The sequence below is a fragment of the Uloborus diversus genome, chromosome 4 (assembly GCF_026930045.1).
Source record: "Uloborus diversus isolate 005 chromosome 4, Udiv.v.3.1, whole genome shotgun sequence".
Taxonomy (NCBI): domain Eukaryota; kingdom Metazoa; phylum Arthropoda; class Arachnida; order Araneae; family Uloboridae; genus Uloborus; species Uloborus diversus.
In genome coordinates this window covers 21,465,315-21,751,218 of record NC_072734.1, presented here as the reverse complement: position 1 = coordinate 21,751,218, position 285,904 = coordinate 21,465,315, and the positions used below count along the sequence as shown (strand labels likewise).

Here is a 285,904-nt window from a genome sequence, read left to right as displayed (position 1 = left end):
CTTTTTGTCTTTTAATGAATTTTGAAGATTTCTAATACGCTTTTCTTTTTAAACGTCAAACCCGAACACCTTTACGTACCATTAAATCATTTGTTACAACAAGGATTACTAAAATGATGGCAATGTACGTGCGCAGAGGCGTAGAGTGACCAAACATTTTGAAGGGGCACCAGGGCTTTCGCCAAGAAAGGTGTTGCCCTCCACCCCCAAAGTTTTGGTCACCAGTCAGCAATTTCATAATAATAATAATAATAATAATAATAATAATAAAACAGAAAGGAAACCTTTGCAATCTTAAGAAAATGGAATAGAAATAATAAGTGAACAAATAGAAATTATTTAGGAACATCCAAGGTCTGCATTATGATTTAGAGGGCCGCTGAAACGAATGTTTCGAACACTTTTTTAACCAAGTTTCAGTCAAATAAAAAATGAATAGGCAAATAAACATAACTACGCATTGGTTTAGTCTATAGCATCTCGTGGTTGCATTGAAATCAGAAAATTCTTCCTTTGAGTGCAAATGCTTCACGTGGGTCAGCCAGTCATCTAAAATTGCGTTTCTGGAATTTCAATCTCGGAAAATTGGCGAAGATAGGCCTCGAACCTCTACTCACACTAACATAATTAAAGATGGTCTAAACCGCGTTTTAACAACTAACTTAGGAAATTTTATAGGGGAGCGTCCGCCCTTCCCCCCTATCGCCAACATCATTTAAAATAGCCTGAAATTTCGTTTAAGGTCTTGAATTTCGATTAATTACAGGGGTAAAACTTCCGAAAACTTCCCCTAGCATAATTGAATGTCGAATAAAATTGTTTCTGGATTTCAAGTTTCGAAAAATCGTCGGTAATCATGACGATATCAAACATGGCCCACAATTGTATATTTAGATTGTTTCTTTCGAAATATTTCTCCCTTAAACATCATTTAAAATCGTTTAAAACTTTTTGAACTACAATTTTGAAAAATTTTCGGGAGAGAACCCCCAAAGAGAGAAAAAAAATATAACAATTGTGTGTTTCAAGTTTCAATCTAGAAAAATGGCCGGGCGTTCCACAGCGTTTCCATCCTCACATTAGCAAAGATTGTCTAAATGCATTATTAAGGCCATACAAATTAGAAAAAATAGATACTCTTCTTGATTTTAGTGCCAATTTCTTAATAGTTCTGGGGACAAAGGTTAAGTGTCCAGCAAGTTGGGTCGCCCCCTCGTGCCCCCCTCCGACGCCTTTGAACGTACAAGCAATCAATTAACCGGAATGAACAGGCGCCAACACGCTAAACAAGTTCTCTCCCTATGGCCTGGAATAGTTCATAAATGCAGTAGGGAGGAAGGTAAATGTATTTGTCATGCAAGATATATAATATAGATTATTTTACACTTTAACGGGCTGAAGATCGTTATTCTATGAAATAACTTGTTAAACCAGAAATACAAGAGAGTTTTACACTTTAACGGACACGATCAGTTATTCCATGAAATAACTTGGTATTCTATAAAATACCGGATTTCATACTTTAACAATAACATATATATCAAAGTCGCACAGCAAAAAATAGAGAAAACCAAAGTATTTCTGTACTCGAAAGGAAGTAAGCTCAAACCCTTTGCTGATTTATTAATACTTTCTGAGTTATGTCGTAAAACGAACACATAATTTGCGCTACGTAGTTACATTAGTACGTAGTAGTGTCTTAGAATCTTTAAATCACCCTCTTAATATTTTACTATTGATTTACCTTATCTTTAACTCTTTTCAGGCCAAAACCTCCTAACTGCTGAAAGAGAGAACTTTTTACCCTTTCAGGTGGGCGGACGTGTAGATAGCCGACCGGATTCAAAAGAAAAATGGCGATAATGTGATCAACGCACTTTACAGATTGCTGCACCGTGAAACGAATCAATAGACTTCGAAAAGAAAGAAGTTCTTTTATATTTCCTACTATGCAATCGTCGTTTCTGACAAAAATGTGATGGTGTTTATTGTCGGAGGAGTGCTGCGAAATCTTGCAATAATTGATGTGAAATTCTCCGGAAGCAAAACTCTTTAAATGATTTTATTTTTATCACTGGTAGGTAGATTGCAAAACATTCCACCGTTTGAAGAACGTACCATTGTAGAGATTGAATACGTACATCATACTTCTGAAACATTCCATTAAAAACGGGTATCATTCCAAGATGAACTCTAACATTTAAAGCAGGACGAAATGTCTAACTCTGATATAAAGAATCAATTAGTGTACATAGGAGTGAGCAGAGCACGTGAAATAGAGATATTAGTGTTCCCTACATCTGTGCGTTTAGATTATCCCCAGAAGTTGGAAATTCTATTCGATCTTTTATGGAACATTTTGAAGAATTAAATATAACAAAAGTATTTTCAAGTACTCCAAGGAATTAAATTAGTATATTTGGAACGCAACCATTACTTACGTTTCGTATTTGCCTGAAATTTTTTACATTTTTACTTGCCCGAAAGCAATAATACAAGTGAAAAGTACAATTAAAATTAATTTTTTAAGTAACCTATTAAACTTAATGAAACTATTTTTTTCCTATGCAGTTCATCAAGTTTTTTTTATTGTTGATAATTTACAAAGTCCAATTTCATTTTCCCCAGATAAAGGGGTTCCATGATACCTCTATTGATCGCTGTGCGCACGCCTGTAGTAGTGCATGATTGTTTTTTCAGTTATAACGGTAAAACTACTTAAAAATTGCAACATGCAAACAATGGTAATCTATATATATAAAAAAGGAGTTTGGTAAATTTGTTCCCTAAGATCTCAGAAACTATCCGGCAGATTTGGCTGAAACTTTAACCGTTTGTTCAGTTTGGTACTGGGAAGGTTTATAGACCAGTTCGAAAAAAATCCGATTGATAGTTCCCTTTTTATTCCAATTTTAGTCCCAATTTTCGCATAAATGGTCCAATATGGGAGTGGAAAAAAACGTGCACATATTAACATTATATGTACATCGAAAGCGCCAATTTTTCTGCTGAAGATAGCATCTGTTCGAAGTTTCTAAGTTGTATAAAAAACGAGTTGTGAGCTTTTTTGTTCCCTGTTCGAAGGCTTTCATCAACCCAAGTCATTATTTAGTGTGTCATCTCAACTCCCAAGAATTGTTGTATTGTTGAATATTTTTGCGTTTCGTCTGACTTTTCGAGGCTTTTCTCAAGTCAAATCTTAAAGTAGCGTTTTTCCACAAGATTGGCTAAAAATAAATGGATTTGTCTGATCATTTTACTTTTAAACGGAACTTATGTAATTAATGGTTTATTATTATTATTTATGCTGATTACACTTGCTCACTGTATCCGACCAACCAGCAGAAATATCGCCAGAATTTTTTCAGAAAGATTTCAGAAGCTGATGCATTTGGCAGTTTTTTCCACTGTCGCTGTTTTTGAGCCCAAAGACTACGTAATAATGTTTCTCAGCTTTCACCATATAAACAAAATATCGCCAATCAAAGATACTTAAAAAAATATACTGTGTAAAATAATTCAACAACTAAATTAGGCAAATCCATAAATCGCACAAAAACTTCCATTACTTTTTCTTTTTGCACGATTTCAAACAATCGACAAATTTTACTACTTATTTTGGAAACATTTCGGTTGAAACCGTTTAGCGCCATTTTATTTTTACCAAAAGTAGCTCAGCATCTGGCAACAATATTTCTATAATAAAAATTAGTAAGGAGGGGGAGTATTATCGAAAGTGTCCCAAAATGATTCTCGCAAATTTGGTAAGATTTTAAACCGCACCAAGTGCCCACAAAAATTGAAATTTCCCAAAATAACTAAAGCAAGTATCAGGGGAACACGGGCGGATACATTTTTTAAAAACAGTTCGTACATTAATAGCCATACAGAGAAGGTTTTAGATTTAAAAAAAACGTACTAACAGATAAATCTTTTTAAACATGTGAAGTTTAATTTCATATTTCGGAAATTCTTCAAATTTGTATATGCTTAAACGTCGTGCTTTCGTTTCTAATTGAATACTATTTTGTTCTTTATACTTATTACTATTTTAGTTTAATGAGTAAGGAAGAAGCTCGATTTTTAATCACGTCAAAAAGGCTTGTTTTAAATTCTTTCGCTTAAAACAGAAAACAAGGACAAGTAACGATTGTTTCTCATAATTATTACTCACCCAGGCAACGCCGGGTATTTCTGCTAGTATTATTTATTTAATCACTTTATAACCTGTTCATAACAACCCCTTTCTAAGCTGTTTATAACAACAAGGATAAATAGTACATTCGAAATCCGATGCAATGAATGGCTTACGTAACACTTGTATTTTCTTGTCTCGTGGAAGTATTTAAATAAGTATTCAAGACGAAAGACACTACACAATTAAGTTTAAATTTTTATAAAAACTCTGTAAATTAAACAGAAATTGGTGTTCAACTTTAAAATATGGTAATCTGACCAGTAAATGAATACTAAGCTTCATTTTCAGAGGGTCATATATTCCGTTAAAAGCTGTAAAACGTTCGTTACGTAACATGTGAAATAACTTTCGTATAGTCTATGTTACGAGAATCGGCGTGTCAAAGCCAAATAAATTTCCAACTCTCCACCTTTTTCTCCTTCTGGTTGTCATGAATACGGACGGCACTATGAACTTTTTCTCCACGTTGCTTCTACAATAGGTAACATTGGCTGAAGCGATGTGGGGAAAAAGTGCATAGTGCCGTAACCATAACAACCAGAAGCGGAAAAGTGGGAATGTTATTTGACCTTGACACGGCAATTTTTGTTACATAGAATATAACATGTATAATTATTAAAAATAAAATTGAAGGAACTTTTATGGTTCTTCTTCAGGGTTTTAAGTGGTTTGATGAAAATATGTTCAGCTATACAGTAACTTAACACGTCTAACCAGCAAACAAATTAAAAATTTGTTTCGAATTTTTTTTCGCCGTTTATTTTTTAGAATTACACAGAAGAAAGTTACTGCAGCCAATTAGTTTGTGTAAAAAAATCTAAAAAACTTACTTTTCGACGAAATCCCGAACTCTTCAGCTGCTGTATGTTCATTAACCGTTAGGACTACCCTATATAAATGATAAAAAAATTCTTGCCTATTAGTTGAAATAAATATTTTTAAGAAAAAAACTTTTAATTGAAATATTTTCATACTTTCACTTTATTTGCATATTGTGTAGCCAAACAATGCATGACGCATTTAAGCAGCAAGTGTATTATTTTATTGTTGAGCTGTGGCTTAGTACTTGTCGCCGTGATTTAGTTACTGGTAAGATGAAAGAAGAATGTAAATGCCCGTTTCAGGCATGAACTTTTTGCGAGTAAAGGAATTTAATTACATAAAACTTCATGAAATTATTGAATAAGTCTAATATCAGCTAACGGATTAAGCAAATGTCAAAAATAAATTGCTGTAACAATTCAAATATTTATGAGAATCACTAACCAATCCAACTAAAAGGTGTTGGATAGGTTCAATTTGGTCGATATAGTTTGAATGTTTTCTAATAATGTTTAACGGTCATTCCTTTGCTTGTTCAGTGGCATTAAGGAGTTAATTAGCATAGAAATACAATTAGACTAGCAGGGGACGTCGTTTTATTTTGACATATATAAGTCTCGCACACACTCGTATTATTTAGTTTTACTGTGAAGTGGGGATTTCTCCAAAAGAAATGTTCTTTGTTGCTTAAAAAATGAAGTGTGGTCCAGTTTTTAAGTTTAAGAGGCAATTTTTATTTTGGGGTTTGCTTAAATCCCATTTTTTTTTCTGAAAAATATAGACAGCCATAAGAAGATTTAAAAAGAGGAAAAGAATAAAAAAGATATTAAAATTGATTTTTATGATTATTTATTATTTATTATAATTATTTTCATGATTTTTATTTACACTATAATCCAACAATAAAACTTCTACCGTCATTATTATGACTGCTCAATGCTTTAAAAAAGGCATGCGTTAGATAAACCGTGCTAAATGCAAGGTTTACTTATCTTAAAAATTGATAAAATTCATTTAAATTCCAAGAAAGAGAATATTTTGAATTTATAAAGATTTGGTTAATAGTTTAAGGAACACTGAAAAAAAAAAAAAATCTGTCCATGAATAATCTAAATGTGCATTGAAGTTAGAAAATGAAAATAAATAAATGCCCAATGTAAAGCGATTGCCGTCATTTTCTTCACTTCATTGGCCAGAATAAATGACTGATTGAAGACAGCCATCAGCTTCAAATGGATCATTACTGATAAAAGAGAAACATTTCATTGATTTAACGCTTATGTCACACGTTTGCTTGGAGATTTTTTTTCCCCCGATGAACAATCCTAGGGATACACTTCATAGCATCCTCTTCGGAAAGCATTCTTCTGCTCTTTGGAAAAAAAAAAAAAAAAAAGAAAATGCTTTTCTCCGCTTCCATTGCAGTCTAATGATGTTGGAGTTGAATGAATAAAAAAGGGAAAAATAAGTGTATGATGCTCGCAAAAAGCTTTATACTTTCAAAAAAAAAAAATCTGAGTTTTATTTAAAAAAATAAATAAATATAAATTATACTTTTAAGTTAAAAAAAACCGTGCATGGGAAATTTTGGTCCAAATGAAAAGGTGGGCAGGTATAGCTGAGAGTATAAATAATTTGCTATTGATTTTAGAGGAATATAAAAGATTAAAAAATAGAGCGCTTTTTCATCAACACACAGTTTTGCACACAAAATCTTTATTAGTCATTGTCGCTACGTACATTAGTGAGTTAAGTGATTATAGTTTAATTGAAAAAAAACAATGTGTCTTGCGGCAGAATTCATAACTGAGGTAGTAGGGTGGTTCAAAAAAACTTTTTTTTCAGCTAGAGCCCAGGAAATCCTCCTTTTTTTTTTAGACTTACTAATAGTATTATGCTGTAAAAGTTTTAGCTTCTTACGCAAATTTTAAGAGGGTGCTCAATGTCCCTTCAATTTAACATTAGCCGCACCATAGAAAATGTCATAAATTTAGAAACATTTAATTTCCCCAGCTGCTTTTTTTTGTAAGTAATTATTTTATTGCAATGTATATGCATATTACGTGTGTATATTATAATAAGTAGCATTGTTTTTTCAGTTCAATGTATTTTTTAACCCCCTCCCCATGCTAATGAAGTTTGGAGGAGGGGGTTGAGCACCCTCCTTCAGTTGAAATATAAAACTAAAATTCTTCCAGTATATTATTATCCACAAGTCTAAAAATATTGAGGGGTGTCCTGTTATCTAGGAGAAACTTTTTTTTTACATGTATTCTTGAACCACCCTAAGAGGCAGTGTTAAGCAAAGGGATGTAAGTTGAACTTATAAACTTTCGAGTAAAACGTGTTTAAAGTACAGACCTTCGGTACGCTTTCATTGAATTTTTTTTGATGAATCATGCTGTAGAGGAGCACCTGCCAGGACTGCTAATAACATTTCGTGCCCCAAAACAGAGGACCATTTTTACTGGTTATCTCCAAATTTTTAGTTTTTTCACTTACACCCCTTTGCTTCTCACCGCCTTAATTCTGCATCCTCCTGCTGCAAAGAAACATTACTTTATTATCACATCAGAAAGGGGTCATAAACAATCAATCCATTTTTATTTAATTGCTGTTATTGTTTGCTTGATAACGTGATTGTTATGTGAAAACAAGAGAGATTAATGTTGCTAATAAATTGTGACGATAGTCCAAAAGAGGATTTTCCCATATAACTAGAAGAATGGTAAAGGGGAGGGCCAAGTAAAATGAATAAAGTCTGAACACTGAAAGCTGAAATACACTCTAATGAAAGTGTAACAAGGACGAATAGCTAAAATATTTAAAAAAAAATGACTACTTATGTTGAAAGATAATAATAAAAAAAAGATCCCTTTTTCTTGTGAAACAAATGGAAAACAATATGATACTGACAAAATTCAGGAAAATATATTGGAGTTTTTTTTTTCCTACAAGATTGAATCACTTAATAGATAACTGCTTCAATGGGCACAAAGAGCTAATTAATAAAAAAAAAATTTAACTCAAAGTATAAATCGCAATTAAATATAACACAGTATTAACTCAAGGTTACAAACATTTTTTTTTTTAATTTAGAAAAAAGTGAGTAATCAAAATTTCTTATCCAACTTACATTAATATTTCGCGAAATATTTCGGTTCTAGGGTTGGAAAATGCTCCTACAAATGACGACTGCTGCAACCAGATAGGAAATATAAGCAGCAAAATTTGACAAAGGGAGATGCATATTTAACTTAAAAAAAATACTTGTAAATTTTATAAATTGTGTTTTTGCAAATAACTTCAATAAATAATAAACTAAGAAGGCATAACTCAAGCAAGTTTAATGTACAGAAGCGGAGATTGATAAAATTCGTTAACAGTTCCTGAACTACGTAAGAAATACAAACACAAAAGATCTATAAATACTGCTTGCATTATAGTTGCTATCTTATTGCTTTTTAACATTTTTTGTCTGGTACATAAAAAAAGCCAAAACGGACGAAAGAACAATAAAAAAAAAAGGAAATTTATATCCAAGAATTGAAAGCGGTTCATTTTTGACTTTGTAACGAATCTAACATCTAAAAGCTAGCCACAAAAAAATTCTATTTATAAAAAAAGAATGCGATCTAAGATACGTTTAAAAATACTGATGTGTAATCGTTCGAATTCGGCAAATTTGTTTAATGCTAAACGATAGAGTTATTCCTTTTTCTTTTTTTATGGGTGTAACACAGTTGTTTTTTCCATTAAGTGCTAATTTTTATTTTATAAATATATTTGCTAAGGAAAAGCATAAAATCATCGTTAAATTAATAGTTAATATAGTGAGATAACGTTTTTTACTCCAGCATTTGAAAATTTGCAAAAGGTAACATTCTTATGCAATGTAGTCACTAACTATCACCAATCATCATTTCATAAATGAGTCCACAAAATAAAGAAACAAATACGTGAGCGAAATTAAATGTCCGATGCGAATAAATCGGGAAAGTGATCGTTTTATACTTTATGCCATTTTCATACTATGTATGAAAGGGTTCACTGCATGCGATGCTATCAGTCTCGCACATGGCAAATGCCATCGCACTCTTCTGTATAGTACTTACTCTATGTGTATATTGTCTTCTCTGCTGTACAAATGCGAAATGTTGGCTTGCACCACCAAATATGTGAGTCATCAGTCAAGCGCGATTCTGCTGCCAAAACTGACTATGTAATGTATAAAGAGTTAATTTTCGTGTCTGTCTATAACCTGTGCATTTTAACATTATGTAAATACTTGTAGAGTAATCCATATTTTATTGTTGAATAAATATTATGAAAGTTTAATGTAAAAATATTTATTGTGATTGTGTAAACAGCCAGTTATTGTAGAATGAAATGTTTTTCTTTTTTCTAATAAAAGTGATAATACTATGCTTTTCTCATCTCTTGCGAAAATCACATTTATTTTATACTAGTGGCACCCGCACGGCTTTGCTCGTAATAGAAAAAAATAAAAGGTCTTTTGGTTCGCCTGTATATTTACAAATAATGTATGGTGAATTTCCTCGCCAATTGGATTACGCCCATGTTACGGTTCCACGTTATGTTAATTTCGTAATTTATGATAGTTTTGTTCTTAAAATTGGAATAGAAAAAGAACCACATCGAACTTTCGAAAAATCGCTTCGAGGTGCACACCTCATGCTACAAACTAATTTGTGCCAAATTTCATGAAAATCGGCCGAACGGTCTAGGCGCTATGCGCGTCACAGACATCCTACAGACATCCTCTAGACAGAGAGACTTTCAGCTTTATTATTAGTAAAGATTTTTGTACCCCAGGGCTCGAAGGACGTAAATCACATTATGGTAATTTTACAAGAGAGTAGAAAATCCTTTTCCTGGCGTATGCAAAGGATGGGACGCACGCTCTTTTAACTCTGGGAAAAAACTGAAAAGGATTTTTTTTTTAAATAACGCATGACTCGATGCGGAATAGACTTTTACATACAATGCACCAATAAACGGAAAATCACAACTTTTGCACTTGCTTCCGTCTGGCTTTGAGGTACAGATTTTACTTACAAACGTAGAAAGTTTTCCAATCAAACAGTGCATTGAAATTTATGAGTTAGCAGGAGCGATTCTTTCCTGCAAACTAATAAAAAAAAAGGCTGATGCAATTTTTTTTTCCAAATTAAATATTAAAGGCAAGTTTTGTTGAACTTTATCATTTACTGAACTGACTGTAATGAGACGCTGTTATAAGAGGGCTATTCCACAAAAGTGTCAACTGGAGCATCAAAATTTCAAAACTAACAAAATTCTAAGTATTGCATATGATCGGAAAGATTGAAATGCAGGCGTCTCTCATATAACACGGTGCGAAATTTGTTATCATTATTACCCGTATTGGATATTACTTGATACAAAATTCAAATTTAATTCCACACGGTTTTGATATAATTTGTAAAACAAACTTTAAAAGATTGAGTTTAATTTTTGTTCAAAACTGTTAAAAAAAATGATGATATTAACTCTAAAAAGATTTTTCTTTCTTTTTAAGAATCTAATACCGAAAATTGTGCCCGTCTTTGACTCGAAGTTTAGTTTGCCAGTATAACACTAAAACTTTAACATTTTGAAAATGTTATTTTAAAAAAAGCAAAATGATTAAAATAATTATGCTTGCATCAATACGTGGTAAGAAAATAACATTAGGCTTATCATAAGCTAAATTTCACAAACGATAAAAAAAAATGTAGCCGAAACAAAATATGAAATAAAATAAATTGAATAATTCTATTCGCAACTCCAACGAACTAAAGGGGGCACTGCAGTCACTGTCTAAAGGCCGACTTAAAAACTGAAACAAACGCATGTGGTAACGAAGAAAATGCTAAAAGTGTTAGGATTTTTGTTCATATGTATGATATTTTTCGCTTTATTCTTTTTAAATTAATTTTCAAAGTCTTGTGGATATTCTGGCCCACGTAGAAAGAAATGAGAATTCAAGAAGCATTACTAAACGTCAAAGATTAATGCAAACTACGTAGTTCGTAGTTCTAAGCAGCTATTTCCACGATGTTGAATTCGATATTTATCAATTCTTGATAAAACTAAATAATAATTGTGGCCTGACAAGAACAACAATTAATGCTAGAAAATTCAATATGACATTACAAATTATTATCGAAAGAAGATGATACTTCTTTGCCTTGCTTGGCTAGCGCTTATTGTTTTGCATTTGTTGCTGAGTTATTTCTCTCGAATTCCCGAATCGGTTAATTTAAAATTTTTCTGTTTCGATTTTTCTAATTTCTGAGTTATGCTTTAATTATGTCCAGTTATGCAAATCATCTACAGAATTCTTACGGATATATGGTGGTAGTTTTCTTTTCAGTTGATTGACCATTATTTCTTTTTACTTATCGAATTCTGTTATCTTACTACCATTTTATTCCACTCATGATAAAAATTAAAAATGGTTTAACAAAAAACGCGAAATCTCGCTAAGGCTACTTTGCTCGCACAATACTAAAACTATAACCCTAAACAAATTTAGCGAAACCTTTCAGCTGAGAATAAAAGGAATAAAGTAAATTCTTTCTCGGTGAAACATTTTTCATTTTGTTCTACGATAATATATTCAAGAAAATGTTTTGCATACCGTCCATTCCAACTAAATGCTGCTGTAAAAGATGGTTAGTTAAATTAATTTAAGATAAAAAAAAAACTCATATTCTTAGAAATTCATACAAAACAATAAAATTTTTTACCTTGTATAACGTTATCCAAGTTTGTTAATCCAGTTTTCGCTTTCACCATTTTCAATCAACTCATATTTTAGAAGGAAATAAGGAAAACTAACATTATTTTGAGAAGCTCGAGAATACTACTAAGGGACGAATTATTCTGTAGCTGAAAGCAAACTAAGATTCATCGATTGCGTTAATAAATACTCAGAACAAACTGCCTGTGTTTACGTCAACAGACACACGTGGAACGTAACGTGGCAATGCTTTAGTTTCATCGGCAGTTTTGTAAATCACCGCAAGGTAGCGTATTCGAGCGCTGGAGTTCCGAATTTATTTTATTTTACATTTTTTTTCGCTGTTGTTTCTCACACGAACTTTATTGCTACAGACTTTCTAATTATATGCATTTCGTTCTTAGTAAAGAAAGTTTTCCTGTTTGCATAATGGTGTTAATTTGAGGTATGTATAATAATTAAGTTGTATCGTTTATAGCAAATCTGATTTTGAATCAGTGAACCGTTGTATGCTTTAGTTCCCAGTTTTTTATTGTATGTTTTAAGGAAACGAAATTTCAGTGATTATAAAACTTGCACTTTTAAGACTTGGTTTCGATATAACACAGTACGAATTGCTTGATTTGCATTATTTCAAAGTCTCGCACACCACGGTTTTAATATAACACTAGGCATAAAGACCTCATTTGTGTCATGTACATGGTTAATTAGTTTAAAAAATAAGTAAAAAATGAATTATAAAAAATTCTCGTATAACACGGTTTTGATACTACACAGTACGTATTAACCGTGTTATACAAGCGACACTTGTATATAAGGGAAAAGGGGGCACACATGTGAGCACGGGGCACATGTGATAATGGTATGCTTTACTAGGATAACGTCAAGCAAAAAATCTCAAAAAATTCTCAAGTAATAGCAGTACCAGCCTTACTATTTAACCAAACTTTCAGTGCAAGGAATCAGTTTATGTTCCTGAGGTGACAGCTTCTTTGTTTTAGCAGATGCTGATGTACTTTTATCACTGTCTTCTTCGTGTAAAAACATATTTTAAGCTAACTAAAAAGCTAAATTTAATAATTGCAAACCATTATAACAACATTCACGCAAATCTATGACAGTGTTTAAATTTTGTAATTTAATTAAAATTCTTAATTTTTGAAAATTAGTTCTAAAGTAGATGCCGGGGCACTTGTGAACGCAACATGCAGGGGCACATGTGAACAGCTTCCATATCCTCTCCGCAATTATAAATATTAGTGTAGTTTATTATATAAGTGCTAAAAGAGATGTAGAGATTTAAAATTATTGTTTGGCTGAAATCAGTATGTAAAGTTAGGGTAAATTCTTATTACATAATTACTAATTATTTATATTATTATTATTTTTTTAAATTCGTTAATTACTTATTAGTTGGCTTTAGATTTAGTGGTACATAATATTTGCACGGAAAATAAAGACAAAATATTTTCCTTTAACTAAAAAGTCTAGAATTTTTTTTAAATTCATTATCATATTATGTATGAAGCTTAAACGTACTATATAACAAGAAAATACATTACATAATAAAATATCCTTTGTATTTTTTAGTAGACTTATAAGATTTTTTCCTGTCGATCTATTGGAACATGCTATGTTCCAATTCCTATATTCATGCTATGAAACTTTAAAACTTCACAGTGAGCCAAGTTCTGTGATTCAGAAAAAAATATTTTTTTGATAACAGCTACTGTGCAATTCAAACTGACAGTATAGGTTACAAGTCCTTGAATGTAATTAGTATATACGTGTAAGCTTCATTATAACGATTTTTCGTTAAACTCTGATGCTCTTCCTGCCTTTTTCAATCGTGTTCACATGAGCCCCGAGCTTGTTCACATCTGCCCCCCCCCCTATAGGGGCACATGTGAACAATTGAAAACTTTTTTTAAAAATTCCATAAAGTATAGAAGTATTTAAAAAAAAAATCTGAGCAAATTCCATGGCACAAAGAAAAGACTATTCAATCATGGGGACTCTTTTTCTGTGAGCAATTGAAATTATTTTTTGAGAAATAAAGAAATGAAAAAAAAATGTTCACATGTGCCCCCTTTTCCCCTATCTTTAAACTGTAACAAGATAAACTTAAATTTATAATTTTTTTCTCTAAAAATAAGCTGTAACAGATGTCTATATGTTCTTTCCATTTTTTGGGGGAGAGGGGATAATTTGGTATGTAGTAATTAACCTCCCGCCCAAAAAAACTCTAACTAAAAGGGGGGAAAATGTCCGTAAACGCGAACTACTTTGGGCCAGATTTTGGAACTTTTCTCATTCTTTTCTTACACAATAATTTTATAAGTATTCATATTTCCAAGCTGTGGAAACTTTTTTTACGTATCTAGAGATCTCTTAATTTAATTTTTGAATAGTGATCTGTTAATTTCCAAGTATTTTTACCCTTTATTATTGCTTTTTATTTGGTCCAAAGGTGCCCTTGTGTTTGGGTTACTTTGGCTCAAAGTGGTTTTCCCTATTTAAAATCCTTGTAAAATTAACTAGAGCAGAAGAAAGAAATGTTCTCATTGAGAAAAATATTTGTTTGAAAGAAAAATACATTTTACAAGACGTTTGAGTCCCATATAGTTGTTTTAAGGAAAATTGTTTATTTATTTTTTAAATGTGTGTGCATACCTAGTTATTATCTCAGAAATTTCTGACGGAGAACAGTCATATTTTCATCAGTTTTGGAGATTGAATAATTGTATTAAGATAACACCATTCTTAAAACAAAGGCTCCTAAATTTTCAGACACTTCCAAAACTTTTTGGTGCCTTCCATGCTCTCAGCATTCGTTCGCTCTTTCTTCTCTCTCATGAACAGCTGTGTTTGGAAACCCGAGCTCATTCTATTCTTCAATAATAAAATTGCATAAACTTTCCAACACATTTAACAATATTTGTAAGAAATAGATTCAACTGGGTAAACCTTTCTCTAAACCTCCTACAACTTTTAATTCCTCTTCATCCTCCATAATGAAAGCCATGCAACTGAGCCCTGATTAATTGAGTCTGCAATCTCTCTCGTTATCCTTAGCCGAGAATTCCATGTTTTTTCTTGTGTTTTTCCTGTTTAGAGCCTTAGTTTTAGCTATTCTTTACTTTTCCAAATCTCTCTCTAGTGGATTTTTTCAAGTTTTTATCCTGGACCAAAGTAGGTCGTAATTTTTAGGTTAAGAGATATGTTGTCATTGTCATTTTTTTTTCAAAAACCTTAACAGAAATAATAAGTACAACTAGACTACGGCATAGAGCATTAAATAGGGCTCATAAATAGGTATTTAAAAAACTCTTAGCTGATGTAGAACAGCTTCTACATGGAGAAGTTTGAGAGGTTATGCTGGCACATGTTAGCGCAGGGAACTTTGAACCACTAGTGGTGCTTCTTGAGCAGAGCTATAGAACTGCTTGGTATACCTAAACGAGTGCTTGGGGATGCTTTCTAGTGGAATCTGTCAAAATATGTTGAAAAAATTGCGCCCTGAGGGTTAACAGAGGGCGTTGTATGTATTTCTCCATTTGGGCCAAAGAAGGACCCTAGGTCAAAGTAGTCCGCTTTTACGGTACTCATAATGCTGTATACTGGATGTATACTGGAAGCTTATCTCAAAAAAAATAGAGTGTTTCATTCAGAAACAATCTTAAATTCAGTTTATGAAAATTTCGTTCAGTTGCCATAAAAAATCAAATTTATCCCCTCAGCGTGAAAGTTTTTGATGGAAAACTTCTAAAGTTCCTATTCTCTGCCTACACCAGGAGTATTTAAATACTGAATAAATAGAATTGGAAGTTCACATCTGGAACACCGAAAATTTCTCGGTAACTGACTGACGGATTTGATACGGTAACGGACTGACATTCTGTTCAACTTTAAAATGGCTATAATGTATTTAATTTAATACTCCTGAAAACATAATTCTCAGTTTTAACCTTTTAAGTAATATAAAACAACCCAAATCTTTTCATTTTTAAGAATGATTGCAACTTATTTTGTTGATTTATTTCGTATTAATTTTTACTTAATTTGGTAATGCTTCAGCTATTCCTAATATTCGAAAATTACTTCACTTCAAAACAGAAGAGGGAGGAATTTTACAGTGAATACAGCCAAAGGACAAATTTACAATTTCACAACTTTCATGGGGAATAAAGAAATTCTGAGTTAAGGAAAATGACTGCAAGTAAAGAAACTTTCTATGGAGTTCCTTGTGATCTACAATATTTTGAAGAAAGAGTGATAAATGGTGATAGGGGGAAGGTTAAAGTGAAATGTTTAAAAAAAAGGACTTGGTCAATCATATGAGTGGCTATGATTACGTAGAGAGATTAGAAAAGTAGTTAATTTTTTATAGTTCAATAATTTTACAAGGCTTCCGTTCGGCGAGCTCAACGGTAGGGACCGGTAGATTGATCGCGTGACAGCTAATGACGTCAGCCAATGCTAAAGCATTGGAGATGACGTCATTATTTGTCATGTGATCAATCCACCGGTGAGCTACCGGCCGCTCATCGAACACAACCAAAGATGTAATCCATTTTAAAATACTATGGAAAAAAATATTTTCAACTCCTCTAGCAAATACAAAAAAAAAAAAAAAAAAACTTTGGGGGGATAAAAGGCTATCAGTAGAAAAAAACTAAATCTTATTTTAACTGTTTACCTTTTGCGTAGTGTTTGATTTAGAAACAGTAAGACAGACAATTGGTCAAACATTTTTATAGATGCTACCTTAAACAATACTATCGAAGGAAGTGCTGCAGAGTAGCAAGCGCCTACAGTTCTTTCAATTTCATGTGCTTCACCTAGGGTACACTAAGGGTAAAAACTACTTGAACGAAATACTAGGTAGCAAAAATTTTGATGATAAAAATCACACATCTTTATGCACGTTTCGTATCGACCGTGCTTTTAAACATCATAAAAAGCATATTAAAACTACATTTTGTTGTAATTTTCTATATAGTTTATAATTTTGGAAGTCCTCACAGGTTGAGGGACCCCTGGTCTATATCCCTAATAGCAAATAAAGCCCTGCTTTTGTGTATAATTATTTGTATGTTTTTCTGCATGATTCTGAATTTTATATTAGGATAAATAGGGAATTTAGAAATGAGTCAGTCAGTTATTGGGATGTCAATCTGTTACAAAGCTGTTTTAATTACTGTAATTTTTTATTGTAGCTATATTTCCGAACTCAAATGCCATAGGCCGAAAGGTTAATCGCTGTTCTTTGTTCTCGATTCAAATTTATGAAAAAATCCTTTTACACTTTCAGAAGAATGTCTCATTCAATCTGTACCACTTATCCTGCGAGTTGCAGTCATGTCAGTCATTTACCATTTTTTTTTTTAAATCATCTAAATATATTACAGAAATTCAATTGTACCATTAAAGTCAAATTAAAAAAATAATAGACTAGGATAAAATGTGTTTTTAAAGGATATTTTGTGTCTTATGCTTTTACTGTCAATTGCCGCTATGTCGAGCTTATTATGGAGTAATTAATAAAGTAAAATTTTAAAATTGTGGATCTTCACACTGCATTTTACAGAGCGCGCAGCTAAATTTGTAAGGGGATACACCGCAGCATCAACGGTGTTCCCAATAGTTTGATTAAGTTCATTATAAAACTGAAAGCGAAAAAAAGATCTTTTAAAGTATTTTAATGTTTTTTTTTAACATGGAGATTTCTTCATACATATCAATGCTTTTAAAATAATATTTTACCTTTATTATCATCAATATATAAAGCGTTTAGTATTAAAAACAGTTCAATCCGTATTTCAAAATTTTACAGGTGGGGAAAAAAGTATTTCACTTTTGCCCATTCAATTTTTCCATTAATATATTACATTTTTTTTTATTAATATATTATTTCTTTTGTTTAAAACACATTTGGTGTCTGGCTTCATTGTTGTTTTCATTTTTAGCCTACTTTCCCAGTAAAAGTCAGAAAAAGAAGAAAAAAGCATGAAAGAAGGCTTAATGCATCTTAAAAATATCCCGAAAAACAAAAAAAAGTCAAAAATAAATAAAATAATTAAATGAATATCGAAAAATTAAAAATTGGAAAGTAGTGTATTGAGATGGGGAAAAATGTCTGTCGGTCTGTCTGTCTGTCGGTCTGTCTGTCGGTCTGTCTGTCTGTCCCCCCCTAATAACTTTTGAATGAATAATCCGATTCGAACAAACTTTTTTTTGTTCGAAAGATCTCGGCAAGGACGCCTCATTCCCATATTTCACTTTTTGGTTTGAACTATTTTTTGTTCAATTTTGAACAGTTCAAAAAAACTTAACATTAGCTCCTACGGGGAAATTCAAGGCAATTCCGAACTGTGAGGCGAATTTGCTTCAAACAAACTTTGTAGGAAAAAGCTTTCGATGAAAAACTTGTATATAAAATATCTTTTTGATTTGAACAATTTTCTGTTCAATTTTGAGCAGTTCAAATCCCTTAACATTAGCGCCCACGGGGAAACTGAAAGTCAATGTAGATTCCGTACTTGAAGGCGGATTTACTTCAAACAAATTTTGTTGGAAATAGCTCTTGACGTCGAACTCCAGACTCCGACTCCGAGAATTTAGGGGCACCTGAATCCAAATCCGACTCCTGTGCCCGACAATTAATCGGACTCCGACTCCCCGACTTCGACTATGACTTCCTAGCTTTGGCAAAAATTTATACACGGACAAATGACCGACTCCGACTCCTTCATCCCAAAATTAGATTGACTCCGACTCCATGGATTTAACTGTGAAATAATTATTGTTGATGTGATTTGTTTTTATTTTAACGCTAAAGTTTTTATTTAGGTATTCAGTTTTCGGTGAATAAATTCGAAGTCATTTATGTTTCTACATAAAGATACGCGCAGACGATTTTTTTTTTTTTTTTGACAATGAAAAGTATTTCTTTACGTTGACATTTTATTGTTTTTATTTATGTTGATAAGTGCATTAATTCATTTAGAAAATTATTTTTGGCAACAGGGGAAAAAGAAACGATTTTTTTTTTTGATAGGATGTATTTATTTTAATGAGCTTATTAATTTTTATTATTTCTTTTTTCGTTTTGAAAGCTGTTGAAGAATTTTTTTTAAATGGAAAAAAGTGTATTAGCTGCTTTGTTTAAAAGTTGCTGCTATTTTATTTGTTCGTTTTGTTTTGTTTTTTTTTCTTTTTTTCACACATCTAATTTTTTTAGATGCGTGAGGAATGTTTTATTCCTAAAAATCAGCTTAAAGTATTTTAAAAATGTTTTAAAAAATTTGCAACTTTAGCTATTTTTGAGAATATTGATCAGGTACTAGAAAGTAGTATGGGTATACGGGAAAGTAGGCTCTTCTAGTTCTAGACAGAACGTCTTGTTAAAGTTGAGCAATTGTCTTATTATTTACTGATAAAAATAATGTGAATTGAGCTGCACTGCAAATAATCAAACACTTTTTTAACACTATTTGCACACGTACACTTGTCTCCTTTTTAAGAACACTATTTTTGTAATAGTTATTAGAACCGTTTTGTGAACACATGTCATGATACTTTTTGAATACGTACACTTGTCCCCTTTTTTAGAACACTTTTTCCGGTCAGTTTTCAAAACACTTCTAGAAACACTGTTCAGAACAGGTATATCCTTTTTAGCGCACTTTTTACACATTTTATGGATAGTGTAAAGAATGGTTTTTGAACACTTGCGCTAAACATTTTGTGGCACACGTTTTAGTACAATTTTTAGGATATGTTTCAGAACAATTATCGATCACTAATATCCTCCCAGAATATGTGCTACCCAAGTATAAAAGAAGCTTATAAAAAGAAAAAATACTAAATTCATTTTTGTTGAGACTGCAGACTTGATGATGGGTTTAGGCTTTGAGTGAATATGATTATTAATCTGCATTATTAGTATGAAAATTTAAAACCTAATGGCAGCTCAAAACCAATTAAATAGTTTACAGCAAAATGACAAACGAGCAAAAAAAGTAGCAGGATATTGTAGTACAAAATCATACTTACTACAGAACTGACAACTAAATTTGAAATATAAATTTCCATAAGTAAGTTTTCAAAGCCAATCAAAAATGTAAATAGTAAACAAAAATGTGCCAGAAATAATTGGTTATATAAATTAATTAAAAGAAAATCCTCAAGAACAAAAACTTTTTTATTACTGTCTATAAATCTAATTTGTTTATGTTCCTACTACTTAGCTACTCAGTAGTTTACTGCTCGGTTTATGATCAATGATCATTAAAGAAAGTAGTGTTCTTTTATACCGTTAAAATGCAATGAAATTCTTTAATAATTAATCATTTCTGTGAAACTTCACTGCAAAAATGGAATTACCAATTAGTTAGTATTTAGTTTTTCTTCCTTGGGCAAAGTACAGGAGTAAATGCATTAAATTAAAAAAACCAATTTCATTTGAATTAGGCCAAAAAAGTCCATTTAACTCACTCTCAGATGTATGTTTAGTGTTTTCGACCCGTCTGCAAGTGCATATGAATGTACGAGCAACCAAAATGCTCATTTTTGGTAATTACTGAATTCATTATCACGAATTTTCTCGTGACGTCAGTAAGTACGCATGTATCAGAGGTGAATTCGTAAATGTTCCAGTACCAGAACCGCTAATGATAAATGATTGAATAACGATTTTTGGCCAATTTTGTGTGGAAGCGGAATTATTTTTCTTGAAAAGTAACGGCGTTACAGTAAGACCAAGCACGAACTCACCCCTGGTTTTAATATATCTCGTATAACTGAAAAACTGTTTGCAGTAATAAGTTAAAATTTTTTAAGTAGACTGAGTGGAGTCTGGTTGTGCATCTCCGTTTGAGAGGTTCCAAAAGAAACGTTTACATTTTTTCTTTTTTTAGGCCAAATCGGTGTAGTTTTTCAATGACGACTAAGAAACATATTTTTCTCGATTATGTTCGATTCAATCGAATTCTATCTACCAGTTATGTAGCGAGACATTTTCTTCTGGGTAGAGTAAAAGAAATTTCTGGCTTCACTTTTGGTTGATAGAATTCGTTCGAATCGAATCATCAATTATGTTAGATTGAATGTGCCCTTGAAATGATTTTATGAATGGACGCCCACTAGGTGTTGAATTGAGCGAAAAATCTTTCAGTAGGTACTGTTTCTAAATTGTTATTTCGGTATGATTTTTTTGAAAAATTACTTCTGGAATAAAATTTTGTGAAAATCCGATTATTAGATTGATCAAAAGTTATTAAACGTAACTTGCTTTTTTTTTAATGGCACATTCAACTCAACTGTGTTCAATTCGATGGAATGCTATCTACCAGTAGCGTAGTGAGAAATTTTAACTGGATGAAGCAATGCAAATTTTTGGTTGTGCTTGGTAGATACAATCTTACTCGATTTGATCGAACTATGTTTGAGTTGAATGGGCCACTTCAACTTAAAAAGTTTCAGTTGTACTTGAATTTTTTTCAATAGTGCGATTTTCTTTATAACACGATATAACACGACATAAATAAAAACACAAGTTCACAGAAATTCCTGGTCAAACTCGCTTAATTATACTTTGAAATACAGAATGCTGTTTAAAAAGTTAAATTGTCTCAAGGAAGAAATAAGTTTCCTAATGCAACTAAAAATTAAAACGCGTATTTAATTTACATTTTAAACTGATGCACTTAGAACCTCTGAACTCTTATTTTGCAGTTTACTAAACACATCTTGTCGTAAAACAAAATATTTTTAAAATTAACCTAATTGACAGAAATACACATTTTAAAATTTACATCACATTGCTGAAAGTAGTATTGCGGAATCCTCATCGTCTTTGGGCAAAAGTTTAATTAATTGAGTGTTGGGTCACTTTTGACTTATTTTGTTTCAATCGAACGTTTAATTAAATTTAGTGTGGTAGGTTCATTGTTTCAAAGCTTTTCAAAATACGAAAAAAAATGAATTTCAGTTTCAAATGTCTGGAAATTTAAATACAAACGACATCAGGAAAAAGTCTTACATAACTCGAGTTTGAACAAAAGTATGTTCATTTCTTTTCAATAAAAGGAAATCTTGAAACGCATCTGCAGAAATCGTTTACAGTTTTACAACTTAACAGTCCTTTAACTCAATATTTTTTAAATTAATTTATTTGACACGTGTGCAGATTTTAAAATTTACATCACATTGCTGGACTGTTAGGTGCATTGGACAGTTGTATTGCAGAATCTTCATTTTTACATGCAAGTCGATTCTATTGTAAAATTCCATAAAAATTTAATTTATAAAAGCTATTTTTACATTTAAAAACTTTATCAGTTGAACACAAATAATATATGTCCCCTTTAACACTAAATTATCTTGGATAATATTTTTCAAGAATTAGCCCCCCCCCCCCCTCCTCCTCATTTCCCTTTTATCATCAAATATAGTTAAAATGTTTTTAAGATATCAGTTATTTTTTTTTAAATTTACGGCGAGATTCTCCGAGTCTCTTTCCTTTAACGTCTTCAAGTTCAGCTTAAAACTATACTTTTAAAATTAAATTTTGAAACATTGAGGTTGGATACCCTCTTAAGTCCCCTAAAAATGTTCTTAATTCTTCACCTCTGATTCGTTTTCGGAGGGATTATTCATGGAAACTCTAACCCTTATAGTTTACTAAAGACCAACCTAAAATTGCAATTTTAAAACTCCAGTTTAATTCATTTTTCTAGAACGCCCCCCCCCCTCGTTTTCTCACCTTAATATCACCCAAAGACAGCTTAAACGTTATTTTCAAAACATCAGCTTCAGCAAATATCTCGGCAAGGTGTCCCTACACCTTTGCTCGAACATTAAAAATATGGCCTAAAATTGCGTTATTAAAGCTAAAATTAGAATGTTTTTAATTAAAAACCCTTACAATTCCGAGTATTCCAGTCTGTGGCCCCCTGAGCCTCTCTTTTATAGTGTTAAATAGTTTGCTTGAAATATATGTATAATATTGAAATTTCTTTAATATCTGCAACAGAATGAACTTTTTACTTATCCAATAATTACACGTTTTTAATCAAAATTTTCATCATATGTTATTTAATTTTATGTCATTAAGTTGTACATTTTTCTTAAATAGGGCATGGTAAATATAAATTTTTAAAAAATAATGGTTAAAAATATAATATTTTTTTATTAACGTGTCGAACAGCAAATTAAAAATTGATTTAAATAAGGCAAAAAAAAAAAAAAGGTAAATTTCTCAGAATTATCTTCTAAATCAGTGGTTTTAAACTTTTTTGTTTTCCAGTCCTATTTTTGAAAAATTCCAGGCCCGATATATGTACTGAGACACACATATTTTTATACAAGCCTATATAAGCTTTAGTAGTTTCAGAAATTAGATTAAGATAGCTGATATAACTTTTTGCATATATTTCGAGCTCAGAGTAGAAATTCAAACATAATTTTTTTTTTTTTGCTTTACTATGCATCCGTGTTAAATTTAAATTGTGAGACTCAACTTTCATAAATTTATAAAGTGTAACAAAAAACAATAAAGGTTAGGGATTCTTGTTCCAAGCATAATCGATGGTCAAACATCTCGATTACAATTGTATAATTTTTAAATTTAGTTATTTAGATTCTTCTGCAACTTAAAAAGTGATGAATAAAAGTTTATTTAAAACAAAATGTGAATGCTCAGAGATGTACAAGTGCTTAATGTACAAATGCTAAAGCGTAATGTACAAAACATATGGAGCTCAACGATCTGTGAGTGCTAAGTCAATTTTCAAATGTTTAAGCATAATGTAATGAATAGTAATGGAAATAAGTAACTTGCATTAAATTATTCCAAACCAGACCATAACAGTTACAGATGAAAATTCTGAAATCGACATCAATGTTTACTAATACTTTCTGCGTAGCTTCGCAGAATGTGGCACACGTGATGAAATGCGTCACAATTTCGTAGCACAAAGTTCTTTCAAGTTTATGAGTGAGGGTATTGAAAAAATGTAACAAAATTTGCAGTAAAAATAACGTCATTCAGTTTAATAGTGTATACATACAGTATGTAGTATTACTATCCAATCTTCATCTAGCCATTCTCATTGCAGCAAAGAAAGCAATGATCTTACAAGTGTGCCCAAATGTGACCAAACATGTTTTCAAATGTGTTGACGAACCATCTGCTTCCTGGACTCGTGTGTTGGCACTAGAGATTCAGTATCCAGAACACATTCCGAACACTTTCCTTCTGATGGAGCTTATTCAGAACACTTCATAGCGCAGATTCACATATTAGGATCACTTTTTCTGAAACAAAGTGTTCCAAATTGTGCAGGTTTATTTGCAGTGATGGCTTTGTAGAAAGTTGGACCTTTTTTTTTTTAAATTTCTCATTTAAATTTCAATGGTTACTAACTTTAATTTATTCATATTTTTATTTTATTTTCTATGCTTTATTTCTATGTTTTTATTTTTAAAATTGAAAAATTGTTTTATTATTTACAGATAAAAATAATTTGAACTGAGCTGGTTTTGAAGAAAGTCGGCCTTGTTTAATTTTTTAAATTTCTCATTAAAATTGCTGTGGTATCTAACTTTTATGACAGTTACTAACCTGGACAATTAAAAATGCAAGTTTATGAAGCAACTTATCATAATGATGCTGCTGATGTTACCGTGGCGACATGTTAAAAGCATAGAGTTAGTTTTCTTTGAACTACGATTTTTTTGGCAGCAGCTTTCGAGCTGCTTGGAAAGGTTTTGCTCCAAATCGTTTTGTGGAGTAACAGTATATAGACACAGAAGAATCAAATTATAAGAAATAGCAACTGTTCAAAATTCATGGTTTGGACTGGTTGTGATTGTAAACGCCTCAAATCCCTTCTTTTTACTATTGTCTCTTACAAGACCTTGAACTGCATACTTCACCATTGAGAAACCATTCTGCAACACATTACCTCCTCGACTGTTCGGTGTGAATGAACGGAAGGAGTGGTCCCGGTAGACGATCGAATAAATGTTAGGGCAGCAGGAGAATGGGAAAAAGCCGAGCTCTGCTCACGGATCGATACGGCGGAGGGGCGGATTTCTCATCTCATGGCTTTTCACAAGCCCCACGCGAAGAGTTTCGGATTCTGCCTATCACCCCTCGTCGGAATCAAAATGAACTAACCCAAGTATCATTGGCGGCGTTAATGACGCTTGGCGAGACTTTTAAATGCCAACTTAATTCAGGCTAAATTCAGTTTTCATTATTTCGTATGATTATTAATTTTACAACAAGCTCCATTTTGACGTAAATCAATATCATTTATTGTCATTTTAATAATTGAAACCTAGTTTAATGCTTTTTCTATCTGCAAAAATGAGACGTTTTTACGCTTATATTTTCTGGGATTTTCATTGCTGGGATTTTCAATTATGACTTTTAACTGTAGATTATAAACCAAATATAGTAACCCCTCGTTACATCGCGCCTCGTTATATCGCTCATTCGGATATATTGCGCTTTTCCTTTGTCTCCCGAAAAATTATGTTTAAAGAAAACGCTGCTTTGCATTTGACATCACAGAAAAAAAGATTATATTTCTCAGAAAAAGAATTTTATTCTTTTTTTAGAATAAATGAACAAAACTGGCATGTTTTCCACAGACTCGATAATGCTGCAACTTAAGCTGCAGCTATCGATTCGTATTCCACCATAAAACAATGAAAATATTTCATTTTAATTTTTCTTAGTTTAAGAGAAAAATTAGTTGACAAATTTTCTTTTGTTTTCATTAATGGCAACTATACACTATACATGAAATACACCGCCAGCTCAGTCAATTCCAGCCGAGGACTACAGTTTCGTGCTCTTATTAGCACACATCAGCCCGGCATAGAAGTGACTGAGCTGGAGATGGAACTGTATATACACTATGTAAAAGAAGAAGTCGAATGCTTTGTACAATGAAATGAGTAAAAATACGACGACGTGTATACATGTACAAATGAAAGAGTTAAAAAAAACCCCTGCAAACAGCTATTTCGAGGTATAAAAACAAACCTCTCCATCAGTGCATAAAAGAAAAATGGTGCTCTAAGTCCGACTACCAAAATTATTCATGGTTGTTCTTCCGCTTACGATTTTGATTTTTGGAAATCTTACTTACATCTGGAAAAATTCTACTTTAGTAGTTAATGATATGTCTAGCACGACTCCGTCCCCTACTCTTTGAAAACCTTTCCTCTATTTTTTTCGGGGGGGGGGGGGGGGGAGGGGGAGGGATGATGTTTTTCCTTTATACAAATCTTTATACAAATACGTAACGTTTCTTTTTCCGGCCACTTCCAGTCTATTTACTCATTCTTGTCTTACATTTCTCATTCACTTGTCTGTCGTCGGACTTTGTGTACCATTTTTCTTTTATGCACAGATGAAGGAGCTTACTTTTATAACCTCGAAACAGCTGTTTACGGAGTTTTTTAACTCTTTTATTTGCTTTTATTTTGCATGTCTACACGTTGTCAAATTTTTAATCAACTATACAGTACTTTAGTAATTTTTTTTTATAGTTTTATGCCAATATGATATATTGCATTAATTATATGCAGTAACAATTTGAATATACAGGATGTTTGAAAAAGAACTCCCCGATTTTGAAATGATATAACAGCAAATCTGTGTGAGATAAAAAAGTGAAACAAGTTGTATGTTACTCCAGCGCTCTGGATTTTTTACACACCAGTTTTCAAAAATTGTTCTAAAATTCAGAGAACACTGTAGCTAAATCAGTGTATGAATGTGTTTATTAACCAGAGGTCAAATCTCGTTGCGATCTGTTCAGTACGGTCACTCTTCGCTGCAGTAATATGACCATTCGATTGTATAACGTTACAGGCAATGAGATTTGACCTCTGTTCAATAAGCACACTTTTATACACCAATTAAAAAACATTTGACTACAGGGCTCTCTGATGTCCAATTTTCAAACTATTTTGGAAAACCAGTGTATAAAAAATTCTAGACCTGCTGGTGTAACATACCTCTTGTTTCAACTTTTTATCTCACACGGTTTTGCTGTTAAGTCATTGCAAATATGGGTGTCCTTTTTTTACTTCTTTACTTTTTCAGCGCTCCCTGAATTCTCGAACTATTTTTGAAAACCGGTGTATAAAAAATTCCAGAGCACTGGTGCAATATAGACTTATTTTACCTCCCTACCTCGCATGGTTTTGCTGTTATGTCATTTCAAAATAGGGGCGTTCTTTTTCAAATACTCTGCATAAGTGTAGAAATTAAAAACATAAATTAAAAACAAGTGAAAGTATGCTCAATCAAGGGCGCCCATATGCAAAATTTTAATGGGGGGGGGGGAGGGGGCTCAGATGTTTAGTAGAAAAAAGTTCTGCTAAACCCTCATGGTTTAGCAGAATATTTTCCCAATGGAAACCGATATCAGTACAGATTAGAAATGTTAAAATTTGAAATTTCCAATGACTTATTCATTCATGGCTGGAGAAAAAATGTTTTTACATTTTTGCAAAGAAAAAAACTACTAAAAGCAAGAAAGTTCTTATTTCTAGTGGGGGGGGGGGGCTTGATCCCCCACTTTTCCCCCTATTGCTCAATAACATACAAAGAGACAAGTAGGCACGCTTTCTATTTTACTTTTACTAAAAATGCAACGCCTATAATATTTTTTAGGATACTGAGTCGCATCATGTAATGTTCTTTTCTCTCCATTGCCTCTCCGCCAACCCCACCGAGATCCCCGTGCCAACCTGGCCACCCCTCCGGAGAACCGATCTCCCTCCATTTTGAACGGGAGAGGGAGTGCGTCCAGAAATCGAAAGGCGGTGACTCACCTCCATACTGACTCCTGGAGGCTGACATGGAGGCGACACAATGCTGAGGATAGGGACGGGACAGGCCCTCGCCAGCCATGGACGGACCTAGCGTCAGTGCCGCCGGATAACAGACGGATACTTTTTTTTTACCCACTCACTCTAAAACCATGCATAGGACCATTCTTTACGGGATTGCTTTGTGTGTGGTGAATTCTACTTTGGCTTCCATAACGCTAGGTGAGATAACATTTGTGAATTCTATTAATGCTAGATGCATGGTGCCGCTCCTAAAATGCCGGAGAAAGGCTTCAACATGTTCTTCTTATGTGCTTCCTGTTATTTTAATTCATTGAAATGATTATGTGTATGAAGACATATTTCTGTTGTTGTTCTATACAAGGAAAGATCGCTAGCATCCTTCTTTCTTTCTTTTTTTTTTCAAATGTCATGCTTTAATTTTGAATTAAATTTGTCCTTCTACTAATAGTTTTCACAAAAGCATTCTCTTTTTTGCATTAATTCTGCCATACATGGCCATTTTTAGGGGAGAGGAATGATGTCGAACCCTCCAAAGAAGATAATTAGTCCCCCCCTCCTTTTTTAAAAAAGAATGTCATGTTTTGATTTTGAACTAAATGCACTCTTTTTAGTAGAATTTTTTCCCAATGCATTCCCTCTTTTGCATTAATTCAAAACATGAACATTCTAAGGAGATGAGCTATATTTCTTAGATATAATCTAAGAAAGCTAGCTCATCCTTCTTTCTTGCGATTGTCATGCTTTAGTTTTGAATGGCACGCGCTTTTCCAAGTAGAATTCTCTCTAAATGCACTCCTCCTTCGGAACTGAATCAAAACAAGAATTCTTAGGAAATTTCTGAGCTATATTTCTTGAATTTAAGCGAGGAAATATAGTTCTGCCCCTTTCTTTTCTTTTTTTTTCTTTTTTTTTTTTACAAATGTCAAGCTGTACTTTTGAACTAAGTACGCTATTTCAGGCAAAATTTTCTTTACATACTTTTCTCTTTTTGTATTAACTTATAACATGAAGATTCTAAAAAGGGGACGAGCTATTTTTTTAGTTATAACCAAAGAAATATTACCCCACCCTAATTTAAACAACTGTCATATTTTAATTTTTAATTAAATGCGCTCTTTCAAATAGACTTTTAACAAATGGATTCTTTTTTTCGCAATGACTCGAAGCATGAATATTATCATTTTGAATCATTTAGTTATACTTTCAATGAATACTACTTTTTCATTTTTCTAAATTCCTTTATATTACTGAAATAACTTTTGTTAATTTTTTGTTCCCTTTCACATTATAAATCATTTTTACCCTAATAAAAGTACTTTACGCTAATGCCAATTAAAAAAAAAAAAAAAAACGCTTATCTCAAATCCTAAGAAATAAAATCTAAAGACTTCATTTACAAAGTCCTATTTTCAGAGCTTTCTATTATTTTGATCCAACAAAATTCAGTTTAGCAAATTTTCTAGTAAATATGCAGTCAGTTTGTTAGAAAAGTCATTTGTATTGACTGTAAAGTTTGTTTTTTGGCAAGATAACTTTTGCTGCAAAGAAGTACTATTTACACGGGCGTTTGCTGGCTCTTTCGATAAATGTAAATTTCTATGCGTTTTAATGTAGGATTGAGATAATTTGTGTGCTTTTTCTTTAAATAAAATTCTTTATTGCATCAAAAAACATTTAAAATTTTCAAACTTTCTCTAGAACTACAGACTTTTTTATTATTTTTTGGAATTGCATATTTGGAGAATTTCCCACCATAGTTTTCATAAAAAATTATTGCAGTCATTTGAATTCAAAATAGCTGTTACATAGCTTTGCTCTTTATGATAAACTCAATATTGAAATTATTTTTACAATTTATTTTAAATAATTCTTGGATTTATGTTTAGAAACATCTTCAAGATAATAGGAAAAATCTTCATTGATGCCATTAGCGCACATCGCAAATTATCACAACCTGGAAACGGTGCTGACAGGAAAGCGTAAACATTTAGCACGGCAATGGAGTAGTGCGCTAAAGTTATCACTTGTGACGTCATAAAGACCACGCCTTATTTCCAAAATCGGTTATTAAAAAAATAAATAAATAAGCAAAAAATAACTGTTTGAAAACTGAAAGTTTTTTCTGGCTCTATGTTATTTTTTTTACTCCTTCTATAAATTTCAGTAACAAAAACTAGTACTTTGACTGAAGGAAACAACCTCATTGTATTCAGTAACTACGCGAAAGTTACATCAGACAGGTCAAAAAATCATATCCGAGTTTAAGCTGCCTCTGGAAACCTCTTCAATTGTATTAATGATATCAAAGTTAGAATTGTTTTTAGTACGCCAAATGCTTTGCAAAAGAAACTTTTCCACCGAATTAGAATTGTTTTTAATCACCAAGTGCCTACTTCTCAACAGCACACTGTCCAATGAGTAACATTCAATTTTATGAATCAGCATTTAAATTTAGTATAAATATTATTACAAAATTCAAAACTTTGCCTGTAAATTTAAAAGGGTGTTTTTTTTTTAAAATCCACATTTATTATTATATTTTCCAATTTAACAGTAAAATATCACGTAATTCTAATAAATATATGATAGGGTAGTAAGAGATAAACTTCTTTTTCTTTGAATTCATGATATTTTACAGGACAAATATATTTTTCCTTAAGTTACTGTGTTTAGAAATAGAACGTAGAATTAGAAAAAGAAAGATAAAGCAAAATCCTTCCTTTGCAAAAAAAAAAAAAAAAAAAAAACAGATGCATATTTTTTGGCAATAGTTTTCTACCAAATTTGGAATTCTAGATTGTTAGAAGTTTTTGGAGACAGGACGAAATAACAAGCATCATAACAGATTTTTCTTAAACTGTAAACTATTCTTTGCTTGCATCTTTTTCAAGTTAACAAAGAAAAAAGTCGCAGCGTTTATAATTGAATAAAATAAACAATCAAGTACGCTTCCTGTACGATTAAATAATCGGAGAAACAAATAAATCATATTTGGCGTAATCAATCTTACTTACTCGTCATCGATGTTGCTAATATTTTCCCTCACTTCTATCACAAAAGTCTGTTTTTATTTCTAATTCCAAGCTTCGATTTCAGCTGAAAAAACTTGAGGGACATTAATTTTTTCAGATGAATTAATATTCTACTAGATGTAGCTTCTAGTTAGAATTCATAATGGGATCGTTTCCAAAATTTTAAAAGTATTTTTTTCTGAAAGGACATGCTTAAAAATATAGGATCTGACCATTTTTTAAACAATTTGTTCAAGTTTAATATTTTTAAAAAATTACTTAAATCGGTACGCTTTCATAGTTTACGTTTCATCACGTGTGACATCACAAATGATGAAATGCCATTCAGTGTTGCCATTCACGGAGAAAAATATTTTATTCACACCTTTACTCACGTGTATTGGCAACGATATGGTTGATAGCAAGCGTAGAGCGCAATATTTAATTAGCTTCTTGATTATCATAACATGGAACGTGGTAGAAAGATGCGCCAAATCGCATCATTTGTGACGTCATAAAGACCACGCCTTGTTTTCAAAATCGGACATTTAAAAAAGAATTAATTAAAAATAACTGTTGGGAAAATAAAAGTATTTTCTGGGTCCATATTATTATTTTTTACTTATTCTATCAATTTCAATGACTAAAAGTAGTACTTTTGACTGAAGGAAACAACCAGATTCTTTCAAGATTTCTACTTTTTTTATAATAAAAATGAATAATAATAACGAAATAGCTAGATGTAACGTTTTGAAAAGAGCAATATGAAGACTTCAGTAAGCATTAGAATGTAAAGTCCATCATTTATACTTAAAAGTTCACATGACTGAAACACAAAATATTAAGTTATGACAGTTATTTTGTGTCTTCATCAGCAGTCATTTTATCAAATATTTACTCAAGCCCAAATTTGTGAGGTAAATTGTTTTGACTAAAATTGCTAATATTTATGTTAATAAAAGCTGCTAATCCGTTGTGTTACGGCCTTGCTTTCTTTTTAAAACGTGGTCCGGTGAGTCATAATAAAACTCAATTGCATTTACTGTAAAGTTTGTTCTTTGGCACGGTGACTCTTGCTGCAAAGAAGTACTGTTTACCGGGAAATTTTTACAAGCTCTTTCGAAAAACATAATTTTCAGATATAATTGAGATAATGTTGTGTATCAATACTTCAAAAGAAAATTGTTCATTGCATGAACAAATATTAAAAACGTGTTCAGTCACAGTTTACATAATAATTCCTTTCTGTCACTTGAATTAGAATAGTTGTTACATAGCTTTACTTTTTAGGTTGAGCTACTAAATCTTCAAGATAAATTTGCATTTTATGTTAAATCAGTCTTAGAATTATGCTTAGACACGGAAATAGTTGTTCCATAGGTTTGTTTTTAATATTAAACTCAATCTTTAAATTAAATATGCATTTCATGTTAAATCAATTTAAGACTTATATTTGGAAATATCTTATGTTATTAAAAACTGAGCGTATGTACCTATGTGTGTATCTATGTATGTATGTATGTCCAAGTTACTTCTCCCGAACGCCACTTAACTGACCATCGAACCAGGTGCAGATAGATTCGTAATCTTCCCGTCTTGTTTGGCTATTTAACATAATCCTCCGATAATAATTAACGGAGATATCAATTAAAAACTACTAATTATAACACTTACATTTTGACATAAAATCGCTATTTTTCGAAGTCTTTCCTCCATTCAAATTATTATTCAGTGCTTCATTTCAACTTTTCGTTGCGATGCTTTTATTAAAATTTGTAGCGTGAAGAAAATCATTGATGTGTTCCCACTTTTTTTTCCTCGAATATGAACATGTAAAATTTCTTCTTTTGTTTTAAAAGCTCTTTATGTAATCGGAAGATTAAAAATGTTTACTTTTGGGTTATTTTTCCGTAGTCTGCAGCAAAATTTTACTGTTCTTTTTTTGTTCAAACCCGATAATTGAACACGAGTCACTTGACGTAACTTTTATTGTCGAGTAGTATTTAACTTATTAAGAAACATCGTATTTTCTTACCCCTCATTTGCCTTGTACTCTAGAGATCTCGGTCATAAAACTGAGAGGGGCACAGAAGCCTTTGGTCCCCATGTGATGTTGTGCCACTGAGTTTAGTTTAATTTTTTGTATCGTAAACAAAATTCCGTTATTTTATTTGGATGTTTATAATTTGTTTACGCATTCAGATTCAATATTAAATTAGTTGGAAGAAATATTTTTTTGTAATCCTTTTTTTCACTTTGCCTCTCGTAAAATTGTAAGCTTAAAAATATCAGAAAAATAGCTTAATTGAAAGTGAGTAATAATTAACTCTATTCCTGTAAAATATGAAATTATTCATTATAGCATAAGTCCTCCTTTTCATTCTAATCAGTGTTTTTTAATAATTAATTGTGCACCTACTATATCAGGTCTTGTTTGCTAAATATTGAATTGCCAAACGTTTCCCCGATAACCCTTCACTACCAGAAATTTAATTGTTTTATTTCTCTAATATTTAATTTTATCATATTTTTTTATAGGAACTTTAAACTAGAAAGCCAAATTTTCAAGTTTATTATGGAAGAAAGACAATAGTATCTGGTACAAACAGCTGAATGTCTACTTTCCGATACTAAATTTAAAAACGATAAGAAAGAAAAAATTCCTTTTGAAACTAATCTGCTTATAATTTGTAATTATTTTACTAATGGTAGTTTTTCCCTATTTGTAATTCATGGAAAGATTTACTATGCCCGTAGCCCTACCATAAACCTCCATAAATTATCAGATTAGTAAGTGGATACAATGAGAGAGGTCACTTGCGACATCAACGGAGCCACACCCCATTTTAAATGATGATCTTTTCAAAACCTCATCTATGTAAGAAGTATTTAGAAGCTAACAGTTTTCTTTTCAGAATATTTTGAGTGTTCACTCTCGAGATAAAAAAGACAAAATTGAGTTCAGCCCGAATTTTTAATTAAAAGTAACGATGCTTTTACTTCATTTAGGTAGCACAAAAGCATAAAAGGGTGCTTTATCTTTGAAATGAAAGGTCTAACTTCACACTCGATTGTGCTTAACCTTTCATTTGAAAAGAATGTTCAACATTATTGACGACATGCCGAATATATTTGAGCTAGTTTATTGAGTTTTACATTCAGTAGGAACGTTTCTGCCAGCAAGAGGTTTATCTAGTTGTGAAATATGCAGAAATTAATAATTTAAATATATCAACAAAATTAATAGATTGAATTAAGAAAAGTCTATTAGAAGCTAAATTTGTTCGAAGTGAAAGGTCTTTACGATCCGTTAAATACCATGTTTATTGTTTACTCAAGGGGTATATACCATTTTATTGAGAAACTTCTCCGTAAAATATTACGAATGATGTAGGGAACTTTAGAGTGAGATGAAATGGCAAAATATTTTACTCTGTTTGCGATACGATCCATCAGGCAATTTTTTAACTAATGCATTACAAATGTCACTGGTTCCAGTAAGAAAAAAGTTATCGATGAAGATCAAAGGATATGACAATACAAATTATTTTCAAAATTTGACACCGATATTATAAAATTTTGCATCATTACAAAAGTAATTTTTGTTTCAACAAAATAAAAAAGTTCTTGCTACTAACATTTCAAATAGTAATTGAGACGTACTGATTTTCAGTTCTGTAGTTTAAAAATTTGTTTAATATTGGGCATATTTTTATTTTAAGAGTGTTGTACAATTTATCTTCTGCATGCGTCGCAAAGTGAAATTGTTTATTACATTTATTTGCTCATTCATTTATTAATTCCTTTACCTATTCACACATTTGTTAATTCATTCATATATTCTTTGATTAATTCATTCATTAAATCTTCATCAACACATTTATCTACAGATTCATCTTACACATTTATTCACTTAGTTATTTGTCATTCACTTATGTATTTACACATTAATTTAGTTATTCATAATTCAGCTGTTTTCTTATTCATTTATTAATTACTTCATTTGTTGATACATTCATTTTTTATGCATTCATTTCTCATTTCTTTAACGAAAAATATATTTAATAATTAAATGAAGAACATTAATCTAGAAAATATTTAAATTGCCACTTCCAGCATATTTTTTTTGACAGGGATAAAAAGTAACATTTCAATACAAGTTCTATTACGAAATACAACGTTTACTCGATATATACTGAATATTTCAAGATGAATTTCTAATTTGTTCATTTTGATCAAAATCTCAATCATCAATCTTAGTCTCAAATTCCTTTACCTAAGCAAGCTTTGTTAAAGTACTAAATATTTTTATTAACTTGTGACGACTAAGTGATTTTCCACAATTTTTTTCTTGGAGAAAAGCTTCAATGGTATGACAAAATTGTTTTGAAAAATAACATTTCAATGCACGTTCTAATAAAAAAATACATTATTTGCTCTTTATGTACGGAAATTCTCAAAATAAATTTCCAAGTTGTACATTTTGAGAGAAATTTTGTTGTACCTTAAATATTATTTCACTTCGCCTCAAATTATTTTACCTAAACGTGCTTTGTTAAAGAATAAAATTTTTTATTAACTTGTGACGACTAACTGATTTCCTGCTAATTGTTTTGAAAAATAATTTCAATAGTTTGATCAAATTGTTTTGAAAAATAACATTTCAACTAACGTACTAATACAAAATTTTCAAAATAAATTTCCAATTTGTACATTTTGAGGAAAATCTTGTTTTGCCTTAACTGTTTCACTTCGCCTCAAATTCCTGAAACTAAGTGAGCTTTGTTAAGGTATTAAACATTATTTTTATTAACTTGTAACGATTAATTGATTTTCCATAAATTGTTTTGAAAAATAGTTACTAATAAATATTCATGTTCTTTTATACGCAACCTCGTTTCAAAATTTCGTTTTGAAAATTTTACTTTTCCATTCCCAAAATACCAAATCTAGTTGCTGTACAAAATATTGATCTACTTGTAGGTATTCTGAGACAGATGATTTCCAGAATAAGCTGGAGAAATGAAATTAGACAAAAAAATGATGCTTAAAATAATTCTGCAGTGATTCTATACCAACGAAGCACTATCAATAAATGAATAACAAACAATTGTATTTTATTAAATGTTTCGTAATGCTACAAACGGAACAAGAGTTTTGTCTTTTGTGTATAAATGAAGATATGTGAAGAAATAGCCGTTTTTAGCAATAACAAGCACTCTACATTGAAGAAATCAAGAGCTATTCAAACTTTATTTTCAACAGTACAGCATATGCAGTTTCTGAATAATAAAAGCTCTCAGTTTGTGGGATATGGGGCAAAGTGCAATAGTTAAGATAACTTGCCTTTTTGAAATGAAAAAAAAAAAAATTGTTTTGAAAACTACCGTACATCAAAATGTATTTATCAATAAACTTTGCACTGAAATGTTATTTTTCCAGTAAGTTTGAACTTTCCAGCAAAATTGGAGACTTATCATTTTGCTCCAAACGTGCAACAGAGCAATAATTAAAATATTTTTAATGAAGCATTTTCTTTATTTGATTTGTTAAAATATTTTTTCTCAAAGGAATAAATAAAAAAATGAGTATCAATTAAGTAACTTATGAGTAAACCAATGAGTCAATGAATTAGTTAATATACAAGTGCAACAGTGCAAGAATAAATAAATGAGTGAATACATAAGTGAAAGAATTAATAATTTTGTAAATGAATAAGTCAATGAATGAGAACGAATGAGTTAACTAATGAAAACATAAATGACCTAATTAGTAAGTGAATAAATAAATGAAGCAAAATACTTCACTTTGCTTCGCATGCAATTGGCAAATTATATTATACATTTAAAACTAAAGCATGCCCGTTTTAAATAGGTAGGTAATGCATAGAACTTCAGTAATTCTCAATTAATATCTGGAGTGTTAATGACAAGAACTTCATCCTGTTATCCCATAAAGAATTATTTTTGATATACAGCATTACTTCGATTTAACGAGTTCCTCAATTTATTGATACATTTTACTGGTCCGGATTGGACTGCGTTGGACGTCTACGCTTCTTAATTTAAGAATATCCTTGATTTAACGATAACTTTTTCCAGTCCCTTGACAATAATGGAATCGGGCTATACTGTACCATAACATATTGCAATATAATGGGATCGTTTCCAAAATTTTAAAAGTATTTTTTTTTCTGGAAGAACATGCTTAAAAACATAGAATCTGACTATTTTTAAATAATTTCTTTAAGTTTAATATTTTTAAAAAATTACTTAAATCGGTTCTCTTTCACCGTTTAACGCTTCTGCCGATGACATCACAAATGATGAAATGCCATTCAGTGTTGCCATTCACGGTCCAAAATATTAATTTGGCATCTTTACTCACGTGTATTGGCAACTATATGGTTGATAGCAAGCGTAGAGAGCAATTTTAACTCGCTGCTTGATTATTATAACGTGGAAATGCCGTAGAAAATGCGCCATAGTGCATCATTTGTGACGTCATAAAGATCACGCCTTGTTTGAAGAATCGGACATTTAAAAAAAATAATCAAAAAATAACTGATGGGAAAATCAAAGTATTTTCTGAGTCCATGTTATTTATTTATTTTTTTTTTTTTTGCTTTTTCTCTCAATTTCAGTGACAAAAAGTACTGCTTTTGACTGAAGGAAACAACCCCATTGTCAAATTTTAAAAAAGGCTTGTTTTATTATTTACCAGGATTTTTATGGGTAACTAACATTTTTTGACTTGAATCAGCGTTTACGTTTAATAACATAATTAAAACATTGCCAGATAGAACTGCAACGTGTGTAACATGTTTTACCTATTCATTTTGCCTCAGTTTCACTTTACGTAGTATTCTAAAACATCAGTAATTAATTCATCACATTAATGGCTTCTTTTCAAATCAAGAAAAAAGCCTTCTGGGCGGAGTGTTTTTAATCACCTTCGGTAAGACATCGTCTTATTCATTATCTATTACAAAACATTTTATGGCTTCTTTTGCTAGGTTGCATTCAAAACTTTTATCTTTAAAGCGTTTTACCGAAGTAAATATACTTTTTTTTTGAAATACTGAATAAAGCTTATCATTAGAGACCGCATTATGCGCGAATGCATATGCAATTGCATATTTTCTACCTTTTGACGTTACTGAATAGAAATGCTATAAAACGGAAATTTTTCTTAAAATAAACGAATATTTCTCTGGGTTTTTACTTGTTTTCAGAATTATTTCTGTTTTGAATGAAATTTTAAAATCAAATATTTTGTTCGTCACAAAGAAAATCGGGTGACCCATGGATGGCAGAAATAAATAATCTTTTTCGGCATCCAGTAAGAAAAGTAAAAACGTTTCGGGATAAAAAGTGTCATCGAGCTACCCCGAATTAGAGTCATTTTTTATGAACATTAATGGACCTGAGCAAACGAGATTTTGATTTAATAATAAAATTTTCAGAAGTTGAAAGGATTTTTCATCTTTAGAACTGATAGCGAATTACAAAAGCTAATGCCTAACAGTAAAAAACTTCAAAGAGCGTATAGCGATAGAATTGTGATAACAGTAATTAATAAGCGCACTATTTTCTAGGACTCGACCGATGCATCAGCCTGGCCGATGCATCGGCGCCGATGGTTCAACAATTTATCCATCGGCATCGGCATCGGCGGCCGATGCTAACTTGCAGGAAACATCGGCCCATCGGCCTTAAAAAACATCGAAAAGCCGATGGAATTGGCCGATGTTTTCGAAAAAAAAAAAAAAAAAAGACTTCTGATGTTTTACTTTTTAATGCAAAGTAAAGGGAGTTATTTTTTTCATTATAAAATTATTTACTTAAATTTCAGTATGACTTTCTATTTTAGTCCCCTTTGAAAGAGTTTTTAATACTGCATTCAGGTACCAAACAAGTTAATTATTGCTTTGTTTCTTGCAACTGGATGTACGTATGTATCTCTCATAAGTCATAACTCAAAAATGCTAAGTTGTAGAAGGATAAATTTTCGCATGTGGGTTGTGTGCGTACGTTCCAGTTGCGCACTTCCCTTTTTGTTTTCGATCGGGTATTCTGAAAAGCCTCTTTACTAATTTTTTGTGGCTGTTAATTACTTATTTCAATGCAAAACTAATAAAGCGTCTCAGACTGACGATCATTTGGTGATATATTGCCGAATTGGAGACCATGGAAACAAATATGAGATGGCAAAACCGGTTTTTGTGTCACTTTTTTAGATTCCCGTTGAGCAGACGGTAATTTTTAATTTTTCGATATCTGAAATATGAATCACAGTAATGCAGTCTTTTCTGTATCGCTTCGGCGGAGTTACAAGCAGGGCTGCGGAGTCGGAAGGAAAATGGCCGACTCCGACCTCGACTCCGACTCCTGGATTTTGAAACGCCCGACTCCGACTCCGACTCCGTATTTATTTTATATTTTTAATTTTATTTTTTCAACTCCCTCTCTCCCTTCAGGGGAAGGGGAGAAACCTCTAAAAAGAGATTTAAATATTAATTCCTTTCTATGAAAATTTCGCATTTTGTTTTTTATTGTAAACCTAAAACGCATACAACGTTAGAAATTCAATTTAAAAATCAAATTTTCCAATAGTTACGAGTTAAAAAGTGAGATGACTTAAAAATCCCTTTTAAAAAATTTGAAAAGGATTCTGTAATTCCCCCCCCTCTTTAATGTTTAACAAATTGATATTGATCAAATCGTGTGCTTTCAATTTTTGAAAGCTGTAACTTGAGAGAAAAAAAGCTTTTTTTTCTAAATCCCAGTTCTTGAGAGGGCGTGGTTGCCCCGGGTGACACCCATCTGGTAGATGACACCACAAGTTAATTTCAGAGTTTGTAAAAAAATATAAATATTTTAATTCTGAAAATTTTCGCGAATATATTTTACATTTTTTTTAAATCAATAAAATTTCAGCGAAAATAGGGCACATATACGTCAGGAGCTAATTTTACACAAAATACGGGGGTATACAAATTTATACGAATAACTTTTACGATACCTATATTTCTTCTTCGCTAAATTTTTAATTTAAATTTTATTGGCTGCTTTAAAATTAACCTTAATATGAAGATTTTAAGATTAACTGCTATTATTGAGTGTTGTAATCAAGAAATCATTTACACTTATTTTGTTCCATACTTTTTTGTGAGAACCAAGCTTATAGAAAGACTCTTAAAAAAGAAAAAAAAACATGAGATTATTTCATCAGATCTTTTGGATTCGTGCTTTCGCGGCATAACTTTTTTGAATTTGCCGATCACCCTTAAACGTTTTAACCTTAGCTACGGGCCTTGACTTACTAATTTGTTACATTTCTTTTACTATTTTATAAATGAGATCGAACAAAACACTGTATTTCTATTTTTATTTGAAAGTGATTAATTGAAAATGTTAGGCAACAAAATCGTTTGCTGGCAGTTGCTATTAGTTAAGCTCAAAAGCAAGCAAACTAGGGGACGGCTACAGAAAGTTCGGTAAGCACTCAAGCTAGCTGATTGCCATAACGGCTGTTATTTTCACATTAGTATCTTTTTATACATGTAATCGAACCAATTGGTAGTCAGTTTTTAAAAAATGCAAGAAGAATCAGTGAAAAGGAAAGAAAATAAAAAGCCTGGAGTCGGCATGTTTTTGAACAACTCCGACTCCAACTCCTTTACCCCAAAATCTATTCGACTCCGACTCTTCGACTCCGACTCCGACTCCGACTCCACAGCCCTGGTTACAAGTTTGAGGCCCGTCGAAATACATTATGGGGCCCTATTTTTCTATCACACAAGTTGTAAAACATTTATCATCAGCAGTTTTGTAACTCCTACGGTGTCCCTATGGTTATGGGGCCTCTCGCGCAATTGCAACATTTGCTATATTTTAAATCCGCCACTGCACGTCAAAACAAACTCGGGTGCAAGTTTTGAAAGGTTTTTTACGTTCAATGTTTATGATTATTTTGAAGTCTCATTTTTTGAATTTCCGAGAACACTTGCGTGATCCTTCTCCTACTCCCTCAATTTCTGAAATTAAACTCTAGTTGTACTTCTGAGTTGTTTAAAACTAACACCATTTATAAAATTAGAGATTTTTTTTAAAAAAAACTTTATCTATTGTTTAGAAGGAATTTAGAGCATTAATGTAAGAAATTGGTTAAAGACGTTTTGAATGGTGACATAATTCGGAAATCGGAGGGACTATTAAATTTTTTCTTCGGAAGTGCTGAAATAGATTCAGAAACTCTTCCGAGGCGTTGGTTTTAGCGGTTCTTTACTAAAAAATTTAGGCCGAGGTTGGGGCCGAAGTGTGAATTACTCCAAAACCAGAGAGTGACCCCTTCCCTAACCCTCTCTCGAGGTTTCAAGCATTTCTTAAATATTTAGCAATTATTTATTTTAGTCAAGAAATGTCATTTTGCATATTTCTCATACTTGTTTCACTTATATTTCGTAATGCGCCATCTTTTTTGCATCATTAATAGCGATCGATTTTTTTTTGTTGTAAGTAACTATTTTTATGTATTTATATAAAATCAATGAATAAGTTATTTTCGTTTTTTATAGAAAAGTTTCAAGGATTTTCTTTTATACATTTTTTTAAATTTCAGAAAATTATTGTTAAATTAAAAAAAAAATAATTTGAACTTATTTGTAAAGCTTCATAAAAGATTAAACAATCAAATTTTCCATATTATGTGTGCAAACATCAGATCAAGTAGTATATGTATTCAGTTATTTACTTGGTGTAAATATTGAGTTTGTTTATTGTAGCTGCGTTTTAAAAACATCGCTCTTTTCATGGATATTTTTTTCAGCAAAATTTATGTCACTGTTATGGCTTTTATGAAAAATGCAAACTTTTCTATTCATAAATTTTAAATAAGTATAAAAATATTCCTATTATGATTTAATATTGTAATTTATCTGTTACTTTTTTTTTGTTTAATTTGATGAGTAAAAAATGTCTACGTGCAATCTTTCCACTTTAATTGCGTAATTTGTTAATGGTTTCATAGTTTTATTCTTATTTTTTTTAATGATTAATCATTATAATTTAATATTTTTTAACTATGTTTAATGTACTTAAATCCATACATTAGTACAATATTACTGAAATCTTAGTAAATATTCAATTAAAAAACAAACAAACAAATCAATTGGTTATATCTTTGTTTTTCTTCCTTTTTTTTCTTTCTTTTTTTTAGCTGTTGTTCTTTCTCTTTCATCATACAGCAGTAAAAAAGGAGAAGCATAGCTACACCCTATAAAGTATAAAGATTGTACGTAGTACGATCCAAAAGTTCGGGGACAAGCTGTATAAAACCTTACCCAGAATAGTTCACATTACCGAAGCACATCCACCTTCAAAAGGTTGCCTTGAGGGACTATGTACTTCTGCCAGTGTTCATATAACTTTTGGAAGCACTCCTGGAAGCCATTTTTCGATGAGTCTTCTGTAATGAAGCTTTATCTTCTCCTGACGGAAGAAAGCGGCGTCCATGCAAATGTTTTTTTGCTGGGAACAGGTAAAAGTCACACGGAGCTGAGTTCGACGAAATGTTATTTGTTTGTCATATCAGAGTATTGACAAATCGAACCGTGCATCCTCAACATGAAAGTCGCCTTCTTCCCCACGATGAAGTTAAAGCAGCAGCGCAAGAGGCCTTACAGGAGGTTGCGAAAAATGTCTTTCAGGAGTGCTTCTAAAAGCTATACGAACGTTGGCAGAAGTGCATAGTCGTTCGAGGTGACTATTTTGTAGATAGATGTGCTTCGGTAATGTGAACTATTCAGGGTAAGGTTTTATACAACTTGTCCTCGAACTTTTAGATCATACTACGTACGTATGAGTTTTCAACTTAGTATTTCATAACGTTTTTGAGTGACACAAGTTTACGCACATGAAGAGATCACAAGAGAATTTGCGATAATTAACTGAGGAGACATTCAAAATGGATATTTCGGTCATCTATATGTTCTTAAGTATATATGCATATACAGATGTGCCGAAAAATCTTGTGAAGATTAAACTGGGTGATCGTAAAACAGAAATTTAGGTCAAAATCTAATTTCTTTTTTTTTTTTTGTGATTACAATTCCTTATTCGTAGAAAGGAAGTAAAGTGAAATGAATCAAAGATCCTTTAAATTCCTTATAATTTCATCAATTTATTTCTGGTTGATTTTTTTTTTTTTTGCCATCGGCCATCGGCCATCGGTAATCGGCCATTTGGAGGAAAACTATCGGCCATCGGCCATCGGCCATCCTTGAACAATCGGCCAACAATCGGCATCGGCCCATCGGCCAAAAAATGCCATCGGTCGAGCCCTACTATTTTCTGTGTAAATAATTGATTTAGTATATACTTATCGCTTTAATAAAATAAATATAAAACTTTGAAAGGAGAAATACAAAAAGTCATTAAGATTCAGATATGAACATTTTTCTGCACGTGAGTAAAAGTTACGAGTGATTTTATTTAATTTTTAGAGCATATATTTTAGGTATTTTTAATGCACATTTGCATGCATATTTCAATGTTTTTTAGTGCATATAAGCGTATTTTTAGTGCATGTATCCAGGATCTACTTATTGTCAAATTCAACCTGTTGGTTCGCACTGTTAAAAATTCAGGAAGCTTTTCTGGTAATTGTTACTGTAAAATGGCAGACTTAACGCATCGCTGATTTCTACGGTAATTTATACCGGAGAAATAAGCGATCCCAGCGCCAATTGGTTGCTGTGGCCAACCGGGTATTTCCCCGGTTGGCCACAGCAACCAATTACTGTAAAATTTTACAGTAACATTTGATTTTTACAGTAATAGTTACTGGCAACATGGATGCCAGTAACAATTACCGTAAATTTTCCGGAAAACTTTTAACAGTGCGGCTAACTTTTTTTTTCAAGCAAATCTTCTATCGGTTAAAATTTCAAAGCCATATTTCATCACTGTAAGGAATAATTTATTGACTTAAAAATTTGGAGAACTATTAAGAGAAATTGGACAAAACTAGCTACTCAATAAAAAATTGTGTAGATTAATTGAACTTAGAAAAAGTAGTTAAATGAAAAAAAGATGAGTGACATTGCATTTCATGAGATATTTATTAAGGTTTAACGAAGGCTTGATTTACGAGCTATGAATTTTTTCTAGGATATATTCTATTATACTGTACATAATTCATGCTTTAGAGCTACATTACTAAGTTCTGCCGAAAAGTTAACAGAAAAATCTAAGTAACTTAAAGTCTGGGGAAAAGAGAAAGGGAAACAAGAAAAATGTGTATTTTTCTGCAATAAAATGAGAAAAGTGCTAACTAACTACGTTCAATAACAGGAAAAAGTGTTTTTTGAAATTATTCATTGTGCTTTTAAAAAGCTTTAAAGAAACATCTTACTTAGTACTAGCAAAACAGTGGGGAAAAGATTGCTGGTGAATTCCAGGAAAAAGGAGACATGACACTTGAATTTTAAAAATTAATATTCTGCAACTTGCCATATACCATTCTCTTCAGATATAAATGAATTTCTCGAATCTTAACCTGTTTTTTTCCAAATAGTTTGACGATTTTCAGAAAATCAAGTGCAAAATCAAGTTTTCTCTTTATGTTTTTACAGAGCAAAAAATCTCTGTTTTGTTACACACTGTAATTTGAAAAAAACTTATTATCTCAGCAAATAATATTTAGGTTAACTTTTATCTTTTGAATGTCTAGTTAAACTTTTTAGTAAGTAATTTCAAATTTCTTTTATTTCAACCCTGAAATAGGTCCATTACCGAAGTGACAATATGATGTCCTTCCGTTACCGAAACACTACAACTCAATTAGTTCACTAAGAACCTATGGGGTATATAAACTTTTTTATGCAAAGCCGAATTTTGTCCCTTCTCAAGGAGGTATAGTTAAAATTTTAATAGATGTTTAATTTATATGGTGTTTAATAATAACGGAAGGACAAACAAATACGGTAACGGAAGGACATTTATCTATAAGCTGATACAGGGTAATATTTAAGAATGCTAGCAGAAGACAAACTATTGCTTAAAGTTAGTAGTCATATTTAAAACATATATAATATTTGAACACAAATTATAAGTGCTTTTATTTAAAAAAAACTTTTATTTAAATTAAAAAAAAATGTTTTGTGATTTTATTTCTCCTATTGTATGTGATGAAAATCATGAAAACTTCACTTAAAGATTTCTTAGCATGCGAAAATCATTTTCATATGACATGTTTGTGATATGACAAGCCCATTCGAGCAGAATCATCTGCTTACAAACTCGAAATTTATATTGGAACAATACAATATTGAAGATACAATACAATACTTTCAGATTTGTTGCCACACTGTAAAAACGATTCAGAAACGTTCCTGGAAAATAATAGGCAGCTGATGTGCCCAATTTCAACCAGTAACATATCTTACAAAAACCAGGAACGTTTTCTGATAAAAATGAGTAACCATCCTGAAGTACTGGGAAATCTCCCTTGTTAAAGCCGGTCGTGAACCTTCTACAAAAATTTAATATATTTACGTATTTGATTAGAACCTTCCTGGTTTACCAAGAAAGCTCCAGAAGCATTAGCGCAACCATGGCCAAAGCTACGCGAATAATTGCAAGCAAAAACCAAACATAATCCTTGCCTGCAATTCCTGCTTCGCAAAGCTGCAGCTATCCAGTGATTTATTTGCTCCCATTGGGAGCTTAGTCAATACAGACGAGCCGTAATTAATCTAATACTGGTACACTTAATAAACACCCTCATTCAACCTTTAAACTGGTAGCAAAAACTATTTTTCACACCAGTAAAAAGTCTGCATTCGTGCATCTTTTAGCAATTCAGGAAACTTTCTTTCGAAGATACTTGATTTTGCGGGGAAATAAGTGAAAACCTCTGAAATCCCGGAACGTTCCACGGAAATAACCAGTAAAGGTTCGGAATTTTTTTACAATGCACAAGTCACAGGAAAGGACTGTTGTGAGCACTGTTTTAACTGTTAAACGTACTACGTAGAGATCAGTAAATTCAAAGATCAACTTTCACAAAGATGGAGTAATATTTATTCTCATCCTGACACACAAAATATGCACCATTTGAACATTGTAACAAGTTATGTCATTGCACTGTAAAAACGATTCAGAAACGTTCCTGGAAAATAATGGGCAGCTGATGTGCCCAATTTCTGCTAGTAACATATCTTGAAAAGGCCAGGAAAGTTTTCCGCTAATATTCAGTAACCTTCCTGAAATTATCCTGGAAGCTTCCTCAAAAACTCAGAAATCTTCCCGGCTTGGCACCTTCCTGATTTATCTAGAAAGTTCCAAAATCAGTATTGGAAACATGGCCGAAGCTGAGACAGAAGTGTAAGAGAGTATCAAGAGTTTATACTCTCCTGCAATTCTAACAAAGCTACGCAGTCCATGGACTTATTCGCTCCCTTTGGGAGCTTAATCAGTCTGGACGTGCCGTAATTGAAATGAAGCCGATACACTTTATAAATACATTCAGTTAATCTATAAACTGGGAGCTAAAAATGTTTTTCATAACGATAAGAAGTCTGCATTCGTGTAACTTGTAGCAATTCAGAAAACGTTTTGACAAAGATCCTTGACTTTTCCAGGAAGTGGATAAAAACCGTTGAAATCCTGCAACGTTGCTCGGAAATATTCAGTAACGTTTCGGAATTTTTTTACAGTGTGAATATAATAACTACTTCAATAAATCTACTTTAACAAATCGAAGGAGTTTTCACTTCAAAGTCAAAAGATTGAGGACAGTTATAAATAATGTTAAAAATGAAGATACAGCTGAATGAAAAGCACCAAATCATAAAGAATATCCCAAATGGACAAGTTTTGTTAGTTGGATGGAAGGGAAAGAAACTAACAAAGAGCAATATTGGACATTTACTTCATATGGAAGATAAAGAAATAGAAATAGCTTGTTTGAGAATGCATAATAATGTGAGAATGATCTTCGTATTTCTTGAGGAAAAAGATAAATGTTCTATGGATTCTGATAAAATTATTAAGTATTTAAAGAATTCAGAATTGTAACAGATGGCTCAGGCATTAGATATCATTATTTCAGAATGCTGTATTAGCTGAATAAATGTTTTTTTAATGAAATTTACCAAGTTTAATTGCTTTGGACTTCTTTTCCTTCCGTTACTGTGCTTCCGTTACCCTTAACAAATACATAATTTATATGCTTAAAATAATTATTTTTTTAAACAAGAGGTGAAATTGTAAGGGTTGTACGCTCCCGTATGTGCTCTATTTTTTTTTTTTATACACTTTTCCCTTTTATAGTTTAGCTGAACTTTTGGGGAGAACATGATAGCGTGAAAATCATGTCGCAAAAATGTCCTTCCGTTACCGTTTTTCAAATTTGAATTAAAAAAAAGTTACTAACGAAAAATTCTTGGCTTTGGCATTTTTAGCCACTTTGTTGTGATGTGTATAAAAGTCTATGCATCAGTTTTTGAAAAAATATGTATTTTGACATGCTCACAGACAGAAATCCATCGATTTTTTTTTTGTAAAAACCGTCCTTCCGTTACAGCTAGAATTCACCTGCTATTGACTAGTTTCCATAAAATATAGTTATTTTTTACGAAAATTATGTTGAATTTTCAAAAAAGTGGCAAAGCATTGGAAAGGAATGCGCTGAAAAATTATTATTTATTAAGAAATTCTATATATTTTTTTGTTATTTCAAAATTTTCCAAGCCATATCTTAGTGTTAGCAACAGATTTAGAAATAATTGCTATCTAATTACTTTTAAAGATAATTAATAAATAAATAAACACAGCTAAAATAAAATAAATAAAATATCAATAATAACCGTTATTTATTATGAAATTTGACGTTGTGTTTTTATAAGTTTTAGAAAGATATCTTACTTAATGCTAGCAAGAGATTAGAAAAGAGTTGCTATCCAATTACTTTTTAGAACAAAAAAATAAAAAAAGAAAGAAAGAAACAGAAAAATATCGATTACGAAATTCTGCAATATGATTTTAAATGTTTTACGAAAATGCTTCTCTTAGTGTTATCAACACATTGAAAATAAATGAAATAAACATTTAAAAAAAAATATTTTGAAGAGTTTATGACATGCATTGTTTTATGCTTCGTAAGGATTAATAATGTGACACGCAACCTTAAAATATGAATTTATCAACAAGATATTATGAAAATGTAAATTTAGAACATCAGTTGAAGATACCTGTATGGAGCTTTTATTAATTATTTCCGAGAATGATAAAATAGCACTATCTGAATAGACAATTACTTGTAACTTGGTCCCATAAAGTTGCAGACTCTCATTGCCGAGTAATTTTTCAGTGAAATCACCAAATGTGCATGTAATTTTCTAGATAATTTTGAAATTCTGCTGAAAGTAATCTCTTTAAAAACTTGCTAATTTCAAATTTTCAATTGCTTCTCTTTCAGTGCCACCCAAATTGATCCCTCTTCCCCGCAGTGCGCAGTTGCGGAAGGGGGAGCGCTACCACGTGACTTGCAGCACGAGCGATGGCTCTCCGCCCCTCACCTTCAGCTGGTCTAAAGATGGAGAGGGAATAGAAGCTCGAGAGCAACCCCCGGACCCCACCGAAATCGCCATCAGAAAGTTGGACGACTTTTCCTCTTCTTTGGTGGTGGAAGATGTTCAGGAACAGCACAGTGGCAATTACAGTTGCACGGTCGCCAACGCAGCAGGCAGAGACACTGGAACCACCAGCCTCCAAGTCCTGTGTAAGTACACATAGAAACAACCTATGGAATGGGGTCGTTTCCAAAATTTTAAAAGTATTTTTTTCTAAAAGAGCATGCTTAAAAACATAGGATCTGATCATTTTTGAAATAATTTGTTTAAGTTTAATATTAAAAAAAAAATTACTTAAATCGGTACGCTTTCATTGTTTACGCTTCTGTCGTGTGACATCACAAATGATGAAATGCCATTCAGTGTTGCCAATCACAGCGCAAAATATTTAATTCGCATGTTTATTCACGTGTATTGGCAACGATATAGTTGATAGCAAGCGTAGAGCGCAATATTTAATTCGCTTCTTGATTATCATAACGTGTAAACGTGGTAGAAAGATGCGCCAAATTGCATCATTTGTGACGTCATAAAGACCACCCCTTGTTTTCAAAATCGGACATTAAAAAAAATTTATTAAAAAAAAACTGTTGGGAAAATGTAAGTACAGTCGAAACTCCATACATCGAACTTCCACATATCGAAATTTTCTATATATCGAAATCCCAGCAAATTTCTTTGTCCATTACACAGAAAAATTGTTTATATGTATCGAAAAGATCTCTATATATCGAATTTTTTTTCGAGACATTCGTAGATTTTTTTTACCTCCTTAGACTGTTTGTCTCATGAAAAATAAAGGTTAGGGGAGAAAATTATGTTCACTAAAGGTTGCTACGAAACTCATAAGGAATCTGGGGTTAAGAAGCGTGTAGATAGGTCGTTGTTTCGTTTTAGAGTTCTTAAATTCCCTCAAGTTTATTTCAAATATCTTAGTTGTAACCAGTAACATTGTAAAATCAGTTTCAAGTCGTCCCCTTTTGTCTGTTGATTATCGTTCCTAGTCGTTTTAGCTGCAGTAAAAATCATTCAAGTTAAGTAGATTAATTTTTTACTTTTCTCTCGATTTGTCAAAACGAAAATCCCCTAATGTTGCGGTTCAAGTTGAATTGCCGAAGGATGAAGATGTATGAAGGCGCAAAAATATGATTTCTGTTATCTTTTTAATTATTAACTTTCATTTAATCTGGTGCTTGTATAAATTCGAAGTTAGGTTTCATACACGAAAATTAGCCTTAATTTTAATGTTTTAGGAGATTTTTAGGATAAAATAAGATTGTTTCTATACATCGAAATTTCTATGCATCAATTTTTTTTCCTGGCAATTTGCTACTTCGATATATTGAGGTCCGACTGTATTTTCTGGGTCCATGTATTTTTCTTACTCCTTCTATCCATTTCAGTGACTAAAAGTAGTACTTCTGACTGAAAGAAACCACCCCATTGGAAAATTCTTTCTTGCATCATGAAGTATGTAAATAAGTAGCTTATCTACATATATTTGCAGTTTGGATAAACCACTTTATTGATTGCATGCAATATAACAGACAGCCCGATTATCTCATCCTGAGACTGCAGTTTCGTTCTTATTAGCACTCATCAGTCAGGAATGCTGAATAACCGAGCTGGAGGCAGATGCCATCTCGTTGAAGTTGAGCGTGCCAACAAACAACACTGTATCTACCAGTTTATTGACACTCTCAACTTCAATGAGATGATGACATCTGCCTCTGGCTCGGTTATTCACTATTCCTAACTGAGGAGTTCTAATAAGAACGAAACTGCAGTCTTAGGATGTGATAACTGGGCTGTCTTGATATTGCATGTAGTATTGTCTTAGCCCTGGCTTGTGGAGGTAACTTACTGCTAAAAACAATTGGTTAATTGTCTCTTGTGCACATGAGGTATTTATAAAAGTATCTTAAGCACCTGGAAGCACCACCTGCTTCCAAGTGCTTACTAAGTAAGCAAAGAAACTAACTACTACATGGAAATTGATTAATTCTTTCTTTCATCATGAAGTATTTAAAAAATGTCTTTTTTTTACGTACCTTATGCACTTAGATAAACCGCATGGTGAGTTCTATCTTGCATCATGACGTATTTTGAAAAGTATCTTATGCACTTGGAAGCCCCACCAGCTTCCAAGTGCTGCTTAAGTAGACTGAGAAACTATCTGTTGAGTTAAATTAACCTCTCTCGCGTCATGGGTCTGCATTTCGGAATGCAGTCCACAGATAAAAGTTCCTTCTTTCACCTTTAAAATAAGACGTGTTTGATCTTCTTACTAATTTAAATAAATTTACTAGAGCTTTTTGAAAAAGGACCGAAAATGTCGAGTTTTACTCATCCACGAAGCAAAAAAATAGCTATATTTCAGGAATAAAAATTTCCAGAAAAATTAATAACAGTTTGGGGGTACAGAATATTGGTACATATGATCTATCAAATTTCATCAAAATCAAAATTGGTGCGGCACGAAAATTTCTGAAAACTGATTGATTTTATATGGAATGACCCCTTATGCACCTGTAAGCCCTCCCAGCTTCTAAGTGCTCTATAAATAGGCAGAGAAACTACATGTTGAATTGATTAACCCTCCCTTGCATTATGAGGTATTTTGAAAAGTATCTTTTTCATTTTTCTTATACATTTTGAGTCGCCACCAGCCTTCACGTGCTCTGTAAGCAGGCAAAGAAACTGCGTGTAATTGGTTAATTATCTCTTGAATCATGAGGTATTTTGAAAAATACCGTATTAAGAGAATGAGTTCTAATACGTTTTCAATCCGAGTCATTCCTGAATGCTGTTTCGAGTAAAAACATTTTACCGGAATTTGAGAGGCTGTCTTTAAAAAAATCCTCCGGTGACTTTGCATGAATACAATTAAGAAAATTGAATATATTTTTTAATTAATTTTTTAGCATTGAATTACTGAAAAGTAACATTAATCCGGGCTCAAGAAGTTGTAACTTATCCTCGGATTATATTTGTTGACTGAGGATTGTTGTATGTTTACATTTTTTTATGAGTTGTCGAAGGTCAGCCTTATTGATATTATTAGCAGTTTCATTTAGTCTTTAATCTTTTCCACATTTTTTGGCTTTCAGCAATAGTGAACTTTGAGTCCTTTATATATTTTTAGAAATTTTAAGCAGAATATTACTTTAAAATTATTATTATGTATTTATTACGCATCACTAGATGGCAGCATCAAGTGCCGTAATTCCATCGTGCGAGAAAAAAAACGTTATTTGACCTCGATTATTCGATTTTGCATACGCAACCATGTTTCTGAAAGCTAGTTTCAAGCCAGTTGCCTTTTTTTTCTCCAGATACAAGGGTGCTCCATTAAGTATATCACCCTCTGAGGGACGAAGGGAAGTGGCGGTGGGGGGGGGGGGGGGTTCAGGATATTGTGACACAATAGGAAAGTAATAAAAAGTATAACGCATCCCACATTTTTGTTCAAATCAATCCATTTTAAATAAGCAGATTAAATATTTTTTACTTATTCTATTCTTTTCTTTTTTTTCATATTTTCCCCGTTTTACATGTTGGTGTTGTCGTGTGCCAGCTAGGCTGGCAATTTGGGGTGCGCTGCTTCACTTTTCCAACTGTACCGTAATTTGGTGTGAAGTCCGACTTCCACAGTACACACTAGGTACCCGTTTATAGGGTAGGCAACCATTCACAGCATAACAACACATTCACACAAAGGAAGGACAAGGACAGGAAAGAGAGAGTACGTCCATGCCCGAGCCGGGATTCGAACCCGGACCTTCCTGTCGCAGCCAGACATCTCTGACCACCTGACAAGGCAGGCGGCCCAGTTTTACATGACGGTGGGAAATGCAGTTTTTTTCTGATGATTTTATTTTGTATTTTCACTGTATTTTTAAGGACAGTTCTTACGATTCACTAGCGCAGCCAGAACTAATTCACAAACGCCGTAATAATTAACGAGCCAAAATTTCCTCCTGGGGATGGGGGCAGGGGCGTGCTTAGAGTTTTAGCAGCCCTGTGCGAAATTTGTTTTAATAGTCGATAAAAAATCATTTTTGTTATTTATTTATTCTCTCCCAAAACATAACCCGCTATAGTGTGTCACCCAGCTGTATAAGTTAGTTCGAGATTTTTATAAGTAATTACAAAATTAATGCGAAAAAATATGACACGAAATATGGTTGCAAAGAAAATTTGAATCTGAAAGAGATGTAATTGATGGAAATAAAGACTAGTATCCAAATTGCGAAATTTTCATCCGGGGGGGGGGGGAGGTATGAAATACAAAATTGAAATCTGATATCATAACAACGTTCGGAAAAAGAATGAAAAATTTTGATCTTTTTCTGCCTTTTCACTTTTTTTTACTACTAGCAAATATAGATTCATTTCACGTCAAGTGACCTGGGGGTCCCCGTTTGACCATTTCCGATTTGGATGAAATTTTATAGTGGAGTAGAGATGCTTTTCAAACTAATGCAAATTTTCAGCTTCCTAGATCCAAATCCTGAGGATCTAGGATCTCCGAAAAATGTGATCCAAAATGGTGGATTAACTTTTTCTGCCAAACTGCCAAGTTTAGACTAAGTTTACAGAAAATTTCATCACACTGGAAGCCTGAAATTTTCGGCGCTTAAAGTACAATTAGCTGTTAATACATTCAAGTATTTTTGGAAATTTGAGACTGTTAAATTTTTATAGCGCGCGTGTAAACTCGTGAAAAAGCGCAGCGGGGACATTTTTTCCTGGATTTTACGTTGTGATAAAATCTGAACAAAAATAATTCAAAGGCTCGTACTTCGTGATTACATTGTAAAAATACTTGTTTTTAATGGGTTACAGTTTCAGAGCTTAAATATATATTATCTAAAAGATATTGTCCTCCAAAGTAGCTATCAAAACCATTTAAGTAAAAAATAGCTCAATTTCAAAGCGCTGTAGCTCAAGTTTGTCACCTCGCATCTTCTTTTCGTTAATACAATAAAATTGCTCTAATGCGGACACTATCAGGACAAATTTTTTTGTCCGCAATAGAGGGTATCCACAGGACAGGGGTTTAACAATGCTATTTGTCTTGGAATTGGAGAATTCAAAATTGCGCGCATAAGAGGGGTGTCCGTTAGGAGTGGTTTTAATGTACCGTTAGAAAAAAAAGATTTTTTTCTTTTGCAGAGCGTAAATATTGATTTTTTAAAAGATATTGGCATCTAAAGTGGCTGTCAAAATCGTTCACATGAAAAATAGCCTTTTAATACGCTGTAGCTCAAGTTTGTCCCATTGCATATTCTTTTCGTTGGTGCCATTAGAAAGAAGATATTTTTTTCACAATACTTTAGCGAACCCTTAACTTCAAAATATTTTAGCGGCCCTGTGCGGCCGCACAGTTTGCCACCCCCAAAGCATGGCCCTGGGTGGAGGGTAGTATCAGAATGGTCACAGCAGCCTATTATATTTATATATGTATAGATATTAATATATTACGATACTAGAATTAGTAACTTAACTTGAAAGCGCATCAAAGCATCCGAGGTAGAGCAACTAACCCCCCTCCCGATAGAATTCATTATCTTAAAAACTGAATTGTTGTAGCTAAACCCTTCATTTTGATTCTTTTATGTTCCCCCCCCTCCCCCCCCAAAAAAAACAGAAGTTTAAATTTTTTGTCAAGTTGACGAGAAAGCTTTTCTAGTTCATAATAAAACTCAATGATGAATCATTTTATTTTAACAACAATGGAGTAATAAGATTTTATAAACCTCATGCGTACAAAAACATTATATCTACACGCACATTTCATTCAAGTGAAGGAGAGAAAACTTCCGGACAAGTTTATCTTAGTTGCAAAAAACTTCTCGAAGCTAACCAAAATAACTTTTTACCGCTTTTATAAAAGTCTTCATTATTAATATTTCTTTTTTTTTTCAATATCAACGCTATGTTCACGACAGGTGTGCGCGCTAGTGGTACTGTTCAAGGGTGGATTCTGTTTCTAGTTTTGGAAGGGGCAATTATTAAAGCATGAGCACAAAAATTGAGAAACGGAATTATAAGTGCATATTCGGACTCAAAGAGGTTCTAACTAAAATTGCTTAAAACTCCCGAAAAACAGTTTCATGCTATCTTTAGGTACTTTAAGTATGAAAGGGGATATGATCATAACCCGCCCCCTTGAATCTGCACCGCTGTACCCCCAGTAACCACCAAAAAAAAAAGAGAGACGCGTTTCGTAAACTAACATCAATTTCTTCTTCTTACACATAATTTCCTTCTACAATTCGTATTTACTGATTTTTTTAAAGACGGTCAAAAATGTTAAATCGTTGTTTTTGAAGATGTTTGAACAGCTTATTGCTAAAAATATGCCTTAAAAATAGGAATTTTGAGATTAGAGTACAGCAGTACGTTTTTTAATGTTGAATTGCTCGAAAAAACACGGCACTTTTCTAAGGACTGGGACCAGTTTGGAATTGCACTGTTAGCCCAAACCAAACGGTAGCCCTTAACTCCGAACGGAATGTATCTCAGTTTTGAAAAATCGAATCTTTTTTGAAAATTTTGAGTGAAATCAAAAACTATTTACCACAGTATGTTGAGGACAGATAAGTTGTCTGAATTCGGTATACTGATAAAACGTGATTACTTTTGTTTTCGTATTTCGTACAATTTCAAAACATTTGTTCTCCCTAATCGGTCATTAGCTTATCTACTTATCAATTACATATACAAGTTGAAGTGACTTTTTTCCTTACGTGCAATATTTGCTCGCTCTGCTTGTAAGAGAACTTCTTAAGTTGTATTTTATTTCCAACTGCGATCAAAGCTGTTTTTGTAACGTATTAGTATTTCAGAAAAGTTAAAAATTACGGTCGCAAATTTATACCTTACCGTTAAAGTAAGAAATCCATTATTTTGGTAAAACATCTAGGTATTATATGAATTAACTTGGCAATTCAGTTAAAATATATAAAGTTATTGAATTGTACGATGTGAATGTACAATAAATAAATAAATAAATAAATAAATAAATATAAAAGATAAGACAAAAGAGCTGCGTGAGGTTGAATTTAAGTGCTTGCCCATTTTACAATAATTTTTCTGTTCTCAGTTTTCTTTACCTTTAAAATCAATTATTCAAATAATTATTTATTTTTAGTTTTTAATTCAAAATTTGCACAAACATTGGATTTTTACTTATATTAAAGTGCTTTAGGTCACCGGAAAAAAAATCACATTGAAAACATTTTGCATGTGTGATTAATATTTTCAAAAAACAACTTTTGGCGATTATTTTTTTTTAATTTCGATTTTTCGCTCCACCCTAATACGTTAGTCCAGTTCCAGTTATATATACACGAATAACTAGACAAAAATTTTCTACCCTTTTTTCAAATAAAGGAAGAGTGCTGTACCTTGGGACAGTTTTCATGTTTTAATTTTTAACGTCTTTTTTTTTTTTTGAATCTAAAATCTAAAAGTCACATCAAAATACCCCAACGTATTTCTCTGCATTTATACATATATATATATATATATATATATATATTTAAACAAACGAAAAATTAATATAGACGAGGCGCAAAACGGCAGCACTTAAAACTATATCAAATATTTAGGATTTAAAAATTGTGATAACATGTAGGTATGCAAACGACAAAATGAACAACATTATTAAAAATGAACAAAAACAAGAACAACAATATAAGCAATTGATCTGCTTCTTCGTCAGTGGGTGGGAGCAGCATACCCTAACCGAGCCTCACAGGGTTTCGGAACGCGTCGCCAGTCAGCAAGTAAACCATATAATATACATAATCAAACAACGTTTGCAAAAGATACAAAAATTCATTAATTCATTAGCGTATATTGCAAATTGCAGCTAATAAATGTTCTAAAGAACAGCCAGATATACATTTTTCTTAAAACCACAATTTATAAAAAGGACAAAATGGAATTATCGTAAATATGGCATCAATGTTTAAAGGCAACTTGCTGAATCGGAACGTCCCCACCCATACCTGCAAGGCAAAAGGAGGGTAACATTACTTCATATAAAAAGACTTAAAAAAGACTTAAAAAACTCACAGCCCCCACGAAAAATCTTATTCAAATTCATCCAATGAAACTTATTCGGATAAACTCAAGTCGTTCCGTAATCCAAAATCAGTACTCTTCAGTCCAGTCTGCACGGCACACAAATTCCAAAATCAAACTGGAAGCGTTCCACGTGGGACTGGAGCAAGCAGTTATCATCACGGTTATTTTGCATAACCGTGCATCCAAGTGTTTAGGAGTAATACTGCCGCTACTTCTGAAAAAATTGACTGTAATACCGAATGAACTTTAAAGGGAAATTGTTATTGTAAAAAAGATTAGCAAAGAAACGGAACATTTGCTTACTGTAATTTTCATTATTATTACAAATTTTACTGAACCTGTTTAATTGTCCGATGATGATGTTGATAAAAACGCGCTTATGTAAATTGCTATGCCAGTAAGGCATAGAAAGAGTATTGAAATTGAAATTATTCCGTTTGTCGTATAAATCTAAATTTAGAACATTGTTTTCATTTTTTATATTAATATCCAAAAAGTTAATGTTGTTATCGTCTTTATTTGCACAATTAAGGTATAAACAATCAGGATAAACGTTTTTGTGTTCGTTAGTAAAATCAGAATTTAAAACCAAAATGTCATCTATATAACGAAAAATTTTCAGGCTCTTATTGGATTTGATAACATAATTATATTCATAAAAAAATAGAAAAAGGTTTGCAGCTGTACTAGAATAGTTAGTACCCATGCCAATGCCGTGGGTTTGCCTGTAGATTGTGCTATGAAAATGAATAAAATTTTTGTTGAAACAAAAGTTACAGAGATTTAAAAAAAGATCTCTGTTAATTCCGAGTTCCTCATCGAAAGAAAATAAATCGAAAATATCTTTGATGTTATTATAAAGTAATTCGATGGGAATGTTGTTGAAAAGATTCTCAAAATCAAACGTTTGAATAGATACAGGTGTGCAACCAGATTTAAGTCCGTCGATAATTTCATAACTATTATCAACAGACCAAAAATAGCTAGTATACTAGCTATTTTTTCATGGTAATTGTTTAAATTATGAATGATGAATAATGAAACATAAATTATGAATTTATCTAACATTAAATTTGTTTAAAAGACTACATCAGATTAGAACATTTTTCCATGTTCCTAAACATATCTTTATTATTCAGAATTATGGATATATTGCACCTTGGGACATCTTCTTAGGTACAATATATTGGGCTGTTCCGAGGTACAATCACCACATGGTTTAAGAAAAACCAAAATGATGTTCACTCTAGATGCACTATCATTATTTTCTCATAACCAAAATATTTAAAGCACTTCTCTTTTATAACAAAATAAAATTCAGTTTATTAGTTTAACAAATACAAAGACAGAAAATGAAATAAAAATACTGAAACTATTTACCTTGAAATCATAAAATTTTCTTTCTCTCACAAAATCATCGATTTAACTCTTTGAATACTAATTGTTTCTATGGCACTATTTATTGGTGAAGGTTACTATTAAAGATTACAAAAAATATAGTTGCTAAAAATAGATTCTTAGAAATTTGCAGTGTCCCAAGATACAACACTCTCCCCTACCTGTTGTGATTTTCTCAATGGTTTATTTTATTATTGTTACAATTGCAATATAATTATCTATTTTTATATTTAAATAATATTGTTATAAAGTGACAATAAAGTTTTTGTAAAAAGAAAAAGAAAAAAAAATCATCGGCCCATGTCGAACATCGAGCTTTTATAAAATAAATTTTCTGTCTACTGTGTTTCATTAAAGGAAAAAAAAATAAGCACCAAACACATTAATTTCCACGATACATCGAATCGACTATATTCTGCTTCATTTTCTTTCAAAATATACAGCATCTTCAGGCATCATGATTATGTCTAGCCGTCTAGCAGTTTCAGGCAATAATTTTATTTTCATATTAGTATGATATAGCCGTATGAGAGATGATCTGGTTCGCTTGACTTATGTCATTCACCGACCGGTAAAAACACAAGTTTGTTTCCCGGATATAAGGTCGAGACTTTTAGGTTATATGTATGACAAATTGACAGGATTCCAAAAAAAGGATATCGTATTCCATGTGAATGTCTTTTTTTTTCTTTTTTCTTTTAAGCAAAATCTGAAAATTTTTTACTGACATCAATTGAGTGTTTAAAAAGATGTTAGTTGTAGAGGAAAAACATTGAGATTGAATTAGTTCTCAAAAATCATCTAAACTTTTCTTTCAGCTGGCTTTTCTATTTCAACTAAAGTCGATTGCCCAAAAGCTGACACCCAAAAACAGTTTCTAAAGCCAATATCTTAAAATAAAATAAATACTTAAAGCATTACCATTTTTAAAAACAATTTGGAATGAGTTTTTCTTTCTTCTTAAGATATAAAAATTCAGTTTTAAATTAGTTCCTTTTTATAGAGAAGCTGTAACAATGATCCTGTTAAAGAAAATTAGCTTAAAATATTCAACTAATGCTATTTCTCCATGATACGAAAAAGATGAATTGATTAAAGTTAAGCACAGTTTTGAAATAAATTTACATTTTTATACCTTGCCCCTGAAGATTTTATTTCTTACCGTACCTTCAACTACATAATATAACTTCTGAAAGTCACATCAGATGTAATCACATTAAAGGGTCATCAACAAATGATGTCATGCTTGGAAGGCGGAGGGGAGTTCATGATATTGTGAGTTTTTAACAAGGGGGAAGGAGGGGGGTAGCAAAAAGCGTAACATCACGCATTTTTTAAAAACAAAGTATGCTTGTGAAAAAGAGCATTATGTTTGAACAAAAGTGGTAGAGAGTTAAATATGTTAAAAAATGGAACATATTTATTGCAAAACAATAAGTAAGGGGACTGCAACTTAGACGACTGACTTTTTTCCCTTTGTGAAAATTAAAGCACATTAAATACCATCTCTCGTAGTATGCATTTTTTGCTTTCTTCACTGCAATAAAATAAAATTCTTTTAATACTGCTGCTGACAATTTTTTCCCCTTATTTTTATTTATTTATATAAAAGTATTGCACACTACAGAAAAAAATACACTTGCAGTAGCAAAACACATAAAAATAGCTATTAAAACAAATTATGCATTTAAAATGTTAAAACATCTAGACTTAAAAGTATAAAATGGCTTGTTCAATATAGCTTAATAGCGGCAATAAATGTCAAATAGTTTGTGAAATTTGAAAAGATAAAAATTATCAACATGTTTAAATTTTGTTAAAATATTTTTACACGTAAGCTATTTTTTATTTCATTTTATTTATTTTTTCATTTTTCGCAAGCATATTATCGATATTTAGGGAATTTGAGTTATCTTCTTCATAAGAAACGCTAAAATTATAGTGGAAACCCTCACATACTCATTAAGCATTTTTGAAATCGCTATAAAATGGGTGCGAGCAAATCCGTGTGTTTGCATGTGTGTTTGAGTCAAAGCAAACTTTAGATTAAAGTCCCACTCACAAAGGATTGAGTCACTATATGAAGTAACTCAAAAATATCCGGACCAAGAAGGACGTTTTTGAAATGAGAATTTGATCTTTCCTTACTTTTTGATAAGGCCTGTGAAGAAAGTGTGAAATGTTTGCTTTTGATTAAATTCCTAGGATGATTTTAATTGAACTTTATTCAACTCGAAAATTGATTTTAAGTTAGAATTATTTTATTTCTCGGGCTCAAAAAGTTGCATTACCGTTAATAAAATAACTCATTTTTTATTGCAACTTTCACGTAATCCAAAGGGGAAATATGACCTGGTTAATAATGCATTTTAATGGTTTTATGATAATTTTTTCTTAATTCTGGTAGGATTTTTTCTTCACCTTTAGATCAATATCTGCAATTAAACTATGAAAATATTAACGGGGCAGTTGAAAATAGACGAATTGGGGATTCAGATTATTTTGTCATCAACATTTGTTTACGCTCCATTAATCGCTTTTTGCATGCATAGATAAAAGTAGTTCTTGACTTTTTGATTTACATTTTGCAGTTGTGTATTCTAAGAATTCGTATAAGTGTTAATAAACTAATTATCATCAACTATCACGGTCCTTTTTTTCTTTACTAAGTTAAGCATCATTTGTCTTTTGAAAACACAAATTAATTTTACTCTCTTAATATAAGCATTTTGATTAAAAATTTCCTTTCTCAAAAATTTGATGCAATCATTATGTTTTAAATGTTAGGTTTTTCAAAGAACCTTTTTCACTCTATCTATTATTATTTTTTCGTCCAAATTTTTCTGACACAAGTACTCTTCGGAGTTTTAAAATCTGAAATTAACACAGAAGTTTGACGATGAAGTGGAAACACAAGTTTAAGATATTAAAATCAGAAACAAAATTTTTGATGATTTTAAGTTTAAAAATTAAATTTCGTTTTAGCTGTCAAATTTTCGATTGATTTAATCCCACGACCCCTTTTTATTTGGTAACGAAAATTCTCACTCTTGAACAATGCGAAAGAACTAGAAACAACCATTGATTTTCAATAAATAGTTTAATAATTGGACTTTTATTAAACTAGACAAGTCAATTATTAGTTTCACTGTTTACAATAGCTGAACCCAATGCAAGGATTAGAGCCGAAATTATTTAGATTATTTTTACCTAATTTAAGATTACAAGTTAGCAACTAAACATGACTAAGTCATGGGAGCTATAGTAAAACCCTAATACTTAAATTTGAAACTGCTTTCATAAAACTTCTTGCTGCAATGGGGTTGTTTCCTTCAGTTAAAAGTACTACTTTTAGTCACTGAAATTGATACAATAAGAAAAAAAATAACATGGACCCAGAAAAAACTTTCATTTTCCAAACAGTTAAACAGTTAACAGTCTTCTTTATCTTCTTTATCTTTATTTTTACTAATAATAAAGCTGAAAGTCTCTCTGTCTGTCAGGATCTCTGTCCGGATCTCTGTGACGCGCATAGCGCCTAGACCGTTCGGCCGATTTTCAGGAAATTTGGCACAAAGTTAGTTTGTAGCATGGGGGGGGGGGGGTGCACCTCGAAGCGATTTTTCGAATTCGATGTGGTTCTTTTTCTATTCCAATTTTAAGAAAAAATTATCATAAGATGGACGAGTAAATTACGAAATTATCATAACGTGGAACCGTAACATGGGCACAAGCCAAATGGCGAGATGCGAAATTATCATAACGTGGAACCGTAACATGGGTACAAGCTAATTGGCGAGAAAATTCTCCATACATTATTTGTAAATATACAGGCGAAACAAAAGACCTATTAATTTTCCTATTATGGGCAAAGCCGTGCGGGTACCACTAGTTTTTAATAAATTGTTTAAAATGTCCGATTTTTCAAACAAGGCGTGATCTTGATGACGTCACAAATGGGGCACTTTGCCGCATCTTTCTACGCATTTCCACGTTATGATAATCAAGAAGCGAATGAAATATTTTGCGCTCTACGCTTGCCAGCAACCATATCGTTGTCAATACACGTGAGTAAAGATGCGAATTAAATACTTTGCTCTGTGAATGGCAACACTAAATGGCATTTCATTATTTGTGATGTCAACGGCAGAAGCGTAAATAGTGAAAGCGCAAAGATTTAAGTAATTTTTTAAAAATATTAAACTAAAACAAATTATTTAAAAAATGGTCAGATCCTATGTTTTTAAGCATGCTATTTCAGAAAAAAATACTTTTAAAATTTTGGAAACGACCGCATTATCATAATTCTTTAAAAACTATTATTCTTATTTTAATGCAAATACATTTTTGTCTTTGGCTCAGAAATTAAAAAATATTTCATGTAGTTTTCCAAGTGCTTAATGTTCAAAATAGTGTGACAATGTTTCATGCAAAACTACTTCCTACGGTTGCAGTGATCGTGTTTAACTTACGTTTGATGGAATGTAGCAAAATTTCACTATGAAGATCTTTTATTACGAAAAATATTTACCCAACCAAGTAACCAAATATTAGTATTGCCAGCTTGCTTCATTGCGCTTCTGTACCGGGTCTTCGATTCTTCGTGGCCGAACAAATCCTAAAAACTGCTGCTTTTACTCATTGTCCTTTAAATTTTATGTCGTTTCAATAAAAAATATCCAAAAAGTGTGTGAATTGGCCACCCCACAGAAGTTGCCGTGCGGGGCAAGGGGCACAGCATGCTCCTTTTGGTCCGGCCCTGTTTTTTAAATAACTGGTCTTAAAAACTCACTCACTTCATCCAGAGACGGATGCAAGGGGAGGATCATGGGGGTCATGACGCCCCTCCCCTATACCGCCGGCAACATTATCCAACCACATTGTGTTCAAACACATTTTGAATAAAGTGTAAACGATTTCAGCTATCTTTTCAATTCAGCAATTATTTTTCGAAGTAAATATTTGAAATGCTACTTCTTTTCATTGCTTATTAGGTGACAACCAGGAAACTTCAGAAATTTTTTGTACCAAAATCGTAGGTCCGTACATGGAGCGGAGGGGTCTGCAACCCCCCCCCCCTAATAGTAACCTGTATCCGCCCCTTCCTGACTTCATCAAAAATAATTTGATGCTATACAAAATACATTTAACCTTTTTCGATGCAAACCCGATAGTAAGATTTGCGATATCGTTATCGTATCAGTATTCCCAAACCACGAAAAAGCCCACGGAAGGAAGTGACTAGTTGATGACTTAACTCGGGTTATGAAAATGATTCAGTGACCTTGGAATTCTCAACAAGAGCTTTCCAAGTCTTTGAGGAAACTGGTAAACGAGGACTTAAAATCCGATTACAAATTGTGATTTCACACGCAGCTGCCCTTCGTCAAACAGGGAAATGCTTGTTTGATAACAATGGCGGGAAAGTAGATTTTTTCCTGCCAGGAAAGTCATAAAATTGGATGCAGAGATAGCAAAGTCCTGACAGATACGGGAATAACATAAATAGATGACGGAATAACATAAATAAATTATGCTGCATTTTTAAGCTTCAGTGTTAGATATACAAGCTATAAAATACTGAATTTATATCCAACTACAGTTTTACATTTTTTTAGCCTTTAACTGGTGAAATGGAGTGCGTTACACCCTATGAGAGTTGGGATTTTGTGTTCAAACGTTTTGTAAGGTTTATACATATGACTTTATAAGTATATGTGTGTCACTTGCACTACTGATGCAGGTGTTGTAGCACAGAGTGTCATTAAAAAATCCTTGACACATTTTAAAAATTCATAGAAAAGCAACAAATTGTCGTATGAATTTGCGGTACGCACCATAATATTTCACTGGTTCAAGAATTATTGATTTCATCGTTAAAAAAGGAAAAGAATCAAAAGAAAATATTACAATTAAAAGCAATGTCTATTGAGGACTGTATCGTCACATTACAAATTTATTAGCCGTCATTGTAAATTTTACATTTTTTTTTCTTTTTCTTGTTTACGCTCTTTATTACGATATCATAAAAAACTTTTGAACCTGTGAGGTATTATGACGCGTACCGCATAATCATACGACAATTTGTTACTTTTCTATGAATTTTTAAAATATGCATAGGATTTTTCAGACATCCTGTATTCTTATACAAATAAATAATACGAAGATCTTGTAAGTTCTTAAATTTGCTAAATATTTGGAGCACACAAGAAATATAGTTGAACTCACTTTATACGATACCGTTTGATACGAAATCATGGTTAAAACAACCATTTTGTTCGGTAAGTTTGGTTTGCTATCTAATTACATTAAAAATTTCTCGTATAATACGTACATTAAATTCAAAGTCTCGGCTAAGACGAACAAAGATTTTTGACCTCTTTACTTAAAATGTTCCTGGTTGAATACTGTAATTTTATTTTTTAGAAATTATTCTTCTTTTTTTAGGTAGTAAAAGTTCCATTGTGTAAAGAGGAAAAAAAATGTTTTATATAGAAAATAAAGACCGTTCATTTGTTTACCTTTGGACATTTAAGTTACTCGGAGACAAAACCGTTCATCTTCCATTGTGAATAACAGCCTATTCCGCAATTGTCGATTACTATTTTCCTTTTCCATATTTTCCAAAAACATTCATTTATATGAAATAAATTATTTTTTCTGGATATAATAATAGTTAGATTATAATTTATGCATTTGTAGTAATGTCTTATAAATATAGGTATGCACCACTCATCACGGTTGTTATGAATAACGGCTAATACGAACAATTCGTGGGTTTTTGACATTTCGTATTAACAGAGTTCAACTGCATAATATTGGAGTTACATGCACCCCCACAGCACCACACGCACACACACACACACACACACTCACACACACACACAGAATTACAAGTAAAAAAAATCTCATCACCATTTAAGGGTTAAAGGTAAAGATATCAATCAGTTAGTCACTAGATATTTTGATAAGAATAACTTGGTAGGTATAGTAGTTAGTATAGTACCAAAAAAAAAAAAGATGATTAATGGTTATATTTAATTGCTGTTTAAAATTACAGTTGGCTCTCTGTTTAACGACGCTCTATTTAACGACTTTCTCTGTTTAAAGACGGCTTTTCACGGTCCCAAATGGTCCACTCTAGTTTTAAAAGCATTCTATTTAAGGATTATTTCTACTTAAGGGCGATTTTTTGCTGTCCCTTGAAAGTCTTTAAACAGAGAGCCTACTGTAATTTAAAGTTGAATTGCCTCTTTTTTTGGAAAAAAAAGGAATAATGGTAGGAAAGGACCCTGGGTTGTAGTGCTGTGTTAGAACCGACTCAATTGTTTTTAACCACTTAGTTAGGCATCCTTTTTTTTGCGAAAAAATAACACAAAAAGCGAACAAATAAAGAAATTAAAAAAAAAAAAAACGCCTTAGCAAGGAATCATCATAAGATGAAAGATGTATCATTTTGTGTGTTCATGCACTTTTTAAATCCATGGATTTCATTCATTCTTCGTGCTGTAACAATGATGCGATCGTAAGCTGACTAAAATAGACTTCATTAAATATGGGAAGAAGGTGTTACGATGATAATTATATTCTCCGTCTTTACGAACGTTTTGTAGGCGGTTCAAGGCCGACTCTCCTATTGTCTAAATTAAAGTGGGCTTTAGAGGTAAGATGACAATTAGAAAGATTCAGATCTCTTAAGATTGCGAGAAACAAAGACGCTTCAGAGAAAAGATTCGCCATTTTATCTTCTTTTTTTGTATAGCTGTTTTCACGAAGACGCTGTCTGAAATATAAAATGGCTCACCATACTAAATGATGGCTTCCAAATTTGGATTCATTATTTGCGTTTTATGTTAACCATTAGATTGTCGTTCTTCAAGTTTTTTCACCATGTTCTGATCCACAAGAATTGAAGTACTGACGTTGCTTCTATCTTTCACGTGAAAAATTATAAAAATAATACTAGCAATTTTTCGTAATTTTATGATAAAATTTAAATAATTGAAAATATTTTTAAATTAACTTTAATTAATTTAAGTTTGTCACTACTTTCCAATGAGTCATCCTTGTGTAAACGTTAGAAACTTGTAGAAGAAAAAAACACTTATACGCAAAGGTGCCTCAATGGTAGGTCACCGGAGGTCATTGTGACCTCCCTTTCGTCTTCAACAATGGTGATTGGGGGGGGGGCGTTAAATATGCTCGTGGTCACAAAGTCCTCCAAGTGAAACGATACCTCTGGGGATTGCTCGGTTTCTGGTCTGGTCAAAAAATCAGAGCTGTCTTCAGAGTCCCGATCAACTGGTTAAGCCACAAACAGTGGTAGGTACGGGAGACCACGGAGTGTAAAGTGTAGGCTCCCTTTTTTTGAAACATTTTGACTGACTGTTCGGAAAATTTGGAAACTAACAGTATTGCAATACAGTAGACCCTCGTTTTACGCGGGGGTCACGTTCTGCGGAAATGCCGCGTAAATCGAAACCGCATAAATTGAGATCCAATACTAGTGTTAAAATAGGGGTTTGGTTCCGTAGATAACAAAATACTTCATTCTAGTGATGAAAAATTGTGTAATAAGTTTAATGTGTACATACGTAATCGACTTTTATGCACAACATGCATAAAGAAAACATAAATTAATCTGGTGTTCTGTTTATAAAGAGGAGCTGGCTATGATAGTCTTTTCGAAGTCATTAAGAATTTTTCTCTGTAATTCTTTGCAAAGCATTAACGCATCCACGATCACTTGCGTCATTTCCATGATAGAATCTCCCTTCACTAACAAATCAGAAAGATCATTTCTATTGTCTAGGAATGGCTCAAAATTTTCAATGTGAACGTCTTTGGTTGTGCGTCAGCAACGTCGTTGGTTTTAGCCTCCTCTATCACTCCTGAAAGCCCTTCTTCCAGTGAGTTCTGAACTGTGTGAGTTTAATAATTATAATTATGGAAAGAGCTCTGGAACCAATCGCATAAAATGTCTCCAGTGACCCAAGCTCAATTATTAGCACGCCAAAATGCAGTTGATTAAGAAGAAATACGGGGGATTTCAGGGGGTTAATAGGGGAATTTTTTATCTATTTGTATTGCGGCATCCGCGTAAAACCGAAACTCATCCGCATAAAATAAAATAAAGGTGTCAAAACTTAAACCGCGTATAATCGAAACCATATAAAATAAACCCGCGTAAAACGAGGGTCTACTGTATTACATTTTAGAAGAGGTTTTTTTTTTACTATCACTATTAATGAACATTTCCCTTTTTGAATGAAAATTGAATCGGTATGAAACCTATTGTTTGAGTATCGAGTCCAAATGTGAGAGAATCGGACTGTTGTTGAGAAATTCAATATATATTGCATTCATGAATTTTCTTAAGTTTTACAAATCATGGTTTTTTGAAAGAAAAATGAAGGCCGAAACTTTTACACAAACTAAACACCCTTTCTGTTCTCGCTATAGTCAAACCTCGCTCTAGTTAAATAATACTGTGAGATTCAAGAAACAGATCATTTTTCCGAAGAGTGAACAATCGCATGTCGTTGCCTTTCCTCAGCAGTTTGAATATCTCCCTGACAAAATTATCATTTGTGGGGGGAGAGGGGGGTCAGGGGTTGCCAGAAGGAGAAAATTACCCCCTGACACCCGACTTTGAGAAATTAATGTATTTACAGATATGTAGGCTTAGTTTTTGTTTTTTTCCCAATATGCATTGAGCACGTACCCTTTGCCCTCTTTTATCAGGAAAATTTGGACGACGTGCCCTGAAAAAAGCTTCCAGTGAAGATCATTGCATCGTATTAATGTATTACATAACCATTTTCAAACTAATAGCCCTCAACAATTTTATTCCTGGATTCTTCCTAAGAAATGACAGTTCTGTTCCAGCCCATATCCTATCGACATGAAATCTGTCATAAATAGGTTTAAAAAACGCATAAACATGTACCCTTAACCATCGGCACGTGTCAAATTGACAGGCAGAGAGGAGAAACTGCGACACTCGTCAATAACCCCTCTACACTCGACTTCTCCTCCAAAACCAGATCGAAAGTAAAATCGTGACATTCTCGGAGGCGTCATTGCGGCCCTCGATGTCACTCTGTTTTGCGATGTCAAACGAGGCATTGTTCTCTGCACGAAGAAGACACCGGATGCCGTAACAGGAGTCAGCCGAACGGGTTGCCTTCGCGTCATTAGCCTGGTGTGGGCCAAGTTCATTAGGCACCGGAGCGTGAAAAAGAGGGTTCGAAATGACTGATAATTAAGTCGTTGGGCTGGCTGCACGGGCGAAAATGAAGCAGTCGAAAATGAGAGCTACTTCTACATTCGGTTTTGAAACGAACTAGCATGATAAGTAGAGAAAGGAGGAAACTACATCAGAGAAGATTATACTAAAATGATTTGATTGTGATAGTTGCTGATGGAAAAGAAGGGTCAGGATGAGTCATTTTAAGAACTAGTCAGCAACTGAGAGTCTTGACATAGTAAAATCATGGGTTAATTTTTGTTATCGATCTTCGTTTCTTGAATTTTGGTTTCTCTAAATGATCTATATTCGATACTAAAAAAATAAATAAATAAATTAATTAATTAATAAAAAATAAATAAATAAATAAATAAATAGAAGCGACAGTAGTTAAAACCACAAACATTTGCAGACACGTATTTCAGAGTAGCAATGAACCCCTTTTTCAGTTCTAAAAGATCTGAGAATGGCTCCCAAATGTGTAACAGTTCCGCGTCGTGGACCCTCTTCTGGTTTCATCAAGCTTAGAAATACATATTTTTATAGTGTTACAATTTCGCACAGGGCCCTTTCTCCATCCAGGCCAGATTGCTTTTTACCCCCGGCCTCCCTCTTGTGGGGGGACATGGATGTTGGCTTTTGCTAAATATCTTTGCATCCATTAGCTTACATCTTTTTGCAACGAAAAAGGGATTTATTGCAGTTTATAGACATATGTCTACATTTTGTTTTTGAAAATTTACTCTGTTTTAGAGTTATTGATATTTTAAAACTTGATAGTCTAAAGGTATTTATTAATTGCTTAGTTCTCTATTACACTGTTTAACAAGCAACAATGAGCTGTTAATACAATGTATGCCGTTTATTAAACACTAGTTGCCTTGCCTGGCGATACCCCGTTTCCATCGAAAATAAAAGTAATGTCAATGACGCATGTTCAACAATCAGGTTTAAATTAAAGAAAAACGAATAAGCTTAAAAACTCCCCTCCCGCGTGTAGAAATAGCAATTTCACGACTTAAAATTCGATGGAAACTAGGGAGGTTTGACATGCTTTTTACAAATACATTTTTTTTTTACTTTTTCTAATCGTTAGAAAATTTCCAAATTGACATTTTTTTGTTTCCTTATGATGCCTGCCAAACTTAGGGCATTATTATTCTTTATTTTAATCACGTATTGTTTTTTTTTTATTGGTAATTTTTCAAGAGGGTCCAAACTGCGTAACACTTCTCCACTTCATGGAGATTTGACCCATCATAAGGAGTTCTTACCCGTAGAGATTAAAGTTCAAAACATGATGCTGTATGGTAGGATAATCAGACCTAAGAACTTTAACACTCTTAAATAATCAAAATAAGATTCCAACATTGATGATTGAGATCAATTCTAATATATATGCATTAAGCACGCTTTAAGTCTTCAAAATGACAAAAAAAAATTCTTTGCTTAACAACCGTCAGGGCATTTAAAATTATCTTTGTCCATAGACTGTCAAACCGACGCATTCCTTATGATACCACTTGCCGAATTTTAGATATACACTTATGTCCATTATCTTATCCTCTTACAAGTGTGTGATAGTACCAAATAGTATTGTTTTCTTTAGTATCATTGCCTTCATTGAGAGTTTACGTCTTTTTCATTTTCTTCTCTTTCTTGTTTCTGTCAAACAAGTCTTTGATAACTGGGGTTCTCTGATAATTAATGACTTTTCTTTTAACAACTGGTGGGGTTTTTTTCATAATTCTCTCTCGTGTAGGCATAAGCTCCTGAAATGCTGTACTTTTTAATGGAGCAAACCGCACATTGTCTTTTTCATCGTCCGAACTAGAACCGTAAACCAAGTAGTAAAACTTTTCAAAATATATGCTTGAGGTACTACTATAACACTGAACCAATTAGTAAATAGTCGTAACTACTTATAAACATCCATTATATATTGATAAATATTTAAAATGAGATGTAAAACTGGCAAACATTGTTGCAGAAACAAGGGAGTATAATAAGGCCTAAGATCAAATTTGGTAGGCCTTATTAGCCGCATTGTACAAAAGAAGTACACAAAAGTACAATAATTGGTTTACATATATAATTCAGACATCAAAGATCGCCAGAAGCATTGACAACAGAAAACTGGAGCGCAAAACTATATCTAAAAGTGCAATATTACGAAAAGTATTTAACATTCAGACGGACGACTTTTTATTATTCGTGTTGCACAACCGTTCCGCGCGAACAAATCGCGTCGCACTGGTCGCAACAAGTGAGCGACATGTCGCGACCAGTATGAAGTTCCCTCTATAAGTATTAGCTTCCTACGAGTGCGTCCTTGAGTGGATACGATCGTTTTAAATAGTATTTTTATTATTTGGGCCTTATTAGTCGACAGGCCTTATCACCCGACCGTACCTTATGCAGTCTTTTGATTTATATATCTGAGTACACAAATACTTCAATTTGCTTTTGTGTACGTTAATTACAAATAGAATTAGGAGATGAACTCGCAAAAAAAAAAAAAAAAAAAAAAAAAACTCTTATCTCTGAAAAATATATCACATATGATTGATTCTTTGTCGAAAAGGCTAATTCACTCTACCTTTATATTTTGCCTTCTTTCAACTTATGTAGTGCAGTCTGTAACTTGATTTTGGCCATTCCTTCGTATAAACATCAAAAAGCATAACATTTTACTAAGTCATATATGTATCTGTACCTCAGAGCCAGAAGTAAGTAAATCACATTATGGTAATTTTACAGGAGAGAGGAAAAACTTTTTTCTGGCGCATGTAAAGGATAAGACGTGCGGTCTTTTAATCCTGGTAAAAAATTTAAAAGAATATTTTGTAAGAATTACGTTCACATGGATCGATGCGAAATAGGCTTCTACATACAATGCACTAATAAACGGAAAACCACAATTTTTGAACTTACGTCTACCTGGCTCTGCAGCTAAGATGTGAGAAAAATATGTTCATTTATTCTTTTAAATGAGATATGACAACATTGGTTATTGAATAAAAGTTTGACTGTGTTCTTTCGGTCCTATATTATTTATAAGGGAGAAACATTTGAATACTTTCATTCCCAACACTAGAAACTTCAATATCATTATCGTGAAAAGAATTTCTTTAAATTCAGTTGCATGAAAAAAAGTTTCAAATTTTTGGAGTTTTCAAGGAGTAAAAAATGCACAAGAAAGAACGAAGTTCTTACAGGTGGAAGCAATTTATTAGCAAACAAATGTAGCAAAGAATGAATAAGAAATTGGCTGTAAGTAACATTAATAAGGTTTGACTACTGCAGTTTGTGATGAAACAATTATAGGAGCACTTAATTACCAAATATAACGCAATATAATCCATTAAATGGAGTTGTTTCCTTCAGTTAAAAGTAGTTCTTCTAGTCGCTGAAATTGATAGAATAAGCAAAAAAAAAAAAAAACATGGACCCAGAAAATTCTTTCATTTTCCCAACTGTTATTTTTTAATTAATTTTTTTAAATGTCCGATTTTTCAAACAAGGCGTGGTCTTTATGACGTCACAAATGATGCAATTTGGCGCATCTTTCTACTACGTTTCCACGTTATGATAATCAAGCAGCGAATTAAAATTGCACTCTACGCTTGCTATCAACCATATCGTTGCCAATACACGTGAGTAAAGATGAGAATTAAATATTTTGTTCTGTGAATGGCAACATTGAATGGCATTTCATCATTTGTGATGTCACACGATAGAAGTGTAAACAATGAAATCGCAACGATTTAAGTATTTTTTAAAAAATATTAAACTTAAATAAATTATTTAAAAAAATAGTCAGATCCTATGTTTTTAAGCATGCTCTTTCAGAAAAAAATACTTTTAAAATTTTTGAAACGACCCCATTATGAGAGCACTTAATTGCCAAATATAACGCAATATAATCCATTAAATTCTGTAATATTGAAACTCTAGATACTACTTTTTTAATTATCTTTACAAAAACTATTTACAATACTTATGTACTGAAAATAAAATTTTATGGGATCTTTTTGTGAGAGGGCTAAAAGAGTCGCCGAGAAACCCTTAGAGGGTAACGATTCTTAAGATTGAACATAAATTGTAAGCCACTACTTTAAAACTTACTTCTTGACCTTGATTTTAAATAATCTGACTTTTCATGCATTTAAATATTCATGCTCAACATTTCTCCCTTTTGTTTTTGTGATTTTTAGTTGCTCCAAACTGGGTGCGACCGCCAAGTGATACTTCCGTGGAGGCAGGCAACAAAATCACACTGCACTGTGAAGCCAAGGGCTCTCCCAAACCCACCATCACCTGGAGGAAGAATACAGGTATTTGAACCTTTTCACAGATGAAAAGAAGTTACTTTTTTGGGAATTCTAATTTTTCGTTCACAAACTTAAGTCTAATTGCATGTATATAATGCTCCTCCTATTAATTTATGTTTCTTTATCAGAAATTGTTATTATTTTGTTTTTGAAACAAGGCAGGAATTATCGCGCTTACAAAATCTTGCTCGCATTTTAAAAGCCATCAAACTTCAACGAATCCAAATTATGTCAAAAAAATAATCATCATCATAACGGTAACAGTACCAAATGCGTAAAAAAAAAGCTTTTAAGGAATAAAATCATTAATTTCCAAATAAATCATTTGCTCAAAATTTCTTCAAGCAGAAAAAAAGAAAAATTGAATTTGCCCACATTTTTGGTTAGCTGATTTTTTTTTTTTTAACCTCTTCGTTTGGTTTAAAACTGTCTTGCTTCATGCAAATAAAGAAACTGAGCAAATTTAAATTGCTATAAGATTTTTGTTAGTTATTTTTCATGCTATGTTTTTACTTTTTCTTTTGCGTAAATGATTTTTTAGAAAAAAATGATCTGAATTTCGTTTGATGACTTACATGTTAAAGCAATCGAACTGTTCAAAAAGTCTATTGATAAAAAAATAAAATAAAGAACCTTGTAAGGAACCCATTTCATACCTTTAAATTAAAAAAAAATATTCAAAGATTTTAAGCTTGGTTCACTATTTTCAAAAATTTGGCATCCATTTTAACGACATCCATATACAGTATTAGAAATGCTTTTCTCGGGTGACATTTCCTCCTAAAGCTCACACTTCGTTGCATGAGGTTCCTTGAAGCCCCAAAAACGCGTGTTTACAGAAATCTGAAAATTTGTAAAGTTGATCGTTGTCATGTCTTATTTTAAACTCTTAACTTTTTTTTTTCTCCCCCAGATTTTTCTGCCATTAATTTCGATGTGGTTCACTCGGACGGGCGCGTTCGAATCTCAGATGATGGGCAAAGCCTTCGCATACCGGAAGCCAGAAAAGAAGATGAAGGCTTCTACGAGTGCCACGTGACCAATGGGATTGGAGATCAACTCAGAAAGTCGATTCGAGTTGAGGTGCAAGGTAAGAAACGAAATACATTTTCGATTTAAAGATGAGATAATACTTATAAATAATTACAAAAGGAAGCATATAAAAATGATCAAGGAACAAAAGAAAGCACCACTTAAAACTTTTTGTCTGCCTATTTGTCTTACATTACGATATGAAACATTTTTTAAATATCTCTTAACCATAAGATAAGAAAAAGCTATTAAAATTCAAATACTGTGAGCAAAAATTCACGTATCTTGTTGTTTATTATGGATACACCGATAAGTTAATTAATACATCCGACAAAAGCTTTTGTCGGATGTCTTTTCATTCATAAGCTCATTTCTTTTGCATTGAAAAAAGAGTTCCTTGTAACGCCGAAACAGGTGTCTGTATTAATATGTTGTTGTTATTTCTTATTTATTTACTTACTGTTTATAAATTCATTTGGCACAGTTATAGATACATTTTAATTTTAAAATATTGTTCTGCCGATTTTTAAACAAACTGAAATTGGCCGATTATGACCGATTACTGATGATTAATCGGTGCATAACTACTGCTTATCAATTCATGCAGTATCTGTTCAAGAAAACGTTTTCCATTCAAATCCCCAAACGTCATTTCCCAAACATTCAATTATTTGCTCAGCATTTAGGTCAGGTACTGTTCGTCAAAATAAATCATTCTTACCACAAAAAAGATACTAATATATTTTTATGATTGATAAAAGTGTTTCAAAATTAGGGCTTCAAAGATTGCCGCATTTTCTGCAAAAACAAAAATGCTGAAATAAGACGGAAGAATCTATTATTTAGCTCTAATGGCCAACGACCGAAATACGAGCGGAGAGAAAGCTGTTAGGGCAAATCTTTATAATAGGAGGGGCAGACAATGGGTCGCGTGCTTCGATTTGACTTAAAACGATTGTTTCGCGGAGATGCCTCGCAACAAGTGTCATTGTCTTTTTGCATAAGAGACAGAAAGAAAAAATAGAGGGAAAACGGAAAATGTCACAGAGATTTTTCAGAATACTTGAGTAATATCATGTTGTAAGAAATGTTTCTATTGTCCGTCAATGAATCTAAACAATATGTCGACAATGTAAGTTTAGAAATTAAGGAAAATTATCTTGAAACTTTCTCCATGTTTTGAAAATATCTCGGACCTATCACGTTCACTTTTTTCAATGTAAAACAATCGTCGTTGGAAAAAGACTCTACACCAATGTAGGAGAAAAAAAAACTACCAGGTTATACAAGTCATTTTAAAATTATTCATAATGCATGTAATATATTCCAATTTCTTTGAAACAAAACAATTATATGATTATTTACGTTATAAATTAAAGGAGAAGTATCCACATTATTTGTTAGAACATGATTGTATTCTTTATTAGTTTTTGAAGTTTTATAAACAATTTTTGTACCTAGCAAAACAAAATTAAAACCTTTGGGTATATTTTTACCAGGCCTCTGTTATTGTTTTGAAAAAGCTTTTGTTCGTCAAACAATAACGTATTTTTGAGAAAAACAGGCTGAAATTGATGTCCTAAAAACAGCTTTGAAATGTACTCTTTACATAGTTTTCAGAAACGATTGGTATGCAATGGGACAAAAGAAAACAAAAGTTTAATTTTGTGGACATCAATGATATGCAAATGTTAAAAGAAACATTACAATTACCGTTACTTTGAATCACAATTTCTCTATTTAGTATTTCCCACACATATTTTTATAGTGTAATTCATTTCAATGGCATAAAACTGAAAAAAAACTCCGGAAGTATTCTGCATTTATCCAAAAATAAAAAAGAATAATCGTAAAAACTGTTTAATGTGAATAATTAGCTGGTTCAAAGTTAGGATCACCACTTAGGGTCAGTTTGAACATCGTGATAAATGTGATCTAAAATTTAATAGTTTAATAAAAAATAGCGCAACTTTGAGCAAGAAAAATAAAAGTTTTAAGTGCTTAATAGCCCTTCACTTTTATGTCATAGCATTACAATATTTCTATCATTTATTACTTTGCATAACAGAATACTGTGATTTAAGAGGAGAGATTTCAAAAACTTCGAAAATAATCCCAAAGAACTTAAGAATAGGTTCCAATCAGTAACATGAAAATTATTGAATTATACAGGGTGAGCCTAAATGTATCCAATTTCGAAAAATAATATTTTAGAAACTACTCACATATTTCAATAAGTGGTACATGAATTTAAAAAGAAACATACAAAATTTTTTGCTAATAAAATCAATTGCACAAATGTGCAATGCGTGTACACATAGTGTAAAATGTTCGTTTCAAATGCTCAGTGTTGGAACCTTTTTTCACTAGACCACATCCAATCTGTATTTCAGATTGTTCTACAAATTTTAGAGTAACACACTGTCAATGGGTCTTAATTCCAAACAATTGCGTTCTTGAAGTTTGTTTGTATTGATTTTGGCATCGGGGGTCGATAAACGGCGACTTGGACATAACCTCACAAAAAACATCACATACCGTTTTGAACGAACTGGCTTACTTATTAGACGTTTGTAGTGTAACGAAAGGTTCACACATTGAACATTTGAAACTGAAAAAAAATGGTATATTTCTCTTAACATTCATGTATTACTTATTGTAATATGTGCAATAATTTTGAAAATATAAATATATTTTAAAATCGGTTCCATAATTTTTGCTCATCCTGTACAATGAGCATACCTTTAGTGTTGCCAATTTGTTTTGTAAAACAAAAAGGAGAAAACTGTTACTATTATAACCTTGCCAGCAGAGTGCAGCACGGGCCTTCTACAGTTTCTTTTGAATTCAAATATTTACTAAATAATATGAAATGGTGCAAGGTTACCTCACATGGTTCGGTGTTACCCTAAAGGAGTGCTTTCCAAACCATTTGACTACAGAATCCTACCGCGTGCACAAAGTCGTTGGCCATTTCCGTGACAACGCCTGTTATTCATCGCGCGAGAAAAGAATTCACTTACGAAAAAAGAATGCAAGAGGTACCAGTGGGGGAACTTGCTAAGAGTTGAAAGAAGTGTTGAATCATTATTATACAGGACCACGAGAGTCTGGAACCCCTTTTTTGCTGTCATTTAACCAGAGATTTAAGTAAAAGAAAGTGAAACAGAGGAAAAAAAAACTTGAAAAATGCACTTGTTGCAGTACAGTCGGGGCGCAGCAAAGTTATATATATTTTTTTTACTTTTACGCCTTTGATAGATGGACAGATAGCTGAAAATAGGTTGACACATTTAAGCAGATAAATCGATAGATAATAGAAAGAGAGATAGAGATAGACGTAAATAGATAGAAATATATAAATCGACAACATATTTAAGTAGATATGAAGATAAATATAAATCTGTGGATAGATACTAATATATGGGAAGATAGATGGATATGAGTTGAGTGATAAAAATAAAAAAATAACTTGACTGATGGATAGATTGATAGATAAATGAATGGTTTGATATATATATCAAATCCATATATATATATACATACATATATATATATATATATATATATATATATATATATATATATATATATATATATATATATATATATATATATATATATATATATATATATATATAGAGAGAGAGAGAGAGAGAGAGAGAGAGAGGTAGAGCGATAGACACATATCGAAAGAGGTTTTTTTTCTTTTTTTGGCGAAGAATATGTTTTTTTTTTTTATTGGGGCTGTACTGTTATTAATCTTGTTTCACCACAGAAGAGGGAGGGGGTTGGGGATACCCATAAAATGGAGAGAGTGAAGCCTTTCATTCATGAAATCAAGATCCCAAGTCACGTGACATATTTGAAAGCAAATCATTGGAAGAAATCAGGTTTATTTCGCCAGTTTCACGCAAAACGTGCCAATCATTCGTCGTTGTTGAGTCGCGTGACGTGAGGTCTTTGTGTCAGCTTTCGCTAAGCCAATGATTGGACTTGCTCGCTCCATTTTAATTTCTGCCCTAAGGTTATAACCCCTTGGCTCCCGTCGCTACACCTCTGAGTACAGTTTGTATCTTAAAAAGAATACGGAAATGAGCTTTCACTGACACTTGCAACTGAACTCATTTACCAAAACAAGTTTTAAAATATTTTAATGGGGCCTCCATGGATCTGAGGCAGAAATTTCATTTCGAATGCCGGAGGTCGTGGCCTCGATATACGCCAGATCCCTGGGTGTTTCTCCCTTTCTTTGTGCTGTAAATCTTTCTAGTGTTGTAGTATGTGTAAATGAAGAAGTCCAAATTCTCGAGGCAGTGGAACCCCATATCTTCATAGTGATTGTTAACTATGAATACGATAACAAGTTTTGAAAGTACAGGCATATAAATATTTTAATAGTTTCAGTTGGTATCCCTTGTTATAAGGAAATGGAGCCATTAAAGACAATTTCAGTTGCTTTGCTCGCTTATTTGAAGAACTCCGAAATAATGACCAGCTTATTTTCGCTGCAGTCATTTTCAGCGGGAGAAAAGCTCTCATTATTTACGAATTAAAAAAAAATAAATAAATAAAAAATAAAAAAAAACGGAAAAATTGAACCACGGAAAATAATGTTTTATGAAGGCATGAAATAACTAAATAGCAAAATAAAGTATAGGGAAAAGGGGAAAAAGAACGAGTAAAATTGAAACATACGCTTCTGTTGCATACTCTGTCCCAACCATTTTACTGCTTTTTTTTTCTATTTTGCTTTTGTATTGAAGAAGAAAAGTGTTCTACATAGAACATATATTCTGCTGGTAAAGAATAAAATAAAAATTATAGATCCAATAATTTATACATATGTGCTTTTTATACTTTTTTTATTCTTCTTGACAGTGCCGCCCAAGGTTGCTTCAGGCCCTGGCACGCTCGTTGTGGAACGAAACAAAGATGTGACTATTCAATGCAATATGACGGGTGATTCTCCACTGAATATCATGTGGGAGAAAAATGGGAAATCTTTAGAGGACAGAAGGCCAAGGTGAGAGAATTTCAAACATACGCACTCCCGATTGTTAATGAGTCTCGGTGCAAACACGAGGTTTACGGAAAATGTTGTCCTTTTAAGAAGAGAAAAAAACTGAAACAGTTTTAAAAGCATTTAACAATATCTTATACAAGTTGTAATTAAGCTTGACCACGGAGAGATGGCGGATGACCTTGAGGCGGAAACAACACTTGCATCATTTGTGATAAGTAGAATCGAATCAGAAAGTGCCGAGTAGCAAGAGGGATGTTCTCGCTAATCCTATCTTTTTACAAAATAATAACAAACAATTTATAAGAAATGATTCAAATCATGTTTCCACTTCAGGTCAACTGCTATCCCATGATGGTCTACTAGAATCATTGCTGCATGTGACTTCTTGCCACCGAATGGTAATTTTTAAATCCCATTTTTGAAGAACACATTGCCTTTTAGAACTCAAGTAGCTCCCTTTCAAATCTTCACATGCAGCTTGGAGTCTCTGAAGAAAATCGTAGAGGAGTTAGGCTCGAAAATTCTTTCGCATCCACCACACTTCCCAGACCTTGCACCATCCAATTTTTCTTATTCCTCTATTCGCAAAATCTTTTGGAAGAAAAAAAAATGCCAAATGTTAGAAAATGTCAAAACAGTATTCTTCCTCCAAAAAAAAAAAAGTGTTTAAAAAAAAATCTATAAATTGCCATCACTTTAGCAAGAAGTCATATAAAAAAAGGTATTGATTGTAGATATTGAATCGCACAGTATATATTTCTAAATACTTTAAAAACTAATTGCATCTCTCTTCAAACATGGACAGAACGGTAGACCTAATAATTATAATATATAAATTGTCAGCACCGCTTCAGTAGTCCGGTAATCTGCTTTTTGTCTTCACTTACTTCTTCATGGCATGAACTTGAATTTCAGTTTAATTGACTCTGATTATTCTAGTAGTAAATATTACTATTAATAAAATTAGTGTAACTGAATAGAATATTTAGCGCATCAGTTGTTATATAACCATTTATTCACTTAATTAACTACATTTTCTGCTCTAAGTCAAGACAACACTGTTACCTGTTTCATTACCATGTTCTCAAAGAACCGGAATTCCAATCATGAACACTTATACTAATTAATATATTTTTGAGAAGTGTCTCTTGCGCTTACTTTAAAACACAAAAGCGTTAAAAAAAATTATTGTATGCTAGTATATCTCGTACTCCAGGACTTAAAGTAAAAGGTATTAAAATTATGACAGTAGGATTAATTATTTTTTAAATTGGCATTGCATACCTTTAATCGAAAATTTTTTACGATGAAAGACTGATTGGTTGAGAAGATTATTATATATATATATATATATATATATATATATATATATATATATATATATATATATATATATATATATATATATATATATATATATATATATATATATATATATGAAGGAACAGCCCATCAAATAACGTAAAATATATTTTTTAAATATAACTTGAAATAGTCGTCGAAGGAAGCAGGAAAATGCTTTCACCATGCTATAATCTTTAAATTGACGAAGTTAAACCGGGCGTTTCACAGTTGTTCTTATCTTTGCGGATGAGACAGACATAACCTACAGAGGAGTGAAATTTATTAGACTCAAGGAGCAAAAAACGGGAAAATCGAATATTCCGGTCTAAAAAAACCTCTAGATCCTCTCTAAGAGCCTAATTATGTTTTTTTAGAGTAGTCGCAGTACTATACATTATCTCCCCGCAAAATTTACCGTTTTACTTGAGTTTCCCCTCCCTGGAAACACTGAGTCTTATATGATGACACCCGCCATTATGTAATGTTGTTCTTTCCAAAACTGTTTCTGCAGCTGTGAGTGGTGAGAAGTTTTTTTTTTCGTGTGTGCACTAGGACCACAAAAAAAAAGTTTATGAGTGATTTTGTGTCGCACATTGGTTTTAGGGAACATTTTTAGTGATTGGTTTTTATATTTTTCCCCTCGAACATCGATTTTGGTTAATTTTTGAAATGGGTAAGCTGCATCACCTCTCATCACGCATGAAAGCACTGGATATGTGTATGCGAGACCAAAATACCTTTTCACAAAGAGAAATTGCGAAAAAACTTAATATTTCCGAAAAAACTGTCAGCAGAATCAATTTTTCTGTCAAAGGAAACATAACAGTTGTCTCAAAAGGGCTGGCAAAATGTGGTAGAAAACGCAAAATGTCCCCAAAAATAAAAAGAAAACTTATTCATATGGTCAAGTAAAGCAGAAGAGCAATTAGTAAAGACCTTACAAGCAGTCTGAAGCATTATGTTGCGGGGTTGAACCCATCCGTCGACGACTGGTCCGGTGACGACTCATTGCCAATGAGATGCCTTATCTAAGGCCACACAGGAAGGCCCAAATCACCTCAGCTATGGCAAAGAAAAGGATTGAGTGAGCCAAAGATGTTCAACAGGTGTTCAAGAGACCACTGAATCCTTTTATTTGCCATAGCTGGGGTGATTTTGGCCTTCTTGCGTGGCCTTCGAGAAGGCATCTCATTGGCGATGAGTCTTCGCCGTACCAATGATGGGTTCAATTCCGCACCATAATGCTTCAGACTGTTTGCAAATCCTTACTTATTGCTATCCTGTTGGCCTTGACTATCCGAATAAGTTTTCTTTTGATCCTTGGAGACATTTTACGTTTTCTGCCACATTTTGCCAACCCCTTTGAGATAACTGGTATGTTTTCTTTCAAGGAAAAATTGATTCTATTAATAGTTTTTTTCGGAACTTTTAAGTTTTTTCGCGATTTTTCTTTGTGAAAAGGTATTTTGGTCTAAACTATACATAATCAGTGATTTCTTGCGTGGTAAGAGGTCAGGCAGCTTACCAATTTCACAAAATTCAACAAAATCGATGTTCGAAGGGAAAAACGTGAAAACAAACAATAAAACTGTTCTATGAAATCAGTGTGGGACACAAAATCGCATATAAACTTGTTATTTTGGTAATCCTAGTGCTAAAACACCCGAAAAAAAACTTCCCATTGCTCACAGCTGCAGAAACAATTTTGGGAACAACAAAAGAACATAATGCCGGGTGTTATCCCAAAGGATTCAGTGTTTCAAGGGAGGGAAAACTCAAGTAAAACAGTACATTTTGCGGGAAAATAATGCATAGTACCTTGTCCATTCTGGGAAAACATAATTAGGCTTCTAGAAAGGATCAAGAGGCTATTTTTGAACCGAAGTATTCGATTTTCCTGTTTTTCGCTCCTTGAGTCTAATAAATTTCACACCTCTGAACTATTGGAGACATAAACTACTATTGCTGCTGTAGACAGTTGCTGCTATTTACGGCAGCTTAAAACATTCTGTTAAATTATTCTTTACAAAAAAAATCTGATTGCAATTACTCTAGATTTCATCAGAGACAGCTGAAAAAAAAACAAAAGAAGGCATTCACGAATGTTAAAGATATTAATGTATTGGAAAGGGTTCAAAGGCGGGCTACAAGGCTAATAAATGGACTTTCTCATTTAGACTACGATTCCAGGCTTAGAAGGCTAAAAATATACAGTCTTGAGCAAAGAAGAGATGATTCAGTTGTTTAAATTTATTAAAATGAAAGATGTTACGGGGCTAAAGTTTAGCGCTGAAAATAGGACAACTGGTCATTGTTTTAAGCTATTTAAATCTCAGGCTGACATGGATATTTGGAAAAATTATTATTATAGCAGGGTAGTGGAATCCTGGAACAGCTTACCGGAAGAGGTGGTAATGAGCAAGAGGTAGTTTTAAGAGGGCCATTGATCTTCACTGGGGATTGCAAATAGACTAGGACCAGCTTAGCTGAGCCCACAGCCTGTTGCTGGTCGTCACTTTGGCATTTATATTTGTATTTGTTTTTCTAACGGTTGGGAGGAGTATGAAATAAGTGCTATTAGGAGGTATGTACAACATTTTCTGGATGTCTTCGGGGAATTTTAAACAGAAGAATTTAGATAATTCGAATTTAGAAAATAAATAATGAATAAGCCACTGAAAAAACTGGGGAAAAATTAATTTTGAATCTGTAACCAAAAAAATTAACTGCAGAAATATCAAGAAAATTAAACGTTCAATACAAAACAAAAGTTGATAAATAGGATTGACATCAAAGTTTTTTTAAAGCAACTACCTTTCAAGAGATTTTCGATGCGGCAAGGAAAATGTATCAAATTAGTATGTGACAAAAAATTAATATTTCAGAATTTTATCCTTGACTTATCGATAATAGGATAAGCAGTATCTGCACCATATAGTCAAGAGTACTAGTTAATAGCTCCACTTATAAAACTTGAATTAATGTTTTGTTAAATAATCCTTTATTTCAAATCATGTTTGATAATTTGAAATTAATGTAGCATTAATATTTTTTATCCAAAAATAAAATATAATTAAAACTTTTGTCATAGGATACAAATCCACGAGCTGCCTACGGAGAGAGGAGTCACCACTTCTTTGGTTTTAACCCATGTAGATCGTTCCAGCAGTGGCCTTTATGTTTGCAAAGCAAAGAACAGCTATGGAGAAAGCTATCGGATCATCAACATTGATGTAGTCGGTGAGCTTATGACGGAAATTTTATTTTCATCATTTTATTACATATTTTATCTTTACTAATAATAAAGCTGAAAGTCTGTGCCTCTGGATCTCTGGATCTCTGTCTGGATGTCTGTTACGCACACAGCGCCTAGACCGTTCTGCCGATTTTCATGAAATTTGGCAAAAAATTAGTTCGCATGGGGGGGGGGGGGGGGGGGGGGGGAGCACCTCGAAGAGACTTTTCGAAAATTCAATTTTGCTCTTGTCCTTTTCCAATTTTAAGAACATTTACCAAGGAAGTTATTATAACGTGGACAAGCAAATTACCATAACAAGGGCGAGCAAATGAACATAGCAAATTGACTAGAAATTCATCCTCCATGATTTGTAAACATACTGGCAAACCAAATCATCTTTCAATTTTCTACTACGTGCAAAGGCAGGCGGATACCTCTAGTCTTTAATACAATTACTCAGTGAGATCTAAAAATAACCGAACTTTTTAGTGTTTGAATAAAATAAGCGTGGTAATATGTTTTAAAACTAATTTAAATAGGATCCATTTAACTCAATACAACACTTTGAATGGCCAACCAATTTATCCATAGATTTTTTAAATTCGATTTTGGGAATGTTCTTAGCACCTGTGTTACGGCTGCTTAATTGGCTGGAACATCACCGTAACCTTTCATTGTAGTTTTCAGTTTCTGGAACATAAAATGAATTTCAGTTCTCGATCACCGTATTCGCCTGATCTATCAATCGCCAAGTGACTATTTTCTGGTAACGAAACGGAAAACTGCAATGAAAGAAGCTTTTTACATTGGTGTTTTAGACATTCAACGCAGGACCAAGGGAACATTACGGAAACAAAATTTAATAAGTATAGGAATGAGTTAAATGGAACCTATTTTGAATTAATAATACCTTTTTAACATATTACTAGGCTTATTTTGTTCTATCACTAAAAAGTTAGGTTATTTTTTGATCACACTGTGTATGTGTGATTATAGTTTTTTAAGATGAAATAGTAAACGTGGTTGAATTATTAACTTATCCGTTAGTTCTGATAAAATTGTCCACTTATTGGAAGTAAATAAAAAACTAATAAATAAAACCAAATTTTGGCTTTTATTAGAAACTAGAAGTACCCGCAAGGCGATGCCTGTACTAAGAATGTAAAAAGAGTCTGTTGAATAAAAAAAAAAAAAACACGCTCCCTCCCCACCCCCTTCTGATGTGAAATGATCATTTTTTTTCAACTAAAATGCGTACGCATCTTTTTAAAAAACCTATTAAAGTATCTTTGGAATTTAAAACTATTCGCCAAAGCACATGAAAAGTTAACATTGGCTTTAAAACCCAAAATAATCCTTCAACTGTATAGTTCATCGCGTAACGCGCCAAGCAACCACGCTAGCGTAACCCTACCCTTTAACGAGTGAAGCGTTTATTCTGCAATTTCAAATGTTTCGCCAAAAAAACAATACTACAATAAAAACGTTATAAAGAACGATCACAGTTCAATAATACGATAAGTCAAATTATTTACTTAGATAAGTAACTATCTTCAACTATAAGAACAAAAACAAACGTTGAAAAAACAGGGAAAACAAAACCCAATCGAAAAATCCTACAAAATCAAATTGTGTACATGAATTTAAAAAAAAAAAAAGAAAACTGCATTCAAAAATCAGTTCGCTGACCACAACAGCGTAGCCGACCACGCGTCTGAGCCGCGCGGCATGGTTCCTCGAAGCTATCGACACTGTCGGCCAGTGCTCTCTCGATAAGTTAATTTACCCCGCCATCCATAAGGAATTCGTAGAACCAAGAAATTAATTAAATATTTAATTTGCAGTTACAAATATTTCGGGTCAATCTGATTAAAAAAAAAGCCTATAGCCTTCCTCAATAAATGGACTACGCAACACATTTTTTGTTTTCAATTCAAACCAGTAGTTCTTGAGATGCGCGTTCAAACAAAAAAACTCTTCAGCTTTATATTATTAGTATAGATTTTGTTTGCTTATCCACGATTTCTCTCATAAAAAAAAATCCGTATCAGTAAATGAATGAAAATAATGCTTTCTGTAGGTAGAATGCTTTCGGTAGTTTATTTCAGCTTATCCTTATACAATGGAGTTTCATTCACAACATATACGTTTTCATTCCAATTGAAACCTTATTCTAATTCAATTTCATTTTCATTCTTCTAGTTGCCGCAACACTTTTACCTTAACCACTCTTCTGCACTTCTGATTTTAGAAGCTGCTATTAATTACATTTCGAGGCACGAATTCACGCTAATTTGCCCATTGTGAAACAAAAGATCCTGGATTGATTATCGTTTCTCATCTCTCCAGAGGCTGAGGATTTGTTTTGGGGTTAAAGTCACCCGAGCCTTAAGTTTTAAGAAATATTGCCTATCTTAGTAAAAAAATATGTGTATAATTGTTTTGAGCAAAGCTTAATTTGTAAAAAAAAAAAAAAAAATGCAGGAGCTCTTTTGCCCTCACAACGTAAATTCACATTTAAATAATAAATACACTTAAATAATATTCTTATCTGTGCAACGAGAATTGGCGTGTCAAGGAAAAATAACATTTTCAGACACATGCACCACATGACATTTCCAGAAACAACGTAGGAAAATATTCATACAGCCGTAAACATGAAAACAAGAAGGGGTGGATACTGGGAAAGTTATATGGCCATGACATGCCGATTCTCGTTACATAGTCGGAATTACTACCTTTAAAAGAAGAAAAAAGTACAGTAAGCCGTGTCCTAAGGAGCTTTCAAAATTTTCAGAATTGGAGTGTTTATTTCTATATTACTGATCATAGATGTACATTTCTTTATTGATGGGAAAAGTACTAATCATTAGGTTTAGATCTGATACACTGATGAGCCTGATAGCATTCACCAAGAAGTATCAAATTATGAAATTAAATTAATTTTTGAAAATTCACAGAATGAACTGGTTTTGCTACTAAGTGTATCATGACATCAGTAGAACCAACTAGGATTAATAAAGTCAATCAAACGATGCTTTTACAACGTGTTAAGAAGAAAAGACTCCACTCGATGTTTGTACCTACTTATTAATTGATTACAATAAGAAGAACTTTCAAATAATGGATGTCAAAATCCAGATATTACTTTTAATTTGGAAACTGGTTAGTTTAGGACACCCAGTTAGTTGGAGCCCAGTAGTTATGAGTAAATTTGCACACGTACTTTAACTTTTTGAGAATTTTGCGAAATTCTATTATGCAATTGCTTTCTTTCTTTAATCATGTCTAGTTTTTTTTTCTTAATTGGAAATATCGATTTGGTAACATTTTTACTTCGAGCGGGAAAAAACTCTGTTTTCTTAGTTTTCTTAAGTTATTCGGTAAAATATACAAGGAAAAGAGAAAAAGAACTTAATCCTTTTAAGGATCGTGGGACATATGTGTCCCTTAAGTTCAGAATTTCTTTTATAAGTTATGGAATTTCAATAATTTATGATTTATATGTTTTCCATGAAGTTTTGACGTCATAGCAGAAACAAAAGGCATTGTTTAAAATACTGTATTTTTTCTTTGGAAACATCGCAAATTTTCACTGTACTGCAAATTTTACGGTCCTTAAAATGATGAAGACAATTACTATTTTTTCTTTACTTTCCTTTTAGTCCAGTCAATAGATACATTTTACCTTGCAAAAAATGGGGTCAAAGATTTTATTTTTTTAATTTGTACATATTGGTGCCGACATGGAAAAACCAAGTTATCCAACACGAAAGACCCCGGGAGAACTTTTGGGGGCCGAAAAACCACAAAAATTTATGACTTTTTTTGTTTTTTCCAAAATATCTCCGAAATGGTTCAACTTAGAAAAAAGTTTTAAATGTAAGGTTTAAAGAACATAAAATTTCCTACAACTTTTGTATTTACAATTTTTTTGTAGCACAAATAACAAGCTTGCTATAGCTCTTTGAAAATAGGCAGTTTTCCTCCACTCCGAAAAAAAAAAGCTTTCACACCAAAAGCAAGGCGTCATAATTATTAGAACTTGAATAGAAACTTTAGTTTCAGAGAGTTTATCGACAGTTAGAGTAGTTTGAGTTTCTTGCTCCCCCCCCCCCCCCACCGCTAGACACAGAGTAGCATTTCTGGCTGACAGATTTGTTCCCACTAGACTCCAAAAACAAACGATGTACTATGAAACTGAAATACATATCTACACATCCATTTAAAGCACATACGACAATGCAATAATTTAAAAAAAAATCTTCCCCACTGCTCACGAACTAACTTTTCTGATCTGACAGAGGTAGTCTTCATTAGACTCCAATAATAGATGATAAATTGCTGTTTATAACTGAATTACACAATATATACATTCATTTGAGGGATGTAATTCGTACATTCTAGTCTAATTATTGCAAACAAAGATGCGATTTTTAAGTATTAATGTGAAGGAAAGAATATTAGGCAGCTAATAAACAAACAATCAACACAGTCATGCATCCTATGCTCTGATACAATAATAATAATAAACCCTCCCCCACCGCTCACGAACTAATATTTCTAGTCTGACAGAGGTAGTCTTCAGTCAGACTCCAATAACATATGATTGATATTGCAGTTTGTAATTGAATTACATAATCTTCTCATTCATTTAAAGCACATAATTTGTACCATCTATTCTATTACAAGTGAAAATGCAATATTCGAAAATATAAATGTGAATGAATAAATATTAGAGTGATAATAAGCAAACAATAGATATAATAATGCATAAATAAAGGTACAATAGCAATACGTAATGAACACTTTGAAAAAATTCTGCAGAAACTGACTTTTTGAGGCCTGAAAAACTCAAAAGAATTACCTTTCAAAATGAAAATCCAACTGTAGAAGCTTAATACAGATTAATTACAGACAGAATAATACAGATCTAAATTACAGAGAGATTCATTCGACCTTAAAGCAAATAGAGAAAGGACAACAAAATACGCTGTTTATCTTCTTCGAAGCCGTTTTGAAGGTCCAGGTTCTCCCGGTTCAGAATCTGTAGGGGGTAAAAAGAAGCTGTGGTCCTTTAATTTTTCATCTCCTTGTTGCGGTAATTCCAAAAGCTCCTGGAACAAATCATCTTCTTCAGCAGTCTCATCCAAAGATGAAATTTCTGCAACATTTTTACAATTTGTGCCACTGCAGTGTTTGCACGTGCTGGAGCATTTTAAACCTGCCTTATGACAAGAACAGGCTCTAGTGCAATTTTTCTTGCAGGTACAAGGTACAATTTTCAAAAGATTCTGAGTAACTGAATCTCTTTTCGTGTTAAAATGCATTTGATCTTGCGTTCTGCGTTCCCAACCCCACTTCTCTGGATCAATTATGTTGCTCAACTAACTTTGAATTTGGTGGTAGAACCAATATGAGTGATAACATCCCCCCCCCTTCTCCGCACGTTGGAGGTAGCCCTTCAAGATTTATCTTAGCCCTGTACTAGTTTTATAAAAAGATTAAATTGCAAAGTATCCAAAGATAGGTTCAAACACTTTACGTCACCTGTATATAATATTTGCAATTTCTCCGGCTGCAGCTAAGGCATCACGATGACAGATTGGGTCCCTAAATTCTTCAATAGCTTCCTTAATTTCAGGAGTTCTTTTTCTTTTTTGACTATTTTGTACAACTTAATTTTGTCTTGGCCAAAGATTGCCGAAGTCGTATCATACCCACTAAACGCATGGATGAAAAGAATATTGCTGGGGTCAAACTTAAAAGATTTAGTGGGGAAAAAAACAAATCACAAGTACTCCCTCTTCCAGGTTTTAAAAGGAACAAGTTGCTGAAAGGCTGTCCTAAAGCTGTCATCAGCACCAACAGATCTATATCCTCTAGCCCACTATAACAAACTTTTCAATTTATTTTGCCTTTGAAAGAGTAGTAAGTAAGTCGGCATCATCTTGAGTCTGCCTGACTTCAATCTCACACTCTTCGAAATATGTCTCAAGAAGTTGAATAAGACGATTCTTGTTGTTATAATTTGTCAGAAATCTTTCTTGAGGAATTTAGTTGACATGTTAGGTTCAACCATTACTTCAAGGGAAGAGATTGATTGCTCATTGATATAGCATTTTTGACAGGCAGTGTGAATTGTCACTTCTTTTAAGAACTTCAAAAAAACGCTGATGTTCTTCATTTTGCCGTTTTGCGCTGCATCTTTGAAGATTTTATATTCCCTTTTCCTTCACAATCTTTATTTCGCATTCACGCAAACTGATTTTGCAAATAATAATAATAATAATAATAATAATAATAATAATAAAACACCTTGGTCAGGCGTATTCAGTTCTAGGGAAAAAAATTGTAATACAGAACACACAAATGGATAAAACATATCTGGCTCAAACGCTGAAGTGACCAACATAAGTAGCTATTGAGTCGCTTCATCTCATTTGGAGAAAAAAAAGGGGGGATGGAATGGGGATGTTTTGTTTAAGTTAAAGGGAACGGAGGCATTTACCCTCAGTTGTGAAAGACAAATGATTTCCAAGGTCAGACTGCCGGCGTTTCTCCTTTTTTCCTCCGTTATCCGATGCGCTTTCACGCACTTCGCTGAGGGGGTTCAGAAAAAGTGTGACTTTCAAGAAGCTGTAACTCGCTTGCGTTTCATGCTACAAAAATGTTGTAATGACAAAAGTTGAAGAAAATTTAATCCCCTTTAACATTTGCATTGGAAGTTTTTTTGTAATTTTAACCATTTTTGAGATATTTTGAAAATATTACAAAAAGTCACAATTTTTGGGGGGTTTTCGGCCCCCAAAACTTCTCCCGAGGTCTTTCGTGTTGGATAACTTGGTTTTTTCATATTGGCACTAGTATACACAAATTAAAAAAATAAAATCTTTGACCCCATTTTTTGTAAGGCAAGCCCGTTTTTTTCTACCTATTGACTGGACTATTTGTATTTTTCAAAAAAAAAAAAAAAAAAAAGAAATTTTTTTTTGTAGTTATGTAACCAATGAAAATTCCAAAATGTTTTTTTTTTTTTTGTTACTTTTTTTTTTTTGACATAAAGGCCCAGCCCTCAAAATGCAGACATCAATGTTTGTAGTGTACCTACACCTACGTAATGACGTTTCTAGAGGACATCCAGTGTCTTTCCTCCCTTGACATTCGTCTATTCAATGGCGGACATTACGCAAGAGGACGTGTTCCACTGTTTTCCGCGCCCGCTTTTTGTCACGCCATCCTCGAAAACAAATCACCGACTTAATTGAACTGATTCTCTTTTTCCGTACGCGTAGACTTTCGTGAAAGAGCTCATATTATCGTGTCTTAGCTTGAAAAGAATCTGGGAATAAAGCTACTTTTTATTTAAAACTAGTGGTACCCGCTCGGCTTTGCCCGTAGTAGAAAACTAAACGGTCATTTGGTTCGTCTGTATATTTACAAATAATGCATGATGAATTTCTTGCCAATCGGCTATGTTCATTCGCTCTCCCATTCCACGTCATGATAATTTCGTAATTTACTCGTCCATCTTATGATAATTTTTCTCCGGAAAATGTTTTTAAAATTGAAATAGAAAAAGAACAAAACCGAATTTTTGAAAAATCGCTTCGAGGTGTACACCCTCATGCTACAAACTAACTTTGTTCCAAATTTCATGAAAATCGGTCGAACGGTCTATTCGCTATGCGCGTCACAGAGATCCAGACATCCAGACATCCTGACAGAGAGACTTTGAGCTTTATTATTTGTAAAGATTATTCATCTACAATTTGTGTGCTACCGTGAGAGTCAGAAATCCGGTAAATGTCGACAGTGGCAAGGCATAGGCGGCTGGTGCACCAAAAGTAGGAGGTCAAAAGAAGTTTAGGGTTAGAGAGCGTGATCCCTTAAGATGATTTTTCAAATTATTTTGTAAAATTGCGCTATATTACTGGCTTAAAGTTACTGTTCTTTAAATGTGGGATATGGCACCAAAAATCGGGACGGATAGCCACCTAAGACTTTCCAATTCCCTTTTAAAGTTCCATTCTTATGAAATAATAATAAAGCTGAATGTCCCTCTGTCTTTCAGGATCTTGTGACGCGCATAGCGCGTAGACCGTTCGACCGATTTTAATGAAATTTCGCACGAAGTTAGTTTGTAACGTAGGGGTGTTCACCTCGAAGCGATTTTTCGAAAATTCAGTGTGGTTTTTTTTCTATTCCAATTTTAAGCACAAAATTTTCATAAGATGGACTAGTAAATTACGAAATTATCATAACGTGGAACCGTAACATGGGCACAAGCCAATTGGCGAGAAAATTCACCATACATTATTTGTAAATATACAGGCGAACCAAAAGTCCTTTTAATTTTTCTATTACGGGCAAAGCCATGCGGGTACCACTATATGAAATAAGATGAGAAAAGATTATTTATTTGGGAATTTTTGGTTCTTACTTTCGTGAAATAAATCAATCCATCCTTCAAAAAATTATTTTCCAATCAATCGTTAATTTTTGACTCTGAAAGTGATGGAGCAAGGCCCTTTACTTTTGGAAGTGAGGGGGCAGTTGTCCCCCGTAAGAGCCACCTAATGGTGAATGTCAACATTTTCACATACCAAAGACATCAGCGAAAGACCGAGTATTGTTGGGGGGAGTCGACATTATCCAATTTCGGTCTTCACTGTAATATATGCAACACATGGTTAATATTTTCATGAAATTCTTTTCCGTGAAACATTTATGTTTCACTAGAAAGTCGCCTGTCAAGGTATGACGGGTGAAAATCGCTTATACTCTTCTGCATTTTAACGAAGCAATTGCCTATTTGGTGACATTTTGATAGTTGAAATTGTAACCCTAACTCCAGTAGATTAACTCTAAACTCCAGTAGATAGCGTTCATAGTTGACCACTTTTTCTTTTCTTCACTCTCCTAAAATGAATCTTACCAGTAAAACATTCACTATTAAATATACGAGGATACTCCAAGCGAACCACGATTTGGTGGACATTCTAACACATTCTTATTTCTTTAAACTGTTGCTACCCACTCAGAAGCACTATCAGTTCATTTGCACGTTTGGTCGCCTTGGAGTATTTTTAAACGGGAGTGTGGTTCTGCTCCGACGCATATAGTATTTGCTCCTTTTAAGAATTTGTTCTGAAGTCACGGGAGGAAAAATGTTGCAATTAGCCTTCAGATTATTTCTCCGTACGAAATGGATTAGACATTTAAGGTACAAAAAAATCAATCAAAAATCAACTCCAAAAGATTGGTGTCTCCTCAAACTTGGTGTAAAATTCAGTTTTTACAGCCAGAAATATTTTAAACGTCTCTGCAAGCGTATGTAACGCATTGCAAATCGAAAATCACAGCAAAGTTTTATCACTATTGACACCCTCCCCCTCCCTCCGCATGCACACACCAGTCGTATTTAAAAGATGCGGTAGATATGCATCATCTCTCTCTATCACTTTAATATCTTTTAAAAATTGTGAATTTTAGTTAAAAAAAGGTTCTAGTTTTACTTAATCATATAAATTACGATTTTTATCGAGAAGTAAAACCAAAAGTACGTTTCTTGTAAGTTTTTTTTTTGAAATGATAATTCAGAAATGTAAAAATCTTTTTTGGACACGGTATTATTAATGATATCTTGCAGTTCCCAAATTACAAGAAGATTTTGATAGAAATTACCTTTAAAACCTTCTCTGCACACGAAATAACGCTGCTAATTTGATCATTAATCGAGCAAACTTACATTTCATTCCAGAATATGGGTTTAAAGAAATACTTTTAAATGAAATTGAGTTTTTGAAATAGTACATAATTGTTAATATGTTTTAATGTATTACAATAAGTTTGATATAGGAAGACACTAGTGATGTTTGAAATAAAAGTTTTAACCTAGTTTAAAACCGTGTAAATCATGAGATTAAATTACATACTGAAAGAAAGAATTGGTTTTCTAAGTCCTCATTTGTTGGAAATATTCCTCAAGTCACCCAGTCAAAAGGAAGTAAAATGACTTTGCTTTGTAAGGAAATGTTTTCTTCGAAATGTCAAAAATCGTCTTTGGGAAGGGGGAGGAGGCTTGCATGTCATTTATTTACGCTTATGTATCATGTCCAGTTCGCTTATTTTTCTTTCTTTTTTTGGATAACAGTTCACCACGATTACTAGGATAAATTATTTTAATTGGTAACCACTATAACTTCCTCAAGTTCAACAAATTGAAAAATGGCTGTCTGAATACGAAATATGGGAGAGTTCGGAGAGGTATTTAGAAAATGCTTAAGGTACGTTGCAAAAGTGGGTGGAAGTTCGTTTCATAAACAAGCATACTAAGGCAGCTTAAATCTGAATAAATACCTTTGTGCTTGAAAAGTAAAAATAAGAAATTAGAACGTGTAATTTCACAAACATTGCAGATTACTGCATACACGTGCTTCGGGGTTACAAAGAACCCCCTATTCCATGCAAAATAAGTGAGCTTATATATGAAGAGATAAAAGTTTTTGTCGCATGTCTTTTCATCTGTAAGCTCACTTAAAATTATACTTAATTATTTCTTACTTTTACTAAGACAGCTTTTCTTAGTAAATATAAACATAACTGCCTAATTTTTGAGATTTTCTTTCTAGTAGTACTTTTAGAAATAATGTAAAGTTTACAGTGAATATGTTATAGTTACGCGAGTGTATATGCTATGAGAATTTATTCCTTAAGTTGCGCAGAAGATTTGAGACTTTGAAAACAAGGTTTTGAATCTGCCTTTAATTCTTGACAAATGTATAGTGAAAAGATATATTTTTAAAACGCTTTCAAACTATGTATCTGAATTTAAAAAAACATCAAAAAACCACATTTCTTGAAAAGTTTCAACAGCAAGTTTCAACAGCTCAAAATCCAGAAATCTATTTTTGCTGAGTTCATCTTTGACACTAAGATTTTAACTAGCAATTAAATTTTATTTGTTTCTGTTTTTGGCAACAGTTAGAAAGCTTGTCCCACCCACCCAAGACATAGCAAGTATAAAAAATAAATTTAAAAAAAAAAAAAACAGTAGAAATCAACAATCTTTCCGAGTTGGGAAACGTAACTGGGTTCTTCAGCATAATTTTTTTAATGCAATAAAAAAAAATCAGATTGTCAAAAACTCATAGTTTTATTGCTTCGTTTTGTTAAATAAGTTTTATTATTTTTCTCCAACTGAAAGTGAAACCTTACGTTTATATTTCTTATTTTAAGAGATTCCTGGACAACCAAAAGAATTAATGGTCAGTCAAATCTGGAGCCGTAGTATTCAGTTAACATGGACTTCGCCTTACCATGGAAACAGACCAATAACAGCATACATTATCCACTACTGGAGGACAGAAGGTAAAAAATCGATGGAATGTTATTTATATGAAATTAAATTTTATTAGTATGTAATATTTAATTCAGGATTTTCAAATGCTCGTAATACATTTTGCATAGAATTATTTTTGAAACTTAACGCCAATCATTTCAACAGCGGATATAAAATGCTTCTGCGTAAATAACAGTGCTTGATATTTTATATATTACGAGACTTTTTTAAAAATACCTTTTTAACTTATTCTTTACACTAATTCATCAGTACATAGTAAAAATCTTGTCAATATGTATCGTGTTATATCGAAACCAAGTTTCACAAAAACAAAGTAAAAACTTTCTAGATTTGTCAACCATTAACAGAATGCGTTAAACAAAAATGAAATTCCAGCTTTTTTGAAGATAACATTCGTGTTATATCAAAACTATGAAGTATTCAATTCAAGTTTCGTACCTTGTAATATCCAGACCGTGTTATACTAATCGTAAATTTGGTACCATGTAGTATCGAAACTGTTTAACTGCGAGGTTTTAAAAGTGCTCAGCTTATTAACTTTTAGTGGAAGCTCAACCAGGACGTGTGATAGTTCTTGAAAAACATATTTATCTTGTCAACATCAAGAAAAGCCAAAGTTAAAAGTAACTTGTCTATTATGGCTCTGATATATACAATGACATGTTAAACGAAATATTGAGAATATGCTCTTTACAATATTAAGTAGCTCATTATATATACTTTAAATGACTTCTGAAGCCAACATTCTAAGTCAAAGTATGAAACGTTAATCATATTGAGCTATGATATTCATGTCAAAAACAGTAAACCGAAGCTATCGGCAAAAACGGATAGACTCAGCTGAGCTGCCAAAAGAAAACAACCAAGTCTGACTTGGGTTGAAATTGAAAGGGAAGAGAATGAGGCAAAGAGGCGGGAGCTTATATGCTACTGGCAATTTGCATATTCTGCTGACGCGATCTTGTTGTAAGAAGGAAAGAAAAAATGAGAAAAAATCAATGTAAATTAAGGTTGCCAACACTTTTGGAAAATAATTTACCTTCTTTCGTAACAGAAACCGTGTTGTACAAGTACCGTGTTATACGAGAGACGCCTGTAAATAGTATTTTATTTACCTTGAAATTGATAGTTTCTTTCTTTCTTTCGGTGCTTAATTGCACAGGTTTATTTTGATGAGGACTACAAACTGAGTGCTTTGCCTCCCTTACGCATGATATATTTTATTACACATATAAACAACACATGAAAGAATTTACATCACAAAGAAGGGAAAGTACAACCGGAGCGAGGGTGGGAGTCGAACCCATCGCCTCAAGTGTGCCAATGTCAAGCAATCACTCAGATCGCTCGGCCATTTGAAATTGATACGTTTGAGTCTGATGTTTTAACTCAAATTTATGTTTCTAAATTCAAATATCAACAAGCACATTCAGAGAACCAAACAGACAGACACATACATCAAACTTATAACTTCCTTTCTTTTCCGCCAGGGTTAATAAATACTGTATTCTGTATTTTATTCGGAGAAGGTAATTCATTCGATTTATTAAAATGTAATATTTACACAAAAGCAGGCTAAAATTGTGGCTAAAGAAGTAATATGTTACTTCCTTATATCAGGAAAATTCAAGTAGGGTAACTATTTGAAAGTATATGATCTAAAACAGTGGTGCCAACCTACGAGCCGCGGGCCACATCCGGACGGCGACGATTATCCGTGTGGTCCGCTGTTTTGTTCCGTGTTACAAATAGAAAAGCACTGTTAGAAAAAATGTCAAACATTTAGAGCCAGATATTCAGAAACTGGTTTATTAAAAACAGATGCTTTTAATAAAATAAGCATCAAGTAATGATGACGGAAATCATTGGTTTTAATTTTATTTCCTTTTCTATATTTTTCAAGTTATTTAGAATATAAGGATTTTTTTTTTTTAAATTTCATTTGTGTTCTGGCCCGTGGAAATGATATTAATATGAGGTGTGGCCCTCGGGCAGGAAAAGGTTGTGAACCACTGAGCTAAAACAATTGATTACATGATGACATTATTTCGCGTGTGTTTCTATTAAATTTTGCTTAAGTCTCTTCATATAAGTGACGTCAAAACTCAAAATTAAGGTTATAAAATAAGATTAGGTAAGCATGAAGAGATGAACTTTGACTAAATGAGATTTTCATATGCATAAAACCAAGTGATAAGGAAGCTCATTTCAAATTCTTGGCTTAGAAAAGAGAGCTACATAGCAATTTCATCTCAGAGTTCTTTAATTGAAAATGGCCTATCTCAGCTGGCAGTTCATAAGTTGACTGAAATTTAACTTCAAAAGCGGAACCACTTAACTGCATCGCGCAGATCATCATTTTTTCGAATTAAGATCATGTTCTCACTTAGGGTTTTTTTTAAATAAAAATGTGGGTTATATTTTTCACTATTTGGCAAGTATGTTTTTTAATGCAGGCATCAAGATAAAAACAAAGGAGGAAAGTAAATAAATTTCTATAAAACTACGGCACGAGATCTGACTAAATTGTACAGGAAAATTTATAACAGGCTGGGTCGCAATTGAAATGCTTTGACGTTTTGGAGCAGTATGGCTTATCCCGAATTTTAAGAAGCTTCTTAATTTATCCTAACATCGCGATCTTCTACTTTGAATCATTAAATAGAGAGACAACAACGTATTCTTAATGAATACAAAAATGATGCCATTAAAATCTTTATTTGAAAATGCCTTAAGTGCAGGATGTTTCGCTTTAAATGGGACAAAAATTGTATAGTCGAACCTCCATATATCGAATTTCCACATATCGACATTTTCTATGTATCGAAACCCCAGCAAATTTCTATGTTCATTAAATAGAAAAATTGTTTCTATATATCGAAGAAATCTCTATATATCGAAATTTTTTTCGAGACATTCGTAGATTTTTTGTTTTCCATTTTTAACTGTTTGTCTCATGAAAACTGAAGGTTACGGGAGAAAATTATGTTCACTAAAGGTTGCTACGAAACTCTAAGGAATCTGGGGTTTAGGGGTGTGTAGATAGGTCGTTGTTTCGTTCTGGAGTTCTTAAATTCCCTCAAGTTTATTTAAAATCTTAGTTTTAAACAGTAGCACTGTAAAATCAGCTTCAAGTTATCCCTTTTGTCTGTTGATTATCATTCCTAGTCTTTTTAGCTTCAGTAAAAATCATTCAAGTTAGGTAGAATGATTTTTTACTTTTTTCTCGATTACATTGTCAAAACGAAAATCCCCCTTATGTTGCTGATCAAGCTGAATTGCCGAAGAATGAAGATGTATGAAAGCGCAAAAATGTAATTTATTTCTGTTAATTTTTTAATTATTAATTTTCATTTAATCCGATGCTAGTATAAATTAGAAATAGGATTTCATACACAAAAACTAGCTTTAATTTTAATGTTTTAGGAGATTTTTATGATAAAATAAAATAATTTCCATATATCGAAATTTCTATACATCGAATTTTTTTCCAGAAATTTGCTACTTCGATATATAGAGGTCCAACTGTATTTCAAATTCAGGAACTTATTTTGACATAACGATAAGTTCCGCAGTTATAATCATACAAGTTTTATGTAGCAGCAGATAAAATCTCTCGGTTATGAAATCGCCGCTGGGGGCGCCGAGAGAAAGTGGACTGTGTGTTGGAATGCACCAAAACACGGTCGTTTATCATGAAGAAATTTTCGCACTGCAAAGACACAACTTCTAGTGATAGGTGCAGTAGTGTCAGATTTATAGTCTATCCCAGGGGTACTGCATAGACACAACTTCTAGGATGGGTGCAGTAGTGTCAGATTTATAGCCTATCTTAGTGGTACTGCATAGACACAACTTCTAGTGATGGGTGTAGTGGGGTCAGATTTATAATCTATCCCCATTGGTGCGTGCAATATATCGACAACCCGCTTATCCCATCCAGAGACTGCAGTTTCGTTCCTGCTATTGACTCATTAATTTGGAATAGGGAGTAGCCGATTTGGAGGCAGATGTCTTCTCCTTGAAGCTGAGAGTGCCAACAAAAGTTTACTTGATCTACAAGTTTGTTGGCAAATCTCAGCTTCAATGAGACGACATCTGCCTCCAGCCAGGTTACTCCTTTTTTTTTCAGACTGAGAAGTCCAAAACAAAGACGAAACTGCAGTCTCTGGAAGGGATAACCGCATAACCGAGCTGTCTTTATATTTCATGTAGTTCTGCCTTAGCCCTGTGTTAAGGCGTGGTAACTCGCTGCTTAATAGCCTTGTGGTGCCCAATCTACAATTCATGGGTCATGTATGGACCGCGAAGCTAGTCCATGCTGCCCTTCCAAAATAACGGATCATCTTCAATCCGTAGAAAGAATGATTATTACAAATTTGAAGCTAAATGTTCGGAAACTAGTTTCAAAATAATACATAGAAACTTCATGTCAATAAAATAAGCTTTTAGATAACAAAAGATCCTGTTTTGTAATTTTCTCTCCTTTTCAGCCTTTTGCCATACTATCCATCTGATAAAATCATTAATTTTATATGTACTCTGTCCTACGATAATCATCTCAGTATAAAATACGACCCTCGGGTAAAAACAAAACAAAACTTGAGCACCACTGGTTTACCCCATCGCTAAATTGGTCTTGCAGTAGGCCAGGCATTTCAAAAGGGGGTTGTACGTACCAGGGGAAGGCGTCAAAGTGCATATACTCAATGCATATTGTGTTGAAAAACAACAAAATCCATACTGACAGTTATGAAAATTCATTGATATCCCGAAGTCGGGGGGGGGGGGGGGGCAATTGCCTCTCCTTACCTCCCTAAATAAAAGGATCTGTCTTGCACAGTCAAACAACATGCCATAATTATAGTTTCGCTATGAGCTTGATTTACTGAAATAAAATAATTACAACTTTCATATGTGTCAAAGTTATTTTTTTTATCCGAGTTATTTATTTTTCTTTAATTTATGTTACTATACATGTATTGAAATGGAAAATTTATTATCACCATAAGAAAGAGTTGCTAATGTGTTTCTGCTATTTTTCTGTGCGAAGGATTAAGATTCAGTCGTTGTAAAGGGTTCTCAACCTTTTACAACGACTTTATTTGTATCATTAACAAAGTGTACCCCCCCCCCCCCAAAAAAAAAAGTTTTTTTTTTTAAATGTGCCATATTAGTTAAAGTTTATTTGTTAAACCGTTAAAATTTAATTACTGCTTAGCTATCTCAGAATCGTGGTGGGTGATGAGGAAAAAGATGTTCATGTTTGGATTCAAGGAGTCATGTTACATAAGAACCAGTAAGAGTGGTGTAAGAAATATTTAAAAGTTTTTTTTTTTCTTACTAGTGGAAACACTGCTTTCGTTTTTGTTTACGTAGTTCATCCAAGTTTCTCTCCAGTTTGGTCATGTCTGATTATTGTAAATGCATTACCGTCTTCAAACTAAAAATATCAAAGCAAAATGTTTCGCAATATTGTGTTTATATACTTATATCGGTAATAACTGTTTGAGCTGTCTTGAATGTTAATCATGCCAAAAAACATGTGCAGATGAATTTTTAAATCACTTGGATTTTCCACTACTTCCCTGATTGTTTTTATTTTATTTTTTGAAAAACCGTCAAGCGGGTTCAGCTTTCTCTTGGATAGTAGATCTAAATGCACTTTTGCAATCCTAAAATGCTACCTATGTAATGCTAATGCTAAAATAACATTTCAGATAAGGGAGCAACTGATGAATGTGTATTTGTATTTCAGGAAAATCTGCCCCTCCTCCAGAGAAACCTGATGTACTTCGCATCCCATCCTTGCAAACAATTGCAGTTGTGCCTGGCTTACTGCCTAACAGCTTTTATAGACTAATGGTTATGGCAGAGAACGATGTAGGAGTAGGGATAGCATCTGATATCGTCTCAGCAACCACCAGGGATGAAGGTTAGTTGATTTCCGAAAAGAATACATTTTAATTAAACAAAATATTTTCTCTACTTCTCCCGTTTTTTAAGATTATTTACTTAGATATAAAATGTAATAACATATCTCTGATGCATTTTATCGCAAAATGAGCATTAAGAATTGAAAATCAGTTCTTTCTGGAAGTGCAATGCCATATAAATAGTAATTAAACTCCAAAAAATAAAGTCAATATTTTTATGGAAAGGTCTTCTAATGCTTAAAAAAAGTTAGACAAATTTGCGCTTGTAATTTCGATCTTGGTGCAAGTTATTGGTTTTATGTTCGAGACGTGTATGAATTTTTGAAGCAGAAAAATAAAAATTTCGTTTATAATATCAATTTGAGTATCGAAGTACTACTAAGCGCTTTTTGGTTATTGTAGCTTTTATTGTTTCAGACTTTGCGCATTACTGCAATTTGTTGGTGTGAGCATCAAATCAAAAGAGATGTAGGAATAAACTTTCACACGTGCAATTTTATTTTATAAACCAATACTCTTTATTTTTATTCATACACCGGTGCTTAATATTGCAGTAACAAATACAAAATATATAACTGCTACAGAAATATTATGTGTTTTGCAAGGAAGGATATGTTTTGCAAGGTACAGTGAATTTTTGCGGTGGAAAAGATTATGTAACATAGCAACATGGAAAGGAGGTGAGTTTTAAGTCAAGATTCAGTTTACATAAAATACAGTCAAATCATGATGTATTATTTCTCCGGAAAATCTCTATGTAATTTAGTTTGACCACCATTCACCAATAAACTAGTACAAAGATTGCTGTCATGAAAATATGCGATCCTCACAATGAGGTGTCATAGTGCTGCTGAGGGTGTCAAAAAATATGTGCGACAATAAATCTCACACTCTTCTAAAAATGTTTCTATCGAAGTCAGGTGGGCATTGGGTAGAGAATGATATCTTGAAATGGTAGAAAAACTCAACCATGTCCTCTAAAAGATTGGGTAAGAAGTAAAATATGATAATATTTTACTTAATAAATATTTTAATTAATAAGATTCATAAACTAACAATATATTTTTAGAAAAGGTAGGAACTGTAAAACATGTAAAACCAGTGGAAAACAATCTTTCCAAATTATAAAGTGAGGCTCTGGTAACTTGATACTTGACCTTGGATGAGCTCATTAACGTTTAAGTTGAAAGAAGGGAAATTCTTAGCACAACGTCAACAATCGCCACCGATCGGTACTGCAAACCACTTTTCCACATCCCTATTTCAAGAAATATAATTGTTAAGGCTCAGTGGAGCGGAAGTAAACTTACCAGAGTCGGGTTATAAGCAAATTTAAAAGGAAAAAAGTGCTTATGAGAAGTTATTCTGTGACTAAAAATTTTTCACTTCATGTTCTAGAGCCAGACTGGGCACCAGCAGAAGTTTCTGTTCTTGACAAGCATTCAACTTCATGCAAGCTCAAATGGAGGGTAAGTTTATGAAAGACATTTTCAACTTTGTACTTATGTGATACATGAGGCCAAAATTTACAATAACGAGGTTCTCAATTCGGTTCAGTTAAATATATCAAACCATGCCAACAAAGAAACGTTTGGAGGTACAGTGGTGGTTCATAGAATGAAGTTTGAATTTAAACATTCTTGTCATATGGACAAAATTATAAGGACAATTAGATTTTTGTGTTCTGAAAAGCAAAATTTGTTTTTTTATTGTTCTGCACACTGCACTACATAACGATATAAATGCCCAGTAAGCGATTGGGCAGGTTATATTTTATTTTTACAGTCATACCGTTAGGTACTAAAATTGAAGCATTTGAGAAAGGGAAAGTGTTTCCTTGAAAAACTTTAAGACTTACTGTTCGTCAAATAGCAACAAATCTGAATAGATAGAGATCCGTCATTTACAGCTTCCTCAAAAATCACGGCAAAAATGGAAAACAAAGACGAACTGGTACGAAATATTCTGTTTCTGTACGTGTGAAACACATGATTATAAGACGAGTTTGCTAAAAAAAACAATCATCAATAGATATTAGATGGGAATTCAAGTTACGATACAGTTCTCGAACTGTTCAACATGTTTTAGAAAAAAAGAAAACGTTTCATGATGTGAAACTAATGTCACGACCGACTTTTAAAAAAAGGTTCATAAGAGACCAAGAGTTGAGCATGCCAAAAATGAGTCGTTATGGATAAAAAGTGGGATAATGTAATTTTTCCTGATGAGAAAAGGTTTAATTAGGATGGACTAGATGGTTTTTGCTACTTCTAGTACGATCTCTGAAGAAAAAAAAACCCAAAGCGTACGTTTGGAGACGGCTCAATAAGGGTCTGAAGAAGTTTCGCAACGGACGGAAACTATACCAATATTTTTTTGTGCAGGGCAGATTGAATTCTGAGAGCAATGTTGAAGTATTGAGAAGTATTTTTTTAACCAAAGACACCGTTAATTACGAGTTTAACCAATTTGTTCCAGCAAGGTAATGACTATTGACACGTTTCCTAAACCTCGAAATCATTGCTTGGTGCTTTTTTCGTGGAATAAGTGTACTGGTCAGACAAAAGGCTCGAACTAAGTTTAATGGAAGCTTCATGGGGCAATCTAGCCTCCGAAATATGAAAAAATGGTATTCAATATCGAAAGAAGCAAGAACTCATTTTCCCCATCGAAAAAGCTAGGTTAAAAATTGCCAAGAACGTTTTTCAACTTTCATGACATCAACACCGATAAAAGTGATTAAAGAAAAAGGGAGTAATTATTGATTATTGGGGTTTTTTTCAATGCAAAACGCTCATTGTCTTTATAATTTTGTCCAGTTTTAACAATGACATTTTTTTTTCATTAATCACGTAAAAACATTCCACAATGATTTCTAGCTTATAAAGGAATTTCGTACTTAAATTTCACTGAATAATTTTGATATATATATATATATATATATATATATATATATATATATATTTGTGAAATTTCCTTGATGTCCTTATAATTCTGACAACCACTGTATTACTGAAGTTAAAATTCTTGTTAGTATTTGTTTACTTGACCATAGCTAAGTATAACTCAAGCTTTGGCGGCTCAACTTAACTAACGAATCAGCTAAAGCTTAAGTTTCAAGTTGATTCGTTATCTCTGAAATGATTATTAACGTGAAGCAGTCACAAAGGGTAAGTAAGTAATTATGTATTATATTAAAATAATGGTAGCACACGACTGACCTCAAGCGCTAAAAACAACAGAAAGAAGTGCAGGAAATATTGTTCCCTTTGTAAGTATTTGAAGGTCTTGCCAAAGGGAAACAATAAAAGGAATGTCGAACCTACATTCCGTGTTCAATAAATACGACGAATTCGCTGCATGAATTAAACATTTCGATCGCACTAAAAGACCTAATGCTTGGTCACCAGACCTAAACAAAGCCCACGCTTTGTTTACGACGAAGTAAATGCTTTGGGAAGTAGCTTTATGTTTTAGTAGAAGATTTAAGGGAATTTTAAAAACAAAGGTAATGAACGGGGCGATATATTTTCCTAGAATACAGGCAACTGTGCAGTTATATTTTCCTCAAAGAGACGCCGATTTGGACAGTTTGGCATTGAGATGCTTTGATGTCCTTCCCTATTAACTCATGATGCATTAAATTTTCATTACTAATTGTAGAAAATAGTTGGGAAAATATAAAGATATCGATTAATTTAACGATTAAAGTAAAAGAGCGATTCTCTATGCTGGTTATTATTAAAAAAAAACATTTTGATTAAAAATTAAATTTTGAAAAAGCATCTAGAAAACATTTCCCCTTCCTTTTAACATAATTTATTCATTGCTTTCCTATAATTACTTTGGATTCATACAATTGATAATATGTATGGATATACTTCGAATGCTTTGCTTCGATTATCTTCTTGTCACTTAAAAATGAACTGTTTAATGTCAAAACAAGCTCAATACATTTTGTGAAAATTTACAAGAGAAACAAAAAACATTTCAAGCTCTACCTACTTCATTTTTCGTAGTCATAGCACAAAAAAATTTGAAACATTTGCGACCAAAACTCAAAGAGATATTGAAGTTCAAAATTTTAGGAGTCCGTGCAAGCGACGAGATTTGAACTTTCAGAAGAATATCAGGTTATTGGAGTAAAAAAAAATTATATTTTTCATTTCTAATGAAAATTAAAGGCAAATGTTATGCTACAATACGTAAAAACAACCACAATAGCTCGTACAGTTTTAAAAAACACATACATATAATTTTTAACCTTTCATAGCAGGTGTAATTCCCCCCAAAAGCTGTTATTGACTGAAAGTGTAAAGTAGTGTGTCAAACTTTTTGTGTTGGAATTATTTTTCAATAGAAATTATTTCCCTAATCTTAAGTTACGGGACTTCGTGTCCGTATAAAAAGTTACATTTTGTATTTTTTAAACTAACTTTCTTTTTCGCTTCAAGCTTTCAATGTCTTAACTCTGCACCTTATTTTGATAATTTTTACAATTGAAAGTGTATGCATCTACTACTTACGGTTGCGCAACTTGAAATCTTGCTGTCTGAACGGGGGCACGCTGTTTGTAGAAAGACAGAGAGATAATTGGATGCCTCACTTGCCAAATCAATTAACTCTATAAAACAAAAAATCGAGAAAAGTGATGAAGAAGATAGCGTTATCCATAGGAGTGAACAGGCCCTCGTGTTACGTTTTCTGCCACCACTTGGTCAGAAATGTATTGAACCAAAACTTTAATATAAATTCACATGCTAAGCATTGATAAAGCACTATTAAAGCAGGATTTTTTTTAAAGTGGAGTCAATGGATTTGGCAATTGAGACATCCAATTGTTCTTCATTATTTTCGTATATTTCTCTCCTCCAACATGAATTTCCCTCCTATAGAAAATTCAAACGAATATTTTCCTTGAAAGATACCACATCTAGGTAAAAATTTGCTTTTTTCAATCATGTCTTGGAATAGTATTTGACATTTCTGACAACCTTTCTTTTTCAATCAATTAATCTTCCTTTTTCCCCAGTGTCCTCAAAGGAGCGAATGGACAACTCCTCTAAATGGCTATTACATAGGTTATAAGCGCATGAGTCAAAAGAGTGCTTACACGTATCGTACACTGAAAGAAAATGTCTGTAAGAACCACCAGGAATATGTTCTCCATGGACTTGAAAAAGATTCCAGTTACTTGGTAATCGTCAAAGCCTATAACCATGTGGGCACGGGCCCGCCCTCGGAGCAAGTCGTGGTCCGTACTGCTGATGGAGGTGAGAAACAGAAATAAAGTTATTGCTTTGACGTACAGTAGACCCTCGTTTATCCGGACTATCCAGGAAAAAAAAAACAATTCGGATAACTGAAATTCCGGACAATCCAAGTAAAATTAGCAGAACAAATCCTTAACTAACCTTTAATAACAATACAAAACAATGCTGTGTATCAAAGTAACATAGGATTGTTTCGCACAATCCATACTTTTTCATTTATATTTCTCAATCAAACATTCTATCATTTGTACTGTCTGACCATCGATTACATGGAAAGGCTAATATCCGGTTTGTAGGCGGAAATGGACGTATCTATTATTTTATAGGGATGTTAGTTGGTTTGTTTCAGATGTGCACTTTTGCCTCTCAATTATTTAGTCTTAGTTTTGTAAAAATGAAAATTTGCTCACAGCAACATTTTTTTAAATCTGAAGTATATTCGATCTATATTCTCACGGTAAAAATTAATTGATTTGTTTATTCACAACAAAGTTTTGAGCTTACCATTTTGCTTTTACGTTCCTGAACGAAATGAAAATATTTTCTTTTCTTTTTGTTGTTTCCATGGTAACTATTTTTGTTTCCCCTTATTTTATTTTTGAGAATGTTATAAATGAATAAGGCACTAGTGACATTATAAAACGTTCGTCAAACAAGAGTACATCAAAATCTCACCGTTATTTTCCCTTCTCCCCTGCTAGATTCATTCAGATGGAATCAGCTTTACTTGGTAGATTGCCAAATTGCATACATTCCGTGGTAAAACAGTAGTTCAGTTGCAGTGGTGACGGACTGACGCTCAAAACAATGCCATGGTGCTTGATATAGATTGCGATAATTTATTGGGTTATCTCTCCAGAAATTGCACATTTCATCAAAATAAAAGCAAACGTTTGGCGCACTAATAGTTCAGCTATCATAACAAGTTCGTGTGAACATAAAACTTTTGAAAACAACAAATTTGATCCGGATAAACCGGAGATCTGGATAAACGGGGGCCGGATAAACGAGGTTTTACTGTATGCTGAAATCATTTGATTCTGAAGTGGTGTCCTCAAGAGCTAACTCTCTAAAATCTTTCTTAGCTCCGCCACGAACACCCCATGTGAAAGTTGTTCAAACGGGAGGAGTAACTTGTCATTTGAAGATATGGCCTCGAGAAAATAGCAGAAGTCTTCCCACAGGTATATCTTACTTTTTTCATTGTCAAGTCTTTATTCATTGAAAAAAAAAATAATTTGAATTTTTGGTATCTTGAATTCAAATTATGTTTTTCACAATTACGAGCGTGTGTGTGTATGTATGCATGTGTGCGTGTTGTGTATGCAATGCTGTGTGTGTACGCGCGTGTGCGTGTAGGCGTTCGTGTGTGTATGCACGTAGGCATATGTGTTTGTGTCTGTGTGCAGGCATGAGTGTGTGTATGTGTATGTGTGTGTGTGTGTGTAGGAGTGTGTGTGTGTGTAGGAGTGTGTGTTTGTGTCTGTTCGCAGGCATGAGTGTGTGTATGTGTGTGTAGGATATGGACGCAACCTGGAGACGGTAAGAGGAGCAGCATCGTGAAGATGCTGGCAGAGGGTGCTGGCGGGAAAATAAAAGGATAGGAATTCAAAACAGTCAAATGAGAACAATAAGCAATCGTGATTGCTCAAAAAAAAAAAAAATCCCTTGAGGTACGGAGCACGAAACTGCTGATTTGAGTCTTGCTGAGATCAGGTGGATTCTGTTGAAGCAACTGTGTCAGTCGGCTGAAGAAAAAAAAGCTCTGCTAGTGGATTCGAGCAAAGCCACTATGTCTATAAAGCGTTAGAAACGCAAATAATAGGAGTGACAACGTTGCACAAGGCTATTCGGAACTCCAGCGCTCGAATACGCTACCTTGCGGTGATTTATAAAACTGCAAATGCAACTGAAACTTTGCCACGTTGCGTTCCATGTGTGTCTGTTGACGTAAACACAGGCAGTTTGTTCTGAGTATTTATTAACGCAATCGATGTGTCTTAGTTTGCTTTCAGCTACAGAAATTAATTCGTCCCTTAGTAGTATTCTCGAGCTCCTCAAAATAATGTTAGTTTTCATTATTTCCTTAATAATAGGTGAAAGCGAAAATTCTGGATTAACAAACTTGGATAACGTTCTACAAGGTAAAAAATTTTATTGTTTTGTATGAATTTGTAAGAATATGGGAGTTTTTTTAATCTTAAATTAATTAAACTTACCATATTTTACAGCAGCATTTAGTTGGAATGGACAGTATGCAAAATATTTTCTTGAATATATTATCGTAGAACAAAATGAATAACCGAGAAAGAATTTACTTTATTCCTTTTATTCTCAGCTGAAAGGTATCGCCAAATTTGTTTAGGGTTATAATTTTGGCATTGTGCGAGCAAAGTAGCCTTGGCGAGATTTCGCGTTTTTAGTTAAACCATTTTTAATTTTTATCATGAGTGGAATAAAATGGTAGTAAGATTACAGAATTCGATAAGTAAAAAGAAATAATTGTCAATCAACTGAAAAGAAAACTACCACCATATATCCGTGAGAATTTTGTTGATGATTTGCATAACATGACACAATTAAATCGTAACTCAGAAATTAGAAAAATCGAAACAGAAAATTTTTAAATTAACCGATTCGGGAATTCAAGAGAAATAACTCAGCTACAAATGGAAAACAAGCGCTAGCCAAAGCAAAGCAAAGAAGTATCATCTTCTTTTGGTAATAATTTGTAATGTCATATTAAATTTTCTAGCATTAATTGTTATTCTTGTCAGGCCACAATTATTATTTAGTTTTATCAAGAATTGATAAATATCGAATTCAACATCGTGAAAATGGCTGCTTAGAACTACGAACTACGTACTTTGCATTAATGTTTGACGTTTAGTAATGCTTTTTGAATTCTCATTTCTTTCTACGTGGGTCAGAATATCAACAAGACTTTGAAAATTAATTTAAAAAGAATAAAGCGAAACAATCATACGTACGAACAAAAATCACAACACTTTTAGCATTTTCTTCGTTACCATGTGCGTTTGTTTTAGTTTTCAATTCCGCCATTAGACAGTGACTTCAGTGCCCCCTATAGTTCGTTGGAGTTGCGAATAAAAACTCAAAGCTGGAAGAATTGCTTTTATCTATTAAAATTACAAAACTAGTACAGTGGCCGCCGCTGTAATGAATCACGTTTGATCTAAACAGTTTTGATTCCTTAAAGCGGCTGATTCAATAAAGCGGCTAATTCAATAAAACTGATTTTGTTCTGTTTTTGACGATTTGATTCATTAACGTGGTTGATTCAACTAACCACTGATTCAACTCATGGCTGTAATCAGACTTTTGTTTCGGAGGGGGTTTTACCAAACACATTCTTTGAAACATTTATATGATCTATCAAATTTGGTTTCATGTGTATTCTATTGATTTTTATGACAATAGATTAGCTAAAGGGAGGGAGGGGATACTCTTACAAAGCGCCTTATTGTTACATAGTAAATGAGTTTCTCAAAAGCTACCATAAACACACGATGAGTTTGTACAATTTTTCAGTCATACTAATTTCATTTCGCAAATAAACTTGAAATAATAATATTAACAACAATATTATTGTTGTCACCAAAATCTGAATAAATAAACAAAATAAATAATGGAAAGCATTTCTTTGGATGAAAAATTTCGGAGGAGGTTTGAACACTATAAACCACCCCCTTGCATACGGTCCTGATTCAATTAACTGGCGTCCACTGTATCTTGAGAATAAATAATTTTTAATGTGATAAGGTTTTTTTTTTTTTTTTTTTTTTTTTTTTTTTTTGTGTGTGAATTTTGAAGTGATTATAATAGATCAGATGTTAATTCGGTGAGATATCAATTCAGAATTGCAATATGATGCCCATTAGCCTATTGCCGTGCAAAATATGTGACTAAAAAAACTAAATCCTATGGAACTACAGCCTGTGAGGCTAATGCCTACTGTGCCCAGTTCCGTTTTCCTGACCATGGGCTCTGGGATGCAAGGCAGATGTTCCGGTTAGGTGATCAGCCTAGCGCGGAACCCCCAGTGTTTGGTTCCCAAGCACACTTGGCAAATATGTAACTATACACACATTTTTATGTAAAATACTTACACAACTTTAACAAATTGATTTAAATGCTGCATAAAAAGGATAATGTTGTAATAATTACCATACAATTCCAAAAAATAAAAGGAATGTCAAAATAAAAAATATAAACTTTTCTTAGTCGGAAAACTATTCATCTTTTTCTTCAGTCTAAAATTATCGCTTTTTATTTGCACACGAAACAATCGAACGAAACAACACGGAAATACAATATGAGTTGATTTTAAAAATTTAAATGAAAGCTCGAAACGAGAGCAGCTTCTAAAACCTAAAATTTAGAAATACAGCACAAATAACGCTCCATTGGAATCGAACGCCGTCGGTATTGATTCGTCAAAAATATTTCGGCTAACTTCAGTAATCAACACCGGCGATTCGCATTTTCCCGTGATCCTTCAAGCACTGAAAAGAATCACAAATCCCGTTATGATAACTTTTATATCTGCGAGCTCGTGCTTTACGATTCAGTTTTAGTGCCAGAACTTCCTGAAGGAGTTAGACCAAGATCGGCAGAGCGTGCTGTCCGTGATTTTCCCACGAAAATGACGAGAAATAGAGAATGGAACGGAGGCGATTACGGGAAACATCGTAAATACACAGCTAGTCCTTTTCTTTGTCTTTCAATCTGGGGTATTCCAAATGAACGAGAGTACCGCAGCACATTGAGAACGGTAGACTCATTGCATGATTTGCATTTAGCGTCACAGCTGGAAAATCCTTGTTTCCAGGGGGAAAGGGGCAAATCATACCGAAAAACAGCAAAACCCAAGCCTACTTCCCAAAGCTGGGGGAAGGGAACAATTGACTCCCCCCCTCTTGAACCCCTAAATGACAGGCCTGGTTCTTGGCCCAAGCTTCGCTTTTTTGTATAAAAAAATCAGATGTTCAATTAAATTTTGCAATTAGTTCTTGAATCCCTAAAAATATTGTACGGACAAAGATGTTCAGAAATTTTCTTAGTTATTCAGCCTGTTGAATTTTCGTTCAAAAACGCAATACTAATAACTAACCTACTGATGAATATTAACCAAAAATTAAACAGAACATTGCAACCTACAAGTTAAATAATTTGGTAGATGAGAATTCAATATTGATATCTTTTTTCTCATAATTTAGTAATAATTACGAAATGTTTTCCCATTTTCGTTGCTCCTGATAATCGGAACTCTGAAGAACTCTCCGCTTAAAATCAAGTTTAAACGAATGAACTTTACAACCCGTCAATAGATATTTCTTTTCAGAAAAATCATTTGAAATTTCGGACTGCTCTTGTTTATAATTTTCTCAAGCTCAAAAAGTTGATATTTTCATTATTTCCAATAATTTTTTAAGAATGAAATTTACTACACATTTTCGCTTTTGTGCTGTTGAAAATATTTCGATATTCCTTTACTCTGCATCATACTTCTTCAAAGAAAAGAAGTTTATGTCTTCTTAAATAAATGGGGTCGTTTCCAAAATTTTAAAATTATTTTTTTTCTGAAAGAGCATGCATAAAAACATAGGATTGGACCATTTTAAAAATAATTTGACTAAATTTAGCATTTTTAAAAAACTATTTTAATCGGTGCGCTTTCATTGTTTATGCTTCTGCCGATGACATTACAAAGGATAAAATGCCATTCACTGATGCCATTCACGAATCATAATATTTAATTCGCATCTTTATTCATATGTAGTGGCAACAATATGGTTGATAGCAAGCGTAGAGCGCAATATTTAATTCGCTGCTTGATTATCATGACGTGGAACTGTTAGTGGAGATGCGCAAAAGTACATCATTTGTGACGTCATAAAGACCACGCCTCGTTTTCAAAATCAGACACTTTAAAAAATTAAATAAAAATTGAGCGTTGGGAGGATGAAAGTTTTTTCTCGCTCCATGTTATGTCTTTTGCTTATGCTATCAATATCAGTGACTAAAACTAGTACTTTTGACTGAAGAAAGCAACCCAATTAATGAATGTATACTAAAGCTTTCGGCACAAAAAGGTAATTAACATCCATGAGTGAATTACTCAGCCTTTTAGACATCATTAATCATGTGAAGATGAAAGTTACATGGAGGTTGGAAGCGTCACATTCCTCTAACAGCAAGTTGCACCTGGAAAATGTTGTTAAACGAGAAAAAGAATTGATTTTGAATGCTCCTAATAAAACTTCATGTCTTTTTTAGAGTTAATTGCATTTTGGCTGAATTAAACTATAGTCGAAACGAAATCATTGTATTTTTACACTTAAATGAGTCTCGGGTGCACATGCATAATTAATACATGCATAATAAGTATGATTTAGGGCAGCATTTCAACCTCTGTGAACCCTGTTTCTAACTTAAAAAAGGTTGTATCGTCAAAAGTAGTTCGCATTGTTCATTAAAATATTTATTATTTTTCTTCCAGTTTCCTCTCCCGTTTCTAACTTTTTTTTAAAATCTTAGCTCGAAGCTGCCAGTGAAAAAAATCTTTCGTTGAAGTCTCAAATGCTGTGAAAAAAGTCGAGCTTTTTTAAAAAACTAATTAAAAACTGTTAAATTGACTGATAAAACTAATTTCAAAAACCATGACGCTGAGAAACGAGATTGATTGTGTAAAATTTGACGCTTTTACGGCTATCATCTACAGTATGACTACTTTTTGGGACTACAAGCTATGGTCCCTCCTGAGTGCTTCGGGCGAACGTTTTCACTACCATGTCTCAAACTTCTTGAGAGCACAAAATTGTGCCCTGAAGAAGGCGTAATTCGTGCTTTGAAGAAGCTCAGGCGAAATGTCAGCCATAAGCATCGTGGATAGATCGCGACCTACAAGCTCAAAAGGTAGTTGAACTGATATAATGAAATTAATTTTCCTTTTCTGCACGATTACCCAACGCTTGATTCAATATTACCCTCAAAGTTTCTCTTGCACGTCCAGGTTGTTTCTGTTGATATTTCACCTGACACGGCTTCAGATTTCAGTGTACAAAATTTTCCTCTGAGGAACCCTTCATTTGTGCTGGGATGAAACTTTCATTTGTGTTCTGAAGAAGCTCACGCGAAACGTCAACTAAGGAAAATCCTGGGTAAATCATGGCCTGCAAGCTCAGATAATGCAATTAATTGTCATTTTCTGCGCAAATATTCAAAGTTTATTTCATTACTACCCTCAGAATTTCTCTTGCACGCCCAGGTTGTTTCTGCTGACGTTTCATCTGATACGGCTTCAGATTTCAGAGCACAAAATTTTTCTCTGAGGAGCCCTTCATTTGTGCTGGGATGAAACTTTCATTTGTGTTCTGAAGAAGCTCATGCGAAACGTCAACTAAGGAACACCCTGGATAAACCACGGCCTGCAATCCCGGAGAGTAGTTAAATTGATAAAATGCTTCTTGTTTTCGTATTCTGCGTATCCATTAAAGGTTTGTTTCATTTTTTTTTCTTAGAATTTGTCTTGCACGTCCGAGAATCGAATGGCGATCGGCACCGAATACCAGTTTCCGTGCTCCCTTCTCAAAATTACAGTGTTGGGGGCTTGAGTCCTGGACGCCAGTACGAGATCTACGTTACAGCCCTCAACCTATTTGGAGAAAGTAACCCCTCTGCCACCATCAAGATCATCACCGATCAGACAGGTAAACTCCACACTCAGATTGTTCTCTTTTTTTTTTTTCAAAACAGAGATTATGAACAACGATACGTTTCAATTTATGTCAATGATGTCATCGTGGTTCATTCTTTCGAAACAGAGATTATGAACAGCTATATGTTTCAATGTATATCAACAATGTTACAGAGGTTCATTTTTTTCACAACAGAAACTATGAGCAATGATATGTTCCAATGTACTTCAACAATGTCATCCTGATTCATTCCTTTCAATAGAGATTATGAACAACGACCAAGCCTCTAGATTTCAGAATTTTTCTAGTTTCCACTTTTGTTTTTGCAAACCAAACAAGAAGTTCCGTCTAGAACTAAACGAGCCTACTTTCCCGTATACCCATATCTACTTTCCAGTACCTGATCAATATTCTCTAAAATAGCTAAAATCGCAAATTGTTTCAAGCATAATTTTTTAACATTTTAAGCTGATTTATAGGAATAAAATATGCCTTACTCATCTAAAAAATTAGATGCGTAAAAAAAATAAATAAATAAATAAACGAACAAATGAAATAGCAACACCTTTTAAACAAAGCAGCCAATACACTTTTTTTCCATTAAAAATATCTTTAACCGCTTTCAAAACGAAAAAATAATAATTTAAATTAATAAGCTCATTAAAATAAATACATCATGTCAAAAAAAAAAAAAAAAAAAAAAAATCGTCTTTTCCCCTGTTGCCAAAAAAATTTTTTTTAATGAATTAATGCACTTACCAAAATAAATTAAAACAGTAAAATGTCAACTTAAAGAAATAATTTTCATTGTCAAAAAAAAAAAAAAAAGAAAATTAATTTGAATTCTAAAATTTTGAATTCAAATTATGTTTTTCGCAATCACGAACTGCGACAGAACCCTACTCATTGGAGTTATTGTTTCTAGAAACGGCTCCTCTCCCCCCAAGCCTGCTCCTCCTCCTGGGCGGTTACGTGTGCATAGTTGTGTGTGTGCGTAGACCTATGTGTATGCACGTAGGCATGTGTGAGTGTATGTGTGTGAAGTCGTGTGTGTGTGTATGTGTGTGTGAGCGTGCGTGTGTGTAGGACATGGACGCCTCCGACCAGGAGAAGCAGATAGCTCAGGACCGGAGCAGCCGCGCCTCCCGCAGAGGCCGGTGGGCGGTGGTGCTGCTGAGGCCCCTATTCCAAAATTCCAAGCTGAAAAAGGCACGGACCTCAAAGACGGTCAAGTGAGGACAATAAGCAATCGTGATTGCTCAAAAAAAAAAAAAAAAAACGTCTGCGCATATCTTTATGTAAAAACATAAACGACTTTGAGTTCATCCGCCGAAAACTGAATACCTAAATTAAAACTTTAGTGTGAAAATAAAAACAAGTCATATTAACAAAAATTATTTCACAGTTAAAACCATGGCTGTAGAGTCGGAGTCAGAGTCAATCTCATTTCGAGATAAAGGAGTTGGAGTTTTAGTCGAATATCCAAGAATCGGAGTCAGTCATTTTTCCTCCGTGTATAAATTTTGCCAAAGCTACGAAGTCAAAGTCGAAGTCGGAGAGTCGGAGTCCGATTAATGGGATCTTTTCCAAAATTTTAGAAGTATTTTTTTTCTGAAAGAGCATGCTTAAAAACATAGGATCTGACCTTTTTTTTAATAATTTATTTAAGTTTAATATTTAAAAAAAAAATACTTAAATCGGTGCGCTTTCATCGTTTACACTTCTGTCGTGTGACATCACAAATGATGAAATGCTGTTCAATGCTGCCATTTTCACAGAACAAAATATTTAATTCGCATCTTTACTCACGTGCATTGGCAACGATATGGTTGATAGCAAGCGTAGAGCGCAATTTTTATTCGCTGCTTGATTATCATAACGTGGAAACGTAGTAGAAAGATACGCCAAATTGCATCATTTGTGACGTCGTAAAGACCACGCCTTGTTTGAAAAATCGGACATTTTAAAAAATTAATTTAAGAAAACTGTTGAGAAAATGAGAGTATTTTCTGGGTCCATGTAGTTTTTTTTGCTCATTCTATCCATTTCAATGACTAAAACTAGTACTTTTGACTGAAGGAAACCACCCCATTGTCGGGCGCAGGAGTAGAAGTTGGAGTCAGGCAGTCAGGTGCCCCTAAATTCTTGGAGTCGGAGTCTGGAGTTTGCCGTCAAGAGCTATTTCCAACAAAATTTGTTTGAAGTAAATCTGCCTTCAAGTACAGAATCTATGCTGACTTTCATTTTCCCCGTAGGCGCCTATGTTAAGGATTTGAACTGTTCAAAATTGAACGGAAAATTGTTCAAATCAAAACATATTTTATATACACTTTTTTCATCAAAAGTTTTTTCCTGCGAAGTTTGCTTGAAGCTAATTCGCCTCTAAGTTGGGAATTGCCTTGAACTTCTCCATAGGCGCTATTGTTAAGGTTTTTTGAACTGTTCAAAATTGAGCAAAAAATAGCTCAAATCAAAAAGTGAAATATAGGAATGAGGTGTCCTCGCCGAGATCTTTCGCACAAAAAAAATTTGTTCGAATCAGACTATTCACTCAAAAGTTGTTAGAGGGGGAGGGGACAGACAGACCGAAAGACATTTTTCCCCATCTCAATACACTACTTTCAAATTTTTAATCTTTCGATATTTATTTAATTATTATTATTATTATTTTTTTTGTTTTGTTTTGTTCCACTTGGGTAAGTAGGCTAAAAAGTAGCTAAATAACAAATAAACCTTTACATTGGTAAAGCATGAAAATTATCCATTTAAATGGAGTTACCTAGTGTCATTATCAGTCAAGTTTTATCTATGCGAACAGGAAATGATTTTATTTTCAGACAAATGTTCTCGAAATTTCGTCCTACCATACTGTTTGTGGTGAAGGGATTTCGTAGGGTTGATATTTCTACAGAAAGATGGGGCTAATGATAACACAGAAGGGATTGATTCGAGTGGCGAAAGATACAAATATTTTTAGTCACTACTTTAGTGCCCTTAGTTGCCACGTGGCGACCGGTGAAAACTAATCTTGATTTTTATCAACGAGAATTTCTAATATTATGTCACAGAATGTCAACAAATGTGACGGCGATATGTTCCAATATATAGCCAACATATTTTAACCGCGAATCACTCAACTGCCTTTTATGACATTTGAGTTTAAACTCTTAGATAGAAATTGAAATAATGTTAAATAACCAGCAGTCATTCCCGATGAGCATGATAGTTTAATTACAATGGAGTGTGATCAGTAATTTGTTTGAAGGAAGAACTAGTTCCAACGTCATATAGATTTCATTATTCATTGTTAAATCGTATTATTTGTTCGCACGCAATATAATCAGTAACCGTCATCAATGTACCCAGTAAAATGTTTTTAAAAGTATTTTTTCTTTTCCTAGATCCATCGTTAGAAGAACATCTGTCTGACCCTATATATAAGCAACCATCGTTTGTTATACCAATTGCTCTATCACTCGTTGCCATTGTCATTATGGGAATCACAGCGTGCTACTGTCACAATAAGCTCAACCCTAGACCCATTCCTACAGGTAACAACCCTCATTAATATTTGCGTACTTTTGGATTTCCTGCTATTTTTTGCTTTTCTTGAATCTGCTACATATGTTTCTTATGGGGTTGAATTTTGGCTCCTCACTATACGCAGACTTTGTACATTCTCCAAGGACTGTCAACCATTTTCGTGTAGCATTGCACTTTTGGCAGAAACCATTACTGCTTAGGAAGTCTGACGCCCAGTCTCGTACCAGATGGAGTCAGCTGGGTTCTTATGACGCTAATTTCTCTTTTAATTTTAATTTAATTGTCAGCGTTGAAGCCAAATAAACTCATCTTCAACTCGTTGCAAAATCGTACTACATGCATGTTGATGATTGTCAGCATCTTGAGAATCCGCCAACATCAGCCAAGTGAATGACTCCAAATGATATACATACAAAATCTGTGAAAGGATATTTGACTTTTGATTTGGTTTCGTTTAGTGAGAAAAAAAAAAAAAAAAACTCTTAGCTGTAGTCGAAATAGTTTGAGTACAAGCGTGCTTTCACTTCAGGTTACCTCAAACTAGCAGGACCGGACGAGCACTCCGTTAAGTCATACCGCGGCACGGAGTATAAAAACGAAGAGGCACAAATTAGCTAAAACAAAACGAGAAATAGCCATTACGAAGTTTTTGATAGTATTTGAAAAATAATTGTAAAAGACAATATTTAAAAACAACAAAACAGCTAGTTAAAGTAATAACGGCCATAAAATTCAAGGACAACAATGGACTTTATAATGATTTTTAACTTACCGGCGGTTTTGCACGTCTTATCACGCCGTAGCAAGATCACGTCGCTAGCGTTTTACACGTATTTTTCTGACACTAAATTTTCGTTGTCAAATGGTCCAAGGCGTAGAATCCTGCGTTTCCTTTCCCCTCTCCTGAGAGCGGCACCCCGGAGCGCACGGGCCCACCTTCTGTATTCACACATGCAAACAATACCCTTTCATCAGGTTGGGGTTTCAAGGTTCAGTGCATCCTTCTTATCAACGCAAAGATTTCTAAGCAAATCTCCTTGCTATTTATTGTAAGCATCTGCTAAAAGCAAAACTTGATTCCAAGAATGAAATATCCACTTCTCTTTCTTCTAAGCTTAAAATTTACATTTAATTAATAATTGTGCTGTAAATGGATGCAACATAATTTAATCGACGACAATGACATTCAATTACATTTCAAATAAATTAATAAATAATAGCCATGAGATTTCAAATTGAACGAAAACAAACTAAGTATCCTTTTGGAAATAAATTTATAGCTACGGCTTTATTCGCTACTAACATATAATTTAGGAACTTTAAGTGTTATAAAATCACAATGCTGTAAAGAAAACCAAACGTACACGTAAAAGATCAATTTTCAACTTTTATGTGCACTTACGTCGCGTTTTGCGCACATTTAGGCAGATGTTGTACTCAAAACATTATAAAAAATATAAAAAAAGGGATATTATTTCAAATTCATTTACTCTAACTGATTGGCCTTGGGTTTCGGTCGCAAATTTCAATCATTAATATCAGAAACATTTTAAATTCACCGATTCTGTCTAATACTTCAGCTTATAATTATTTTAATCACAAAGAAAAACAAACATTTATCTCTAAACGGCAAAATACATGTGATTTACATGTCGTAATTTTCGTGGACAAGCTGAATACATAATTCATGCCTCATACTAATTAATAAACCCTTTACGGGGATGAAAATTCGTAAAATTATTTTAAAAACTTTTTTGCTGCGACTTTTTTTTTACCACTATAATTTAAAAGTATTTCGTTGTTTACTATTTTTTGCTTTAATTGTGTTTTCATAACTTTGATTTGATACCTAGCTCGGTCACTTAGGTCTTAACTACTAGCAGGGGCACTCCGAAATAAAATGAGAAAGGGGGGGGGAGAGAGGTGGATTCTCAAATTTTCGAATGAAGTTCTACTTTTTCCAAATGATAAACATGAGCATGTACATTATATCATACTTACATAACATCTAATGAGAAGCAACATTATGCATCATAAAAAACAATTTTTAAAATTTGAAAGAAGAATCTCAATGTTGCAATAGTGTTTTCACATTTTTCAAATGAGAATTTTTTGGGGAGGTTACACTGTCCTTCTGAGACCTCTCATCGAGGCGCCCCATACTAGATCCCATGTGATTGTCAGTGTTTCTTTAATAATAGCTTTGTTAAATACGCCATAATTCAGTGAATGTTAGATAGTATTTGCTTTCCGATTTTCAAACGGGATCCTAGACAGTCCCGATTTTCATTCAAAAATCCAGTGTCCCGGCCAGTTTACTTCACGTCTCGGTAAAATATAAGTTTCATTACAGATGACCAAAAAAATATAAAAATAATTAACAGTGAAGGATTATTTAAAATAATAAATTTTTCATTTCTGTACCTCGTAGCCAGACTGACGTAAGTCCAAAAGTTTGAATTTTCTGTTTATTACTGCTAGGGTTCGCCGATATATATCCGATATTTGTTCTGAAAATATCATGATATTTTGATATTTTCGATATTTATTTTTCCAACTACGGTATTTTCAGTATAAAAATTATATTAATCATAGTAATATAGCTCATTTATTATTAAAGATAACCAAAACGTTATGCACTATAGTTTTATGATGTATTATTACACATTAATATAACAAAATAATGTATTTTTTTTTATTCATAAAATTATTAGTAATGTAACAATTTTAATGCATATTAAAAGTACCGAATTAAATGTTAATCATTGGTTGGAAAAAAAGAAAATGTCTTATGACTGTGCCCCTGACTGTTGCATATTGTTTTTTCTGAATCATATAACTGTTTAAAAGTAGCTAACAGAAGACAAATGAGTAAAACAGCTAACGCTATATTAACTCTATTAAAATTGACTAAAATGTAAAATCGAATATTAGATATGAATAATTAAAGAAACCTTAATTTTAAGTCTGCATATTATAATAATAAATAAAGAGTGATTTGAGGATGCATTTACTATTTTGAAGACATTATTTTGCGTTGATTGAAAATATCGGATATTTTAGATATTTTCGAAAATTGCACTCACATGTCATATTTTTTTCTCTCCTGTAAAGTAGCGTATGTGAATCACGTTAGTTTAGCACTGAGGTACAGATTTGTAATTTATGACCTGTAAAATTACTATCGGATTAGCTTGTAAGGAATTTTACAAAAAGATTTAAAACAAAAAAGACTTTCTAAAAAAGTCCTAGCCAATGCAATAAACATGTAAATATTGTTCAAAATTCAATTTCTCATTTCTTGCTAAAGTAACTTCAAAAGATTAACGTTTACAAAATAAATAGTTTAAATGTATTTGCTTGCGTCATGTATCATTTATTATTCCTGGTTTAGGCTGATAATTAGTAATCATTTATCCATAGCATTGAGAATAAACTACCTTCTAAAACACTCTGAAAACCAGCCGGGGTGTGTACCTTTTGAAATACCCACGGTGGGGGGTCCTGGTTGAACATTTCGGAAATAAGGCAAGCCTAGGTATACCGCTATTACGATCACTTAGTCTGAAATATGGCGATATTCGAAACATAAAAATGCACAAATAAAGAAATAAATATACATATACAAACATAGTATGTAAAAAGTATGCATAGATGTATAAATTTGCAGTGCTTTTTTCCCCCAGCGTTAAAAGAGAAACAACGAATTGCTATTGCGCGGAAGGGGGGAGGGAATTCCTTTATTGCTTTCTATTATTACGTATCATTTCAGGTTATGCAAAACATTACAATCATAACTAAATGCATGTAGCTATTTCGTATTGAAATAACTTGTTCCAAATATTGTTTTATAAATGTTGAATATGAGTAGTTAAATTCAATAATAAAATATGTGAATAGTAATTTAGAGCAGTAGTAGGAGATAGCAATTCCAGAGATTTAAAATCTGGATTATTACTTCATAAATATTACAGAAAGTTGTGATTAGTAAAACGCGACTGGCTGAAAGGAATTCAACTCCTTTGCTACACGTGTTGAGGGGAGAAATGGGCGGGACGGACCTTGGCAGCATGTCTGGAGGAGTTCCATTCTTCCCTGCGACACGCGTTGAAAAGAAAGGGGTTAAGCTTTGACAGCACGTCCTGGGCAAAAGGGATTAAGTGCTTTTTATCTCCTTCCGAAAGGGGGAGGAAATTTCAAGATAAAAAGTATTGACCATTTCGAGCAGATAGCCATGTTCCCAAGGTGACCTTTTCCAGGTGAAATTCCGCTCGTATGTCAAACCGCCAGTCAGTTAAAAAATGCAGAAGATTTACAGTCGGTTGTAACCAACGGTAATATCAGGCTAGTATATAAAACTGAAGGTGGTGTGCTGTTTATTGCCATAAAATTGTACTTCAATATGCAAAAGCGAGCCCTCTAATCGCTACAACATTTCAGAAATTAAGAAATTGCGAAATTGCGAACTTACAAAGCTACAAAAAAAAAATAAAAAAAATCTGGTATTTTATAGAGGTGTCCCTGAAGGCGGGGAAGTGGTTCAGACTACATCGTTGAAATTTTTAGTGACGTTGTTTTTAGGGACATTTGTCTTTTTTGGATAAACTAAGGGAAGTGTGCCATCACTCTTGGAAGGACGAGCACCCCTGAGTTTAATCACAAAAAATAAAGTTGCCTTTTCGGGCAGAAGTCACGGAAAGTCAACGTTTTCTCTGCAATTTGACAAATTTGTTAACAGAGTTGCAATATTGCATTTAAAAAATATATATTATGATTCCTAATGTCTCTCCTCATTAGATATTAAGTTGGTATTTGTGCGTCCTCGTATTTAACCAACCGGTAAAATTCAATATTTTAGTCAGTAAATTGGGAATTTCCCAGTTTAATGACTAAGAATTTACTGACTGGAAATTGTGAGTTCGATGCGTTCCTCACATGCAACTTTTATGAAAATTTTGCCACAGGCAACGTCATGACGGAAACCGTTAGTATCATACATAATGAACAAAAAGTTAGAGAATCTACAAAAAAAAAAGGGGGGGGGGTGTATAAAGTCTTCTTAGTTATGTAAATCCATCCAAACTCAAATATTTTCATGTGTTTCCATTACTTACTTCTTTATATTTTGCATGTAGAAAAGAGTAAAATGTGATTGATTTCAGAGAAACTCATACATTCATACATTTCATTCTTCAACAGAACTCATCGAAGACCGTGACTTCCTCTACGCTGCCGCAACGCTACATCGCCTGGACGCCACGCTGCGTCGCGCCTCTGCCACGCTGTCTCGCGCTCCGATTCCGGCTCGCACGTCTTCCCTTCCGCGGCCGGCGAGATCGCACCGTGCCACCACTACCACTCTGCCATCGCCAGAGCCGCAGCCTGTGCCAAAGCCCGAGCCCTCTCCCGCCCTGCCCACGTCCTACTCGACTCTCCAGAACTATGGCACAGCAGCGGCACAGGCCTCCTCCGAAGGCGAGGAGGCGCCTGTGTCCTCCGTGCCATCTTCGCCTCCTGTCTCCAAGGCAGCCATCATCAACCTGCCAGATGATAGTCGGTACGATTCGGTGGTAGAGGAGATGAGGACCTTCATCAAAGACAAGGGATCTACAAAGTGAGTGTTTGCTGCCAGAATAACTTTTTCACGTGAGGTAACTTAGTTAAATGAACTTTTGAACAGGTGGTTATCAGGATAACCAGGTAGAAAAGTCAAGAGATCGTCCGGCGTCCTTCGCACGACAGTTAACTCATAAAGCACACCAGGAACATGAGCCGCTGCCATTCTCCTTCCAATGAGTTGAATCAAACTTTTCGATGATTCAAATCGGAACATTTCCAAAAAGTTCGCTTTACACACGAGTAAACTAATTGAGTCACTCGGTTCAGTTTTGGCAACGCTAGGGAGCAGTTGCTGCAATAAATTCGGCTCATTAAAAGAAAAGTTGATTCAACTAAGTTGCCTCGTGTGAAGACAGCGCAAAACGTCAGTCAACTGGTTGAAAAGCCAGTTTTTCGAAAAGTTTTAATGTTCTACTACGGCAAAGCCGTGCGGATACCACTAGTAATATATAAAAATCAATGTATCAATGTCCTGAGATAACACACACACACATGTATATATATATATATATATATATATATATATATATATATATATATATATATATATATATATATATATATATATATATATATATATATATATATATATATATATATATATATATATATATATATATATATATATATATCAACGCACTGCCAATACCGCTGAAGCTTCAGACTTGAAATTTGGCAGGCATGTCCACATGATTACGGAAGTATCCATTAAGAAAGGGTTTTTCGAAATATCAATTAGTTCGGGAGAAATTAATTGAAACCCTTAATTTCTGTGAAATTAAAACCTGTAATTGAAATTTAAATCCTTTATTTTCGGAGGCTTTTCTCCATTTAAATCATTATTCAGTACTTCATCTCAACTTTTGGTCGATAGCAAATTCGCAGCTCCATTAAACTATAGGCGGCGCTGCAGCTACTGTCTAATGGCTGATGAAAAAGGTAAAACAAACAAATATCGTAGCTTATAACTTGCTTTGACGCTTAGTGAATGACAGAAATTTTTCATCGTGGTTGTGGGAAGCTTTATTTTCTATTTTTGAAATTACATTACACCATAAACTGTCTGAATCCTGTAATTTACCCCAAAGAAAACACGTGGATAGAATGTTTTACCTTTTTCTCTTGTATTATTAATCACCGCAAGGTAGCGTATTCAAGCTCTGGAGTTGCGAATTTTAAATTTGATATTGTTTTTGTTTCTCATGTAATTCTCAGAGGCTTTTCTGAATATGTTTCTGTCTTTTGCTTTCATTTTTTTCAAAACTGGAAACGAAGTTTTTAAGAACATCATCACACATGGACTATCCTTTTGACTTTAGAAGAGTGCAGTTTCCTGTATAAGTTTGCTTTGCAATAACTGTTAATAAGTCACAAGGACAGACATTAAAAGTAGCAAGGATCGATTTAAGAGAAGACTGTTTTTCATACTGCCAATTTTATGTTGCTTGCTTCAGAGTCAGTTCATCAAGCAGCTTAATAATTTTAGCACCAAAAAAAAAAAAATGTTGTATACAAAGAAATTCTTGCTTCAACATGGGTATAACAATAAAATGTGGATGGCCTGCGTTTGCAAAGAAAATCAATATTTTAAAAGGATCATTAGTGACAGTTAAGGATCGGTTAAGACAAGGGCATATATCTGTATATATAAGGAGTCCAAGGACCCCGGGACCCTCCCAAAATTAGAAAAAAATATAGGTAATAAGTAATTATTATAGAGGATTTTCGTAACTAGGTGCACCAATCACTGTTATCCCCTGCTAATTCCATTACCTGGGCAATGCCGGGTACGGGAATGCTAGTGGTATTATATAAAGAACTTGGTCTAGTTAAAGTTATTTTTCAATTGCAGGCCAAAGAAAATTGAAGCTGAAGCAGAACCAGCTGTTGTCGAAGATGACTCTTCCGATGATTCCTGACATCAGATTACATTGGATATCTAAATCCTGGATATTCGATGACGAAAATAACAAGGATGTAAACTGCTTCAAGACTTTTTTTATGGTTCGCAATTATGGATTCCTGATAAATGACGTTTTAAGTACTTTGGAACCATCAACAGTGAAGACTAACCTTTTTAGTGCTATAAACAGTGCCTCTAGTCAAAACTGATCCTAAAAGACATTCTACATGTTTTGCTGGTTGTTCTTTCGCGTATTTTGGATTTCATAATTTGTATTGCGCAAGAGCTATACCATGTTGTCTGAAGTATCCAGACGTTGATGTACACGACTTTTCCATTTTTTTAAATATAGTGTCGCATTGGATGACTGTATGTGAGAAAAAAAAACGTAGCCATTTTTGTGCTTATTCAAAACTGAAATTCGTGGTACGTTTAAGTGTGCTGGGCAGTGGTGCTTGAAACTTGTGGATACGCGTGTGTGAGCTCAAAATGGATATTTCTTGAACGAAAATGCATGTGAACATACAGAAGAGGTAAGAGAATGCTTTGTGCTTGTGTTGATCGACATGTTCCTTTTGAAGAAAGTAGTTCAAACTGATAAGCTTGCCTTCATTTTATATTATCGTTGTGAGCATTACTTCTTCATATATTGATTCCATTTTATTCTAACACTTATTTTAAATGCATTATTTTGGAATGATGAACATATTGCTGTAAAACTGAATTCATGATAAGTTAATTGGAAAATTTTGTCCCGCTTTTTAAAATTGATTCATCAGCACATCCTGGATGCAACATTTTTCTTGAGGCAAAGTCTAATACTTTCACAAATGCTTTTAAAGATTTTTACTGATCGCTTGTTTTATTACAGAATTTGACAATTAATTCAAGAAAAAATTTTGTAGCAATGCTTTAGATTTTATCCAAATTATCATTAATTTCATCGACACCTGTATTTTTCATTATTATCTTTTACCTATTCAATCACTTTTTTTTTCTTCCGCTTTGCAAATAACAGCAAGACCTTTCCTAACGGAACTCCTTTGCGCAAAGAACGTCGATTTTCTTTTGCAGACTGAATTCTTTTGCAATATTTCATATCACAGCTATTTAGAGCTTTTCTAATGCTCTCATTATAAGATAAGTTTCTCTTTTGCTAGATGAGATCAATAAGTATATTTTCAAAATAAAAGCAAATGCAAATACAAATCAATACAAAAGTGACCACCAGCAGTGGTCTTTCATATTTAAAGTTGTCATGCACGCTTTAGTATATCACGGATGAATTTTTTGCTCTGTGAGTTACCGTAAACGAAAGAGTTTGTTGTAAATATTATTACTTATATTTATTACTTATTTTTATGAACAAACACATACTTCCAGTCAAATTTATAAACCTTTGTACTATATGCATTTTAAAACATTTTTGGCCTTAAAAATTTTGTAATTTTTCTACATTGTATTTCAAACATTATTATATTTCATTCATTTTGGCGACATTCTCAACATCGATCATGCTTTGGACACTAATGCTTTGGAATGCTTACCCAGCTATGTGAGCTGATTTAATACTATGCAAAGACATTTAAAAACTATTGTCTGGAATTCATATCAAATGCTTTCCACTTCTAGAAGTGAACTTATCGTGTTTGATGAAATATTGTGAGAAACACTTATACTTCTTCATTCAGAAGTGTATGGGTATGTATAATGAAATGGAGTTAGTGTATAATAAAACCTGTTCAGTGTCCATTTACGTAGGATGTAGATGTTTATGACAATTTTTAAAAAATCATTTTCTATGAAAATATTTATGAATAGTTCTTTTTGAAGGAGATCTTTGTATGATTTTTCTAGACTGATTTTCGAAGCAATAATAAAACAACGTTTAAAACTGTTAGTCCCCCCTCCCTCCAAAACAATCATATTTTCAATTCAAATAATCGGTTTTAACAATATATCCACCCTAATATGATTGTGAATGAGAATAATTCGAAAACAGAACACCACATATTCACTCCCAGAAAAAAGAGAGGCACGAGAGCAAAATTTGAAAAACGAGTAACGTTTGAGTAAATTAGCAACATTTTAAAGGGAAAAAAGTTTTTTTTTTTTTTTTTCAACGTTGCAATGAAAAGAATGTTAATTTTAGTTGACTCTTATACCATACCTGGTGCTGTCCGACTATGCTTCTTGTAGAAAATTTGCCAGTGGACAGTGATGACCGTTATGCCTGAATAATTCTAACAGGGGAAAAGAAAACAAATACTGAGATAATTTATGAGCTTGTTTAGTTTCTTACATTGTGTGGCTTCTTCGACTTTGGCAAACTGGTATTACTGTAAGCATGCGTCCGCTCCACCTGTAAACTGGACGTTCGCCTTTCCATCGCTTTGCTGATGGAACAGTAACTGTATAAGTCATTGAATGTGATAGATTCTGTTACTAATGTTCCTCGTGATAGATTCTACCATAAATGCAGCAACGAAGCGACTATGTTAGATAACGTTACTTGAAACTGGAAACTACCATTCCGATCTATTCCAATCTACCGGAGCAAGGTCTTAAGGTGACATGTCTTGGAAAAAATTTAATCCTCATAGGTTTTAATTGTACAAAAGTTGTTTAGTACACAATTTTTAGTTTTGTTTGGTTGGTAAGCTAAAAACTGTGCTGACGCACATGTGAAGCATCTGAATATCTGAATATTTCAACACGAGTATTTAAGCTATTCCTAAATAGGTAGCAGTGAGTAGTTCTTGAATTCGGAACAATATCACTGAAGATGTTAGGTTGTTCGTCTCATTGTCGCAAATTCGGGTGTTTTCCGTTGTTCTTTCCATTAAAACAACTTTTCCTGATTATTGCCTCTGAGTGGGAAACGTCGTTTTGTTGATGAAGCTGACATTTATAAAATTTCGCTATGTCTTTTATATCTAACATCAGCAGCATTCAGAATCTTTTGCAAGACATTGATTGTTTTGGTCGCAGTTCAAAATGGGTGAATGATGTAAGAATGACTCTCTTACAAAATCGATTAACTTCATAAAACAAGAAGTAGAGAAAAGTGATGAAAAATATTGTATTATCCATTCGAGTAAATGGATCCTCGTGTTACATCCAGGGCCGCCGAGAGTCAAGAGAAGCCCCTTATCAGTTTGGTCACCGTGTCCTCTACCCCATAAAACTTATGAAATTTACACACTTCAATTCCGATCCTAGCCCCCCCCCCCAAAGGGACAAGCCCCTAGTTTCTGACTAGTTGGCATGCCCTTTCGTCGGCCCTGATTACATCTGCTGTCGTCACATGGTCAAAAATGTACTACTACTCCAAAACTTAAAATGTGAACTTACATGCTACACATCTATAAAGCACTATTAATGCTAAAAGAAGGATTTTTTTAAAATAGGAGTTAAGTGATTTAGCGAGTGAGGCATTCATACATTGATACTATTGGATATCCCGCTCAGCTTGCAAATGGTGCCAAATCTAAGAGAATTGACAATGTTGCGTAAAATACAGCCGTGTCTGCCTCTTTTTTCGCGACTACAATACTCAATTTTCTGGGTGGTTATAATATATGGTTACTGAAACAGAGTAGGGTAGACTAAACAGTGAATGAGCACTTAAGTGCAATTTTCTTTTCGAAAATGCATAGCATTGTTAAAAATTGTAGTACATATTTGGCTCGTGACGGTTAAAATATTTTAGATAATATATGTAATTATATTTAAAAATTTGAGAAAACTTCATACTTCTGAATCAGGGTTTTGTGAGCGATTGAAATGAAAAAAAAAAGTAACCAAACCTAGTGAATGAACATCTCTAACCTTACAGCAGGAATTAGTAAATAGAGGGAATACGTCCGATCATTAGCTTAGCAAAAGCTGAGGCCAAAGACCCCAAGTCACGAGACTCAACAACGACGAATGGTTGACACGTTTTGTGTGAAGCTTTCGAAAGAAACCTGATCTCTTCCCCCCCCCCAATGCATTGCTTTAAAATCTATCACGTAACTTAAGGTCTGTGCTTCACTAACGAAAGTCTTCACTTCTTTCAAATATCTCTAACCAGTGGACCAACACATAACACTCTGGTCATTTTCTGGAAAACAATTTTAAAACCTTATTAAAAAAAAAAAAAGCGATGTTCATTTACTGGGATGTGTTTTTTCACTTGTAGGTCTACTCTATATCTCCACTCAACTTCCAAAACATAAAAACAACAGTACTTTAGTAGTTAATCATTTATTTCGTGCACAGGTGGGAAAATGTATTTCAATTTACTTTTCTCAGCATGTTAGCTAATGCTAAGAATTGGGAGGGTTCCCTCTCCTTTTCATTAAAAAAAAAATAATAATAACTTTTGTCCATTCAGAATCTATTGGTTTGAGTGTATACAGAATAATTTAAGCTTTGTGGAAACCAACAAAATAGTTTCTGCAGCTAAAATTTTGTTCTAAGGAAACTCAACCGTAGAAACTAAAAATATTCATTTTGTCATACATTTTGTATTATAATGTACAAACTACAGAATATTCGGACTTTCACTTTAAATAACTTTTTTATTACATATTTAGTGTAATTTTTTACTGTAATTTGAAATTTCTTTTCATATATCATGTCCAATTTGTATATCAAAATGTTTTAATATTTGTTCAAGGTACTGTGATCGTAGCTCTGTAAATATTAGTTATGTTATTAAATGACTTACTCAGTAAGCGCTCACTTTTTATAGAAATTTCGTAAAATTTTATAAACTAAGTCATTTACATTTGTGAGATCATATACGTTTTTTTTTTATTATTTTGAGATAGTATTTTTGCTTTTTGAAAATATATTACTCTCTTCCCAGACATGTTCCAGGTCATTTTTGAATTTATTTTCACATTATTGTTTTTTTTTCTTTTTTAATACATATTTGCTTTAAGTAGCTATATGTAGCAATTCGAGTGTTTAATTACTATTATATAAAAACATGAGAATATCCAAAAAGTTACTCCTTATCTTATTTAGAATAAAAACAAATAACATTCATTTTTACTTTAAGGAAAGGTTCAAATGCTATACTATACATTATTTTAATGTTAATGCACTCACTCTTTCAATACGATGTACATTCAAAAAAAAAAAGTTGATTTTCCGTGAAATATTATTACAAAAATTAAGTTTCTACAAATGTGTGTAAAAAATGCAAATTTTTACAGAAAAATTTTATGTTTCTGAAAGTATATAACTTTTTTTAAAGTTATAGCAGAATTTGTTTTCAAAGAGACTGTTTCAGAAATAAATTTCTTATTAAAAGGTACATTATAGATAAATAAACATGACCATACACTTGTGTAATTTAAACTAACAGTTAATATTAAAATGAAATAATTATGTGATAAAAAGAAAATTAGGGATACATTTTCTTCAATAAACTACTGATAATATAAAAAATGTCTCTAAATTTTACTAAATTTAGCTTTCCAAACATTTTTTTTCTTTTAATTCTTCGGAAAGAATTTCTATGTGTCTCTGGAACGAATATAGATTTTATTTGTTTTTCTTGGTTTACTTTTTAGCGAAATAATTTAAGCGAACTACCTCTAACCTCCACTTCCAACTTAAAAAAAAAAAAAAAAAAAAAAAAAAATGAAATTATTTTCCATGTTCTTTATTTTTATCAATGTTTATGCAAAATAATTTAAAGTGCTTTAGAGTAGCATCCTATGACATAAAAAGACATTAATTAGCATTATATTCCTGATAACACAACATGTTTTGACAAAGTGGCTGGGGCATCTAATGTCAGTCACAATAATCAATATCATAATGAGACAGAATTGCGACGTTCCGCAGGTTGTCTGCAGTAATTTGTGACCCGTGACGTCACTGCGGGCTGACATTCGTAAGTTGCTACTACCTGTTGATGACTTTACGGGAACGTTCAGGACCTGATTAACGCGCGGTTCAGCAGGTCCATGAACCTGGGCACCACAATATAGTAAATTTCTTCATTTCTTCTCTTTTTTGGAAACTTCCACTTAAAAAATGTGCAGTCTTTCTTGTGAGAAATGTACCAAATTGAGTCAGGACCTTGGCATCACTTTGGCTTGATCGGGCCCTGGGGACGTTGCATGATCGACTTGCGATAGGGATCCTTATTTAACAGTAATAAAATTTTCACATAAGTATCCCATTATAGTCACTCTGCTATTAGCGTTATTATTTTGTTAAGCACAGTCAGTGCTGATGAAAAAAATAAACTACTTTTAATAACAAGTAATTTGGAGTTGGTTTTGCTTTATAAACAAAATAAAAATCAAAGATGTTTGAAAAATGATTTTGCGAGTTTATTACGATTGTATCTCGACCAAAAAGTCAATAAAGTTTTAATATAACTGCTTGAGAACAAAAGAATAAGCTTAAATGAAGTGTGAGGAAAAATCAAAATGCATTCAAATACTTTTATTTGTGAATAATTGATGGACATTGGTATGAATATTATTATTTTACTTTTTTAGTTTTCGTTATTTTGATTGCTCTCCTATTCCTGCAATTGTACTGATCAAAATAATTTATAATGTAGCTTTTGTTGACGATCAAATGTTTGTTGAAAATTTTTGTAAAATGTGCTAATGCAATATATATTGCGAATTGAAATGTACATTGCTTAAAAGGAAATAAATAAGCATGATTAACATTTATTCTGTTTTTTTTATAGCTCAAAATGTACTAAAGATGTATATATAGTTACCATTATATAGAATTAATAGCCATAATATGAACAGAACGACAATAAAAACTAGTATGTTGTTGCACTCACTCACTTTTACAATGTCATTCATACGAATAGTCTACTTTAAAAAAAAACATATCAAAGAATAAAAAGTACGTTATTTAGTTTCCTGAGCCATTCGCCACATAGAGTTTAAACTGCCTTTCAGAGATGAGTTTGACAGAATCAGTATCTGTTCACATTTAGGTCCACCTGTATTACAATATTTGCGCGAACCCTCGTATTAAAAAAGCATGATATAGAGACGATAAGCTTAACCAGAAATACCTTCTCCTTCAGGCAATTGACTCCAAAAATAAACCAACACTTGTTTTTATATTGAATACACACACACACACAAAGGCGCATTTGAGGGCAAAAAAAAAAAAAAAAAACTGCGGTTCGGCGGACCAGTCTGCCCCACAAAAAGTCGCAACAAACGAACGCAAACAGGCACATAATTACACCAGAAGAAATTTCTTCATAATTACTTTAAATGAGTTCAACACTCTAAAAACGTGCTTTAAGCTTGAAAAACTCAGGAATCGAAGTTTTTTGAGTTCATTACTTTTTCCAAGTGTGAGATATTAGAGAAAGTAATAAAAATTACCAGAACAAAGCTTCATAGACGGGGGTCACTAGGGGTACCGTGGTGCCCCCATTAGCTCATTGAAACGTACGTTAATACGAAATTGACAATTTTTTTTTTCGTTTTTAGGGTTCACTAATTTTAAATCTCACACACGCTTTTAAAATGCTCTAAATAAGAAGTATTACTTCCGAAAAGTGCTCCCTCTAATCTAAACACAAAATTTTACCCATGCTGAAGTAAATAAATGCTACTTGTCTATAGAGTAAATGGCTGAAAGTCAACACCACACTAAAGACTGTTGTGATGGTGTTGACATAGATCATTTGCTGAAGAAAGAGCTGTTTGTTCAAAAGTAAAAAAAAAAAAAAAAATAAATAAATAAATAAAATAAATAAATAAATAAATAAATAAAAACATCTTTTGACTCAAAAGAACTTTATGTTAATATTTTCAGATGGAAATGGGTGAAAAAGTGCTTTAGTCAGCTTGAAACAATTCTCGAGCTCAAGCTTTTTCAATTAAAAAAAAGAAAAAATTATATTAATTTGAATTTTTGGCATCTTGAATTCAAATTATATTTTTCGCAATCACGAGCGTGTGTGTGTATGAAGCGCGTGTATGTTTGTGTAGGTGCATGTATGTGGATGCTTGTATATGTGTGTATGTATGCATGCGTGTGTGCGTGTTGTGTATGCAGCGTTGTGTGTGTACGCGCGCGCGTGTGTGTAGGCGTTCGTGTGTGTGTATGTAGGCATATGGTGTTTGTGTCTGTGCGCAGGCATGAGTGTGTAGGCGTGTGTGTATGCGTATGTGTGTAGGATATGGACGCAACCTGGAGACGGTTTTCGCAAGAGGAGCAGCATCGTGATGCCGGTCGACGCGACGGTGGTACTGGCAGAGGGTGCTGGTGGGAAAATAAAATCAGCGTAATATCAAAAACAGTCAAGTGAGAACAATAAGCAATCGTGATTGCTCAAAAATAAAATCACTGAACTGGAATAAAATCCTTTATAAACTTCACTTTGCTTTTACTGTCCTTATAATGTATCCAAACTTAAGCTCTGAATGCAAATACAACATGGTTCTTTTGATAGTGCTGAAATCTCAAAATTTTAAGTCGAAAGTTCTCAGAAAAAACGATCTGAACGACTGATATTTAATTTTAAACAGCTTTCCCCAAGTTTTCATTAGTTTTGTCATTTGGTTCAAAAGTTGCATGGTTTGTATTAAACGAGCTTAAAAAAGAGAGAAAAGATGCATTTTTTAGCGCAAGAAATACTTTTCAGGACTTTTAAAATTCGTTTTTCTGTTTTTGTGACATATTTTGAAAATTCTTTACTTTCAACTTTGTTCAAGCCTTGAGTTTTATAAATCACTTTACTTCATTTCAGTTTAAAATATTATACCGAAGAAGACGTTAGTGTTTATCACGTTTTTTTTTTTTCGCGCATTTCTACAGGAATCGCGCATTGTGATGGCAATGTAGACAGGCAGGAGTGCCAGCTGATTTGCGTGAGAAGCGGAAACGAGGGGGCTCATTTCCCCTTTTTTTATTATTATTTATTTATGTGTAGCCCTAAAACGAAGACCCCTATGTTTCATCATGATAGGTAACATGGTGCATCTCTTGACAATCTGGAGTTAAAGTGGACTATCAAGCATGTTGTTTATTACGATGTGTTAGAATTTTTTTGTGACATGTGTCCTGCGCTTTTGTTGCACCATCTTAACATCACATAATGATAACTCTTAGTGAAATCTTTTGGATTTTAAGTGTAATTCATCTCATAACTTGTCATGGTAAGTAATTTTTGCATGTATTCGTATAGTTATATGATTTTTAATGATTCAAGCTTTGAATTTAACTCATGTTATAGTGAATCTTAACTGTCATGTTGCAAACTTGGTTATCAACTTTCTATTGATATAATCCAGAGAATGAACATAGTTTGTCCTTGTAAAATGACATTAAATAAGTCATCCTTATATTTGCATCGTCTGTTGTACTTAGTAGGTGGTAAAAGAATTAGCTTTTCCCATATGATCTCGATCTTATATGCATCGCCGATTCAATCCTTCATTCCTCACTGTTATTTGGATTACTCGAATAACTTTATTATTAATCACAATTAATTCCTAATTTATGCTCTAAAGTGTTTTTTTATATACTTAGTGATAAATAAACTAAACTTAGCTCTTCCATTTAAACTCCAAACAAAGGGAGAAGGTGCTGAGAAACGTTTCGTTGGTAAATATGTACGACAAGACATAAAAATTATGTGTTTAATCATTAAAAATAGAGATTATAATTCGGTTTAAATGAACACTTGTTATATTAGTTTGATTCTTTGAGATTATACTTTCACTATGAACTGCAATAACGTTTGGTTCACATAGTTCAAGTAAGTCTAATCACTTACTATTGTTCAAAGTTTCTGTGAGATATGACTTGCATGAAAAGTATTCAGTTTCATTGAGAGTGTCTGGTGCTTGTATGATTCACTGTAATATCTATGAACAGGGGGTGCCCACCTGGGGGGGGGGGGTTAAGGGGTATTTTTGACATTTGGGGGGGGGCTTTGCGATGTTTAGGGGGAGTGCACTCTCTCAGGGGGGCACCCCTTGTCTGATGAACAGCATGAGCAGTGGGTCACCTCAGATAATAACGTCCAAACATTTTTTTTTTTTTGCATTAACCATCTTTTTATGTAGCACTGGAATGCATTCATGATTGTTTTTCCTATATAGGACTGATCTACACCTTAAGTCGTGTTATTTACGGGGATAGATCATGTATAAACCGGAATCCGACTCTAAGGCTGCTGTTAGTAATGAGCCTCAGGTGGTGCTTTGCCGATATGTTGGTGTTGGTGGGGCTGTCTAGAGAAGAGTTTTTGTGTTCACTCACACTTTAGAGATGTGGGCTGCTTCAGTACTCCATGAATGAGTAAGAAGTGTACAGGTCTGTTCCGCATTACAGCATTATTAAATTTATCAACAAGAGGGTTTCTTGCCCTCTTTTAATTCAAAAAGAGGGCAAGAAACCCATTGAAATTTTGAGATGGTTTCACTCACAGTTTGTGGAAGAAACAGTACAGTATGCCCATCTGAGTTGAGTAGGATTGAAAAATATGGCTAAGAGAGAAGCTGTAAAAAACAAACCTGATGAAAGGAGACCCTGTGGACAAGAATCACTGGGGATAACATTGCCATTCATGACATTATTGAAAAAGGACAACAGACTATTAATGCCCTCAGGATGAAACACTAACTGCATATCGCACATAATATGGTACATAATGTCATTCTTCTCTTTGAAAATGCAAGGCCGCATACTGCCTCTTTAAATAGGAGAAAACTTAAGAAATTTCGTGAGACACCTCTGAAACCCTTCCGTACAGTCTAAATATATCTCCTTGTGATTGTTTTTTTTTTGCACCACTCAAAAAAGATCTTGGAGGACAACAATTTGATGATGGAAGTATTGGAGGAAGGGCACTACAGGGGCCAATCCAGGATTTTTTTCTTGCTACCTATTTTTGTGAAAGTATTGCATCATTCTATTTTTGTGAATGTTTCTTTTTTATCAGCAATGTTTTTGTGAACTTTTAGAGGCATCCTAATTTTTGTAAAAGAGAAATAGAACAAGCGAAATTTTAGTTCAAAAAGTGTAAATGTCATCTAGTATTATTTTTAACATGTTTTGTTTTTTGGGTGCGGGGGGGGGGAGAGCTAAAAACCTAAGAAGTACCAAAAATACCATCGTAATTTCAGCTTAATGGGCTATGTAATGTGTACAATATTGGAAATTATGAGAAAAACGGTGCCCCAAAATATGTTAAAAGGATTGTGATGATATTGCATAAATTACACTTTGGCGAGAAACAGCTAAAAATTAGTTAAAATACCAAGGTTGCTATATAAGCGATTGTTTCATATAAACCTGAAGAATTTTATTTTATGAGTAAATTTTGTTTTAAACAGAGAAACAAGTTTTATATTTTAAAATGCAAATTTTTGTCAAATTTTCGATGTTTTTGTGAAGCTACTGATTTTATTACTTGATTTTTGTGAAAGTACCTATTTCAAAACAAGATTTTTGTAAAGGTACCGAAAAACGGTAGCAAAATCAGCCTGTATTGGGCTCTGCACTATGTAGAAAAAGGATGGCATTTGTATACTTTTTCTGTTGATACAAACAATTTTTTTCAAAAAGAAATTCTTGTTTGATTTACCCTTGTATGTTACATGATTACTTTGTGGTCAATAAGTTTTATCGTTATATAAGCTATTAAGTTTGCTTAAGCTAGAGATTAAACAGTTATAAGTGGTTAACTGGACGCTTGATTCCTGCAGGTAACACTTTTCTTTTGAAATAGTGAGAATTTCTTGGTTATTTTTATAACCAACATTTATTTAAAAAATAAATTATAACGGAGGAAAAGAGTAAAAAATGGGGAATGAAGTAAAGAATCTGCATAACCTAAGTTTCTCAAATTTAAAATAATATGTATGTTTTTCAATCTGTTATTTTTGTCTGTTTCTTGTTTGCAATTTTAAGAGGGTACTGCAGCTCGCCCCCTTTTTTGCATCGCTCAATGAGCTTTCTTTGCCAATTTATACGTTTATTTTTTAGTAATCATGGTTACAAGGGAGGTACAATACTCTCCCTTGAGGGACTTTGCACCAGCAGTGTTTTGAAATTGAAGTCCTAAAAACACATTTGTAGGCCATCTTTGATGACAATAGGGAAGGAATAATGTTCAGAACTCTGTCTAAGACATTATTAAGTTTAAAAAGGACAATTTTTGACTATTTTTTAAAGATATAGTCAAAATTTACCGCGAGGTGAAGTTCAGAAATTTTTCCATGTTCTTTAAAGTTAATGACATGTACTAAATGCGATAGTCGACTATCTGAATGTAGTTTAGGAACATTTCCAGTATTTTTCGAAGCTGAAGCTTCCAAAGTGTAATTTGAAACTACTTTCGATGATGTTACAGAGGAATAGATTTGGAAAACCCCCCTCCCAGAGTTTTTCCGAATTGAGGGGCTTCTTTGCAATATTTAGGGGAGCAACACTGTATTATATACTTACCCCCTCATTTTAGTGTTTTTTCTGCTAAAGATAAACTGCATCTCAGATTTCAAGAAGGCTCTAAATTTTGGAAAGAAGAAATCAAGCTCATAGTAATAATTAGCTTCTCTACAGCCAGCCTCTAGCTTTGTTATTAATACTATGGCTTTCATTGCAAATATCATATATTTTTTGCATTTATGCTCGCTCTTATTTCAGTCTTTTTTTTTCTGCTACAAACTTGCAAACCTAGAAAGTGTTAAGTTGACCTGTGAGTCAGTGGTGAATCTGGGTGCATGTGCGAGAATTTGAAGCCGTAATTATTATAGCAAAGCAAATCCGAGCAAATACTTACGATTTTATGTTACTTCATTGTTATGTTTTAGTTCATTGCAGCTCTTTTGTTTGGTATTTTTTGACTTCAGTTTAAGAGTCTCATCAAATACCGGAATTGAAAAAGTGAAGAAATTTTCGTATTTGTTTTCCGATTAAATTGCTTTTGAAATAATGACATTTAAGAGATAATTGATTTACCTAATAATATGGATTTTTGAATGGATCTGCTAAAGAAAAATTAATTACAGCTTTTTAAAATCAGTATTAAAATATGTGTGTGTCTTAACAGTAAAAACAGTAGTTTAAAATTAATTTTATTATATATTTTAATTAACCAAATGACGATTTTATTAATGCAAATTCAGTTTACGTCGGATTTTTGCCAAATATGGCACAGAGGTCCTTTGATGCTGAAGAATTCACATTGGGCAGTTTTCGTTTGCAATTGGAACTTCCCTTCCTATCCCACCGGGGGTTTCCTTTTACGAATCCACAGTTTTCGTCGGATCTTTGCCAAATTTGGCACAGCAGTTCTTTGATGCTTGGGAATTTTCATAGTGAGTTTTTTGCCTACCTATGAGGGAGAGGGTGTGCGAAAACACCCCATGAGGGATTTTCTTTACGTAAATCTAGTTTTCGTCGATTTTTTTCCAAACATGGTGCAGCAGTCCCTTGATGCTCAGATATTCAAATAAGTTTTTTCTCATCAAAATAGGGTGTATAGGGACCACCTTGGGAGGTTTTGCCAGAAAATCCATAAATGATTACGAAAAAATCCAATGATATTTAAATTTTGAGTTCAAATAGTGCTTTCTACAAATTGACAGGAAATGTTTGTGCTAATTTTTTTCCATCTTTGTTAAACCTGATTGTTGAACATGTGTCACTAGACGAAACTTTTATTTTCGAGGTAGACCGTGCAACGTCGAGTAATGCAGCTAGTGACATATGAATCAAAAGTATATTTCATAGTTCTGTGTGCGCAATGCGTGTATAGTGTGATAGTTTTCAAAATTTATAGCTGCATATTTATTATTAGTATTTTATTTAATGTTACTCAACTAAGAATTAAAAAATCTTAAAGCAGGAGCTATTAAATGACTAAAAATAAACTGTTTAAGACGTCAATCCGAAATATAATACAAAGTACATTCAAATTATTGAGACTGCTCAAATTGAAAGATTTATACAAAATATTGAATTGAATTGAATATTTAAAATTTTTTCGTTGCGAAGCACTTTTGTCATTCATTGAGCTATACCATTTGCATGCCCCCCCCCCTCCAGGAAAGTTTTGAATTCGAGCAATAATTGTATTTATTATATTTGGAAATGTTTTTTGTTTTTCAATCCTTTGCACCCCCCCTCCCCCTCAAGAATATATCGATACATTGAAAATATCGATATTTGGAGAGCAATATATTGTGGCATTAAAATTCTGATATCACCCAGTCGTAACCGCCACCCCCTTAAATAGACTAAATCTGCCCTGCTGTGAGTAAGTCATAATTTTTTTTAGTTTGTTAATATTGCTGATGAAGTAAATGTCTCTCAATTTTTTATAAAAATGAAATTCTTGAAAAAAGTAATCTTCAATGGTTAAAATTTCAGGGAAAATGCATACAGTAAGCAAAACAATCATGTTTGTAAAAACAAGACCTTTTCATGCATGAGTATGAAAATTTTATATGTCAAAACAGTTTTGAAACATTTCATTTACCTTATTTTTAAAAAAAAATGCGACAAACTCCAGTAAAGCATTATCAAGTTTTCTCCAAACTTCCTAAGTTTTTACCTATTACAAGCTGCAAGAATGTTTATTATCACTTATAAGAGAAAAACTGATGCCTATTTAAAACATTTATTTTTTCACTAAAAAGTTGTAGTTTTAACTGAAAAAGTTGTAATAGTAATCTGAATTTCTGGTACTCTTCAATTTTCGAACTCCTAACTTTCAAGTCCTATGCAGGCTAAATTAAAAAAAATCTCAACTTATATTTTGAAAGTCTCCCTAATTTTCAGCTTTTAATGTTCACAGCTAACTGTGCATTTGCATTGTTTTGTTTGTTTTTCAGCAAGTTCCATTGTATTGAAAAATAACTTTCTTCTCTTTTAGAGCTTCCTAAATTAAATCCATTATCATTGCCTGATCATCATAGCATTGGTTCTAGAGCCAAGCTCCTCTGTGTTGCGTCTTCTGGGGATCAGCCGATTGATTTCCAGTGGTTGAAAGATGGGGCAAGTTTTTCATCAGGAAAAATTGAGCAGCTAGATGAATGGACTTCATCGTTAACGATATATCCTTTGAGCCTGGACCACAATGGAAATTACACTTGCGTTGCATCCAATGACGTTGGGAAAAATCGTGTCACTGCTTCACTTTTTGTAACAGGTAACAATTTTTGCTGAGAACTTTTATTATTCATTGACTTGTCGTTTTTTATTAAGAGGATTATTTTACACTTTAATAGAACTTTTACAGGGTTTGTACGGGTCCTTACAAGTCCTTACTTTTATATTTTGCTTTATAAGTGCTTACAAGTCCTTATTTTAATGCCCTAAGTCCTTATAAGTCCTTATTTTTACTCTGTCATTATATTTAAAAATCAGACTTCAGTTTTTCTAATAGAGCACTTGCAATTCACTTCATCACCCAAATTGTGGATGGCAAGCAGCAGTATTTTAACAAATTGAATTTCCATTAGCAATCCCTTAAGCTGCAGGGCAAGATTACAGTTGCTGGTGGGAAGTCAAGTAGTTGCAAGTGCTCTATTTCCTCTTGGTGACAGCTCTATTAACCCCACACCTCGTTTAGGGAACCCTTGCAGAATGGGGGAGGGGGCGAATGCGACCCATCTCGGCTCTCGCTCTAGGACTCATTCACATATCTTAAACAACTGATACAAAAACTGAACTGCAATAGCTGATCACTGCTGACACTTACATTTATCAGCGTGTAATTAACAAATTTATTAAATTGTCTGGGCCAGTTAATAACATACAAATAACCAAAGAAATGAGGACAGCTGCTACATTTGCCAGAGCAAAATACAACCAGTATTTGGAAAATGAAAAATCAAAGGAAAATTATGGAACAGAACAAGAGAAACACAAATCATTTGAGGAGGAAGTAAATTTTTTTAAAAAGAAAAAAAACGTTTTTCAAAAAAGACACAATGGAAACAAATGCAAAGCAAATTATTTGGCAGATGAGGCTGAAAAATCAAAGTACATTAACTTATTCATTCAATCACATGAACTAAGAAAAACACTAACTGAGAAAGAAATAGAAATAAATTCCTTGGATGTAAAATTCAGGGGGTAAAGTTTGGAATAAAAATATATTTAATCAGATTGCTATTTTTTCCCTCCATTGTTTTATTATGTCACATCTATAGGAATTTTTGTTGTTTTTATTTGTATTGTATCTTTTATGTTCTTTTTTGTTCATTATCCTCCAAGATTAAATATGAAAATGTGTGTGCCAATTTAATTAATTCTATTCAAAGGTCCTTATTTTTTGGATTTATTGGTCCTTACAAATCCTTACTTTTGTTTTAAAGAAGTGTGTACAAACCCTGTTTAATTCCTTGTTTCTTTTATTAGTGTATTAATTTACACTTTATTAGAACTTTTTGTTGTGTTGTTGCTTATATCCTCTTCAGAGATCTGACATAAGTCAGACCTAGGCTGTTTGTTGACTGCCAAAAAATTAATGACTAGTAGGTGATCTATTGTAAAGTCCACCTTAGAAAGTCCTATGCATCCAAGAATATTGCTCTGGAATTGCTGAATAGGGGAGGGGGAAATGTGCAGCTTTTGTTGGACTGATGGAATGGTCTGGAGCACCTTGGCCAAATCCTTGGGTAGTAGTATGTCTTTGTTCTTCAGCTCGGGGACACCTCTTTCGGTACCCACACTATTGGGTCCCTGAGAGAGAAAGAGAGCTTTTAAATACTATTTATATGCTTAATTTATTGGGGAATGCAGAATATCCAATGTCTTTGGCAAAATCACTGTTCAATTCAACTCTAGTATTTATTTTTGCTTTTTGATTTTAGTAATCTTTGCTTTGTAATTTTGTTTGTATGATATCAACAAACTTCTAACTTTAAATCAGGAATTATCTCTAAGTTTTAATATCAATAAATGGTTGTTATTTATTTCTACTTGCCTCAGTGTGTGCATTGATGGTTCTTTCTTGCTTGTCTTCAAGTTTTAGACTTGCATTTTTAGGCCATCATAAATAAATAGAAGCACTTCACCCACTGTTGGTGTATGTGTAATATGCAACTATTACTCAAATAGGTCCAGTCTTTGGTTTTGCATGTTCCTACAAGTTATAGAAATATACATGTTTTTCTGTCTCTTATATACAGGGTGTCCCAAAACGACCGTATAAACTCTGCACTGCTAGATTCCTTGTTGGAAGTATATAAAAACTGTCCAAAGAAGCGTTCCTGTATGGCCCATAGTTTACCAGAAAAATACGAAAAACTAAGTATGACGTCACTGACAATGTAAGAAAAAAAAACACTTTATTGGACATATCAACAGTAGCAGATTTTAGGGGGGGGGGGGCAGGCACCCCAAAATGAAAAAATAATCTATTGATTTCATTTTTTTTAATGACTTCTCTGTACAACATAAAAAAATGTTTTACAGTTATTTGAAAAGAACATAAATCTTATTTGAACAAAAGTATTTTTTTTTTTTTTGCTGAAGAAGCAATGCTAGAGTCAGAGCAGCAAAATAGTCAAAAGACCAGGGCTGCAGTTTATTTTACTAAAGGAACACAATACCGCAATCCGTCTATTAATTCTTATTTAATGGAATTCGTAATTGGCATTTTTTTAAAAATGTGTGATGATGTGCCTAGAAAAATTATTTCAGTCCAAGAAACTATTTGCAAAATAATATATTTTTTTTCTTTCAGCTTATAAAAAATGCAAAATGAAGTAAATCACATAATAGTTTCTTGGCAAAAGCAAAACCATAATATTAATTAAAACGGCATGTAGTAAGAAGCTTTTACTGGATATCTTTTCATCCAAAAGCTCACTTTTTGCATTGAAAAAGAGGTTCCCTGAAACCTCGAAACGAGTGAATGCAGTAATCTGCTAATTTTGTGCGTCAAAACGCTGTTGATAACCATTTTGGGCATGTAGTGTTTAAATTTTTAAGAGAAAATCAATAACTGTTTCGAAATTCACAAAGAAGTAGCTCCTGAATTCTTCAATAAAACCTATATAGTATTATATAGCTATAATTTTCTTATTTACATAATATTTTATAGTTAAAATACATAATATTTTATAGTTAAAATGAGGTATGGGTTTATTTAACAACCTTGTCCTCGAGTCATAAACATTATGAGAATGTTCTTAACTTAAAACCACTCATTTTCCAGGAATCTCGGTGAAATTATACAGCATTTAGTTTTTAATTGGCTTGAAATATTAAAGAAATTTTACTTCCACATTCAAAGTAAAAAAGTGCACAGTATTTATGTATTTAAAAGTATATTAATTGGCCTTAAGGGATCCTGAAAAAAAAAACAACAACATTAATTTGAAAAAAAAAGTCATGAAAACTTCAGTATGAAAAATTGAAATGGGGGGGGGGGGGTGAGCTTTTTCATTTCTTGGGCCCCCTCCAAAAGCTATTTCTGTATCCGCCCCTGCATATCTTTCAGACAATACATGTTTATAACCTCATTACACGTATTTGTTGTTAAATGTAATGTACGTATACTGCTGTTGATAAATTCAATGAAATGTTTTTCTTGCATCGGCAGTGACATCATACTTTGATTTTCGTATTTTTCTCGTAAACTATGGATCATACAGGAATGTTGCTTTGGGTAGTTTTTGTGTACTCCCAATGAGGAATCTAGCTGTGCAGAGTTTGTGCTGTGGTTTTGGGACACCCTGTATGTATAATACTATTTGCATGCTGTTTTGTACTATGCTATTTGTATAAATTAACTTTGCAATTTTCTTCTTTTTGTTTTAATTTTGACTCTTTAAAACCAACTAATTTCTATATTTAAACTGAGAATTTCTAAAATTTGAATTAAAGACAAATGGGTAGTAGTTCTCAAAAGGTGGGAACAAAAAAGTTAATTCTGAGCAATTTTTAAAATTTTGAAATTTGACAACAATTTTGTTTTTATTGCATGGTATGTACGCCTAGAACATCTACAAACATAAAAAGACGGCAAGTGTTTATGAAAATTAATAAATAGCAAATTTAATGATTGGTCTGTAGGTAATCGATTTTGGACATCATCATAATGTAAGTTTCAGTTTTTGAACTTTTCCAATGAAAATTTTATCTTTTTAAATTATGCAATGAAAAATAGAGGATTTAAAGTACTTAAATGACTTTATATACTGGTCTTTAAATAATAAAATTTTGTTATGGTTTCGTTGAATCAAAAAAAAAAAAAAACCATCCATTTTGACAGTGCAGGTGATAAAGTCACCAAAACTGACGCTGTTGGCGAAAACCGGATTTTCCCACTAGTAACCCTTTGCTTATGTGCTGCTTATGCTTATTACGCTGTAAGTTGTTGCCAATCAGGGTTTGCTTGGTGATTTTTGTGCAAAGAGAGAAATATCTAAAAATTAGAACATTAAAAATTATTTATTAAATAATTGCTGTTTAGACATTGATTTGTTGTCGTAATTTGAAAACATTTTATCCAAAATGTCAGCAATATAACAGATAATTATGCTTGAAATGTTGGAGAGTTATGAACTGCCGTCTTCTGTTTACTTAAATGTGTTTGTTATGATCAAAACTTATGTTTCTACTGTTATTTATGTAATGTTCAATGCATATCGTATTAATCGTGCAAAATACCAATGGATTAAAGAAACTAACATTATAACAGCCTTTTTCATTAAGGACAGAAGATCATTTAAATTAATGAATAAATGGACAGAATTATCAGCGTCTAGATCGTAATGCAGTTTGTACATCTCACATATATGTTTAAGAAAAATGATTTTGCTTCAAAGATGGCCTGCATGAAAACATGTGAAAACACTTTAAAATAATTAAAAATTGATTTTGAGGATCGAAAAATACCTTTAAAACACATAAATCATATATTTAGTTCTCAAATAACAGCATTGTCTAGATCGTAACTTTTGGACATACATCAAACTTCCAACTTCCTTTTTTTCTAAAATCGTTTACAAAATAAATAATACATCTTTACTTTTTTAATTTGTGGAAAATGTTATCAAAAAATTATTCAATTGAGATTCATACCTTTAATTTTTTTGAAACATATGGAAATAATTAAAAAAAAATTGTTTTGGATGGTACATTTGCTCAGTTAACCTTTTGAATGTCCAAAATTGTGCCTTTTGGCAAAGAAAATATTTTTTAATGGTATTTGAAGGGCACTTTTTCCATAATTTATGTTAATTCTTGTCTCTATACAGAATTATAATTTAACTCAAATTTTTTTGAGTTAATTAAAATGAAAGTTATTTGATGTTGAAGTTTCAAAGTTGAGGTCTGTGTTTGCGCCTACCTTTTGAGAACTGCCCAAATTGTTATGATTTCTATTTGTCTCAGAATTTTTTCTGTGTACACATTGATGGTTCTTCCTTGCTTGTCTTCAAGTTTAGGCATGTTATTTTAGGCCATCATAAATAAACTGAATCACTTCACCCACTGCTGGTTGATGTGTAGTATGTAATCATTACTCACATCTGTCCAGTATTTGATTTTGCAGATTCTTACAAATATATTGAGATTTCTATTTTTTAACTGAAAAGCTGCTAAAATTTAATGTGACATATTTCCAGTTGTCCTTGAATTTTTTATATACACATTGATGGTTCTGTCTTGCTTGTCTTCAAGTTTAGGCATGTGATTTTAGGCCATCATAAATAAACTGAATCACTTCACCCACTGCTGGTTGATGTGTAGTATGTAATCATTACTCACATCTGTCCATGTTTTGGTTTTGCAGATTCTTACAAATATATTGAGATTTCTATTTTTTAACTGAAAAGCTGTTAAAATTTAATGCGACATATTTCCAGTTGTCCTTGAATTTTTTATATACACATTGATGGTTCTTCCTTGCTTGTCTTCAAGTTTAGGCATGTTATTTTAGGCCATCATAAATAAACTGAATCACTTCACCCACTGCTGGTTGATGTGTAGTATGTAATCATTACTCACATCTGTCCAGTATTTGATTTTGCAGATTCTTACAAATATATTGAGATTTCTATTTTTTAACTGAAAAGCTGCTAAAATTTAATGTGACATATTTCCAGTTGTCCTTGAATTTTTTATACACACATTGATGGTTCTTCCTTGCTTGTCTTCAAGTTTGGGCATGTTATTTTAGGCCATCATAAATAAACTGAATCACTTCACCCACTGCTGGTTGATGTGTAGTATGTAATCATTACTCACATCCGTCCAGTTTTTTGGTTTTGCAGATTCATACAAATATATTGAGATTTCTATTTTTTTAACTGAAAAGCTGCTAAAATTTAATGTGACATATTTCCAGTTGTCCTTGAATTTTTTATATACACATTGATGGTTCTGTCTTGCTTGTCTTCAAGTTTAGGCATGTGATTTTAGGCCATCATAAATAAACTGAATCACTTCACCCACTGCTGGTTGATGTGTAGTATGTAATCATTACTCACATCTGTCCATGTTTTGGTTTTGCAGATTCTTACAAATATATTGAGATTTCTATTTTTTAACTGAAAAGCTGTTAAAATTTAATGCGACATATTTCCAGTTGTCCTTGAATTTTTTATATACACATTGATGGTTCTTCCTTGCTTGTCTTCAAGTTTAGGCATGTTATTTTAGGCCATCATAAATAAACTGAAATCACTTCACCCACTGCTGGTTGATGTGTAGTATGTAATCATTACTCACATCTGTCCAGTATTTGATTTTGCAGATTCTTACAAATATATTGAGATTTCTATTTTTTAACTGAAAAGCTGCTAAAATTTAATGTGACATATTTCCAGTTGTCCTTGAATTTTTTATATACACATTGATGGTTCTTCCTTGCTTGTCTTCAAGTTTAGGCATGTTATTTTAGGCCATCATAAATAAACTGAATCACTTCACCCACTGCTGGTTGATGTGTAGTATGTAATCATTACTCACATCCGTCCAGTTTTTGGTTTTGCAGATTCATACAAATATATTGAGATTTCTATTTTTAACTGCTAAAATTTAATGTGACATATTTCCAGTTGTCCTTGAATTTTTTATATACACATTGATGGTTCTTCCTTTCTTGTCTTCAAGTTTAGGCATGTGATTTTAGGCCATCATAAATAAACTGAATCACTTCACCCACTGCTGGTTGATGTGTAGTATGTAATCATTACTCACATCCGTCCAGTTTTTGGTTTTGCAGATTCATACAAATATATTGAGATTCCTATTTTTTTACTAAAAGCTGCTAAAATTTAATGTGATATATTTCCAGTTGTCCTTGAATTTTTTATGTACACGTTGATGGTTCTTCTTGCTTGTCTTCAAGTTTAGGCATGTTATTTTAGGCCATCATAAATAAACTGAATCACCACTGCTGGTTGATGTGTAGTATGTAATCATTACTCACATCTGTCCATGTTTTGGTTTTGCAGATTCTTACAAATATATTGAGATTTCTATTTTTTAACTGAAAAGCTGTTACAATTTAATGCGATATATTTCCAGTTGTCCTTGAATTTTTTATATACACATTGATGGTTCTTCCTTTCTTGTCTTCAAGTTTAGGCATGTGATTTTAGGCCATCATAAATAAACTGAATCACTTCACCCACTGCTGGTTGATGTGTAGTATGTAATCATTACTCACATCTGTCCAGTTTTTGGTTTTGCAGATTCATACAAATATATTGAGATTTCTATTTTTTAACTGAAAAGCTGCTAAAATTTAATGTGACATATTTCCAGTTGTCCTTGAATTTTTTATATACACATTGATGGTTCTTCCTTCTTGTCTTCAAGTTTAGGCATGTGATTTTAGGCCATCATAAATAAACTGAATCACTTCACCCACTGCTGGTTGATGTAGTATGTAATCATTACTCACATCTGTCCAGTATTTGGTTTTACAGATTCTTACAAATATATTGAGATTTCTATTTTTTAACTGAAAAGCTGCTAAAATTTAATGTGACATATTTCCAGTTGTCCTTGAATTTTTTATATACACATTGATGGTTCTGTCTTGCTTGTCTTCAAGTTTAGACATGTGATTTTAGGCCATCATGAATAAACTGAATCACTACACCCACTACTGGTTGATGTGTAGTACGTAATTAGTGTTCACATATGTCCAGTTTTTGGTTTTTCAGATTCTTACAAATGTATTCATTATTTAAGTTTTTACTTTTTAACTGAATAGTTGCTAAAAGTTAATTTGAAAAAGTATTACTTATTTCCAGTTGTCTTAGAGTTTTTTATATACACATTGATGGTATACCGATGCGATTTCTCCAGATTGTTTGCTGTTGTGATTCAATGTGTGGGGTCAGTCTAGAAATTCTTTTCCAGACCACACTCATCGTGAGAAAAACATGTTACGCGGGTGTTTTATATCTGTCACCAGTATGGGAGCTGGATAAGTACAAGACCACACGTAAATACGGTTTTTGCTCCCCTTTTCTGAGAAATGTTCGAAATTAGATCTTCAGAATAGCTGAATTCTATCCGAAGCTGGACATTTGTTGTGCACATAAACTTTCTCCGTTTGGTGTGATATGATGTCTGTGACACTATAGGGAACATTTTTCAGCCATCTTGTCAACGCAGTTGAGACCCCAGACAGCAGAAGGAAAAAGATCTTAACGCATTTTTGTCAACATCGTCTGAATGTTGTAAACAGGGGTGCATTCCCCGCCAAACGAATCCCGGGATATAAGAGAGAGTAAATAGGTCAAGAGGGGAGACTCTTGTGATGCAAAGGGCAGAGTAGTCACGGAGTGCGGCTCTCGCAGTTCAAAATATCTTTGTAACATTAAATAATCTGTAATTTGTAATATAGCTGTACATAGTGATATGCTGATTAAACGTCTCTAAAAGACCATGCAATCTCTTGTCGTCTTTACACAAGAGGTGGAAACGGTACAATGGGTTTACCTTGCTTGTCTTCAAGTTTGGACATGTGTAAAATCATAATGTGTCCATCATAAATAAGCAGAATCACTTCACGCACTGTTGGTTGATGTGTAGTATGTAATTTTGCTCACATTTGTCTAGTTATTGGTTTTGCTCGTTCTTACAAATAATTCGAGCCTAGAAATGTATAATATATATTTGATTGATATTTATGTGTGTGTGTATTATACTATGCTATTAAAAGTCTAAAATCTGGTAAATTCCGACATAAATCGGTGAATATCAACATTCGCATAACATGAGCATTAACAAAAGATAAACTATTTGCAGTGAATCATTGGTGAAAGTCGACATTCTCTAATTTCAGTTTTAAATATTTTGTTTGTAAGTGGATTTTTTTTTTTAATTTTAATTTTATGAAACATGCACTTCTATAAGCTACCATGCAAAGCTTTAATTGACAATTTTTATTTTTTCATGCACTGACATTGCAATTCATTCATCACTTTCTTCTTTTTAACTTGGTTTTATCTGTCTATTTTCGTGCATTAAAAATCAAATAATTATTTGCATTTATTTTGATTTTTGTAAATGTTTGTATTTATCCTAATTATTAGTAGAATGTTTCAAGCACATTGATGGTTCTTCCTCGCTTGTCACCAAGTTTTGGGCATGCGATTTTAGGCCATCATAAATAAACTGAATCACTTCACCCATTGCTGGTTATGTTTGGACTCTATTTCTCACACTCATCCAGCTTTTGGTTTTGCAGATTCTTACAAATAAACCCCTAAACTGCAAATAAAAGTTAATTAGTATTTAACTGTCCCTTTTGTATGCCATGTCATTGTGTTAAGCTTGATGTATATCTGTATTATAGATTGGCTGCCGTTTGGCAGAAACACTTGGGATTTGTATTTTCATTTTAGTTACAATCTATTTCAGGAAAATGTTTCTTTTCTGCTATGTCCTTGTCTGATGCAAAGCAATTTTAATCAACAGTCCCTGTTGATTAAAATCAGTTTGAATAAAATCATGATTTAATCAAGTGATTTTTTTTTTAAATCATTCATTCAAGTGATTTTTTTAAACAAAATGATTATTTAATATCAGTTTGTTTTATTAAAAAAAATAATTTTGCATTTTTAGAATGTGTTGCTCTAAATTTCTGCATTTTTCAATCTTAACTTCAACAGGCAAAACTACATAGATTCCTCTTTCTGTGTGTGAAACTGATTTTCCCTCTTGCAATATTGCTTTTACTCCAAAATTAGTTCAATTCAGTACAGAACCAAATAAAAATTTGTAGTTTTTCTTATACACCATCAAAATGTAGTTAAGAAAAGTAATTGCTAAACATATTTTACACTGAAACATGCATGATGATGGAAACCTTATTTTTAAGCAAAGCAGAAAACGAAATTGCTTCTTATCTAAGTATTATAACGTATTTATACATATTAAAGATGTATAGAATAGTTGGGGTAGAACTTTTCATACTTTTAAAAGTAAGCTGAATGGGTTACTGTATGAAATTTATTATGATTATAAATGTAAAATGGTTAAAAACTACAAATTTTGAAGATTTAAAAAAAATAAAAGTGATTTAAATTTTAAAAAATCTGATTTAAATTATAAAAAAAAAACGACATCAACCTTGATGCAAAGTAGTCATTATCTTATCTGATACAGGGTGTTCTCCCCCCCCCCCAAAAAAAACTGATAAATGTGTGGAAAAATGACAGCATGCAAGAACATAAAACCTGTGTTCTTGAATAAAGATCTCAATATCATTTAGTTTACAAGATGCTTGAAATGTCGACTGTCCTCAACTGTAATATAGTAAAGCTGCTCCTCAAACTTTATCACCCTCTGGAGAGTGTCGGAACCAACAAGCGTATCAATCTTGCTTCTACCGGACGATTTCCGGTCCTCCAGGGACCCTAAGGAAAACTATCAGAGGAACCCTCTCTGGACCCCCAGGAAAACTTTTAATGTGAAATATCACTTTGCATGAAACATTTTTACTGTTAACAATCATTTAGTAATTAATCAGATCAGATGAAACCTGGTCAACATGAAATAATTATCCTAGTCTCGTGAATTTAGTGTTAAAGAAGTTCGACAGCTTATGCAATGCTTTTTCATTTCTAAAGATTATCTAATTTTTATGAAACACTTGATTTTTTCTTATCACCAACATCTTTCATTTTTTCTTTTGCTGATTAAAGCTCCTCCTCAGTGGGTAATAGAGCCAGCTGATGTTAGTGTCAAAACTGGAGAAAAAGTTATTCTTCCCTGCAGTGCTGAAGGATCTCCAAAAGTTAAAATTTCGTGGAAAAAGCAATCAAGTAAGACTTTTTTTTTCAAATAAAATTTTTTATGTATGGGATTTGGATCATTTTGTTTTTTCAAGAAAAATCACACACTCGATGGTTTGTTATGCACTTGTACAATCAATAGATAGTAATTGTGCAATTATTCATACCAGTTTTTAAGATTGTTTTCTATTTTTTTTTTCTTTAGTAAGCTAAAATGGTACAATTTAATAGTTTCTGCCTTTTTAAAAAACCTTGCAAACTGCTAATAGAAAATTTCAAGTGCTTAAAGCATGTCAAAATGTATCTTTAGCCCTTAAACTATTATTAATATAAACAAAATGGGGGGGGGGCACAATAAGGCATTGTAAATTCAAAAATAAATACAATTCTGGCAGCTACCACCATCTAGGAGGAGTTAACATAACCAAAATGCTTCCCAAAATTCCTAGTTCCATGCTGTTCTATGCTTTTGTTTTGTAGAAATAAAATTAGTTACTGTTTGGACACACTGAAAGTTATTTGGATAATTTCATGCATCTATCATAATCTTGAAAAACTTCAACATGTAAGCTAAGTGTTGTAGTTTATGTTGTTACTGTCACTTTAATTCTCTATTATTCAGCTATATTATTTTTAACTCATGGTTTATTTTAATGATATGAAGCAAAAATCTTTATTTTGTTGTTTGAGCCTCAATGAGACGAATTTTTTGGAACCCAATGAGGCGTCTCATTGAGGCCCAAGCAGCAGTAAGCAAGTGTAAAATACTTATCCACTTCTTGTTTTAGTTTACTGAAAAGAAATTTAACAATAAAAAATAGGGGTGATTTAAAAACATTTATATTTTAACAAATTATTACAAGTGACCTTTTTTTTTTAAATATACACAGCTTTGCACGAAACAAAACTAGAAACCGGTTAGGTGTTAATAAGGTTGCCAAACATGATATTTATTTCAAAGCGCTTTATAATTATAATTAATATTTGTCTAAAATAATTATATAAGTTAATCATCAATTAATATTCGCTATTTATTTTATTGTCTTCCTGTTTTTTTAAATCCTAACATTTTTTTGTCTTTTTTTTGCTTACTGAAATTAAAATTGTTTTGTATGTAAGAAAAAAACAGTTTTAAACATTTAAAATATGCTTTAAGCAAAAATAATATGTTTCTTTGCAACCCTGGATCTGAGTCAGAGGATAGGCTTTTATTACTCTGGTTCTAGTTCAAAAATGTGTTATGGAAAAAGTACGAGAGATTTAAGAGAATTAGCATATGAGATAGCAATATTTTAGGTGAAAATACAGTGAAAAATACAGCTAAATAAATATTATTCAGCTGTCCCATTGTGGCCCTACTTTATGTCTCATAGTGGCCCATAACTGGGCTACAATGAGACCCTTTTCATCGAATTTATAAAGTCTGATAACTTTTTTTTCTAACATTAAGTGGTCTTAATTTGGTTCAAAATACTATAATTTGATACCTTTAATATAATCAAGATTTGTTTCTGGGCTTTAGAACTCACCAATATACAAAAAATGAAAAATATGTGTTTTTTATCTCATTGTGGTCCACCCTCCCCTACATTAAAAAAAAAAATGTAAATTTTTTTAACCATTTTTTGCAGTTTCTCCAATTTTTTTTTTGTTCTAAAAAAAAAAAATCAGAAAAAACTGCTTTGGGAAATATTTTTTATCATTCGTTTTTCGGAAAAACCGGCGTAAAATTAGTGCACTAAAAGAATCGACTTGGTTTATAGATCCACTTAACTAAGTTTTTACAATTATTAACTAATTTAACATGCAACTGACAAAGGGATGGGGGATGTGAGATCATACAGGGATCATACAGGGAATGTGAGATCTCAGAGACTATTACTTTCAAATGTTTTAAAAATCATCTAATTAAGATACTATCATGTTGTTTCTCTTAGATGTTCTTTGAACTTTTTTTGCACAGAAAAAAAAAATACTTTTGAATTTCTAAACTGTTTTGCGAGACATAATTAAAAAAAAAAAATGTTTACAGGGTTCAGAGGATATTTGGGTCCGTTAACGGACCCTTCACAAAAATCCGATCAACCAAAATGGACCTTTCACAAAATCCCTATCAAACAAAACGGACCTTTCACAAAATCCGATCAACCAAAACAGACCCTTCACAAAATTCTGATAAACAAGATCGGATCTTTCACAAATTGTTTTTTGAAGGAGCAAATCTGAAAGCAAAGTAACGCATATTAAACCGATAATTTTTGGAACCTTTCTTAAAGTCAAATTAGAGGGATCAGCTTATACAAAATCTGCTAATTTTGCAAAGAAAAAAAAATCGGCACTCTTGTGATGCTCCTGCAAGCGATAAATTGCTACTGCCAAATAAATATAATGCTTGTTGTTTGCTTCTTGGAAAGAAATTAACAGCTGGAAATAAGTTTGGTTTCAAATAATTTTGTTTTATCACAGCTAATTAGCAGCGGTGTTGTTGTAAACTTTTCTGAAAAGGCGTTTGGTAAGCACTTTTCTCCCCCACTGATGATTTAATAAACAATAATAATATATATCAGCGAAATGAACTTAGAACTGCAAAGGGATAGTAAGGGTGGGGAAAAAATGTGATCGCTTCAGATAGGGTTACTAACTTTAAAATTATCGCCATTTAGCGTCTGGCGTTAAACCTTTATAATGACTTGATTAGAAAATATTCTCATCATTTTACCAGCTTGTCAATATTTGCGTTTCTATGGTGCGGTGCGATGTTCAACTGTTATTTTGGGAGAAAATTATATGGGTTTGATTTTTCGATGCTAACAAGGATGATTAACTTTAAATAAACTGTTTTACTTGCCTTTTTTTTTCTTTAGATGTCTACATTTTTAAAAATACAATCTTTTAACATCCGATATAAGAATCATATTTTGTTCATTTTTCAAGCTAACTTCGTTTTATTAGGATGCAAATAAATGAAAAGTCTATTTTTGTTAGAACACGCACTTCAAGTTTTTAAAGCAAAATTCCATTTTCTTTTATGACTCAAAAATTAAAATGCTGAATCAATGGTTTAATTTTATTTTTGCTTTAGCTGTGTCCACAGATATTAATGATATGTTTATCATAGGACTCTAAAATGCAATTTAAAAATAATTTTATCAAAAATATTTCTTTTACAAGCCGTTTTTATACCTTTGATGCCTTCACTTTGAGAATTGCGATCTCTTTGCATCCGCTATGGGATTCCGATATTTTGAATTTTTGATGTTTAGTACGCTTTGTTAAGAAGTAAACAAATAAAATCTATTTTTATTTTTGTTAAAATCACGGAATTTATAAGTTTTAAACGAAATTCTGTGCAATTTTAAGAGTGTCCTGGGTCAAAAAGTTAAATGCTGAACCCCCTCGTCTGAATTTTATTTATTATTATTTTTTTTTGTTACAATTATTTTAAATGCTGTACAGAAATATTTCTAGTATAATTTAACATAATGTAGAATGGTAGATAAATATTGCTACTTGAGTTAGCGATGCCGCCCCCCCCCCCGCTAAATACTAGAAAAACACCCCAGAATGATATTCTCAACATAGAAGAGGAAAACTCTCTACTTTAAGTTTAAATGATGTAGTTTGTGCCTGCTCTAAATTCTAAAATTTCGATTTAACAATTTTTTTTTTTTTTTTTTTGCGAAATTATTTTATTTTTCACAAAAATAATTCACTTTTCACAAAATTATTTTATTTTTCACAAAAAACGGACTGTGAAAAATCCTGGACAGACCCCTGGTTTAAATAAAATGAATCAAGAAAGAACAATACCCTTTTTTGTATGTTTTTGTTTATGTCCTGTAAGAAAAATGTCAGGTGCAAATTAATAATTGTGTGAATGAATTAGTTTCACTCCAATAAATCAGTTTGACATCAATAGCATTATGGACATATCAGAGAAATATCACAAGGATTTTTTATTATGGACATATCAGAGAAATATCACAAGGATTTTTTAACTATTTTCAGTACAAAATGAAGTGAATAAAATCTTTGTTAATTTCCAAAAATCAATTGTGTTATGTTATTGACAAACAAAATGTTAGTGAAACACATGACTGAAAATTTGCTTGCCTGTAAAAATGAAAAGAAGGTAGGAAGAAAGAAAAGAAAAACTTTCACATATAAAAGTTTATCAACTTCTGATATAATAGGAGTTTTAATAAATATGCCATAATGTCGTCATAACTAACTGATGTTATCAGATTTATATGCATTTCAATTATTTCTATGTAATAATTGCTGTGTTTTTAATTCAATACTGTAATACATTTGTAGTACGCACATTTAAAAAAAATGTTTTTTAGAATCACAGCTATCTCTAATATTCTCGTCGGATGATTTTTGGATTCATGAAAATGGAACTTTGTCAATTTCTAATGCCCAGAAAACAAAAAGTGGGATTTATGTTTGTGAAGCTTCAAATGGAGTAGGAAATACTCTTACAAAAAATGTGAAGTTGACAGTTTTTGGTAAGTATTTTTATTGGTAGTTGATGTAATACTTTAATTTATTTGGTTTCATTCTTTTGAAACTTGGTTTAAGGTATTTTAAACTTTTGTAGTGAGTTTAATGAGTAGAAGGGTTGGTGAGAAAATCATGGAGACAGAGACCTCTAGGGTTATTTTTAGAGACGTACCAAGTAGCACTTTGGCCGAGTACCAAGCATTCAGCCTTTCACTACTCGGCCGAGTACCGAGTTACCAAGTACTCGGCCTTTCACTACTCAGCTGAGTTACAAAGTATCAATTATGTTTTAAGAAGAACCACCGACACATATGTGATGAATTTTGAACTTATTGGAATAGTAGTATAGACCTCCTTGTTTATATAAAAGTTTTTAAAACTAAATTCCTGCTGAAATTTAATTACGCATCATATAAACAATTTTGTTTGTGTCAAAAATTTTACAAAAAAATTATTTTTAAAATTAAAAATAAATAAATAAAAGTATGATTAATCAAGTTGGAATTAAAACAAATTACAGTAAAATCCTTCTAATGCGGACACTAACAGGACAATTTTTTTTGTCCACAATAGAGAGGTGTCCGCAGGACAGGGGTTTAATAATGTTATTTGCATTGGAACTGGGGAATTAAAAATTGTCCACATAAGAGGGGTGTCCGTTAGGAGGGGTTTCACTGTATACCAATCAATTATAGTTCTAGTCCGCCAAACATAAATGATTTTTAAAAGCAGATAAAACAAATGTGCAGGAACACTGCACCCCCCCCCCCCGTTACAAGGAACGTCTTTTTCAGTGCATAACATGTGAGCTAAAGAATGTAAAGACATTCGACAAAAAAATCCGACTTTTGTCGGATGCCTTTAAATCCACGAGCTCCCATTTTGTGCATTGAAAAAGGAATTCCTTGTAACGCCAAAACACATGTCTGCAGTGTTCCTGCACTGTGCTTTTAACGTTGTTTTATTTCCTTTTATTTTTTAAGCAAAGGTATTTTTATATTTTTTATAACTAATTTTTGTTTGTAGCAAAAATCCATTTTTAATATAAAAATTCCATATTTTCTATACTTACCTTTTTTGCATAATTTTTAATAAATAAGTTTTATTAACTTTGGGGACATTAAAATAGATTTATTCCATTGAAGCATTACAAACTTCATTATTCTCAAAATTTAAATTTGACTTATAAATTTTAATTGTAAATAATTGCAGAATATAATGCTTGCTCTTTTTTTTTTTTATATAAATTTTAGTATCTGTCTTGGACAATATTCAATTTTTTGTGACTACTCGGTATTGGGCCGAGTATCTGATCAGAATTTGGCCGAGTACCGAGTACTCGGCAAATTGGCCAAGTAGGCCAAGTACCGAGTAGTTACTGAGTACTCGGTACGTTTCTAGTTATTTTAAAGTTCTGAAAATTACCTTTGTATGCTGCTTTAAATACTTAAAGATTTTTATTCTAAAACTCATAACTAACTTCATTTAAAAAAAGCAGCTTTTTTTGTCACTACTTTCTGGAAGCATTTTTGATTAAAAGTAATTTTTATCTTGTTTTGCATTTTAAAAATGTAAAAATTGAAGCATACTTTGTAAGCAGTAGATAATCTTTTCTCAAAAAATTCACAGATAAAAATAATTGTGTGTGGCATATTGAATTCCAAAAATTATCTTTCACATAACATCATTTTATAGAAAATTTAAATTTTAAAAGATATCCAGATTTTTAACATTTATTCAATTAAAAACACCCAAATTCGACCAATATGGTTTGCAGGAATTGTAGAAAGAAGTTATGTCATTCTAAACCACAAAAATTTTAGGATTAAGGAAATCAGCGGGTTTGACCAATAACTTTGAACATTGTTTAATATAAAATAATTTTGTGCCAGGGGAGTTTAAAGCATTGTAGTTGAGTTGATATTTTCAAAAATGTTTTAATTGTTCTATCAGGGTTCCCAATAGAGTGTGAAACTACGTCAGCACCACACTTTGTAAGGTAATCTCATGCAAAAAAATTTCTTGTGATTTTGTCCTGCCAGTGAAATTGAATCCCAAACAGCAAGTAAATGGGAAAAAATAAAGAAATGAAGACATCATAATAATGTTAAAAAAGCTGAAACAGCAATTTTCAAAACCCCCGTTTTGCCGAAATTTAACCTTTCCTTACTGGTTCTGTCTCACATTCTATCTTTCTCACCTACAGTTATGTCCGTTGATCTATCAAACTATTTCTAAAGTCGAAATTGCAAAAGAAAAAGAAAATGTGAAAAAATTGATGGTATTAAAAATAATTGTCATGATTACCGCACACTTTGTAAAGTAATCTCATGCAAAAAAATTTCTCGTATCATAATAATGTTAATGCTCTGGCCAATTTTTAACAGCCGATTAATCGGTAATCAGCCAATTTACTTATCAGCCCATCCCTATTTCTCAGTCAGTTGTAAATAAAAATATATATTTTTAGAATTCATTTTTACAAATTTTTTCCTACTTGAAAGTTGACGTATGCATTATTTATTGATATGATCTTATACACAGGTTGGATAAACATCAAAATTCATTTCTAATATCAGTATATCCATTATTTACTATCTAATGTAGCATAGTCGAAATCAGCTCTTATTGTAGCTGGTTTTAAATATGTAAAATTTAACTGTTGAATGTTTTATCCAGGGGCACTGATTTTAGAAAATTATTTGGCGCGGGGCGGGGGGGGGTAGACGTCTTTGGGGGTCTAAGGGGTATGTAATCCTACTTTGCCCCCCCCCCAAAAAAAAAGAAAATAAAGATCAGATTCTTTTGAAAATTGAAATTTGGAGCTCTTCTTTTTGCAGCAAAATTTTCAATTAGCATCATGATCTCAGACGTAAAGTAACATCGCACAGAAATAGAGGCACAGGGGTTCTCCCTCAAAAACTTATTAAAAAATTTCGAAAAACACAAAGGCGATCTTTGGTGATGATGGTAGAGGAGATTCAGATGCTCTACCTGGTCAATTTCTCGAATTTAAAGTCTTAAATGTGGTTGAAGAATATATTAGGTAGAAAAATAGGAATCAAAGGAAAGTCCTAGAAGTTTTTCGAGATTGAAAGTTCAAAAATGCAATTTCTAATGCCATGTTCGATGATATTAAAGAAAGGGAGCTCTCTCCTGGAAATTTTTTGAAAGTGTTGTTCTCAAAAACCAGACTATTTTATCCATGTTGATATGAGGGGAACGAATGGGATTCGGAACTCTCCTTTAGGATTTTCGAAATAGAAGTTCTAAAATTCCATTAGAGGAGATTTTTGGTGGTGTTAGGGAGAGGGTAGATTTGAGGGCCTTCCTATGAAAATGTCTCGAAACATTAGTGTTAAAAATAGCATTTTTAGGCCATCTTTGGTAAGGCATACTTGCCAACTCTACTGTTTTTAACGGGAGAATCACGTTTTTTTTTGCTTCCATCTCCCACACAATTTCCCCTTTTTTACAATTTTCTCCTGTTTTTGCAGTTTTTTCAGTCAATCATTAAAAAGTTTCACTTTCTTCTCAATAGATGGCGCCCTTTTTGTCATATTGCAAGTTCAACGAAGCACATGCTTTGCCGAAAATTGCAGCAGATTTCAATCTTTTTGCTTCTTGAAAATATTTTAATTATTTTGAAAATTTGAAGTTATTTTAACATGTGCTAACCTATACTTACTTATTTTATATTTTATTTTCATCATATGTTGATTTTTTTTTTCTTCAGATTTTAGTAATTACATTTTTTGTAGCCTTTTTATTTTGGTAGAGACTGGGGAATTTCCAAAACTTTAAGCAAATTCACTCCTTATTATTTGGTTTTTCCTTTGCAGTATATTTTTCTTGCTACTACCAATTAACTTACATCTGGGAAAAATCCCCATTTCACTTTAAATTTAGTATTTATGTTATTTAAAAGCATAATTTAATTATTCTGTTATGAAGATATGTTGCTGGTGAAACACATATATTCATCTAGTGGAATCTCCTGTTTTTTTTTCTTGAAAGGTTATCAAGGATGGGGTTCAGAGATTTTTCTCCAGTAATCTTTTGAGACTGCATTACCAAAACAGCAATTTTTGACGATCATCAAAAATGTTAGGTAAAAGAAGGTTAGTGGGTTTCCCCCGGAAAATTTTAAATCTCACTCTTAAAAACCGAGTTGGCCATCTTTGATAACCTTAGGCAAAAGAAGGGAGTTCAGAGCATTTCCCTGAAATTTTAGAAATTGAAGTTCTGAAAATGAACTTTAGACCGTCTTTTAGCAATGTTTGACGGAGGCAAAGTTCAAAGGCTTTCCCCTGATTCTTTTTTTGAAATTAAAGTTCTGCTATAGGCTGTATTTCATAATGTTTGGGGAAGAGGTGGGGTTTGGAGCCTTATCAAAAATGTTATTTGAAATTGGAAATCCTAAAAATGCAATTTTAGGCTGCCTTTGATGACCTAAAGTGGAGAGATGGAATTTGGTACTCTCCTCCCGAAATTTTTAGAAATTGAAGCTCTTGAAACGCAATTTCAGAGTAACTTTTTGACATTATAGGAAGGGAGCTTTGGAGACTCCTAGCTCCCCCCCCCCTGGAGTTTGAACTTTCTTTAGTGTTATTTTATAGGTAGAGCATCAGTCACAAAAGGTAATGCATCACTCTCTAATGCCACCCCCAGAGCACTGCCCTGGTACCCTGCAGTGAACATACATTGATTGGGCTTGTAAATTTGAAACCATATTTTGAAATCCACCCGATTCCCCCCTCATATTTGACTCAGTTTCATAAGGAGTTCAAATTTCTCAAAAATGTGAGTACTCTCATTGGCACTCAGTAAAACAAAAAGAAACTTGTATTCACATAAAGCACTCCTCTAGCAAAAGCAGTCGCCACTCCTTCAAAAAAAAAAAAAAAAGACACACAACCATAAATTATGGAGGGGGGGGCAACCCCCCCCCCAAGCCCCATGAAGTTGCGCTAGTGGTTTTATTTTCTGTTGTCATATTACTGTAATATTAATGTATGCTTGGGGATTCATTGCTGTAACAATGTTCACCATAAGTAACTAGCTGCTTATTTATTTCAGAGCTAAAAGAACAATTTTTAAGCCTTTTATCAAATATATTGTTTTTGCTTAATCCTGATCATTTTATTTTTCTTCTATTGTAGAATATCCTGTTGTGGATAGAATTGTGGATCATGTTACAATTGAAAGAGGGCACACTGCTCAATTATCTTGCATTGCGTCTGGTGATCCACCATTAACATACATATGGATGAGAAATAAAGTTTCTTTGGCTGAACAACCAGATCTATTAGAACGGTAATTGATTTTACTCTGTTTATCTGAAAAAGATTTGAATTAAATAATCTAAATTAGCTACCCGTGTAATATATTTAGTAACCCAGAAATATACTTGGCGTTAAAGTGTAGAAGTAAGAGTATTTAGAAAAAGGTGCAGTGTATCGTTTGCCCCCTATTGGCGTCATACATGCATTAAAGTTAACTACTCCTAATTATTACTTTTCATGGCTAATCTCTTAGAAAAGTTGAAAATGGCAAAAAAAAAAAAAAAATCAGTAAAGTTGTTTTAAATTAAACGTTAATTCTTAAAGACCATCAATTGGAGGCATCACATTTGTTTATAATGCTTTAACTAACTTATTATTTCGAAAATAAAGAGACATTTTATGTAACATCACATTTCTTGATGGAGAAGTAATATTTTCTTGAACTTGTTGAAGAATGTTGAATAGCTTTTTCTCCTTAAAAGTAAGCATTTACTGAAATCAAATAAAGTTTTAAAATCTTGTTAGTATCAAAGTCCAGGGAGGTCAATAGTGGTAAACGATACACTGCACCTTTTTCTAAATACTTTTATTTCTATACTTTTCAATTGCAGACATTGAAAAAAAAAAAAAAAAAATCCCGAAGTCTTCTAAATCTTTGCCTTCTAAAAAAAAAAGCCTTCAGTTTTTTATGCATTGAAATCTTTGCATTTTTAGCATATTTTTATGGGTTTTTTTTTGTGTCACGTTAACGTGACTTGCATAACCTTAGCATTTAGCTTGAAAAAGGTACTGAAATCTTTTAGCATCTGCTTTCAGTTTACCTTTTTTTTTTTCCAATAGTTAAGAAAACAAAACATATTGAGCCAAATAGAGAGCTATCTTCTACTATGATACACATATATTTTTTCATTGTACCAATTGCCATGGCCACAACATATCCATAGATTATAGGACATTGCACATTACTTGGCTTTTTTATAATATTCTAAAATATACTATCCGCAGATTACACTTCTGGGTATACTTTAAATTCCAAATTAGGTTTATTTTTTACTAGTATGGTTATGTTGCCTTGTTGTGTTTTAAAGAAAATTTCTGGTATTCAACTAGATTTTTAGGTTTGTTCTCGCTTTCTGTATTTAAAAAAAAAGCAAAAAGGAAAGATAAACTTAAGTTTTTTTTTTCCTTTTACATATAATCATTTTTGCAGAGTCAATAGATGTTATTTGTTGTGCCTCTCATTTGAAAGTAGAAAATAGTAATTATTTTTAAAAGATTCAAATCTTTAATTTCTCTCTCTTTTTTTTCTTTTGGTAGAGTATCATTTTCGGAGCTGCCTAGCCAAGAGCATGTTCAGTTTACTCTTTCTATCAGCAACACTAAAATAGAAGATGAGGGTATCTACACCTGTGTTGCCAGAAATGATTTCGGATCGGACAAAAAGGAAGTTCGCTTGATGCTTGTTGGTATGGGCATTTTCAATATTATCTTAATTAATAATTTTGCAAGAAATGTCTTTGGATCAGACAAAAAAGGAGTTCACTTGATGCACATTGGTATAGGTTTTTCCAATATTATCTCTATTAATATTTTTTCTTACTGCAACTTTTTGCAATAAACATAGTTGAAATATTTTAAGTTTTTAAAATTTAAAAAACAAGTAAACAAGAAATATTTATCTACTTGAACTTAACAGGACATGAGGAGGAATGTTGAAGTGCTAATAATTTTGATGAAGAGATAATTCATAAACAGATGCAAAATTATAAGAAAAATACATATGAAGCACAAAATAAAATACAATAATTAGAAAAAGTTAAATGAAAAAGAAATACTGCATGGAGTTTTAAAATTCAGTAGTCAAAATTTGTTCTGCCATGTTCTGCAAATTTTTCATTCTTTCGCATTTAAAGCTTACTCATTCGGTTTCCACTGAAAGTAAAGCACAAAAAAGAATCAAATTCCAACATGTCGCTACTGTTAGTATAAAATCCAATACTCATTGCGTCAAGCATCTCAAAAACTCATTTCTACATTGCATCTTTCCCATGGCAGTATTTTTCAGACTAATTGTTTTGACGTAGCATACAAACATATACATACTAGCAACTGCTTTCATTCATAATTAGTAGATTTAACTTTTTAGAATAACTTCCAACCTTTTGGTGTGAGTTTGTTTTTTTTTTTGTTGCTTTTTTTAAAATTAATTACAAAAAAAAAATCAGAAAAATTAAGTTTTAAATGGAGTTATAAAATCTTAAAAATTATTTACATTTTTAGTAAGTCCTCTAGGGCTGTAAAAGATGAATTTATTGCTTAAATATTACAATTCATATTTTTCCTGAACTTAACTTTCTTAAAACTGCCAGCAATATTTTTGTCTATGTTTAAAAAAAGTATGCAATCTTTTATTTTACAAATTCTGACCATTCATTAATTTGATATTTTGTATTTCTGAAAATAATAAATGATTGTAAGAATTTTAGCAAATTGAATTGCCCCTATGGCCTAAGCATAAAATCAATCTCATGAGATCTGACCATAAACTCGTAAGTTAAAAACATATTTTGCATTCCCAAACAACTAGCAGTTCATTCTTCTGTTTTGGAATTATTATTCTAAAATTTAGCATTGATAAACAAAGCTGCAAACAGCTGTTTTTGAATGTCTCTAAAAGACTTTTTTTATTTTTAAAATTCTTTTTTACGTTAAATTTCAGAAAATATTTTTTTTGTATTTGTGGTGATTTTGTAACAATTGCTTTTATTCCATTTAGAGCGTCCTTACCCTCCTCGTTATGTTGAGATGATTGATATTTGGAGTCGAAGTGCTCGTTTAAAATGGTCTCCTTCTGACAATGGAAATAGTCCAATTTTAAGTTATACTGTGGAGTACTGGACAAACCCTGGTATGTACCTAATAAATGGAATTCACCTTAAGGGCTCTCCACAAATGATGTCACGCTTTGAAGGGGATTGTAGGTTAAGAAATAGTGTCAACCGACAAGAGGGAGGGAGTAAGAGGGTAACAAGTGAGACATCATGCATTTTTTGTTAGAATATGCTTATGAAAATTGCATAATGTGTGTCGGGGGAGAGGCTGTGGTGAAGTGTGACTCTAACAAAAAGGGGAGGGATCAAAATGTTGAAGAAAAGCATGACATTTATGGACAGCTCCTTAGAAACCATTAGCACTAAAATGCTTTCATTTTAGAAGGACCCTATTTATATTAGTTATAATGCTTCCTCCTTATTTTGTTGTGTGATTATTTTGTGTTTTATTACATGTACAAGATGAAGAACTTTTTACAAAAATAAAATTAATTTTTCCTCATAGTTACAAGTCCTTGTGTCCTTCAAAGATTAGAACAAGCAGCTGCAGCACTTTATTTTGTGATTAATACTATGGGGGGGGGGAGAGATTCTTCCACTATCCACAATGAAGGTTTGTATTTTTAAAAGAAAATTATTAGCATTGCTTGCGGTTTCTTTGTAAAAGTTTTTCTGATATGCATTGTAATGTCATGAGAAAATCTGGGGAATGCAAATCTTCTCAAAAAGTATTGACTGCTAGTGAATAGAGGATTTTTTGGGAAGAACTTCTGGTAGTTGTGTGTGTGGGGGGGGGGTTGTAATATTTGAAGTTCCACTCTACTGTTACTTCTAATATTGTTCTGTCCCCCCACCCTCCCTCACCCTTCCAGTGAGATTTACTTTAAAATTTGAGATTTGCATGTTACATAATTGTTTTTATTATTTTTATATTAGCTGGCTGCTGTTCACTTAAATTTACAGTAAACCACTGATCTCACCACAATTGTTCTTCATATTTTTGATGTGAGCTTCTTAGATTTTCTAATTATTTTATGATTCTCTTATAAATGAAGGGAAGAATGTTTAGTTTTTGCTTTAAAATTGTGTAATGGAATTAAAAGGGAGGTCATCATAATTTCTATGAGGGAGAAGAGCCAGTATTTTTGTAATTAGTTTGCCAATTAATGTTCAAAAATATAGTTTTGATATGTTTATTTAAATATAGTGTTTATGTAGTGTAATAAATGTCTTATAACGGTTCTAACATTTTTCAAATATCAATTTGCAAACTATGTAATATTTATAAATTGCTTGTATTCTAGGTGGCCACTGGAATGAAACACTGTCTAGTTCTCTGACATCATGTATTTTAAGGGGTTTGAAACCTTTTACAACGTACAGTTTTCATGTATGGGCAAGTAATAATGTTGGAGACAGTGAGCCTTCAGAACAAGTTCAGTTTACTACAGCAAAAGAAGGTATTTCACGATATTTAATTCTTGTAATTTGACCAAAAAAAAAAAGCCATTTGTATTTTGAAATTTTGAATGCATGATACATGCTTCAGTACATGTTAGTATAACTATTCATGTTTTAAAATGCTTTGATTTTTTAGAGCCATCTGCTCCACCTGTTGATGTTAAGTTAGAAGATGTAGGATCTACTTTTGTTCGAATCTCATGGAAAGTAAGTAATTCTGGAAGTTGAGGTAAAATAGCATGAGGTTTTTCTCATCTTATCTCCCTCTTCTTAAGCCCATCATTATGTTTATATAATTAATTTAGTGTATTGAGTTTTAAAAAAAAAGTTTTTTTTTTTAAACTTGTCTTTGAACATTTTTTTTTTGTTAAACATGCTTAATTTTTTTACATTCATCTAGTATTATACATAGCCTAGATACAGCTCTGTTGAAATAACTTGAATTGACTAAAAGAGGAGTACATTCGTCTCTGCCTAAAGTGATCACTTTTGAACCCAATGATTTTGAGATCAATAACCCATTGAGAACGATAAAGAAATCACAAAATAACTTATCAATTTAAGCCATAGGTACTGAGGTTTAAAAATAATATTTAAAATCAAATCTTATGTATACAGTGAAGCACCGTTTATACGTTTTTGAAGGGACTGTATGAAAAAAGCGTACAAACGAAAAAACGTATAATAGGTATAGGTTAATGTGTATTAGGCTTTGCAGGGACCAAAAAAAATGTATTGTCATGATGCGCGCGATTAATTTTGCAAAGTTATTCGAAAACCAAAAAGATAACGATTTTAGGCCGTGGAAGTGGAAGCATCGCAGCCGCGCATAACCTCAGATCAACGACTGCCTTGAATGCCAAAGAACAAAATTTAAAAGACTTACCCAGGGGTTGTGTGTTTGTAGACGATAGTAAGAAGTAAGAACAAAATTCATTACCGTACATTCTTTATTCTATGTTAACTTCAGAGCAGACACGAAGACAGGAATTTTGCATGGTGATCACCAAAAAATATTTCACTTGGTAAAAAAAACACAAATGCGAGGGATACAGACTTAAGAGTTCAAAAAAGTGGAGCTAGGGTTTGCTGAGTTCGTTAAAGATCAAAAAAAACGGAGAGTTCCCTCGGATGGTGGTGAAATATTCAAATTGAAATGGGCGGAGGACGGACAGTTCACTATGAAGATGGTGGGGTGTAATTCAGGAATGGATCATGATCGAAGGTGTCAGTTGCAGACCAGTGTACGTTGAGACAAAAAAAATGGCGCTGGCTGTAATCTCCATGGTGACAATGTTGAGATCGTCACACGATTAAAAATGAATCAGGGTAATTTCGGGGTAATTGCGGATCCATGTCGTCACCTCATGCTATGTTGATCATCGAAAGGGGAGTTACTTAAGGGCACGATTCAGGTACATTCTGCGTGCCGCCATCGGACGCCATCATACAAACAGGTGATGGATCTCTTATGCTCTCATCTTCGGCTGCGACGAAGTATAACGATCTTGATTATTATCGTTTCAAACACATATAAAAATAAGAAAACTTTCACCTCATCTTGAGGTCTTAACCATATCGCGGAGAGCAACGGCCGTCCCATGACGCCGCGCACTGATGCTTCATCATCGCCATCGTTGGATAAAAACAGGAGCCGCAAAAAATTGCGACCGAGCGTACAGAGATCAGCAAGCAGAGTGAAGTGGGGTGGAAAAATGAATCGGCAAATGAGCGATCAGATCCGGGTACGCGGCGATGCGCGGGACCCAATGAGTGCGTTTGGCGCCCAAACTACGAAGGGAAGGGGACGCTACGCCATTTTAATGGCCGACAAGAAGATGCAAAAAATTGGATCGACGCTTGAAAAATTGACAAAAAGCTAAACGATGGGAAAAGTGAATAAGTCACATATTTGATATCGTAAAGTGCGCGAAATTTAACGGGGGAACGCGGGGAAAACGTGGAATGCACAAGAAAATAAAAAAACAACAAAATGGGGGAAGAAAACGATTAAAATGACCGAAAACATGGGAAAAATGTAAATGGGTAAAAAATGTGATATGCATTATCACACGTATAATTGATAAAAACATATGAAAGAGAAACATATAAACGGTGCTTCACTGTATATGAATTGTACCTTTAATATTATACGTTCAAAAATCAAAATTTCCATTATTTAAACAAAGTAACCACGGCACAGGGAAACCTGAAAAAATAGGAAAGTACAGAAAACTCAAAAATCAACAAAATAAAAAGGGAAAATCCAGAGAAATTTGAAAATTAGTCTAAAAGTCTCAAAAAAGTAGATAAAAGGAACGTTAATTTTAGGGTTTTTTTTTTTTTTTTTTTTTTTTTTAAAGTTGCAAAGATCAATGCTTTTTGTCCCAAGTAAACATTAAAATGTCTATCATAAAAGCAAAAATTTATTGTTTTTTAACATGCATCTTGAATTTTATGCTAATTTAATTTAGACAGCATGAAATTAGTGATCCGTATTTCTTCTTCTGCTTAACTCTTTTGCATTTTTTATCTTTAAAAGTTCAAGTAATGAATGGTAAAGATATATTTTTTAAATAAAAAAAAACAAATGAATTCGATAGCATGCTATTATCTCTGTTATTAGTATTTTTTTTTTTTAATATTTTACTACCCCCCCCCCCCCCCGCGATGAAACCATCAGGACATTAATGTTCATTTTCAAATATCAGTATTTGATCATTTGTAATGCTGCACACAGGGAAATCTCCCCCCCCCTCCAGAGAATTGAGTGGCAATCTTGTCAAATAAACATTGAGTCTCATTTTTGAGTGGGAAAAAAGTTAAAAAATTGAATGGATAAATTGAACATGATAACATGCCAATTAAATAATATTGTATGAGTGGCAACAGATATAGATGGAGATTGGAATTAAGAAAAGGGCTAGTTGGAGATAAAAATTGTATGTTAAATAAAATGCATTACTTTTTTTATAATCAAGTGCACATTCTAATATTCATTTATTATACGTACAGTACACACATTAAGGATGAAAAAAATGATACTAGAATCGTGGAAAAGATGAGCACTTTCAGGGTTGCCACTGGTGACTAAAGCAACTATTTTTAAATAAAGGCGTCTATAGCAACTATTTTAGTCAAAATATGAGCAGAGACAACTATTTTGCTGTTAGTTGTAAAAATTGGCGACTATTTTAGTGAAAAAGTGATTAAAATACATAAAACTTGTCTTACTTTTTTGTCTTACTTTTTTCTAGCGCGAAATTAAAAAAAAAAAAAAAAAAAAAGAACATTTATGATCAGAAATATTTAGTGTCAATATTTTTGTCTCAAAAATGTTTTTTTTTCATGATCCTGATTATTGTAAAGGGTTAATTTTTGCAATTGGGATTTTTGCGAAGAATTAATTATCCCTAAGTGGATTTTTTTTCTGATTTTCTATAAAGATTTACTTTTAAGTTTCTTTACCTTATCATATTTATATTTCAAAAACAAGTGTTGGTTTTCACATAATCTGTAATGTTATTGGTAATATCGCGAATTTAGCCTTTATAGCATTTTTTATGACGTCAATTGCCTTTTATTGTTATTTTTAACAGACAGACAATGGGAAATTATATCTAAATTTGTCAGTTTTTATTTGTTTAGTTTTCATTTTTAAGTGTTGACCTCAAGCCTGAAAACTGTTTTAAAATTGGTTTTTTAAAAGTTTTTTTAGAAAAATTTTCGTTTACATATGTTTAGCTTCCTGCTTTGAGGGGTTTCATTGGCATGCCACGCTGCCTAGATATGTATATTTATCGAAGTAGCATTGTATGACAATAACAGAAATGCTATTTGAAAAAACAAAGCAGGAAGATTAGTTTAGAAACTATTTTCTGCATCTGGCAACTATTTTTCATTTTATAATATAACTAAAGTGAATTTTTTAGCAATAGAATTGGCAGCCCTGCACTTAAAGTGATGAAAATTTTAATATGAAATTAGAAATTTGCATATGTTTTGAAATATCTTTCCATTTTTTTACTTACAGCCTCCTCCACGTGATGAATGGAATGGTGTGCTCACCGGTTACTACGTTGGATACAAACAAAGTTCCTCACATCATCCTTATACATACAACACTGTTGATGCTGAAGATGACATATATTATGTCTTGAGAGGCTTACGTCGAAACACTAGGTATTTAATCACCGTGCGTAGTTTTAATGATGTCGGAAGTGGTCCAATGAGTGAAGAGATACCATTTAAAACTCTCAATCAAGGTACATAGTACATTTTAATAATTATAGTATCTATATTTAAATGTATGAAGTCATCTATTATCTTTAGTATTTTGAGGCATCATTGTACATTATTATACTACAGTCAAATACCTTTATAACCAGGACTGGATTTAGGGGAGGACAGGCGGGGCTACTGCCCCTGGGCCTCCACAACAAAGGGGCCCCTACAGTAAAATTTTTACAAAATATCCTAACTTTCATGGGTCAAAAATATCGAAAATATCGTATATATACATACCTATCAAAATATTCGGATATATATCCAAGTATGGGATATTTTCGAAAATGTGATGATCTTTTTGAACCCTGATTAGGGGCCTCGACTCCTTCGTTACCCCGGAGCCTCCACACTTCCAAATCTGGCCTTGTTTATAACGCTGAACTATATTGTGTTGTTCCTTTGACCACTTTGCAAATTTTAATTTTCTTAGCTTGAATTTGAGGCTCAATTCAATTTTTTTTTTTTAAATTATAATTATAATTTTTATTTTTTCATAGTTAATATTTTCAAGTTTCTAGTTTTACTTTCAATATGTTTTATTTGATTTAAAAAAAAAATAGTACTGTGGTCAAAAGTGCAACATATACTTGTACTTCTGACCATGGGTTGTTCTACCTCTGCCCGGACAATTAGACAACACATCAGGTGTGGGGAAAAAATTATTTTATTCAGTAACATTGTAAATAATTGTATGTTAAATGTGTACAGGACAATGTAAGCATAGTAAAAACGATATAATGATAGTATGTTAATATTATTGTATTTCATGCTTGCTTATCCAACTTTATATGATGAAAAAAGTCCACTCCAAATAACAAACATTTGAACTCTCAAACGAATCCGCTAGTAAATAGTAAGGTTTGGAAGTTTCTCTTACTAAAATAAAAAAAAAAACAAAGCGAAAATGATTAATCCTGTTGTAATTTAATAAATTTATTCATAAATCATACTGAAGCAAACTAATCAGGGAGTATGTCAAGGCTGTGGTTTATCCCCAACCCTTTTCAATATTTATATTGATGATATCCTGCGTACTTGGAAAGCATTAATTAATGCTGGTATTAACCTAAATATGTCAACCTGTGTCAATACATTACTCTTTGCTGACGACCAAATTATTATCTAATCAAATGAAGATGATCTTCAAAGATCCACTTACATACTCCACAAGATATGCCAAGAATATAATATGAAGATCTCAATCCCGAAAACTAAAACAATGGCATTTAGGGGTAAAGAGCCCATAATAGGTAAAATAGTTATTGATAATAGAATTATTGATCAGGTGAAGCACTTCAACTACCTAGGATGTGACATCACCTTTGACCACGACATTGATGTCCAAAACTATTTACATAGGTTTCAACACTTATGTGGAACCCTTACAAGAACCCTAAAGGGAAAAACGAGAAAGGAAACACGACTGAAGTTCTATAAGGTTATGGCGGTGCAAACCTTACTATACGGCTCTGAAACATGGACTTTGAACAGTCAAGAAACTAGTAGAATTCAAGCAGCAGAGATGAAGTATTTGCAATCACAAGAACTGCACTATCCTAGACAAAATAAGGAATTAATTTATTTGAAGGGAATTACAGATATTTAGCCTCAATGAAAAAATTACGGAATATCATTACGATTGGAAAAACGATGTTCGATGTATGACACAAGGAAGACTTCCAAGAGCTGCTTTTTATTACAGACCAAGGGGCAAACGAGATCGTGGTAGGCCCAGGAAGCGGTGGGGTGACCAAGAAGCCGGAACAGGCTATATGCCTAGTTCTTGAAGAAGAAGATGATGATCATACTGAAGTTTAAAAATGTTTACTAATTTCGAAAAAGTTGAGCAGAACATAAAAATGAAATGATGAAAATATCATTCAGGGTGTTTTGCCATTGACCTGATCAAAAAATAACAACAACTAATGGTCAGAGGTACAACACCATGGAGTGCAAATTATAAAGCATGCTATATTTTTAGGGTTGAGACTTAATAATTGTCGCAAGCTCCACCATGTTTCTTACAGTGCTACTATGTCAAATGATTTCTATCAACATAGGCGTAACACATAAAGTATTATTAGGCAATACACTATCAAAAATTACTTACCTATTTATGATAGAAATGGATATGTATTATTCACAAGAATTCTCTTTGACTTGAGTAATCCACGGTAGGTTGCACTCTTACTTATTGTACTGTATGTAAAATTTACTCTTAACTGTATGTGTTGAAGAAATTATGCACTGATGAAATGCAAAAGCTGAGCATTCATGGAAATAGGTGTGAATTTTTATTTATCGTCTATCATTTGTTAAAAAGATGAATATTTTTTAATGAATTGCTGCTGATCTATCAAAACATATCTTAAATAAGAATCGAATGTAATTTCACTATACATACTCTTAGAAATGATTTTGCGTAATTTTTCCAAATTCTTTAGTTTTTGATTTGTGTCTGAATTTTTAAAGCTTTTCAGCTATGCTTCAAAAACTACTTAAAATTGCTGCATCTATAACTTTTTGTTTTAATATTTGCTATTTTACTCTCTTAACAGAAAATAATTTTTTTGAAGTCCAGATAATTGCCATTTGTACTTTCAATTCTTGCTGTAATAATACATTTTTTAAGCACTAATCTATTGTTTTTAATGTGCATTTCTTTAAAACTTTGAATTTGTAATATTTTATGCTGATTTCCTAAACAGCATCACATATAATACCATGTCTCACAGCAAAACTATTATTATAGATGAAAAATTTAAATTGTTTAAAGTAAAAATTGATTTATTTCAAGAAGCAATCTGGAAAACCTTTTTACTTTTAACTAAAAACTAATTTTCTAATTCAAATTATGTCACTCAAAATCAGTCATTTTCTCTAGATAACTCTACTTGAAAGTCACCTATCAGTATTTTTGTGCTTCCTTTTGAGAAATAAAATGAGTTCAGTACAAAAATTGATCCTTTTTCATTACATTGTAATGAAAAAATGGTTTTCTGCAACATCTAGTACGTCAACTTGACATTTACGTACCTGTGTGGCTGCTTCCTTAGGTAGGAAAGACTCGCCGTGTCATTTGGTGTCACGGCATTCTATTCCAGGGGATCTCAGGGAGGGCCGGTGGGAGTGAGAAAGGTACGTTCTAGCTTGAAGTGCTCGATTAGTGATTTTAGATAAACTTTGAAATTAAGTTGTGCGCTTAGTATTTAACAAAGATATATTGTAGATATTCATTTTGTTCAGAATTTTAATCAGAATTTTAATAATGGTGATACTATATGTATCACCATTGCAAGCGTTATTTTTGAGATATTGTTATATTAATGAAAAAACAGGTGTTTTTTGTCACTAATTTGGCCGTAACAGCTAAAGCTCACTTAATAGAAGAGGGACTGAATGCTTAGTATGATCATTCCAGACCCATACGGTATATATTAAAGCAATTTCCAGCTTTCCACGAATTACTTCCGTATTCGACCTTTTTTCACTCGAACTACTGGCCAATTAATAGTGAAAGCAAAAAGTGCTCTTAGATAAAACTCTAGCTTGCTTTCAAATATGTTGAATATTTCAAAAACATGAATGATCTTTTTAAATCATTATTTTTTCTCATCATTGAGAATTTAATTTAGTTAGTGTTAAAAAGTTTATTATAAGTTGTTTGTTTTCAGAGCCTCCAGTTCAGCCAATTTTAGTGGTTAAAGACATTGGTTCAACTTTCCTTCAAATTCATTGGATTATGCCTGATGATGAAAAGCTTAAAATAAGTGGTATGTATTAAATGCTATGTCAGTATGTTTGCTTCCATTCTGACATTTTAAATGTTAAACAGTGCATACTCCCCTTTAAAATAAAAGAAATTGCAAAATCTCCTTAATTTTCTCTTCTTCTAAAGCTCTTTAGAACTCCTTAATTTATAGTCTTTAACTTCTTAAAATTCCTTATTTTTACTATTTTTACCAACGTCCTGAATTTTTACTCATTCACAAAATGCCACCACATGCAAATTATTATAATTATTATTTTTTTAATATATTTCTTTGTTCAACTTATGGGTGAAATTAAATGCAAGTTGAGTTTATCAAGTTTTTTTTCCTTGCAAGAATTTCTTATTCTAAACATTTACTTAGCTACCAACTCTTTTATAACCTTTTTAACTCAGGGTACTTCCACATGTATAACCTATTTTTTGACAACTTGTGAAATCTTCTGATAGTTTGATATTTATTTTGCAAAATTTGTTCACCTGTAAAAAATAGAGAACGTAGTTATGTTTCAACACTTTTTTTTTTCCGAAATATGTGAAAACTTCAATGTGAACAAGTAACACTTATCAAACAAGATCAAAATTTCTAGTTTTAGGTCTTCTTCATAAAGTAAAAATTGTTTTTATGTTTCATTAGTTGCGTTGCCCTGCTTTGCACGATCTGCCTTGGAAATAAAAGTTGTGTTAAGTGATGCATGTTTACCAATCAAGCTTCAATTAGAGAGAAAAAATACTGCAAAATTTCCCATCAAAATAATCATTCTTAAAGAAAGAAAACACTAATAAAAAAAAAATCAAGAACAAATTAAACACAACCGTCCATAAATACAACTAAAGTCCTTTTTAAAAAAAGAAAATAGATCGCCAAATAATAAACAAAAGGGGAAATTTTTACCTCAAAAACAAAAAAACAAAATTTTATGTATTCACAGCCAAGAAAAAAAAGTGGCAACCTTCTGAATGCTAATTCAAAATGAAATTGTACAAACGATAGTTTTCCAAAATGAAAATAGAGTTCCATTAGGCTTAAAAGAGCTGTTTTATTTTTCCTGGTGATTTTACAGCCTTTTTTATTTCGAAGAAAGTGAATGAACTCTATGGATATTTTTCATGGGCTTTTGAATGGCATTAAAATTGAAATAATCAGATAAATATTTCAAGTAGAAAGAGCCATTTTCAGGCTCTAAAACTAAAAATCGAACGGTTTGGTTCTTTTTTTGCATTTGAAAACCCCCCTATGTTTCCTTCTCAGGTGCCCAAGTACCTCCCTGCCAAATTTTGTTGATATGCGAATTTGTATAGGGAACATACATACATATATATTCTTTGTTTTATATATATATATATATATATATATATATATATATATATATATATATATAGTTTTTTTGTCAAAATATAATTTTTCCAGATTCAAGTCAAATCAAGCAAGATATTGTGAGTAGTGCCATTTTGTAGAAATGTATTGTCTTAAGCAAGGACAGATCCAGAAATGCTTCAAGGAGGGGACGGTTGATTTTTTACCTTTTACTCCCTTTTATACATGCTTGAGGGGGGGGGGGGGGAACTACCACAGCACTTTTTATCTAAAGCAATTAAAATAAGGAGATTTAACCAAAGAGGTTCCTGAACCTATTTCTTTCCTTTTTCATTGAAAAAGGTATGTTAAAATTGCGTTTTTTAACTTCAGTTTCGTAATAATTTCGTTGGCAAGGTCCTCCAAGGGAGGGGCTATTGCCCCATTCCTTGTATCCTTCCTTGGCTACAAGTTTTCAATGGTTAAAAGCACTATTCATCGACTTAACTGTTTGAAACATATGCATTAGGTGTTTATTTAATGAATCATTGTACAGTAAAACCTGTAAAGTTGACCACCCTTGTAAGTTGACCACCTGTCTATGTTGACCGCTTCTGTCAGGAACGGAATTAGCCCTATCTCATATAATGAAGGAAAACCTCTGTAACTTGACCACCTCTCTATCTTGACCACCTGTATATCTTGACCACTAATGTACGCCAAATTTGGTCTGGAGTATTGTAAAAAACCCTTTGTAAGTTGACCACTTGGTTTATTTTTTAAAACTTTCTTCAGAATATTATTTTATTTTATTATTTATTTATTTATAATAATAATATATTTTTTTTTTTTTGGATAGCTTTCAAAGAAAAAAGCTTTGATGACATACTATAGCAATTTACGAACTTAACCCAGCAGCATAAAGCTTATGCTGCTCTTTATTCTCCTAACTTGTTTTTCATATGTTGTTCTATTTGAGACAGCTTTTTGTACTCTGTTCAATGAAAATAGTTGTCAGTAGAAAAGTTCTAAGTCCTTTCTTTCAGTTGCAATATGTTGTGGCAACACAGGAATTCTGCTAAAAAGAAAAGTTCCGGATCTATACATTTTGGTCCTACTGCAACAAAATATGTAGGGCCTCTCCCTAGTGGTGAGCAGTGTCTATTTGAAAAGCGAATAAGCCTTAGTGCTAGGGTTTTTTTTTCTATTTTTTCATCAATTTCTAGGGCCGTTAGCCCCATTAAGGACGCGGGCTCCTCGCACTGCGGGTACGCAGATCTGGGCCTGCTAATGACGAATGAGTAAAGTTACATGTTTCTGGTGCAAGGGATTAAGAGATAGGATATTTTAATTTTGCCTTTATGAACTGGGAGAGTCGAGCTTGTTGCTCTTCGTGCTATAAGTTTTACATAAAAAGGCTTCAAAAAGAAAGTTAGTGGAGCTTGAGATTAATAAAAAGTATGAAATATTAAAAGTAATTGAAAATGGAGAAAGCCAGAGAAAAATAGCTGGCATATATGGAATTTCTAAAACTACAGTGTCTAATTTAGTTAAAAACCAGTTGAAAATAACAAAAGTATTAGAATAGTATTTTTAATTATTGTTTCACTTTCAATAATGTTAAAAAATGAAAGTGGAGCTGAACAGAAAGAGTAAGGGTGAATTAATCAAAAAATGAATACATGGTGCAAGAAATGACAAAAAAAAAAAAACATTACCGCCCTTTATAAGTTGACCACCTGTCTAAGTTGACCGCCAAAGTACTGCACCGCGAGTGGTCAACTTACACAGGTTTCACTGTATTTTATTTTCTAGTTTTATATTGGTATTTTGCTACAAGAAGCAGTGTGGACATAAAAAAAACACTTTTAACACATAGGGATATCGGGGGGGGGGGGGCATTGCATTGTGCTTTAAATAGTAATTCTTATTTTCCGCTTAGAAGAAAAGAGAACTGTATGAATTGTTATGACTACATTGTATGTAAATATTGTGCAACGTTGGTTTTGATTTATTAGTATTAGTAGTATGGTTATTAATTATAACTGTTTGCCATTGTGATATTTTTGCTGTACATGTATCAGCAATCCCTTAGCTCAAGGTTTCAACGAACCTTTTACTTGAAAGGAATTAATAATTTAATTTAGGGGCTCTTAAAAAGTTCTTAAAGGTCCCTTGTAATGCTTTTAAGTAATTATCTTCATAGATCCTTTTGGAAGGGGATAACCAGCATTTTGAAATGCATTTTGGAAATTTTACAAAACTCAAGTTATTTTTATTTTATAGTATTTTAGCTAAATTCTGTTGTAAAAGTTTATTAAAAAGCTTTAATCCCGAGTAGCATCAACTCATCGGCCGATCATCGGCCGTTCATCGAAATCCGATCAAACTTTGATCGGCCGATGATCGGTCGATGATCGGATTCCGATGAGTTTTCATCGGAAATTGCTCCAATATGTCTCATCGGCAATAGTAGAATCCGATCATCGGAATTCGATGAATTTTGCTCCCTATACCGATGAGATTTGGAGCAATATACGAGCAGTGCTGTTCCGAGCCGATGAATTTTGGATGAAAATACGATGAAATTTGGAGCAATATACGAGCAATACTGTTCCGAGCGATGAATTTCGGATGAAAATACGATGAGATTTGGAGCAATATACGAGCAGTGCTGTTTCGAGGCGATGAATTTAGGATGAAAATACGATGAGAAGTAGTAACAACTGCGATATAGGGAGAAGCAGGAGGAAAAAAAATTTAACAGTGGGAAGGGGGGTCCGCCATCTTGTATAATCACGAGACCCATCCGCCATCTTGAAAACTTTCAGGAGGGGTATTTTGGTTGATCTCATTTGGGACAATTATTTTATATATTTTATTTTTTTAATAACGTGTTTATTTAATTTCTAATTAAACAACTTTTGACGAACGTGATTCATTAGCTCGAACGAAGTCGCTTTAGTCGGGTATCGAACCCTAGACCTCTGGAATACGAGACTCATATGCTATCCACTGGACAAGTAATGCTCTTTCCTAGGAGGAAAATAATGTATTAAATGGAAAATCATTTGTGGCGCCATCTATCGGGTGGCAAGGCCATGACAGATTTCTGAACGAAAAAGTGAGAACTTTATTCAGTGAATATACTTGTGGCGCCAGCTAGTGAAGAGTCGGAGTCGATCAATTTGCTCGCAAACCGAGTAGGAGTCGGTAATTTTGGGAGTCAAATTGAACGGAGTGGAATTGTTTTGGAGATAGAGAGAAATCATTCAAGAGTCGGAGTCTCATTTTGTTCGCAATTCCAGTGAGGTAATCATGATTGGAATCGTGGAGTTAAAGTTGAATTGATTTTGCAGCAAATCGGAGTAAACCCTTTCAAAATCCAGGAGGCGGATTCAGAGTCAAAGTCTCAGTCGTTTTTCCTCCGATTTTCAACCCTGAATGTTGATCCGTATAGCCTTACGTTTGATCAATGACCTATCAATTGTCGGATATTCGAATAATAAAATTTATCCTATTTTAACAGTTGGGAGATTTCCAAAAATTTTAGATTGGGAAAATTTTTATCGGAAAATTTAAACAACCTACTTTTTTAAGATGAAATGTAACTTGGCAAATTTTCATCGGAAAATTTGATCGTTACGATCTCTTTTTCCGATGAAATGTAGCTCAGCAAATTTTCATCGGAAAATTTGATCGTTATGATCTCTTTTCCCGATGAAATGCAGGTCGGCAAATTTTCATCGGAAAGTTTGATCGTTACGATTTCGTTTTTCGATGAAATTTCGCTCGGAAAATTTTCATCGGAAAATTTGATCGTTACGATCTCTTTTTCCGATGAAATGCAGCTCGGCAAATTTTCATCGGAAAATTTGATCGTTACGATTTCGTTTTTCGATGAAATTTCGCTCGGAAAATTTTCATCGGAAAATTTGATCGTTACGATCTCTTTTTCCGATGAAATGCAGCTCGGCAAATTTTCATCGGAAAATTTGATCGTTACGATTTCGTTTTTCGATGAAATTTCGCTCGGAAAATTTTCATCGGAAAATTTGATCGTTACGATCTCTTTTTCCGATGAAATGCAGCTCGGCAAATTTTCATCGGGAAATTTGATCGCTACGATCTCTTTTTCCGATGAAATGCAGCTCTGCAAGTTTTCATCGGAAAATTTGATCGTCACGATCTCTTTTTCCGATGAAATGCAGCTCGGCAAATTTTCATCGGAAAATTTGATCGTAAGGATATAGTTTTCCGATAAAAAACAGCTCATCGAAAACCGATCTCGGATTCTGATCGCAACGATATCAGCGTGCATTACGCGATAAGTTTAGGAGGAGTCGATGATCGGCCGAGCAAAATCCGATGAGTTGATGCTACCTGGGATGGTTTTTAAATATGAAAAACTGATAATAATTCCTTTAACAATGTTACTTAGAATTTTTTCTGTTCCTCATTTTGCTAAGACTTGGTTTCTAACCTAAAAGGGCATTAAAACAACCAAAAATAGATGTACAAAACTGAGTGGCTGAAAATGATCCAAAATTTGCACACAGGACCTTACTTTGAGAAACTCTATTGTAAGGTATTTACTTCATCTCAAGATACTCAGCCTGTTTATAGGGTTTAAAATGAAAGGCTCTGGGACATGGGCGCCCTTATGCAAAATTGTAGGGGAAGGGGGAGGGCTCAGATATTTTAACCATGGTTTAGCAGGATATTTTTCCCCATGGAAGCAGATTTCAGGACAGATTAGAGTCATTTAAATTTGACATCTTTAATAACTTATTCATTAATTGCTAGAAAAGAACTGTTTTTACATTTTCGCAAAGAAAAAAGTACTGAAAACAAGGAAGTTCTAATTTCTAAGGGGGGACTCGAGCCCCCCTGCCCCCCTTGCTCTGAGAGGTTAATCTGAGGCTGCACCCTCGCTCTACATGCATATGTTTGTGTGTCTCTTATCTACACTCCACTGACTATTTTTTCCAATTAAATATTTAAATTGTAATTGCTTTAATATTTTTACTCACAATCTGTATTTATCTATAGGTTATACAATACACTACCGCAAAAATGGAGAAAAATGGAAAGAAATATCAGTCCCAGATGCTGTCCAAACTTCTTACACACTCACAAATTTAGATACCGGAGTTCCATATCAGATTTATATTACAGTTCATGGCTCTGGAGGCATTAGTGAGCCCAGCGAAGTTGCTACAGTTCGAACATCTGCTGAAGCAATTTGTAAGTTAGCTTGTGTGCTTATTCAATTCTTTTTTAAAATGCAGAGTTCAAAAATATTTAATTCGAAGAATGTTTGATTATCAAAAAGAATTGTCTACCATAGAAACTTCAGATCTGATGTGATTTGTCATGATACTCGATATAATTGTTTTTCTCCTGAGTCCGTTATGTTCTGATCTTGTGATTTCAAAGAAGAAAAATGTCTGAAGTAGTGAAAGGTGCTACATTTGGTAACCTGAAGGGGTTCCAGTGTTTTTTGCATTCACTGTATATTAGTGGGCTCACTCAAGACATTTTTCCCACTAATGAAGGGGCAACCTCACAATGGCTATTTTCAGTTTTTGTAATATTTTGTGCTTTGCCTTCGCTAGTTTTTTCATTTTACCCAATCTTTGATGTAATGCAGCACCCCGATTATTATTTTTATTATTTATTTATTGATTTTTTTTTAATTTATATAATTATTTTTTTTAAATATTTTATTTTATTTATTTATTTATTTTTTTTTTTGCTTTCATCTATTTTTATTTATTTATTTATTTTTATTTATCTTAATGTAAATATTTATATATATTCTTTCTTATTGAACAAAATTATTTTCTTCTGTATATATCAAAATTGTTTATCAGTGTGGAGTATTGTTAAATTTTCTCGTACGTCATCCCATAATTTTGAAATTTAACATTGTTGAATGTGTACAAAAGGATGACGTATTTAATAAAAAAAAAAAAAAAATGCAGCACCCCTTCTAAAAAAAAAAAACGAGCTGAAGTGTGCATTACATGACTTCCTTTTACTCCATTTTAATGTGATTCAATAGTTTACTCTCTAAATATCACCAACAGTGGTCAAATTGAAACCAGATTTTAAAAAAAAATCGCCAAATTGGCGACAAAACTTGAAGACGAAAACTGGCGATATATATGGGCACGTGTCCGCCAAATTATAAAACTACTTATGTTTACATTAAAATTAACAATGATTTCCCCCCAAAAAGAGGCAAAAGACCCCTTTAGAAACACCCAAATGCAACCAAAAGAGAAGGTGCACAACTAGATCCCACTAGGGGTATACATACCAAATTTCATCTTTCTAAGACATACCGTTCTTGAGTTATGTGACATACATACACACATCCGCACATACATACGTACATAGTCACGAGAGAACTCGTTGTAATTAACTCGGGAATTGTCAAAATGGATATTTCGCATCCCTATACGTTCTTAGGCACTTATCCACGTGTGGTCGAGTTAAAAAAAACCTCAACATTCATTCGGGGGTGCACAAAATGGAAATTGAGGTCGATTTTTGAGTGAATGTTTTTGTGAATACACTACTTCCTTTTTTGTAAAAGGAAGTAATAACAATGTAGTGTATTAGGAAATGCTAAAATGAACTAATATTGAATACATAAAATGTGTGCAAAGGAACTTGTTTAGTAATTTTCCACTTTTTTTTTTTTTTGTCAAAGTGAGATTTGTTAAAATTACTTACACTTTGTCAAAAATTTAGAAAATACGTTATAGCTCAGTGCATCATAAAATCAATCCTGTTTTTTATAGAAGATCGTTTTTCTTTTGCTAAAAATTTAGTGATGAGTTCAAGTTTCCCCTGCCCCCTTTTGTAATAATTTATTTACCCATTCCCGATTGCTGAGAAGGACAGCTAAATATTTTTTCTTTCCACTTTTTCTTCTTTGACTGCTCAGTTCTGAGAGAAAAGAATAACTCAAATTTTCACGCCTTGAAATGTTCCAGGAAGGTTTGTCTTGCACAAATAATGTTAATCAAATTTCATTAGTCACCTCAGAATTCAACTTTTATCCCATACCTCCTGTTCTGAATTCATTGGCATGTCTTATATTTTTACACTTACCTTACAAGTGCTTACAAGTCCTTATTTTAATGCTTCAAGTCCTTATAAGTCTTTATTTTTACTCTGCCATTATTTTAAAAAATTATTTCATTTTTCTAATAGAGCACTTGTGACTCACTTCATCACCCAAGATGTGAAGGGCAAGCAGCTGTATTTTAATGAATTTCCTTTCCCTTAGCAACATGGTTGCTAATTTGTCCACTTTTTTGTAAAAAGTCCGGGACACCGGAAGAAACTGGACAAAACTGGAAAAAACTTATCAATCACTTTATATAATCACTTTAAAATATTTTTCATTTCGTCCATGAAATGAAAAATAAACTGATTATACATACATAAATTTATTGTTATGGTGTAATAATATTAATATGTTATTCTAATACATTTTCTATAATGAATTAATCATTAAATTAAAATAAAAGTATTAGCTTTAGAATTTCATAAATCTAAAAAACAGTTTAATTTCACATTGGTGCAGCTAATTTTAGAACATAATTTACTTAAAAGTAATAAAATTTAACCATGTGAATAAGCTATTGGGCATGATTAGACTATTGTATACAATAGTAGAAAATAAACTCAATGGGAAAGTCAAATGAAATGCTTGGGAACACACATAAAAAACAAATATTTATAGACTAAAAATATTTTATAACTGTTGTATTTTTCAAATTTTTATTGATGTCATCCCATAGTAAAATATTTATGTACTCAGCATATTTTATGGATATGTTAATGTCATACAAATTAAGAAAAATTACTAATTTAGTAGGATTGTGGGTACTCAAAACAGTGTACCGGAAGAGGCTATAATATAGGCAAGAGGTAGATGGCTTTAAAAGGGCTATTAATCTTCATTAGGGAATAATAAATTGACTAGGGAACAGCCTAGTCAGAGCCTGTAGCTGATCATCACATTTGTATTTGTATTGCAAAAGCAAATTTCACTTCATACCAATGTTTCTTTTATTAATATCAATTTGTTTTTCTTCTTTTTTTTTTTTAAATATGATTTTTATTGTTTTGGAACTCCAACCTTTAAAAAGCCTTTATTTTAATAATTGTATAAATGCACTTATTATGGGTAATAAACCTTTATAAATGTTATTACATGCGTTATAATTTATTTTAACACTCATTTGATTTATTAACACACTTACATAAACTTCAACTGATCTTACTTTTTTTATTTTCACTTTAAAATATTTTACAATCAATTGTTTATATACATATTTATGTATGCTTATTTTTATATTAAAATATTACTTGAATAGGGAGAATCTATATAATTATTTATTATTTTCAAACTTCAAATTTTTAACTAAAAACTCAGTTTACTGATAAAGTGGACAAAATGGTATGCTCACTTTCAAATTACTCTGTACTATGCAAGCATCATCTTTTTTCAGTAGTTTTAGCACAGCAGATCAAAAGTGGTATTTTGAGTGAAGTAAGAGAAGAGTGAAATGAGAGACTATAGACTTGAATAATAATATATGTAGCAAAATATGCAATGAAAATTATTCAAAACCTCTGAATGATGCCAGTTATAATTTTCATCAAGCATGTCTTTCAACTGCTCTGAATCGGACACTCTTATTGACATCTTAGCTCAATGACACAAATGAACACAGAACATTCATTGGTCAATCCAGGAATTTTTGTCAGGGTCCGTTTTTTGTAATTTTGTAAACAGAAAAAAAAAAATATCGAATTTTGTGGGGGGGAAAAAAAAAAGCCAATTGAGAACCGTTTTTAAACAAATCATATGTAATTTTTCAAAAACCTTATTTCAAAGTACAAAGGGGACAGTACTTTACCTTTTCCTTTTAAACAATCAATAAGAACGGACACTTAAAGAGATTTATTCGAGCAACAGTATCTGATTTCAATCGCTTGTTGTGCGCTTTCTGCTCGAAAATTATAAAATGGTCAAGAAATATGCTTATTCCAAAAGGTAGAGTAAACAGTGAAAATGTCTTAAAACAACAAAAGTGACATTATCATTATTTTGAATTTCAGAGTAGAGATAAAATTTTAACCAAGTAAAGATTTGCTTCATTCCTAGTCCAATGTTTCAAAATGTCAAATGAAACAAACATGCTATACAACAAGGCAACTGCACACTCGGAATCTTTTCAATCATCAAGAGGCGCAAGTCAAATGTAATCCTTCCTCTGATATTAGCGTGCATGCAACTCTTTCCGCTCGGAGTGGCTAGATGATCGGAGGGAAAAACAACTTTCAGTGACTGCTTTGTTAATGCTGTGATTTGAATTAAGTTTCCGATGTTTTGCTCATGCAAATGTGGGAAACAAATCGGCAATGACATTTTCTTGCTGATTGGTCTGTGACGTCACACACATTTTGCTGCAGCAAAATAATCTCTATTTTATAAAAGGACTGTGTCTTAAGTTAAATGGCGAGATAACCATTCATAAAGCATGTAGTATGCAATTGATATCTTGAAACTTGATTTTAACTTTTTGAAATTTACAAATAAAACCAACGATTTCAAATTACTGCCATGTCTTTTTTCCACTGCATAAAACTCAATGGTTAAATTGAGAGTCTGGGAGTTATGTGACAAATCCTTTTTTTCTTTCTAGATTTATGTGAAAGGTCCATTTTTAGGGATCCGAATTTTGTGAGGAGTCCATTCTTAAGGATTGGAATTTTGTGAAGGGTCCGTAAACAGACCTAATTTCTGTCTAGATTGACCCCTAACATTCTGATACATTTCTGTTATATTGTTCTCATAAAGGTTGTTTAAAGTTTAAGTACTTTTTTCTTAGTTTGTTAAAAGTTTTTTTTTTCATTCTACAAGAAAGTAAGAGTATTATTACATGGTGAAAAATAGTTAATCCAACTTTTATTCCATTTTCTCTAGTTCATGCTCCACCAAAATCTCCAGCTGTGCAGCCTGCCATAGATGATGTAACTCAAATTTTGTACATAGTTGTTCCTGTAGCTGTAGCAACTGTTATCATCGTAATTGTTATAGTTACTGCTTGTGTATACGTATATTCGAAGAGGCCATTACCAGTTTCTCATCCATATGGAGGTAAAATCTGAATACACAAATATTAGTATGTGAATAAAAAGAAAAGATTTATTTATGTGTTATCTTAACTGAAAATATGTATGGAAATATTTTCTTGGTACATTTTCATATCAATTACGCCATATCAGTGCATTTATTCTTGATAATTGTATAACATTTATGTAAATGTATATACATGTTCACGTACTATACCTCAAAACTCAAATTTTGAATTGGTAGCCAATGGCTACCAGATCCTCACAAAATGGTAGCCAAATCTCAAAAAATGATAGCCAAATTTTATTTTAATTTAAATTTTTTAATTTATTTTATTCCGTTTATTTATTTAGTATTTGTGTATACGTCATTGGCGTAGCAAAGAACGTTTCTTATAAAATAATAATTAGAAATAAATAAGTAAATAAAAAATATTTAAAAAAAATAAAAAACGTGCTAAAAACAAAAAAGGAAAAGAGGGTTGAGGAAAAATTTTGGAGGGGAGGAATTGAACTTGGGGGGAAAGGGCACCCCTGCCCAGATATTATTTAACACATCGTTTGCAAATTATAATCTGCATTAATTTATCTTTAAGCAAAACACATCCCGATAAAAAAATAAATAAATAAAAAAGATTATTATTATTATTAATTTTTTTCAGCTTTCAACCAAAACACGAGTTAGTTCCTTGATAAAGAAAACAACAAAATATCAAAAACTTGAACAGAATGTAAAACCTAAACCATTTGCGATTCTACAAAAATATTTTTTTGTTTTTACAAATGCATGCAGAATTTTATAAAAATCGAAGCTTGAGTGTCAAAAAATGAATAAATAAAAGAAAGGTAAACAATATAAAACAAAACGAAAAAAAAACAAAAATTGAAATAAAAGATCCAGCAGAAGAAAAAATGGGTTTCAGCCGTATTCTTTCCACCTTCTCTAGACGCAAGGGTGCCATTTTTTTAATTATTTATGTGTTTTAGAAATAGGATTGTACTTCTCTTTATTTATTTTGGAACACACATTTTCCTCTTCTAACTGGTGAAAATGGACAATCTACAACGCGGCGCCATTTTGAAAATTTCCGCGAAACTTAAAAATAACAACTTTTTTAAGGAGAAATAAAATAAATAAACGGATATGTCCTCTCCTCCAGTAGGTTTTATATTTTAAAAAGAAAAAAAAAAGGAAAAACAAACAATATAATTAAAACAAAAAATCAAAAATCTTGCAAATTTTTTTTTTTTTTTTTTTTAGCGATATCGTTTTTACCTTGTCTCCGTGCATTTTGACTTAAAGGCGCCATTTTTTTTTATTCATATGTAAACCAAATGTACAAAATTAATTCTTTTCAATTATTTTCATTTTGGAAAGGATATTTTCGTCTTTACTGGTAAAAATGAACAATAGCAACGTGACGCCATTTTTAAAACGCGTAGTTTAAAAATACCGCAAAACGAAGAAATAGCCATTTGTTAAGGAGAAATAAAGTTGAAAAATGCATTTAAGATCAAAAAAGCATAATTTACTAAATTGGTGTATGAAATTTGTCTATTTTTACGATCGCGTGTAAAGAAAGCCGAGTTTTCAAAATAGAAGTTTTGTAACGAATTTGCCGTCGTGATTGCGATTTTTGTTTTCTATTCAGAACAAGAACACATAGCACAATAAGCCACAATTGGACAATACTCTCCCCCCCCCCTTCCCTCCTTCATCCCCGGCGATCCGATAGCCGAACTTTTAGTGGACAAAAGAATTTGGGGAAAGGTCATATGTCAAGACAGGTCAGGGAAGGTTGCATTGGCGAATGGTAGCCATATTGGTGACTGAAGTGAAAATAATGGGCGCCAAAATTTGAAAATTGGTCGCATTTGGCGACTGGCGACCGCCAGTTTTGAGCTTTATTACGTACGTACTGTGACACAGTTATAGACTAGACACTATTGAATTATGTTTGTATCAAGTCCTAGTCTGTGTTGGAATCTGCAAATGCACTGCTAGCACATGGCCTGTTGAAAATAAACAGAGGGAAGATCATCAACTCCGACTCCGGAAATTTTAGAACATTCCACTCCAACACTGACTCCTTTAACCCAAAATCAGTAAGGCTCAGACCGTGGGCAGATGTAAGAATTCTTCAAGGGAGGGGCAAAATTGCGTTTTTAGAACTTCAATTTTGGAAAAAAATTTTGTTTCTGAACCCTATCCCTCTTATATAATTGAATATCATTTAAAGTTGCATTTCTGGAAATGGAGTTTCGAAAAATTAGCAGGGAAAAGAGCTTGAACCTCATTCCTTCCTTTAACATTACCAAAAATGGTTTAAAATTGTGTTTTTGAGACCTCAAATTTCAAATATTCTGAAACATTTCTGGTTGAAAGCTCCCTTAAATTCTTCGCAGATTGTCTAAAAAATACTTTTGGAACTTCAAAGTCGAAAATTTGCTGGTAGAGCCTTTCAAGGGAGGAGTGATCGTCCTTTCCTTTTATCTGTCCATGACTCAGACTCTTTAAGTATTGTCAAGTTGTGGACTTTGAAAGAACAAGACAGACTCCAACTCTTGGAATTTTAAGTTGATGACTCCCTACTCTGACTCCTTTACCCCGAGTCGGACTGGTGTCAGTCCGACTCGCATTCCGCAACTCAGACTCCGTAGCCCTGAAAATGCAGGACAAGAAGTGGTTATGTCCTTAGTTGTGCATGAAATTGTAAAAATATGTTAAACTGTTGAACATATTTTTCAAAAGAGAACACAGGTTTCAAAAGAGATATAGTTGGTTAGCACATTAATGACAAATCCATTGTTGTGCAATTGCAGCACCATTGTCACAGCTACATTCAATTCTTGGTGATGTTAGAGAGTTTCTACCTTCAAAATTATGAATAGTCTCCAAAATTTTTATTTTAATAAATTCTTTCTACTTACAGAGTTTGATGGGTCATGGAAATCCTGGAAAGTCATGAAAAAAAAAAATAAAACAAATTTTAGGCCTGGAAAAGTCATGGAAAATTGAAAATTTCATTTCAAAGTCATGGAAATTTATTAGAAGTAATGGAAGTCCTGGGCAAAAAAAAAATAAGAGCTGAAAAAGCACTTAGAAATCTTGAGTGATGTAGATGATGACAGTATTGCTCATAAAAGCTGTTAAAAATGAAAAATTGAATGATCGCAAAAACAAATCTGATATTTGAAGTCTCATTGCATCCACTTCTGTAGCAATGGCTCGTCTTTTTTTTTTCGCAATGTGGTTTTACTGCTTACACATCACTTATTTTGAATTTACCATTATTTTTTCAACACTTCTTTTATTTTATATTCTGTAGTAGCAAACTTGCAGTTTTTGATTTTGCCACGCCCACTCAAAAAGGCAGTTCAGTTTGAGTGAATGTTTTTGCGAATACACTACTTCCTTTTTTGTAAAAGGAAGTAATAATGTAGTGTATTAGGAAATGCTAAAATGAACTAATATTGAATACGTAAAATGTGTGCAAAGGAACTTGTTTAGTAATTTTCCACTCTTTTTTTTTTTTTTTGTCAAAGTGAGATTTGTTAAAATTACTTACACTTTGTCAAAAATTTAGAAAATACGTTATAGCTCAGTGCATCATAAAATCAATCCTGTTTTTTATAGAAAATCGTTTTTCTTTTGCTAAAAATTTAGTGATGAGTTCAAGTTTCCCCTGCCCCCTTTTGTAATAATTTATTTACCCATTCCTGATTGCTGAGAAGGACAGCTGCCTGTTTGTTAAAAAAATGGGAGATTTAAGCATCATTATATTCTATTCACTGTATTTTTACTTTACTTAAATTTATATGATGAAGACAAACAAGAATAGCTTAGTTTTTTAGGTATACACTAATATTTTTTCATTTACAAGTAAGTGCTTTGATGAGGTAGTGGCATTCACGTAGAAGTTTTGCTAATGCTCATTTACAAAAATTGGCATATTCGATATTAAATAGTACTATATTCTCTTCATGTAACAAGGTCATGAGCATTTTTATGAAGTCATGAAAAAGTCCTGGAATTTTTTCATCCAAATAGAGTATGAACCCTGTACTCATTTCTTTGTATCTCAAATTTTTTTGATTCACATTAAAGGATCTTCCTTACTTGTCTTCAATTTTTAGGCCTATGATTTTAGGCATCATTAAAAAGAAAAAAAAAAAAAAAACTTTACCCATGTTTGGTCTATGTGTGTAAGCAGTTATGGCTCACATAATCTAGTTTTTCATTTCGCAGGTTCACACAAATAATTTGAGGCTAGAAATATGTATTATTTTTTAATCTGTTTATATACATGGCACAAATTCATTGCAAAAATTTGCTGTTTTCAATTGTAAAAAATGCTAATAAACTTCTAGTTTTCGAGAACTATTTTGAAAGTTCTTTGTTAAACACATCTACATTATGATTTTCATTTTAAATAACATATTCTTTTTTCCCCCTTTAGATTTACCAGCCTCAAAAAATTTCAGTTATATGTCCACAGTTCCTCGTCAGAGAGACATACCAATAACTGTATGCGGGGGAAATGCTATGAAGTATGGCTCCCCGTATTCCACAGTTCCTTTGACGAGGCCTGAACAAGATGAAGATGAGCCTATATATGAGTCTGTTATGGATGAGATACGCTGTAAAATAAAACAGGTATGTTTGATATAAAGTGCATAAGTTTGAGAAAGGTGCAAGTAAAAGTATAACACTTGTCATAAATCCAAATTTTTTAACAAAGTTTTTGAACCGTTAGGGCTGCACAGAATCTGTCCCGAATGAATCAAAATATTTTTAATCATTAATGATTTTTATTTTTTAACTAAATGTTTCACAAGGGTACCCTTATAGTTTGGTTTAGTTTAGCAATGTTTTAAACGAAAAACCCACAATGGTTTTGTTATTTAGTATGAAGTTTGGACTTTGTTTGAAAGACAACATTTCATTTTGATATCTTATCTCTTTGTTTGTATATCTTAACGTACACATTTTACTGTTACTACTTGAAATAAATATTTAAAGAATGCTTATACAGTTGAGTCTTTAACTCAAAGTTTTGATTGGGTCCCAAACTCTTAAGAAGACCATGGGGATTCACTTCCCATAACTCAAATTACCATTAACTTGAAGGTTTTAGCTGCTCCCTTGGGATTTCAACTATTTGAGAGTTGACTGTATTTGTATTTTGGAGGGGGGAAATATTTTCAAAAGTATTCATCTTTTTTTAAATCAATATGTGCTTATTTAAAAACAATAAGTGCCCTGTGAGAACTTTGGGAAATTCTTGGAATGCCATCTTAGCAAAACAGTAATAGAATAATAGAAATGAACCCATTAATCTTTTGACTTGCCAGATATTGTGATATAATATTAGTTACATTATTGTTTCATAACTGTTAATGTTTTGTACAAAAAATAACTCTTTGGTTGAACTGAAAATATTTTTCAGCTATATAATTTCAGCAAAGTGTGTTTAAATGATGCATTTGGGAAAGTTTCATGCAAACTTCCCTTTAAACTATAATTGCAATTTTTATAATTAACTTTTTTGCCCTAGTTTCTGACCTTAAGTTAAATTTACTTTGAAAGTTAATCATACATTAATTATTATTTAACAATACGTTTTCAGAAATCCTTAGATGATGACGTAAAAATTGGATCTGGAACTATTGTATGAAGAAGAAATTTCCCTCTAGCGTTTTCAAGTGTATGTGCCTGCACTACCTGTGATTGTGATATTTTCTGTAAAAAGTACCTTATATTGACATTTATATCTTTATCATCACTTTTCATACTACAAATGTAAATATGTTTGTATCAGAAATTTTACCTTTTTCTGCCTTCAAATTTTTTTCCTAAAATTTCGTGCATTCTTCAGATGTACTTTCTGACAGCTATTTTTAACAATATTCTGTTACATTTTTGAACTTAAAATTCTCCCCTCCCCCAAGTCAGTTCTTTGAGTTTTGATGTTTAATGCAAAATATATTGTTTCATTTTCCCACCCTGCCTATTTTTTCTTTCTTTGCTGTTTAACTCATTTGAATTAATTTTTTAAATTATATTATTGATAACTTTTAAGCATTTCAAAATTTATATTTTAGAAGTTTTTCCTTTGACATACATTACATACAATATATTTCTGAGAAATTAAAGCAAATATAGTTTTCGGCTGTGATATAAAATTTGAAATGTATAATTTTATGTATTCATGTGTCACAGACAGAGATACAGTTGGCTCTCTGTTTAACGACTTTCAAGGTACCACAAAAAATCGTCTTTAAGTAGAAAGCGTCCTTAAATAGAATGCTTTTAACACTATGGTGGACCATCTGAGACCGTGAAAAGCCGTCTTTAAATAGAGAAAGTCGTTAAATAGAGCGTTGTTAAACAGAAAGCCAACTGTATATTATTTATAAATGTAGATAGATAGAAAACCTGTTCATTGAATAATTGTTGCTAAATACAATTAGACAATCTCATAAAAACATTGGGTGCTTAAAATGTGATCATATTTTGAATTGTAATGTGTTTAATATATGCTGGATAAATTTTTTACTAGAAGAATTGCTCATGAATCTAGTTAAATGAAATAAAACCTTTAAGCAATAAAATTTTTCATGCTTAAATTCTTGATCCTTTTCTGTGGGTGTAAAACTTTTTCCTTACTTTTATTTCCATATTTTATTATAAATCATACTTCTTCTATATCTTATGCACTGATGTGGAAATTTAATTTCGTGATTGATAAAAATCTGTCTTTTTCCATTTGTTCAAGGAACACAACATTTTCTTTAACAAAAGTTCCAGTGTTTTTATTATATCTTGGGTTGATATTGATTGACTGGCATAGAAGATAAAAATTTTTAATTACTTAAAGAATATTGTTCTTATTTTTTATTCAACAGAAGGAGGAGGGGGCCCTGTAAGATCATCATTCATGTACAATCATAGTGCAAAACTGAAAGAATACAGTCTTAGTTTGTGTCTTTTGCAGTATTACTATTTCATGGAATGTTAAATGTCTAACAAAAAGAGTTAATCTATTTTTAATTTTATTATTAGATTTATCTAGTCTAGTTTTGTACAGTGTTTACTGCTCGCATATATTTTTGAAACAGAGAAATAGTTTTTATTGCTATAAATGTGTGCTTTATACGACGAATTAACTTTATCATTCTTTAAAAGCTTGAAAAAATATTTTTTGAAATCTGATTGCACTGCACATTTTTCCTTAAATATGTTTGTATCTAGCTCTGTTTGCAATAACAGCGAATTTTTGTTTTGTGTTAATATTTTATTGTAAGATGTAGGCTAATGTATAGAAAGCTGGACTTTCAGTAATATGGCAGGTCAATACAAGTGCCTTCATGGTGTTAATATCTGTCACAAGAAAATCAAATTTGTTAAGCAAGTGGGTTTATAATATTTATGCAAATGTGTACCTCTGAAATTTGCATTTCATGTAAATTTTGTGCCATTATTTCACGATTTGGCATTAATTGTGCCAAATTTAATCATTTTCTGAAGTGCCTTAACTTACACAAGTTATGAATGCTTGCTCTATTTGTTTTTCGAAGAAAGAAAAAAAACAGTTACCTATTAATAACATGTAATTTCAAATATTTTTAGAGTTTAATTTCCAGACTTTTTGTTAAGCTTGTAATACAATGGTCACTAATGGAACTATTTGCATGTGAAAAACAGCAAAATAGCAAAATGACTAAAATTTTAATGTAAATAATAAATATTAGTGCCATAAATGTATGAAAACAAATGGTGAAAGTTGCTTCTTTAGTAATCAATGCTAGAAAACTTTTGTTTTAGTGATCATTATTTTCTTACCAAATAATGAAGTTCAATTTAGATTTATACCTTGTTATTTGTGTCTAAAAATCATTCTTTCCAATAATCTTCTTTATTGAAGTAAAGTTCGCTTTATGAGCTTTTTAGATCTGTTATTATGTGATACTAATATTGTAGATGATACTTCATAAGTATCAAATTTTTATGTTATTAATCTTTTTTCTACTTATTTTTTCTAGTGCTGTAAGATTTTTTTCCTTCCTGTTTTGCCTGCTTAAAATTCATACAAATTGAGAAAATGTATCCACGTTTTCTGTGTTTTTTGTTTACAATATTTTACTTATTAATTTTGAAATTGAGTTTTAATTACTTTGTATTTTTTTAATGACTTTCAATCTTTCATTAAGAACCAAATTTATGTTGGAAATGAAATGATTAATAAATCCTCTTTAAATATTAAATACCAGTAATATATTGTAAAATCGTTCTTGTGTACACTCGAAGAATTTCTGCTAAATCTACTTACAAAAAAAAAAAAAAAAATCGAGCAGGACATGTTTTGATTAGTGTCAGATTAGTTGTTAAATTTTATCAGCCATATTTGCAACTGAAAACTTTTATTTAATAATTATAAATGTTAATTATTTCTCCTCAAAAGATAATATAAATTATTTGAATAAATAATTTTATTATATTTTATTTAATAAGGCATCTTATTTCTCAAGTGTGAAAACTTCCATATTTGAAATTTTCTAAGGAATTTAAACATGAAATTTAATGATGGCAAGAAATCGTTTTTGGAATAATTTTCTTTCCACATATTTTTAAAATTTCATAAGTCACCTAAAGTCTTTTTTTTCTTTAATTTAAAGCAGTTTTAAAAGAAAAAAAAAACACTTTTATTAGAAGTTTAATTTTTTTTTACTTCTTTGTAGACTGTAAAATTAATTTAATAGCTTATTATTCATAACATTTTGAATATTTGAAGCTGATACTTATTTTAAAATGTCGGAAACAACTTACTATTCGGAATCTTATAAATAAACAAAACAAATTACTTCAATCATTTACTTTGTCAATTGCATTACTCTATGACAATTTTTCCATAAATAAAATGCTTGCATACGAACAAAATTTTATTCATACATAGTGACTGTGAGATTAAAACTTGCAATTGTTAATATTAAATGTACATGTTTTGAATATTGTTAATTGACTTTTCTACTATTTAATTTTTAACCAAAAATTATGAAACATTATTATTTATGACCTATATTTATATTTTTATCACCTAATTTAATCTGATTTTTTAAAGAAATGTAAATATATAATTATAATAAACGTTTTTAGCTAAAGTGTCTTGCCTGAAATTTTGCCTGTGTGTTTGATATTTGCTACACAAAATAAAGTTTTTAAAGTATTTAAAACTGTTTGCATGATCTTTTAACATTGATTAAGCCAATGAAATGATTAAATGTACAGTATTTAAATTTCAAGTCTGTTTCTCACCCAAAGTTCAAAATTTAAAACTTTTGCAAATTGAAAAATGGGGTTGGACCTAGTTTTCAAATCATGCAACTACCTGGGCTGCAAAAAGTGGTACTTTGAAGAAGTATAAAATTTATTGGTTGCATTATTCTGCTTGAAATCGAAGGGTCCTGATCCAAGGGCGGATCCAGTTTTTGGTTTTGTGGACTGGGGTGAATTTTTCGAAATATAAGCTGCTTTAAAGTATCTTTCAAAAGCCCCTCCCCACTCCCTTCCCCGAATCAACATCTGTCCTTACCTCAAATCTCTGCTTTCCAAGCTTTGCTTTGAAAAATTGTAGTTTCATAATCATGATGCAATTTTTTATTGTGTAGGGTTGGAAAATCTGCAATAATTTTCCTTTTCTAGCAAACGGCCAAATTCGCAATTTTTGTGCCAAACTGCACTAAAAATGCGAATTAACTTAACACATTCTCAAATAGAAAATTAATAATAGTGGCATTCCCTTTTTGGCACTGAAAGCCAAAAAAGAGCAAATAAGCAAAAGAGCGGGAAAAATAGCCTTATTTCTCTTTTTTGCCTAAAGTTGCGTGCCATGTTGTAAGTTTCAATCCTTTTGCATCTTGTAAATTTTTCAGTTATTTTGAAAAATGGATATTATTTTAATGTATGTTACTTTAAATTGACTCATTTTTTTATTTCTTACTTAATAACTATTTCCTTAAATAACATTAAGAGGTACCAATAGTTTAATAATATGATTGTAGAAAAAGTGTCTTGAGACTTCAAAAAAATATTAAAATTTTATCTCTAACACATATACGTGTATCCATTTTTTTAAAAACATAAAAATATATCTCTTATTTAGCAAAACTAATGTTTGTACGAAAAGTTCCTCTAGTACCTGGTGAGCGAAATTTGAACTGATCAAAGGGGTCCAAATCCAGTGTTTTATTTTTTTACTAGTGGTACCCGCACGGCCTAACCCGTAATAGAAAAATTAAAAGGTCTTTTGGTTCACCTGTATATTTACAAATAATGTATGGTGAATTTTCTCACCATTTGGCTTGTACCCATGTTACGGTTCCACGTTATGATAATTTCATATCTTGTTAATCGGCTTGTGCCCATGTTACGGTTCCTGGTTATGATAATTTCGTAATTTACTCGTCCACCTAATGATATTTTTGTTCTTAAAATTGGAATAGAAAAAGAACCACATCGACTTTCCGAAAAATTGCTTCGAGGTGCACACCCCCATGCTACAAACTAACTTTGCCAAATTTCATGAAAATCGGCCGATCTAGGTGCTATACGCGTCACAGAGATCCAGACAACCAGACTACTCCGGACAGAGAGACTTTCAGCTTTATTATTAGTAAAGAAGCCAATGAAATGTTAGTCCTGAAAATAAGCTATTTAATTAAGTCAAAAGTAATGTTAGTCTGTTGCCTAGAAAATTCAGCGAGCTCTCTTTTTTTTTTTTAATTTTAATGAACAATGTTTTAAGTGAAATTTTGTAATTCAGTGGATTCTTTTTATTCTGAACACTCATGGGACCAAACAAAAGTGTTCAGATTATGGGGGTGTTCATTATAGAGGGAGACTGGATAATGCATGTACATATATTCTATTGCGTTAGTGGACTATGTTCAGGACTTCGCCCAGTGAGCTATACCAGTTACTGATATAGTGCTGAATTTTGAATTGGTGGCTAGCGCAATGTCTGATTCAACTCAGTAGGACCTAAACTCTTGTATTTATTTATTTATTTTTAATTTTATAAAGTGAAAATTGATGTTCCACAAAAAAATATTTCAATACAGTTATCTATATAATACCTGGAAAAGAAGTTATTTTTAATCTGTTTTTGCATTGTGTATTCTCATGCAAGGTACCTGTTATTATCCAAGTAAAAATGTTTCCGGGTGATTCTCAGCCGCATTTTGCGTTTGAAGGTAATCATACTTTAAAGGTCTTAAATGCAACTTAGTACAATGGATGGATTTTTGAAATATAGTTCAGGGGCAGACACTTCATAATTTTCAGCTGAATGATTTTATGTGATACACTAATATCCAGGAAAATAAGATTTATTCTACCTCTCTCTTTAATGCCCTTTAATCGTTGTGATAAAATTGGGAATGTATTTCTGACTATAAAATACATTCCCAAATAGTATATAGAGTATAGAGAGAGGAAACAACTGAGCAGGGTTTTAAAAAGCATTCATAATACTAGGGTGTTCATATTATAGCGTGTTCAGAGTATGAATAGGTGAGCCTATGGGTTAAGTCTATGGAGTTTTGCCGGAACCATCGAAATATGTTCAGAATACCGGGGTGTTCTCGTTACCTAGTGTTCAAATAGAGGGAGTTCGCTGTATATATTTTAGCTCTTTTTTAAGGATTTAGAAAATCTTCTGAGTTTATCACCGAAAAAATCTATAAAATGCGAAGAATTTTTACTTTTTTCTAGATATTATTTGTTAGGAAAGAGGGGACTTATTAATTCTTGTATTAAAAGGACATTAATGCAAGATGAAAAAATTTAAAATCTGTAAGTTCAGCTGTGTATGATGATATTCATAACTTGTTGAGATTTTAACTTATGTTTCTTTAAAATAAATCATGAATTCATGCATTTTTAAATATTTTATTTCTCCAAATTTTTCTGCTAAGAAAAGTTTTATAAAAAGTTGGTATTTTCTATGAAAGTAAATAATTAAATAAAAAGGAATTTCACATCTGTACATCTTTTCTTTTGTAATAATTATATCAAAAATTTTCTTATTTTCATATATGGGTCATTCTCCAGAAAACATAACTTTTGAATGCAAATATTTTTCAACTTTGAAACATTGTTTTCTTTTTTTTTTAAAATTCTTACATGAAAGTGTTTCCTACTAGGAGTAACCATAAACAATGGCCCAGCTAAGTTCCAATTATTTTACTCATAAATTTTTTAAAAAAAATTTAAAAATGCCTTGTTCACAGAAATAAAAAAAAATCTTTTAATATTTAAAAATTGAGGCCAATTTAATATCAAAGTAGTAATTTTGTTAAATGTAAACAATCGGCTATTTTAATGATTAGTGGGAATATAATATTAAGCTCTCTTAATTAAAGTGCAGCTTAGTTAGAGAAGTTCCAAATGTATGTTAAAAAATAGTATTTAGTAAATTTGAGGATGTATTAACAAATTTTAATTTTGGTAGAATGCCTGTTATGGATGTATTTTTCCTCCATCATTTATTTTCACTTCAAAAATAATGACATTGATAAGGTCTGTCACGGAGGTGAGGAATTTTCCATTAATATAGGTCTAATAGATACATTTTTCAAAGAATTTTTCTTTGTTGCTACAATCTGCACATGTTAAGCATATGAAAACATGTTCACTTCTTTTTTAACATTAATTTACATCCCTGAAATTCAAGTTCACGGAGGTGAGAAGTCAGAATAACCATACTAAGTTTTTAAAGCAAAATCTATCTTCTTGTTTTTCGACAAAAGTCTCACAACTTCAACTATGGCTGAAAATTAACAAGGGGGCTACCTTGTATCATGGAAAATAAAATTTGATGTCATTACTGCCACGTGTTAATGAGGAATGGCATTTTGTGTTTAGTTAATGGAGTTGAGAATTTATTGTGTGACATGACTTCTTGTCCTACTAAAACATAATTTTTAAAAAATAAATATACTTAAACAATTAGTATTTGAGACACTTGTGAAAGGAATAATCAATAAATCTTACTACCATTATGTATGCAAAAGTTTGTCTGTATGGATGTTTGTTACTCTTTCACTCAAAAATTACTGAATGGATTTTGATGAAACTTTACAATAATATAGCTTATGCGTCCGAATAACACATAGGGTAGTTTTCATCTCGTTATGAGGGGCAAAACTCCCCATGGGGGGGCTATAAAACACAATTTTCGTATAAATTCTAATATGGGGATGAAAAAATACTTGCACATATCGACATTATATATCCATCGAAAGCTCTGATTTTTCTGCCAAAGATGGCACCTGTTCGAAATTTCTAAGTAGAATAAAAAACAAGTAATGAACTTTTTAGTTCCATGTTGGAAGGCTTCCCTTAACTCAATACAGTATTTAGTGTATCATCTCAACTCCCAGTCGATAGCGACAATTGTTGTATTGTTGACAATTTTTGCTTTTCGTCTGACTGTTCACAAAGCTTTTCTCAAATTAAATCTTAAAGTAAGATTTTTGCACAAGATTGGCAAAGAATACATGGATTTGGCTGATTATTTTCCAGTTTAACTCAAGTTTGAGGCAATTAATGTTTTGTGTGTGTGTGTGCTGACTGGGTATTTGATCGACCAGCAGGAATCTCGCCAAACTTTTTTTGCGGAGTCATTTCAACATCTAAGGAATTTGGCAATTTTTTCAACTGTCGCTGTTTTTGAAGCTAAAGAATATGCAATACTGTTTCTCGGTTTTTTCCATGTAACCAAAATATCGACATTTCTTTAATATTACTTTCTTTAAATCATTTGTTAACAGTCGTTTGTTGGTGGATTATTTTACAAATGATTTTCTTTAAATCATTTGTAAAATAATCCACCAATTAAATTAAGCAAATTCATAAACAGCACAAATTTGTGAACAATTTCAAACAATTGCCAAATTTTACTGCTTATTTTCGGAACATTTCGCTTATCATTTTATGGTCACCAGAAGTAGCTTGGTATTTGGCGACACTATCTCTTTAATGAAAATTAGTAACACACAGGTTTACGAAGTAGGGAGGGGTAGCCTTATTCAAGATATCCCAAAACGATTACCGCAAATTTGGTAACATTTTAAATTGCAGCAAGGGATTACGAGCGTCTACATTTTTTAAAACTTTGTATTTCAATAGCAATATAGAGAAGATGTTAGAATATGTTCAAAAAAAAAAGACATCTTTTTAAACAAATGAGGCTTATTTTCATACTTTGGAAATTCCTCAAATTTGTATATGCTTAAATGTTGTTTTTTCATTTCTAAAAGAGTACTATTTTGTAACTCAATAAAGAAAGTTATTAAATAGAGTCTGCCCCCTACCCCCACCATCGAAAAAAGATTTATTTTTCGCCAGGAACGGCCAAATGCGTACAAAACATTTTCTTTATAGTATCTTCTGTTCGCAGGGCCCGATCAAGCCAAACTGGTGCCCAGGTCCTGAGTAGATGCTAGTGCCCCCCCCCCCCACACATGAGAAAATCCGCGCAATTTTAAAGTCAATGTTTCAAACTAGAAACCTAATTACTAGAAACTACATTTTAAAGGAACATTACTACATTTGAAAGGAAATCTGGGATTTGAATACCAAACACTTGATAATTACCAAACTAATCACAGTTAAAATTGCCTCTTAAGGCGAAAAAGAGTTAAAAAACAATTTAAAACTGCAAAAAAAAAACTTACTAATTCTGACATCAAGCTTTAAAAAAGCTTCTTTCTGGCTTTAACAGATGAAAATGTGTCTATCAAATAATTGAAATCTATGTTTGATGTCACAGAATTTTCAGTTGTCAATAAGGAAAATGCCTGTAAATTATAATGAGAAACGCAGCTTCTCAAATGATTTTTATTCTTTTCAAAAATGAAAAGGAACGTTCACTGGAACAGCTGCTGATAGGCAAGGTAAGAAGAAGCTGCAGGGGTGAATCCACATTCGGAAATGTATGTGTAATGTTTAGTGATCTTATCCTTTTAAAACATTCTCCAGGAGAAGGGTTACTTTTTGCAAAAATTTGAAAGTGTGTTAATTCTTCTGGAAAATGTTCATCTATGTCATCCGAGTAATTATTTTGAAATTTCAAAGCTAAGGGACAACGACTTCTTTATGCGAAATGTTTTTAACTTTATGAGGTTTTGAGCTGATTTTTAAAAAAATTTGAGCCTCCTCTCCCTTAAAGTTGAGAAAAAGTAAAATGAGCTTTTAAAAAAAAGGAAGTAAGTAAGTGAATTTAGGCTAGGCTATTTTGGTGCCCCTAAATTTGTGGTGCCCAGGTCCGCGGACCCGCTGGACCGTGCGTTAATCAGGCCCTGTCTGTTCGGAATTAAAAATCATATCCTATGAATACATAGATTAAGCAATCATTTTACGCAGTTTTATAAACTTGGCAAGTCTCCCGACGAATGTATGGTACTGTGCTCCTTGGGCGATAAATAATGGATTTTGATTTATTATTTTACATTTTTATGCTGCTTTTAATTGCAAAAAAAGAAAATAAAATTAAACAAAATGACATTTTAAAAATTTATTTGATAACACTGTCGGGACGAGTGTTCAAAAATCTTGGAGCTATAGCAATTGCAAAAGTTTTCGCCAAATTATTTTTGGTAAAAAGATTATTAAATACTATGTATAAGGTATTAAAGTTAAAATTAATCCACCAAATTAGTGAAATAACACGCTCAAATAACATTAAAACTACTATTAAAATGTAAATTAATCTGCCAAATCCATTTTTTATCTCCAGTCTCACTAGGTGACTACGTTAGCACACTGGCGAATTATTTTAAATTTTTATGAAACTTTTAATTTTCTTTTTTTGTTTGTGTTTTTAAGGATTAATGATGCTAATTAGGATGTTGTGAAATTAATGTCTCTAACTTTAATGGCGACAATGAAGAATATTGTTTTTTCTTTCTTTTTTTTTAAATTTGTTTTTTATGCTATCAGACCTGTACTGATGAAGATTTTTGGAAATGATCATGACGGAGAACTTCAGAGAAAGATGTTATTTGAAAACGCTGATATCACCATTCTAATAGAGACTTAAAAGCATGTTTCTCTTTCCAAAATGAGAAGTTTTTTGTACTATTGTCCTCATTTAAATGGAAACTTAAAAAAAAAAACTGTTGTGATTAATCTGATTTTAATGGTATTTTACTCTGACCTTTTTGGTATTTTAATCAGGACCGTTTACGTTATTTAGAAACAGTTTATTTCCTTCTGATGGGGATTTTAAAGGTTTGATGTTCTCACTCTAAAGGGACATTATTAGAATCAGGATTTGTAGTGACTGTTGACCCTATTTTGGGACGATTTCTCCGGTAAGAAGCTAGACAATAATTTAGACAGTCTGTGTAGCGCTGGACATCATTTGACGGGAATCGGGATCATAACGGAAATGTTTAACTTTGTTAAAGAATTGTTGAACTCACTCGAATTGGAATTTTTGAGAATTCCCCAAACTAACTTCTTTACAATTCTAGAACGTTTCCCTGATTTTATGTGATTTTTTGGGTGTCTTCCCTGTTTCGCAGACATTTCATTTACCCCCCCCCCCCCCCCGATTTTTAGTTTTAATCATACCTTTTGATATATTAAAGGGGGAAGGCAGTTTTATATGTCGGCGAAACAGGGGACAAACCATTTTTCGGTAACTGACTTCTCCTTGTGTTGATCAATTAACTTGAGTCGATTAAAGAAACTACATAAACGTAAGCGAAGCCGCGGGTAAACGCTAGTAAGTATATACTTTTAATTAAACAAGTTATTAAGCAACATAAGCAGTCACACAAGGTGTGTGACATGCCACAGAGGTGAGAATTCACATGTTTTGAACCAAAAATATACTAAAATAAAAATTATTTTTAAGAAATTGTTGGCAGGTTTAAATAGATATACTTTTGATGAAATCAAAAATCATTGTTTAATAAATTGTTCCTTAAAGTTTTTACTGTAAAAGGCGTGTGACAGAAAAGTTACACTTTTTGAAGAATGACCCATATGCAAAACTAATCGAGTAATGCTCTGACGTCGCCTACAATTAAAATTGTCATCTGCTTTGAAATGTTAAAATTAGATTTTCAAAAAAAAAAAAAAAAGAGTGAAGATTATTTTTCTTTAAAATATATCGTCTGTTTTGTAATCATAGTTATTTGATAGAAAATGATATAAAGATTTTTTTATACAGTCAGACCCCAATTTAACGAATTCATTGGGACCGAAACTTTTATACCTTAAATCGGGGTTATTCGTTGTATTGCGGTGAGATAAAAAATTTTCAAAACTGCACTTACATTTATGTATACTTATGTATGTATGCACTTACCTTTATAAATTATTTTAATAATTTTGACTGAGAAGGGCACTGAAGTGCCCTTCTCAGTCAAAATTATTACCACGTAATGATAATTCTCTAGTATTATATTTTCATCCATATTTTTAATGTCTTTTAATTCTTAAATTTAATTATTTTATTTCTATTTAACACAAACTGCCGAATGGCAACACGTAATTAAAAAAAAGTGAAAAAGACGCACGAGACCGTGTTCCAAAAATTTGGTCTTGAGAAAATAAAGATGACGACTTCTTGAAGTATATGTGATGTAAATAAAGTTTTGTCGATTTTTATAAAATAATGGAGTCAAATTCTTATACAAAATTAGGGTGTTGTTATAAACTTTCACAACACTCTCAGTGGTGACCCACGTTTTGGACAAGAAAAAAAGGAAAAGAAAAAGAAGACGGACAATGCTTTATTCTATGGTATGCTCTTCACTTAAAGTCATTCACTTGAAGGGAAATGCTCTGGCCTAAATTTTATTTTCGTGTAAAGATAAATTTTATCTTTGACTAATTTTTCTTTGTTTTAATTTAATTGCATTTGTTTATTTTACTTGTAAATTCTCAGTTAAATTTTAAAATGTCGGTAGAAAGTTTAGATAATGTTGAATTTACCAATAATACTGTACAAAGTGACTCAGTTTTGAGAGTTGCAACCATAGATTACCTCCACTATGGAAAAGTAATATAACAGTTTGGTTTATTCAAGTGGAGGCTAGTTTCAATGTTTCACGTATAACAAATGATGAGACGAAGTATAACTACTTGTTATCCGCCATTGACGCAGATACACTTAGCGCTGTTACGGATTTAATTATAGCTCCTCCAGAGGGAAATAAATATCAAGCTTTAAACGATAGATTAGTTAAAGAGTTTTCCGATTCGCAATCAAGTCAAATACGGAAACTTTTGTGTGAACTTACATTAGGTGATAAAAAACCATCTGTTTTACTTTGGCAAATGAAAGAACTTTCACGAAATTCAATTACTGACGAATTTAAAAAACCATTTGGTTAGAGCGTTTGCCAACACATGTTCAAGCCATTTTATCAGCATCAACTTCAGAGTTGACTGAACTGTCCATTTTAGCTGATAAAATTCATGAAATAAAAATGGAGCCATCAGTTTGCAAAATTTCAGAAACACTAAAACATAGTGAACAAACGACGCAAATATCAAATTTGCAAAATCAAATTGAGCATTTAACCATACGAGTTTCTGAATTAACTAAAACGGTATCAAAACGTTCATTTTCAAGAGGTCGTAGTAATCATAGATATAGGTCCCAATCTAGGAGTAGACGAGTTCCAACACCCTCAGATAATCAAAATACATCTGAGTTTTGTTTTTATCATGAAAAATTCGGCGATAAAGCATTTAAATGTCGCCAACCATGCAGTTATGATGCAGTTCAAAAAAACTTGCCATAGCTGCTATGTCTAATAACGATATTTACCCTGACATAGCAGCACATAAACAGTGTAGATTACACATAATGGATAAAAGTACGGGATTAAATTTTTTGGTTGATAGTGGCAGTGATATTTCTTGCATTCCTGCCCATTTTTCATTCAAAGCAAAAACTCCCATCACTTACGTGTATGCTGCGAACGATTCAAAAATAGCTGTGTACGACCACAAGGTGTTAAATATCAACATGGGATTGCGTAGAATATATCAGTGGCCATTTGTTGTAGCAAATGTTTCTTGCCCAATTCTAGGAGCAGATTTTTTACAAAATTTTTCACTACTAGTAGATTTAAAGAAGTCGAGATTAATTGATTCAGTCACTGGTTTGACAACGAAGGGAGAGTTAACTAAAACTCAATATAGTGGAATTAAATTAGTCTCGGATAATATGGTGTACAAAGAATTATTTAAAGATTTTCCCGAGTTATTGAATCCTATCCCAAATTTCAAAAAACCAGTCAGTCACGATACTGTCCATTATATAGAAACAAAAGGACCGCCTTTATTTTCTAAGCCCCGACGTTTACATCCAACGGTATTAATCGAAGTTAAAAAAGAATTTCAATACCTTATGGATCAAGGAATATGCCATCCTTCAAAATCTCCTTGGGCTTCTATTCACGTGGTACCAAAAGCGGATGGATCTTACCGTATTTGTGGTGATTATCGAAGGTTAAATTCGGTCACTGTGCCTGACCGTTACCCTGTGCCACACATACACGATGTAACGAACATTTTACACGGCAAGAAAATTTTCTCTAAACTCGATATTGTTAGGGCATATTTTCACATTCCAGTTTTCAAAGATGATATTCAAAAAACTGCAGTTACCACACCGTTTGGTAGTTTTGAGTTCTTATATTTAAATTTCGGTTTAAAATGTGCAGCAAATACGTTCCAAAGATTTATTAACGAGGCACTTTCAAATGTAGACTTCGCTGTTGCTTATTTAGACGACATACTAATTTTTTCCGAAAATGAAACGGAACACTTAGAACACATGAAAATTGTATTAGGTAGGCTTGCCAAATATGGTTTAAATGTGAATATTTCCAAAAGTGTTTTTGCTCAAACTGAAGTATCATTTTTAGGACATGATATTTCTTTTGAAGGAATTAAACCTTTAAAATCAAAAGTTGAAACCATTCAAAATTATCCTAAGCCAAAAACAATATCAGAGCTTCGACGATTCATTGGATTAATAATTATTTTAGAAGATTTGTTAAACATGCAGCAAGACTGCTTACCCCTTTAACAGATCAAATAAGAGGATGTAAAAAGAATGATAGCACTCCTATTGAACGGTCTCCAATTTTGAATGACGCATTTGAGAAAGCTAAACAAAGTTTGATTGGAGCTGCATTGGTCTTTCCCTCGCAGGATGGGCAGTTAGCATTACACACTGATGCGAGTGATTTCTCCATTGGTTCAACCTTAAGTCTGCAGACTGAAGAAGGGTTGAAACCAATAGCATTTTTTTTTTCAAAAAAACTGAATACTGCTCAGTTAAGATACTCGGTTTTTGATAGGGAATTATTAGCCATTTATGAATCAGTAAAATATTTTCGACATTTCACCGAGGCGAAAGAATGTATAATATACACTGATCACAAACCAATAAAATTTGCTTTTCAAAAGAAACGAGATACCTACACGAATAGGCAAAGTAGATGGTTATCCTTTATCTCTGAGTTTACAACTGACATTGAATATTTGCAAGGTAGCTCAAATGAAGCAGCCGATGCCCTTTCTCAAATAAGTACAATTAAATTTCCTACTTCGCTAGATTACGCTAAGTTAGGTGTTGAACAAAAATCTGACTTAGAACTTAAATCTGCTTTAGAAAATAAGGAATCTAATTTAGTATTAAAATTACTTACTATGCCTGATTCAAAAACTGAAATATTTTGTGATATTTCTACAGGAAAAGCACGACCTTTTCTAATAAAAAGTTTTCGTAAACAAGTTTTTTTTAAACCTACATAATTTAACACACCCAGGTATAAAAGGTTCGACTAAGCTTATTAAGCAGAGATTTGTTTGGCCTTCAATGGCTACAGATATCAAAGTATGGGTTAAAGAGTGTTTAAACTGCCAGAGATCAAAGGTTTTCAGGCACACTAAAACTGAAGAAGGAAAATTTGATATTAACACATCTAGGTTTGCCCATATACACATTGATCTAATAGGACCACTACCAGAATCTGAAGGAAAGAATTACTGCTTAACGGTAATTGATAGGGCAACGCGATGGCCAGAAGCATATCCTATTTGTGATATGACAGCACCAACTGTCGCTAAGACGTTGATGTCTGAATGGATTTCAAGATTTGGTTGTCCAAAAAAAATTACATCAGATCAAGGTCGTCAATTTGAGTCTGAGCTATTTCGGCAATTAACTCGATTCATTGGTGCCGAAAAGATAAGAACTTCACCATACCATCCTCAATCAAATGGTCTTATTGAGAATTGGCATCGACCATTAAAATGTGCTTTAAAAGCTCGACGAAATGAAAAATGGACCGAAGTTCTTCCCACCATACTCCTAGGATTCCGTGCAGCAATTAAAACGGATCTGAATGTTTCACCAGCCGAACTTGTTTATGGAACTTCACTTCGACTTCCAGGAGATTTTTTCGATGAACATTCGGTTATAAAAAGCCCTGAAACTATGATACAGAAGCTAAGAGATATATTTCACGATTTTGCTCCTTGACCGACAAAATCACATTCTAATATTAAGCCTTTCGTATCACAAGACTTAGAAACTTGCACCCATGTTTTTATCAGAAATGATGGGGTGCGGAAAAGTCTTCAGCCGCCATACAACGGACCTTATGCAGTCATCAAGCGCGACGCGAAAGTGTTCAAAGTAATGATAAAAGGCAAAAATGTCACTGTGTCTGTAGACAGGCTAAAACCAGCATTTCTGTCTGCTGACAAGGACAATGTTAACCAACCAGAAGAAGAAATGCGTAAAAAAGATGAAGAAACTTCATATAGGACAAAATATGGACGAACAGTTCACTTCCCAAAGAATTATGGACATGTCATTCGTGGTTAATGCGTGACTTTCGGCAACGCATTTATTATCATCATTACTGGGAAGGGGGTACTGAAGTGCCCTTCTCAGTCAAAATTATTACCACGTAATGATAATTCTCTAGTATTATATTTTCATCCATATTTTTAATGTCTTTTAATTCTTAAATTTAATTATTTTATTTCTATTTAACACAAACTGCCGAATGGCAACACGTAATTAATAAAAGTGAAAAAGACGCACGAGATCGTGTTCCACGAATTTGGTCTTGAGAAAATAAAAATGACGACTTCTTGAAGTATATGTGATGTAAATAAAGTTTTGTAGATTTTTATAAAATAATGGAGTCAAATTCTTATACAAAATTAGGGTGTTGTTATAAACCTTCACAACACCCTCCTATGTATTTTTATGAATAAAAAAAAATATATAAATAAGCTTGAATTGGGTTCTTTACGTATTCGCAACTCCAACGAACTATAGGGGGCACTGAAGTCACTGTCTAATGGCGGAATTGAAAACTACAACAAACGCACATGGTAACGAAGAAAACGCTAAAAGTGTTGTGATTTTTGTTCGTACGTATGATTTTTTCGCTTTATTCTTTTAAAATTAATTTTCAAAGTCTTGTGGATATTCTGGCCCACGTAGAAAGAAATGAGAATTCAAGAAGCATTACTAAACGTCAAAGATTCATGCAAACTACGTAGTTCGTAGTTCTAAGCAGCTATTTCCACGATGTTGAATTCGATATTTATCAATTCTTGATAAAACTAAATAATAATTGTGGCCTGACAAGAATAACAATTAATGCTAGAAAATTCAATGTGACATTACAAATTGTTATCGAAAGAAGATGATACTTTTTTGCCTTGCTTGGCTAGCGCTTATTTTTTTTTCCATTTGTAGTTGAGTTATTTCTCTCGAATTCCCGAATCGGTTCATTTAAAAATTTTCTGTTTCGATTTTTCTAATTTCTGAGTTACGATTTAATTGTGTCATGTTATGCAAATCATCAACAAAATTCTCACGGATATATGGTGGTAGTTTTCTTTTCAGTTGATTGACCATTATTTCCTTTCACTTATCGAATTCTGTAATCTTACTACCATTTTATTTCCACTCATGATAAAAATTAAAAATGGTTTAACTAAAAACGCGAAATCTCGCCAAGGCTACTTTGCTTGCACAATACTAAAAATTAATAACCCTAAACAAATTTGGCGAAACCTTTCAGCTGAGAATAAAAGGAATAAAGTAAATTCTTTCTCGGTTATTCATTTTGTTCTACGATAATATATTCAAGAAAATATTTTGCATACTGTCCATTCCAACTAAATGCTGCTGTAAAATATGGTAAGTTTAATTAATTTAAGATTAAAAAAAAACCCCATATTCTTACAAATTCATACAAAACAATAAAAAATTTTACCTGGTATAACGTTATCCAATTTTGTTAATCCAGAGTTTTCTTGTTTACGCTTCCACCATTTAATACTTTTTTGAAAGAAATAAGGAAAACTAACATTATTTTGAGAAGCTCGAGAATACTACTAAGGGACGAATTAATTTCTGTTGTTGAAGGCGTTCTTAGACATGTTGAATGCGTTACTCAGAACAAACTGACCGCGTTTACGTCAACAGACACACGTGATGCGCAACGTGGCAATGTTTTAGGTGCAGACGCAGTTTTATAAATCACCGCAAGGTAGCGTATTCGAGCGCTGGAGTTCCGAATTTATTATTTTTTTTCCTCTGGGTGCTTTTGTGTTTGTGGGTGGGTCAAAAACCCTGTTTTAAGCTGTTAAACTTTGATAAACTTCCAAGAGAGAGCTGACGAGAACTTCAACGATTGAGAATCGATTTAAAATAAGTGTTTGGTGCTTCAATTTCGAAAAAGTGCTTGACATCTGCACGTTACCAAAGATGGCCTACAAATGTGTTTTAAAGATTTCAATTTCAAAAATGACCCAAGTGGGAAGATGTCCTCGCCCCCCTCCCCCCCCCGGCACTACCAAAGATCTTCTAGAATGCGTTTTTAAGACTATAAATTAGAACAATTTTGGGAGGTGGGCTCTCGAAGTTCTCCTCCCCGTCACACCACCAAAGACCATCTAAAACAGCGTTTTTAGAGCTACAGGTGTGAAAAAATTTCCGGAGGCGAGACGGTGGCGCATCCGAACCCCTTTTTACTTCCTTTTACAAAAAAGGAAGTATTGTATTCGCGAAAAAATGTTCACCCCGAAAATCGGCCTTAATTTCCATTCTGCTCACCCCCAAATGAATGTTGAGTTTTTTTTTTTCAACCCGACCACACGTGGATATGTGCCTAGGAACGTACAGACACCCGAAATATCCATTTTGACGATCCCCGAGTTAATTACAAGTTTTCTCGTGACGTCTGTATGTACGTATGTATGTGTGTATGTATGCGCATACAGGGTTGCCAGGATTAGGAACAGTTAATACGGGACAGGCTTCCAGGAGTGAAAGGGGGGGGGGGGGGGGATTTTTGAGACGTCTATTCATGATAAGTATGAAAAATTCAATCGTAACAAAGCATTAAACCTCAGAAAATGTCGCTTATCAAAGTATAAAAATCGTTTTCCTTGCGATTGACGACGCATGCGCAGAGATATATTTCCAACATTAGTCAATGAGCGAAAAAGAAAGCAACCACTCGGTTCCTCACGGTCTTCCGCCAAAACAAAAACATACAAACCAAATCAAAAGGAAAATAATTTTTGCGTTTGCTGCCACATGATTTTGTTATTGCTCATTATTTCACATTTTTTGTTTTACTCTATTTTTTCCCCTTAAAATAATGTCTCGTTTTGTAAAATATTGTTATCAGCCAGAATACGGGACTTTAGCCGTCCCGTATGGAAGTTCCCCGGGACGCGGGACATTTTTTCAAAACACGGGACTGTCCCTTGAAATCCGGGACGTCTGGCAACCCTGGTCGCATAACTCAAGAACGGATTGTCCTAGAAAGTTGAAATTTGGTACGTAGACTCCTAGTGGGGTCTAGTTGTGCACCTTCCTTTTTGGTTGCATTCGCATGCTCCAAAGAGGGTCTTTTGCCCCTTATGGGGGGGGAATCATTGTTAATTTCGATGTAAACTCACGTGGTGTTATAATTTGGCGGACACTTGGCGATATATCGCCAGTGTTTTTGTCGCCAAGTTTTGACGTCAACTTGGCGACAAATTTGGTGATTTTTTTAAATTTATTTATTTGGTTTCAATTTGGCCACTGTTGGTGATATTTAGAGAGTAAACTATTGAATCATATTAAAGCTGCCAATAATGAGAAAATGATATTAAATTGGAGCAAAAGGAAGTCATGTGATGCACACATCAGCTCGTTTTTGAAACATACCCGAAGATATAACCTTTGCGTTTTTCACTTTTCAGTATCGAAAAATGGACGGGATAGCGCTCCCGAACCTCTTTTCCCCATAACATTCCCAAAGATCGTCTAAAAATGCATTTTTAGGTAGAATTACGGTAACCGGGTCGCGTTGGCGGATTTTTTCAAAAACAGCCAAATTTGGCACCTACGAATCAATGTAAACAAAGTATTTCAATGTAAACAAAGGAAATCCACCAATAAGAATAGATCAAAAGAAAATGGGAGGAGCTCCGGATAACTCAAACTATCACCTTGGTAACAAAGAGTCTGTTAATTTTTTCTTCCTCTAATCGTAACCGCAAAGAAAAAAAATATTAAAATTCATTTTCCTCTTTTAAATGATGATAATGTAACAAAATATACAAAGAAACATATTATTAAACCTAACTTAGGAAATCATAGAGCATAGCTATCATTTTTTAGAAAACAATTAAATACTTGAAAGAAAAAGGTTGGGGAAGTGGATATTTGGAACAGATAATTGATAGTTTTCAAAAACACTTATTGCAAAAAAATTAACTTAAGCTGTTTTTAGCTAGCGTGCACATTTTATTCGAACAAAATGCATAACTAGCAATTAGAGAAATGGGCAAAAAGGAAAGGAATCATTATGTAACATTAACATTATGTTAAAATTCAAAAAAATTGCTAAATAAATTGAAAATACTACAAAATGACGTTAAAGCTCTGTTAAAATGTAAAATATAGTTCTAGTTAAATGATTCAACAACCCCATTAAAATTCAAATTACTCTACCAAAACACATTGAAAGAAATTCCAAGGAACAAGAAAAAATGTAACATAAATTCTAACAAAATTTAACAACATTAAAAGTTGGATCGAAAACGACAGTTAAGTGGAATAAATCGTGAAGTAAACAGAGAACGCCATTAAGTACAGTTCAAGTGTAACAGTAAAACGAAAATAATCTATTAGATAAAGTAAACTGAACGAAAAGATCCAGTCAGAGAACGTTATCACAATTGCAAATTTTAATTCTACCTCACTGAATAATTACAGTAATTGATAAATTTTAAATTCAAGATGGAATAATAAAACATGAAGGAAAGTACTTACGGTGAGCAAAATCTAAAAAAAAAAGTATCCAAAAGACATGAATGACTAATTTTCAAATCAACAACTTGAAATAGTTAAAAGTGAGAAACATTCCACGATCTAAAATTTGATAAAATGTTTCGATGATCTAAAAATTGAAATAATACAGTTTGCTTTGCCAATTTTCAGAAAAAAAAATCAACTTTCAAAAATTTTAAAATATAATTCTATAGAATTAAAAAAAAAAGAAAATGAGACAAATCAATTACAATTTTGTGTATCGCCGATTGGCCAAACGAATAGCGAATCAGCTTTGTTGTAGGGTTGCTAAAATTGCTCTGTTGCCAACTGAGCAATTTTAGCTGAGGTAGCGGGTTGCCAGAATGAAACATTTATCGCCGCGTCCCGGTTACCGTAATTCTACCCATTTTGAAGACCAAAAGTTCGAAAAAATCCGGGGGGAGAAACTCTCAATTTCTGAGTGAATATTACACTTACGATTAGTTTCATATTTTCAATACTTGGATCTAGTAAATAGGCTCCTTGCTAGACCAGAAGCTGAAATCCATTTTGTTTTTCTGACTTAAAGAAACGTTTGAAATAATTAAATGGTCGCCAGTTTAGTACTCTCGTCTACATTTTTGATCTTCCGATGGCCCGGTTTCAATGAATTACAGTTAAATGTATTACTATGTTTGCGATTAAAATAGTTACGTCAGTGGAGATAAATTCAAGGCTTAATTTTGTTGATTCTCATACATTTGAAATTCGTTTATGTTTTAAATCGAAAAGAATGGTTATCCATTCCTTTCTTTTCTTTTTTACCTCGAATGTATCATTTGGAAACCAAGGGCGGTTTGATATAAAACCTTCTTTATGAATGTCCGTCCGAAAATGATTGCTAACTTTCTAACACTTGTTCTGATTCCGAGGGGAAAGCCCAAGCCGTGAATTGAAACAAAGCAATATTTGTAAAGGAGGAAAATAAACTGAAGCATTTGCTTTCAAATAAATAAACAGGTTCTCTTTCTATTGGATTGGTTCGAGTTTATTTGATAATGCCGAGAGACGCGTGGGTCGACGAAATGAGGTTATGAATTGAGCACGTTCTTTAAGTCCGGTTGAATCTTTTTTTTTAAATTAAAAAATTGAAGAATCGCAATAGATTATCGAAAGTAAGTGCCCTTTCTCTTCTAAGTAGACGTTTGTTTGCTAACACAGCGGCCTCGTGTGAACTTCGGGAACAATAATGTGTTACGGACCAGGAGTGGCCCGCCCCCCAAGAGCAAGGGCGCCCAATTGAGAACCCTCCAAAAAAGCAAAAATACTCCTCAAAACAACCTTTCTAAAAATTTCAACGGCACAGTCTACGCCATGTCCCCCCCCCCCCCCCATGGGCACTTCTGTTGCAATCTGCAGTAGACTTAAAAAACCCGAAAGTCAATAACACGAAACGTCATAAATTCGAAAGTCAATAATCCGAAACGTCAAAAATCCGAACGTCAATAATACGAACAATCAAAAAATCGAACGTCAATAATACGAAACGTCATAACTCCGAACGCCAGTAATACGAAACGTCAAAAATTCGATTGTCAATAACACGAAACGTCCAAAATCCAACCGTCAATCATACGAAAAGTCTAAATTCGAACGTCAGTAATACGAAACGTCATAACTCCGAGCGCCAGTAATACGAAACGTCAAAAATTCGATTGTCAATTCCACGAAACGTCAAAAATCCGACCGTGAATAATACAATACATCAAAAAACCGAGCAAATCAATAATACGAAACGTCAAAATATCGAACGCACTTACATTAAGTCTAATAACTTTTCCTTTATGCTCAGTAAACAATAAAAGTTCATTTTTGTTAAAATTCGTTAAAAAATGTTGTTACTTTTTATAACGTTTGCTCTGTGTTGTATGTACAATACACGTATTGTACAACCACTATATTTGATTAAATAACGTACTGTTTCCCTAAATGGTATTTTCATGATTTTTTTTCAAAAATCCGAACTACTTATGGTCCTAATTAGTTCGAATTTTTGACGAATGTATGCTGGAACTGTTTGAAGATCTAAAATTGATCCGTTTAGAATTTTTTTAAAAATAGTTACAGAACGTGTCAAAGTAAAACATCTTTAATGTTTCACAAAATGAAGATGAAGACTTTATTTTATAGGGTGGAGAACATTTTAGACTTGTGTCAAGCAAAAGAACAAGGTGTAACCCAGAAGCAATTATTAGCTACATTTATCATTTAAGAAGAGTAAATAAATATGCTGAACACTATAATATGGTAGAGTTACCCAATAGGGTGGGCCGAAAAAAGGAAATTTTCGATAAGCAACTTCTAATAGCAAAAAAAAAGTTGTGTGTTGCCATCCTAAACATGGAAAAAATAATTTAAAAAAAAATATAATTTTTATGTCTTTAGATCGCGCATTGGTAGCAAAGTTTGAAAAAAAAAGTAAAAAATGGTCAGTTTTCAAATATTTTTTTAAAAAATCCAATGGTTCAAAATTTTTGTTCTTAGTCCATTTAAATGCTTTCTTTTAATAGTCTTTTAATATATCTTTAAAAATATTTACATTCCTTTACAGTTTTTAGTTCGCGTATAAGCCGCAAAACGTGAAATCAACCAAAAATCGATGTTTTGGGGCTTATTTTGTAAATTGCAGTATTTATTCTTTTAAATCCCAGTTGTATATATTTTTTTACAGTAAATGTGCACTACACAGCTCTTTGCTGAAACTGCAATTAAATTACATATGCTGTCCGAAGCAGCAAAATCAGTTCATTCGATTGGTGCCAATACTTAAAATACGCGAGTACGTTTTCACTCGGAAAACTGAGAATGAATGCTAGTTCAATTTTTAATTAATATCTCCTGCAATTAAAGTCTTTATTGGAATCGACCTAGCTAAGAAATCTCAAATCATCTTTTAAATAAAAAAAGAATAATCAAAAGGTTCACCAGTTTAGGAGCTACGTTGTCATTAGGCAAATATATCGGCACGTCAAACTTATAACACACTTCTTTTTTTCACATCGAGGGTTAAAAAAGGAAAAAAGAAAGAAATGCACTTCTTTTGGTGTCCCTAAAATTATGGTGTCCCGATCCATGGACCTTAAGAATCGCGTGTTGATCAGGCCTTGATTGTTGACGAAAACATTTTAAGACGATGTAAACATTATAAATTCGACTTTAAGAAGCATTGAAAGAGGTATCTAAACAACTGAAACTTGTTTTCCATCTACTTCTCAATTGGGTTGTTTCCTTCAGTCAAAAGTATACTACTTTTAGTCACTGGAATTGATCGAATAAGCAAAGAACGAAAGAAAAAAACATTGAGCCAGAAAAAAAACTTTTATTTTTCCCAACAGTTATTTTTAATTTATTTTTTTTAAATGTCCGATTTTGGAAACAAGGCGCGATCTTTATGACGTCATTGGCGCGCTACTTCATTGTTGCGCTAACTGTTGACGCTTTTCTGTCAATCGCGTTGCCAGGTTATGATAATTTGTGCTGTGCGCTAATGGCATCAGTGAATGGCATTTCATTATTTGTCATGTCATGTGAAGAAGCGTAAAAAAATGAATTTCGACCTGCGCACAAATTAAAACAATTGTTAAAAAATATTAAATCTTGTCAAATTACGTATTTAAAAAATGGTTAAATCCTATGTTTTTTAAAGTATGCTCTTTCAGAAAAAATACTTTTCAAATTTCGGAAACAACCCCATTCTGAGACCGGACTCTGTAACCGTGTTTACAATCGCTATCGTAGACAGCGTGTCATCTGCATCAAAAAATCGGTCGTGGGGAACAAACATGATGTATTACTTCAGATTGACAGCCGAGCTGTTTATTGCAGCATTCCTCTCACTTAGGTTGTTTTCCTCCTGACAGGAAGGATCACTTTTCAGAAGCACATCTAGAAGTATGACCGCGATAAACACAGATTAAAGAATTAGTTCATTGTTTCTAAATAACATTAGTGTAATGGATTGTGTTGATTACAAATTCACGATGCCCTGAAGCTTTTAAGAGAAATAATTGTGGTTTCTTGAAACGCAGAGTCGCCGAGAGCTATGTAAGGCTGAAGTCAATTAATTTAGCTGACTTCCTTTTGGTATCGGTCTTATCAAGAGATAAGGAGTTTTGATATTTTGAGCAATCGCGATTGCCAATTGCTTTCATTTGACTGTTTTGATGTCTTATGATTTTATTTTCCCGCCAGCACCCTCTGCAGCATCACCGTCGACCGGCTCCTCACGATGTTGCTCCTCTAGCGAAAACCGTCTCTAAGTTGCGTCAATATCCTAAACTTACACGCATACATACACGCACGTACACACGCACGCAAACAAATACACACATACATGCACCTACACACATACACAAACACATACACACACTCAAACACATACACACACTCAAACACATACACACACTCAAACACATACACACACTCAAACACATACACACACACGCATACATCAGATGCCTATACATACATACACACCTACACACACTTATGCCTGCACACAGACACAAACACATATGTCTACACACATACACATATCCCCCAACACACAAACACACATACCCACCCCACACACACATAAACAAACACGCCTACACACATACACAAACACATACACACACTCAAACACATACACACACTCAAACACATACACACACACACACACGCATACATCAGATACCTGTACATACACACACATCTACACACACTTATGCCTGCACACAGACTCAAACACATATGCCTACGCACATACACATACCCCCCAACACACAAACACACATACCCACCCCACACACACATAAACACACACGCCTACATATACACATACACACACACACACTCGTGATTGCGAAAAACATAATTTGAATTCAAAAGGTCAAAATTCAATTTTTTTTTTTTTTTTTTTTTTTTGCGCTTTTCAAAAGCATTACCAGTTTTTTTCTACACATATTATGGACTCCTCCTGCTGATCCCGCTTCCCAATTGCCGTTCGCCACCTGCGGCTCAATGTCGCCTACGGTGGGTGACAATAAATGATTTCAATGCTTTTATCCCTGGATGTCCGGTCCTTTAAGGTTTAGAGAGCTAAGACAGGGTGGAATGGCTTCCCCCGGATGTCTTCTATCCAACAATACTAATATTGACCTGGTAGACATTCACAGTCCGGTGAATATAGCAAGGGCGCCCATACGCAAGATTCTAAGGGTAGGGGGAGGGGACTCAGATATTTTCCCCACGGAAACTTATTTCAGGACAGATTAGAGTCATTAAAATTTGACATTTTTAATAACTTATTCATTAATGGCTGTAGAAGAAATGTTTTTACATTTTTGCAAAGAAAAAAGTACTAGAAGCAAGGGAGTTTTAATTTCTAAGGGGAGGGCTCGAGCCCCCACTTGCCCCCGTATATGGGAGCCCTTGGACGATAGGGTTACAGACAAGTTCAAATAGAATAGATCTAGTTTCAGTCACGCCCGTTTAGAGCAAAGTCGAAGGGTCCAATAAAAATTTCGTTCTAGCTGCATTTTTTTAAACAAAAACTTGAATGACACACAGTGAAGCAGAAAAGAGAATTGAAGCTATTACGTTATAGTACATACTCTTTGAGTCTGAACACTATCTACACTCCAAGGGTACCCGTACCTACCACCATACATGGTATCAAATGTAGATCAGCTTAACGTGAACGCAGATTATAGTTAGTAATGCATAGAGTTTCATCTTTTGTGCTAATTGAAATAACTCAAATTTGTATCAAAGACTATTACTAAAGTTAATGAGATATTTGCCTAACCTGATTTACACTCATTTATTTAATCCTTAACGTTTTAGAAACTGATGTCAGATCATTACAAAAACATCAACGTGACATTTTTTTCATTTTTGAGGTAGCCCGTGCAACGCCGAGCACGTAGCTAGTTAGAGTTATTACAATTTGACATTTTTAATAACTTATTCATTAATGACTGGAGAAGAAGTATTTTTTCGTTTTTACAAAGAAGAAAGTATTTAAAGCAAGGAAGTTCTAATTTCTAAGAGAGGGAGGAGGAGGGGGAGGGGGGCTTGAACCTCCATTTGCCCCCCCCCCTTATGGACGCCCGTGTATGTACACACAACCAGAAACTGACAGTTACGAAGCAGATTTCACGTTTGTCTCTCAAAGATAATTTCAAACAGCATTTTACAGTGTTTTAGAAAGATTTAAAGCAGTTGTAGAAATTTTCGGCCTTCAGCTGTATTACATGCGTCGCAATGACAGCGTAACGACAAGCAATTCTGACAAACTTTCACCAATCGCTGCGTTGTCGTTGGGACGCGGACCACCAATTTCGTCAATTGCTCAAACTTTTCTTCAACACTAAAATGTTGTTTAATATCGTTTTCATGTGACAAATTTGTGACCTGTTTCGCATTTGCCAATTTCTAGTTTCGTATGCATGTAGTATTTATAACTGTACTGTTATTTATGATTCTTGCTTGTTCTGATATCTTCTATTACCCAGTAAAGTTTTACCGTCTTGTTCAAACTCACCCTCATGTAAATGAACGTATACATTTGTTTGTGTGTCTGTTCCGTACATACAAATCCGCAGTTTACTTTGGATCTTTGCCAATTTCGCACAGTTGCTCAAAAGCCCCCAAATAGGAAAGTATATACGCCAATATGCAAATGCGTTGCCTGCAGAGCCAGGGCCGCTGAGGGCCAAGGCGGGCCCCATATCAGTTAGGTCGCTGGTCTTCCCTCCCCCTAAAGATTTATTGAATTTATACTACTCCGATTCCGAGCTGGGCCCCATCAACGACCGGGCCCGTAGTTTCTGACTAGGCTGACATGTCCTCTCTCCAACCAAGTGCAATGGGAAGTGCATGTGAATCTGAAAATATAAAAATAAATTACTTTTCCCCACACGAGCAGCAATGGAGTTGTTTCCTTCAGTCAAAAGTACTACTTTTAGTCACTGAAATTGATAGAATGAGTAAAAAAAAACAATAAAAAAAATTAATTTGAATTTTTGGCATCTTGAATTCAAATTATGTTTTTCGCAATCACGAGCGTGTGTGTTTGTGTAGGCGCATGTGTGTGGGTGCGTGGCTGCGTAAGTGTATGTATGCATGTGTGTGAGTGAGTGTTGTGTACGTGCGTGTGCGTGTAGGTGTTCGTGTGTGTGTGTGTGTGTGTGTGTGTAGGCGTTCGTGTGTGTGTAGGCGTTCGTGTGTGTGTGTAGGCGTTCGTGTGTGTGTGTGTGTGTAGGCGTTCGTGTGTGTGTGTAGGCGTTCGTGTGTGTGTGTAGGCGTTCGTGTGTGTGGGACATGGACGCCACCGCCCAGCAAAAGTGGATTCCGGTGGACAGTGCTCAGGACCAGCCGCGCCGCCGCCGGTGGACGCGGTGGTGCTGCAGGCCTGGTCCAAGCTGAAAAAGGCACGGACGCCAAAAACGATCAAAGTGAGAACAATAAGCAATCGTGATTGCTCAAAAAAAAAAAAAAAAAAAGCATGGACCCAGAAAATACTTTCATTTTCCCAACAGTTATTTTTTAATTATTTTTTTAAAATGTCCGATTTTGGAAAACAAGACGTGGTCGCAAATGATGCCATTTGGGGCGTCTCTCTTTCGCGTTTCCACGTTATGATAATCAAGAAGCGAATTAAAATTGCGCTCTACGCTTGCTATCAACCACATCGTTGCCAATACAAGTGAGTAAAGATGTGAATTAAATATTTTTCTCCGGGAATGGCGACACTGAATGGCATTTCATCATTTGTGATGTCACACGACAGAAACGTAAACAATGAAAGCGCACCGATTTAAGTAATTTTTTAAAAATATTAAACTTTAACAAATTATTTAAAAAATGGTCAGATCCTATGTTTTTAAGCATGCTCTTCCAGAAAAAAATACTTTTAAAATTTTGGAAACGACCCTATTCAACTTTACAGAGCTTCGACATTCGTGCGCATCCGTTCCGCTACTTGCGTGTGCAGAGTCAAATTCAGTGAGTTTATTAAGTCAAATGGTTTTCACTTTTTGTTAATTTAATCTTGTCTTCTGTGTTCTGTTGTAAGTTTTGAGTTTAGTAATCTAGTTAGTTTTTGTTAATCTTCTCTATTTCAAACTTCAAGTTTTATTTATTGGTGAGGGTTTTCGAAATTCAGAAAAGCAGAGTTGGATTTCGGACGTCCAAAACTGGTTTTGGACAGAAAAGGTAGTCCAAAACTGTCTAAAAGTGTCATAAACTGTCATAGTCTAATTTAATCAGTTCTTGTTTACTGCAGTATTAGTAATGAAAAAATATAAATATTAATTGTAATTCATAACTATTTGATTATATTTTTCCCTAAGATTTTCATTTAAAAAGCATTTTTCATTAAAAAATGTCAATATCTCTATTACTTTATTTTGCAAGGAATTGATAGCGTTAGGAAAAGAAATTCACAGCACTGCGCTCAAGTTTATATCAGTTCCATTTATAACTTAAGGAAATGTTATTATATGTGTTACATTTAGAAGAAAAAAAGCTTTATTTTTTTTCAATGGTTTGCGCATAGTAATGTTTGAAACTGATGTTTTACAGATTTTTTTTTTTTTTTAAAGTCTTGATTGAAGAATAATAAAATTGATGATAAAATATAAACTCTATGCTTTTAAGCTAGCGAATCTTGTACTTTTAATTTAAGTTTTTAATATTGGGCAGTGAGAAGCAAGGGGGGGGGGGGGGGGGAATTTTCGAGTAAAACGCGTTTAAAAACTTTTCCACATGAAAAAATTTTCTTTCTCTGCAAAATTTATACTACGCAAAAATTCTGTAAAAAACCACAGCAGATGAGATTCTTTCAAAGTCGCAATGTTGAAGAGCTTCGCTTCTAACCGTCTAATTTGTAAAAAATTACTATAAAAAAAAGATGTGCAACATCTTAGCTCTGGTGAACTCTCATACAAATTAAGTTCTGGTGATACTAATAAAAGAAATTGAAGACTAAATTTGATTTATAGTTTGTGCGTAATCGTCTAATTCCTGAAAACTAAAATAAAATGGTAAATCGGTTTGTACTGCACTGACGAAATTGAAGTTTTATCTGGTAAAATTTCCCAAGCGGAGGGGGGGGGGGGGGGAAGAGGGATTTGGTGAAAGAGGCGATGGCTATACATTTATGAATAACTAGCGGTACCCGCACGATTTTGCCCGTAGTAGAAAATTAAAACGTCATTTGTTCCGCTTGTATATTTACAAATAATGGATGATGAATTTCTCGCCAATTTGCAATGTTAATTTGCCTCGTCCATGTTATGGTAATCTGCTCGTTCACGTTGTTTTAATTTGTTCGTCCATGTTATGATAATTTGCTAGGTAAAATGTTCTTAAAATTGGAACAGAAAAAAGAACAAAATCAAACTTTCAAAAAAATCGCTTCGAGGTGCACAACCCCATAGTACAGACTAATTTTATGCCAAACTTCATGCAAATACGCCGAACAGCTATGCGCGTCACAGACATCTAGCCATCCAGACAGAGATCCAGACTTTCAGCTTCATGTTATTAATAGTACAGAAAGCAGGAAACAAAAATTAATTCCATTTTTCGAGTTGTCGTAGTTTAATTCTTAAAAGGGGGATATGGCCCCCAAAAAGCTGAAGAACACCAGAATCTCATCAAAAGACGGCAGGAATGTCGAAACGTCAGTCGTCATAGTTACAACCAGAAGCGATGGAAAAGTTGCTGTGACTCCGTTGACCCACTTTCCTAATTCACTGCCAGGGTCGCTGTCCGACCTTCACCCAGTGCCTCTCCAGCCAGCTTTGTTAAGCGAGTCACTCTGTTGACGTAATAACGAAAAAATAAAACAACAACACATAAAAAAGAAAGCGTTGTAGAAATAAAAGGCTCTGATGAAGATAAAGAATTATCTGAACATTTTTGCTCCGCTTTTATTTTCCAAGAGAGTAGAATTCAGCGGGGGAATTGATGTCATTTAGTTTAATGCTAACGTCTGAAGGAATGAAATGTGACGAACCTTGAATTGTTAGCGGAAGTGCTGTCGAGATTATGTGTGTCATCAACATTTTTGGAGGGAGGAAAAAAGAAGAGAGCATAGCATAGACGTGAAACGTACTTGGAAAGAGAAATTTCTGTACAAATTTAGGGTATTTTAAAATTTATAAACTACAATTGTCTGAAGGTACATGGGAAGAGAAATTTCTGTACAAATTTAGGGTATTTTGAAATTTATAAACTACAATGGTCTGAAGAGAGCATAGCATAGACGTGAAACGTACATGGGAAGAGAAATTTCTGTACAAATTTAGGGTATTTTGAAATTTATATATAAACTAGTGGTACCCGCACGGCTTTGCCAGTAATAGAAAAAATTAAAAGGTCTTTGGTTTCGCCTGTATATTTACAAATAAGGTATGTTGAATTTTCTCGCCAATTGGTTTGTGCCCATGTTATGGTTCCACGTAATGATAATTTCGTAATTTACTCGTCCATCTTATGAGAATTTTGTTTTTGAAATTGGAATAGAAAAAGAACCACATCGAATTTTCGAAAAATCGCTTTGAGGTGCACATCCGCATGCTACAAACTAACTTCGTGCCAAATTTCATGAAAATCGGCCGAACGGTCTAGGCGCTCTGCGCGTCACAAAGATCCTGACAGACAGAGGGACTTTCAGCTTTATTATTAGTAAAGACTATAATGGTTTAAAGAGAGCATAGCATAGACGTGAAACGCACATGGGAAGAGAAAATTTCTGAACAAATTTGGGGGTACTTTGAAATTTATAAACTACAATGGTCTGAAGAGAGCATAGCTTAGACGTGAAACGTACAGGGAAGAGAAGTTTCTGTACAAATTTAGGGGATTTTGAAATTTATAAACTGCAATGGTCTGAAGTGTGCTTTTGATTATGGTTAGGATAAATGTGACCATGAAATCTACAATCTTGAGATGGTAGAATTGTTTTCAAAATATTTGAGTCTCTTGAGAATTAAATATCTTTGTGATGAGAAATAACAGGAAATATTCAATGTTTTTTAGCACAAATTAACAGATTACTGAATACACGTGTTTCGGAGTTTACAGGAACTCTTTTTCAATTCAAAGTTGTGAGCTCCCATCGCCCCAAGTTCAATGACGCAAATTCCCCTCCAAAACTTTTCCCAACCCTCCTTCCTTTTTTTATTTTTATTTTTTAGCCCTCTTTTTTATTTTATTTATTTTTAACTATTATTATTATTAGTTTATTTGAAAAGTTCTGTGCTTCACCAATAACACACACACACACACACAAACTAAAAAAAAAAAAGAAAGAAAATATAAACAGAATAAAGTAAAATAATAATGAAATAAATAATTTAAATTAGAAATAAATCAATAAATGAATTTTATAAAAATCAATCCCCCCTCCACCAAAAAAAAAAAAAAAAAGAATTTTGACGGCGCAACTTGCGCCATAATCCCCTCCTGTGGGCACCCCTGGTTGTCAGCTTTTGGATGTAAAGACATCCAGTAAAAGCTAACCTAAACTTTACCGCATGTCTTTACATCCAAAAGCTCACAACTTTGAATTGAAAAAGGGGTTCCTGGAAACTCCGAAACACGTGTATTCTGTAATCTGTTTAATTGTGCTTTTTTTTCCAATAAATCAATAAATAAAAATAAAAATTCAAAACAATAGAGTCCGCACGTTTTACCCGCAACTAATTTTTGCACTTCTACTAATTTTTATTTGTTTGAGCGAGTTTTTAATAAAAGCCTTTTATAAATCGAATTTTTCGATACAGGAATAGAATGTACAGACAACTTTTAATCCAAAAGAAATTAAAAAAAAAAAAAAAAAGAAAAGAAAAAGAAAAGAAAAGAAACCAAAGAAATGAAAATAAAACTTTGCATTTTTAAATGCAAAAAAACTCTTTGAAACAGAGAAGTATTTTTCTCCCTTCAATAATTAAAATGAATAAATTTCGTTCGTGACTCAATGGCAATGGATTATGTGGCTCTCTGTCTGCCAATCACAAAGCGAATCAAGCGAGCTCGTCTTTGGGAAAGTGATAGCAATGCTTGATTTCTTAGAAAAAAGCGAGTAAATCAAATGGTAATGGTATTTGAAGGTGGTTTCTTTTTTTGAAGGAAGCAATTACCAGTTGCTATACATTTTACAACAATTACCGGAGTTTTTCGGATCTTTTTCTTCTTGTAAAAAAAAAAAAGAAACAAGATTGATTGAAAAAAAACGAGCAGTGAATCTATTTTTCAGGAATATTACCTGTTACAAAAACACTCTATTAGAATTATATTTATTTTGCAGGATTTAGAAAATTGATGAAGGCACTACAGAGCCTTCAAAAGCCTCATATCTGTTTATACGCATTTTTCATCGTCTTGTCATGGGCATGTGGCCCACCCTTGCTGACGTCACGCCCCTAACAGACCCTCTTCGCATTTTCTGCGCTTCTAACTGACCTCCGGAATGTAAAATAAGTATCATTATTAGAACATTTTGAGCACGCCTTGTGGAAATATCACGATAAAGCTTTGCTCTCCCGGACTTAGTTATCACTCCCCAGGCTATGATATGACCTAATTTCAGCAAACTGCTCATTCGAAATTTGGGTTTTCTTTTTTCCCCCCGTTAATGTATGAGCTAAATGCTTAGTTTCAGTAAATGCAGTCATTTATTTTGCTCGCTCCGTATAAATAGCAAATAAAAATGTATTTATGTGTGAAATGCTACCGATAATTGACCAATAATTTCCACTGGAGACAAGCGTTTTCCTCAAAATTAAATATGTTACATGTTAGGTGTTAGTTAACTGCGAACGAAATTGATCTTATACGGGTCATGCAATTTATTACGATTCGTTACAGAATATTAAAGACGACTAAAATGAAAACTGATTCTGTAGGTCTAAAATGATACCTTGATTAGTTATTTATTTGCGATTGAGATTAAATGCATCAGGTATTGTTAACAAAATACGCACTTTATACTCTAGTTGGAGCAAACCTAACCTGGCAGCATTCTGAAGGCTTCGCAGACCCTAATCTCAAGAGTACGACGCTTCCAGGTTAGATTTGCCCAACTATGTATCTTAAATGGTGTCGCAATCCATGGTATTTTGTGTTAAGTAGACCCTTTAAACTGGCCGAGTGAACGAATCAAAATGAAAGATCGAAATGACTTAATCATTATAATAATTTTGCGTTCCTGCATATTGGTTTATTTCTAAGTTATAGATAAACACAGTTTTAAGGTAAGCAAACAACTTAATTTTCGAAAAATGTCGGTTTTGAGAAATTTAGACAGCCCCAATATTCTTTTTTCTAAATCCTCAATTTTTTTTAATAAGTCGATGAGTTATTGAGAAAATTTGAATTTTCATAAACTCAAATACATTGCTTAAAATTGAAAATAATTTTTTCTTTCATGATTTTCTCATAACTACGTAAAATTTTTATTTGCGCCAATAGCTCTAGCAAAACACGTACTAACTCTATGCATTTGAAACTTCGCGAAAATGGTAGTTGAATATATTACTCTAAAACAAAACTCTAAGTTTAATGTTCATGCAATGCGTAGTTTTTAAACAATGATCAATTAATGTTGGTAGTCAAAAAAAAAAAAAAAAAACGCGTATTTCGGGGAGCACTTTCATATACAGAATAAAAATATTTTTAGTTACTTATTTCCAAACTGGAGGTACATATAATTCTCTGGTATTTACTGAAGAGTTAGACACAAAAAGTTTTTCAAATTTTGAAAATGTTAAATCACTGGAAATGTAAAGGAAATGGTAAATTTTTGTTGAAAAAATAGGTTTTTACTTTAAAAAACAACAACCTTAAAACCCTTTTTTTCTGCAAATAAATAGTCTAAATGTGCTATTTATTTCACATTAAATCATTTTAAGTTTCAAAAAATTGCAATGAATATACGGGGACAAAATTAGGGTGTTCACCTACCTAAAAAGCCTTCTTTAAGTAATTAAAAAGAGCTCTTAAGTAACTAAACAGACTATCTTTTAATCGGACTAGATAATCTAAATGTTACCGAGCTCATCCAAACAGTTACAGAGATGCGTCTTCGTCTTTTCTCTTATTTAAGTTGCCATAATCATATCTTCAAACATAACCCCAGTTTGAAATTAGTGCATGTGTACGTAAATATTCATCATTGTTTAGAAAGTAGAGCATAAATGGGGAACAAAAACTGGAGGAACCACCCATGAAATGTTCCTATATTTGAAGCTTTTGTGTGCAGAAAACGCAAGCGAATTAAATTGTTCTGTCAATTATTTTTGCATACGTCTCTGTTGTGAAGCCATTTTTTATCTTGTCATGTCGTTTCATCAAAAGGTCAAGAGAAGTTTCTTCTTTGAAAAGCTGGTCATCATCATCATAAAGGTTCGAGAGTTTAAAATAAAACTGAAAAGCTGACATCATAACAAGTTTTTGTTAGTATAGCTGAAAAGAGTGGAATATAATTTGAATTTTGAATTAGGTGAACTGACATATATTCGAGTTTAGTTTCTAAGAACTGTATTAGAAGAAAATATTGAAAAAAAAAAAAAAATGAATAGTTTAGTAACAGGGTGTTTTTAAAAATATTGCCAAATTTTATTATATTTTCTGAAATAATTATTACAAAGAGCTCCATCTAAAAAAACAATCAATTAAACTTTTTTTGGAAACAGTTTTATTCCGTAAAAAGTCACTCAATTGCATTTTTGGTGGAAGTTATTAAACTAAAATACAAAGATGTGCCCGAATTTTTAAAGATTTTTGATGATGAACAACACAATTAGATTTATTTGAATATAGTTTTCCAAATATATTTTTTTAATGGCAGTTGCAATTCATTAAAACTCGCTCCTAATCCTACAATTCATTGGTAAATTCCTCAAAAATAAAAATAATAAATAAGTAAAATAAAGTTTAAAAAAAATGGAGGTTGAAATTCATTAACATTCGTATCTAACCTTACAACTCATTGGTAACTCCTAAATAAATGAATTAATTATTAAATAAATAAATAAATAAAGCTCAGCAGAAGTTTCCGGAAAACACATCCAGGGGCGCTCCCAACATTAATTTTTGGGAGGACGGAATTCTCCATTTGCCGAATGGAACTCCAAATTTCGCCGCGTGATGATTGTTTTGACGAATAGAACTTCAAAGAACGCAGAATGAATCATCAAGGGGAATTTTTCGGAGGTCACAGTGACCTCCCGTCGGGGCACCCCTGAGCACATCACGAAACTCTGCGAGCAGACCTACATTTTTGTTAAAAATATAAGTACGAAAAAAACAAAAAGAAATGAACTGATTGATAGAATTGGGCATGCAATTGATGAGAGAAAACGGCAGTCCCATTTGGATGCGGGGGGGGGGGGGTCATTTTTCGTAAGAATCAGCAAGAAAATTGCAAAGACATTATTGTCAGAGGCACTTTGAAGGGGTTTTTTTTTTTTTTGAGCAATCAAAATTGCTTATTGTTCTCACTTCACAGTCCCTCTGCAGCACCGCCGTCGATTGGCTTCACGATGCTGCTGCTCTAGCGAAAACCATCTCCAGGTTGCATCCATATCCTACCCCCCCGCGCATACATACACAATTACATACAAAAACACACACACAACTTCACACACACACACACACACACTTATGCCTGCACACATACACCAACACACACGCCTACATACACACACATACTCGTGATTACGAAAAACATAATTTGAATTCCAGATTTCAAAATTCGAACAAATTTTTTATTTTTTATTTTTTGGCCACTCAGAGTAATTGCACTGTCAAAGTTTTAAAGGTTAAATAAAAGAGAAAATCACTCCGCCGTGACCCGACATCGTCTTTCACAAGGATCATTCGCCACATACAGCAATGGATCACGCGACCCGTTGTTTACCATCCAAAAAGCGGATACATCTAACGCTGAGTCAAGCCAGACAAAGCAGAAATTAAAAGTCAATCTTGATGGCTGAAAAAGAAAAATCTTCCCATTCTGCTATAAATTAAATATAAGTTATTCACTTATAACCAAATTATTTTTCAACATCCCCTCGTTTACTGGGAGTTCTACTTAAACGCTCATTAAACGTTAGATGAAATCCACCTTGATACATTGCTGTCTGGTAGAGAACACTACTCTGAGATTTTCATAAATAGCTTCCGAAGGCTCGGATGACAGGAAAAGATGGATTGAAGTTGAAATTTGTTCTTAAGCTGACAGCTAAAAAATGGAGCATGATAAAGATACTCTACAAACAGAATTCAACACGTTGCTTAAGAGGCCTGGGCGTGTTAAACAAATTTTGTTAAGTGCTATTAATCTTCCTGAATATGTCTAGAAATATGTCCGGGAGTACGAGTAGACGAAAGTCATTTATTTTTCCTTAATATCTAACGACGAAGCTAGTCAGCCACGTTCCAGTTCGGTTTTGAGCAATTTTCTGATTGATTGATGTTCTGACGGATTTGGTTTCATGTTGAAAAATATCTTACCTAAAACTGGAGGAAAATCCTGAAACAAGATTGGAAACTGAAAACCATCACTTGTCTGCAAAAGACAGAATGAGAACTTCATTAAAAATAAAAACTCTATAAAAAGTAGTAATTTATGTATTGCTTGAAATGTTAAAATTTTCAAGTTAAATGTAAAAACTCTAACGATTCAAGAAAGCTTCTAACCCTTTCTACCTTTATTGTATTATATAAATCTACTTAATTTTATTGATTGTGTTACGATAGCGTTTATTGAAGTTAAAATACAAATAAATAAATAAATAAAATGCTCCACGTAATGATTAAACATTTTATTTTTTATTTTTTGGTATGGTAAAACTTCATCATTTAATACAGTGAATCTTACTAATGACGGGTACAATAAATATGCATTGAAGCTACTGAGAAGCTCATTCACTTTTTGAAATCACTCGAGATGTTTCTTCGATTGCGAAGTCCAGTATGGAGTCAGTTAAGAGATTCACTGGAGTGCTAATCATTGGATTATCAGAATCAATCGATATTCCATTATTTGATAATCAGAATCACTCAATATCCTCCCGTTCGATTATGGAAATCACACGGTATCCGATCATTGAATTATCAGGGTCACTAGATATCCCAACATTCGATTATCAAAATAATTCACTACCCCATCATTCGTTTTGCAGAATCACTCGATATTCGATCATTTGATCATCCGAATCACTCGATTGTCGATTATTCGATTATCAGAATCACTTAATAACCGATGAATTCATAATGATTGTGAATCGAAAACTTATTTGATTATCAGCATCACTCAACACACTACCATTCGTTTATTAAAATCACTCCGTGTCCGATCATTTGATTATCAGAGTCGCTCGATATCCCATCATTCAATTATCAGAGTCACTCACTATCCCATTGATGGGATAGTGAGTGACTCTGATAATTGAATGATGGGATATCGAGCGTTTAGCAGAAATGTTCGATACCCGATCATTCGATATGAGAATTACTCATTTGTCGATCATTTCATAAACGGAATCATCGGATATCCAATAACACGATTATCAAAATCACTTTATACCTGATATTTCGATTTTAGCAGAATCACTCTTCGTCCGATCATTTGATTACCATAATCACTCGATATCCAATAATTCGATTATCAAAATCACTCTATTTCTCATAACTTGATTTTATCAGAATCACTCTATATCTGATAATTCGATTTGATCAGAATCACTCTATATCGAATCATTTGATTATCCGATGAGAGAATCACTCTATTCACGATCATTCGATTGTTTTTTTTTTCCTTCCTTGGAATGTTTTTGGTCTGGGGGGTTCTTTCACAGCAGTTAAAGGGGCTGCTAATCGCTTTGGAGGGGGGGGGAGGGGGAGTCCTTCCTACCACTACTTCTTATTATTATTCGCCTACGATGTTTTTTTTTTTTTTTTTTTTGATTGTTATTGATTGAGGAATGTCGTCGGCAGTTGGTTTCACATAGCATTTTTGGGATTTGCTTAAAATATTGTACAGTAGTCATAATATATGTTTGGTATGTATTTTCAAAATATCTTTGAATTAATTAAAAAAAAAAAGAAAAAAAAAAGATTCTGAAAATGAAAGAAGCAACATCAGTTTCTTGTTTCATGAGAGCCAACTGTTTGGTTTTTTTCCTGCATAAAAGGCAATCATCTCGACAAAAATTTAAATTTTTTCTCAAATATAACATGACTTTTCGTTCCGAAAATAATTAATCATGCATTGGTATTATTATTTACTCTCTCTTAAAGAAGTAAATTGAAAATTTACACGCTAAAAATAACCACATGTTACTTTTGCCATTCATTGCTTAAGTACAAATAATGAAAAGAAAAAAAAGTATGTATAAAAAGTGAGTTTGCTTTTTGTTGGGAAAAAAAAAATCAGGTCGGTTTATAAACGCGTTCGTCGAAAATGGAAGTGCAAATTTCCAGGTCAGTGGGGTTATATCTCTAATTACATAAAAATCTCTTTAAGAAAAATGATAGTGAGTCTCCGTCCCCGGATAACGAGAGCCTCTCCCCAACTTTCCTTCCCTTCTGACCTAGTTTCTGTAAAAAATCATAAATTTGCCTGTACCCGCAATTTATGCTGCCTCGTAATGGGTCTAGGGCGGACGTGAGAGTTGCAGACGATATCGCGCACGCTGCCCTTGGCCTCCACGCCTGGACATGCAACGCGGGAATTTGAAACATCAGAAGATATTTATTTCCTTACCTGTAGAACTTCATCGTGGTCGGTTTTAGTAGGGCGATTTTTTTTTCGGCTGATAGTGAGACTGGTGCCCTTAAGGCATGACACAAGAAAAGCATTTTAAGAAACTTGAAGAAAGCTATCCGCTACGTGAGACACTATTGTTTTGAAAAATGTATGCATTACGAACGTGATGAACTAAAAATGTGTACCAGTTTTACTTCTTGATTGCTTTCTTGAATGTATATCATGACCGTTCTATACCGGTTTGTACTTGCTACTTTAACAGAAGTAAAAAACTGGGATATAATATTATCCTTACCAATAATAAGGCTGAAAGTCCCTCTGTCTGGATATCGAGATCTCTCTCTGTCTGGATGTCTGTTCGGATCTCTGTGACGCGCGTAGCGCCTAGGCCGTTCGGTCGATTTTTATGAAATTCGGCACAAAATTAGTTTGTAGCATGGGGGCACCTTATAAGCAATTTTTCGAAAATTCGATTTTGTTCTTTTTCTATTCCAACTTTACGAACATTTTATAGATGAAAGTATCATAACATGGACGAGTAAATTAGCACAACTTGGAACCGTGACATGGGCAAGCAAATTAACATAGCACATTGGCGAGAAATTCATCATTCATTATTTGTAAACATACAGGTGAACCAAATGAGCTTTTTATTTTCTACTGCGGGTAAAACCGTGCAGGTACTAGTATTAAATATATTGCTGTATTTTCTTTTTTTATAAATTTTTAATTGGGCATTTACAAGGTGTCCGAAAAGGCATTGACACATTTTAAAAAATCATAGAAAAACAACAAACTATCATATGAAAATGCAATTTGTGCCATAATACTGCATAGGTTCAAGAATTTTTTATTAAATCACCAAAAAAAAATGAAAAAAGGAAAGAAAGAATTAGAAAAAAAAAATTGTTTGAATTTTGGTTTTGAATCTTGAACTCAAATTGTGTTTTTCGCAATCAGGAATTGCAACAGTACCCTACTAGTTGGATTTCTTGTTTCTGCTAATGGTTTTTATCGCAACTATAATTTGAATTCAAGACGTCATAATTCATATGAACGATAGGGGCTGGATGCAGAATGTTGTGTGCTGGATACTGTTTTCGCGAAAAAAAAAAAGTTAAGTCTAGAAGGGTCGTTTATAAATAATTCGATTCCGAGGCACATGGACGGCTGCATCATAAGCATAGAAGACTAAAATCAAAGGACGCTGATGGGATACGTCATTCTACGGTCAAGTGAACAAAATAAGTAATTTGTGATTGCTCAAACAAAGTGCAATTGTAAGTAATCCCTGTATCGTCACAGCAAGAAGAACAAAAGTCATGTGTGGCGTTTAATCCCTTCATTAAACAGAAAGCATTACTTTTTTTTGAGCAATCACGATTGCTTATTGCCTTCATTTGACTGTTTTTTGTGTCCTATCATTTTATTTTCCCACCGCACCCTCTACAGCATCACCGTCGACCGGCTCCTCACGAGGCTGCTCCTATAGCGAAAGCCGTCTCCAGGTTGCATCCATGTCCTACACACACGCGCATACATACATAACTACACCACACGCACACACACATACACACACAAACACATACACACATACACCTACACACACATACACATACACGCATGCATACATGCAGACACCAACACATACACACACACAAAAACATACAAACACATATACATACAACTACCCACACATTCATGCCTTCACACAGACACAAACACATATGCCTACACACACATACACATACTCCCCACACACACATTCATACACACAACTACCCACACACTTATGCCAGCACACAGACACAAACACACATGCCTACACACACATATACATACCCCTACACAAAAACACACATACCCCCCCCCCCCCCCACATACAAACACACACGCCTACACACACACACACACTCGTGATTGCGAAAAACATAATTTGAATTCAAGATGTCAAAATTCAAATTAATTTTTTTTTTTTACCCGAGTTCAGTATGTAAACCGTATGTTGCTTGGAACACTTCTAAATGGTACTCAAGTTCATCTTATGTCCAGAAACAGGTGGACATAAGATGTCCAACAAAAGTATATACTTTTCATTACCAATAAACTTTGGTAATGAAAAGTATATATTTTTGTTTAATAAAATAAATAAACATTTCACATGACTTTTGTTTTTCATACTATGACGATGCAACGTTTACTTATAAGTACACCCTTTTTCTTTTTTAATTTTTTACGAAGTCATAAAAAAATTACTAAAAGCCTATCTAGTATTTCTGCATAAACCGCATATTCATACGACAATTTGTTGCTTTGTACGAAATTTTAAAATACGTCAAGGTCTTTTTTGGACGCCCTGTATTTTTAAGAGGCAGAGCATTGCGTTAAACATTATTTCTTCTCTCTCTCTCTCTCGTTTGAAATACAATAATAACAGCGCGCGGCAAAAGGGAAATCTCTCAAATACTTCTGACACATTCTTACTAATTCTGATGCAAAATGAACCCCTGAATCCAAATATGTTAACAGTTTGTTTCCATTACCCACCACTTTTTAAGAATAGTGCCAGGCATTTTTTTTTTTTTTCAGTTTTGACAGTTTTATATCCATTATTTTATTTATAGGGGAAGGGAGCCTTACATTAACCGCTAACATTTTTCTGAAAAGCTATGTGAAAAGTTCAAAAGCATAAACATTGGCAGCGAGAAATAATACTAAAATATTTTAAAAAATCATGAATAGTGATCTTTTTTGGATTTTTTTCCGCAATTGTTTTACTCGTATTTTGGTGCGAAACCATAATATCGGCTTTTCTCAACTATGAGTCCCATGTCCGAATATTTTTTTTCATGTTGTAAAAAATATAAAAAAAAAATAAATAAATAAATAAAAATAAGCATCGCTTTTGCATACGGATCACATCGTAGATCTTCAGTAAATAACTTTCCCCTATTATTTATGTTTATTCAAGTTACGTTAGCAAATATAATTAAGACCAAAAATGAAATGACATTAATATATGCTTATTATCTTGCGAATTTTTATTTGATTATTGATTTTCACGAGTTCAGAAAAATCGAAGCCGATAGCATTTAAAACATCAGCAGCAACAATTACTAATTCAGATCATAGATGTAGTGTTAGTTAGTAACACTTCATCTATGATTCAGGTACGAAGAGATCCGATTAATAAATTAAGAGCTCACACTGTAAGAACGATTCAAAAACGTTCCTGGAAAATAATGAGCACTTGATGTGCTCAATTTCTGCCAGTAACATATCTTGCAATACCATTAACGTTTTCCGCTAAAAATCAGTAAGCTTCCTGAAATTTTTCTTGAATCTTTCTGAAGAATATGTAGATCTCACCGGTTAAAATCAGTCTAGAGCCTTCACGGTAAATTCGGTATGTTTAATACAATTTATTAGAACCCGCTATTTTCTGTCTTTCTGAACAAGACGACGAGATTGCTTAACCTAAACGCAAATCAAATGCAGAGATGCATAGGAAATATTATATTTTCACTTTCCAACAATTTTAAAAGATCTGCAATATCAGTCAACGTCTACTTTTTTTTTCTGTTTTGGCTTATTGTTGTTAATAGAAAGAAACGGTTTACATAATTTACAGAATAAAAAGCATTAAAAAAATATTTTTAGAATCATGTCGATTATGAAGAGCAAAAAAAAAAAAAAAAAAAAAGGTTTAACCTATGCTCCCAAATAATCAAAATCTAGTGTTATCACGAACCTTAATATTTGTTACACAAATTTTTCATTAAGTTCAACAAATTAATTGACGAGAAACTATTCATTATCAAATAAATTTGATATTGATTTATTTTACAGAGGGAAGGAAAAAATTTTATCTCGCAACTGAAACACAAATTCATTGACAAAGCTCTTAGTGAGACGCAAAGGTATTAAGTGAACTTTTTAACCGACTTCAAAAAGGAGGCGGTTATCAGTTCATACCGTATGTATGTTTTTTTTTTTTTGTCCACTCACAGCGTCTTACCTAGTGAACCGATTTTGATGATTCTTTTTTTAATGGACAGGGGATGGCTCAACTTAGGTCCCATTACTTTGTTTGACCATATTTGTCCTTTAGAAAAAATGTTATGGGCAAAAAACCACAAATTTCATGCAATTTCCCTATTAAATGATTAAATTTAAAACCCATTGTTATGAAAGTTTAGTGCCATACGACAGTAACATTAATAGTAATTGTAATGATAATTTTGAATGAAGGCTTCTCTGAAGCAAGCATCAAGTTTCGATAATAATCGGGAATCTGGCGCTGTCGTCTCATTTTTGGCGTAAATAATTTTATTTTGGTAACCTTGCTGATTTATGGTAACAGTATGTGAGTTATCGAAATCTTCGATTCTTCAGTGCTATTGCTCCATAGTGGGGGTAAACCTAACCTGGAAGCGAGATGATGCAGTGATTAGGATTTTCTTAGCCTTCACAATGCTACCATTAGGTTTGCCTCAACTACAGTAGTATTTTTTTCGTTATCATCTATGCCAATAACAAATGATGGGAGCTAAGTAAGAAAATACAGAATTGCATCATGAGCAACTTAAATCCTGTGAAATGTAAATTAGTTAGAAAAAACGTAATACTTTAAATGGTTATAAATTAAATTAACTACACATTAATTCCAAAGAGGAACAAAGATAAGTTTTTAGTGCCAATCGCTTAAAGTTTAACGCGTGTTTATAGTTTTTTTTTTTTTTTTTTTTTTATTATGGAGCATTTTTATGAAAAAAATAAGGTGAAGTTTCGTGATGGTAACTTCTTACTATTTCTGAAATACCTGCATTTACACTAAAAAGAATAAAATAAAAAAATTTTGAAAAAAAAAAAAAAATAGAACCGACTTCAAACTTGCTCTAAAAAGTGAAAAATAATTTTATTCTTTAAACACCATCGATAATGCTTTTAAACATAATTTTTGAAATTGGTGCAAAAACGATAGATAAAATCATTCACAGCCATAACACAACTACAACTATAAATTTAACCAGGCCCAGTTTCTTCACTATCACATAAAGTATGCATTGATGACAACATATTTGAATAACGATATAAATGTTTCGTTCGTAACTTTGGATGCTTTTCTGAAAAAAATATGAACGAAGCATGGTTACACTGGATTTTACGCTTTGTTTTTGCGCCAACTTCAAAAATTATGTTTAAAAGCATTATCGATGGTGTTTAAAGAATAAAATTATTTTTCACTTTTTAAAGCAAATTTGAAGTCGGTTCTATTTTTTTTTTTCAAAATTTTTTTAAAGGTTTGAGAAGAAAGCGTATAAAATTCAGATCCTAGGTAGGTTTCCGTTGAAATTTTTTTTCCAAATCCTTTTGTACAGCAGTACCTACCAGAAACACTAGCTCTATCTCTTGTCCTGAAAGGGGGAGACGTTCTCCTGCCATCTGTACAAGATTTCTCCAAATTATTAATTTTGGCACTTGATCTCTTTCATTCTAACTGCCTCAAATGTGGATATAAGTACATGGTTCTTTTCACAGCATCATCATTAGTCTCAGAGTATTGGATGAAATTACGGAACATATTGAAAAGAATATAAATAATACTAATTATTATGCTAATTGGAAACAAAAAATTAGTGAAAATGAAATGAACGCACACACACACACACACACACACAAAAAAAAAATAATAATTTGAACTGTGACACCTTGAATTCAAATTATGTTTTTCGCAATCACGAGTATGTGTATGTAGGCGTGCGTGTTTGTGTGTGTGGGGGGGATAGGGGGGGGGTATTTGTTTGTGTATGGGGTTACGTGTATGTGTGTGTAGGCATGTGTGTTTGTGTGTGTGTAGGTAGTTATGTATTTGTGTAAGGGGGGTATGTTTATGTGTTGGTAGTTGTGTGTATGTGTAGGTGTGCGTGTATGTGTTTGTTAGTGCGGCGTGTATGTGTGTAGGTGTGTGTGCGTGTATGCGTGTGTGTAGGTGTGTGTATGTATGCGTATGTGTAGGATATGGACGCAACCTGGAGACGGTTTTCGCTAGAGGAGCAGCATCCTGAGGCGGCCGGCCGACGGTGGTACTGCAGAGCGAGGCAGGGGGAAAATAAATCATAGGACATCAAAACAGTCAAGTAAGAACAATAAGCAATCGTGATTGCTCAAAAAAAAAGAAAGGAAATAAAAATGAAGGAAATGCTGCAGATGAAAAGAATAAGCATCTTCAAAAAAAGAACCAGTTGTATTTTGCAATGATACCCTATAGCTGCCATTTTAATTATGCTAATAATTGGATTCGAACAAGAAAAGAAACTTCTTTTATTCGATGTCACTCGGAACGAGTTAATAAAACGGTTTTGACTCCCGTCGCAATGTCACTTTCACCCACCCGGATACATACATCAATGTCTCAGATTTAAGACACAAAGTTAATGGTGCATGAGGTGTCCGAGCTTCATGCTTGGCAAGTCATGCATCACAATCACAACAATCCTGTCAACAAACGTGTCTTCAATTGGCGTTTTGTTCATTCCTGCACTTGGAATAGTAACGGATTTAGAAACTGAATCTTGTTTGGCATTGACGTCTGCTGTTCAATGAACGAATCATTAATGTTGTGAGAGTTAAATGCATGAGTAAATGGTTGTAGTGAAATAATTGCACGAGAAATTCTTAAGACATTAATTGTTGAGGATGTGTATATTTCTTGCTGTAAGGAAGCAATATTTGATTCAGTTGCCTTGTAACGTTGTACATTTTTGCATAATTATTTTTTTATTTATATAATGAGTGTTTTATTTTAGTTACCTATTCATATTTTTCATGTATGCGTGAAAGAAACGAAAGGATTGTTTTTTTTTTTAATATTTGCTCCTGTGTAGAAGGGATAAGAGGTCACGGGAGGTCACAGCGACCTTCCAAAAATTTTCCTTATTCGACAAACCTTGTCCAACAATTCGGCAAATTTGGGTACATAATTGCAATATTGCAATTTTTAAACTGCCGAATAAACCTTTTCATTAGATATACATATTTGTGCCTTACCCGTATTTCGTCATTTGGTAAAATTTGAATTTCCATTCTTCAAGTTGAAAATTCCGCCTTCCCTAAATTTTTGGGGATCCCCTGTGTAGAAGCCATTAAAAGAACTCGCAGTTCCTTATAACCCAATCTTTCGCCCTGGGGGGGGGGGGGAACAAATGGGACCAATATTCCTTATACATTCTAACAAATATATCTATCTTTTATTTATTTTTAGGTCAAATTATTATTTTACTTGGTCTTTGATCCAAGCATTCTGATCAGTCATAAAAATTCGAGATATTTATTACCAGACGCATCTGCCAACACCCCTCCTCTTCTTTTTAAATTTATAATCGTAAATACGCTGCATTTAAAGCAAAGTCTCTGGTAGAGGAATTCAGGTAATGCTACCATAAAGGTTAGCGGTTTGATTACGAGAACTGTAATGTCTAGTTTCGTTGCTGATTTCAGTATCATTAAGTTAATTGTTTTTATTTCTCGTCAAGAGTAATTGTAAAAATGCTGATGTGTAACATTTTACATCTAGTTATTATATGTACAATTTGAAATAACGTGAAATTAAAACGCCGCGGCGAAGAATATTATCTTGGAAAAGTAAACTGGAATACAAAATAGTATTCTCTTTATATCACTGCACATGTGCTAATAGAAATCTTATTCTTTTATCGTAACTGCAAGCCATATACGACTCTCGTATCTTGGTATTGAAATTTTTCTCAGCAAAAAAGAAGTCCTCAAGCATTACTCAAAGTAAATAAAGTAATTAAAAAATCTCCTTATTTTGTCAGATGGAATGAGTGCCTATCATCCTCCCTTGAAATAAAAAGAAACACAATGAAGAAAAATTTAAAAAAAGAAAAGAGAAGAAAAGAAAAAGCAAAAAACTCTTCCTTTTTACGCAGTATACTTCTCGTGTTTTTCTTTTTTTTTTTTAACTGTTGTAGCGAAAATAATAATTTAGGATCTTGCATCAAAGCTTTCGTTGTAGCTTTTCGACATGAATAAAAGAGCCGTTGAGTTCAATATCACTGCATGATTTGATCTTTATTTTATTTTCATTATAAATATCATAAAACGGTGTCGTAAAAGCTAGTTGTTTCCCCCGCAGAGGCACTACGTTAGCAGAGAAACGACTTTTGCAAAGTCGTGATATCGACATGTGAGCTTGGTGTTGCGTTTAGTGAACGGGCCTCGGAACAAAGGCTATTTTCAAAAAGGTACAACTCTACAAAAAAGCATATGTAGTCAATATCAAGCCTATATTTTCCGGATTATTCTTTAATTTTCTCATTTTTAAAAATTTAGTTCGACTCTGTTTTTACATACATAAGAAATGGATGGTGTAAACAGCGGGCCATAGTAAAATATTTTACTTGAGTTTGTAGCGCCACCTATCTGAAAATGTTTTAAATATGTTATTAAACATATAGTTGAACCCAGTTAGAAGATAGTTACATCTAAAGCTCAAGGTAAATATTTTGTGATTTATCAAGAATAATTTTTGTTAATATGAAATGACAAGGTTTTGTAATTAACGTCTTAAGTATTACCTGAGATCTACTGATCTTCATTTCAGATTTTTTTTTCAAATATTGGAGTTGTTTTGACTTTATATTTTTAATACATTTGGTCAAATGCTCAATTAGAATGAATAAATAAATAAAATTGTCTTTTTATGTATTCATTCGGGCATTTAATAAATCGTTAACGTATTCATAAATTAATTAATTTATTTACCTTCCTCCATTCACTATTTCATTCACTCCTTTATTTACTCATGTATTAATTAATTGACGTAATGAGTAAATGTTTAAATTTTTTTATACATTACTCATTCATTAATTTGAAGAAAAGTGTTTGAATATGGGGCAAAGAGTTAGTTTTAAAGTTTTATTTGTATGCACTAATTTATTGCCAAAAATGTAAAATAATATTTCAATACAAGTTTTATTATTAAAAAAAACGTTCTTTCTTTATGTATTGTAAATTTCTTTCGTTAAAATAGCATTTATCGTTATTATCCGATAAAATGCTTTGATGAAAAAAGGAACGTAAAAAATGTGAACTTCGAGGCGTTTTATATTTGAAAAATGAGAAAGAAAAAATAAGCGAAATGTTTGAAAACTAAGCAAGCGACCATATTTTTTCAAGCTTTAAAAATGCTTGAAGATCCAGCATCAAAAGTTGAAGAGAAAATAAGAAAAAGAACTGATTTCAGTTTTACGAAAGAGATAGTGACTTTATTATGATAATTTATTTGAGGGGAAAAAATCCATCAAATGTATAAGATCCAGTTTATTTATAAGAATGAAGAAAAAACCCTCCCATGTAAAAAAAAGAAAAAAAAAGCCTCCCTAAGATGTTAAAGCATCTTAATATGAATAACAGGCTATTGCTAAATTTGGTTTATGTTATTAAGATGAACAAAGTTTCAACTAGTTGGCTTAATGCATGAAAATGTTCCGTGTCAAGTTCTCTTTAAAGATTAGATACTTTTGTACTTTTATGCATTTCTCTTTTCCGTAGAAAACTTGGAGCTTTTAATACTTTTGTCATTATATTTATAATCGTAAAAACTATTTTTGATTCATAAAGAAGAAATTTGTTTTTAGATATTAATTTACAAAAAATCATCATTTAAGGGTTAAATTTAAGTTGGAGTAATGAAATAAATTAAGATGTTTTCTATGGAGCGCTTTGCATTTAAAAAATATTTTCTCAAAAGCTGAAACAAAAATGACTAGAAATAAAAATAAACATCTTTTATTTACAAAGAGATCGTACAACGACCTTACAACATACACAACACAAAGGCTGTAAAAATAAACGTTCATAAAATCAAGCATATGTCTTAAATTATGAAAGTTGAACACAAACTTTCCACTAACAACACATAATAAAATTTTATGTTCACAGTTTAAAAATATAAATTAATGCTTAGTGCGTTCAGAGCTAGCTGAAACGGAATATTTTACCTTTTTTTTTATACCTACGCAGTGTATAAAATACAGAAATGTATGAGTCCTTCGGCATTCATGTATCATGAAGTGATGTTTTAATTTAAAATTTTATCCTACTTTCAGAACCTCAAGTCAAACTTTGCCACTGATGGGAAAAAGTCTACTATATGAAAACATCAACGATTATTATTTTGGCAGCACTTGAATGAGTGTTGAAGTTTGAAATTCATAGATGTTGTACCGCATACTGGTTCTTTCCCATCCATGGCGATATGTCATTCTCTATTCTTACATTGGAGTCCCTGAGCCATTAATTAAGATGTAGATAACAGCTGAAGGGAAGAGGTTCAAAATGAAATAATTTTCATTCTGACCTTGCACAAACTGGTGCCATGAAATATAGATATTTCACTTTGCCCTAAGGGAATAGTCAGTAAACCCTCGTGCTGAAATAAATAAGTCAGCATAATATTTATACTGCACTAAAATAACCTATTTACAGTTTTTGTGCTGTTGACTCTACTTAGAGCCTTTCCAAGAACCTCCTTGAGTGTCTCCACCTTCTGGTGTGCTATAACCGCTTGTGTTTCCAACAGTTTTATCACTGCTTTTACTTTCGTAAGAGCGACCAGAGGCTGATGATTGTGACTGAGTGTCTGTAGCTTGTTGTGATGTTGATGCGGATGTTTTGACTTGAGTTGAATAGGCTGCATAGCTAGTTTGCTGCTGACTGTCTTGAGTTTGGTAATCTTCATTCACAGTGTTATAATCGGTCTGTTTATCGCCTTGATTCCCATAGGCTCTTACGTATACTTCACCATGTCCTTGATTTTGGCCACTCCCTCCTGCTTGCACTGGATATGCAGCTTGCAAGCCATAATTTTGCAAGTTTTCAGGGATGTTTTGATTGCCATAACTTGCTTCGTTGCGGTAATCCCCTTCAGGTTCTTGACTTCCGTGACCATAACTATCTGCCTGATCTTGGTTACTGTATGGTGCAGGGTTCTGGTAAGCTAAGTCTTGACTTGGGTAGGAAGTTGGTTGGCTTCCATATCCGCCAACCTGACTGGAATAGTCATTACTTCCTCCGTATGAGTATCCTTGATTACCGTAAGCTCCAGCTCCTTGATACTGCTGAGACGCGTATCCTTGACCACCCTGCTGTTGACCAGAGTAATGTGCTGCTTGTGGTTGATAACCGTAAGAACTCTGCTGATAAGGTCCTTGTTCACCATCGGATTCTTCAGGTTGTTGGTGAGACTGAGAATCATATCCACCATTACCCAATTGGTTGTTGCCATAAGCTGCATCTCCTTCATAACCATTCTGATTTTGATATCCTGCGTTAAAGACTTGTATACCGTTATTTGGGTGGATTATGGGAGTTATTGCACCATTTTGTATTTTATATAGCGCTATTTGTGGTTGTTGATCATATCCTGTGCTTCCTGCTTGATTTCCATATCCAGCTGAGGATTGATCGACTCCTGGACCATATCCTTGTTGTTCATTTTGTGCTCCGTATTCTTGACCTGCGCCTACCTGGCCTTGGTAACCCCTTTCACCTCCGTGACCTTTCGGCTCTTCTTGGTAACCTCCGCCTTGTTCATTAAAAGTAGTTACAGAAAGTCCGAGGTAGTTTTGAGGAGGGTATCCTCCTTGATCTTCACCAGCTTTTTGTCCACCCTGAGGAGCTTCTTGTTGACCATGACCACCATAACCAGCAGGGGCTTCATAAGCATTTTTCGCGTCTCCTGAATTTTGCTCGTATCCACCTTGTTGTGCTGTATTTGAGCCAACATCTCGGGGTTTCTCGCCAGCTCCTCTTCCATAAGCCCCGTAGCCTTCAAGTCCACTGACGCTTGACAGACCATGAAGATCATAACCTCCGTGTTCTTGACCGTAGCCTCCATGCTCTTGTCCATAACCTCCATGTTCTTGTCCAAAACCTCCATAAGAAGCTCCGACGTCCTGAAGACCTCCACCGAAGCCCTGGTATCCGGCACTTCCACCTTCATGGTAACCACCGTGAATACCACCACCAAGTCCATGTAGACCAGACTGAGCCTGATTTTGACTGTACGCTGCAAGGATATCGCTATGTCCTCCAGATTGTGAACCTCCTCCAAGTTTTCCTGCGTGAGCAGCTAAGAAGCTAGCTGCACTAGTTGCGTACACGTTGCTTCCTTTACCACGATTGCCTCCGCCACCTTTTCCAGATGATACGTAAGGAGTGCCTTTGCCTATTCCTTCTGGGAACGGTGTTCCTTTACTTCCTCCACCTACGCCAGAAGGATAGGGAGAGCCTTTGTATGAGCCTCCGCCGCTTGGAACGTAAGGTGTTCCTTTATAGTTCCCACCATGATTTTCATATTTGAAGGGTTTTTCTTCAACGCTGGAAATATATTTAAAAAAAAATTATTATTTTAATTCATACTTGTGTACTCATTTTCAATAACTATAACACAATAATTTATCCTAGTATGTACATTACTTGATTCTAAGTGATAGCATATGCAAATCATCAAACCCCCCCCCCCCCTTGAACCTATTTGTAGACCAAGTCCTTAATCTGGTTTCAAAATCCGTGATCAAAATACTTTTGGAACTCATAGTAACTTATTCGGAAATATTTAACATTTTTATTAAATGTGTTTATGGTTTATTCGTATTGTTGAACATTTGTATTGAACGATCCTTAATTTGCAGGAAATACGTCTTTTTCGGTCAAAGCTATGTCATTAATTTTAAAAGGGACAATGGCAGGAGTGCAGCAAAGGGATGTTTTGAGATCCGTCGTTTTTGCACTATTGTCCCTCCAAATAGCGTAGTTTATATACATGAAAGGACTGTGGCAAGACAACCCCGCCCCCCCCCCCCCCCTGCCTCGAAGGTCAATTCCGTCCGTGCTAGTGACATAGAATGTGATCTATATTTCAATTCAGACTATTGTATTATGTGTTTTTTTTTTCTTTTTTGTATATATAAATTGTTAAAGGTTGATTTTCAATGCTTAAAGGAAAAATAAAACCAATAACTATCAATTATAGAGCATACGAGTACGAAGATAAATTTTGAAAATTTATGTTTCCAATATATTTTTTTTAGCATTGCATTGGAGAATTTAATATACAAAACCTATACTTATTTAGCAATACATATTTTTGTGATCAAATGTTTTAAAAGTATATTTGGTTTTACATTGAAATAATGCAACTTGCTTTCCTTTCGCTTATTGACCAAGCACAAAATTATACAAGTAAATATTGATATTAAATGTCATTCATATGTAAAAATCACTAATTGAAGTTGCATAGTTTGAGTAGTATTTTCAAATGGATGTCTTGCTGCATGCAGGCAGTGAAGTACCGAAGTGCTTTCCATTTCTCGCCAAGTCTTTGAATTTGGTAACTTTTCGTAAATTTTGGCAGACTTTAAGACCATATATCTTGATAACAGGGGAAACGAGTGCAAATAATTTATGCGTCGAAAAAGAAATATCTCAAAATGCTCTTTTGACTGCAACTTCTTTTTCTTTTCTTTTTTTTCTCCATACACTATTTGTGCGGTTCCCTGTTCTCTGCTAAAGCCCTAAACCGTAGTTTAAGTAGCGACATGTCCACCATCTTTGGGCTGAAAACCGGTTTCTTTCCATGTATACAATGATGAAGTAGCGTTATTTGCTTCTTGATTGTGGTTTCTCATTAACTCCATATTGATCCACAATCAACTGACACCACAATCAAGAAGTAAAGCATGCTACTTCATCATAGTAGATATGGGAAGAATTCGGCTTTTAGCTCCAAGATGGCGGACGTATCACTACTTGATGAAGTAGCGTGGTTTGCTTTTTGACCGTGGTTTCTTATTAACTCCATATTGATCCACAATCAACTGGTGCTACAATTAAGAAGCAAAGCACGCTACTTCATCGTAGTAGACATGGGAAGAATTCGGCTTTTAGCTCCAAGATGACGGACGTGTCACTACTTGATGAAGTAGCGTGGTTTGCTTTTTGATTATGGTTTCTTATTAACTCCGTATTCATCCACAATCAACTGGCGCCACAATTATTCTTAATTGTTGTAGCTAAGCACCCTACTTCATCATAGTAGACATGAGAAGAAACCGGCTTTTTGCCCCAAGATGGCGGACGTGTCGCTATTTGATGAAGTAGCCTGCTTTGCTTCTTGATTGTGGTTTCTTATTAACTCCATATTGATCCACAATCAAGCAACACGATCAAGAAGCAAAGCACGCTACTTCATCATAGTAGGCATGGGACGAAAGCGTCTTTTAACTCCAAGATGGCGGACGTGTCGCTACTTAAGCTCCGATTTAGGGCTTTACAATCTGCCACGACTGTAGCATCTGTGTCACGAACCAAGCAACGTTTTCCCCCATATCGAAGCATTTTTTGTTCAAACTTCACTAAGGTCATAAAAAACGTTTTAGAGTTTGTCTACTAAACTTCTCGGCTGTTTTTGGGATGACTTATATATCGTCGCCTAAGAGCAACAGTAAGATATCGTAGTGTTATTTCTCGGATTAGATGTTTTAGTGTTGCTCTGCGGCACCGATACTCGTATGTACTCATTGAAAGATTAAACAGAAGAAGAATATTTGTAACGGTAGTTGCGCGAGATAAATTGAGGGAGTGAGAAGCAAAGGGATATAAGTACCAAAACTAAAAATTTGGAGATAACTTGCACAAGTGGTAGAAGAACCTCTCCTCTGTTTCGGGGCAAGAGATAGAACTTGCATCCCTGATAGCGTGCTGCTGCACAACAGGATATAGAAAAAAAAAATGAAAGTCTACCTAGGATCTGACCTCTCAAAACTTTATAAAGGCCACTTACATCCCTTTGCTTCTCACTGCCACAATTTAGTACTAAAAAAACTTCTAGAACACTGAAATAGCAGAAATTAAAGAATTTTTCTTTAATAAATGTAATACAACGAATAAGTCACCAAAGGATTACAGAAAGAAAGCTGTTTCAAGAGTACAGTGGAACTTTTTTGCACATTGCAGAAATGTGCAATACGCATTCGCAGATTTGAGAGTGAACATGGTGGATCGTAAATTCACTTTCATAATTTCCTACTCATTTTAGTTCACGATCTATCAATCAAAGACGGATACAGCTTCAGATTTTTGAGAGGGTCATTATAGAAAAATTGTGATCACAGGTGGAATGTTTCGGTTTAAATAAGGGGTGTGGAGCGAATGCTTCAAAATAAGAGTTTTCAAAGCGCAATGTATGCTACAATTAGTCGCTTGGGGGGTGGGAGTCACGACCCTCCTATTGATCCACATTTGCTATCAATGTCTGATAGATCATGAAATTAAGCAAACTTTACTTTAGCGTCATATTTTTTTCCCAATTAATCCAACCAGATTGATTAACAATATGGCCAATAACAATTGAGCCTGATTATTCAATCTGCTATGTATTCTATATCTGCAGCAATCACCTTTTCCACCATGGTTACATTTCAGTTCATTTTGTTTTCGTTCTATTCTTTCCATTAAACTCAGTTTGAAATTTTTAATGAGACTCAGTTTGAATTGAAGAAAATAAGTCGTAAATAAATACTTACTAAACCGGTACTGGTTTCTTCACATATTCAGGAACTTCTTTGACTATGTTGATGATTTTGGGCACTTTGTGTGGCACACCGACTGGCACAGGTTTTAAGATGGGCACTACGTATGGCTTGGGAATGTGGACGGGTACCGCAACTGGGAACTTCTTCGCTACTGCGTATGGCTTGGGGACTCGAACAACATAAGGCTTGGGCAGCTTAATCTGGAACGGTAACTTCATCAACTTTGGCAGAGGAATCGGGATGTGGAAAGGAACACCTTTCAATACTGGAAATGGCTTTTGAAAGTGCTTGATGACTGGCACTATGTGAGGCACCTTAAATGGCTTGGCGATTGCCAGAGGTTTTAAGTACCCAACTGGCTTTGGTACGGGAACATGCTTCGGTATAGGTACTGGCTTGTAGATGGCTACTGGTTTTGGCACGTGCTTTACGACGATCTTGCGAGGAATTTTGTCGTACCATCCATAGTCTCCTCCACCCCCTCCATAGTTCCATCCAGCGACTAGATGAAACAGGAGGAACAGACTTGGCACTGTATGTTGCCAAATCATCTTACCCTGAAAACAAGAAAAAAAATTAAAGTCAATTGTTTCACAAACAAATTAAAAAAAAAAAATAACTTGCTGCATTGAGATACTATTAAATCCCGTTATAACAAAACCAATTCAACGAAATATCCGCTCTAGCGAAATAAAATTTTAGTCCCAATGTATGTAAGTTCCATCACATTGCTTGAATATCATTATAACGAACGAATTTTGTGGTCCCTTGAAGATCGTTGTAACGAGATTTCACTGTATGAACTTTTATATCCGCAATTTCGAAAGTGCACAATGTGATAACCTTTTTTTCTTTACACTTAAGCATTATAGATTTTGTTTACTTACGTATGATATAATCGAATAAGTAAGAAAAAAATAATAAAATGCCAATGTCACTTTAGTAATAGGTTATTTTTAAACAATAGTTTGGTGCTACGTTTTTTTTTTTTTTTTTTCATTTACACTAGCCTATGCAAAATTAAAGAGCAGAACTCTTATTTCAGTATCCTTAAAAAGAAAAACTCTGCGCAATCACTAAATTGCTATTAATTACCTCCTACATCCAATTTTTTTTTTGTTCATCACATTTAATTTATTGGTGATTTCATTGTATTTTTTACCTTTACCTTGAGAATAACGCTTCCAACTTTTTTTCTAGTAATCTACCACCGGAGTAGCCATTGCTAGAAATTAGTTTTCCTTCTAAAGCAAATAAAGTGATATCGTATTAGCTACAGAAATTATATTGAGGAAATTATCTATTGAGGAAATTATTATTGAGGAATTATCTCATCATCCTTAAAAAGAGATACTTTCTGCATAATTATGATCACTCGGTTAACCAACTAGAAGGCGATGTACCCAAATCGCTTAAGCTAATCTAACACATTTAATTTACCGGTGTTTTTCGATGCGGTTTCTTTGATGTTAGTCTTACAAATAAGAACAACTTTTGCTCTAGGATACAAATTAGACATTGTTTATCACTCAAATAAAGCTAGCCTCATCTGTAATGAGCTTGAGGATTATCTTAATATCCTTAAAAAGGGAAACCTTCTGCATAATCATGGAAGCATAATTCGATTAACCCTCTGGAGGGCGATTCAGTGTCAAACCTCTTACATTAATCTAACACACTTAATTTACCAGTGTTTTTAGATGCGGTTTCTTTGATGTTAATCTTACAAATCAGAACCGTTTTTGCTCTAGGATACAATAAATCATTGTTTATCATTCAAGAAAAGCTAGTCGCATTTGTAACGATCCCGAGGATGATCTCATTATCCTTAAAAAGAGAAACTTTTTGCATAATCATGTAGTCATAATTCGGTTAACCCTCTGGAGGGCAACTCATTGCCAAATCTCTTACGATAATCTAACACATTTAATTTCCCGGTGTTATTCGACGCGGTATCCCTGACCTTTACCTTTCAAATAAAACGAACCGCTACCAGCGAGAGGAAGAGGAGGATCTATCTTCTTCTTCGATCAATGTCCCCTTTATCGAACTTCAGACGAAGTAGCCGAAGCCAGAGGGTCTCTCCTGACCCAAAAGTCCGATTCCGCTTGTTTTTCGAGAGCCCGATTTCCATGTAAGTAGATCGGAGAGGGGAAAGCCCAGAATGCTTTTGATTGATGTGTCTACGAATGAGGCAATTAAAGTCGCAGCTGTGTAGGAATAACTCCATCCCTTTCTGAGATTCCAACCATTTAAAAATTCCGATTCGGGATGTTATCTCCGAAACGGGTTTCGTGGGATATAATTTCGATGTTTAAATGGAACAGGACTCGGCAAATGCTAAGAATAGTAAACTTTGTAAAGTTTAAGTTAGAGAAAATACTTTCAAAAAGATTGCGAGCTTAGAAAGTATCTTTTTGTTAAACAGTGGAAGATTTACAGGTTTGTTGCCCCGTCTAAATGCATTTTTGGGAGCCCCTTTAACTTTCATAGAATTATGAAAAACATAATCATGTAAAAAAGCAGTTGTAAAACGTTGTACAATGAAATGATTAAAATAAATAAACCTGTAAAACAGTACAAATAAAAGCATTAACTCTTTTTAATCCTTTTATTTGTACTTTATACACTCTAATTTATTTAATTATATGCATTTTTGTGTCTCCCTTGAGGACTACGGATGTTGGGCCCCTCGCAATTGTGATACTTGCGGCACCGTAAACTCACTACTGCGGTTAAATATTCTTTGTCATAATTAAATACAAAAAAAAAAAAAAAAAAAAGATTTTTGTACCGCAATAACACATTGAACTATAATTTTGGTAGAAGAAAAAAGTCCTGTTCAGCTTGTGCCCTAAGTACATTTTCTAATTGTTTAGTATTATTTAAATATCTTACTAAACTCAGATAAGAGATTTTAATTGATGTATAACGTATAAGTATTATGATTATACATCATATCGAAGTATTAAAACAATTCCCCATTTCAATGCAATCGAATCTGTTTAAAAATAATTGTCTAAACATTAGAATCATCAAACTGAGTGAATAAATTAACAGATAAATAAGGTAAGTTCAATAAATAAATGTACAAGTTGATTAAATTATTATCAAAAATAAAAAATATCGAAGAACAATATTCAATTTATTGAGGTTAGTGTACTGGCTATATTTTCAAATAGCAACCGGAGCATATGCATTACCAGACAGGACTGTATATATTTTTTTAAAAAAATGCTCACTTTCTAAACAATATTGCTGTTCCATAATTCAGAAGCTGATCTAAATTACTATTTATAAGCCAAACTACAACGGCTTATGCAAAAGCAGTTTGCTTAGGGCGACATTTAAAATGAGTTTGTATCGCTTAAAAAATGAAAATCTTCTTGTTGAAATCCGATACACAGACAATGAGGGCCTTCTGACAAAGGAGAAACAATTATAATAGAATGTTGCTCATGGGATGAAAACAATTATCTCTTTTCAAAGTCAAGTTGCAAAGAAGGTTCGATGTCGACTTTTTTACCGTTGACCTCTTTTTTGAGATGTCAAGCAATTATTGACTTATCGCCTGGTTGGAATTACGTTCCTCTTCTTCTCTTCCCTCTCTCTCTCACACACCCTTTCTTTCAATCTCGCCTTCCTCTAACAGTGGTCGCTCTCTTCAAAGAGGTTCGTCCTCCTTTTGATCTCCTACTAAAAGATCAATGGCTCCAAAACGGAAAGTTCCATTTGGAATCATCCTTGCCGTTATAGTTTTATAAGTTGTTACTCAATCATCCTCGCGCATGCGTGTTTTTGTGCCAAGGTTATTATTTTGCTGCCGCGCACGTGCTTTTGTTTCAAGGAAAAATATGCAAGATTAATATTCAAAAATGATGCTGAAGTTCAAAAACAGTGTTCCAGCTTATTAGTCATTTTATTGAACAGAAATAATCATCTTGTTTTTCGATTTTTCCTATTTAACTTCTTGATGGCATCTATCAGTTTAACTGTAAGTCGTTTATAAGGATGAATGCACTCACTTGGGGCATAAGGCCTCAGGTGACAGCATGTTAGGAAGCGTATCGCTTGGACATTGCTTGTACGGTTGTTAAGTTTGCTATTTATGAAATTTGATATGCTCATGCTATTTCGGTAAACAGTTTTATAACTATTTTAAGTGTAAGTCGTTGAAAATGATGAATGCATTTATTTGAAACGTAAGGCCCCAGGTAACAACTTGTTAGGGAGCTTCTAACCTTGGACGTTGCTCTAACTGATGCGAAGTTTGCTATTTATGAAATTTGATATAACCATGGCACTGGGGAGGATACAGAAATAGTTTTTGAAGCGAGCGCCGGAGAGTAAAACTAAAAAGCGCCTTCTCATAAATTTATTCAAAACCAAGTTTATACGAAGTTCTTTTTAAATGTTTTTTTAGGTTCCCTTACTGTTAATTACCGATTTATCAACTAAGATTTATCGGACAAATCGCGATTTTATGTACTTTTGAATCCTAAGCCAGTGAATTAAGCAAGTTAAATATACTCTTTCACACTGACCTTTGACTCCAAAAACACTCCTGTCGGAAACAAATCTTATTTTATTCAAACACGCTGCGTGTTTTTTTAAGTAATAATGTCAACTCTCAATAGCTCGAAGTTCCAAGGGATCGGCTAAAACGTTCGAGTTATTGGTATTTGGAGTTATGAGAAGCTTCCACAACAGTCTCAAGAGTTTGGGACCCAATGCAAACTTCGAGATAAAGGAATATTCGAGTGCTAAACTTCAAGTTATCCAGATTCGACTATAGTTTAAAGAATTTGATTTGCACTGTTTAGAAATAAATTTAAGAATGTTTAATGGGATCGTTAAATTGATCTTATCCCTTTGCAAAGGGCACGGGTCCCTCCTCCCCCCCTAAAGTCATGCTATTTCGGAATACAGTTTTTAGCTATTGCCGGCATTGAAGTAAAAATGCTTTTCTACTACAATTTAGTAAAATTTGTCGAATTTTATGTTTGCTTTTATACGCATTTAAATGCAAAATATAAGTTTCATTACTCTTCTATTCTTATTTATTATTATTTTTGTTTATTTATTTATTTACTCATTTCTTTATTTTGGATTTTAGCCGACCATCATTCTTTGTTTTTATTTCAGTCTTTTTTTCTTTTTTTAATTCACTAACTACTTTCGTTAAAACTTGCATAAATATTGTTCAAGTATTATTTATTTGTAATCGATATTTATTTATTCATGAATAAATATTTTTCCGAATTTTCTTCTTACTTATTTTTTACTATTCGGTTGTTAACATCTGTTTAGAATACATTTTGAATCACAACATTCGCATTATAAATATTTTAAATATAATTAGCATATACGAATGCCTAATGCATTTGCTCACAACTTAAGATTCAATTGAGATGAACTAATTTCTGATGCTATAAAGTTCGTAATATCTATTTGACACTTTGTACTGGACCTTTTAGCACACAATGACACAAAAACATGAATCACGCAAAGCGACATATTCTGCTTAAAGTAGTTTTAAGTTTCCTATAATTTTTTAACCTCTGAAACGCAAATGTTGCTAAACGAGAAAATCAAATATACATATTTTTCAAAAATGTTTGAAAAACCGTTTTGCTTGTGAGGATTTAAAAAAAAAATTCTATTTATAATCACAACCAGACTTAATTTTTTGAATCAATAAGTGTGTCAATGTGTAATTAAAAGAAAACATACAAATATAACGATTTTTTTTTTTTTTTGCTATAAAACTTTGCATGTGAGAATTGGTCAAAAATGACCCACTTTACCATTTCACCACACCCTACTCCACTGAAACAAATACTAAAATACAAATTTGTGTTACTTTTAATCAGAACTATTCCATAGAGTCAGGTTCAGCGAGACATACCGTTCGCCAGGTAACAATAGTGGCACGTCGCAAATATTTGAGGAAAAAAAAAAAAAACAATCACTTGATTTAAAATCAGAACGGAGTGCTCTTTCTTGCCACAGTGCTGGCCTAAAGCTTGTTTACATAAGTTGCAAGTTGACATATAAATCATATAATCAACAGTGGCACGTCATTAAATTTTCACATTTAGGGAGAAAATTGTTCAAACATTAACAAGACGCTACAATCTAGACTGTAGAAACCGACCAGAAAAAATAACAAAATAAAAATTTTCAGTCTTTGAAAATGCAGTAGAAACTCTTTTATCCGGTCCCCGTTAATCCGGATCTTTTGTTTATCCAGATCACGGTTTAAATTTGAGAGTTAAATAATAAAAAATAATAGTTTTAACTTCTGATTTTAAGAATGGAATTATAAATACGCCAAATTATTTCGATTAAAGATAAAACTCCTGCATAGAACGTACAATAAAGTATATTACTAATTTAACAAACAATATGGCGTACTAGGAGCTTCAGTCCGACACCACTTCAGTTGAACTATAAATGATAAAGTTTTTGTGAGAAATGATGCTTTGTAGTTTTGTTAAAAAGCAGTGTTTGCTGTAACAAAAGATAAGTCTGCTTATTAAAGAATGAGTTTTGCTTATTACACGGATTACCCGGATTTTCGTTTATCCGAATGACCTTTGGTCCCAGTTAGTCTGGCTAAACGCCGTTGTACTATACTAGTTAAAAGCAAGGCTACGGAGTCGGAATCGGAGAGTCGGAGTCGGACTGAGTTTGGGGCATAGGATTCGGAGTCAGGGTCGGGAGTCAATGGCTTAAAATTGCGAGAGTCGGTCATTTTACCGTAAAGTCCGCAACTCTGCCCGTGCTTACAGAATCAGAGTCGGAGTCGGACAATATTATTATAAAGGAGTCTGAGTCGAATGTTCTAAAATTTTCGGAGTCGGAGCAGGAGTTGATCATTTTCCACTCATCATTTTCTCCGCAGTGCAATTAATAGGAGTAATTTTATTTTTTCTAATATTGTTTTTATTTTGGATGATCCACTATTGTCGCCAGTTCATGGTGTTGGCCAAAGGTCAACAAAACCCGTTTGTTGTTACGGAACCTGGTATATATTTCAAACCACTGCGTTTGTGACATTGACAATGGCATACAGAATAGGTAAGATCTTAATCACGGTACCAATAACGCATTACTGAGATATCAAATTACTCTGAAACAATGTCAGCAAACCAAACGAAAGAAGAAGACACTGGATAATGGACAACTGTCAAAATAATACAAGAATAGTATCTTCTTGATCTAATCTTAGCACCAATTGTGATCGATTAAGGTTGATGTTGTATTACATATGTAGTCCTAATTTGATAAGTGATCTGAGGTGGAGATAGTCGTGTTCTGCTAATGGCTTAATTGGATTACATGGTTTCTTGGTAAACAAATGACAGTTGAAGGTAACATTAGAATCGTGAGCTAAATAAATGACTTGAAGCGAAACATCTTACGATAGGGCATTAAAATCCTGATCCGCATGATTTTTGTGTGACGGAAATGAAGTATATTTTTTTAAACTGTTGCCAAAAACAGTGAAAAATATTAGTAATTATAAAGTTTTAATAAATTTAATAATTTAAAATGAACATTTTAAATTCAAATTTAAATTGTAAAATTAATTTGTTAAATTTATTTGTTTAATAACTTTAACGAAATTATGAAGGTAATAAATCTTTCTCGCATACGTAAAGAAAAATTTATTACTTTAAACGCTTATATTTTACCGAATTTCAATAATTGAGTTTCTGATTTCAGTAATATAATTTTTCTTTTGCATGCTGTCAAGTTTTCTGAAAGTATGGTGAAGTTTCTTGGAAAACTGCTTGTTATAAACCAAAACTAACCAGTAAAATTGAAAATTCTTAAAGAAATACGTATATCTTCGTAGTTATTAGCAATACTTTTGCGGAAATTCTTAGAAGATTTATGCATAGTAAGGAAAAAAAATATGTGAAGTTTAACGAATAACGAATAAATACCTTTGTGCTGAAAATTAAAATAATCAATTAAGAAAAGGATTTTTCTCGGATGACTTTTCATCCAGAAGGTCACACTTCTTTGCATTCGAAAAGGTGTTCCTTGTAACACCGAAACACGTGTCTGCAGTAATTTGCAATTTTTGTGCTTCAAAACGTTGGTTAGTTGATTATTTTAATGTGAAATTTAGTTTATTCCCAGATACTTACGACGCAGATTGATTCTAAAAAAAAAAAAGGTTAGAACAAATAAATAAAACTTTGTTGGTCTCCTAATTGCATGAGTGGTGAATTTACCTGATCTCATCTGATGTTATGTGACAAAAGATACAGAACAGTTTTCGACAAGTTCTCTTAGAAACCTAAAAAATGTCACTTTTTGAAAATCCTGGATTTTTGACTGCATAGTGTATAGTTATTTACATCAGTAATAAAAACGATTTTTCGCTGAGAAATAATTTTTAGTTTAAGGTAGGAACCTCTGCTTGTAATGAAAAAAAAATACATTAATGCTGCTGGACGATATTAAAATACTGATATGGAAATGGCTGGAGGAAAAAAAATAGAGAAAGATAGTCAAATGTTTTGAAATTGTGATGTTTTACTGCGGTATTATACAAAATTATGAAACATTATTTTACTAAAGTTAATTAAAATCGATTTAACTTCATAAGTAAATGTAGCTGTTTGCATTAATCTTAAACCATGCATGTTAACTTTTCAACACTTCATATTTTTTATTACTACATAACATTAAAAGTTACTGTAGAAGGCCCAATGCTACACTCTACTTGCAAGGTTTTTCTATCAATAATTTTACTTTTTACTACGAAAACTAATGCGGCAAGGCTGTACTCATCTTCTTGGCGTAACCCAACAATTTTGAATTGGCTGTTTTGGGAAAATACTCTTGAATGCTGGTTTGAAGTTGTTGAAATCTCCGTTCCAGCATTTTAATCTTTTTCCATGCATAGAATGGGTTATCAAAAAAAAATTCCGATGTTTTGAAATAAAAAACGGAGAGTTTTTAAATATTTAGAAGAAAAAAAAAATTCTGGCTCAAAACTGCCATTACTTTTATTGAAACATAGTGGTACCCGCACGGCTTTGCCCGTAGTTGAAAATTAAAAGGTCATTCGGTTCGCCTGTACATTTACAAATAATGGATGACGAATTCCTCGCTGATTGGCTATGTTCATTCGCTCTCCCATTCCACGTCATGATAATTTCGTAATTTACTTGTCTATCGTATGATAATTTTGCTCCTGAAAGTGTTCTTAAAATTAAAATAGAAAAAGAACAAAATCGAATTTTCGAAAAATCTCTTCGAGGTGCACACCCCCATGCTACAAACTAACTTTGTGCCAAATTTCATGAAAATCGGCCGAACGGTCTAGGACCGGCGCATAGAAACGGTCTATGCGGTGTCACAGAGATCCAAACATCCAGACAGAGAGACTTTGAGCTTTATTATTAGTAAAGAATATATTTTACATCACATTTCTTACATATTTCCAAGCTACCCAAAGTGGCTGGAAAATTGAACTAGGCTAATATCTTACTTTAAATAGTTGTTTTTATTATTATTATTATTATTATTATTATTATTTATTATTATTATTATTATTATTATTATTATTATTATTATTATTATTATTATTATTATTATTATTATTATTATTACTATGGATTTTAGGAGTTTTTCTTCTTTTTTATCACAATACGTGTCGCAAGAGACAAATTTTAGTGAATACTTTATTAAATTAATGCTGGAGGCATTCAGTATCGGAACCAGATCATTTTGTAAAGATTTTTAACATCTTAATCTCATAGTTTTTGGTCGATACCGTCACGTTATAAAGCGATTTAGAACAAGTGCTTCTCAATTAGGTCGAAAACCGCTGTCGAAATCTGAATTTTACTACCAAAACTAGCTCAATCCATTAGCAGTGGCATCGCCATGGGAGGCGGGGGAGATGCTGGATGGGGGGGGGGGCGGTCCACCCCACCCTCTACTTAGAGGTGGCACCCAAAGTGAAATTGCAAGTTTTTGATAAATACAAAGCTAAAATGCATTTTTAAGGCTACAAATTTAGAAATTTGTAGACTTAATTTGGAAACTTTGGAATATTGTTTTTTTTTCTCATTTTTACAGTATTACATATGGCAAACAGAAACTAGTACTGCAATCTATTCTGAGGAAGAGTGGGAGTCACAGGTAGCAGTTCCACAACGCAGTATCTCACATCTCAGTTCAAATTATAGATCTCGAAAAAAAAAAAAGTCTTCATCTTTCAGGTCAGACTGCTCTTGTATTGTTCGAAAAGGCAATGGAACATTGTTCGAACAAAAGACCTTTTTTTTCGTCATACTGCTAATAGATGCTAATGGTGTCATTTCTAATTCAGAATGAAGTGCTGAAAACGTTCTTAATCCTGGAACGTGTTTCAACCTTCTATCTTTGCGTCATTTTTTTATTTTGTTGTTGTTAAAACGGATGCCACAGAAAGATCACAATAATCGAGTCTCGGAATTGTTTTCAGCTTAATCATTCTTTTCTGATATCCGTTTCTGTTTTTCCATTTTAACTTTCATAAATAACGTGCGGAGACAGATGAATTGTGTATGATTAACCTAAATGCGTAATAAAATTGATTGATTGCTCTTGTATCACATACAAGGAGGATGTATCTCCTGTCAATCAATTTTGTTTGGAACGATAATTTAATTAGAATGGTATTTTATAATGTGAAGTTTAACCCCTTTTCTCTAAAACTTGTTTTTCAGTCATGTTTTTGGTTTCTTGTAATAATAACTTTTAAAACGTGGAGAAGGATATCAAAATTGCAGAGAAAAATTTAAATGTTCGTAAGTAACTAAATATTTAGTTAACACTTTGTAGTAGTGTCAGTATGTGGGGAGGTGTGACGGGAGCACCGATCAGGGCCGGATTTAGACTTAACGGGTCCTAAGCTATTTCAGGTATACTGGCTCACGTGTAGCTCAGACGGGACAGTGGCAAAGCAAGCTCTGTTTTTTATTTTTTTTTTTTCGCTATATGTGATTTTTTTCTCTGATTCAGAAATTCGTGGACAATCGATAGAACGGAAGAGCGAGAGAGGAGGAAAAGTAACGCATCGTCACATGTTCACATTGGCTTTCGGTTTCATTAGTTTTTGATCTCTCCCCCCCCCCCCCCCCAACTCACCGACAAACACAATATTGAATCAAACGTAAACTGATTAGTAGTATAAAAACGCATAAAATGCTTTTAAAAAAAGGTGTAGAGATGTAATAAATAGGTATCGACAGAATAACATCCTGGCCGTTCGGACCATGGTTTATACACTTGATAAAATATAAAATTGAAGAACCCTCCCTGGGTTAGACCCTCTGGAGAGTGTCACCCAAAGTGAATCTAAAAGTTTATAAAAACTATAAATACTTAAACTCTGAAATTTCCCCTCAATATATCTTAAATTATATTTAATAATCAAATTTCATCGAAAATAGTGTACAACATCGTGGAGAGTTGCCGCTTACATATGCCTCTAGAGTAAGTTTTTCATAAAACGCATTCGTAATCTATACTTGTCTGTTTACTTAAACTTTTGTTACGCCAAAAAAAAAAAAAAAACTTTACTAATAATAAAGCTGAAAGTCAGGATGTCTGGATCTCTGTATCGTACATAGCGCCTAGTCCATAAGGCCATTTTTCATGAAATTTGGCACAAAATTAGTTTGTAGCATAAGGTTGTGCACCTCAAAGCGATTTTTCGAAAATACGGTTTCGTTCTTTTTCTATTCCAAACTTAAGCCCATTTTTCACACAAATTTGATAACATGGGAGAGAAATATTTCATTCACATTTTAAAGTTTTAGATCATTCAAAAGTTTGGAATTTTTTGCGTAAGAAAAAGTCTGTTCGAAGTTTCTTTGAGCATTAGGAGAGCTGTAGGAATCGTTTAAAGAAAACCAACATTCAAGGTTTATCTTAAACAAGCCAAACGATTCTAAATCATTAAGCTCCGGAAAAAAAATCAGAAATTAAAGATAAATGAAAATTATAATTTTATGTTACCATGGTTACGTTTTTTACTCCCTTTGATTGTTTCGAAAGTTGTTTTTCTTATATAACATTTTTAAAAACGTGCTTATTTTGGGGATCAATTATATTCTTTTATTGAAAAGGATTTAAATTAAAATATTTTAACTGTTGAGGAAAAGTCGTCTGCTATTATTTTCTTATTGCTTATGGAATTACATTCAGTAATTTTTTTTTAAATATTGAATTACAACCTTCTTTCGATAGTGTTAAATTTTGATAAAATGACTTATTTTGCGTTTTAAGCTAAGAAGAAAAATTTCCTTTATCTTTTAATATATTTCTAAGATTTTTGCTGGTTTCTGGTTTCTGTTAAGCTATATGCTAAGTTTTCAAATTTGCCAAAAATATCAAGCGATCTTTAAAAAAATACTTAACGCATAGTAGACGTTAACAGTAAATATACAGGCAAACCAAATGACCTTTTAATTTTCTACTACGGGCAATAATAAATAAATTAAAATCATAAATATGAGTTGCTATTGTAATTTGTACAGACTTCATGTTTGCACAAAACATAAAAGTTTATTTTTTTGAAGTGGGGGGGGGGGGAGAGCGGGAGTTGGGCCACGAACGCCCTGGGTGACAAGAGTTTAAATCCACAAGTGTTACAGATGTAATAAAATATAAATTATCAACTTATATTTACTATATTTACAATTACGATGACCCATATAAGAATAAGATGAATGTTTTACGTAACATTGTACAAAACGTTTTCACACAAAAAGAAGTACTTTAAAAATTTTTTTTTTTTTTTAGGAATTTAAAGTTAAAAGCTAAAACTATTTAAATTATGTTTTTAAAAGTGTGTATTATATTATTATGTTATGTATGATTGTTATTTAAAATGATTATGAATGTTGTACAGTTATTTGTGATGCACTACATAATATGTGCATAGATTAAATACAATTTTAATATCTTTACGTAAAATTATTAAAAATAATCCATACATGTTAAAAGAGAAAGTTTTGTTACGTGACATAAAAATGTTAATGTCTTTTTGTAAAATTATAATTAAAAATCCATACATGTTAAAAGAGAAAATTATGTTACGTGCGATTAACAATTTTAATATATCTTTATGTAACATTATTTTAAAAGATCTATACATGTTAAAAGAGAAAATTATGTTACGTGACATAAACAATTTTAATATCTTTATGTAAAATTATCAAAAATAATCCATACATGTTGAAAGAAAAAATTATGTTACGTGACATAAACAATTTTAATATCTTTATGTAAAATTATTTTAAAAGATCTATACATAATAAAATAGAAAATTATGTTACGTGATATAAACAATTTTAATATCTTTACGTAAAATGATTTAAAATAATTCATACATGTTGAAAGAGAAAATTATGTTACGTGACATAAAATTTTTAATATCTTTATGTAAAATTGTCAAAAATAATCCATACATGTTGAAAGAGAAAATTCTGTTACGTGACATAAAAAAATTTAATATCTTTATATAAAATTATTAAAAATAATCCGTACATGTTAAAAGAGAAAATTATGTTACGTGACACAAACAATTTTAATATCTTTATGGAAAATTATTAAAAATAATCCATACATGTTAAAAGAGAAAATTATGTTACGTGACATAAACAATTTTAATATCTTTATGTAAAATTATTAAAAATAATCCATACATGTTAAAAGAGAAAATTATGTTACGTGACATAAACAATTTTAATATCTTTATGTAAAATTATTAAAAATAATCCATACATGTTAAAAGAGAAAATTATATTACGTGACATAAACAAAAACTAACTCGCGTACATCTGAGTTTTGGTGTTTCTACAACGAACAAAATCTGCGTTCGTTGTTACATGTACGTTTTTATGAGCGAACGTAAGATGCTAGGTAAATATTAGTGTTTGGTTTAGATTTTCTGCATCGAAGTCCGAGCTTCAATTTAAAAAAAAATGTTTAAACCATTAAAAACTGAACTAAAAAATGAGTGAAAAATGAAAATATTTGACAGGTTGTAAAAGGAACAGGGAAATACAGTATACTTCCTCTTAACGAGAATCAGCTCAACCGGATCTCCGGTTAAATCTATTTTTTTCTGAGAGGTTTTCCCGATTTTTTTTTTGAGAAAAAATTGAATTTTTCTCCTTATCCCTGCCCTATCTTTAAAAAATCTGGTACTCAGCAGGACTTAAAGAAAAAAAAATGGTTTCAAAGTGGTACGCATCTATACGTCTATGAAAAATATTTTTTCATCATAAACAATTTATTTATTCAAACTTTCAATTGTAATCACGCAATTATGAGCAAAAAACCAACTTATCATACAGTAAAACCTGTAAAGTTGTCCACCCTTGTAAGTTGACACCTGTCTAAGTTGACCACCTATCCCCTGTAAGTTGACCACCTGTCTAAGTTAACCGCTGTTTCTAGGCACAGTTAGATCTATATCATGTTATTCAACCTCTATAAGTTGACCACTAAAGTTGTGTACCGCAAGTGGTCAACTTACACAGGTTTCACTGTATAACTTTTGGTACTTTCCAATTTGAGGGATGAGAAGATTATTCATTAATTAAATAAAAATTAATTAATATTTACTAATTAAAAGAATGTAATATTAATTTTGTTAATAAAAGTTAACAAACTTCAGGCCTGAACCTAAGCAATGTGGATTACGCGTTTTGAACTGATGATTTGACTTGAATCAAAGAAATTTTCGAAAACCTGCGTTATTTAAAAGTTTAAAATGCCCAAATCCATAAATATTTGATTGTTTAAATCCAGTCTTGAAATTAATTTGTTAAATTTATTAAGTCCTTAAAATGAACTGTGCAGTATGATCTCTTAAAAAAAATGAATGGCTGTTCTTTTGAACGATGATATTTCTTTTACGTAGTTCTTTCAGTTCATTTAATTTCTAAATGTAACTTTTTTATATATTTTGATATTAATTTTATTTTACACATTCAGATCCATTTATCGCTCTTTTTTTCTCTTCAAAAGGTTTTATGTGACGGTATTCGGCGATTATTTTTATTTATTTATTGTTTGAGATCAATTTTACAATATTTTTGACGTCATGTCAATTTTATTTATTTTTTTATTAAATAAATTTAAAAAATAGAAAAGCTTTTTCTTCCTGTTTTTTTTAATTGTTTTTGAATATATTAAATATTCCAATTGCGTTTACTGGCTGTGAATAAAGTATAAACTTTGATCATATTAGCCGCCCCCCATTAACTATAGTTGGGGCAAACCTAACCTGGAAGCATTGTGAAGGATACTCAAATCCTAATTACAGCATTACAGAGCTGCCAGGTTAGGTTTGCCCCAACTGTCGTGTGAATTTTTTTTTAATTAAAACATTATAACAATGTTGAAATTGCTCAAATAATGTAATAATTGCAGACACGTATTCCGGGGTTGCATGGAACTCTTCTTTCAATGCAAAAAATGGACGCTTAGACAACATCTAATTAGGTAATGTTATATCAGAAATGGATGTTTTACATCCGTTCCTTGATTTTGACTACACAGTTTATTAACTACATCTTTTTATCAATTTGAAAACTTTCTTAACTTCTTAAAACTATTTGTATTTTCAAATTATCTAGTATAGGGAAATGGACATTCTTAGTTGGAAAAGAACTGCATATTTGGTCGGATGTTTTTAAAATATGCAAACAACACAAAATATATTAACTTGCGTGACAGCATTTGATTTACATTAAAAAATACCTGAACTATATCAATGAAGCTAATTAAATTATAATCATAAACTATTTAAATTAAAAAAGTAAACTATTAGATTAATCTAATAATGAAACTAATTAAATTATATCTTTTCAGAGTTAAAAATTACATCCAGGTTCGCGTACTTATAATATTCTCCCACTCTTTTACACTTAGTGAGTTTTAGATTATTTTTCACAGGCATTTTAATTAATTGATACATGTCATTTTTCGATTACACAATAAATTTTACAATCATTATTATTGTAATTTCAAATAATATATTAATAACAAAGAAAACAGTTTTCTTATAATGTTTTAAGAAAACTCCACAATAATAAATAAGTTTTTTAAGTTCATAAGTTATTTTTGATGAATTTTAGAATTGGTTTGATTCAGATTTCATCTAAATAATTCTCTTGCATAATTTAAGAATTAAACTAAACGGGGAACTGACCTCATAAAATTATGTTTGTACGTTTTCGCATGAAATTGCAGAAAAAAGAAATGTACTATGATGGAAAAAATATTTAAGAAAACAAGTTTTCTATACGAAAGTTTGTTAAAATCTTTGCTACTGTACGAAAATACAACAATAATCAATTTATGGAATTATTTGAAGTTGAGAATAGTTGATAAAGAAACCTATTATCCCTTGATATTTTAAGTGCCTTTCTTTTTCATCTAATAAATTATTAAAAGCATTATATAAGCTAATGATTATGGTGCCAAGAATTTTTTCCATGATTCATTTTTAAAATTTAAATGTACAAGTTCAAAAAATATGCGTTTTTTTTTTCATTGTTACATTTTGGAGGAACTGTTGCATAGATCACTAAGTAAAATCTATGCACATCTTTGGGCATGATGAAAGAAATGCTTATATCTCTTTTATAAGTTGATATAAACTAAATTTGAAAAAATAAAAAATAATAAAAAAATTCGTTATGTCATGGGAGGTGCTAACAACTACATCCCTGGTTACTATAAATTAAATTTATATCCATTTCGATTTATGTTCCCGCAACCCTGGACACTTAATAGGATTTGAGCAATTTCGAGAAAGTATAGAAGCTCATGCGTGGACCTACCTGTTGCTCGTTGGAATTTCAAGACACTTGTGGAGATTCACCTTTCTCGGAGAGAGTCGGAAGAGGAATTAAAGTCGTCTGCCAGGTGTTGTTCGAAGTCTTAAATACGGGGTAGAATGAAAACTGTTGCCGGTTGGTCCGTTCGCGCCGTTTTGACCTCCTTCTCACTATCGAGGTCAACGGAACGAGAGGATCTCCCTAGGGTTGACGTCACAGACGAGGAGCTACTGGGATGTCCCCCGATCCCTTGCCCCCTCTGGGGGGATTTCGAAGGTTTTGTTTTCACTTTGATTATCGTTTTCGTTTTTTGAAGCACTGCCCACGGAAACCAAAAAGAAGAGATCTCTGCTGTGGAGAATTGCGTGACGAACGAGAAAGTTAGAAATATCAAGCTGATGTTTACAAATGGATAACTTCTTTCCACAATCCAGATTCTTGACATTGACATTGATGCATCGTAAACTAAGCTACTGAATGAATGAGTCACACACGCAGCATACTTTAGATAGCTTTTGAGGACCGGAAAGTAAAATCGTTTTTGTTTTTCAAACACGTAAATTTTTACAAAGTTTTAATTTTAAATTAATGATGTAACTTTTCTTGCCACCAACTATCTTTTGTCATGCAGCACAATTTTTCAATCCCTGATCAATGAAAATCAGTTGACTTAGAAGCAAAATATTGGGCCACGGGTCTGTTGGATATGAGCCAAACTTTCATTTTTTTTTTTTTAAAAAGACTTTAAAAAAATCGGGTGATGCAATGTCAGTTGAGTATGACGAGTGACACAAGCAACTGAAGTTCATATTCTCCAGGGTTCGTCTCAAGCAGCGTGGTTTTGCATAATCTTGTTTCAGACTCACGCCTTTCTTGTTGACAATCGGTGGAACATATTCGCCTGACCACAGTTGGTTTTCCTTTGTTCCGATCGCCAGAGCACTTTCTAAACTTTGAAATTTGGGTAATATCTAAAATTCCGTCTCCCGACATTTTGCTCCGAGTAAATATTTATTTGCTTAAAAACTGATTATGAACGAGATGAACTATCCGTTTTTTAGTTTCGCTTCTTTACTTTTTGCAATTTATTAATGCAAGACGCAGGGGCACAGCGAGAAGGTTTTGGAGGTCTACCCCCTCCCCCTCCCTAGAGCTAGAATCCTTTTGTTTTGCACTTATTTTTAATTCTAATATGGTATTTTACATAAATAAGGACCGTTTTGACTAACCACTCGTAAAAAAGGGGGTAAATTCTGACTGTCCTAGTTAAGACAAAATTCCTATTAGAACAGAGTTGTTAATGAAATAGTTCTTAGTCTTTGGTGCATTTGCTTATTAAAAATTGAGCAATTATAATTAAAAATCATTTCAAGACGGCAGCGTTTTTCGATGATGTTCCTAAACCTCTTAAGGAGGAATTAGAAAGCATTCTGCTTTTGAAACGCAAAAAGCGCATATTAGAAGTTTATATATTTTTTGTAAATTACTATTATTTACCCCAGCTTTAGCAACAATTTTTCGTATTGTTTCTGAAGGTAAGAAAGTAAAAGATCAGTCTGGAATTAACTTAAAGAGTTTTCACTTTTTTATCAAAAAAGAAAAAAAAAATTAACTTGAATTTTGTCATCTTGAATTCAAATTATGTTTTTCGCAATCACGAGTGTGTGTGTGTAGGCGTGTGTGTTTGTGTGTAGGGGGGGGGTATGTGTATGTGTGTAGGCATGTGTGTTTGTGTCTGTGTGCTGGCATGTGTGTGGGTAGTTGTGTGTATGAGTGTTTGTGTGCGTAGGGGCGGGGTATGTGTATGTAGGCATATGTGTTTGTGTCTGTGTGTAGGCATGAATGTGTGGGTATTTGTGTGTATGTGTGGGTAGTTGTGTGTATGTGTAGGTGTCTGTATGTATGCGTGTATGTATATGTGTGTATGGTGGTGTTTGTGTATGTGTGTGTATGTGTTTGTGTGTGCGTGTGTGTTGGGGCGTGTATGTATGCGTGTGTGTGTAGGATATGGACGCAACCTGAAGATGGTTTTCGCTAGAGGAGCAGCATTGTGAGGCCGGCCGACAGGTGGTGCTGGCAGAGGGTGGTGCCGGTGGGAAATAAAATGATAGCACGCCAAAAACAGTGAAATGAAAGCAATAAGCAATCGTGATTGCTCAAAAAAAAAAAAAAAAAAAAAAAAAAAAAAAAGAAAACACCTATATTAATTTTAATTCAAAAAGTAAGCGAAAGCCTTTTGAAATTTTTTGAAATTTGAAACAAGAGAAGCTAGGCATTTTCACATATGATGTTAAACTATGACAAGAATCCAATTTAGAAGGGCAAATTATTACTTTTTGTTTAATCAACCACTTACATGATAATTATTTAATTGATGTCCCTTCGGTTATGATTTTTTTTTTTTTTTTTTTTTTTTGTGAAAGCCTCGAGGATGCCGTGAAAGAAAATTTGAGTGAAAGACTGAATATGGAAAATGTGTTTACCGGTGAATGTATAAAAATATAACTAAATAATCGGCCTTTGACAAATGCATTTAATTAGTGAATGTCGACATTCGCTGGTGGTAATCTAAATTAACCAGATATTGATTTTTTTCAATAATTTTTACAGAAGAATCAAAACATTTTCACTTTGGGCGAGTGCTCATTACAGTTTATATTAACGATGACGTGTAACGATTTTTTGATTAAATGCCTGCATGTACATTCACGCATATTAGTGACATAATCACATTAATAAACGTATTAGTTTGGCTTTGAATGCCCTCAACAAAACTAAATTCCTAGTGCAGTTTCGCATCGAAGAGAGCATAGGTGCCTCCACCTGGTAGAAACAATGGCGTCAAAATTATATGTGTCATTGACGTCTCTGCGCCTTAATGGTGGCACATGAAAGACTGGATGCCATATCGGGGTACCGCACCAGGTATGCAATAATGCTCGGGTGTCTAAAACGCAGCCAAATTAGAAAAAATACATCAATAAACGGAGATCTGAAAGGTATAATAAGTATTTAAGATAAATAATAAAAGAATATTTTTTTTCGCATAGAAGTTTGGTTAAAAAATGCAATTAATGTCTACAGTATATAGAACAGTTATACAATGATTTATATTAGTTACATAAAAAAAACTTTATTAGACTCTTGCAATCGGGCATTCATTTACATTACTTTGATTAAAGTTGTAAAAAAATGAAGTGATTTCTCAATGCTTCGATTATACATCGTTTTTGTTTGTACGTAGCATCACCTCAAATCGTTGAAAGACGTATAAGCGAAAATCTGAAAAGGAAAACCAAATTTAATTTAAAAGGGAAACTTTTAGAAGTACAGAGCATTGCTGCAATCCTTAAATGAGAAAACGTCATCTTTTCAGATACAAATAGGGGAATGTGGGGGAAAGTAAAAAAGTTAAGATAACTTAATTTTTTCAAAATAATAATAAGATTTTTTTTATTTACCATACATGAAGAATGTATTCGTTAATAAAACTTGTATTTATTTTTTATTTTTGGCAGCAAATTTGTGTCTTCAAAGAAGGTGGAAAATTTTCACTTTTTTTTCGTAGGGCAAAGTGAAACATAAAATACTTTTTAAACTACAAGATTTCGGTCCGATTTTTAAAAGTATTTTTGTTCAAATGAATGAATATTTAAAATAATGAATGATAAACTGAATAGATAGTGAAACAATATACGAATAAATAAGTAAATTAATTGATTAATGTATGAGGATTAATAAATGAGTGAATAAAATAGTGAATAAATAATAAAATATGGGAATGTATGAATAAATAAGTGAATTTTCAAATCAAGCAATGTAAATGAGTTAATTAGTATTTCATACATAAGTGATTTAATTAAAAATGGAGTAAACGGAATGAACTATTTCACTTTGCGACACCACTTTGCTCGCATGTACTTGACTAATTGGACAAAAGCACAATATGTAAGTCAATGTATTTACACATAAGTAAAATAAGCACAACAATAATTAAATAAATACTGCAATTAATATAAGTAGGTCTTAATTAATGTTAAAGATGTTAATGCTAAAAATTTCATGCATTTTAAATAATAAAAATAATTTTTGACTTTCAGCAAAAAATTACAATATGAGCATCAATTTTTGAAAATTGCTTGTATTATCATATGCTATGATCTTCAAATGTAACTTTTTATAGACTAGAGTAACTTATATGTGTTACGACATAGTTAAGATATCAGGGGTGCACCCACCAAATACTGTACAGACCCCTACCCAGAGCAAGAGTCCCCTCCCCCCAAAAAAGAGAAAATGCCCCCTAAAACAATCCTTAAAAATTTTAATGGCGCAGTTTGTGCTGTGACCCTCACCCCCCTACATGGGCTACAGGGTATGTATTTCACAGTTTCACACTTTGCCCCACATTTCCTTATAAATTATTTTTTTAACTATCGTTATTTCAATTGTTTTTCTATTCATATTGAATTATAGCAAACTATATAGGTCACATAAAGGGAACACAGTAGAATTTCCTTTCATCCCTCAAAATAAATATGAATAAATATCTGTCACCGTTTTCTCGGAAGCATGATATAGCGAAAACATAATCCTTTGGACAACCTGAAACGAACATAAAGACTATAAAATAAATAAATGCGTCGTTCAACAAGAGTATTTTTCCTGCTTTCCTAGTTGTGTTTTGTCTGCACATAGCCCCAGGAGCAGGACTTTTTTTCAGGTGTTGCCATTGCGTATTAAAAACCCAAAAATATTCTGCAAGGTAAACCGAGATTAGATTAATCAAAAAATTTGAATCGACACAAAGAAATGCATAGGAATAATTGAACTAAAAAAACCGCAAGTAATAAATAGAATAACATGTTTGAAAATCAAACATTAAATTTCGGTTGGCTTCCGCAATTTTTTTATTTGAAGCATAGTAAATATATCCATCAAGTCATACGTTCTTGCTTAGGATTTTTTAAAAATGATCTTTTGCCGTGGACAGGTAAATGGCAGCATCTGCAAAAACGAATTTTCGAAATATTTCTAAAAACACGTTTTGGATTCAATACTAACAATCAGAAAATGATGGGAAGCGGAAACCAAATAAGCAATTTTTTTGCGTAATATTAGCGTTTCGATGCGGTTTGGCGGGAACCTCTTCTATCTCCTTTCGCTTATAAGATTTCTAATTCTTTTTTCATTACTACACGACACAAAGAAAGTTTAGTAAAATTACGATGATATTTTTCAGAAAAATATAAATTTTTCATTTTTTTGATCGATAAGTGGCATAATGCATTTTAGTACGAAGCAACGTGTTATGCACGGATAATTCGACGGTTGAGTATTATCTGCCAACTATTTTTTTTAATAAATATTTTTACTTTTTTTTAAATTTAGAATTTGCTTCACTGGGATTATATTCTAGAAAAGACAGTGCGAATCTGCGTTTTCCAAAATCTCAGAGATTTTCCCCCAACATTTTAGCTTTCTGACTAATTAAGAAATACTTTACATATTTTTACAAGAACCTGCGACGGTCATCTCAGCTTCACCTTTATTATTCTTTTCGGACAGCGAGTTTTATCGGACAACCATACTGCCGTTGGCATGTATAAATGGCAGTATATTCAGAAATTAGTTTTCGAAATATTTGAAGAAACGTGCTTCGGTTTCAATACTTACAATAGAGACACGTTGGAATTAGACGTCTTTTTCTTGCTCTTTTTTCAGCAGAAACTAAATAAGCAAGCTTGTACAGTAAAGCTAACGTACAATAAATGACAAAAATTCAAAAAATAAATAAATGAATAAATAAATAAATAAATAAATAAAATGCAGTTTCAGCCCTTTACCTGCCCATGGCAGCATATTTCTTAGTCAGCATCCCCTTGCTGACGAGAGGAGGCGAGTCACCAGAAGCGCGTTTTCTGCCCATTAAGTCTGTAGGCAGTGTTTATTTCCTTGAAGAGTTGTGATTTTAATTATTTGCACGTGATTCCTCCGGCACGGCATTTAAGTTAGTCTCTAAGTTACACCTACACAAGCAAGTTCGGAAGAGAAACTTTTTTTTTTTTGAATTTTACGAATAGAAGAATTTATTTTAAAATTACGAATGGAAACAGTATGCCTTAGTTTATTACATGAAAAATTTAGAATTGCTATGCTTTTGAAAGATAATGCTTAATTTTTTTTTTATCAGACACCAATCATTCGTGTGGTAACGGACATTTTTGTGATCCATGTTGCCATTGCTATACAAGACTTTTTCGCCCGTTTTAGGTAATTATAGGCAAGATTCAAGGCAAATGGCAGGAATGCAAAATGATGAAAGCTGTAGAAAACAACAAAAATATTTTTAAAAATTTCGCCAAAAGATCCAAAAGTCAATTAGGTTGGGCACATGAACACTGCAAATCTCGAAGGTGGTGGTTATTTAAAAAGATATTGATATGTGTGTAAATGCTATTAATATTTTTTTAATTGCATTTTGTAGTTTTACAACCTTTGTTTAAGATAATGTTCGTTAAAGGTCACTAGCTAAAAACTTTAACTGCAACATATATTTTTTACTTCATTGATTTTTTTAATGTGTCATTTCTATTTCATCTTCATCGTACATAGTTTGCGCAGTAAAAAAATCCCATCTGTACTATTCCATATCGTCAACGAATAAAAAATTCATACATAAGGTGAATGCACCAAATTCGGCCATGTAGAAAAACAAGACCAGCCCTCCATTTTTTTCATGCAGGATAGCAAAAACTAGTTAGATCATGATTTTATTCTCATTAGAAAGAATAAATGATTGTAACGCGTTATCAGCAAGCTGCTAGTTATAAACAAGCAAAAGTGCAGCAATTGTTATTACTAAGGAGTTTAGTCAAAATTGTCTGATAATTTTGTTTCTTCATGGATTATTGTAGCTAAAAAAAAGTTGTTAATTGTTTAAAAAGCCTGATTTTTTTTTAAATGTAGTTGACAGATTCAAAAAGAAAAATGTCGTTACGTACTATCCTTTTTTCCTGTGATTTGATAGCGCTGTAAAAGTAGATTGTAGCCGAATAAGGCCATTATTAGCCTTATTAGGAATCCTTTGTTCTTATTAAGGTACCGACGGATCGGTTGGAGGATATGATTAAGTGATGCATGCACATCTGTGAATGAACAGTTTTAAGGAGTGACCAGAAAAAAAAAAAGACAGAAGGAAAGAAAGAAACGACTTATCAGTGCCCCGGATGTGACGATTTATATTTATCCTTTCTATTGATGTATAGAATTTTCGATAATGTTTTCAAGTTTATCTAATATGGTTTAATATGTTTTTATTTACAATATATATACTGTAAATATATACTATTGTATATATTTACAATAAAAAAGTTTTTTAGTTTCATTGTACTTTTTAGCGTTTTTTCAGAGTTGGCCTTATTAGGGACCCGTGTTCCAAATTAGGCCAAATTTGTCTTTTTCGTCAAAACTTCTATTAAAAAAATGAAAATTTAGTTTCCACATGAGATTTTGTTTCTTAACTTTTATGAGTCATGTGATGACTGGACAAAATTTGGAGTCAATTGAATCATAAATGAGCAAGAGAACCTTACGGTGGCCTTTTTTTACACACTCACTTTACACATTCTTTTGTACAAAAACTGATTGTTAAAGCAATATTTATTCTTTAATTTCAGTTTTTTTTTCAAATATAAATATTTATATGTATAATAATGCAAGACTCATATGTCAATGATTTCATTTAAAAAAAGAATCGGTTAAAGATCCAGCAAATGGTAAGAAAAAGTAGCTAGTACTTAATTAAAGTGTCTTCCAGCCACTGGTGACTAATTAAAAATATTGAATTTTCATGTCTACCTGCAGATTGCGTCATTGAATATCTTAGTTTATTTTAAATTCAAATGTTGGGAAAAGTGGGGCGAAATGAAAGGGTGAAATATTTACTTTGTTTTCAGCGCCACTTACCTGATAAAGTTAGAATTATAAAATAACACCTGTAGTCTATTTGGTTAAGAAAATGTTACCACTGGAGTTCAAATAAAAAGATAACTGAAGCAGTTTTCGAAAATTGATGCTCATATTAAAATATTTTGTGGTAAGCCATTTGGTGAAAGATTTTGTTGTTGTAGTAATTTTTTTGTTATTATGAAACAATAAAGTTCTTGTAATCAACATTTTAAATATTTATTGGTACCTGTTAATATTCTGTGCAGTATTTTTTGTTAAGCTTATTTTTCCGTAAGGTGTATCCGCTGGCGATGTATTTTATGAATGTTAAGCTTATTTTTGTTTTAAATGTTCCGTGCAATTACTCAAGTGCATAGGGGGCGAAGTGGATGGTTCAAAGTGAAATAGTTCGTTTTGTTTAAATACAGTGCTGGCCAAATTATTAGACTAAGACTGTTTTAAAAGCAAATTCTTTATTGATAACATAACTATAGACACATTAACGAACAGTGAAATACTTATCTAATATTTAGTATGCATTCCCTTGTTCTTAATGAGCGCTTTAAGTCTTTTTGGCATACTTTTCACAAGGTTTACACCATTTCTTAACTTTTTAAAAAAGGAGGTAAAAAATTGTTTATACTCACTATTACATATACTCACATACACATACTCACTAATTATATATATACCTAAAACAAACTTTAAATATAAATTTTAAAATAATTAGAACACACTAATAAAAAGAACTAGTGAACTGTTTAAGCTGATTGAGGTTATGTTCCTGGTAGGTAGATAAACAAAGAACATAAACAAAGCAGACAGTGCTGCCACCTGCAAACATTAAATTATGCTAAAATAACTTAATAATCAGTGTACGGTATGTATTGTACTTTTAACAGTAAAATAAATAGTATTTTAGTACAAATAGTGTACAAAAAACAAAATAAAACTCTTTAGTCCAATAATTTGGCCAGCACTGTACTCAGTATTTTGACACATTACTTTATATATTAATTTGCTAATTAATTAATTTGCATTCCTTCATTAAATAAGTCACTTATTTAGTCATTCATTCACTATTTGCTTCATTTCTTAATTTTTATTTTTTTATTCTTATTAATTGAATAACTAATTTATTTGTTCATTCAGTGCTTTATTGTATATTCATTTATTCATTCATTCTTTTTATTTAATCATTCGGTTGTTCAAAAACATTTTTAAGTGTCAAAAATAGAAAAAAAATGTTATTTTTCTCTTTGCCCCGTGGGGGGGGGACCATGAAAATTGTTTTTTTTTTTTTTTTTTTTGAAGATACAAACTTACTGCTGAAAAATAAATAAATGCAAGTTCTTTCACAAAATGCATTGTGCTTTCCTTATAATTTGTAATTTATAAAACAAGTTTTCAAATTTTTCTTTTCGAACAAGGTAAGTAATCTCAACTATTTCACTTTGCCCCCAAATTCCTCTACTAGAAAACATTTACGGTTTGAAATTAACCCATATAATCCAGTTATTATTAAGAACTGCAATCATTTCGTCTAAAATGATTGAATTTTACTTTCCTGTCATCTCAACATCCTGTTTTCCACACTGAATAAGGAACTCATACATTACCACTTTGTGGAATTCATAAAATAAGAATCCAAATAAAAACCTGTGCTTTCGAGGAAAAATATAACATTGGCGTTCAACTCATTTATCATGAACTGTCCAATTCCCTGTGCTAGTCAAGAGAATAGCAATCGATGACCTAGGCAACCTATGTTTCGCATTATTAATAGTTTGACAACTTTTTCTGATCTTGAGTGAGAAGATATCTGACCAGAATAAATGAATGCGTGTGATGAGTATCTGACATAAAGTGTAACAAATATTGGTAATATCTTTTAATTTAAAAAGAAAAAAAAATCCTGGTGTTCTTCAACCAATCATTTCCCTTCAGGCAAAATTGTGTTTTTACTTTGTGCAAATAAGTATGTTTTTATTTTTGATAGAAACGATTCCTGGTGGCAAAAATCTTTATTTAAGCAATACATTTTTCAACTAGTAGTATTTCTTAGTTTTATTATTGGAAAGATTAAACAATAAAACAGTTAAATAAATACCTTTGTGCTGAAAAGTAAAGTAAAAAATAACAACGTCAAAAAGCACAAAAGCTTTTGTCGGATGTCTTTTCATCCATAAGCTCATTACTTTATGCATTGAAAAAGGCGTTCCTTGTAATGCTGAAACACGTGTCTGCAGTAATTTGCAATTTGTGCTTTTTGACGTTGTTACTTCTTACTTTAATAAAATAGTTTGCTAGTTCCTTAGGTAAACAGGCTTGAGTTTTTCCTGCAGGTTTATGTATTAAAATGTTTTTTATTGTTCAAAAACACCTTCTCAAAATAGGTAAATAAAAGAGAAAATTCTTTTGTGCATGTTTTTCATTGAAAGCTCTTTTTAACAAAGTTGATTCGTAGTCCTTCCTTTAGATTGGAATTTATGTAAACCGTAATTTTCTCTGAAGAATGTTAAAAAAAAAAATTAAAAAAAAAAATGAACTGAACGTTTTGAACTGAGTTAAGAACAAAAAAAAAAAAATGATTTGAGTTTTGACGTCTTGAATTCAAATTATGTTTTTCGCAATCACGAATCGCGATAAGAGCCTACTCTTCTGGTTTCTTGTTTCTACAAATGGAATGGAATGGAAATGGCCAAGAAATTTGCACCCGTCATATCTGTACCAGTAGAGTCAGTGTGTCTCGACACGGAATAGGCTTCTACATACAGTGAAACAATAAATGGAAAATGGTGCACATTTACGACACGGTACAATTCCAATGATATTAGTTTCGTTCTCCTCTTATAATGAGTACTAACGAAAGTGAATGATAGCTTTTGATGTTCCCGTATTAACTCTTTAGTATGTAACTAACTAATGAGCTTGTAAATAGGCGTATTAATATCTTAACGTACGTTACGTGAAGGAAAAACGTGGGAGCATTGCTCTCCTCTGTTTGTCAACCGATTTTTTTTTCGCTGCTATTACCGAGTTTTAGTGTTATCAATAAAAAATTCCGAAAACTAATTCGAACTAACGGACGTGCTAATTAAAAACTCATTTTTATATTCTAAGCGCTTGTTCCACCTTAAGAATTATCCTATCTTCTCGAGTTTCCTAGTTGGAAAGCCCTTAAAAACACTCACCGCATGAAGTTTTCCACAATCGCTCCAATCGCCTATACATTGACTATAAAAATAGTTATAAGCATTTATTAATAAGCAAAACTCTTAATTATTGAATTTAATTATTTTTCATTGTTAACACGAGCTATAAGGAGCGTGAAACTTCAAGTTTCAATTGATCTTCTTTTGAAATCGTAAATATCTTATTCTACAAGAAAAACACATTACAGTGTTTTGAGCTTGAAAAACAGACTTAATTCTATTCACAATTTTATACAAATGTATTCTTTTAGTGATAGAAAAAAAAGTAATATTTTGTTTTATATAGGAATTTTCATTTTCATTTTTTTTTTTTTTTTTTTTTTTTTTTTTTTGTGTGTTTAGTGAATATTTTATTTAAAATGATATTGTTTAGTAAAAAAAAAATGCGGAACACTTTTTCTTATTATTTTTATATGCTTAATCTGTCCTATTAAAATATGTGTTTGTCTGTCTTTTGTGTTTGTCTGTCTTTTGTGTCTGTCTGTCTGTCAGTGTGTCTGTTTGTAACCTCTTCTTCTAGAGTTACAACCATAGACTAATAATAAGAGTAGACCGAGCTATGGCAACCCATTTGCTGCTCATAAACCAAACCATGTGACTGGTGGATATCCTAGCAACAGCGGGCGTTAATCGTAGCAGACGATCAACGCCAGCGCGAAATAAAATAAATAGAATTGATGGAACATGGAAGAATGATGTTTTATGGAGTCCGATTTGTAAATTTGTTATTCTAAGTTGTAAATATTTTGTTAATATAGTGAGTTTTTCGTTTAGATAGTATTGTGCATTTTCTTTAGTCAATTTCAATAACTCTCTAAGCAATAAAAGATGCAAGCGACCAAGAGGAATCAGCAAACGGTAAAATTTTTACCTACAGTTTCAATTTAAGATACCGATTAGTACATTTTTGCGTTAACGCAAAACGTTTACACCATTTCGTTCACGCCAACGCTGACAGCTCCAAATGAAATAAAAGTTACCGAAAACTGATCAAAAACTATTACTAATGTCAAAATAATGCATAACTAAAAGAAAAGCAGTTCAATCTCTGCACCTGGAAGTTTTTTTTAATGAAAACACAGTCTTGAAATACATGTCGAGTGCCAAACTATAGATAATGCTGCCATCTAGCAACCATGCTGCCAAAGTCTTCGCCAAGCCCTTCCACTAGTCACATGACACATCTATGAACCAATTTTCTTTATCAGCAAGAATGAGAAAGCTCGGTCTACTTTTATTATTAGTCTATGGTTACAACTGTAAAGGTGAACAAATAGCTGAAATTGTAATGTAGCACTATTTGGCTGCAATTTCGTTTTTTTCGCAGGCGATAGAAAACATTATTCCAATTTTCTTTTTTATTCTTTTTCGCAAATTCTGGATTTATGAATGTTTTAAAACGAATTTTAATTCTTTAGGATTTATATCTGGAAATGCATTTTACATACGATCCAAAACAGGGCGCTATCTTGACGGTTTTATTTTTTTTAATGTGAGTTTTCCTTTCATTCTTCATTTCCCCTTATTCTTTTTTCTATTTTCTTTCCTGTTTCAATATTTTCTGAAGTAGGTAGACGACAATTTGGTTTTAACTTTATTAAAGACTTTTACGATGATCGTAGTCCTTGATCTAATTTTCATAAGGACTGTTAGCTCTATTTATGAGGGTTTTACGGAACTGCTGTTCTTATTCTAATTGGGGTGTGGGGGAAATATTATCTGAATTCGAATGACGCTTTCTTTTTTTTTTGCGGGGGGGGGGGGGTGAGGGGCATTGTTTAAAATTTGATGATTTTTTTAATGAAAATCTGTTGGCGTGATTTTAGAAGCTTTTTTAGTCCGAAAAAGTTTTTTTAGAACTATTTTACTAATACTGTTCAGAAGAGACTCCCGAATTCAATATTTTACAAGACTTTTTTTCCTGAAAAAGTGTATGATGCTCGTATAATTGACGTAAGAAGAAAAACTCAAACAAAAAGAGAGCAAGTTCTACCAAATCCAGTTTATACAGAAAAACCATCCAGTGCAATCAAAAAGAAGAATGATCTGGTTTCCGTGCGCAAACAAAATATGATTCCAAAGAAGCAATACTTCTTTACGTCCCTAAAAAGATTTGCGACTAATGACAATGATTACAATTGTGATTACAAATAATATCTAGTTTGGGTGTACTTCCAATAAAAATTGTTTAATAGCGTTAGAACTTTTTAAATTTCTAAACACAACCACAAAACCGCTTATTTTCAATCTACATTACTGATGAGTTGGAAGCAGCAAAGCAACAACTCTACATTTATCTTAGCCAGGGCTGCGGAGTCGGAGCCGGGTTCATCTTGTGGTAAAGGCGTTGAAGGTTTTAAATTCAAAGACTAATTCAAAGTTTTTGTCGGAGTCGGTCATTTTCCGTCAACCAAGCCCGCAACTCTACCAGTGCTGTCGGAGTCCGAGTCAATCCTTTTCTCTCCGACTCCGCAGCCCTGATCTTAACAGTGTCTTAATTGAAAATGATATTTTTAGGTAAAACACTAGGATATTCTGCTATTCGCTTTTATATCCTAGTTGTCTTCAGAAACTTTAAGAGCAACGGTAGGGCAAGTGACCTACAAGATTAATTGAATATTTCAGTACACCCCTTAAAATGTACTCAAAAGCTAGGGGAGTTCCCAAATGTTTTTTTTTTTTTTTTTTCAAATTAATGAATTACAGCCTCAGATATTTAGCATTGAAATAACATCCAAACTTTCAAATAAATTTTACTAGAAACTCTCTTTTTGCACATGTCCTACTCTTGCTCTGAGGCGACAATAGGGAATTCTCAAAGTGGAATTAAACATGCAAAATAATTAACCAGCCAGACTTTTTTTCTCAGCAATACGTTATTAAAAAAAAGTACTTTTTTTGCATGGTAGAAAAATAGAGGTTAAAAACTTAACAATTAAAAACAATAACGGCGTTAAGGGGACAAATATTTCCCGCTCAAAAGCTTTTAAGCAAAAAATAAAACCCTGAAATATACGCTACCATGTCGCTTTCACTACAAAACAATCATTTATTTCTAAATTGTTGAAAATCTGCCTCATCGTAGAATAAAACCGCCGAGTAATTTAATTTAATCTTTTCAAATTCTAAGAAAATTTATTTATCTATTTGCGGCACAAATCAATACACGATCCGTAATTAAGGAACATGACCCACATACCATTCTTCGAGCTAAAAAAGCCGAAATATAACATCAGTAGAATGATGGAATGTTGTCGGACTCGATTCATTTTACGTTGCATGGATGTTCAGAAAACGGGACAGAAACTGCTTGTCCAAAAATCATACTTCTGAGGATTTATTGTCGGAAGAAAAAGGAGATTCGAAAGGAAAATGTTTACTTACAGTACTTGTAATCCCCAGAACGAAACAAGCGAGTTTTTACTTTTCATTTTACCATTTTCTTCGTGTTCGGCGAAGCGTGGAGGAAAGCAAATTGAATTCAAATGTCAAACAGAGAGAACGATGCTTTTATTGACTTTTTTCGAAACTTTCCCTAGTTGTTAAAAGGATTCTTCCAGCACGCGAATTTAAGGTGTTCAATAGCTGTAACGAAGGGATTTATTTGCTAACAAAAAGACAAGATGGTCAAGTTTTCGAATCATTATTCAAGATTACTTTCGCTATTTTTGAGTGATTTTTAGACAGTTTTGTTCATTTAGTGTTGATACTATCTCCATTTGTGTGCTTTTCAAACTAGAACGTTGAATTTCAAATTAAAATTTTTGAAAAAGCAAAAGAAAAAAAAAAGTTTGTTTTTAAGTCTTTAAATGCTTAACTTTTTAGCAAATTAATATTTATTGACGAATGAGGTACATTACAAACCATTAGTTGATACTAATCTTGGTATTAGTGTCTCGAAGAGATAAATGAACCGTGTCAAAGTGAAAGGTGTTAACCGAACGTTAATATGCCCAAATTTGTAGGAAACTTGTTTGCAGGCAAGTGTCTCGCGGTAACAAAGAACACATTTTTCAATGCAAAAGAAGTGACCTTGTGAATGAAAAGATTTCTGACAAAATCAGCAAGAAGAAGCAATATAGTTTTAAAAGTAAAAATACAGGACTAATCGAACAACCAATAAGAAAATTATAAACTCTTAAAGAACCAATTGGAAATTAATCCTATACTATGGGGCTTAAAAAAAGGGGAAGGAGAGAAAATACACAAAGAATCAGAAACACATTCTGATGTATAACAGTATCCACCTAAGATACAGGCATATAACGATTAGGCTGGGATAATCTCATTTCTTTTACCTCTAAAAAATGCTTCTATTAAATAGCTTCTAAAAATGTTTCATTACAATTGTAATGCTTACTTTAAAACTGCTGCCAGAAGAAAAAAAATCAAAAATTAAAAAACTTACCACATTTAAATCATTTTTTTAGGTAAAATGAAAACCAAAATCCAACCGTACGCATCCAGCTCCTGGCATTCATTTGAATTTTAACGTCTTGAATTCAAATTTTGTTTTTCACTATCACGAATTGCTATAGGACCCTACTCGTTGGGTTTTTTGTTTCTACAAATGGCTCCTATCGCAATGATACTTATGAAAAACATAATTTGAAATCAAGGCGTTAAAATGCAAATGAGTGCCAGGATCTGGATGCTGTTTTTTTCTAAGTAGGATCGTGTGAATTCGAGAGGGACGGGTATGAATGAAGTCGATTTTGGGAGATATTGACACCACCGTCCTGGAGGAGTACCCACACGCGGAGGCCGGTGGATCTCAAAAGTGACCCGGAACGTCAACCTCAATCAATTAGTGACAATTAGGAGGCCGAGATTGCTCAAAAAGAAAGAACAAAATATTTTTAAAAATAAAAAAATAAAAAAATAGTTAACAAAAAAAAAAAAAAAAAATTAACTCTAATTTGAATTCCGAAACTTTGAATTCAAATTATGTTTTCCGCAATCACGTGTTGCGGCAGGACCCTACTGATTAGAGTTATTGTTTCTGGAAATGGCTCCCCCCCCAAGCATGTCCCTCCTCCTGGGTGGTTACGTGTGTATAGTTGTGTGTGTAGGCTTACGTGTGTGCACGTAGGCGTGTGTATGTGTGTAAAGGCGTGCGCGCGTTGGCGACTGTGTAGGACATAGACGCCACCGCCCAGCAAAAGTGGATTCCGGTGGACAGTGCTCAGGACCAGCAATGCCGCCGCCGGTGGACGGTGGTGCTGCAGCCCTGGTCCAAGCTGAAAAAGGAACCGGAACATCAAGGACTGTCAAGTGAGAACAATAAGCAATCGTGATTGCTTAAAAAACCAAATGAAGAATGCTATGAATTAAAAAAAAAATACTCTGTCGAAAAAATGCAATTAGAATTTTTAACCTAATTTCTCAGTTTGCACTCAATTTCTGTTATTTTGTCTGTTAATGTCAATGTTTAATTCTTAGTTTGTAAGAGCAGTGGTCTGGTTGCGTGAATAATGAATAATAGATAAATAAATATAAATATAAGTATAAATAATTCTTAGCATTTTATCATCTTGTATTTCCAACATTAAAAAAAACTGATAACACTTATGATATAGACACACACACAAAGACAGACAAACATTTTACAAAAACGATCAAAATGGACTCAGCACACCACAAAACGTGCAAATCCGTCAAAATTCAAAATTCGAAAATTTTTGTGAATCCAATACTTTCTGTTATATGTTACGTAAAGAAGAAAGTAAAAATAATAAATATTTATATGTATATCATATGAATAAAGCAGTTTGTTCTTTAAGTTTTAATACTAAATGTAAGGTATACAAAAAAATAAAGCCCTAATTTTTATGTTTTTTTCCCAAGTGGACACAAAATCCTATTGTACATGAGATACATCCCCAGCTTCATCTGGCAGTGGTCCCAGGGGAAACTATTTAATTCCTCATAATTTCTATGTGTGCACTGTTCATCACAATCTTCATCTCAAGGGCTGAAACTGTATTCTACTTCACAAACTGAGCAAATAGTTGTTTTCTTTCATTAAGTTGTTTCCTTTTTTAGCCTACTTTCCCAGTAAAAGTCAGAAAACGAAGAAAAAAGCACGAAAGAAGGCTTATTGCATCTTAAAATATCGCGAAAAACAAAAAAATAGCCAAAAATAAATGAAATAAATAAATAAATATCGAAAAATTAAAAATTTTAAAGTAGGGTATTGAGATGGGGGAAGATGTCTGTCGATCTGTCTGTCTGCCACCCCCCCCCCCAATAACTTTTGAGTGAATAGTCCGATTCGAACAATTTTTTTTTTTCGAAAGATCTCGGCGAGGACACCTTACTCCTATATTTCACGTTTCGATTTGAGCTACTATTCGTTCAATTTTGAACAGTTAAAAAAACTTAACATTTTAGCGCCTACGGGGAAATTCAAGGCAGTTCCGAAATTAGAGGCAAATTTGTTTCACCCAAATTTGACTCCTTTATCCCAAAACAAGTCCAGCTCCGACTCCGCAAACATTGGCAGAGTTGCGTACTCTGAGGGAAATGACCGATTCCAACTCCGTTTCCTTGAATTATTTACCTTTGGCTGCTAATTCTGACTCTTTTATCCCAAAATGAGATTGACTCCGACTCCGACGCCATGGTTTTAATTGTGAAATAATGGGGTCGTTTCCAAAATTTTAAAAGCATTTTTTTCTGAAAGAGCATGCTTCAAAACATAGGATCTGACCATTTTTTAAATAATTTGACTAAGTTTAATATTTTTAAAAAATTACTTAAATCGGTGCGCTTTTATTGTTTTACGCTTCTTCCGATGACATCACAAATGATGAAATACCATCCAGTGTTGCCATTCCCATAGCAAAATATTTAATTCGCATCTTTATTCACGTATATTGGCAACGATATGGTTGATAGCAAGCGTAGAGCGCAATATTTAATTCGCTTCTTGATTATCATAACGTGGAAACGCGGTAGAAAGATGCGGCAAAGTGCATCATTTGTGACGTCATCAAGACTTCGCCTTGTTTCGAAAATCGGCCTTTTTAAAAAATTAATTAAAAAATAACTGTTGGGAAAATGAAAGTATTTTCTAGGTCCATGTTATTATTATTATTATTTTTTTTTTTTTTGATCATTCTATCTATTTCATTGACTAAAAGTATACTTTTGACTGAAGGAAACAACCCCATTATTGTTAATATGACTTGTTTTTATTTTCACTCTAAAGATTTAATTTATGTATTCAGTTTTCGAAGTCCTTTATGTTTCTACATTAAAATATGCGCACATGATTATTTTTTTTTGAAATTGGAAATTATTTCTCTAAGTTGACATTTTATTGTTTTTATTTGTTTTGGACAGTACATTAATTCATTTGAAAAATTACATTTTGGCAACAGGAGAAAAACAAACTTTTTTTTTAAAGATGTATTTAGTTTAAAGAGCTTATTAATTACTATTTTTTTCTTTTTCAAAAGCGGTTAAAGAATTTTTTTAATGGAAAAAAGTATATTAGCTGCTTTGTTTAAAAGGTGCTGCTATTTTATTTGTTCGTTTATTTATTTATTATTATTTTTACTCATCTAATTCTTTAGATGAGTAAGGCACATTTTATTCCTAGAAATCAGCTTAAAATATTAAAAAATTATGTTTGAAACAATTTGTGATTTTAGCTATTTTTGAGAATATTGATCAGATACTAGAAAGTGGATATGGGTATACGGGAAAGTAGGCTCTTTTAGTTCTAGACGGAACTTCTTGTTAATCTGTTTCTTTTTAATTGATGATTTAAATCTTTGCGAATCAAATAAGATCGCGAAGCAATTTTCGGGAGTTAGTGAGCGTCAACAAACAGGGGGCAGAGCCCCCTAGTACTTAAAAAAAAGAGAGAATAATTTCATTCTAATACTTTTTTAAATTTATTGTTTGCGAAATTTGGTTTATGTTTAATCTTAAGCTATTTTAAAACTATGTTTTGGCAACATAGTTTTATCTTTTTGCTTTTAGAACACGGATAAAAAAATGAATGAATTTTCGAAAGTTTAATGTCTGTAAGTGCAAAACATTGTCTTATTTTTACTTGAACAAAGTATGATTATCATTCCTAACTAATAACGTTACTTCATGTAGATGCGCTACACGTTAAATCTATGTAGTTACTTACATTAAAAAGCACTTATTAGTTTGTATTTCTATTGAAGTGAAGTAGGGGAATGTGGAACAAAGTGAAATAGCGAGGCAAGGTGAAATGGTGAAATATTTGCCCTGTTTTTAGCACTACCTATTTGAAAATATTTTTACTATGTAGCCTATTCACACTTGTAGTCCATTCGTTGAGGATAATACAAGCAATTTTCAAAAATTGATACTCGTTATGTAATATTTTGTTGTAATTCAAAAATTATTTTTGTTGTTATAAAATGATAAAGGTTTTATTATTAACATTTGTAAAATAAATAACACCTACTAATATCCAGTGCAGTATTTATTTAATTAATATAAAGCTTATTTTTATTTTAAATGTTTAGCCCAATTAGTCAAGTTCATTTGGGGCAAAGTGAAAGAGTTCATTTTGTTTATTCATTCAATTATTTACTAAGTCACTTATGTATTCATTTATTAATTAATGCATTTTCATTATCTCATTTAAAAAATCACTTGCTTATTAATTCAAACATTTTCATATTCATTCACTAGTTTATTCACTCATTTATTAATTATCATCTATTGATCAACTAATTAACTTATTTATTCGTTTATTGTTTCACTATCTATTTATTTATTTATTTATTTATTTAGTAACTCATTCACTCGATCAAAAATATTTTTAATAGTCGGATAGAAGATATTTTATAAAAATTATTTTATTTTTCCCTTTGTCACAAGCAAAAAAAACGTGAGGGGGGATTTTTCCACCTTTTCTGAATGTACAAATTTACTGCCAAAAGTAAAATATAATGTTTCACTGCAAGTTTTATTCCAAAATACATTGTTTTTTGTCTATATACTGTATTTTTAAGACGAATTTCCAATTTGTTCACTTTGAAAAAGGTAAATTGTCTTAACTATTTCCCCTCGTCTCTCATTCCTCTTAATGCCACAGTTCTATGAAGCTCAGTTTTTCTTTTATTTTCTTTTTTTTTCTAATTTGTTCTCATAGTTGGAATTATCATGATTTAAATTAATTTTGCTCGTACAGTAGTAACTAACTTACGATCAGCAACGAGCTCGTTGAGGCGTTCGTCAGAAGTCGTAGGGACTGCAGAATAAGTTAAAGAAATTGAGTAATCATTTTACAATGAATTAGATTTCGGGTCCTATTTTATCGTGGAAAGGAAATGTGCAGTATCTGCAAAATTTTCAGCTTTTTCCATTTTTGTCATCTAAGATAAACCCACCAGTTCTCCTAATGGATTCAAAAGTGCATCGAACGTCGAGGAGGTTTCACCTCCTGCATGTTTAAAACCATTGGGAAACCTGGAATCCTATTTTATATATATATATATATATATATATATATATATATATATATATATATATATATATATATATATATATATATATATATATATATATATATATATATATATATATATATATATATATATATATATATATATATATATAAACCTTCAAGTGGCCACTACTGAAGCACTCTGAAGCACTGCCCTCTACCGGTGTGTTAACCTTACTGTACTTTAGCTTTATGGTACAAACTTCCTTATTTGGTTTCCGCTGAAAATAAAGCACGAAAGAAACATCAAATTTCAACACTACAATAGTATGGAATCCAAAATGTGTTTCTTCAAATATCTCAAAGCCTCATTTCTGCAGATACTACCCTTTACCTTTGCACGGCGGGCACATTTACCTTCTGTTGTCACTCCTGCTCTGAGCAAAGCCCCAAGTTCCGGACATAGTTGGCATGTCGACCCGTATCCGCAATACACCATGTTAAGCTTCGCTTTCATCAGCGTAAGTTGTGCAGTTTTTCTAAAGACATCGTGCTGGTGCAAAATGCTCTAAGAACGCACATTCATGTGTGTACAAGCATGCTTGACCGTGTGTAGGCACCTTAATGCTGCTCTATTGATTTTAACAGGAAAACCTCATTAAATTTATCCGTATCTGTTTTTCTACTTTTATTTCTTCGGATATGCACGTACCCCCCGGATCTAGTGTCCGGTGCCCTAGCAACTGTAGAAACGGTTATATATGACCCGGATAAGGACTTCCAGTACTGCTTGAGCTCATGGTATAGGTGCAATAGCTTAGGTGGACATCTTACACTTACACACACAGAGATAGGAAAAAACATCACAACCATGACTTTCAAATGTTTCATCGTTTCTAGAGTATTATCGATTAGTTATACTTCTTTGTGATACACAACCGATGCTATCGGTTTCTTCAACTGTGACACGATAACCATAAATTAGTGGAAGACACTATGTTTCAACATCCTGATTTGAAACATTAATCTACATTTAGTTATCTATAAAGTAGTTCTTAATAGTTAGACTTTCTTTTGTCGTCAAGAATGCATTTTCTTCATGTAGAGTTTTTTTTTTTTATTCAGCACGTGTTATAGAAATCGAACATCCTCTCTATTCTCGCCGCAGTAATTAGGTTGGTATAAAAATGAGAATATTGCACGTCGAATAGGGTCAACTGTCTTTTCTTGATGATTCTAATTCCAGAATCGCATCTTCGCGTGAATGCGAATTTATATCCGCTTAATATCCTCGCCGAAGGATTACCGATAATTGTCTGTGCGATATCAAGAGCAAAGTTTTCCTCTTCGCAATTAAGCGCATATTCAATCGGAATATTAATCGGAGAAAGAGCACGCGCGCAGCCTAATAGTGGTCATTTTTTCTCTTCAACAGTGGGTGAAAATCCTCCGACAGAAAGTGTATCATCGGCTTGGGCAGTCATCACTCCAGGCTGAGTTCCATTCTGGAGCATCACCACACACCCTCGGGTTTGCGGCATGTGTTCGAATCATTCGCAACCATCTCACAATCGCACGACAAACAACAGTTAAACGGCCGTTCTGATTTCCGATGATTCTCCGACACTTTGTGAAAGCTTGAAGTGGAGCAGGAGAGAGAGAGATAAAAAGTATCCTGTCAGAAAAACATTTATTTGGCAGCTCGAGGCTTTTTCTCTGGAGGAAGTTTTGAGCAGAGTTTTAAACTTGATATTTATTAATTATTTGTTTGTATAGTTAATCGTTTTGTGTATTCGAGTTGTTTACATAATTTCTGAAGGAAGTGCGGTGTAACTAACCGCAAAATATTGTAGCACTGACAAAGGGGCTATAAAAGGTCTTTTCTTTAAGCTATCATTAAAAAATGCGGAATAATTTGGGATTAATAATCAGTTTCTTCAAGGCCTTTTACGGCGAGTTCAATAAAAAAAAACACTGCCAAAATTTTATTGTTTCTTTTACTGCTTTTTCGATTTGGATTAGGTGAAAGTAGGGCAAAGCCGCACCTATGAGCTTTGAAGTAAATTAAAAGAGATTTAAGGATGTTTCTATGTTAAACATCATTCAGCATACTTCCTTATACATTTGTGAGGCAATATTCTGAATTCGGAAGTGTTAACATACATGGTTCAGGGTGGATGCCTTACTTTTTCTGTAACTTCTTCCCGGGTAAAACAGTAGATTAGTAATCTTTGGAGATATGCTACCGTGAGTGATGAAGGAAACCGTCTTGGTGCTGCTGTGTCGGGGAATGGAAGTAGTCAGCACCAAATGTGTCTCGCTTGGCTTTGTAGTGGACACACTCGAACTCAGAATCATGTGTCTGAATCGGAAGTTGATCCTCTTTGCCCAAAATGTAATGTGACTAATGCCGCCCCTGATCACTTGCTGTCTTGCATTGGTATCCAGAAGAGAAATTTTTTCTCCAATCCTGATCAGGTTCTTCAGGGTTAAAAGGAGAACGGGCTCATGGACTTGATTCGATATTGCTATTTTCTTAAGAAACTACTGCACATTAGGGTGGGCCGAAAAAAGGGAATTTTCGAGAAGCAACTTCTAATAGAAAAAAAAAAGTTGTGTATTGTCATCCTAAACATGGGAAAAAAAAAATCATGATTATGTCTTCAGATAGCGCATTGGCAGCAAAGTTTGAAAAAATGGTAAAAAAACGGTCAATTTTCAAATATTTTTATGAAAATCCAAATTGAATTTTTTTTTCTAATACCGTTTACATGCTTTCTTTTAATACTCTTTCCGTATATCTTTGGAAATATTTAATTTCTTTGCAGTTTTCTGTTCGCGCATAAGCCGCAAAGTTTCGTGAAATTAATCAAAAATCGACGTTTTTAGCTTATTTTGCACATTGCAGGATTTCTTCTTTTAGATTCAGTTTTTTTTCCAATAAATGTGCAATATATTACTCTTTGCTGGAAATGAAATTATATTTTATTGCATTATCAACGCGGAAACCCACCCTGCTATATCCAAGAAGATTAGTTATTTACAGAACTTATACATTTGTAAAAGCATTTGCATTCACAATAACTACGTGATTTTAAACAGGATTCGAAGTTTGGATCAATAAGGTTTGAAGTTGGACTTGTGACTCAATTTTTGCATTGATGATCGCGAGTGTGATGTTTTTCCCATTAATCCATATCGTGTTTCATCCCAAAATACCCAACCTACCGACTCACTAACCAGCTTAATAACCCATTCAACAGCTGGAGTGTAAAAGTGGAACAAAAACTAAATTATGGGTAAAACGTCAACTGTTTTTGTGTAATTTTATAGCATTAACTTAGATAGACCTCGGTCATAAGAAATCGAAGTT

General features: G+C 32.8%; 3 protein-coding genes and 9 non-coding genes across 12 annotated transcripts; 11 read left to right on the top strand and 1 right to left on the bottom strand.

Moving 5' to 3' along the window:
• Positions 1-46,767: 46,767 nt before the first annotated feature.
• On the top strand, positions 46,768-124,417 carry LOC129219936 (cell adhesion molecule Dscam2-like). Its single transcript, XM_054854252.1, has 15 exons — positions 46,768-46,804; positions 48,167-48,469; positions 72,285-72,404; positions 73,315-73,491; positions 78,315-78,459; positions 82,895-83,043; positions 94,283-94,414; positions 100,165-100,341; positions 101,741-101,811; positions 105,375-105,615; positions 106,701-106,799; positions 113,160-113,348; positions 116,738-116,887; positions 122,079-122,493; positions 124,351-124,417. The coding sequence occupies exons 1-15, from the start codon at positions 46,768-46,770 to the stop codon at positions 124,415-124,417; spliced, it is 2,472 nt and encodes an 823-aa protein (XP_054710227.1).
• An 8,857-nt stretch (positions 124,418-133,274) lies between these two features.
• Positions 133,275-193,424, top strand: LOC129220410 (cell adhesion molecule Dscam2-like). The gene is made up of 15 exons (XM_054854830.1): positions 133,275-133,556; positions 139,286-139,561; positions 150,540-150,659; positions 154,976-155,140; positions 160,298-160,451; positions 161,738-161,886; positions 163,197-163,328; positions 164,556-164,711; positions 164,849-164,919; positions 168,746-168,977; positions 172,674-172,772; positions 179,118-179,312; positions 184,081-184,254; positions 188,690-188,886; positions 189,860-193,424. Exons 1-15 carry the CDS (start codon positions 133,496-133,498, stop codon positions 189,905-189,907), a joined length of 2,229 nt encoding a protein of 742 aa, XP_054710805.1. The 5' UTR covers positions 133,275-133,495; the 3' UTR covers positions 189,908-193,424.
• LOC129221665 (small nucleolar RNA SNORA79) lies at positions 144,783-144,934 on the top strand. Its single transcript, XR_008580542.1, has one exon. It is a non-coding gene; the product is annotated as a small nucleolar RNA SNORA79 (small nucleolar RNA).
• LOC129221664 (small nucleolar RNA SNORA79) lies at positions 145,263-145,414 on the top strand. Its single transcript, XR_008580541.1, has one exon. It is a non-coding gene; the product is annotated as a small nucleolar RNA SNORA79 (small nucleolar RNA).
• LOC129221668 (small nucleolar RNA SNORA79) lies at positions 145,503-145,655 on the top strand. The gene has a single exon (XR_008580545.1). It is a non-coding gene; the product is annotated as a small nucleolar RNA SNORA79 (small nucleolar RNA).
• LOC129221669 (small nucleolar RNA SNORA79) lies at positions 145,985-146,137 on the top strand. The gene has a single exon (XR_008580546.1). It is a non-coding gene; the product is annotated as a small nucleolar RNA SNORA79 (small nucleolar RNA).
• On the top strand, positions 146,226-146,377 carry LOC129221666 (small nucleolar RNA SNORA79). The gene has a single exon (XR_008580543.1). It is a non-coding gene; the product is annotated as a small nucleolar RNA SNORA79 (small nucleolar RNA).
• Positions 146,457-146,608, top strand: LOC129221663 (small nucleolar RNA SNORA79). Its single transcript, XR_008580540.1, has one exon. It is a non-coding gene; the product is annotated as a small nucleolar RNA SNORA79 (small nucleolar RNA).
• Positions 146,929-147,080, top strand: LOC129221662 (small nucleolar RNA SNORA79). Its single transcript, XR_008580539.1, has one exon. It is a non-coding gene; the product is annotated as a small nucleolar RNA SNORA79 (small nucleolar RNA).
• Positions 147,169-147,317, top strand: LOC129221670 (small nucleolar RNA SNORA79). The gene has a single exon (XR_008580547.1). It is a non-coding gene; the product is annotated as a small nucleolar RNA SNORA79 (small nucleolar RNA).
• Positions 148,945-149,092, top strand: LOC129221661 (small nucleolar RNA SNORA79). Its single transcript, XR_008580538.1, has one exon. It is a non-coding gene; the product is annotated as a small nucleolar RNA SNORA79 (small nucleolar RNA).
• A 46,541-nt stretch (positions 193,425-239,965) lies between the features above and the next one.
• On the bottom strand, positions 239,966-249,090 carry LOC129219934 (filaggrin-2-like). The gene is made up of 3 exons (XM_054854250.1): positions 249,082-249,090; positions 245,048-245,613; positions 239,966-241,841 (listed from the first exon to the last, which is right to left on the bottom strand). Exons 1-3 carry the CDS (start codon positions 249,088-249,090, stop codon positions 239,966-239,968), a joined length of 2,451 nt encoding a protein of 816 aa, XP_054710225.1.
• Between the last annotated feature and the right edge of the window lie 36,814 nt (positions 249,091-285,904).

Bases quoted from the DNA above. Each gene is read 5' to 3' on its own strand.
- LOC129220410 (XM_054854830.1), top strand. From the start codon at position 133,496: ATGATAACTCTTAGTGAAATCTTTTGGATTTTAAGTGTAATTCATCTC. The intron at 150,660-154,975 runs GTAAGACTTTTT...AATGTTTTTTAG, and splicing joins TTCGTGGAAAAAGCAATCAA to AATCACAGCTATCTCTAATA. The intron at 188,887-189,859 runs GTATGTTTGATA...ATACGTTTTCAG, and splicing joins TACGCTGTAAAATAAAACAG to AAATCCTTAGATGATGACGT.
- LOC129219934 (XM_054854250.1), bottom strand. The intron at 241,842-245,047 runs GTAAGTATTTAT...ATATATTTCCAG, and splicing joins AAGAAACCAGTACCGGTTTA to CGTTGAAGAAAAACCCTTCA.
- LOC129219936 (XM_054854252.1), top strand. From the start codon at position 46,768: ATGGCTCAGGCATTAGATATCATTATTTCAGAATGCT. The intron at 73,492-78,314 runs GTAAGAAACGAA...TCTTCTTGACAG, and splicing joins GATTCGAGTTGAGGTGCAAG to TGCCGCCCAAGGTTGCTTCA. The intron at 122,494-124,350 runs GTGAGTGTTTGC...TTTCAATTGCAG, and splicing joins AAAGACAAGGGATCTACAAA to GCCAAAGAAAATTGAAGCTG.